Source organism: Trachypithecus francoisi, unplaced genomic scaffold, assembly GCF_009764315.1.
Source record: "Trachypithecus francoisi isolate TF-2019V2 unplaced genomic scaffold, Tfra_2.0 Lachesis_group2, whole genome shotgun sequence".
In the NCBI taxonomy this organism is placed as follows: Eukaryota; Metazoa; Chordata; class Mammalia; order Primates; family Cercopithecidae; genus Trachypithecus; species Trachypithecus francoisi.
The window spans coordinates 48,746,927-49,035,284 of NW_022681465.1; the positions used below are offsets into that span (position 1 = coordinate 48,746,927).

Below are 288,358 nucleotides of genomic sequence, written 5' to 3' on the forward strand. Positions count from 1 at the left end.
GCAGAAAAGACCTTTGATAAAATTCAACACGTCTCTCAATAAACTAGGTATTGATGGCATGTGTCTCAAAATAATAAGACCTATTTGTGACAAACCCACAGCCAATATCATAGTGAATGGGCAAAAGCTGGCAGCATTCCCTTTGAAACCAGCACAAGACAAGGATGCCCTCTCTCACCACTCCTATTCAACATAGTATTGGAAGTTCTGGCCAGGGCAATCAGGCAAGAGAAAGAAATAAAGGGTATTCTAATAGGAAGACAGGAAGTCAAATTGCCTCTGTTTGCAGACGACATGATTGTATATTGAGAAAACCCCATCATCTCAGCCCAAATCTCCCTAAGCTGATAAGCAACTTCAGCATAGTCTCAGGATACAAAATCAATGTGCAAAAATCACAAGCATTCTTATACACCAATAACAGACAAACAGAGAGCCAAATCATAAGTGAACTTCCATTCACAATTGCTTCAAATAGAATAAAATATCTGGGAATCCAACTTACAAGGGATGTGAAGGACCTCTTCCAGGAGAACTACAAACCACTGCTCAAGGAAATAAGAGAAGATGCAAAGAATTGGAAAAACATTCCATGCTCATGGATAGGAAGAATGAATATTGTGAATATGGCCATACTGCCCAAAGTAATTTATAGATTCAATGCTATTCCCATCAAGCTACCATTGACTTCCTTCACAGAATTAGAAAAAAACTGCTTTAAATTTCACATGGAACCAAAAAAGAGCCCGTATAGACAAGACACTCCTAAGGAAAAAGAACAAAGCTGGAGGCATCACACTATCTGACTTCAAACTCTACTACAAGCCTACAGTAACTAAAACAGCATGATACTGGCACCAAAACAGATATATAGACCAGTGGAACAGAACAAAGGCCTCAGAAATAACGCTACACATCTACAACCATCTGATCTTCAACAAATCTGACAAAAACAAGCAATGGGGAAACTATGCCCTATTTAATAAATGGTGTTAGGAAAACTGGCTAGTCATATGCAGAAAACTGAAATTGGACCCCTTCCTTACATGTTACAAAAATTAACTCAAGATGGACTAAAGATTTAAATGTAAGACCTAAAACCATAAAAACCCTAGAAGAAAACCTAGGCAATACCATTCAGGACATAAGCATTGGCAAAGACTTCATGACTGAAACACCAAAAGCAATGGCAACAAAAGCCAAAATTGACAAATGGGGTCTAAATAAATTAAGGAGTTTAATTATACTAGATAAAGAAAATGTGGCACATATACACCATGGAATACAATGCAGCCATAAAAATGGAGGAGTTCATGTCCTTTGCAGGGACATGGATGAAGCTGGAAACCAACATTCCCAGCAAACTAACACAGGAATAGAAAACCACACACTGCATGTTCTCAATCATAAGTGGGAGTTGAACAATGAGAACATATGGACACAGGGATGGGAACATCACACACTGGGGCTTGTTGGGAGGTGGAGGCTAGGGGAGGGATAGCATTAGGAGAAATACCCAATGTAGATGACGGGTTGATGGATGCAGCAAGCCACCATGACACGTGTATACCTATGTAGCAAAACTGCACGTTCTGCACATGTATCCCAGAACTTGAAGTATAATAAAAGAAAAAAGAAAGGAATTGAAATCAGGATCTTGAAGAGACATCAGCACTTCAATGTTCATTGTAGCATTGTTCACAGCAGCTAAGACACAGATGTAAAATAAATGTCCATCAATGGAATATCATTCAGTCTTTAAAAAGAAGAAAATTCTGCCATTTGCAACAATATAGATGAGCCTCAAGGACATTATACTAAGTGAAATCAGACACAAAAGGACAAATACTACACAATCTCACTGATACAGAGAATCTAAAAGAGTCAAACTCATAGAAGCAGGGAGTAAAATTGTGGTTTTCAGGGGCTGCAGGAGAGGGAAATGAAGAGATGTTGGTCAAAGGATACAAAGTTTTCATTTTGCAAGATAAGTAAATTATTGAGATCTATTGTACAGTAGAGTCCCTATAGTTAACAATACTGTATTATATACTTTGACATTTGCTAAGAAAGTAGATTTTATGTTAAGCACTCTTATCACAAAATAATAATAATAAAAATGGTAAAAGGAAACTTTGGAAGTGATAGATATGTTTATGGTATTGATTTTGGTGATGGTTTTATAGGTGTATACTGGTCTCTAGACACATCAAGTTGTATGCAATACATATGTATAGATTTTTTTGTATGACAATCATACTTTGATAAAGTGTTATTTTAAAAAAGAATTTGAGGTGACATAAACTCTGTTCTAAGAAATAAAAGCTGAGAAATTTGTCATTAGAAGACTAATATGTAATGATATATTAATTTCTTCAGGCAGAAGGAAAATGGCACCAAATGCAAAACATGAGCTTACACGTAAGAATAGAGAGTACTGGCCAGGCACAGTGGCTTACACTTGTAATCCCAACACTTTGGGTGACTGAGGCAGGCAGATTGCCTGAGCCCAGGAGTTCGCGACTAGCCTGGACAACATGGTGAAACTCTGTCTCTACTAAAATACAAAAAATTAGCCAGGTGTTGCGGCGTGTGCCTGTAGTCCTAGCTACTTGGGAGGCTGAGGCAGGAGAACTGCTTGAACCCGGGAGGCAGAGGTTGAAGTGAGCCGAGATCACCACTGTACTCCAGCCTGGGCAACAGAGTGAGGCTCTGTCTCAAAAAAAAAAAAAAAAAAAAAAAAAGCACTAAAAATATTAAACGTGATAAATGCAAAAGACTTTCTTATTTTGTTCTTTTAAAGGATGGTCAATTATTTGAAGTACATTATTGGTGTTTTGACATGTTTAAAAATCTAAAGTTTAATAAAAATAGCCCAAAAGGCAGAAGGAGAAGAAAAGTATAAAGTATACCGTTTTAAAGATTCATATGTCACAAAAAAGCAGTATGATACGATTTTAGGGTTGATTGCCATAAGTGAAAATTAGATATCATAAACCCTAGTACAACACTAAAAAGCAAAAGGAAGCTAACAAGTCAATAACAGACAAAATAAAATACTAAGAAGTACCAAACTAATAGAAAAAGACAGAAAAATTGGGAAAATTAACCAAGAACAAATGGGACACTCAACAAATAACAAGTTAGTAGATTTAAACTCAAGCATACCAGTGTAAACATATGGTATAAATGGTTTAAACACACTAATTAAAGGCAGGATTGTTATACTGAACAAAAAGTCAAGATCCAACTGTATACAATCTTTAAGAAAATGATTTTAAATACAGGTATACTTTGAAACTATTTTGGGTTTGGTTCCAGACCACCACAATAAAGTTAGTATCACAATAAAGTGAGTCACATAAGATTTTTGGTTTCCCAGTGTATGTAAAAGTTATATTTGTACTCACACCTGTAATCACAGTGACTTGAGGCAGGAGGATTATTTGAGGCCAAGAGTTTAAAAGCAGCGTGGGAAACATAGTGAGACTCTATCTCTAAAAAGCATTTTAAAAACAACCAGGCTTGGTAGTGTGCCTGTCGACCCAGGTACTTGGGGGTGAGGTAGAAAGATTGCTGGAACCTGGAAGTTCAAGGTGCAGTGAGCCATGATCATGCTACTGCACTTTAGTCTTGGTAATAGAGTGAGATTCTAACTCTTTTAAAAAAAGTTATATTTACACTGTACTATATTATAGTATATATAGCATGCAATGACATTAAATCTATTTTATACAATTATGTTATATTAAATCTACTATAGTATACATAGTGTGCAATTGTATTATGTCTCAGACAATGTACACATCTTAATTTAAAATACTTCATTGCTATGAAAAAAAAGGTAATGATCCTCTGAGCATTCAGTCACTTGTAATATTTTTGCTGGGAGAGAGTTGCCTAGATGTTGATAGCTGGTCCAGGTGGTAGTTGCTGAAGATTGGGGTGACTGTGGCAATTTCTTAAAGTAAAACAGCAATGGGAGTTTGCTGCACTTATTGACTCTTCCTTTCATGAAAGATTTCTCTGTAGCATGTGATGCTGTTTGATAGCATTTTACCACAATAGAACTTTCAAAATTTGAGTCAGTCCTCTCAAACCCTGCTGCTGCTTTATCAACTAAGTTTATACAATATTCTAAATCCTTTGTTGTCATTTCAACAACGTACCAATGTTCACAGCATCTTCACCAGGAGTCAATTCCATCTCAAGAAACCAATTTCTTTGCTTATCAGTAAGAAGCAACTCCCCATCTGTTCAAGCTTTATCACGAAATTGGGGAAATTCAGTAACATCTTCAGGCTCTACTTTTAATTCTAGTTCTCGTACTAAACCACTAAGAGCTAGCAAGAGCCCAGCCTGCAGACTCAAGGCCCTGGGAAGGGATTGGCAAGTATAGGAGAAGATAGATATGTTACCTTCCCCAGGATGTTACTTGAGTACCTGTCCACTTACCAGTGCTTATACTTGTGAAGTTCTTGCTTGGAAACTTCCACTGTCTTTATTAACTAGGTTATGTTCTAAGGGCAAATAGGAAAGTATAAGGCAGATAAAGATGATTTGAATAATCACCAAAAGACATGAGAGACAGGCATAAGAGACTAGGAAAACAGAAAGACGAATTAGAAAGATTTCCATGCATATGAGTTTTTAGTGACACTAGTCTTTGCTATTGTACAGACCTCTCCATAAGCACTTGACTGCCTAGATGTTGAGGAAGAAAAGCTGACAACAAGATCCAAGGTCAGGGTTTTAACAAGCAGAGCAATGACAGGGCAGAGAAAACTGTGGTCAGAGAGCAGGGATGTTAGAATCTAAAACTTTAGACATCTCTCTCTTTCAGATGTTAACAAGGTCCAGGGGAAAGTGTGAAGGAAAGCTGATGGGATGAAGTGAAGGCAAAGACCCTTAGAGATGAGGAGGTTAAGGTTTGGAGTTTGCAAGAGAAATGCATCACTTACTGTTACAGTGTTTAGATAACCGTGATTGCCAAAACTTGAATTTACATAGATTATATCAGCTAGGAATTATAGCACAACTATGAAGTAAGTACTTTTATTTCAATTTTCCAGTGAAGATGGAATCTTAGAAAGTTTGAGTAATTTGCATAAAGTTACACAAATGTTAACAGTAACGAAAACAAACATTTTGTATCAATTTACTGTATGCCAGGTATTGTTCTAGGAGTTTTACATCGTAAGTGCTCATAAAATTATTGTTATCACAATGTTAGAGAAAGGCACAGAGACTTTCATTAACTTGCATAAGGTCACATAGCTAATTAGTGACAAGAGCCAGGACTTAAAGCAAGTATCAGAAATAGACTACGAATAAAAGTTGGTGTTACTTCAAAACTCATGTTTTAGCTACTCAGAAATAGCATCTATTTATTATTTTAAGGGTACATTTTATTCAACAAACTATTAGAATATCTTCCAAGAATACTAATAAAGATTTTAATCAGTACCAGATTAAAATTTAGGCACAATTAAATGGATAAAATGAAACTAAAATTCAATTCATAAAAAATAAAACAACAGAACATTTGAAACTAACAGAGGAAGACGGAAGAAAAGGCAGAAATAGGAAGGAAAATGAGATAAATGTCAGAAGTCATTGGAGAGATCTCTTTGTTAATTTGTCCTACCCAGGAAGTATAAACAAATTTTTCCTACTGAATTAAAGGTAAGATTTGGGTTTCTCATGAGCATAGTTGCATTTTTCTTCAGCTCACAACTGGCATGCAATAAAACTAAGTGTAGTTATTTTCATTACTATACACTGGAACTTCCAGGAAAGAGGGGATATGGCAGCCTCTTTGGTATTCTTCAATCAGCCATCGCTCTTTTCCACAAGTCCACATATACCCACCTGTGAGAACTATCAGCTGGACATCAGCCTCCTCCATCTTCCTTTCTCCTCAATGGTTACTACCTTCTCCTTCACAACTATGTATAAAGATAAAAGTCAAAGTTAAATTTGGAAAATATACAAGAAAGTACTAACTAAGCATAAGAAAACTGGAGTGACTATGTTAATATCAGACAAAAGAGACTACAGAACAAGAAATTTTACCAGTGATAAAAGAGAAATTTCACAACCATCAAGTAGTTTGTTAACCAGGATGACATAATAATCCTAAATATGTATACACCTAATAACAGAACTGCAAAACATAGAACACAAAAACTGATAAATCTGAAAGAGAAACAGACAAGTCCAAGATTGTACCTAGTTATTTTACCATTCCTCTTAGTAACTGATAAAACAAGGAGACAGAATATTAGTCAGAATGTACATAATTTAAATAGCACCATTAACCAACTTCATTTAACTGAAATAAATATAACTCTATACCCAACAGTTGTAGAACACACATTCTTGTAAGATGCACATGGAACATTTGTCAAGATAAGTCATATGGTGGATTGGTTTAAAAGGATTGAAGTCTCACAAACTTTTTCTGTTACTGTAATGGAGTTAAATTAAAAATGAAAACCAGATAGATATTGGGAAAATTCCCAAATATTTGGAAATTAACAACATAGTTCTGTATAACCCATGGACTCAAAAAGAAATAAGACAAATTATAAAATACTTGAACTTAATGAAAATAAAAACTTAATATATTAAAGAATGTATATAGCTGAAGCAGTATATAAAGTTAAATCTATAGATTTGAATTCCTATGTTAGAAAAAAAAGAGAAATCTAAAATCAATTATTCTAGTTTCAGTCTAACGAAGGAAGAAAAGAAAGAGCAAATTAAAACCACGGTAACTAAAAGAATGCAAATAAGATAAAATAGAAAACAGCAAATAATAGAGCAAAGCAGTAAAACCAGGAGCTGATTCTTTGAAAATCATCAATAAAATTACTAAACCTCTAGCTAAAATGACCAGGAAAAAAAGAAAAGACATAATTTTTCAATATCAAGAGAGTAAGGGAGGGTTACTAAAGATCATACAAACATTAAAGTGACGATAATAGAATCTTGGAAATGAATTCAACAACCAAGATGAAATAGGTTTCTTAAAAGACACATTTTTCCAAAATTTACTCAAGAAGAAATAGATAACCCTAATAGTTCTTTTTCGATTTTTAAATTTTTTTGGTTTGCGCAACGTTTTTTTCTTTTTCTTTTTTTCAGATTTTTTTTTTTTTTTTAACTTTAAGTTCTGGGATACATGTTCAGAATTTGCAGTTTTGTTACATAGGTATACATGTACCATGGTGATTTGCTGCACCCATTAACCCGTCATCTAGGTTTTAAGCCCTGCATGCATTAGGTATTTTTCCTAATGCTATCCTTCCCCTTTCCTCCCACCCCCCGACAGGCCCCAGTGTGTGATTTTCCCCTCCCTGTGTCCATGTGTTCTCACTGTTAAACTTCCACTTATGAGTGAGAACGTATGGTATTTGGTTTTTTGTTCCTGTGTTAATTTGCTAAGAATACTTCATCCATGCCCCTGCAAAGAACATAAACTCACTCTTTTTTATGGCTGCATAGTATTTCATGGTGTACATGTGCCACATTTTCTTTATCCAGTCTATCATTGATGGGCATTTGGGTTGGTTCCAAGTCTTTGCTATTGTGAATAGTGCCACAATAAACATATGTGTGCATGTGTCTTTATAGTAGAATGATTTATATTGCTTTGGGTATATGCCCAGTAATGGGATCACTGCGTCAAATGGTATTTCTTGTTCTAGACCCTTGAGGAATCACCATATGGCCTTCCACGATGGTTGAACTAATTTACACTCCCACCAACAGTGTAAAAGCATTCCTATTTCTCCACATCCTCTCCAGCATCTGTTGTTTCCAGACTTTTTAATGATCACCATTCTAACTGGCGTGAGACAGTATCTCATTGTGGTTTTGATTTGCATTTGATTTGATTTGATCATTTGCATGATCAGTGATGATGAGCTTTTTTTCATGTTTTTTGGCCACATAAATGTCTTCTTTTGAGAAGTGTTTGCACATATCCTTTGCCCACTTTTTGATGGGGTTGTTTGATTTTTCTTGTAAATTTGTTTAAATTCCTTGTAGATTCTGGATATTAGATCTTTGTCAGATGGATAGATGACAAAAATTTTCTCTTATTCTGTAGGTTGCCTGTTCACTCTGATGATAGCTTATTTTGTGGTGCAGAAGCTCCTTAGTTTAATTCAATCCCATTTGTCTATTTTGGCTTTTGTTGCCATTGCTTTTGGTGTTTTAGTCATGAAGTCCTTGCCCATGCCTATGTCCTGAATGGTATTGACTAGGTTTTCTTCTAGGGTTTTTATGGTTTTAGGTTTTAGGTTTAAGTCTTTAATCCACCTTGAGTTAATTTTTGTATAAGGTGTAAGGAAGGGGTGCAGTTTCTGTTTTCTGCATATGGTGAGCCAGTTTTCCCAGCACCATTTATTAAATAGGGAATGGTTTCCCCATTGCTTGCTTGTGTCAGGTTTGTTGAAGATCAAATGGTTGTAGATGTGTGATGTTGTATCTGAGGCCTCTATTCTGTTCCACTGCTCTATGTCTCTGTTTTGGTACTAGTACCATGCTGTATTTGTTACTGTAGTCTTCTAGTATAGTTTGAAGTCAGGTAGCATGATGCCTTCAGCTTTGTTCCATTTCCTAGGATTGTGTTGGCTAGACAGGCTCCTTTTTGGTACCATATAAAATTTAAAGTAGTATTTTCTAATTCTGTGAAGGAAGTCAATGGCATCTTGAGGGAAATAGCATTGAATCTGTAAATTACTTTGGGCAAGTTGACCATTTTCATAATACTGATTCTTCCTATCCACAAGCATGAAATGTTTTTCCATTTGTTTGTGTCCTCTCTTATTTCCTTGAGCAGTGGATTGTAGTTCTCCTGGAAGAGTTCCTTCACATCCCTTGTGAATTGTATTCCTAGGTAATTTTTTCTCTTGGTAGCAATTGTGAATGGGAGTTCACTCATGATTTGGCTCTCTGCTTGTCTATTATTGGTGTATAGGAATGCCTGTGATTTTTACACATTGGTTTTGTATCCTGAGAATTTGCTGAAGTTGCTTATCAGCTTAAGGAGTTTTTGAGCTAAGATGATGGAATTTTCTAAATACAGGATCATGTCATCTGCAAACAGAGGCAATTTGGCTTCCTCTCTTCCTATTTGAAAACGCTTTATTTCTTTCTCTTTCCTGATTGCCCTGGCCAGAGCTATGTTGAATAGGAGTGGTAAAAGAGGGCATCCCTGTCATGTGCCAGTTTTCAAAGGGAATGCTTCCAGCTTCTGTCCATTCAGTATGATATAGCCTATGGGTTTGTCAAAAATAGCTCTTTTTTTTTTTTTTTTGGAGGCACAGGACTGGAAATTTTATTTAAGTGTCTTTGTAGACTGATATTCATAGGTAAAAACTGTGTTCAATAGAAAATATTTGTTTGACAAATAGTTTAGTCTTATGTGGTAATTCCACCACAGTTTTGAATTTATAGGTAAAAATCACCTTATGACCACAAACACAACCCAGTCCCCGTAATTTGTCTTCATGATTTTGAATTTTCTTATTTTATGGCACATTTAGAAGATATATATATATCTATATTATATACAGATATATATATATATTTTTATTATACTTTAAGTTCTAGGGTACATGTGCATAACGTGCAGGTTTGTTACATATGTATATTTGTGCCATGTTGGTGTGCTGCACCCATCAACTCGTCAGCACCCATCAATTCATTTATATCATGTGTAACTCCCCAATGCAATCCCTCCCCCCTCCCTCCTCCCCGTGATGGGCCCCAGTGTGTGATGTTCCCCTCCCGAGTCCAAGTGATCTCATTGTTCAGTTCCCACCAATGAGTGAGAACATGTGGTGTTTGGTTTTCTCTTCTTGTGATAGTTTGCTAAGAATGATGGTTTCCAGCTGCATCCATGTCTCTACAAAGGACGCAAACTCATCCTTTTTTATGGCTGCATAGTATTCCATGGTGTATATGTGCCACATTTTCTTAATCCAGTCTGTCACAGATGGACATTTGGGTTGATTCCAAGTCTTTGCTATTGTGAATAGTGCTGCAATAAACATACGTGTGCATGTGTCTTTGTAGTAGAATAATTTATAATCCTTTGGGTATATACCCAATATTGGGATGGCTGGGTCATATGGTACATCTAGTTCTAGATCCTTGAGGAATTGCCATACTGTTTTCCATAATGGTTGAACTAGTTTACAATCCCACCAACAGTATAAAAGTGTTCCTATTTCTCCACATCCTCTCCAACAACTGTTGTTTCCTGATTTTTTAATGATTGCCATTCTAACTGGTGTGAGATGGTATCTCATTGTGGTTTTGATTTGCATTTCTCTGATGGCGAGTGATGATGAGCATTTTTGCATGTGTCTGTGGGCTGTATGAATGTCTTCTTTTGAGAAATGTCTGTTTATATCCTTTGCCCACTTTTTGATGGGGTTGTTTGTTTTTTTCTTGTATATTTGTTTGAGTTCTTTGTAGATTCTGGATAATAGCCCTTTGTCAGATGAGTAGATTGCAAAAATGTTCTCCCATTCTGTAGGTTGCCTGTTCACTCTGATGGTAGTTTCTTTTGCTGTGCAGAAGCTCTTTAGTTTAATTAGATCCCATTTGTCAATTTTGGCTTTTGCTGCTGTTGCTTTTGGTGTTTTAGACATGAAGTCCTTGCCCATGCCAATGTCCTGAATGGTACTACCTAGATTTTCTTCTAGGGTTTTTATGGTATTAGGTCTAACATTTAAGTCTCTAATCCATCTTGAATTAATCTTCGTTTAAGGAGTAAGGAAAGGATCCAGTTTCAGCTTTCTACTTATGGCTAGCCAATTTTCCCAGCACCATTGATTAAATAGGGAATCCTTTCCCCATTTCTTGTTTCTCTCAGGTTTGTCAAAGATCAGATGGCTGTAGATGTGTGGTATTATTTCTGAGGACTCTGTTCTGTTCCATTGGTCTATAGCTCTGTTTTGGTACCAGTACCATGCTGTTTTGGTTACTGTAGCCTTGTAGTATAGTTTGAAGTCAGGTAGCGTGACGCCTCCAGCTGTGTCCTTTTGACTTAGGATTGTCTTGGCAATGCGGGCTGTTTTTTGGTTCCATATGAACTTTAAAGCAGTTTTTTCCAATTCTCTGAAGAAAGTCATTGGTAGCTTGATGGGGATGGCATTGAATCTATAAATAACCTTGGGCAGTATGGCCATTTTCACGATCTTGATTCTTCCTATCCATGAGCATGGTATGTTCTTCCATTTGTTTGTGTCCTCTTTGATTTCACTGAGCAGTGGTTTGTAGTTCTCCTTGAAGAGATCCTTTACATCCCTTGTAAGTTGGATCCCTAGGTATTTTATTCTCTTTGAAGCAATTGTGAATGGAAGTTCATTCCTGATTTGGCTCTCTGCTTGTCTGTTACTGGTGTATAAGAATGCTTGTGATTTTTGCACATTAATTTTGCATCCTGAGACTTTGCTGAAGTTGCTAATCAGCTTTAGGAGCTTTTGGGCTGAGATGATGGGGTTTTCTAAATATACAATCATGTCATCTGCAAACAGGGACAATTTGACTTCTTCTTTTCCTAACTGAATACCCTTGATTTTTTTCTTGCCTGATTGCCCTGGCCAGAACTTCCAACACTATGTTGAATAGGAGTGGTGAGAGAGGGCATCCCTGTCTTGTACCAGTTTTCAAAGGGAATTTTTCCAGTTTTTGCCCATTCAGTATGATATTAGCTGTGGGTTTGTCATAAATAGCTCTTATTATTTTGAGGTACATTCCATCAATACCGAATTTATTGAGCGTTTTTAGCATGAAGGGCTGTTGATTTTGTCAAAAGCCTTTTCTGCATCTATTGAGATAATCATGTGGTTCTTGACTTTGATTCTGTTTATATGCTGGATTATGTTTATTGATTTGCAAATGTTGAACCAGCCTTGCATCCCAGGGATGAAGCCCACTTGATCATGGTAGATAAGCTTTTTGATGTGCTGCTGAATCCGGTTTGCCAGTATTTTATTGAGGATTTTTGCATCGATGTTCATCAGGGATATTGGTGTAAAATTCTCTTTTTTTGTTGTGTCTCTGCCAGGCTTTGGTATCAGGATGATGTTGGCCTCATAAAATGAGTTAGGGAGGATTCCCTCTTTTTCTATTGATCGGAATAGTTTCAGAAGGAATGGTACCAGCTCCTCCTTGTACCTCTGGTAGAATTCAGCTGTGAATACATCTGGTCCTGGACTTCTTTTGGTGGGTAGGCTATTAATTGTTGCTTCAATTTCAGAGCCTGCTATTGGTCTATTCAGGGATTCAATTTCTTCCTGGTTTAGTCTTGGGAGAGTGTAAGTGTCCAGGAAAATCCATTTCTTCTAGATTTTCTAGTTGATTTGCATAGAGTTGTTTATAGTTCTCTGATGGTAGTTTGTATTTCTGTGGCGTCGGTGGTGATATCCCCTTTATCATTTTTTATTGCATCTATTTGATTCCTCTCTCTTTTCTTCTTTATTAGTCTTGCTAGCAGTCTGTCAATTTTGTTGATCTTTTCAAAAAACAAACTCCTGGATTCATTGATTTTTTGGAGGGGTTTTTGTGTCTCTATCTCCTTCAGTTCTGCTCTGATCTTAGTCATTTCTTGCCTTCTGCTAGCTTTTGAATGTGTTTGCTCTTGCCTCTCTAGTTCTTTTAATTGTGATGTTAGAGTGTCAATTTTAGATCTTTCCTGCTTTCTCTTGTGAGCACTTAGTGCTATAAATTTCCCTCTACACACTGCTTTAAATGTGTCCCAGAGATTCTGGTATGTGTATCTTTGTTCTCATTGGTTCAAAGAACATCTTTATTTCTGCCTTCATTTCATTATGTACCCAGTAGTCATTCAGGAGCAGGTTATTCAGTTTCCATGTAGTTGAGCGGTTTTGATTGAGTTTCTTAGTCCTGAGTTCTAGTTTGATTGCACTGTGGTCTGAGAGACAGTTTGTTATAATTTCTGTTCTTTTACATTTGCTGAGGAGTGCTTTACTTCCAATTATGTGGTCAATTTTGGAATAAGTGCGATGTGGTGCTAAGAAGAATGTATATTCTGTTGATTTGGGGTGGAGAGTTCTAGAGATGTCTATTAGGTCCACTTGGTGCGGAGATGAGTTCAATTCCTGGATATCCTTGTTAACTTTCTGTCTCGTTGATCTGTCTAATGTTGACAGTGGAGTGTTGAAGTCTCCCATTATTATTGTATGGGAGTCTAAGTCTCTTTGTAAGTCTCTAAGGACTTGCTTTATGAATCTGGTGCTCCTGTATTGGATGCATATATATTTAGGATAGTTAGCTCTTCCTGTTGAATTGATCCCTTTACCATTATGTAATGGCCTTCTTTGTCTCTTTTGATCTTTGATGGTTTAAAGTCTGTTTTATCAGAGACTAGGATTGCAACCCCTGCTTTTTTTTGTTCTCCTTTTCCTTGGTAGATCTTCCTCCATCCCTTTATTTTGAGCCTATGTATGTCTCTGCATGTGAGATGTGTCTCCTGAATACAGCAGACTGATGGGTCTTGACTCTTTATCCAGTTTGCCAGTCTGTGTCTTTTAATTGGAGCATTTAGTCCATTTACATTTAAGGTTAATATTGTTATGTGTGAACTTGATCCTGCCATTATGATATCAACTGGTTATTTTGCTCGTTAGTTGATGCAGTTTCTTCCTAGCCTCGATGGTCTTTACATTTTGGCATGTTTTTGCAATGGCTGGTACCGGTTGTTCCTTTCCATGTTTAGGGCTTCCTTCAGGGTCTCTTGTAAGGCAGGCCTGGTGGTGACACAATCTCTAAGCATTTGCTTATCTGTAAAGGATTTTATTTCTCCTTCACTGATGAAACTTAGTTTGGCTGGATATGAAATTCTGGGTTTAAAATTCTTTTCTTTAAGAACGTTGAATATTGGCCCCCACTCTCTTCTGGCTTGTAGAGTTTCTGCCGAGAGATCTGCTGTTAGTCTGATGGGCTTCCCTTTGTGGGTAACCCGACCTTTCTCTCTGGCTGCCCTAAGATTTTTTCCTTCATTTCAACTTTGGTGAATCTGGCAATTATGTGTCTTGGAGTTGCTCTTCTGGAGGAGTATCTTTGTGGCGTTCTCTGTATTTCCTGAATTTGAATGTTGGCCTGCCCTACTAGGTTGGGGAAGTTCTCCTGGATGATATCCTGAAGAGTGTTTTCCAACTTGGTTCCATTTTCCCCCTCACTTTCAGGCACCCCAATCAGACGTAGATTTGGTCTTTTTACATAATCCCATACTTCTTGTAGGCTTTGTTCATTTCTTTTTCTTCTTTTTTCTTTTGGTTTCTCTTCTCGCTTCATTTCTTTCATTTGATCCTCAATCGCTGATACTCTTTCTTCCAGTTGATCGAGTCGGTTACTGAAGCTTGTGCATTTGTCACGTATTTCTCATGTCATGGTTCTCATCTCTGTCATTTCGTTTATGACCTTCTCTGCATTAATTAATCTAGCTGTCAATTCTTCCACTCTTTTTTCAAGATTTTTAGTTTCTTTGCGCTGGGTACGTAATTCCTCCTTTAGCTCTGAGAAGTTTGATGGACTGAAGACTTCTTCTCTCATCTCGTCAAAGTCATTCTCTCTGACCAGCTTTGATCCGTTGCTGGCGATGGGCTGCGCTCCTTTGCAGGGGGAGATGCGCTCTTATTTTTTGAATTTCCAGCTTTTCTGCCCTGCTTTTTCCCCATCTTTGTGGTTTTATCTGTCTCTGGTCTTTGATGATGGTGACGTACTGATGGGGTTTTGGTATAGGTGTCCTTCCTGTTTGATAGTTTTCCTCTTAATAGTCGGGACCCTCAGTTATAGGTCTGTTGGAGATTGCTTGAGGTCCACTCCAGACCCTGTTTGCCTGGGTATCAGCAGCAGAGGTTGCAGATGATAGAATATTGCTGAACAGCGAGTGTACCTGTCTGATTCTTACTTTGGAAGCTTCCTCTCAGGGGTGTACTCCACCCTGGAGGTGTGGGATGTCAGACTGCCCCTAGTGTGGGATGTCTCCCAGTTAGGCTACTCAGGGGTCAGTGACCCACTTGAGCAGGCAGTCCGTCTGTTCTCAGATCTCAACCTCCGTGTTGGGAGATCCACTGCTCTCTTCAAAACTGTCAGACAGAGTCGTTCACGTCTGCTCAGGCCTCTGCTGCTTCCCCTGTTGTTTTTTTAGCTGAGCCCTGCCCCCAGAGGTGGAGTCTATAGAGACAGGGAGGTTTCCTTGAGCTGCTGTGAGCTCCACCCAGTTCGTAGGCTTTGTTTACCTACTTAAGCCTCAGCAATGGCGGGCGCCCCTCCCCCAGCCTCGCTGCTGCCTTGCGGTTAGATCGCCGCAGACTGCTGTGTTAGCAATGAGGGAGGCTCCGTGGGCGTGGGACCCTCCTGGCCAGGTGAGGGATATATTCTTCTGGTGTGCCCGTTTGCTTAAAGCGCGGTATTGGGGTGGGAGTTACCCGATTTTCCAGGTGTTGTGTGTCTCAGTTCCCCTGGCTAGGAAAAGCGATTCCCTTCCCCCTTGCGCTTTCCAGGTGAGGCGATGCCTCGCCCTGCTTCAGCTCTCGCTGGTCAGGCTGCAGCAGCTGACCAGCACTGATTGTCCGGCACTTCCTAGTGAGATGACCCCAGTACCTCAGTTGAAAATGCAGAAATCACCGGTCTTCTGTGTCGCTTGCGCTGGGAGTTGGAGACTGGAGCTGTTCCTATTCGGCCATCTTGCTCCGCCGAAAAGTATAAATAGCTCTTATTATTCTGAGATATGTTCCATCAATACCTAGTTCATTGACAGTTTTTAGCATGAAGGGCTGTTGAATTTTATTGCAGGCCTTTTCTGCATCTATTGAGATAATCATGTGGTTTTTGTCTTTGGTTCTGTTTATGTGATGGATTACATTGATTGATTTGTGTATGTCGAACCAGTCTCACATCCCAGGGATGAAGTCAAATTGATTGTGGTGGGTAAGCTTTTGAAGTGCTGCTGGATTCAGTTTGCCAATATTTTGCTGAAGATTTTCACATTCATGTTCATCAGGGATATTGGCCTGAAATATTCTTTCTGTCATACTTATTCTCCATCCAATTTTGTGCCCTTGCTGTAGAGAATTTGTGATCATTTGGAGAAGAGGTATTCTGGTTTTTAGAATTTCTAACATTTTTCTGCTGGTTTTTCCTCATCCTCATGGATTTATCTACCTTTTATCTTTGAGGCTGATTACCTTTGGATGGGGTTTTTGTGTGTGGATTCTTTTTGTTGATGTTGATGTTGTTGCTATCTGTTTGTTAGTTTTTCTTGTATCAGTCAGGCCCCTCTTCTGCAGGTCTGCTGCAGTTTTCTGGAGGTCTACTCCAGACCCTAATTGCCGGGGTATCACCAATGGAACCTGCAGAACATAAAAGGTTGCTGCCTGCTCCTTCCTCTGGAAGCTTCATCCCAGAGGGGCACCAGCCTGTTGCTAGTCAGAGCTCTGTTGTATGAAGTGTCTGTTGACCCTTGCTGGGAATTCTGTCCCAGTCAGGAGGCACAGGGGTCAGGGACCCACTTGAGGAGGCAGTCTGTACCTTAGCAGAACTTGAGAATCCTCCTGTCAGGATCCGCTGCCATATTCAGAGTTGGTAAGCATCTACATTTAAGTCTGCTGAACCTGTGCCCACAGCCGACCCTTCTCCCAGGTGCTCTGTCCCAGGGAAATGGGAATATTATCTATAAGCCCCTGACTGGGGCTGCTGCCTTTCTTTCAGAGATGCCCTGCCCAGTGAGGAGGAATCTAGAGAGGCAGTCTGGCCATAGCTACTTTGCCGAGCTGTGGTGAGTTCTTCCTAGTCCAAACTTTCCAGCCTGTTTAACACTGTCAGGGGTAACTGCCTACTCAAGCCTCAGTAGTGACAGGCACCCCTCCCACCACCAAGCTCCATCCCATTCAGACTGCTGTACTGTCAGTGAGAATTTCAAGTCAGTGGTTCTTAGCTTGCTGGCCCTGTGGGAGTGGGACCCTCTGAGTCAGACCACTTGGCTCCCTGGCTTCAGCCCCCTTTCACGGGGAGTGAACAAGCCTGTCTCCCTAAGGTTCCTGGCACCACTGGGGTAAAAAAAAATTCCTGCAGCTAGCTCGGTGTTTGCCCAAACAGCCACCCAGTTTTGTGCTTGAAACCCAGCGCCCTGGTGGTGTAGGCACACAAGGGAATCTCCTGGTCTGCAGATTGTAAAAACCATGGGGAAAGTGTAGTATCTGGGCCAGACAGCACAGTTCCTTAGGGCATCCCTTGGTTGGGGGAGGGTAGTCCCCAGTTCCTTGTAATTCCCAGGTGAGGGGACACCCTGCCCTGTATCTACTCACCCTCCATGGTCTGCACCCACTGCCTAACCAGTTCCAATGAGATGAACTGGGTACCTCAATTGGAAATATAGAAATCAACCACCTTCTGTATTGGTATCTCTGGAAGCCGCAGACCGGAGCTATTCCTATTCAGTCATCTTGCCCGTCCTCTAATAGTTCTTTATTAGAGAATCTGAATCTCTACTTTAAAACTTTCCACAAAAACAAAATAAGCTCCAAGCCTATATTGCTTAACTGGTGAATTTCATCAAACATTGGGGAAAAAGTAACGCCAATCCTACACAAACTCTTTAAGAAAACAAAAGAGGAAGGAATACTTTCTAACCAATATAATAAGCCATCATTAACTGAAACAAAATCAGATACAGACATTCCAGGAAAAGATAATGGCACACAAATATCTCCCATGAATTCCTCAAAACCCATGAATAAAATAGTAACTAAAATAATTCAGAAAATATATAAAAATAATGGCATATCACGACCAAATGGGTTTTATCCTAAGAATACAAGGTTAGTTAACATTAGAAAAATATCAATATAGTTCATATTGAAATAATAAAATAGATCATATGATCATCTCAATAAATGGAAAAAAAGCATTTGACAAAATTCAACACCAATTCATGATTTTAAAAAACTCTCAGAAAACTAGGAATAAAATAATAATCCTCAACCTGATAAGGAGCATCTACAAAGCACGTATCAATAGCTTTATCCTTAACAGTGAAAGACTGAGACTGTCCCCTAACAGGAGCAAGACAGGAGAGTCCTCTTCCTTTTAATGTTGTACTGCAGTTTCTACCTAATACAAGAAAAAGAAATAAAAGACATACTGATTATAAGTGAAAACTGCTTTTATTTGCAAAGAGATATTTGTTTTTAGGTAGGAAGTTCTAAAGAGTCAACAAAACAAAATAACATACCAGAGATAGTAAACACTTTTAATAAGTTGCAGAATATACTAGGCCAATACACAAAATTCAATTATTTATATAAGTTGCAATGAACAATTAAAAATTAAAACATGAAAAACAATACCATTAAAAACAGCATGCAAAAACCTGAAGTACTTAGGAATAATTTAAAAAAGTACATGCAAGAACTGTACACCAAAACCTGTTTAGATAAATAAGACACTTAATAATACATTTTTAACTTTTTTTTTTTTTTTTGAGACGAGAGTCTCACTCTGTCGCCCAGGCCCGAGTGTAGCGGTGCGATCTCGGCTCACTGCAAGCTCCGCCTCCCGGGTTCATGCCATTCTCCTGCCTCAGCCTCCTGAGTAGCTGGGACTACAGGTGCCCGCCACCACGCCCGGCTAATTTTTTGTATTTTTTGTAGAGATGGGGTTTCATCGTGTTAGCCAGGATGGTCTCAATCTCCTGACCTCGTGATACGCCCGCCTCAGCCTCCCAAAGTGCTGGGATTACAGGCATGAGCCACCACACCCAGCCAAATTCATTTTTTTGTTAATAAGAATACTAAATACTATTAATTTGACAATTATCTCCAAATTGATCTATAGTTACTTCATCCAGTATGGTATCCATGACCCACATGAGGCTACTAAACACTTGATTTGTGGCTAGTCTGAATTAAGCTGTACTGTAAGTGTAAAAACACACCAGATTTCAATGACTTAGTACAAAAAAAAAGAATGTAAAACATCATATCAATGTTTTTATATTGATTATAGGTTGATAGTGTTTTCATATACTAGAGTAAATAAAATAATTATTAACATGAATTTCATAGTTTGGTTTTTTTCTTTTTAATGTGTCTACCAGAAATATTTAAATTACATGTGCTTACATATTTTGACATGCATTACATTACCGTTAGTCATTATTTATCTGTAAGTTTAGTGGAATTCCAATAAAAACTCCCACAGGCCTTTTGCTAAATCTTGACAAACTATAAAATTTATGTGAAAATGCTAAGAACCAAAAATAGCCAAAAGAATTTTTAAAAAGAACAATGTTGAAGGACTTATACTCACTTATTTAAAGATTTATTATAATGCTACAGTAATGAAGACAGTGTGCTACATGAAAAAGAGATCAATTCAACAGAATGGCAAATCCAGAAATTGACCCACACACATATCCTCGATTTTTAACAAGATATGATAGTAATTCAATAAAGAAAAGATACGCTTTTCAATAAATAGTGTTATAACAACTAGATAGCCACATAGAGAACAAATGAACCATTACCTTTGTCTCATGCCATACAGAAAGATTAATTTGAAAGAGTTCAGAGAACTGTTAAACAAAGTGGAAGAGAAGCCATTGTTTAGGGCTGAGGTCCTGCCCTAGGCCCCGAAAGACCAGACCAAAACCAGAATGGAATCGCTAGTGTTAGGTGCCACATAATGAAACTGAACTTCCAAATGAGCCAGTATTCAAAAAAACCAGAAGATTCACAGCAACCAATCAGAATGGGCCTGGTTTACCTAAGCTAAGGGAATCTCGGTTTTAATCCTATAAGGAAAGCAATTTTGAAATAACCAATCTGCTTTTTGTTCCTTATTTCTGCATTCAGCTCCTTATTCTCTACTTTCTTCAGGAAAGTCTAATTCGTGAATCACTGATGAAGGTCCTTTTCCTCCATCTTGTTCTTAGCTTTCCCATGAAAATATTTTCTCTCACTTTGAGATTTAGGTTCATCTCCCAATATAGCAACAACATTTAAATAGTCAAGTTTTGGAGATCCAAAAATTTAGGAAACAATTTGAACACAACGGCATAAACCTCAGAAGTTGATGGCTCATTAGCCATTGTAGAATAATTTTGTTATAAAAAAGAAAGAAAAAAATTCCTTCAGAGTTCCAAATTATTGATGGATATCTATAATGGAATAGTTGCTTTTTTTGTTTGTTTTGTTTTTGATTTTTTGTTTGTTTGTTTGAGATGGAGTCTCTCTCTGTTGCCTAATCTGGAGTGCACTGGTGCCATATCAGCTCATTGAAACCTCTGTCTCCCAGGTTCAAGCAATTCTCCTGCCTCAGCCTCCCAAGTAGCTGGGATTACAGGTGCCGGCCACCACACCTGGCTAATTTTTGTATTTTTAGTAGAGACAGGATTTTGCCATGTTGCCTAGGCTAGTCTTGAACTCCTAACCTCAGGTGTTCTGCCCATTTTGGTCTCCCAAAGTACTAGGATTACAGGTCTGAGCCACCGCATCCAGCCTAAAAAGTTGCTTTTATCAGACAGTTTGATAAATAATTTCCTGCCTGCCAAGTGCTGTAGCCTACATACTAGATGGAAGATCTTTATGAAAAAATGAAAAGTATATCTCTAAGACGAATTCTTATAGTAATTGTCTTTTTTGCCACAAGAGAAAATAAAGTTATAGAACCTCAAGTCACAAATAAGTGAATCACAGCTTGTGAGTTTTGTAACATTTTATCAACTATAAAAGAAGTCTGGGGAAGCTAAAAATGTGCATTTTTGGTTAATCTTTTATGCTATCCTCAAACTATTATTTGTCAGTAGCCAAACAAAACTATTCATGCTAACTGGAGGTGAGAAAGTTCAACTTGTTTATCAAGAGAGAAATATTTTATTGCTTATGTTTTCCACATTGAAGCAAACCGATATGGCTTAAAAGAGGAAACTCACTCATGCTAGGAATATGATAGAAGGAATTATCCTTTGGATTAACCTTCCTTCTTGACATAGGCATAAACAATAACATTTTCAAAATGCATTATTGCTTTGTATGCTAGCAGTTCACATTTTAATACATGTAGCAAATAAAGAATAGTCCAAAATCTTCAAACTGAGCTAATAGATAAATACAAATACAAAGTCAAAAACATGTGTGTTCTTGTCACTTTTATTTGCTTATAGGTCTACAACCTTCACAAGTCCAATCTGAACTGTAACCATAGTTTTGCCCCAAATCACAATGTGTCTTTGGGGGAGTTTCTTCATTTCTCTGCGTCTTATGTGTATGTCTGATAAGATAAAGGAATTGAAGTAGACAATAGCTAAAGGTCTTCTTAAAAACATATAGCTAAGGATGAGTTCATGTCCTTTGTAGGGACATGGATGAAGCTGGAGTACTATTATTCTTAGCAAACTAACACAGGAACAGAAAACTAAACACTGCATGTTCTCACTCATAAGTGGGAGCTGAACAATGAGAACACATGGACACAGGGAGGGAAACATCACACACTGGGGCCCGTCATGAGGAGGGGGTGGGTAGGGGAGGGATAGCATTAGGAGAAGCACCTAATGTAGATGACGGGTTGATGGGTGCAGCAAACCACCATGGCACGTGTATACCTATGTAACAAACTTGCACATTCTGCACATGTATCCCAGAACCTAAAGTATAATTTTCAAAACTTAAAACATAAATAAAATTTTAAAAGAATATAAATATAAATAGAAAATAAAGTGATTCAAATAAAATAAAACCATACAGATAATAAAGTAAAGGTCAAATGCTTTCTAGTTCCATATTCAAGCTTGTGAATGTTCTGCACATTATCAATTATTCCAATTTAGGATAAATCTCATTGTGTCCACCCTAACTAAATACCCTTTTATTTATTTTTTCTTCTACCCTCTCCCTTTTGATATAGCATTGATAGGTTTTCATCGCTCCAGTGGAAACCACTCTTTCCTCTCCCTGTTCTTTGATGAGAATACCAATACCCTGTTTTACTGAAAAGAAAATAACAGAAACCTTCCTTGGGGGTTATATTCCATTCATGAGACTGTTCACAAACTTCTCTCTATTTCTAATGTTTTAGTTCTGATTCCTGTTCAAGATAGCCAACTAGCAACGTAAGATAGCTGCCCTCTCCAGGAAGAAAAGCCAAAATTATGAACACAATCAAACTTCAAATAGAACATCTAGGAGCTAACACTGGAGTCCAACAGAGAAATCATGGGAAGCGCCTGAAGCAGAGAAGAAGAAGGAAATGAGTGGCCAGTTTGGCTGAGATTGGCTGGGAGCCACAGTGAACTTGATATTGCGAGGAAAGGGTACATAAGGAAAATTCAGAGATTCACATCCCCATCACAGACTGCTGCAATCCAAACCACAGGAGGGCTCCTCTACCCACAGGAACTCTGACACTAGCACAGAAGCATTCCCTTGGAAAACAGGCACAAGACAAGGATGTACTCTCTCACCACTTATATTCAACATAGTATTGAAAATTCTGTCCAGGGCAATCAGGAAAGAGAAAGAAATAAAGGGCATTCAAATAGAAAAAGAGGAAGTCAAATTGTCTCTGTTTGCAGATGACATGGTTGTATATTTAGAAAATCCAAAATCTCCTTAAGCTGATAAGCAACTTCAGCATAGTCTCAGGATACAAAATCAATGTGCAAAAATAACAAGCATTCCTATACACCAATAACAGACAGAGAGCCAAATCATGAGTGAACTCTCATTCACAATTGCTTCAAAGAGAATAAAATACCTTGGAATCCAACTTACAAGTGATGTGAAGGACCTCTTCCAGGAGAACTACAAACTACTGCTCAAGGAAATAAGAGAGGACACAAGCAAATGGAAAAACATTTCATGCTCATTGATAGGAAGAATAAATATCATGAAAATGACCATACTGCTCAAAGTAATTTATAGATTCAATGCTATTTCCCTCAAACTACCATTGACTTCCTTTATAGAATTGGAAAAAACTACTTTAAATTTCATATGGAACCAAAGAAGAGCCTGCATAGGCAAGAAAATCCTAAGCAAAAAGGACAAAGCTGGATGCATCATGCTTCCTGACTTCAAACTATAGTACAAGTCTACAGTAACCAAAACAGCATGGTACTGGTACCAAAACAAATATATAAACCAGTGGAACTGAACAGAGGCCTCAGAAATAACGCCACACATCTACAATCATCTTCGACAAACCTGACAAAAACAAACAATGGGGAAAGGATTCTCTATTTAATAAATAGTGTTGGGAAAACTGGCTAGCCATATGCAGAAAACTGAAACACTGGACTCCTTCCTTACACCTTATACAAAAATTAACTCAAGATGGATTAAACACTTAAACATGAGACCTAAAACCATAAAAACCCTAGAAGAAAACCTAGGCAATACCATTCAGGACATGGGCATGGGTAAAGACTTCATGACTAAAACATCAAAACCAATGGAACCAAAGCCAAAATTGACAAATGGGATTTAATTAAACTAAAGAGCTTCTGCAAAGTGAAAGAAACTATCATCAGAGTGAACAGGCAACCTACAGAATGGGAGAAAATTTTTGCAATGTATCCATCTGACAAAGACTAAAATATCCAGAATCTCCAAAGAACTTAAACAAATTTACAAGAAAAAAACAAACAAGATCATCAAAATGTGGGCAAAGGATATGAACAGACACTTCTCAAAAGAAGACATTTCTGTGGCCAACAAACATATGGAAAAAAAGCTCATCATCACTGGTCATCAGAGAAATGCAAATCAAAACCACAATGAGATACCATCTCATGCCAGTTAGAATGGTGATCATTAAAAGGTCAGGAAATAACAGATGCTGGAGAGGATGTGGAGAAATAAGAACAGTTTTACACTGTTGGTGGGAGTGTAAATTAGTTCAATCATTGTGGAAGACAGTGTGGTGATTCCTCAAGGATCTAAACCCAGAAATACCATTTGACCTAGCGATCCCATTACTGGGTATACACCCAAAGGATTATAAATCATGTTACTATAAAGACACATGCACACATATGTTTATTGTGGTGCTATTCACAATAGCAAAGACTTGGAAACAACCCAAATGCCCATTAATGATAGGCTAGATAAAGAAAATGTGGCACTTATACACCATGGAATACTATGCAGCCATTAAAAAGCATGAATTCATGTCCTTTGCAGGGACATGGATGAAGCTGGAAACCATCACTCTCAGCAAACTAACACAAGAACAAAAAAACCAAACACTGCATGTTCTCACTCATAAGTGGGAGTAGAACGATAAGAACATATGGACACAGAGAGGGGAAAATCACACACTAGGGCCTGTCAGGGGGTGGGGGCCTAGGGAAGGGAGAGCATTAGGAGAAATACCTAATGTAGATGATGGCTTGATGGGTACAGCAAACCACCATGGCATGTATATAACTTTGTAACAAAACTGGACATTCTGCACATGCACCCCAGAGCTTAAAGCATATATTAAAAAAAAAAAAATCCAAAAAAAGAAATATTTCACATAAGAATCTAATGATGCATCACAAGGAACTCAAAAAGCAAGAACAAACCGAACCCCAAAGTAGAAGAGAAAAAAAAAAAAAATAAAGTTCAGAACAGACCTAAATGAAATAGAAACTAAGAAAAAAATACAAGGAATAACAAAATTAAAGGTTGTTTCTTCAAAAAGATAAAGAAAATTGATAAATCACTAACTAGACTAGCCACAATAAAAAGAAAACCCAAATAAAATCAGAAATAACAAATGAGACATTGCAACTGATACTGCAGATATATTAAAGATTATCAGAGACTAATATGAACAACTATACATTAACAAACTGGAAAACCTAGAGAAAATGGATAAATTTCTGGAAATTTACAACTTACCAAGACTGAATCAGGAAAAAAGTAGAAAACTCAAACAGACCAATAATGAGTAGCAAGATCAAATCAGTAATAAAAAGTCTCCTAACAAAGGAAACACCAGGACTGGATGGATTTACTACTACATTTTACCAAGTGTCTAAAGAACTCATACCAATTTTCCTGAAACTATTCCAAAAACGTGAAGAGGAGAGAATGTCTCTAACTCATTCAAAAAGAGCAGCATTGCCCTTAATACCAAATACAGATGAAAACACAACAAGAAAAAATAAAACTATAGGCCAAATTCCCTGAGAATCATAGGTGAAAAAATCCTCAACAAAACAGCAAACAGAATCCAATAACCTGTCAAAAAGATAATACACCATGATCAAGTGGGATTTATCCTAGGGGTGCAAAGATGATTCAATATACCCAAATCAATAAATGTGATATGTCGCATCAACAGAATACAGGGCAAAATTTATATAATCATATCAATATAAAAGAGCATTTGAAAAAATTCAACATACCTTCATGATAAAAACACTCAACATACTAGGCATCAAAGGACTATTGCTCAAAATAACAAAGGCCACATATGTCAAACCCACAGCTAACATCATACTGAATGGGGAAAGAACTAGAACAAGAAGAGAATGTCGACTTTTGCTTTTTCTATTTGACATAATACTAGACATCCTAACCAGAGCAATCAGGCAAGAAAAAAAAAGAAAAGGCACTCAAATTGGGAAAAAAAAAAAAAAAAAAAGGAAGTCAAATTGTTCCTCTTTGCAGATGACATAATCTTATATTTACAAAAAATTTATAACTCCACCAAAAAAACTCTTAGAACTGATCAACAAATGCAATAAAGTTGCAGGATACAAAATCAACATCCAAAAACAATTAGCATATCTATATACCAATAATGAAATTGCCAAAAAAAAAAAAAATCAATCAAGAGGGTGATCCCATTTAGAATAATAGATGCCAAAAAATAAAATAACTAGAAATAAATTTAAGGAGGCAAAGAATCTATACAAAGAAAATTAAAACACTGGTGAAAGAAATTTAAGAAGACACAAAAATCAAGACTTCTCAGGCTCATGAATTGGAAGATTTAATATCCTTAAAATGGCCATGCTACCCAAAGAAATCTACAGATTAAATGCAATTCCTATCAAAATGCCAATGCCATTTTTTTACTGAAATAGAACAAACAATCTTAAAATGTGTATAGAACCAAAAAAGAGGCTGAATAGTCAAAATAACCATGGGCAAAAAGAACAAGGCTAAAGGCATGACATTATCTGACTTCAAAACACATTACAAGGCTATGGTAACAAAAACAGCACAGTATTGGTATAAAAACAGATACATAGACCAATGGAACAGAATACAGAACCCAAAAATAAATCCAGATATTTACAGTCAGCTGATCATTGACAAAGTTGCCAAGAGCATACACTGGGAAAAGGACACCCTATTCAATAAATGGTGCTGGCAGAAGTGGATAACCATGTGCAGAAGAATGAAACTGGATCCCTATGTCTCACTGTATACAAAAATTAACTCAAGATGAATTAAAAACTTCTTACACATAAGACCCCAAACTATAAAATTACTAGGAGAAAACATAGGGAAAGTTGTTCAAGACTTTGGCCTAAGCAAGTATTTTATGGCTAAGGCCTCAAAAGCATAGGCAATAAAAACAAAAATAAACATATGGTACTATATTAAACTCAAAAGCTTCTGCACAGCAAAAGAAATCATCAACAGAGTGAACAAACAACCTCTTAAATGGAAGAAAATTTTTGCAAATTACTCATCTCATAGGGGACTAGTATTCAGAATATACAAGGAACTCAACTCAAAAGTAAAAAATGAACAAATAATTCTATGTAAACATGGACAAAGGACATGAATAGACATTTTTCAAGAGAAGATATACAAATGGGCAATAGGTGTATGAAAAAATTCTCAACATCATTAATCATCAGGGAAATGCAAATCAAAAACCACAATGAGATATTATCTCATCCCAATTTGAATGGCTATTATTGAAAAGAAAAAAAATAACAGATCTGGCAAGGATGCAGAGAAAAAGGAGCTGTTATCCACTGTTGGTAGGAATGTAAATTAGTATAACCACTATAAAAAAATTGTATGGAGATTTCTCAAAATTAAAAATAGTACTACCATACAATCCCACTACTGAGTAGCAAGCTCACTACTGGGTATCTATCCAAATGAAAAGAAATCAGTAATCAAAGGGATAGCTGCACTTGCATGTTTATCATAGCACCATTCATAATAGCAAAGATATGGTAAAAAAAAAATGTGATATATACCCACAGTGGAATACTATTTGGCTATAAAAAAAAAGACTGTCATGTGCAGCAACATGAGTGGAAATGGAGGTCATTATATTTAGTAAAATATGCAAGGCACAGAAAGACAAATACCACATGTTCTCACTCATATGTGGGAGGTAAAAACGTTGATCTCATGGGCATAGAGAATAAAGCAATATATACCAGAGACTGTGAAGTGGGTGGGTATGGTAAAGAGATTGATAAAGAGATTGATGATGGGTACAAACACACAGTTAGAAAAAATAAGTTCTTATGTTTGAAAGCAGACTAGGGTGACTATACTTAGCAACCATATTATAAATGTTTAAGTAACTAGAAGTGAGGACTTGAAATGATACCAACACATAAAAATTATAAAAACTCCTTGTCAAAGATCACTTGGCTGTAAGTACTTGGGTTTATTTCTGGGCTCTCTGTTCTGTTCTATTGGTCCATGTGCCTACTTTTATACCAGTGCCTTGCTGTTTTGGTGGCTATGGCCTTATAGCATAGTTTGAAATCAGGTAATGTCATGCCTCCAGATTTGTTCTTTCTGCTTAGTCTTGCTTTGGCCATGCAGGCTCGTTTTTGGGTGATATGAATTTTAGGATTGTTTTTTCTAGTTCTGTGAAGAATGTGGTGGTATTTTGATGGAAGTGTATTGAATTTGTAGACGCTTTTGGCAGTATGGTCATTTTCACAATATTGATTCTACCCACCCATGAGCATGCGATGTGTTTCCATTTGTTTGTGTCATCTACGATTTCTTTCAGCAGTGTTTTGTAGTTTTCCTTATAGAGGACTTTCACCTCCTTGGTTAGGTATATTCCTAAGTATTTTATTTTTTTGCAGCTATTGTAAAAGGGGTTGAGATATTGATTTGATTCTCAGCTTGGTAACTGTTGGTGCATAGAAACCTACTGATTCATGTACATTAATTTTGTATCCAGAAACTTTGCTGAATTCTTTTATCAGTTCTAGGAGCTTTTTGGAGGAATCTTTAGGGTTTTATAGGTATACAATCATATTACCAGCAAACAGGGACAGTTTGACTTTCTCTTTACCAATTGGGATGCCCTTTATTTCTTTCTCTTGTCTAATTACTCTGGCTAGGATTTCCAGTACTATGTTAAAGATAAGTGATGAGAGTGGGCACCCTTGTCTTGTTCCAGTCCTCAGGAAATGCTTTCAGCTTTTCCCCATTCAGTATTATGTTGGTTGTGGGTTTGTCATAGATCACTTTTATTATGTTGAGGTATGTCCCTTGTATGCTGATTTCACTGAGAGTTTTAATCATAAAGGGATGCTGGATTTTTTTCTGCATCTATTGAGATGATCTTGTGATTTTTGTTTCTAATTCTGTTTATGTGGTGCATCACATTTATTGATGGGTGTATGTTAAACCATCCCTGAATCCCTGGTATGAAACCCATTTGATCATGGTGGATTATCTTTTAGAAATGTTGTTGGATTTGGTTAGCTAGTATTTTGTTAAGGATTTTTGCATCTATGTTCATCAGAGATATTCATCTGTAGTTTTCTTTTTTGGTTACGTTCTCTGGTTTGGGTAGTAAGGTGATACTGGCTTCACAGAATGATTTAGGGAGGATTCCCTCTTTCTCTATCTTGTGGAATAGTGTCAAAACATAAAGTGGGGAAAGGACACCCTATTCAACAAATGGTGCCTGGATAACTGGCAAGTCCCATGTAGGAGAATGAAACTGATTCTTATTTCTCACTTTCTATAAAAATCAACTCCAAATGAATTAAGGACTTAAATCTAAGACCCGAAACTATAAAAATTCTAGAAGATAACATCAGGAAAACCCTTCTAGGTATTGGCTTAGCAAGGATTTCATGAGCGAGAACCAAAAGCAAATGTGATAAAAATGAAGATAAATTGCTGGAACTTAATTAAATTAAGTATCTTTTGCATGGCAAAAGGAACAGTCAGCAGACTAAACAGACAGCCTACAGATTGGGAGAAAGTCTTCACAATCTCTACATCTGATAAAGGACTAATATCCAGAATCTACAACAAACTCAAATTACCAAGAAAAAAAAAAAAACATCAAAAAGTGGGTTAAGAACATAAATACACAATTCTCAAAAGAAGATATACAAATGGCCAACAAACATATGAAAAATGCTCAACATCACTAATGATCAGGGAAATGCACATCAAAACCACAATGTGATACCACCTTACTCCTACAACAATGGCTATTACCAAAAAATTAATTAAAAAAAAAAAAAGATTTTGGCGTGGATGTGGTGAACAAGGAACACTTCTATACTACTGGTGGGGATTTAAACTAGTACAAGCACTATGTAAAATAGTGTGGAGATTCCTTAAAGAACTAAAAGTAGAACTACTATTTGATCCAGCAATCCCACTACTGGGTATCTACCCAGAGGAAAATAAGTCATCATATGAACAAGATACTTGCACACGCATGTTTATAGCAGCACAATTCTCAGTTGCAAAAATGTGGAAACAACTCAAATGCCCATCAATCAATAAGTAGACAAAGAAATGACACAATAGACTTAGGGAACTCAGGGGGAAAGTGTGAGAAGAGGGTTAGGGATAAAAGACTACAAATTGGGTTCCGTGTATACTGCCTGGGTGATGGGTGCACCAAAATCTCATAAATCACCAGTAAAGAACTTATTCATGTAACCAAATAACACCTGTTCTCCAAAAACCTATAGAAATTTAAACAGGTAAAAACATGATAAAAACTCAAGGTGATGAATATACTAAATACCCTGACTTGATCACTACACCTTCTCTGCATGTAACAAACACTCACATATACCAAATAAATATATAAATTATTATATATCAATTAAAAAGAAAATACAATTTAATAAAATTTCAGTTCCAAATGGAATATTTAGCAAGACATACAAAAGCATAGTGGTGACTTTATTCTAACTGATAGGACAATTGATAATCAATGTGGAAGAAAAATGGAGCTAAGTCCCTAACTTATACTATATCTAAAAGTCCATAACTGAAGGAATAAAAATGTAAATGTAAAGGAAAAACCATGAAGTTTTTAGAGAAAATACACACACACACACACACACACATATATATATATATGACCTTAGGATACGGAAAGATTTTTTAAACAATCTATGAAAAATAATCATAAAAGGAAACACTGCTAAGTTCAACTATATTAAAATTAAGAATTTCTATTCATTAAAAGACAAAGAAAGTAAAAGGGTACTATAAACTGTGAGAAGATATCTGCAAGAAATACACGCAAAAATTGAATTTTGTCTCAGTATAGAAAAAGCTCTCACATAAAAAAGAAGACAAAAGACTCAGTAGAAAAGTAGGCTAAAAAATTAAAAGAAAGGAAAGCATTTTGTAGATGAGAAATATGAATGGCTCATAAACATAAGAAAAGAGGTTCATTAGCAATTATTAGTTGTCAGGAAAATGTAAATTAGAAACATAATTGGATATCATTTGGCACCTACTACATTGGCATAAATTTACAAGCCTGTATTGTAATTTACAATACCATGTATTGGCCACAATACAAATTATTCAGGAGTCTGAGACCCTATTGATGGCAACATAAACTGGCATTACCACTTTGGAAAGTAATTTGTGAATAATGAATCTGTAAATAATCACATTCCCTACAATCCAGCAATTCCAGACCTGAGTATAGAACATCTTTCATACATATGTGAGAGAGATATGTGCAAGAAGAGCAGCATAGTTAACAAAAACAACAAAACCTGGAAACAAGCTAAATTCTATCAACAGTAAATGAATAGTCATGTAGATGTATACTCACCTAGTGGAATAGTATACAATAGTGAAATGAATGAATTATACCTAGCTACTTCAGTATGAATGACTCTTAAACACATAATGTTGAGAGAAAAAGCAAGTGCATAAAACTATACAAAAAAAACTGCTATTTTATAAAACTCAAAAAAGTAACGCATTGCTTAAGTATATATACGTCATTAATCTATTAAAAAGTAATTGATACATGAAAATCAGAATAGTGTTTACTTTCTTGGAGTGAAGGAAGAGGATGGAAGAGGAAAGGAGAATACAACTGGTTGCAAAGGCATTTATAAAGCTCTATTTCCATGATGATGTTCATGACAGTGTTTTCATTATTAATATTTGTTTATATGTATCAAACACTTGGTAGCTAAACATTTAAAGTTACATGTGTGTTATGGGCCCAATTGTGTGTCCTCCCCAAATTTATATATTGAAGTTCTATGAATGTATTTGGAGAAAGTATTGTTAAAGAGATAATTAAGTCAAAATGAACTTACTAGCCTGGGACCTAATCCAAGATGACTGATGTCCTTATAAGGAGAGGAAATTAAAACACAGACATACACAGAGGAAAGACCATGGGAAGACAGAGAGAAGAGATTGCCATCTACAAGCCAAGAAGGGCCTCAGAAAAAAATTAACCCTGTTGATACTTTGATCTCAGACTTCTGGCCTCCAGAACAGTAAGAAAATAAATTTCTCTTTAAGCCACCTAGTCTGTGATACTTTGTTACAGAAGCCCTAACAAATTAATACGATGCGATTCCACAAAACAGGATAAATTATGTTTTACTTAATTTTTTTATTTACAAACTTAATTAATTTTTAACTGGGAAGCTAATTACAAATGACATCATTTACATCATTTATGATGTTATTTCCATTAGGAAATACAACACTAGGTTTTTAAAACTTGACTTATAAATGAACATTTTATTATAATTCATTCACATACACAAGCCTCAGACATTCTCATCTCAACTTTCTATTGAGGGCCCTGATATAAACTCTTTAGTCACTCTGTTACTCAACCTTATTTCTAAAAAAAGTACATAATCCTTTTTAAGAATGGTGAAATGTACTTCCTTCACAAAGCAGAGCCAGGGATAAGGATTTGGGTTCAGGTGGTTTATTTGAGAGGTGATTCCCAGAAGCAGGAGTGAGGAAGTGAAGAGTGAAACAGGGAAAATGAGAAAGCCAATAAAAGAGAAAGCCAATGGTGCTACTTTGTGTTGCAGACAACTGGGGTTCCACAGAGCTGGGAAGCCTGTAAGCATCCATCAACTTCTTTCCTCCACTAGTTAAGAATGTCTCCCAGAAGCATTAACTGCCCCCATGATTCCATATTACCTTGCTTCTGGCTGAATGGTCCTTAGCTTGCAAAAATGATAGATAGATAGATAGATAGATAGATAGATAGATAGATAGATAGATAGATAGATATAGGTATATCTATAAAATAGATATAGATATAAGCAGAAAGACCTGATAGGCACCTGAAGTGGGGCTGTGGTACTATGCATAAAAACTGTCCAAGTCAGAGGCAGGCTGAGGGGAAGTAAAATGGGGTACAAAAGGTATCTGTTACCAAGATGTATTTCACCAATCTGAAAACAGTGTCTGTGCTCTTCACAGTGGCAAGAAGTGTCTTAGCCTATTGCCTATTAGCCTATTGCAGGGAAAATGACTTTATTGGGAAAGCAAAAACAAAAAAGAATCCCAAATATTAGGACTAATGATATCATCAAGGAAGACAAATAAAAAAGAAATCAACACGTAACTTGGCTGCTGTCCAGGCTTGATGCAATAAAAGTGCCAAAATGTTAAATGTTATTAATTACATACAGTCAAGCCATGGACTAATGAGAATAAAACCAATTGAATACTTATCAAACTGGGGGGAAGGGGTGGAGGAAATTTAAGCTAAACTTGTAAATAATATAAGAAATCACAAATAAAAGTATCTGTACATCTGAAACAGATAAAATGTAGCAAAACATTAGATATAAAATATAAAGCCAAAATTTATCTGTTTTTAATTAATAACAAATTATGATCATATTATTTTAACTTCTCTTCTCCATTTGATTTAAATAAATATTGTTTTTCTGGCTAAAACAATGACACTAATGTCAATATGGACAAAAATAATAAATGAATTAATGAATCTGACTCTCTGTCATAGTGTAAAACTTGAGAAACAAGTACATGCTTGTAATTTGCAAATAGAATGATTTTACTGGGAGCTATGATCAAAAGAGATTCCTTGTTAAATAGAGTCTGAACTGTTGCTGGGAAACCACAGAATCACCTTAATCAATGTTGTAAAACTTCTTTCTATTCAGAACATAATCAGTGAAAAAAATGCAAAGCCATATATCACCACTTCCCCTTGAATTATTTCCTGTAAGGCCAGGTGCCGTGGCCCATGACTATAATCCCAGCACTTCGGGAGGCCGAAGTGGGAAGATTGCTTGAGCTCAGGAGTTCGAGACCAGCCTGGGCGGACAACGTGGTGAAACTCCGTTTCTACAAAAAATACAATAATTAGCCAGGCGTGGTGTGCACGTCGGTAGTCCCAGGCTGAGGTGGGAGGATTGCTTGAGCCCAGGAGGTTGATGCTGCAGTGAGCGTGATTTCACCACTGCACTCCAGTCTGGGATGACAGAGTGAAACCCTGTCTCAAAAAAAAAAAAAAAAAGAAAAGAAAAAGAAACAAAAAAGAAAATTTCTGTAGTCCTTCAAGCGTCTTGCTTTTGTTAGTACTTTTTCTACCTAAATGTCTTCCCCTATTTTTTTTTCCAACTAAATACTTCCCATTCATTAAGAAACAGCTCAAATCTATTTTCTTGAGGAAGCTGTTTTGTCTCCTTTCCTGATTCCATCACCCCCAATCCTGGGAAACAAATCTCCCTTGCCTCAGGTCTCTCAAAATTCTGGAGCTTCCATTATAGCTATTTATTATCTCCTTCAGCCCCACTAACTTATGAAATCTTAAATGCAGAATTCATATTCAATTCATCTTTCAATTCCTACTGCATCTAAGAAGAGTAATTTGCATGAAGTGTGAGTTCTAAAAATATTTATTGGCTCAATAAGTTAAATAAACTATAAATTATTTGTTGCTGTTTGCTTCTATATCTTACAAGCCACTTGAATCTCTACACATATAGAAATTTAGTTCTTTCATTAGTCTGATCCATTTAATAACATATTTTTCACATTAATTCACAAATTACTTATTGTTAATCATTGGCAATTTGAACTTGTTCAAGTTTATCGAATGAGAATAGATTCTCAGAAACTTCTAGTTGGGCCAATGATAGGATTAATAAATGATAAGGGACAGAATTTTCAAATGAAACACTTGTCTCAATTTTTTTGAAAATAGAAAGCTTATAAATGAGTTTGTGAGCACACATAATAGTTCCTTATTTATTCTAGATATGTTTATAATTATGATATCTTCGTCCATAGAAATTATTGAAAATTTAGTTGTGATTCTTGCTAGTCAATCTTTCTGAAAGTGATTTCTAAATAGTACAGGGAACTGGGAAAGAAAGAAATTTGCTTGACTCAGCCAGTTGGCAGAAATAAAACACTCTTATTCTTCTTTCTCTATTTCTTCTCTGTAATGGCATTCAGAGAAGGCAAGTATCACTCTGTAATCAAGGAGACTGGAATGAAACCTCTTTTTGAAAAATGTATGGTTTTCTCGGTTTAGTCACTCTGAATCCACACAGCATATGTTTACATTCCAAAAATAGTGGTTATAAAGAAAGTCTGCAAAGAGCTGGTTTCTGTAAGATATTCTTTATTCTCTTATGCTAATACAACAACCTGGAATGCTAAATCTGCAAAGAAGTTTTTCCAAGAATGTATAAAAAGGTATGAACAGAATTAGCTAAGTTTGCCACTGGTTTCTAGTCTCTTTAATCATATTATCATCAACTTAATTATGGTCTATAAGACATATTTTGGAAGGTTTTTAATGAACATTTAAACATTTTCTCAAGAGGACCTAATATTAAATCTAGAAAACATTACCAAGCTATAAACTTTTCCAGACATTTCAAATGACAGATTTTTGTCTAAGAAAAACAGCATATCTATAGGGTCAGTATCTTAATCTGTGGGACTGACTCTCAAATGCCTTTGGTGATATTTTATGTTCTAGACCAATATGGTAGCCACAAGCCACACATGGCTATTGAGCACTTAAAATATGGCTAACCCACACTGAGGTATGCTTAAATACAAAATACAGTCAGATGTTAAAAGACTGGGTATGAAAAAGAGTAAAACATCTCATTGATAATTTTCATATTAGTTGAAATAATAAAAATGAAAATATTTTAGATATATTTTTCTTTTTTCTTTTTATAAAAGATATTCAAAAAATTAAAATTAAACATGTGACTTGTGTTTGTGACTCACATATTTTTATTGGACAGCATTGCTCTATACTTTTACCTAGTTTTGCTTAAATTAGAAATTTTTTTTCAGGAATATACAACTATTTATTTTTAGTGCTCAGGATTTCACTAACTGAGTAAGTCGGGAAATTTTAAAAAACAATGACCAATGACTGATTATTCAAAGGTGGGCCAGTGTTTGAGAGGTACCAGTTTGGAAAGTCATCTTTTCTTTTATCATAGTTGCTTTCAGATAGTATGACAATATTTTTACTTAACCTGCATTCAGTATTCAGATACCAAAATTATGCCTGATTGTGTAATATGAAATACACATAAATGTTATGAAATGCTGATCAGCAACTATGGAAAGCCATATTTAGCATGCCATTTCTCATTTCACAAATAATGACTAATAATCACATCCAAGCATTAACACTCTAACATCAAGATAACACAAAAATAAGTGAAGAATTCAGAAAAGAATAGTAAGTCTTTAAAATAAGATCACTATAAAGAACTAGAATGAAGTTATTAAATTAGAGTGATATTTCTACCTTCTTATCATATAACATAATCTACAAATTGTTTTTTAGTGACTGGTGTAGAAGGATAATTTTTAAATATTAAAAATATGATGGGAATTTTTAAATAAGTTTTTAAAACCAGGTTTTTGCAAGTCCTTTACCTGCTCTGTCTTTGTGAGAAGTAACTATTTCCCAGTGTCATCTAATAAAAAGTGCAAAAGCAATGGCACACCAGTAGGAAATAGATAGTTTTGGAGGTGCCTATCAACATACAAAATTATATTGCACCTTCATCAAATTTCCAAATTCGTTTTTAGATAGTGCTTGTTTGCTGTAATTTCAACCACTAGAAATTATTCAGAATCAGATACTTAGCATTCAGATCCTCTATCTGTGTTACTTAAACCAGAGGAAAAGAGCCATGAGCAGTGGATAAGCAGTGTGACTCCCCCTGCATGGTTATTGTTGCTAGGGAAACCACTTCCTTCTAATCCTCATGTTCAGCTTGTCCATCCCACTATCTGCCATCATTGCTCCTCAAGAAGGGCAACATCACAGCATAGCATAAGAACAAGAAATAAAAAAGACAAAAACCAGTACACTATCCTGCTGCACACAACATTTCTCAGAAAATCTGCGTGGCAGTGACTTCTGGGAAATGAAAAAGCAGAGCCAGTCCCTAAAACTGCCATATGCACATGTGCTACTGGCTACAAGGTACTGCATTCACACATACAAGTATGCAAAAACACCAATTTCCAAGTCACACTTATGATAAGAGAATATAATGTGTCAGGCCTGGACAGGACAGGGCTTGGCAGATCAGCATCCCGGAGCATGCTGGGTCAGTAATGGAGCCCTGTGATCTTTCTAAGAAGGAAAGTTACTGGCTGGCAGCATGATCAGTGAAGTGACTCTGTAGCTTCTGAGAACCAGTCCAAGGAGAACTAAGACCCCGTAGGTCCTGGGGACAATATGAGGTGCAAAACATTCCAACTAGTCAAATACAAGCATCATCATGACTGAATAAAAAGAAAGCCAGCTGGTTCTGGTAAAAAAAAAAAAAAAAAAAAAAAAAAAAAAGAAGAAGAAAATAGAAAAACAAAACCATAGCCCACAAAGGCAACTGTTCTCATAAATCAAACATTAGCTTCCTCCTGGCTATCTTAGCAACCTACTCACAGAGCCAAACTGGCTCTACAAAACAAATGAAACTTTGGAAAGCTATAATAAACAGTAGCTAATTTGAATTAACGCAATTAAAATCACAGTTCTACTCTCATCTGTATATAAGACACCAAATAGTTCCTCTACTTTTGTTTTACTCTGCTTTTCTAGCATTTATTACATGTGTGTACTGTAAATGTTTGTTAAATTGAATTGAATATACAAGATCTAGTATGGCAAAGGGTAAACAATGTCTACCAAATTCTGAAGTCAGTTGGCTATATAAAAATGCTGCAGTCATAGCAGATAATTATGGAACTAACTCAGCTATAAGACTGTAAAAAATAAAATATTACACTGATCTAAAAGAACGATAACTCAAAAGGTGCTTACTATGAATCAGAAATACTAATGGATACGGCTGGGTATGAGACCCTATTCAAAAACTCTATTCAGGGACAGTCAGTTTCCTTCATTCTTTAATAAACCAGACCACATGAGACTTAACTCCTTTATAATGTACATATATTTGTGTCTTCTTCTTGAATTATAATAGAGGGTGGTCTCTGAACATTGCCACTATAAAAAGTGCTTCCTCAGATAACAACACAAATTTTCAAAGTTGTTTTTCTCAGACTCTCAAGAGTGTCATTCTGTGCAATCATGTAATACAATCACCATAATGCTGCCTCAAAATTAAACAGCAATTTATCTATAGAATAAATGAAAACAGAAACAAGTTGTCTCAAGCTCTATATCAGTGAGATTCAAATTCGCCCATTAGTTTCTTGACTGCTTTTATAGGCAGTGTCACAAAACAGGAATATACCTTTTCTCCTCTTGCAAACATATCCAAACTGTCACCTGAAACTCCTGTTTTACATATTTACATCATCAGTTTTGAGACTCTTAGATATACCTAAGATCTCTAAAAGAAATCCAAATTCGTTTTTAAAGGATTATGTAGAAAAAAAGAGTAAACTGCTTTGCTCATATTAATTTTAATTTCCTTTTTTTCTACATAGACACTATCTTCCCAGTGATCCAAGACTAAATACAGGATTCCCTTCCTCAAAATTTGAGAAGTTAGTTGCAAATGCAATGAATCTCTAATCCCCATGCAATGTAGGAGCTACTTAGTAGGTTATGCCAATACAAAGAAAGAATATGAGAGAGGTAATATTCAAAACTGTCTCATTGTTACTCGTGGCTGCACTCCCAAAATGCAGTTTTGACCCTTTAGCACTAAAGACAGAGTCAAAAAGACAAGTTGCTTTTTCCAAAGTTGTCTGCTTTTATTTTACTCTGCAATCTAATGTAATGGCACAGCCCTTTGTGGTATTGTCTCCCTTATACTCATAATATTCATAACACGAGTATGAAGTTTCATTTTATTATTAGGCATGAAACATAGATACAATTTAGTAACTTAGTTCTGATAGCCATCAAGAAATATCAACTGTCTGACCAATCAAGGCATTTATGCGTTCCAAGGGCTTGAATTAACTTGGCAGTTTGTTTGATTGGTTCAGATGTCAGTCAATGATCCAAAGACAATAGTACTATTTGAGAAGACTGAATATATAGTGGAGTAATATTTGATATGTTTACATATCAAATGGGATTAGAATATCCAGTGTGTGGAATGTATACCCTTTCCTGCCCCATCCTTATGCCCCATCCCCATCCCCCAGTGAGACTGAATTTGGGAATGTCTCATTTAACATCTCTTGTTCCCTGCTCTCTGAGAGAGAGACAGCGGTCAGTGCAGGTGTCTAAACTCACTCAGGCAAGTCTTGAGGGAACCACTAAAAGCCAAAGATGAACTCCCATTCACAGGAGGCTGAGTGTGGTGGGGAAGTGGTGAAGTGTCTAGCAAGCTCCATGCTGGAAAGTGCATTATGGTGGAGAGTGGATTCCGAAAGCATAAGAGGCTAGATAAGAGGAAGTATATGTGAGAAAAGACTGGAATCTCCATTCGGGGTGTTCTTGAAATGCCATACTAATGCAAAACTACATCCTTTGAGTATTCATTGTATAAGCATTACACAATTAGTAAATATCAGGTAAATATGAAACATAGGATGTTCAGGTTATGAATTTCTTATATAAAATTCCCTAAACCCAATGTTTCCTCTAAAACAAAAAGGCTAAAGAAAATCACAAAACAATCTTATAACTTGGAAGAATCTGTAGTAAGGTTATGTTTATGTGCCACAATCCAGTGTACCTCCTTATCTCCTGGTAGGATGGCACCCATTCAGGGTGTACAAGATCATCCTTGCACTCTCAAGCCACAACTTGGATAGCAGCCAAGGTTAACTAACATGAGAGCTTCCTCAAACCTTCCCTTGCCTTTTACACTTTTCTTTCTCTTCATGCAGCCCAAAGCCACATTTTAAAAGTGACCTTCAACAGGCACAATAATTTCTTCAGTACATGGGTACATTCAAAAGCTTTGGAGGATTTAGCTGTAATAAGTAGTCCTAGCAAATATATGGACTTACGAAGCCTTTGAAGTCTCTAAAAACTTCCCTTAAATAGCCTCAACTGAAGGTTTGGGCTAGATGATTTACAGATCTTCTTGCAACCAAAAATCCTGTGATTTGGGATCCAGCAGAACTAGCTGGATGTTACAGCTTAGTGCTGTTAATATGGCTTTCCCATCTTTAAGAATATTTTTGGATCCAAAACAGGCTGCTTGAGTTGTTCAGCAATTAACTACTAGTTAATGTCCAGTATTCACTGGGAAAGCAACAAAACCAAATAAGGCAGAATGCTTTATTTCCCAAGCATAAAGAATGATTCTATACACGTTTTTCATTAAATGCAATTAGAAAACATTGAACAGTATTGCAAAGTCACAGATATTTTCTATGACTCTAGATTGTCACTTAGCACACTCAGGGCTTGTATTTTTTCTTCAAGAAACTCCTGCATTTGACTTAAAAGTCATACCCTCCACATCTATTTGTGTAATTTTTGTAAGCAAGTTTGAAAATAATATAACAATATGTTCTTAATATCAAATTTTTCAGTTAGAGATGTAAAATATCACAGAAATTTTCTCTGGTTGGTGAATAGATCAGATTTCCAATCAGGTTTTCATAAGTACCTTTTTTGATGTTTTTCCAGGAGTTTTTATACTAATTACTGCCTTTCAAAATAGTAATTGCATACTTAATCCTGTACCACATCTGGGGCATGATTTTTGGAGAAATTAAATTTTAAATAACCATCACAAATAATAGATACATAAATAGAGAATAATAATCAACAAAAGTGTAGAAATTAATAGAAAATCAATCTACTAAAATCAATTAGTTTGACAACCAATTCCTGAATGGCAAAATTGACTGTTGGACCAACTTTACCAAAAGAAAATTCTAAAGGATATTCTAAAATACATTCTTAAAATATTCTTTTAGAATACATATATTTTACATTTCAACTTTTATTTTAGATACTGGGGGTATATGTGCAGGTTTGCTACATGGGGCTATTGTGTGATGTTGAGGCTTCGGGTGTGGTTCCTGTCACCTAGATAGTGAGCATAGTACCCAATAGGTTGTTTTTTAAGCCATGCCTCCTTCTTCTCTCCCCTCTCTAGTAGTCTGCAGTGTCTGTTTTTTCCCATATTTATGTCCATGTGTGCTGAATGTTTAGCTCTCACTTATAAGTGAGAATGTGCAATATTTGGTTTTCTGTTCCTTCATTAATTTACTTAGGATTATGGCCTCCAACTGCATTCATGTTGCTGCAAAGGACATGATTTCATTCTTTTTTCTGGGTGCATAGCATTCCATGGTGTATATATGCCACGTTTTCTTCATCCAATCTACCTTTGATGGGTGCCTGGGTTGATTCCATGTCTTGCTATTGTGAATAGTGCAGTGATGAACATACAAGTGCATGTGTCTTTTTGGTAGAATGATTTATTTTCCTTTGGGTATATACCCAATAGTGATAGGATTGCTGGATCAAATGGTAGCTCTGTTTTAAGTTCTTTGAGAAATCTCCAGACTGCTTTCCATAGTGGCTAAACTAATTTACATTCCACCAACAGTATGTAAGAATTCCCTTTTCTCTTTTTCTGCTAAGTCCCTAAAAGCAATTGCAATGACAACAACAACAAAAATGGACAAGTGGGACCTAATTAAACTAAAGAGCTTCTGAACAGCAAAAGAAACTATCAACAAAGTAAACAGGCAACCTACAAAATGGAAGAAGATATTTGCAGACTATGCATCCAACAAAGACCTAATATCCAGAATCTATAGGGAACTTAAATAAATCAACAAGCAAAAAACAAATAACCCTGTTACAAAAAATGAGCAAAGGACATGAACAGACACTCTTCAAAGGGAGACATACAAGTGGCCAAAAAACACATGAAAAAATTCCCAGCATCACTAATCATCAGAGAAATGCAAATCAAAACCATCATGAAATACCATCTCACACCAGTCAGAGTGGCTGTTATTAAAAAGTCAAAAAGAAATAGAATATTTTTAATAAAAATAAATATTTTAAATATCTGCTTAATCGAATATTTTCTTTCCCAACATTTATTGAGGACTCAAAATATGTTAGGCACTATTTTATGTGCTTTATATTAGTTATTTACTCTTCACACAATCCTATGAGGTATATTTTATTATTACCCCCATTTACAAAGAAGGAAACTGAAGCACAGTCATGCTGAATAACTTGTCCAAGTTTACACAACCAATAAGCTGCAGAGTTTGCACCATTGTATCATGCTGCTTCATAAAATGACACTCATCAAAATTATATTAACTCATATATTTAGGAATATAATAAATATATCAGAAAATAAGGAGATTAAACCTTGTTATTACTCAGCTTTCAAATGTTTGACTATTTTTTAAAATACTAAGAAGGATATATACATTAGATAAATGGATAAAATTTAAGGAGAACATATTCACATTTACTAAATGTATTTAAGAATATTCACTAAAACATACCACCACTTACGATTTATTCTATTCGTTAGAAGGAAGTCACCAAATCCAAGAAGTAGCAGAATTAACCTCCACCTCTTGAAGGAAGAATCAAATAATTTGTTGACATAATTTTAAATCACCATATAAGAAAATTATAATCAAGAGAAAATCTCAAATATAGATTTTCTGTGATGATTTCTTAAGGTTAAATTTAGAAATATAATAGGTTAGATGTCCTATGAACATTTCATTGAGATTAGGGGTTTTCTTTTTAAATATTTTTTAAAAAACAGAGATAAATATTTGGCTCACTATCTGCTTTAAATTTTTCCAATGTTGAAATTTCTGAAGCCCCAGTCAAAGACCTAGACTACTTAAGGCAAGGAGCTCTTATTTGTACCATATATACAAAGAAACAAAATCTACTCCTTAATTACATTATTAATTTGGTTCACTGATAGCCCCACAGGCCAATTCTATGGGGAAGTAGTGGTGCTTACACTCTGAGTCATGTCTCTGTATCAGGGTCCTCAGGTTTCATGAGAGGATTTAAACCCTAATCCAGTTTGGAGTGTCTATAGGACATTCAGTTTATTTGTCGCCTCTTAATTCTCTTAAATCTATTGTTAAATTTAGTCATTAGGGCCCCACACAGAATTTCATGAATCAACCTGGTGGAAAATTTAAGAATAGGATTATATATCTCTTTCCAGTGTTTATTGTAAAGATGATTGTGTTATCCCTTACATTATATGGTATGCTCTTCATTAAGACCTATAGGTCTTTCTTAATCTCAGTATCAGAAAAATGAGTTTCTGTTAAACAATTGATGTATTTTTGTCTTGCAGACACTGCAAATCATATTTTCATCTTTGCATTGGCAATTAGTTTAGAGCAATGTTTGCACCTACTTCTAATTCTGTGTACAGAATTTTGTGACATGATTTTGGGAACAACTTGCTCATGCTATATCATTTTCCCCCTGCATTCATTCTTTTGTTCAGGTTTCTTCATCATTTGTTTTAAATGTATGTTATTATTATATAGGACACAGTTGTAGAGAGTGACTCAATTATACCTGAGAACAATTTGGAAAATAGATAAATATATAGATGTACCAGTCAAACCTCTTATTTGTCATTGGAACACTTAAAACATAGTTTTCATCTGACTTTTCCACTGTTCACCTAAATACAACCATTCTTTAATAAATCCTACTTTAAATATCTCACACTGAATTTTCTGCTAAGGCATCTCATCCACATGCATATCTTCAGTTTGCATCTGTACTAGATGTGACAACCAGGAAGGTGTGCCATTCACATCTCCTTTCAAGACAGGACTTCTCATTCAGTAGTAAGGAGGACTGTTAGGTGACATCTCCACTGCAGTTCTTTCTGGATTCACCGCAGTGTTTCAGCTAAGATTATGCTTTCTTGGCAAACACCCAGCCAATGACTGAGCACAGTGGGTTTACCAGGGCCTACCCACTCTGTCCAATGAGAGCCTTCTTTAATGGCCAGTCTTTGGTCTGGGGATCACAATTGAGTTGGCCAGGACTCTATCATATTTACATCACAGTTTAAGGCTCTTGCTGCCCAATTCTGCTCCTTTCCTGTTAGATGTCAGATTAGCACCATGATCTGAAAGCTTCCCATGCCCAATCATGTTTTCTCCTTTATCTTTCTCATAGGTATTATCAACCTTCTACATCCCTGACCAATAAACTTCTTGCACCCCTAAATCCAAACCAGCATCTTATTATGATTTGACATAGTGAATAAATGACATAAGAGATAACACACAAATATATAATTCCTTGTTCTAGACCTATAAGTATATAAATATATTTAAATTCATCTCCTGGGTGTCTCAGAGATACCTTAGCTGGGACCTAGCCAAAGAGAACTCATGATCTTCTAATTTTTTTCTGTTCTGCTGTTTCCTATCAGTTGATAGTTCTAGCTTCCATCTCATTGTGCAAGTCAAAAACCCAAGATTTATCCTTGACATTTCTTCTTGCTTGTCCCACATATCCAATTTATCACCGATTCATGTCATTCTTACCTACTAAATATATTCCTCCTTCTATTATCTCTCCAGGTCCACTGCAATGGTTTTTGTCTAGAATACCATCATCCTTTGATTTTATTCTCTACTAGCCTCCAAAGATCCGTATCCACTGTAACCACCATCCAATACCTTTTGTCCATATTACCTCCAGAATTATTTTCAAAAGACAAATCTAATCATGTCACCACCTGGCTTAAAATACCTTCTGTCCTTTCCCCTTTGCTCTTAAAATAAAGATAAAACTCTTTAACACAGCCTACAAGTCCCTGTAGTCAAGTTCCAGACTTATTTCCCATTCCCCTGACCCTGTCATATTGTAATTCCACTGTGGCAAGGACCGTGCCTATTTCATTGACCTTTTTTTTTTTTTTTGAGACGGAGTCTCGCCCTGTCGCCCAGGCTGGAGTGCAGTGGTGCGATCTCGGCTCACTGCAAGTTCTGCCTCCCAGGTTCACGCCATTCTCCTGCCTCAGCCTCCCGAGTAGCTGGGACTACAGGTGCCCGCCACCTCGCCCAGCTAATTTTTTGTATTTTTAGTAGAGACGGGGTTTCACGTTGACATTTTTTTTATCTCCACCGACTGCTTGAGTACCTGCTATGTGTCAGGTATCTCCACCGACTGCTTGAGTACCTGCTATGTTTAATACACAATGAAATGATTGAGTAAATGAATTGATTGAATGAATCTATTCACAATCCACTGAGCACACAAAATTTTCTATTGTAGCTCTTTATTTCAGAGTTGCCTATCTAAATCTCTATCCTATAATTCTCAGCTCAAATGTCACTTCCACCAAAAGGGCTTGCTTGACTTATCTAGCTGATAATAGTTATGCTACCCTATTATAAACTCCTATATTCTTAATACGTATGATGCTTAATATTTAATCATCTGATTAAAAGCTTTAAGATTTAATACAACTAACATATGCAATTAAACTCTACATTCCTTGAAGGCAAATGTTGAGCTTATTGTTTTATGTATTCTGCACATGACCTAACATACACATATGTGTATAACTGTGTGTGCTTTAGTTGATTGAATGATTGACTGATCTGGCAACATCTGGATGATTTTGCCTGCCACTACAGCAACACTGTTGTGATATTAGAAAGAGTAGATGAGGCTAATAAAAGTGTGATGGCCCAGTAAAAATGTTGGTAAGGCACTTTATCTCTTGAACCTAGCTTTACGTATCAACAATAGGAGACTCATTTGACCTATAAATTTTTGTTATTAGTTTTCTAAACTCAGATATTATAAAATCTGCTTTGTAGCTACAAAATGTTCAGTGGCTGTAGGCATTTAAGAATTGCCAAAGCTTTATATTAGAAAAACTTTTTAAAATATTAATATGTTTACTATTGGGAGAGAAAAGTATGTTTAAGACAGTTGATTTTTAGAGACAAGCTGTCTTTAAAATTTTTGTTCTGAATATTTTAATGTATATTTAAAAATAAAGTGTACTACCACATTGTGGTATTTCTCACAACATTTCAAACATTTGATTATTATAATATCTGTTATGGTGATCTGTGATCAGTGGTCTTTGATGTCGCTATTGTAATTGTTTTGGGGCACCACAAACCACACCCATAGAAGATAGCAAACTTAATCGGTGAATGTGTGTGTTCTGATTCCTCCACTCACCAGCTATTCCCCATCTCTCTCCCTCTTCTCAGGCCTCCCTATTCCCTGAGACACACCAATATTGAAGTTAGGTCAGCTAACAACCATACAATAGCCTCTAAGTGGTCAAGTGAAAGGAAGAGTCACAGGTCTCTCACTTTACATCAAAAGCTAGAAATAATTACACTTAGCGAGGAAGATATATCAAAAGCTGAAATGGGTAGAGGCCTCTTGTACCAAACAGTTAGTCAAGTTGTGAATGCAAAGGAAGAGATCTTAAAGGAAACTAAAAGTGCTACTCTAGTGAGTACACAAATGATTAAAATAAAAGTGAAACAAACTTATTGCCAATATGGAGAAAGTTTGAGTGGTCTGAATAAATGAAACCAGCCACAACAGCCCCTATGCCAAATCCTAATCTGGACCAAGGCCCTAACCATCTTCAGTTCTGTGAAGGCTTAGAGAGGTGAGAAAGCTGCAGAAGAAAAGTTGGAAAGTAGCAAAGGTTGTTTCACAAGATTTAAGGAAACACTCTGTCTCCATGACATAAAAGTGTAAGATGAAGCAGCAAGTGCTGATGTAGAAGCTGCAGCAAGTCCGATGATCTAGCTAAGATCATTCACCAAGGTGGCTACACTAAACAACAGCATTTCAATATCGATGAAACAGCTTTCTAGCAGAAGAAGATGCCCTCTAGGACTTGCCTAGTTAGAGAGGTGAAGTCAATGCTTGACTTCAAAGGTCAGGCAGACTCTCTTGTTAGGTGTAAATGCAGCTGGTGACTTCAAGTAGAAGTCAGTGCTCATTTGACATGCTGAAAATCAGAGGACCCTTAAGAATTATGCTAAATCTATTCTGCCTGCGTCCTATAAATGGAACAAGAAAGACTGGACGACAGCACATCTGTTTACAGCATGGTTTACTGAACACTGTAAGCCTCCTGTTGAGACACACTGTTCAGAAAAAAAAAAATTCTTTCAAAATATTACTGCTCTTTGACAATGTGCTCAGCAGCTCTGATGGAGATACACTAGAAGATGAATGCTGTCTTCATGTCTGCTAACACAACATCAATTTTGCAGCCCATGGATCAAGTAGTAATGTCAACTTTTAAGTCTTATTATTTAGGAAATACACTTTGACAGGTTATATCTGTCATAGACCGTGATTCTTTTGATGGATCTGGGCAGAGTACGTTGAAAACCTTCTGGAAAAGATTCACCATTCTAGATGCCATCAAGAACATTTATGATTCACGGCCACAGGCCAAAATATCAACATTAACAGGAATTCGGAAGAAGTTCATTCCAACCCTCATGAATGACTTTCAGAGGTTCAAGACTTGAGTGAAAGAAGTAACTGCAGATGTGGTAAAAAATAACAAAAGAACTAGAATTAGAAATGGTGCCAGAATATACAGAATTGCTGCGATTTCATGATAAACTTGAACAAATGAGGAGTTGGTTCTTATGCATGAACAAAGAAAGTGGTTTCGTGTGAAAGAATCTGTTCTTTGTGAAGAAACTGTGAACATTGTTGCAATGACAACAAAGAATTTAGAATATTGCATCGACTTAGTTGATAAAGCAGTAGAAGGGTTTAAGATGATTGACTCCAATTTTCAAAAAACATCCTATTGTGAGCAAAATGATATTAAATCACATCTTTTACTACAGAGAAAACTTTTGTGAAAAAAAGAGTCAATCGATAAGGCAAAATCTGTTGTTGCCACAGCCACCCCAACTTTCGGCAACCACCACTGTGATCAGTCAGCTGTCAACACTGAGGCAAGACCTTCTGCTAACAAAAAGATTTTGACTGATGATGATCATTAGCATTTTTCAGCAATAAAGTATTTTAACTGCTATGTACTTTTATAGACATAATGCTACTGCACACTTAATAAACAATAGTATAGTTACAAACAAAACTTGTATGTGCTGGGAAACCACAAAATTCAAGTGACTTGCTTTATTGTAGTAATCTGGAACAAAACCCACAATATCTCTGAGGTATACCTGTACTATGTGATGTCAGATATGGCCAAACCAATGACTGAAGTTTAAGAACCATTTTTTTGTTTGTTTGTTTTTTTGATATGGAGTCTCACTTCGTCACCCAGGCTGGTGTGCAGAGGTGCAATCTCGGCTCACTGCAACCTCCACCTCCCTGTTCAAGCAATTCTCTGCCTCAGGCTCCCGAGTAGCTAGGATTACAGGTGCCCACCACCATGCCTGCCTACATTTTATGTTTCTAGTAGAGACGGGGTTCCACCATCTTGTCCAGGTTGGTCTTGAACTCCTGACCTCATGATCCACCCACCTCAGTCTCCCAACGTGCTGGGATTACAGGCGTGAGCCACCACACTCAGCAAGAAGCATTGTTTTTAAGGACTGAAACATTATTCTAGCTCTTTATTGAAAACTAGGTTCTAGTTGGTCCGAGTGTTGTGGGTTATTGTTAAGTTGAAAACTAGGTTCTTACCACTATTTAATAATTGTGTCTGCTAGCTTTCATTCAGCTGTCACATATTTATAGAGTACTGCCTATGTGTAAAGCACTAGGTTTAGAACTACAGAAATAAAATAATTAAGAAAGTTTCTTCCCTTGAACAGCTCAGGACATCAAGGAGAAGGCACTACAGAATAAATAAATAAACCCAGTAGAAATTCCCCAAGAGAGGCACATCTATTAAAAGGTTACTTATGGAGGAAAAAAAAAAAGTAGGAATGATCAGCTGTGCTTGCTGAAGGTGGTGTCAACAAAAGGGGTGAATACAAAGGCTGCATTTGGGAGGCTGAGTAAAACAAGTGTGGTCACATAATTTCAGGTGAAGGCAACAGTCTTTGTCAATCCAGAGAGGCTAGAATGATAGGAAGTAATTCCAAATGTCTGGAGCATGGGATGCAGCATAGTGGAGACTCGAAACTGAGGCAAAGCAAGTAGAGGCCTTCTATGCCATGCCAAGGTGACAACAGGACCAATACACAGGAGAGGCAGATGATCAGGCTTCTATTTTAAACTAAATAGTGTCAGAGGAATTTTGTTCCTTATGAATTTCAAGGCAAGAAATCTGAAAAGCACTTTTTCTATAAAGATAATTTTAGGAATAAATGTTTTCCAAAATTTCCAAAAGTGAGATTTGGAGAAGACACACAAACCGAGGTGAGGTGAGAGACTTAGTAAACCATGAGAGTTTTCTCTCTAACATCAAGAATAAAACAAAGATGCCCACTTTTGCCACTTCTATTTAACGTAGTACTGGAAGTCCTAGCCAGAGCAATGAGGCAAGAGAAAGAAATGAAAGGCATCCAAAGTGGAAGGAAGACATTAACTTGTCCCTATTTTCAGACAACTTAATCTTAACCATAGAAAATCTTAAAGATGCTACCAGAATACTATTAAAACTAATTTTTTAAATTCAGTAAAGTTGCAGGATACAAAATCAACATGTGAAAATCAGTAGTATTTCTATACACTAACAATGAACTATCAGAAAAAGAAATCAAGAAAACAATCCTATTCACAATAGCAAAAAAAAAAAAAAAGTTAAAGATACTTACGAATGAAATTAAGCAAGGAGATGAAAGGCCTATACGATAAAAACTATCAAACAATGATGAAAGAAATTGAAGGCACAAATCAATGGAAAGATATCCCATATTCATGGAAGGAAACAATGTTGTTTAAATGTCCAAATTGGCCAGAGCAATCTACAGATTCAATGCAAGTTCCATCAAACTTGATGACATTTTTCACAGAAATAGAAAAATCCTAAAAGTTTGTATGGAACCACAAAAGACCCTGAATAGCCAAAGCAATCCTGAGCAAAAATAACAGAGCTGGAGGCATCACACTATGTGACTTCAAAATACACTACAAAGCTATTGTAGTCAGAACAGCATGACATTGGCATTAAAAGTAGACATAAGGGCCTGGCACAGTGGCTCATGCCTGTAATCCCAGCACTTTGGGAGGCTGAGGCAGGCAGATCACGAGGTCAGGAGATTGAGACTATCCTGGCTAACACGGTGAAACCCTTTCTCTACTGAAAATACAAAAAAATTAGCCAGGTGTGGTGGCAGGCGCCTTTAGTTCCAGGTACTCGGGAGGCTTAGGCAGGAGAGTGGCATGAACCCAGGAGGCGGAGCTTGCAGTGAGCCAAAATCTTGCCACTGCACTCCAGCCTGGGTGATGGAGCAAGACTCCATCTCAAAAAAAAAAGTGGACCAATAGTACAGAACAGAGCCCAGAAACGTATCAACACATTTGCAAACGATTGACTTTCAGCAAAGGTGCCAAAAACACACAATGGGGAAAGAACCGTCTTTTCAGTATATGATGTTAAGAATTCTATATATCCACACGAAAAACTGAAATTAGACCCTTAACTCACATACAAGGATCCACTCATTATGAATTAAAGGCTTAAACATAAGACCTGAAACTGTAAAACTACTGGGAGAAAACTCTTCAGGACATTGTTTTGGGCAATGAGTTTTTTGGAGATAGCCCCAAAACACAGGAAACAAATTCAAAAAAGACAAATAGGATTACATCAAAGTAAAAAGCTTCTGCACAGCAAAGGAAATAATCAACAGAGGGAAGAGACAAATCTACAAAATGGGGGAAAATATTTGCAAACCATACATCTAATAAGGGATTAATATCCAAACTATATGAGGAACTACTACAACTCATAGCAAAACAAATAAATAACCTGATTTTTTTTAAACAAGCAAAGTTTGTGAATAGATATTTCTAGAAAGAAGATATACAAGTGTCCAGGAGATATATGAAAAAATGTTCAACATTACTAATCATCAGAGAAATGGATATTCAAACCCAATGAGATATCACCTCACACTTGTTAGAATGGCTATCATCAAAAAGATGAAAGATAATAAGGAAGGCAAGGATGTGAAGTGGGAACCCTTCCATAGTGTTGATGGAAATGCAAATTAGTACAGCTATTATGGAAAGCAGTGTGTAGTTTCCTCCAAAAATTAAAAATAGAACTACCATATGATCCAGCAATGCCACTACTGGGTATATATCCACAGGATATGAAATCAATATTTTGAAGAGATATCTGCAGTCACATGTTTATTGCAGCATTATTTACAGTAGCCAAGATATGGAAGCCACCCAAGTGTCCACGAACAGATGAATGGATAAGAAAGTGTGGTATATATAGCACAGTAAACTACTACGCAGCCTTAAAAAAAAAAAAAGGAAATCTTGCCATTTGGGACAACATTGATGAACTTGGAGGACATTATGTTATGTGAAATAAGCTAGGCACAGAAAGACAAATACCACATGATCTCACTTTCATGTAGGATCTAAAAATGTCAAATTCATAGAAATAAGGAAGAAAATGGTGTTTATAAGGAGCTGAGGGTGAGGGGGAAGGGTGGTGTTGGGGAAATGTTGGTCAAAGGACAAAATTTCAGTTAGGTAGAAGGAGCATGTTCAAACAATTTATTGTAAAACATAGTGACTGTGGTTAGTAACTATTATATTCTTGAAAATTGCTAAGAGAATAGATTTTAAATGTTCTCATTATAAAAAATTGTAAGTATGTGAGGTAATGCTTATGTTAATTAGCTCTATTGAGCTATTCCACAATATATACTATTTCAAAATACCATGTTGTACATAATAAATATGTACAATTTTTGCCTGTTAAAAATTAATAGAGTGAACAAAATCAACAAAAACAAAAGTACTTTATAAATGATATTTCCAATTATGAGTCTATTTACGTCACATGACATGATATGGCATTCCACTGAAATTGAATTAAAGATGATAAATTTTGATTTTAAAAAAAGAAAAAAGAGACAAGGCAAATAAATGTAAGTGTGAATCTTTGACTGGATCCTGATTTTAAAAAAGCAGCTATTGTCCCAGCTACTCGGGAGGCTGAGGCAGGAGAATGGTGTGAACCCGGGAGACGGAGCTTGCAGTGAGCCAGGATCCGGCCACTGCACTCCAGCCCGGGCGACAGAGCGAGACTCCGTCTCAAAAAAAAAAAAAAAAAAAAAAAAGCAGCTATTAAGGATGTAATTGGAGTGAGTGGAGAATTTTGAAAAAAGATATATATTATCTGTGCATTGTATATTTATTATGTTATTGTAAAGTTAAATTGCCTTAGTTTGATTGATTGATTGATTGATTGATTTTTGAGATGGAGTCTGGTTCTATCTCCCAGTCTGGAGTGCAGTGGCACAATCTTGGCTCATTGAGGCTTACTGCAACCTCCACTTTCTGGGTTTAAAGGATTCTGTTGCCTCCGCCTCCCGAGTAGCTGGGATTACAGGTGTGTGTCACCATGCCTGGCTAATTTTTGTATTTTTAAAGTAGAGATGGGGTTTCACCATGTTAGCCACACCGGTCTTGGACTCCTGATCTCAATTGATCCGCTCGCCTCGGCTTCTCAAAGTGAGCCACTGTGCCCAGCTTGTTTTGTATTCATAGGGAAAAATGCCTTTGTTCTTATGAGTTACGTGCAGAAATATTTGAGTATAAAATTGTATAATTTGAGAGTAAGTTATTCTCAAATGTTTCAGAATAAAAAATATATTAATACATATATAAACAGTGAGGTAGAGCAAGGAATGTGAGTGTTGATTTATTATTCTTATAGACATTCTATAGACTTGATTAAAAAATAAAATATTGGAAAATAATTGATTCCTGAGTCCCACCCCTAAAATTTCTGATTTAATTAGTTGGAGGAGTAGCCTAATAATGGGGATTTCTTTTAAGCTCCTTAGATTTTGCTTAGGTTGAAAACCACTGCAATAGTTCAAAATTGTATTTTACGACTATCTGGGGTGTAGAGAAATCACAGCTCCTTCAGCATAGCAATTCTTGACTTTAGGGGAACATCTTTACAGGTTCTTAACATATATTAACTGGCTACATTTGAACAGCATAGGGTATAGGCTTGGATACTTGATTTTAGTATTTTATTCCTTTTTACAAGATATATCTGTGAGTGATTTACTTTGTACCAGAAACCCACCCATTTCAACCCATAAATAAGGCCAAACCATTTAAAATAACATCTTCCTGGAATATGTAAACTACTAGACCAGAGAGTTAAAATTTAAGAATGTTATGTGAAAAACACTCAAAATTATATGCAGTCAGGATATATATCACTGAAGGACAAGAGTTTTCCACATACAAAAAAATATATTAATGCAAGAAAAGATATGATAAATATGCATTCATTTATCTCACACTGAATGACAAGAAATATAAATTTCTAAAATCAATAGCTGAGTAAAAAATAAAAATTCAACTTTATATCTGATCTTCATCCAGAATAAAAGACTAAAGATGAAAATCTCAAATTTAGCTACATTTTATGTAACATTTTTAAAAGGTTTAACGGATGATATAATATCAAAGGAGCGTTATATCTCCATGGCCAAGTATAAAATTTAGATTTCATTTGGTCCTGATTTCAGGGATTTGTGCTGCTTGCTACAGGAAAATTAGACATCATCTGAAGCTATAATTATATCTAACTTTTGCCCTAACATTTGCCAGCCAGTCAATGTCCTTGCTCTTTCCATGTTTTTGCGTGTAAAAAAGTAAACAAATTAAACAGTAATATTTCTATAAAAGGAAAAGTTACAAGAAGAATGAAAAATAAATATTCTTCAATATAACAGATTCATAGACAATCTCTAGACTTTGATAGTCTCAACCCATTACTTCTTTATCAATAATTAAATCTATCATTAAACAAAAGTTTATCCTTTAAGAAAGTGCATATAATTGGTCTATCTCTTTGCTACATTTGTGTTAGGTGAGGTCTAGTTGCAGAGCCAAAATTCCATATCAAGCTTAGCAGTTACTTTTATAAAGAAGCCCACAGTGTCTTTATCTTCTAATCCTGAAAAACAAATTTTATTTGACCATTACTTCAAACATTACCCCCATATGTACATTAAGCAAAGAAATTCAGTTCTATAATTGTTTACTAGAAAAATAAAATCTATTCCCCCCGCTCCTTGCCTCTTCACTAACGTCTGCCACCAGTATCAGAAAAGAGAATGGTGTATTATTTAAGAGCAATAATGTATACACTTTGGTTTGGTCACATACAGCTAAGAAAGCAGGTATAATGAGACACTTGAACTGGTTATTTACTTTATACCCAGTAGCCTTATGAGATGCAATTTGGAAATGAGGAAGTAAATGAAAAAAAAAAATGTTATACCACCACCAGAGCAAGGATAATAGTGGCCTTGAAAATTATAGGGAACAAACTTGTTTCTCTTCTTCCTTATGGATTTAGTCTTTCCTGTCCCTGAACATTATTTGCCCAGAAGAGAGATGTGTATGCATTTGTGTTGGGGTGTGTGTGTGTGTGTGTGAGTGTGTGTGTGAGAGACTGTGTGTGTGTGTGTGTGTGTAATCCAACAGCTTACCCACTGAATGCTAAGATTAAAGATACCCATCTGCAACTCACACCATTGGAGAGACTTTTAGAGATGAGGCTTGTCAAGGCCACACCCATTCTAGACCTTTCTCTAAGATTTGGAGTGTGAATGCCGAATCTGCACTGTCCTTCTTGAGCCCCCATGAAATTATTCCAACTCATACTGGGAGAATATACTTCCAGGAGGGAGGGAAATAAATTCTAGAGTAAGACTAATTTGTGGATAGGAAATAAAATTTCTAACAGTAGATAAAGAACCTGACAAGGAGAAACTCTTACAAACCTGATGATAGAATGAGGTTAGAAATTGGGACACCTTCCTAAGAGGCCTTGCAGGAAAGGTAGAAATTTGGGGACACTTTCCCTTTGGACCACAGGAAAGCCATGTCACTCTCATTTACAATTCTTTCTCCATTGCTTTTTGTTTTCTTCAATCTTTTAATAAATTCAGATATAATTTAATAATTATCTGTGGTAGTTGTGATGGAGAAGGAAGGAAGGAACAAGGCCATAAAAACAGACTGGACCTGTAACACTTTTACCACATACACTTCTGCAGAGGACTTTGGCAAGCAGCACCATTTCTCTGAGAGGCCTTGAAGTTCAAGAACATGATTTATTTTTTTTAAGTTTTTTATAAAAGGGTTTTACATCTACTTTTTTGTACCATAGTCTATTGCCTGCCACATCTCTTTTTCCTATGTATTACATTAGATATTGTGAAAAAGTATTTTTGAAACTGAACTTATATCATCAAAAAAGAAAGAAAACAAAGAACTAGAAAGGACTGGTGTAAAATGTGGGATTTCTGTTCCTGGAACTCATTGAACTTACTTCTCCCTCAACCATCTATAGATGAACATGGGCTATCATAAAATCATGTTAGAACCTTAGAGATTTTGATGGTAAAAGTCTACTGTCAGAGAAACCAGTTTCAAGTCATTTCAAGAAGAATATTAAATGATTTTCATTTGGGAAATTCTGGTTTAAAAAAAACCATGTTGATGTGGGTACAAGACTTGACCACATCACCCAAGTAGTAAACACCAAAGTAAGAATCAGCCTAGTTTCATCTAACTCCAGAACTCTTGCTGTTCCCCACTATGCTGCACTATCCCCTAACTTTATAATGTCAGCTGCACACTTAAGCAATCATTATGAACCTATCAGTTCCCTGGGATCTTGTAGAATGACAGGAAGCCCTATTGGAACCCTAGGGGCAGGTTATGAAAGCATCACTTCTTTTGAAAATGGGGAAAACTGTACTGCTTTTCAGTTACCAACCACACAAGGATACTAATTTTTTTGTTCTTTATTCGGAATTAAGAAAGGGACATGGGGGCATCCAATCTGACATGCAGCAAGATTCTTCTGCCTGCATCCCTGAGAAGCTGTGAAATTTAGGTAGTTAAAAGGTGACTGGCAGAAGGATCCAATCCATTGTGTTCTCTGCATTGACACATATATCACAATGTTGAGTAACAGTACAACTCTGAATGCAGAATATGGATTTATTGTCATATATCATGTGTAAGAGATGTATTTAATATTCACTATTGAATATTAAAACTATATTACCTTGAAGCAACAGAGGCATCAAGAAGGAAAGAAAAATGACATGTTATTTTTTTTGACATGATAAACTTCTAAAAGACTCAGAATAAATATTATCTTAATCATGATAGGTATGCCTGGGGAAAGAACATGGTAGTTGCTGGAAGCACAAGAGCATCAGATGAGTCTTGATCTGCAAGATCAAGCAAGCCCAGTTCTGTTCATGACTGTGACATCAAATATATAACCGTTGACAACGTTAAGTCCCTCACCTTAATTTCCTTATCTATTAAAGCCAGCTATTTATTTGGCCTTTATCTACCTATTAGCTTATTGTGAGGAGCAAATATAATAATGGGGATGATCACAACAAACTTCTATAAAAACAAAAGTTTGTCTAATAATTTGATAGGCTAATACATCTATTATACGCAAATTTTACTTATTAACCACAGAATTATTTTAATTAGCAACTACAGATTAGTTGAGTCATCCAAATAAAATTAGAAAATAGAAGTATTAAGTATACATATTTAAACAGGAGTGTGGGAAACATTGAAGCACTATCTGTTGAGTGTAGTTTCTGATGCTGATTCAATTCTCATCCCAATGACATAGAATGTCTTTTGTTTTCCCAGGTTAAATATAGTATCTTTGGGAATTATTGACATTTAAAAAAAACATTTTCAATTAATATTAAATTCTGAGTGGTGCAATATTTTGAAAGATGAAAGAGAGCAAAGAATAAACAAATGAAATTGATTTTCAAGTCTAAAAGTTTAAAAACATGAAAAGTAGGAATTGAAATGTTAAAATGGTGGTCTCAGATGTTGGATAGGCACAATGTCTTAGTCTGTTTAAACTGCTATAACAAAATACCACATACAGGGTATTTTATAAACAACAGAAACTTATTACTCACAGTTCTGTAAGGTGAACAGTTTAAGATCAAGGCATCAGCAGATTCAGTGTCTGGTGAAGTCCCATTCCCTCATAGATGGCATCTTCTAGCTGTGTCTTCATGTGGTGGAACAGGGAAGGAACAAGCCTCATAGCATCTCTTTTATAAGTACAGTAACCTTTTATCTGGATACTGAGGAGCCCCCATGACCTAATTGCCTCCCAAAGGGCCCCACCTCCTGACACCATCACATTGGAGACTAGGTTTCCATCTTTGAATTTTTGGGGGACAAAAGCATTCAGACTATAGTACATAGGCCTGCATATTTCCAGTTCTAGAAGGATCTCACACTTTGGAGTGTTTTTCTCTACATTTTCTATAGCCTCCTCTATGCCTGGTAGTGGCTAGACCAGCAGTGCCATCCAAGCAGGGTTCTCCAAGCTCAGATCATAAAACACAAGGTCTTCATTCTCTATTTCTCCACTAAGGTATTTCTCCAACCCTCTTTTCCAAGACATGGGTTCTACCAAATGCCCATGTAGTCCTAGGGCTCATGCAGATGGGATTGTCCTGAGACCCCTGCCTGGCCTCTAATCCAAGAGAGCAGACTGAAGACTGGTAACTCCCAATAGTCAGCACAGCATTTCTTTTTGTGGGACCACACAAGACTGAGTTTTCAGAATGGAACCAACAAGCAGCAGATGTTGGCCGACTCTCTTATCAATGTAAGACAAGTTCAGGCTACAAAGAATCTACTGCTAAAACTTGAGCTTGATCTGAGTGTGTGGTCTAGAACATGGGCCCACACTCATCTTTGTTCTGACCATAGTACCACTTTTGATCCAGCACTGAAGAGTATTCTTTACCCAATGCACCCTTGGCCATTCCTGTGGCAGATACTTACCCCTTCTTCAGGCTCCATGCCCCATTCTCTGGCGTTTGGTGATATTATCTACTCTAAGGCCTTTGGATCTGTATCTACTCTGGCTATTGATCACTGTGGTAATGCCATGCTTTTGTAAGATGGAATTCCTCACACAAATTGGACCATTCTTTCCCTATCCCATCCCCCTTCCCCTCAAACTCCTCACCTATTCTCTCCTCTGGTGGCAGTGTATAGAAGGAAGAGAGAGTCAACTTTTAAGAAGATCATATTTTAGGTATGCAGTGATTATAGCCTAAGGAGTTCAAGAGAAAACATGGTTGGAAGTCATGTTGTTCTATGCTTATGCATTAAAATTTAAAATGAGAAATTTAACATGAATGGAGAATGAATTGTTGTTCACATGTTTCTGCATAGTCTGGGTAAGTTTACATTTCTGTTCATCATCAACAAAACGTAGTAACAATACTAAAGAGAGTCTTTGGGGGGCAGTAATCATGGAAGGCACTATGGATGATGCAAAGTCATGAGCAATCATGTAACCAGAATTAAATAAATGGTATTAGGGAACTGCAGAAGCAAGATCTATATTTTTCAAAATAAGCAGGTTCCAGCAAGCCATGACCTTATGAGTAATAACAATGTTAATGCCTTTTTCTTTGAGTAAGCAATACAAAATTAGCCAGGAATGGTACATTTTACAATAAAGAAGAGTGGGCTCCTGTACCTGAACAGGAAAAGGTAATGCCTGTATACTACTAGAAAATGTCATCTGCCATGGGCCTGATCAGGCTTGTACATTCTTGCTCTGTGTGCCAGATTACTAGTTTTATCCATTCCCTGTTACTGATCAGGGGCACATAGGCACTAAGTAGGTCAAAGTGACCACAGTAAGATTCCAGGTTTGTAGCAGGAGGGGTCTGAATGATTTGCTACTTGCTACAACATTTTCTAGCTTGCTCAGAGAGTCCTGGACCCTTGGGACCCCTACTTTAATGCAACTCCCTGCATGTACAGGTGTCATCTTAGCCCACTTCATCAAGCCCTGATACTTAGCAAGGAGAACCAATGCAAATATGGGGATGCTCATGCTTTTTGCTGTACTGTGAGCAATTAAATCCTTTGTCTCTGACCCAGGAGTCTCCTGTTTTTTGCCAGTATTCTTGATATGTAACAAACTAACTTGTTAGATTGCATTAGGGTAAACTTTCAGAATCTTCACAGTTTTTGGCAGACACTACAAATAATCCCTTCTCAATTTATTATTCTAAATCACCATCAACATATCACTGTCACTCACATGGGCCTGTGAATTTCATAACACATTTTAAAATCAAATTAACCACATAGACAGGAGCCTGACAAAAAAGTTTTGCCCTGTACTCTGCACACCCTATGGATGGCCCTAGATAGGTTCCCATTATTTGAATGGCTACTTATGTTGTAAAGTTGAAAATGTACTCCAGTTTGCTTTTGTTTTGTGAAACTGAGAGTCCAGAAATAATTTAATAATCAAAGCATGTTTGTACAAGTAACTAAGAAAGATAATCATTTTAAAATAACTTTTTAAAAATTAATATATACCAGACAGTGATCAAATATTTGAGGAATCTAATCTCTCTCCCCCACTGTAAGACCCCATTGTAGTGGTTCCTATATCTATTTCTGTCAGTCCCCCTTGAATAAAGTCTGTCTTTCCATCTTTAAGAAAAAGAAAAAAAAAGCTGAGCACAGTAGTGTGCACCTATAGTCCTAGCTACTCAGGGGAGGAGCTCTTGAGACCAGGAGTTTGAGTCCAGCCTAGTGTGATGTCTCATTTAAAAAAAAAAAAAAAAAATCACTTCTTGATCTTTTGACTGAGATCAAGTGTGAATGTTTGATATATATTATCTCATTTAATCCTATAATTCCATTATCCTCAAATTTTTCTACCAGTTAACAACATGTTTGAAGTTTCATCCTTAGTTAATATATTAAAGCATTCTACTTAAAGGAATGGATCAATGTAAGCTTAAGATAAGGAGGGTCTTGACTGCCGGGGGGGCGGAGCAAGATGGCCGAATAGGAACAGCTCCAGTCTCCAACTCCCAGCGCGAGTAACACAGAAGACCGGTGATTTCTGCATTTTCAACTGAGGTACTGGGGTCATCTCTCTAGGGAGTGCCGGACAATCGGTGCGGGTCAGCTGCTGCAGCCTGACCAGCGTGAGCTGAAGCAGGGCGAGGCATCGCCTCACCTGGAAGCGCAAGGGGAAAGGAAATCCGTTTTCCTAGCCAGGGGAACTGAGACACATAACACCTGGAAAATCGCGTAACTCCCACCCCAATACTGCGCTTTAAGGAAACAGGCACACCAGGAGAATATATCCCACACCAGGCGGGAGGGTCCCACGCCCACGGAGCCTCCCTCACTGCTAACACAGCCGTCTGCGGCGATCTATACGCAGGCAGCAGCGAGGCTGGGGGAGGGGCGCCCGCCATTGCTGAGGCTTAAGTAGGTAAACAAAGCCGCTGGGAAGCTCGAACTGGGTGGAGCTCACAGCAGCTCAAGGAAACCTGCCTGTCTCTGTAGACTCCACCTCTGGGGACAGCCCACAGCTGAGGTCCAATAGGGAAAGCAGCGGGGGCGGTGCAGAGGCGAACGACTCTGTCTGACAGCTTTGGGGAGAGCCGTGGATCTCCCAACGCGGAGGTTGAGATCCGAGAACGGACAGACTGCCTGCTCAGGTGGGTCCCTGACCCCTGAGTAGCCTAACTGGGAGACATCCCCCACTAGGGGCAGTCTGACACCCCACACCTCACAGGGTGGAGTCATCCCTGAGAGGAAACTTCCAAAGGAAGAATCAGACAGGTACACTCGCTGCTCAGCAATATTCTATCTTTGGCAACCTCTGCTGCTGATACCCAGGCAAACAGGGTCTGGAGTGGACCTCAAGCAATCTCCAACAGACCACAGACAGTCCTTCTGACTGTCAGACGGAAAACTATCAAACAGGAAGGACACCTATACCAAAACCCCATCAGTACGTCACCATCATCAAAGACCAGAGACAGATAAAAACACAAAGATGGGGAAAAGCAGGGCAGAAAAGCTGGAAATTCAAAAAATAAGAGCGCATCTCCCCTGCAAAGGAGCGCAGCCCATCGCCAGCAACGGATCAAAGCTGGTCAGAGAATGACTTGGACGAGATGAGAGAAGAAGGCTTCAGTCCATCAAACTTCTCAGAGCTAAAGGAGGAATTACGTACCCAGCGCAAAGAAACTAAAAATCTTGAAAAAAAGTGGAAGAATTGACAGCTAGACTAATTAATGCAGAGAAGATCATAAACGAAATGACAGAGATGAAAACCATGACACGAGAAATACGTGACAAATGCACAAGCTTCAGTAACCGACTCGATCAACTGGAAGAAAGAGTATCAGCGATTGAAGATCAAATGAATGAAATGAAGCGAGAAGAGAAACAAAAGAAAAAAGAAGAAAAAGAAATGAACAAAGCCTGCAAGAAGTATGGGATTATGTAAAAAGACCAAATCTACGTCTGATTGGGGTGCCTGAAAGTGAGGGGGAAAATGGAACCAAGTTGGAAAACACTCTTCAGGATATCATCCAGGAGAACTTCCCCAACCTAGTAGGCAGGCCAACATTCAAATTCAGGAAATACAGAGAACGCCACAAAGATACTCCTCCAGAAGAGCAACTCCAAGACACATAATTGCCAGATTCACCAAAGTTGAAATGAAGGAAAAAATCTTAAGGGCAGCCAGAGAGAAAGGTCGGGTTACCCACAAAGGGAAGCCCATCAGACTAACAGCAGATCTCTCGGCAGAAACTCTACAAGCCGAAGAGAGTGGGGGCCAATATTCAACGTTCTTAAAGAAAAGAATTTGAACCGAGAATTCATATCCAGCCAAACTAAGTTTCATAAGTGAAGGAGAAATAAAATCCTTTACAGATAAGCAAATGCTTAGAGATTTTGTCACCACCAGGCCTGCCTTACAAGAGACCCTGAAGGAAGCCCTAAACATGGAAAGGAACAACCGGTACCAGCCATTGCAAAAACATGCCAAAATGTAAAGACCATCGAGGCTAGGAAGAAACTGCATCAACTAATGAGCAAAATAACCAGTTAATATCATAATGACAGGATCAGGTTCACACATAACAATATTAACCTTAAATGTAAATGGACTAAATGCTCCAATAAAAGACACAGACTGGCAAACTGGATAAAGAGTCAAGACCCATCAGTCTGCTGTATTCAGGAGACCCATCTCACATGCAGAGACATACATAGGCTCAAAATAAAGGGATGGAGAAGATCTACCAAGCAAATGGAGAACAAAAAAAAGCAGGGGTTGCAATCCTAGTCTCTGATAAAACAGACTTTAAACCATCAAAGATCAAAAGAGACAAAGAAGGCCATTACATAATGGTAAAGGGATCAATTCAACAGGAAGAGCTAACTCTCCTAAATATATATGCACCAATACAGGAGCACCCAGATTCATAAAGCAAGTCCTTAGAGACCTACAAAGAGACTTAGACTCCCATACAATAATAATGGGAGATTTCAACACTCCACTGTCAACATTAGACAGATCAACGAGACAGAAAGTTAACAAGGATATCCAGGAATTGAACTCATCTCTGCACCAAGCGGACCTAATAGACATCTATAGAACTCTCCACCCCAAATCAACAGAATATACATTTCTCAGCACCACATCGCACTTATTCAAAATTGACCACATAATTGGAAGTAAAGCACTCCTCAGCAAATGTACAAGAACAGAAATTATAACAAACTGTCTCTCAGACCACAGTGCAATCAAACTAGAACTCAGGACTAAGAAACTCAATCAAAAACGCTCAACTACATGGAAACTGAATAACCTGCTCCTGAATGACTACTGGGTACATAACGAAATGAAAGCAGAAATAAAGATGTTCTTTGAAACCAATGAGAACAAAGATACAACATACCAGAATCTCTGGGACACATTAAAGCAGTGTGTAGAGGGAAATTTATAGCACTAAATGCCCACAAGAGAAAGCAGGAGGAAGATCTAAAATTGACACTTTAACATCACAATTAAAAGAACTAGAGAGGCAAGAGCAAACACTCAAAAGCTAGCAGAAGGCAAGAAATAACTAAGATCAGAGCAGAACTGAAGGAGATAGAGTCACAAAAAAACCCTCAAAAAATCAATGAATCCAGGAGTTGGTTTTTTGAAAAGATCAACAAAATTGACAGACCGCTAGCAAGACTAATAAAGAAGAAAAGAGAGAGGAATCAAATAGACGCAATAAAAAATGATAAAGGGGATATCACCACCAACCCCACAGAAATACAAACAACATCAGAGAATACTATAAATGCCTCTACGCAAATCGACTAGAAAATCTAGAAGAAATGGATAATTTCCTGGACACTTACACTCTCCCAAGACTGAACCAGGAAGAAGTTGAATCCCTGAATAGACCAATAACAGGCTCTGAAATTGAGGCAACAATTAATAGCCTACCCAAAAAAAAAGTCCAGGACCAGATGGATTCACAGCTGAATTCTACCAGAGGTACAAGGAGGAGCTGGTACCATTCCTTCTGAAACTATTCCAATCAATAGAAAAAGAGGGAATCCTCCCTAACTCATTTTATGAGGCCAACATCATCCTGATACCAAAGCCTGGCAGAGACACAACAAAAAAGAGAATTTTAGACCAATATCCCTGATGAACATCGATGCAAAAATTCTCAATAAATACTGGCAAAACGGATTCAGCAGCACATCAAAAAGCTTATCCACCATGATCAAGTGGGCTTCATCCCTGGGATGCAAGGCTGGTTCAACATTCGCAAATCAATAAACGTAATCCAGCATATAAACAGAACCAAAGACAAGAACCACATGATTATCTCAATAGATGCAGAAAAGGCTTTTGACAAAATTCAACAGCCCTTTATGCTAAAAACGCTCAATAAATTCGGTATTGATGGAACGTACCTCAAAATAATAAGAGCTATTTACGACAAACCCACAGCTAATATCATACTGAATGGGCAAAAACTGGAAAAATTCCCTTTGAAAACTGGCACAAGACAGGGATGCCCTCTCTCACCACTCCTATTCAACATAGTGTTGGAAGTTCTGGCTAGGGCAATCAGGCAAGAGAGAAATCAAGGGTATCCAGTTAGGAAAAGAAGAAGTCAAATTGTCCCTGTTTGCAGATGACATGATTGTATATTTAGAAAACCCCATCGTCTCAGCCCAAAATTTCCTTAAGCTGATAAGCAACTTCAGCAAAGTCTCAGGATACAAAATTAATGTGCAAAAATCCCAAGCATTCTATACACCAGTAACAGACAAGCAGAGAGCCAAATCAGGAATGAACTTCCATTCACAATTGCTTCAAAGAGATAAAATACCTAGGAATCCAGCTTACAAGGGATGTAAAGGACCTCTTCAAGGAGAACTACAAACCACTGCTCAGTGAAATCAAGAGGACACAAACAAATGGAAGAACATACCATGCTCATGGATAGGAAGAATCAATATCGTGAAAATGGCCATACTGCCCAAGGTTATTTATAGATTCAATGCCATCCCCATCAAGCTACCAATGAGTTTCTTCACAGAATTGGAAAAAACTGCTTTAAAGTTCATATGGAACCAAAAAAGAGCCCGCATTGCCAAGACAATCCTAGGTCAAAAGGACAAAGCTGGAGGCGTCACGCTACCTGACTTCAAACTATACTACAAGGCTACAGTAACCAAAACAGCATGGTACTGGTACCACAACAGAGAAATAGACAAGTGGAACAGAACAGAGTCCTCAGAAATAATACCACACATCTACAGCCATCTGATCTTTGACAAACCTGACAAAACAAGAAATGGGGAAAGGATTCCCTATTTAATAAATGGTGCTGGGAAAATTGGCTAGCCACAAGTAGAAAGCTGAAACTGGATCCTTTCCTTACCCCTTATACGAAAATTAATTCAAGATGGATTAGAGACTTAAATGTTAGACCTAATACCATAAAAACCCTAGAAGAAAATCTAGGTAGTACCATTCAGGACATAGGCATGGGCAAGGACTTCATGTCTAAAACACCAAAAGCAACGGCAGCAAAAGCCAAAATTGACAAATGGGATCTCATTAAACTAAAGAGCTTTTGCACAGCAAAAGAAACTACCATCAGAGTGAACAGGCAACCTACAGAATGGGAGAAAATTTTTGCAACCTACTCATCTGACAAAGGGCTAATATCCAGAATCTACAAAGAACTCAACAAATATACAAGAAAAAACAAACAACCCCATCAAAAAGTGGGGAAAGGATATGAACAGACATTTCTCAAAAGAAGACATCCATACAGCCAACAGACACATGAAAAATGCTCGTCATCACTGGCCATCAGAGAAATGCAAATCAAAACCACAATGAGATACCATCTCACACCAGTTAGAATGGCAATCATTAAGAAGTCAGGAAACAATAGATGTTGGAGAGGATGTGGGAAATAGGAACACTTTTACACTGTTGGTGGGATTGTAAACTAGTTCAACCATTAGAAAACAGTATGGCGATTCCTCAAGGATCTAGAACTAGATGTACCATATGACCCAGCCATCCCACTACTGGGTATATACCCAAAGGATTATAAATACTCTACTACAAAGACACATGCACACGTATGTTATTGCGGCACTATTCACAATAGCAAAGACTTGGAATCAACCCAAATGTCCATCTGTGACAGACTGGATTAAGAAAATGTGGCACATATACACCATGGAATACTATGCAGCCATCAAAAAGGATGAGTTTGCGCCTTTGTAGGGACATGGATGCAGCTGGAAACCATCATTCTTAGCAAACTATCACAAGAAGAGAAAACCAAACACCGCATGTTCTCACTCATAGGTGGGAACTGAACAATGAGATCACTTGGACTCGGGAAGGGGAAATCACACACTGGGGCCTATCATGGGGAGGGGGGAGGAGGGAGGGATTGCATTGGGGAGTTATACATGATATAAACGTTATGCACATGTACCCTAGAACTTAAAGTATATAAAAAATAAAAAAAAAAAAAAAAAAAAGATAAGGAGGGTCTTAAAAAAGAGGCGGGTGTATTTGCAGATATTTGTAAAGGACACTGGATCAGTTCATAGATTGTACATAAATGACCAAGACCAAGAATACAAAAATTAGGGTTCTTGAGGACCTCAGGAATTAGAACTACAGACATTAAAAATCTTTTCAACACTGTTTCTTGTCTTCTTTTCTTTAGTTCCCTCTGTGTTTTATTCCTCTGTCTGCTTAAAACTCTCAATCCAAGGCTGAATCACTACCACTAGTGAATGCTGAATTAATATCCTCACATCTTTACCATCTGAAATAGAAGGGTTCATTCCTCTAACTCAAGCTTAAATTCATAAGAAAGAGTCTGACTGGCATGACATATGTCTGGTGCCTCCTCCCTGGACTAATCACTGTGGACACAATGTACTATGATTAGCAATCTTTACTAAAGGTAGTCTATTAATCCTAGAAGGGAAGGAAGCTGGGAAAACCAAGCAAAGTAATATCCAAAATAATAGTTTAAACAATTATGAGTTTATCTTTACTTTAAAATTATGAACGAACCATGTCAATATCATTCACTTATTTTTTGATAGAAAGAAGAGTTCTTATTAAAGTCCATAATTTGAATGCCATCCAGGGAGCCGTAACTCACACAGCTAAGAGATTCCTACTATTTATGAACATGACACTGAAGTTTTGTTTTTTTAAAAAAGATGCTCTGTGTAGCCAAGAAATGTATTCTAAACACATTGTAGTTATCAAGGATCATCAATCTTAAAATATTACTGTCACTGAAAAGGGATTCCCTGATATGACCAATACAGGCAGTAGGGCTTACTATTTATCTTTAATAAAGAATTATATTAAACCTATTCAATGTCATAGAAATACTAGTTAATTCAACAGCACATTTGAATTTACATTAGAAAAGCAAAACCACTTGTTTTTGAATATCTGCACCATCATCCACATGCAAGCATTGTACATAAATGTCATCCATGTTCTAATCATGAATTTTGACATCAAAAGTGCTCAGTTCATGTGAGCGCTTTGCAATGAGTAACATTTTCAAAAGCATTTATTTTTATAAACTTGAAAACTTTGACAGTTTCTTTCACTAGAGGGCATTTGATAATACTAATTCTAAGAAAATCTGAGTATAAATGATAGGTCAGTATGATCTTTATTACTATACCCATTTCTACTATTGGCACCTTTCCATTAACGGAACATCAAGATATATCTGTTCGGTAAATAGACCAATGGAACAGAACAGAGGCTCAGAAGTAACACCACATATCTACAACCATCTGATCTTTGACAAACCTGACAAAAACAAGCGATGGGGAAAGGATTCCCTATTTAATAAATGATGTTGGGAAAACTAGCTAGCCATATGCGGAAAACTGAAACTAGACCCCTTCTTTACACCTTATACAAAAATTAACTCAAGATGGATTAAAGACTTAAACCTAAGACTTAAAACCATAAACCCTAAAAGAAAACCTAGGCAATATCATTCAGGACATAGGCATGGGCAAAGACTTCATGACTAAAACACCAAAAGCAGTGGCAACAAAAGCCAATATTGACAAATGGGATTTAATTAAACTAAAGAGCTTCTGCAAAGCAAAAGAAACTATCAGCAGAGTGAACAGGCAATCTATAGAATGGGAGAAAATTTTTGCCATCTATCCATCTGACAAAGGGCTAATATCCAGAATCTACAAGGAACTTAAACAAATTTACACAAAAAAAAAAAGAAAGAAAGAAAGAAAAAATCCCATCAAAAAGTGGGCAAAGGATATGAACAGACACTTCTCAAAAGAAGACATTTATGCAGCCAGCAAACATAAGAAAATAAGCTCATCATCACTGGTCATTAGATAAATGCAAATCAAAACCACAATGAGATGCCATCTCACACCAGTTAGAATGGTGATCATTAAAAAGTCTGGAAACAACAGATGCTGGAGAGGATGTGGAGAAATAGGAATCCTTTTACACTGTTGGTGGCAGTGTAAATTAGTTCAATCATTGTGGAAGACAGTGTGGTGATTCCTCAAAGATCTAGAACCAGAAATACCATTTAACCCAGGTGGGTACATACCCAAAGGATTATAAATCATTCTACTATAAAGACACATGGACACGTATGTTTTATTGCAGCACTGTTCACAATAGCAAAGACTTGGAACCAACCCAACTGCCCATCAATGGTAGACTGGATAAAGAAAATGTGGCACATATATACCATGGAATACTATGCAGCCATAAAAAAGGATGAGTTCATGTCCTTTGCAGGGACATGGATGAAGCTGGAAACCATCATTCTCAGCAAACTAACACAGGAACAGAAAACCAAACACTGCATGTTCTCACTCATAAGTGGGAGTTGAACAATGAGAACACATGGACACAGGGAGGGGAACGTCACACACCGGGGCCTACTGGGGGCTAGGGACCTAGGGGAGGGATAGCATTAGGAGAAATACCTAATGTACATGACGGGTTGATGGGTGCAGCAAACCACCATGGCACGTGTATACCTATGTAACAAACCTGCACGTTCTGCACATGTATCCCAGAACTTAAAGTATAATAAAAACAAAAAGATTTAAAAAAAGATATATCTGTTCAAAAGGAGTAGCTTTGACATGCTAAGTGACTCACTTGGATATAAGAAAGGTACATGCTACAGTGAAAAATCAGGTTGAAGGTATGATTACAGGAACATTCTAAAGTTGTTTGATATGTGAGTACAAGCAACTAACTCTACTTCTCCTGGGGAGGGGGTGGGAAACCATACTGAGACAAGATAGTGATGGTCTGAAAATAAAGACCAAGTTGACTTACTACCTGCTATCATCATTACATCACCTGGCAGGCACATCTGAGGAGACATTTTAGGGCTGAAGGGCTCCTCCCTAATTTTTCTGAAATGAGGGCCACATGACTTTCCTGGGACCTCGCTGCTTTTGCCTTCATGGCCAAAATACAACAGAATTACAAATTGCATTTTATCACTGTATTGACATAAAGATGACTATATTACTATTTTATGTTAAAACATTTTCTTTGATGCAAAGGGTCTTTTTTTTCCTTCTAACTTAAAGGACATTAAAACATAATCGTGGGCGCCTAAAAGCACTGTGGTTCCTAGGCACTGCACCTACTGTGCCTAACGGAGAAGGCAGCCCTGGCTAAAGTCACATCACTTACTCTTCCATAATAGTCACTCTTGAAAATCCAGTTCAGTTAGGGTCTTGGCAGTTTTAGGATGAGAACTATCACAAAGTCAAAGATTCTGAATGACTAGCTAGTGAATACGAGGATCCACTAATTTAAAAAGAATATCTACACCATCATCCACGTGCAGGCCGTCCATTTTCTGTTGACTGAAACAGAAATGTTAGAGTTGAGAATTTTAGATTGAAAAGAAGTACAACGTAAAAGCAGCTGTTTCTAAGGAAGTTTCTGATGTTACCTTTGAATTCAATAAGTTTGCAGAAAACAGTGTCTTCTTTAGAATATAGTTAACATCTGTTGGTTGACCTGGTGCCACGTTCTGTACTCTAAGCCACCGAAAGGCAAGCAAACACTTGAGAGTTGTTTGACAAAAATAAACATCTGTGTCCTAAATAAGAGGAAGCCATTTTACAGTATTCATCTAGTCATTCAATAAATATTAATGAGTGCCTAGTGTATTAGTTGTTAAAGTTATGAGGTAATTCTGGAATTGTGAAAATGCCTGGTAAGTTTAGAAGCCTGCAAGCAATTCTTTAGGCTGGAACTCTGCATGTGCTGTGGGGTGGAAGATGGCGGTGATGCTAGAAAAGCAAACGTCAGATGTTGAACAGAATTGTTTGCTTTGCTAATGAGGTTGATTTTATCCTAGAGTTGATAAGGAGCCAATGAACAATTTTAACTGGAAGAGTGGTGTGATTAGATCTATAATTGAAAAAGGTGTCTACAGTGGTAGTATGCACTGGTTTACAACCTTGCTTTCAGGACAGAATCACACATGGAGACTTCAAACTTGTGCCAATGTCCAGACTCCACTCTGCAGATTGCTGGTCAATTAGCTTGAGGTAGGGCCCTTAGCACAAGGGTTTGTAAAAATTGCCCAGAGTTACCAATGTGCAGCAAAGATTAGCAAATCACTGCTATAAAAGACAGACTGGAATAGATTAAGGCTGCACTCTTCTACAGTGCGAGATAATAAGGAACTAAACTAAGAGAACCAGAGAAAACTGCACACAGGAAGACGAAATTTGGTTGGTTGGATTTATCATGAGTTATTACAAAACGATGAGGATAATAAAATTGGTGTCTCCAGGATCTAGCCACATGGCTCCACCATGTGGATAAACTGTGATGTGCCAAGTTGGCTCATTGCTTCTTTTCCCTCTGATCCTGGTTGCTGTTAACATGACAATATTAGTTTAGAAATCAATCTTAAAAAACAAAAGTAATGTGCTGATTAGCAGAAAAATATGTATTCATACCTGAAAATATTTAGAATTCCAATACTTTATTCAAACCTGATATAGTACTTACATGTGAAATTCCTTTATAACGTTTCCTTGGGTACAACATTTATTTTTAGAAAGGTACTTATTTGCATTTATTAAGTCCAAAATTTATTAAGTAGTGAAATTATTATATTTATTTTGAGGTAAAGTATATAAAGAATATTGCTTTAAGAACTCAAAAGTTGGCCAGGCGCGGTGGCTCGTGCCTGTGATCCCAGAACTTTTGGGAGGCCAAGGCAGATAGATTGATCACTTGAGGTCAGGAGTTTAAGACCAGCCTGGCCAACACTGTGAAACCCCATCTCTACTTAAAAAAAAAAAAAAGACGAAAATTAGCCAGGCTTGGTGGTGGGTGCCTGTAATCCCAGCTACTCAAGAGACTGCGGCAGGAGAATTGCTTGAACCTGGGAGGCGGAGGTTGCAGTGAGCCCAGATTGTGCCATTGCCCTCCAGCCTGGGCAACAGAGTGAGGCTCCATCTCAAAAAAAAAAAAGGAACTCAAAAGTTCATAAAATGTCAGACATTTATAACTGCTTTTTATATCTATCTATAAGATTCCTTGAAAGCAGCTTCATATTCATACTACTTTTATTCTTGGAATATACTAAAATAGTTCAGGTAGAAATTTTAAATTGATTAGAAGAAGAGCAAAGTAAATTGGCTAATTTTTATGATAGCAGAAGTTTCTCATCTTATTTAATTACTCACATAATTCTCTTCAAAAGCTGGAATGTGTGATTCTTAATGGCAAAACAAAACATTTTCATAGTCTGTAAACTTTCATACATGATTGGCTATTGCAATTTATCAATACCTCTTCAATCAAATTCTGAAAATGAAATTATTAAACTTGTGAAATTAACATTACATTTCTAATTCTCCAGCCTCCAGGCAATTTGCACAATAAGCAGATTTTCAGTTCGTAATTAAGGTGTACTTTTCATCTCAAGGCTTGAGACAAGTTTAAATTTCAATTCCGTAGCCTGATTTAATGTATTAATCCAAAGACTTGTATTTTACTTCAATACTGTCTTTTGTTCAGGAAGAAGAATAATTCTTATCACTGAAATTTATCGAAATTATTAAAGAGAAAAAATAAATTAATTCTGAAACTGTATCAATGACTAAGAATATCACTTCACGTACTGCGATGATGTACTGTTGATTTAACTATATGCTCTCTAGGTGTGGAACAGTAATTAATTTAATAACTATCTTGAGAATACCTTCTACATGTTAGGTACTATGCAAGCATAACAGGTAATAGATGTCTCAAAACAGAATATCTAAACTTTAAATCTTTTGAAGGAGCTAAGATAGTCATACATTAAAAAGTCAGGCCTGGCGTGGTGGCTCGCGCCTATAATCCCAGCACTGCGGGAGGCCAAGGCAGGTGGATCACCTGAGGTCAGGAGTTCGAGACCAGCCTGGCCGACATGGTGAAACCCTGTCTCTAATAAAAATACAAAAATCAGCCAGTTGTGATAGCAGGAGCCTGCAATCCTAGCTACTTGGGAGACTGAGGCAGGAGAATTGCTGAACTCTGGAGGCGTAGGTTGCAGTGAGCCAAGATTATGCCATCGCACTCCAGCCTGGGGGACAAGAGTGAGATTTGGTCTCAAAAAAAAAGTGCAACAGCTAGGGAACACAGAATACATTCAAAGCCTAAAAATTTGAAACAAAGTAAGTACAATGAGGAAGAAGAGTTCACAATAAGATGAAATAGTTTGGAGAATAAATAGAAGTAGCAGGATTTACGTTTGATGAACCTAAAGAGAATCTGCATAGGCAGGAGTTTAAGGCATTATAGTTAGGGACTATGAAAAGAGCAAAAACTGAGAAATAGAATATACAGTTTTCAGTCTAGCAGCACTGGTGTCACCCAGAAGCATGATAGTAATGGAGAATTTTGGCTATGACCTACTGAATCTGAACCAACAATTTAACAAGATCCCCAGTTGATTGCACATATATTAAAATGTTAAAAGCACTCTCTTAGAACATTGGTGAGCAAAGTTTTCTATTGTAAAGGGTCAGATAGTAAATATTTTGGGTTTTGCAGGCCAAATGGTCTTTGTTTCAACTCCTCAGCTCTGCTGTTATAGCTTGAAAACAGCCAAAGATTACAATATGGAAATGAACAAGTGTGGCTTTGTTTCAATAAAACTCACTAAAGTGATGGTTAATTTTATATGTTCACTTGACTAGAACACATGGTGCAAGGTATTTGGTTGGAAGCTGTTCTGGGTGTGGCAGTAAGGACATTTATAGGTGAGATTAACATTTGAATCAGTAGACTAAGTGAAGCAGGTTGCCCTCCACAATATGAGTGGGCCTCCATCAATCCATTGGAGGCCTGAATACCACAAAAGGTGAAGTAAGGGAGAATTCACTGTCTGTCAGACTGTTTTCTTCTCCTGCATTTCAGCTGAAACCTCTACCATTGGTTCTCCTGGTCTTTAGCCTCACACTGGAACTATACCACTAACTCTCCTGGGTCTCCACCTTGTAGAATGCAGATCCAAATCATGAGACTTCTCAGCCTTCATAATTATGTGAGCCAATTCCTCATAATAAATATATACATAGGAGCACTGATAGTCCATGGCATGAACTGGTAGCACAGATACACAAAATACCTGCACGGAACACTCCTAATCAACCACTTCCAAGAAGCAACAAGCTGAGTGGCTGTGTATACAGTACTTCCAAGCCTTTTTGGAAAACTAACCAATAGAATAAGATTGACTGATTGTTCCACTGTTGCTGGACAAAGTGGTGAAGGGAAAGAATGAGCTCAGGGATTCAAATTCACAGCTCAAGCACCACATAAATGACCTGAGTTTCTATCTGTGTCCTAAAGGAGACCCTTATCTCCTATAGCCAAAGGGCTAGGTTGAAAATCGAATGCAGAATACCATCCCGAGACTAAATTACAATTTAATTGATTATAAATTCCCAGCCTTGTTGAATGTCTACTGTTAAAGTGTGGGCATTGATTGGGAAAGAATAAGATTTAGGATGAGGATGTGTGGGAAGATCTTGACAAAGCTGAGGATATTGTGTCCCTAAATTCTGATGTCTCTTTACCAGTGGAAGAGGCTTCTCCATCTTCAGAAGGTATGGCCTCCCCATCCCCAGTGGAAACAGCCTCCCCATTCCCCAGTGTCAGTGGCCTCCCTACTACCAGTGGCATCAGCCTTTTTAATCCAGTCTGAGATTAACCGTGCATTGCCTGAGGAACGTTTAATGGCCTCCCACGAGACAGTGGCCATGCAACACAATGCTGACTGTCCTAAGACCCACCTCTCTTTGTTTCTAGACCTATAGATAGACTCAAGTCCCAGCAGGCCCCTAAAGGTGAGGGTAAAAAGTGTGATTCATGAGAGAGCTCACTACACTTCAATGGAACCGCTTGAGTTTTCTAATTTGTACAGACAGAAGTCCAGGAAACATGTGTGGGAATGAACACTAACAGTGTGAAATGAAGGAAGATAAAGTTAGATCAGGCTGAATTTATTGATATGGGCTCACTGAGCATAGCCTGCATTTCGTGTTACAGCTCAGAAAGTTGGAAAGGGCACTATGAATTTGTTCAGTTGGTTGGCTGAAACATGTTCTAAAAGGTGGTTCACAGTAAGTGAACTGAAAATGTCAGACTTGCCTTGGTATAACGTAGAGGAAGACATTTAAACGCTTAGGGAGATTGTCACATAAGACCTATCCACCTACACTGAAGGATTCATAAAACAAACTTTTACCAGTACTGAGAGAAATAAATGTGTGAGGGAGGCCCTGGCATCCTTGAAGAGCTCTTTGATGCCTCTTCTCTGTAAGCAAGACTATCTTAAGTATGGATTTGCATGCAATGCTTCTGCCAAAACTGTGATCCTGGACTTACAGAATTCCTTTTCCACGGGCACAGGATTCCACAGATTCCACACAGCATTGCTTCTGATTAAGGAACTCACTTCACAGCAAAAGAAGTATGGTAATGGGTCCATGCTCATGGAATGTATCGGCCTTATCATGTTGCCCACCATCCTGAAGCAATTTGTTTGATAGAACAGTGGAATGGCCTTTGGAGAACTTAGTTACAGCACCAGCTAGGTGGTAATATTTTGCAGTGCTCAGGCAAGATTCTCCAGAAGGCTGCACATTCTCTGAATCAACATCTAATATATAGATAGAGCTATTTCTTCCATAGCAAGGACTCATGGGTCCAGGAATAGGGGGCAGAAGCGGGAATGAATGTATTCACTATTACTCCTCGTGACCCACTAATAAAATGTTTTGCTTCCTGTTCCCATGACCTTATGCTCTACTGGCCTAAAAGTCTTAGTTCCTGAGGGAGAAATGCTTCCAGTAGGAGATACAACAATGAACTGTGCTCACTTCAGCAGCACATATACTGAAATTGGGATGATACGGAGAAGATTAGCATGGCCCCTGTGCAAGGATGACATGCAGATTCATGAAGTGTTCCGTTGAAAAATAAATTAATTAAAAAAAACTGCTGCCCAGCCACTTTGAATTCCTCATGCCTCTGAATCAACAGGCAAAGAAGAGAGTTGCTGTACTGTCTGCGATGACTGATCAGAACTAGCAAGGAGAAATTGAACTGTTATTGCACAATGGAAATAAGGTTGAGTATGTTTGAAATGCAGTAGAACCTGCAGGATGCCCCTCTGTACTACATGTCCAGTAATTAAAGTCAGTGTAAAATTACAACAACCCAATCCAGGCAAAACTCCTAATGCCCCAGATCCTTTAGGAATGAAAGCTTGGGTCACTTGACCAGGTAAAGAACCAGCTGAGGGGCTTGCTAAAGGCAAACAAACAAACAAAAAACAGGATAGTTAGTGAAAGAAGGTAGTTATAAATATCAACTACAACCATGTAACCAGTTACATAAATGAGGACTGTTAGGAGTATTCCCCCTTACTTTGTTATGAAATGTTCGTGTGTGTATAGTGAACATCTTTTTCTCCCTCTCTTATTCCTTTATTATGTAACATATAATGTATTGATTTATTAACATGACATTTAAGTATTGTTCAATTTACATCATAGTATTTTTTAAGTTACAGGATGTCAAGGAGAAGAGTAAACATCAAGAACTTTATCTCCTTTTCTGGGGAATGAGTAATGAATATTCAGTTGTATGTGGGATAGTTGCATTATGTAAGGTGGAGTTATGACCTTGCTATTGTGTTTATTTGGAAATTAAATATGATTTAAGGAGATGTATATGAATGCCAAGCTGAGAAGGGATAGATTTTGTTGACTAGGACAATGGGCTGCCCAGATATTTGGTTGAACATTATTCTGGGTGTGTCTGTGAAGGGTTTATAGATGAAATTAACATTTGAATCAGTAGGGCGAGTGAAGCAGTTTGATCTTCCAATGTTGGTGGGCCTTATCCAATGTATTGGAAGTCTAAATGAAGCAAAAGACAGTATAAGGAAGAATTTTCTCTTGGTACCTGACTTTTTTTGTGATGGTGCATTGATCTTCTCCTGTACTTGGACTGGAACTTACACAATCACCTCTCCTGGGTCTCCAGCTTGCAGTCAGCAGATCATGGAACTTCTCAGCATCCACAATTGTGTGAGCCAATTCCAATATCCAAAATATTATGTATTATATATACATATGTATATGTACACACACACACACACACACCACACACACACACATACCCCTCCTATTGGCCTATTGGTTCTGTTTCTCTGGATAACTTAATACATTTATAGACATCAAAATTTGAATTTCGTACAATTTTCATGAGTCTTGAAATATTACTCTTCTTTTGCTTTTTTTCAACCGCTTAAAAATATAGAGGCCATTCTTGGCTTGTGGACCATACAAAAATAGACATTGATGGAATTTGGTCTGTGAGCCAAATTCACATTTTACTGACCCCTGTCAATAGAAAACCAAAAAAAAAGAAAAAAGTATCCTTTCAATTATCTTTATCATTTGAATTCTAGATTTTAAAACAACAGAATAATAACTAAAGAGGTTGATAATTTTTATTACTCTACAACAAAAGTATATTTCAATCCAACTGTGAGAGAATACATTTTTTCTTCACCTTTTATTTATCCAGTGAGAATGTTATTAGTCATTTTTTTTTTCAAATGGATATTAAATTTCACCTTGGTCATGTTGTCTGGGTAAGGCCAACAAATGACTAAGCATCTTCCATTTTTCTTCTCTTAGGTAACAAAGAATAAAAATATGGTTTTCTTCAACCTAATAGAAAAGGTGAAGATTCTTAACAATAAGGACACTATCATTCTCCCCATTACCCAGGCTATAAAAATCAACTGGAGCAGTGGTTCTCAAACTGTGGTGGTCCACGTTCCAAGTATTATGTGGAAATTAGTTAGAAATGCAAATGCTTGGGCCTGCCCAGGATTGGCTGAATGAGAAATTCAGCAATCTGTGTTTCAACAAGTTTTCCGTACGAGTACGACAAACACTAAAGCTTAAAAATCACCAAACTCAAGGTAACACTTAAGGATCCAGATTCTTGGGGCTTCATTCCAGACCTACTGAATTGTAATCACTGGTTTGTGTTTTAACATGATCCAGATGATTTATATGTTGATTCACATTTGAAAGTCATTACTTTTTAGAGTTGCTGCTTCTCTTTCATCCCACCACTGTATCTGTCCTATTTGCCAAGTCCTGTAAATTTTACATTTGCAAAAACTTTCAAACAAGATTTTTATCAACCAAAATTCCTAGGCCCTGCTTCATAATTTCACACAAAAATATATTATATGGATTGGTTACATCTCATAGAGCATATGTTGTATGATATACAGGATATACTACCTATCTCTCTATCTGGAGACATAGTGAGGAATTCCCCTTTATAATCGAGAATCTCATGTAGCTAGTTCAAGAACACAGGCATTTGGGTATCACTTATAGACTTAATCCCCTGTTCTATTTCAAGTTATTTTAATGAGGGTTTATAAAGTCCTCACTATCAAAAGAGTCACAAATAATTTCCAGATTAAAGTAATGCAACTCTGATCATTTCATTCTCCCATTGAAACTGTTTGACATTCAAAGCCCTCTTATCAATCAATCAAGCTATTCTACTTCCTAGTCCTTAGAGACACCCTGTACTTTGTGGCCCTTTGCCTTTACTCAAGCAAATCCTATCCACAGACAGTGCCCTCTCCCTCAGTATCAATACAAATTCACAAAAATATTATATCTTCCAATTAGCCTATGCCATGTGTCAATGAAGTAATAACTAACAATTTAAAACATTTTATAGAAGCCAACCAGTCTGCTATATCTTCACATATATTAACTAATTTAATCCTCACAACCACCTTATGAGGTAGTTACAACTATTTTCTTCACTATGCAAGAGATGAAACTTAGGGTAAGGTAGGTTGAAGTGACTTTCTCAAGAATGCTTTATTAATGACACTTGTGAAGAATGGTGAGACAGATCTTTTCAAAGTCGGCTATGGAGATAGGTTTCAGGACCACTGCAGTAAGGTATTGTAGTGGGGGAGTGAGATTGGACTCAATTCTAACTCCAATAAGGACAAGTGGGAATTTATAACCAAGAAGCAGGGTGGGGAGCAATGGATGGAAAATTACTAAGAGTAAACACCAAGGATAAAGGATTTCTGGCTAAACTGACCTGATGGGATTATTGCTGAAGGCAGGCCAGGGTGATAAGACATTGAGGGTGGTCTGATACCAAGGGTAGGGAATATTCATTAAAGTGATGTGGCAGGATTCTTGCTCCAATTGGATTCTACAGATGGTCCCCAACTTACAATGATTTGATTTTATGATGGTGCAAAAGCCATACGTATTCAATGGAAACACTTCCAATTTTGAATTTTGATCTTCTCCTGGGCGAGTGATTCACAATACAATACCCACTCCTGATGCTGGGCAGTGGCCATGAGCCGCAGCTGTCAGTCAACCATGCAATCACAAGGAGGATGTTTAAGGTAGGCTAGGCTTCAGCACGTCTAAGGTAGGCTAAGCCGAGCTATGATGTTCAATAGGTTAGGTATATTAAGTGCACTTTCCATGTGGAATATTTTCAACTTATGATGGGTTTTTTGCATCGTAACTTCATCCTAAGTCGAGGAGAATCTGTACTAGAACAGAAAGGAAAGCCCAAGATCAGGCTTAGTCAAGCAGAGGACTCAGAGAAAAGCCTGATTATAGTTTTGGTCAAAGGAGAGAGTGTGTGTCAGCCCTATCCAAGGTTACCATCATTGAGAGGGGATTGTATTCATACATGCCGTAATTCTACTAGAGTCCAAGAACCCTGGGACAAGAACTGTGAGAGAGTCATTCTTGTGACCCCATCACCATATCACTACCACTTAACAATTGATACTAGGCCTTGTGTATAGTGGTGATTTACTAAGTATTTGCTGAATTGAAGATGGCTTTATAGGATTTTCTCTTTAGTACATTGTCATGTCTTCTTTATGCCTTAATTTGAAATAGTCTTAAAGCAAAAGAAAAAGCATTTCAATTTTGAGGGGGTCACATATAGATCAATGATATTTTCTAAATGCTATTTGTTCTTTTTATTTGTCTTCCTTTAGTAGTACTCTGTTTTCTAGAAACTAGGTACTTGCTTCAGGCTTCTCCTTTTCTCCTGTTAGTTGTAACTTGACAACTGAGAATAAAACTAAGAAAGGATTTTGCAGCCAATGCTGCAAATACAAATTTGTTAATTGTATATTAACCAAATATGACTGCAAAAGGTTACTAAATACTCATTGTAAAGCTGTATTTTAAATGTCAGAAATCCATGTCAGTAGCTGAAGGCATACAGTTTTATGTTACATTTTAAAGTAAGAAAGATATCGTGTTTTTTTGTGAGCATAGATGTGGTTTAGTCTCTTTTATCCCCCTTGTGTGTGTGTGTGTGTGTGTGTGTGTGTGTCCCTGAAATCAGAAATGGTGTGAACATGAGTATGCTGATGCATTTGGGAAATGAGGACTATAAATTAATCTGGCCACTTTATAAGATGTTTTATATTAGACTGCAAAATTATTTCAGTTGCAAACGTATTTACTGGTAACTCCCATATACTTTTAATTCTCCTTTTTCTTCCTTTTCTCCTAAGATCGGGCAATATGACCTTTTTACTTTTATTTTTCCCTAAACATGAAGACCACTAGGTAGAGCCTGAAGAAGGAAGACTGTCCTGAAGCAAGAGAAAGGAAAATCCTAATACTCTTATGGGAAATTTTGGAATAGCATGTGGATAAGTACAGGGCATTTCTGTGGTGGCCAAACAGATGACACCTGCTCAGCATCACCTAATCTCTGATTGGTAACCCTTAGTTTACAGGCAATGCCTGCAACTCAAAATATTTGGAATTTGTCTACAAGTACATACCATAGCACAATTTAACAACTGCAGCACAATAAAAGAGATTGTATTTACTTTGAAAAGTCATTGAAATATTTCTTAATATTTCACTTCTGAGTAGTGTCTAATGAAATAGTAATATCTTTGTCAACAAGCTGTGAATTTCCCTATCACCCTTCTAGGAAGAATATGTTCTGTCTGGTTAGCTGGTTTGTTCTTGTTTGAAATATCCTCATTTAGTAGCAGGGAAATTGTGATTTAAAACTAATGGAGTTGGGAGGCCCAGGCAGGTGGATCACTTAAGGCCAGGGGTTCTAGACCAGCCTGGCCAACATGGTGAAACCCCATCTCTAATAAAAATACAAAAATTAGCTGGGCATGGTGGCATGAGTCTGTAGTCCCAGCTACTCGGGAGACTGAGGCTGGAGAATGGCTTGAACCCAGGAGGCGGAGATTGCAGTAAGTAGAGATTGTGCCACTGCACTCCAGCCTGGGTGACAGAGCAAGACTTTGTCTCAAAAAAAAAAGAAGAAGAAAAAAACCTAATGGAGGTGTGAGTGGGGGTAGAAGGGAATTGGCCATGTATTGATAATTTTTGAAATATGTTTCTCTGTATTCTTTATATTTGAAATTTTCCATAAATAAAGTAAAAATAATAGAAGTGAAGAGAAACACTTGCTGCTTTTTAGTTGAAACTAGAAATGGAAATAGATAAAAGCACAAGTTCTACATTCCAGTGTGCCTCCTGTGGTAGCAATAGCAAAGAAACACTGTCGCACATCAGGCTGAGTAGGAGACCGTCACAGCATCCAGTCTGCTTACTGTAATAAAAAAAATCATACATGAGCCTTAATGTTAGGGCATCAGCAACAATTGTATTCTGCAGACAGTTAGTTTAGACACAGCCCAATTCCTACTACAACTGAAAAATAAGATCAATGTCAATTTTCATGAACTAAAATTTGTTCAAGGTTTAAAAAAAGTTACACCAGCAATGCCAGGTTTTTCACATATTTTTCCTAAGTGACATTCAGAAATTTTACTCATATCCCTGTAGGAATCATAGTCTGCCAACTCTTTTAAATGCCAATTTTTATTTTCCTTTACATAAAACTAAGGAGTTGTCAAATATTTTTCAGAAAAACAAAATGAAAAGAATTTATATGATATATATAACTGTCATGAGTCTAATACTTTATATAGACATTTAATTATCTAGATCACTTATTTTCCTATCTTTTGTACCATTAATGTTTTTCTCCGTTAAATTATTCTTTCCCCCATATGCAACATTTTAGGTTGTTCACAATTCATTGTAATCAATTTGCCATGCCCTTCAATCTTCTCTTTCTCTTTTTCTCTCTTAGCCAATTTACGACACCAGATTAGCCACATATTGAGTGTGTGGATCGCCAAAATTATAAACCACAAATGGCATAAGTTTGAGGAATTCAAATAACTGTGGCAAACTCTAACCTCAACTGCACCCAACAAAAATGAACAAGAAAAGACTTTCCCTATCTTAAGCCTCTAAAAACATTTTCATAGAAAGCAGAGTTAAAGTCATCCTGCCACTTCTTTTTAGGCTGTTCAAGACCTAAATTCTCCAGGTCTCATCATCTTTCTCTTTCTTTTTATTTATTTATTTATTTATTTTTTTAGAAAAGCTATTTGCCATAGGGAAATCCATTTTTCGGATTGGATATATAATAAATACATGAGAGAATAAGGTATGCCTATATGGGACAAACCAGAATCAATGTAAATTTTGATTCTCACTTGCAATTTTGAAAGTCCTATTAATTTAAAAACTAGTAAATACCTTAGTATTCATGATAGCTTACTGTAAGATTCCCTAGAGGCAATGAAGATGGGAATCTCAAGAAAACTAAAACTACCATACATCCTGGCTTCAGAGGTGAAAACAGGGGGAGAGGATTGGCTAATTATCAACAGAAGGGAAATGAAAAAAAGCACAGAGAAAGAATAGACAAGGCAACAAAAGTGGCAAACTGTAAGGGCCAATACACATCCACTGCTTCAAGTTTTTCAGTCGTGTTCCATTCTCAGAGATTTCTGGTAGTGCTTCAGGAACACCGATCTCCAAACTCTTTCTGAAAAGGGCTAGGAATGCTGCTGCCTGAAGATCTTATCTATTCTTTCTGGGCCCCATGATCTCCCTACATGATTGATCAACCTACTATTTCAACTCGAAAAAGCCTTTTCACAAATGTCAACTTCAGTAAGGCCTCCATTTAAAAATGAACACCCTACCAAGTCCTTTCCTAATTTCTGATTACACCCTGTGAATTTACATCAGCCTACCCCACACCCTCAGTTTATGCCTCTTTTGAATACTCCTGCCGGGCTTCTCCTTTAAATCTTGCCTGGAAGGGGCGGAGCTATGTCCCAGGCTCACCAGGAGGAGCGTTCCGTAGGCTCCGCCCATCCTAGTCTCAGAGGGAGCACCAACGAACCCAGCATACGGTCTCTTCCTAGTCCGCTCCGGAAATGCGACTGCGTACGCGCTGGACACATAATCGTGACGTCAGCGCGCCCGCGCCGGCTGGCCGGACGCCCTAGCCTTCCGCGAGATCTTTGGTGGGGTTACGGCCGCTTTACGCCACGGCAGTGCTGCGTTTGGGTTGTCTCCTGCAGGCTGTTTGGACCTGCTCACGATTCAACAATGTACCACAATAGTAGCCAGAAGCGGCACTGGACTTTCTCCAGTGAGGAGCAGCTGGCAAGACTGCGGGCCGACGCCAACCGCAAATTCAGATGCAAAGCGGTGGCCAACGGGAAGGTGAGGTTTTCCCGACGGTTGCCCAGTTGCTTGGTCACTAAATTCTGAGCAGCTGCGGGAGCTCTTCTGGCTCCTAGGACAATCTCACTCCCTCATTTCTCTGCCTCTGCGGCGCGGAGTACGTTTATCTATTAAAATAAGCGAGCACCTTGCGAGGTTCCGTGGGTACAAAGACGAACAACGCCATCCCCGTAGTCGAATGGCAGGCAAGTAACCAGTCTTTGTAACGTGGTGAAGAAGAGAGTAGGTAGTGTGCTAAGGCAGTGCGTGGCAAGAGCCGTTCGTTCACTTGTCAAGCGGTAATGTTGGGGAAGGTTTTTCTCAGTAGCCGATGCGGAGAAAATGGGGAAAGGACGTTCCAGGCAGTCAGAACTACCGTGCGGAGTGGGAGGGAGGTCAGAAGTTACAGGGCTGATGCGTGGACGTGTTTGTGGTTGTATGTGGCCAAATGTGAGTACCTGTGCAGGAATGGCTGGGGAGGGTAGGAAGGGAACTTGTTTGTAAGTGGAAGTGAGGCGTTTGAAATTTCCATTGAAAGGATGAGGAACCTTTGAAATATTTAAAATGGGAAGCTAACCTTATCAGATTTCCGTGCTCTAGCAACCTCGTGGTGAATGGGTTGGATGAGGGCGGGAGACCGGAGACGGAATACAAACCAAGTGATTGAGGATGGTTTGGACTATGGCCCGCTAGCCAAGTCCCTTCTGTTACAGCTCTAGGACTGGTTTAATCTTTCTTACAAGCTCCACTCCAGCAAGTGTTCAGTGCCTCCAAATTACTGATACTGAGTTACTTTACTTTCTACCTTTAATTCACATCACTGATTTTAGCACCTGAATTAGTTTCCTAAGGGCTGCCTTGAAAAAATCACCACAGACTGGGTAGCTTAAAATAACAGAAATTTATTGAAACATTTGCTGTTTTTTTACAACTTGTGTCGTAATGACTGACCGAGAAACGGATGTTGGAAGCTTTCCAATCATATTTGTAAAAAGTCCATCTACTTTTAAATTTGTAAATAATGATATCACAGCTGTGAGCGTATGCACACAGCCTATCGTGATTGTTTATATAATGAAGCAAAGGTCTAGCTGACATTCCGAAAAGTTGTGAAATGATGGTACAATTTTAGTTTATTATTTTCCTACAGCTAGTTTGTGTAATGAGTAGCGAATCTATAAAGAAAACGAGGCTTGATATATTCCCCTTCGTTGGAGATATAAACTAAATTTAATCTGGATAGAGAAAAATGTTTTACAATTGTTTAAGTCATTGAATTCATTGAACTTGTGTTGTAATTGTTGATCTAAAGGTTCTTCCGAATGATCCAGTCTTTCTTGAGCCTCATGAAGAAATGACACTCTGCAAATACTATGAGAAAAGGTTATTGGAATTCTGTTCGGTGTTTAAGCCAGCAATGCCAAGGTCTGTTGTGGTAAGTTACAGTAGTGATGAAATATAATGTCCTTTAGTTGACTTGTGAAATTTGACCTCTTCTAAATTCCCTGTCCACTCTAGTCTTAAAAATTCACATTAGTTACAATTAATTAGTTTTTGGCACATTATATCTTTTTCAATTCAGGCCTTAACTCATGAATTGCTGTATCATATCTTCAAAAGTATTTCAAGTCTCATTTTGTGGTCAGAAAAAAATTTGAGGTCAGGTAATATTATAAAGAAAGAAACAAAATAAATTACTTTCCTCTAAGTTCTCAACTAGTGAGCCATAGAACTGGGACTAGAACATAGACTACTTGCTTTTCCAACTCTGTGACAACCAATAAATGTTTGAAGTAATGCATTCTTTCATAATTGGCAATCATATGCCCCAGCTGAAACCTATACCATAAGATTTTTTTAAGCCTTGATTAGTAGAAGCTGGAGTTTTATCTTTGGTTAAAAAAGATTGTCTTATTGTTTCAGATGTACGGTTCTGAGGACTTGTTTGTTTTTTGCTGGGGTGGGCAACCGTGAGGAGAAGCAGGTAGCTGAGATTAAAAAGCAGAAAGATAAAAAAGCTAGAGTGGGAGGGTGTTTAAAATGACTTTACATTATTCTCTCACAGGTTTGTTGTAAAGAACAAATATAGAAGTGTATCTTAAGTAAAACTCTGTTAAATTTTAAAGTTATACAGTGTCACTAGCTTACGACCAAGTAGAGAATAATCTTCTAGGAAATTATCTCCATTTTTATAGTTGAAAAAAATTTGAAGTATGTTGAAAATATTAAGTCCATAGAATTTATAATTTTTTTTCATCTGAGATATCAAAGATTCAGAGAGAATTTTAGGTATACTTGATTAGTTTATGTCTTCAGATTTGGCTTATTCTTACAAAAGAACTAAAATGGGGCAGTAAATTTAAGTGATCTTATCAAATGAAGAAAAAAATCCTTTAATGAACTTCTTTTGGAATTTATTTTTAAATAACATGTTTATCATTGGTGAATAATTTTTTGTTTTACATAATGACAAAACTAAACTTTTAAAATACTTAAAAGGAAATATTCTTTTTTCTATCATAAAATAGATTAGTGGTTATTTCATTGGTTCCAGCCAAATGATATAATGGTTAAAAATACAGGCAGGTCTTACTTGAATTCATTCCTGTTCCTTATTGGCTGTGTGACCTAGGTAAGTCAGTTAACCTCATTGATACTCAGTTTCCTTCTCTGCAGAGATAGTAATATTTCACCAAGCTGTTGTAAGGATTAAAACATGATGATAGTTTTGTGCTTATCACAGAGTCTGGCACTTGGTATGCATTCAGTAAATGGTAGTGCTGCTTCTGCCATTCAGTCGGCAGCAGTGATCACAGATCATGGGAATGGATACATAGCAATATCACAAATATGTAGTGGCTTTAGAGAGAAGGCTTATTGCCTTGCTCATGTTTTTTTTGTCATTATTTTTATAAGATTGGTTAATCTGTGAACATTTGTATATTTCTTCCTGAATTTATCTAATTCAGGACATTTTTGATACTCTGACTTCTAAAACATACACACTCACGTATTTTTAAATCCAGTGACCATAGGAAGGATTAGCCAGGGTAGGCTGGGGATAGACAAGCAAAGGATGGGAAAGGATCTTTTGGCTGTGGCATTTCTGTAGTAATTCATCACAATTTATTTTGATTAAAGAAGAATTAATGAGTATTAGTATTTTTCTGGGTAATCTCTACAAAGAAACCTTTCCATAAATAAGTTCTGTTTCACACAATTTAACATTTAACGTTTGTGAGTAGATCCTGATGATATATTTTTTTTAACTCTTAGGGTACAGCTTGTATGTATTTCAAACGTTTTTATCTTAATAACTCAGTAATGGAATATCACCCCAGGATAATAATGTGAGTATGTCTGTCTAATATATTGTTTTCATTTAAGAAGACCTTTATACTCTTTTTGAGTTTTTTTTGGGAGGAGAGAGTTGTGAGAGAGAGAGGGTAATTTAGACTTGAATTTTTTTTTTTTTTTTTTTTTTTTTAATTCAGAACTTAAGATCTCTATTTACCTGTACTTCGGTAATTCTGATGGCATCTGAACTTCATCTTGTCCAGATTCAAATTTTGTTTTTCTCAAATTAGCTACTTCTCTAACATCTCTTTCTATTTGACACCTTTGTTCTTCCAGTTGTTCAGACTGAGAATCATTTGTAGTGGCCCCTCCCACATCCAGTCAGTGTACGGATCCTATAGCTTCATACTCATTTCAGTTGAACAAAGGTCTGTTGTTGCTGCTCTCTGCTGAGCACTATGTCTATCATTAAAGATGAAATTAGTATGAGACTCATCAAAGAGCTTGCTCTCAATGACATTGTACCTGTTTTCTCTTTTTGATTCCCATTTCCACCAGTCAAGATTAGGCCCTTGATCTCACTGCCAACCTTGATTTTTGCAGTAGCTTTCTTACTGTTTTCTCATACTCAACAGCATGAATTGGCCAGGTGAATTTCACACATTTGTCCCTTAAATAATAGTCTCTTATTCAGATGCCCTTAGAGACTTCCACCAATGGCCTTCCACAATGTTCCTTTAACCTACTTTTCTTCCCATACTTATATGGTACATATATGCTTTATTTTTAACTATTCCATCTACGTTATGCAAAGTGCTCTTATTCCTCAGTTAATTTGTTTTTCCAGATATTTAGGTTGTACTACATAACACTGTCATTGAGTCAGTGATGTTTGAATGCCATGGCAATATTGGTTTGACCTAATTTTATAGTTTGTCTTATGTCTCTTAATGAAGTGTGAACAGAAACTATCTTTCAAAAAAATTTTTGCAATGTCTAGCAGTCACTTTTGAATATTAGGCAATTATAGAATATACTTTTAGAAATAAAATATTTAGATACTTCTCAAAGTATATGCATGTTCTTCTGCCCCACCCCAACCCCGCCCCCTGCCTCCTTATTTTTTCCTCTAGGCTCACTTGTGCATTTTTGGCCTGCAAAGTAGATGAATTCAATGTATCTAGTCCTCAGTTTGTTGGAAACCTTCGGGAGAGTCCTCTTGGACAGGAGAAGGCACTTGAACAGATACTGGAATATGAACTACTTCTTATACAGCAACTTAATTTCCACCTTATTGTCCACAATCCTTACAGACCATTTGAGGGCTTCCTCATCGACTTAAAGGTAAACTTGATGTAAAATAAACTAATACTACATTCTCCTTTCCTATTCTTTAACAAAAAGGATCCAAAATTTTAAAACTCATAGTCATCCTCGTTGTTAGAGCATGGATACGACCTGTGGGTCTGGCCTGGTCATCTAGGGCAGTTGTGTTTAAACTTCAGTGGGCATCATCAGTCGTCTGGAGAAATTGTTAACTCAGATGTTGGGTGGGACTTACGGAGTTTCTCATTTAAGTGATCTTCATTACGTCCAGGGATGTAATGAAGACCATTGAGAGTTTAGAACGGTGCTTATTATGGAGGCTTAAGATACCTCTTCTAACTTTGAATTGTATTGTCATGGATCTGGGCCTGATTTAAACCATAAAAAATTCTTAAACTAGAAGATTGCTAAGTGACTTATATTTTTAGAGGTTTGTGAACTTGAGTCCCTATGTAGGCATCAATAATATAAGTAAACAAACATTGACAGAAGCAACTTTTAAGTTGTTTTGTTTGGCTCTAAAAGAGAAGTTGGATAGTCAGAGTCAAACCAAACAGAAATTAGGAACTGGTTCATTCATATTAGATCGGTGGCTCAATTTGGGTATCTTCTGTGTGCCAAACTTGGTGCTTGAGGATGTAACCAGAAACAGGACAGGAACAGTCTCAACTTTTGTGAACCTTGCAATCGAAAGGTTTTAGACAATCATATATCCATTGTGCTCAGTGATACAGAGGGGAAAATATATTTTAGAGGGAGATAACAGATTAAGAGGTAAGGAAAACATTCTGAGAACGTATCATTTAAAGTACAATTCAGAGTAGGAATAGGAGAGGGAAGAACATTCCAATCAGAGACTTCCCTGGTAAAAAGTTCAAATTCAAGAAACCATTCTGTGCTGAACAACCTGAACAGAGCATAGCAATGCAGGGGGAAGAGATCACAGACAGCTGCTGCCAGAGTGGAAGGCAGAGTCTAGACTGTGGAGACAATGTTACAGATTTTGAATAGAGCAAAGAGAAGCCAGTGAAAGGTTTAAATTTAGAGAGTGGCATGATTAGATTTGCAGTTTTAAAAGATCATGTTGGCAATCTTATGGATCAGGTATTTACTGCGCATCTGTGTATGTCAGGCATAACGTGGAGAATGGATTAGAATAGATTAAGTGAATAATGGGGTACTGTTAAAGGAGTCCAAGCTAAAGATGGTGGTGGTCTTCACTTGTATGAAGGTTGTGGATACAGAAAGAGCTTCCTGGGCTTCAAAAGATACAGGATAAGTATCCCTTACCTAAAAAATTTCGAGCCAAAAGTATTTGGGATTTCACTTTTTTTTTTTTTTTTCGATTTTGCAATATTTGCATTGTGCTTACTGGTTGAGCATCCCAAATCCAAAATCTGAAATGCTCCAGTGAGAATTTCCTGAGTGTCATGTCAGTGCTCAGAAAGTTTCAGATTTTGGAGTATTTCGGATTTTGAATTTTTTGGATTTATGCTCAGCCTGTAGTTAGGTAGAATCAATGGAACATGAGGAATGATTGTATATAGAGATGAGGACAGAGGAAGAACCCCCAAGTTTCTGACTGCGTGATACTTTTTTTTGTTGTTTTTTGTTTAATGGAAGAGACCGATGCACGTTTAAATACTGATGTAAAGAGCTAGGAGTGAGAGAAAGATGAAATACAAAATAGTCTGTTTGGAGTAAGGTGGAAGGGGTTGGCATGGAATTTGGAAGCGAGGTAGAAGAACTGGCCTTAGAAGGAATAATAGCTCTTTCTCTTAACAGTGGAAAAGGGGAAATTATGGGCTTAGGATACTGTTATGCCTCAAGATTTGGTGTTGTCAGGAAATAGTGCCTTTCTTTGGTAAGAAATAGTTTTCTGAGAGTGATGGAGTTTCTGAGAATTATCAAAGACGTTAAGACAGATGGAAAATATTTATGCAGTCACTGAAAAATGGGAAAGTAAACTGTCTGTGGAAATACTGTGGTTGCTTGACAGTGTTTAAGAGCCTTGCTGAGGTCAATGAACATGAGTTTACAGTAACATTTCCAGACTTCTGCTCGTATTGTTTTCTCTGGCAACACTCAGAAATCTTGGTATAGTTGCAAAGCGAAGTTTGTTGGATTCAACCACTGTTCAACCTCTGGTTTTGCCAGAAATTTGTTGGCAGCGTATCGGGGCAGGGAATTCAGGAGAGAAATGAGGACCAGAGGACACTGGTGAGTGGGAGCAAGTAGAGGGATAAGTGAGCAAAGGTTCAGAGGAGGAAGAACAGCTGTGAAGTAAATGAGTAAATATATTAGAAAGGGAGGCATTGTGGTCAGAGTAGTGGGTCTTAATTTCTCATATCACAGGTGAGACATTTTTGTACAATTGACTCTTAAATATTTCAGAGTGTAGAAAAGCTTTCCTACTGCTTTAGGTGTCGAACATGGATATCTGAGGACTTCAGATTTATGGTTTATTTTATAGGGTATGAAGAATTGTCAGGAAATAGGAGGTCTTCCACATCTCTTGGGCATATTCTAAAACTTTCTGTGGGAATTTGAAGTCTAGTGTGTTCTAATCAAATTGAGATTCACTTTTATTTACTTCTTCCTGAAAGTAAATTTTAAGTAGAAGGAATTTCATATAAAAATAAGGTGTATTCCTAAATGTGGCCTTACATTTGAATCACCTGGGTTGCCTGAGAGAAGCATTTACCTGGGAATATGTATTTCTTGGCCCTACTTTAGACTCAGTGGAATCTCTAAGAGCTTCCCTTCCTTCCCCTTCCTACTCAGGTGGAAAAGGACCGAGAAGGGATTAATGTAAATTGAGGACACTGTCAAGTACTGTGCTAGGAACTTTAGATATGTTATAGCACATATTTCTTAATATGAGTTGTGTAATTTTAAACTGTTGTTATACTCCATTTAAACCCTCAGAAATGGTAACATTTGCAAACTTTCTTTCTAGACCCGCTATCCCATATTGGAGAATCCAGAGATTTTGAGGAAAACAGCTGATGACTTTCTTAATAGAATTGCATTGACGGATGCCTACCTTTTATACACACCTTCCCAAATTGCCCTGACTGCCATTTTATCTAGTGCCTCCAGGGCTGGAATTACTATGGAAAGGTATTAATGTTTTAGGTCAAATTCAGTCACTGAGTTTATTTATTCATAGAATCATTTCTGACTATAATCTTTAATATTCCTTGTGGCTGGGATGGTTGGTGAAAAGAAGAAATGACATTGCCTTTTAAGGAAATCTTTAAACATCATGAAAAATACTGTTGAACTAAGGAGGATACATTTAGGATTAAAGTAGGAGTAAACCAGGTGATCCTTGAAAGACTGATATAGCTATCAGTATATGACAAATTTAGAAGGTTCTGTGACCTGGTGAGCAACTTGAGTGCAGCAAATATGTCTGCCTTGTTTTATCTTTATTCCCCTTCTGTAGAGCATGTATGACACGTGGAAGTTAAATATTGTTAACTAACTGAAGCACAAGCTAGCAGCCAATTAGACATTTTTAGTTTCTGTATTACGTTTCTCAATTTATGACCTTTGAGATTCTGCTTGATTTCATTCTTAGAAATAGCTGAGGAAGAAAGATGATAAAACTTCCTAAAGTTAATTAAAACTATTTTACATGATTATAATCCCTTATCCCTAATTTCAGAATCCACTGATAAGGTGGCAGCAGATAGAGCAGATTGTATTTAGTTTTTATTTCACTTAATAGGAATATTTGTGTTCCCTTGCAGGAATCTTAATATTCCTGATTACAGACATCACTTAGGTATTTCACATTTCATAATATATGCACCAGATAACTTTTCTAAGACATGAATACTTAAGAATTTCACAACACATCTGCATCTAGGATAAGGGATTGTAGGTTTATATTTTATTATATGCCTCTTCTCTGCAAACACAGCTCACTAACTGTATATAAATGTATATATTTAATCCCAAATTGATTTAAATCTCCACTTATTTACTAAGCAAACATCTATTAAATACCTTCTGTGTACTACTATGCACTGTACTACACTTTAGGAATATGAAAATGAATAAGATAAATCTCTGCATTAGGAAAGACAGTCATGTAAATTATCGATGTACATGGAGTTGTGGAATTCCATTAATTTTGGGGGGGTTGGTTATTTATTTATTTTTTTGGGGGGATAGCATCTCACTCTCACCCAGGCTGGAATGCAGTGGCACAGTCATAGCTCACTGCAGCCTCAACCTCCCAGCCTCAAGCGATCCTCCTACTTCAGCTCGCTGAGTAGCTGGGACCACAGGCACCCACCACCACACCCTGGCTAATCTTTTTGTTTTTTTGTAGAGTTGGGGTTTCCCTATATTGCCTAGGCTCATCTCAGTCACTCCTAGACTCAAGTAATCTCCTGCCTAGGCCTCCCAAAGTGCTGGGGTGACAGGTGCACACCACCATACCTGGCCTGCGGACTTCATTCTGTAAGGGAACAAAAGTCCTCTTTTCCACAGTTCAAATAACCAAAAGTCTGATTAATCTTGAAGCATTGTATATAGTGCATATATAAATTCTTCAGTGATGAGATTTTAGTTACATAGAGTGGGATGAAGCATCCTAAGGTCCAGATGAGTTTATTTCATCTTATAAGTTTAGTTCAGTATAATTCTAGGCAGGCAAAATTGAAATTGTGATACCTTTGGCTCCGTGCAAATTTAATAGGCCTTTGTAACATTCCCAGAGACTAGACATTGGGCCTTCCCCGCCCCCTCCTTAGGGAAATGCTTTCCAAACATTTTTAACTTACAGCTGATTTACAGGCAAATTTTTGAGATACGTGGAAATGGGGTTTACATTTATTGCTGATTTCAAAAGGGAAAGCCCCTGTGCTGTTGTCAGAGTCTGGATAATGCCTCAGATTATTAATCATAGGATTATTACCGTTATTTCTGGGTTTTCTTCTCTTGTAGATTTAGAGCTTTATTTCTCATCTGCTACTTTAGGTATTCTTATTTGCCTGTGGATTTTATTAAAACACCACAATATTAAAATTCAAATTCAAAATTGATGTTAAGAGTTGCTAACTTCACAGAGCTAATGAGTAGTCAGCCAACTCTTAGCACCAAACCTATGATCCTTATGCTTAAGAAATCAAAAGGAAATGAAGAGTAAAAATAAAGGAAGATGACAAAAATGGGAGTAATTTTAGGTAGGAAAGGGAAAGGAAAAAACTAATTATTTTGAATTACTAGTAAGTGGAAATGGATTAGTTGTCAGGAGATTTCTTGATTTTCAGATCCAAAATTTATTCCCACAATAGATGATGATGATGTAATGTCACACAGTTATCAACACTTTATAATAAAATTTAAATCTGGATAAAGACACAAGAGTTCTTAAAGCATTGCTTTCTATTTTTGTAACTATTACACCCAAGAGAAAAATAATTTTTTTGCATTTGTGTTTGAAAAACTATTTAATACTTTGAGAATCTGTTCATTTGAGCTTTTATCAATTATAGGTCAAGTTCAGGTATGTAAAACTTCAGGGTAACTAAAAATTTAAATATAGAAATTTTCATATTGTCAGTAGCTCTGAGAAAAACAGGTAATTTGGATTTTATATCACATTGATAAAGAAATCTAACACCTTTGATTTGGACTTGATGCAAATAAGATGTAATAGATTTATAAAGCATTACGTGGTTGGTTTGAATGTCTGTTACTTCCCAAAAGTGCAACTATAGGTAAAATGGCTTTCATATTAAGGGAACAGAGAATCCTTACTAGTGCCAGATTCCAGTTTTGCTGCTTCCTAGCTTTATTACTTTGGGCAAGTTACAAGATCATGACTTATTCATCCCTGTAACTCAGATTCCTCATCTGTAAAGTAAGGTTAGACTCATTGGGCTTCTATATTAAAAGATATAAATGTTATAAGTACTGACTGTTACCTGTTACTTTCATACTCTTTTGTCTCTGAAAGGTTGTACTTGAATGTCACTAAACATCTTTTAATGTAAGTGCTAATAAATCCTTAAAACATAAGAGTTATAGATTATACATTCATAAATTTAAAAAATTTTTAATTGCCTTTGATGAGGATGGAAGAAAATAATTTATGATGTCATGTTTTCTCAATGTGCTGTATGTTTTCAATAGATTACATTTTTTTCTTTTCTTTACCAGTTATTTATCAGAGAGTCTGATGTTGAGAGAGAACAGAACTTGCCTGTCACAGTTACTAGATATAATGAAAAGTAAGTAAATGAGAACACTTTACAAAATGTTCTTCCAATACAAAGCTCCTTTCTAAATAAATATCTTGGTGTTTAACTAGAAATACAGATTTTTGTTTAGATTTGTTTTCACTGAATTACTGTATTATGGAAGCATGAAAGACACATTGGTCTAGAACAAATAGAAGGTACATAGAAGGAAGTAGTGTTCATATCTATAGAACTTACGCAAAGAGTGAAAATAGAGTCCGATTTAGAAAGGATTTAGAGATTGACAACAGGATCCTTTTAAAGAATAAAGAAACATACTAGGCACTGAAAAAGATGTAATGGGAAATTTGTAACTTCTATTTTGTAGATAAATTATTTTTTTAAGAGAAAGGTAGAAGGAGATTTGACACACTCAGAGAAGGCACGGTTAAGACAGCAGAGAAAGATTTAAAGATGCTTGCCTTGAAAATTGGAGTGATGTGGTTGCAAGCCAAAGGAAGCTGGCAGCCACTGGAAGCTGGAACAGGCAAGGAATGGATTTATCCCTGGAGCCTCCAGAGAGAGTGTGGCCCTTCCAGCACCTTAATTTTGGCACAGTGAAACAGATTTCAGACTTCTGGGCTCCAGAACTATGAGATAATAGATTTCTGTTGTTTTAAGCCATCACGTTTGTGATAATTTTGATAGCAAGGTTGGGAAAATAATACAGCCCTGAATAACCAAGACTTATCCAGCCCAAAACGTTATGAGTGCTGGTGTTGAGAAACGCTGTCCTAAGAGTTGAGTAGAGTCTCTACTTATTGGCTGAATTAACCAGCATTCTCCATTCCTCATTCTTGCCCATGGCACACTTGGTCATGGCTGCTAAGCTACTCTTTGGGGTTAAAAGTCAATCATGTGGCTGGGCGCGGTGGCTCACGCCTGTAATCCCAGCACTTTGGGAGGCCGAGGCGGGCAGATCACGAAGTCGGAAGATCGAGACCATCCTGGTGAACACTGTGAAACCCCATCTCTACTAAAAATACAAAAAAATTAGCCGGGCATGGTAGTGGGCACCTGTAGTCCCGGCTACTCAGGAGGCTGAGGCAGGAGAATGGCATGAACCCAGGGAGCAGAGCTTGCAGTGAGCGGAGATTGCGCCTCTGCACTCCAGCCTGGGTGACAGTCAGACTCCGTCTCAAAAAAAAAAAAAGTCAATCATGTTTGTTTCCAAACCTTCTTGTGTAAATTGTTCTTGTTAATTAAATTTGTAATGTAATTAAATGTTAAACCAGTAAAATACAAGATTGAAATCTTGATCTTCGATGACAGTAAATGGGTATACATTTTACATATTTTGTGTTTGAAAATTTAAGATGCTTCAGGGCATCTCTGTATCATTTCTTGATTCTCTGCTCGAAGTGATCCTGAGGGCTTCCTTCTTGGAGAATGATGGCTGTGATTTATGAATTATAAACTGTAGGTCTTTAGTTATACCACTAGGGGGTTCACTTTAAAAGCTAATTGTGATTTGACTGTAGCTGTTAGGATCGTAGAACTTAGTAGGTAAAGGGGGTCTTATTCCAGTGTTTTGTTTTGCTCCACTTATTTTAAAATGAAATAAATACAGCTCTTTATGAAACACTCAGAAGTTTAATGCTACTAAGATATTGGTAATTTTTGGAACACAGATACTGTCCTAAGGGTGTTGAGTTACAAGTATTAATTCAATTAAAAATACTGTTTTGTTTGCATTATGAAATAGGTCAGTAGTGCAGTCATTTGGATCACATGGCTGGCTAATAGTAATAATAAGCTCATTGGATCTCTCATTATTCCCCTAATGTTGAAATTTGTATTCTTTGGTTTATTATACTTGAATAACAAGATCAGCTAGAGGATGCTTTTGCAATTATAAAGTTACTGGTATAGTAGTTTACTTTTAACCTGAAGTGGACATTTTTGTATAGGGTCTGCTTTTTGTTAAAGCAAAGGATTATTAAATTTTTACTAAGCATCCTCCCTTTATTGCATGTTGTGTAATAAGTTTCCTTTGTAAACAGGAAGTATACTGTTGGCCCACTATCTATGGAATAGAATATTACAAAGATGGTTGGTGATAGAGAACAAAACATGTTCACTAAATCATTTAGGGATTTTTTTTTTTTTTAAGTCTTAAAACTGAACAGGAAGTGACCCCAGTAGGATTTGCAAAAAATACTAGATTTTACAGTGTGCTTTATGTTATATGATATGGGCTAAATAGCAGAGAGCCATAATTACTTCAACTAAACATACAGTGCTTATTGGATTTTAATGTAGAATGAAATGCAGAATGATGCAAATCCTGAGAATAATAACCATGTCATTTGCAGGGTGTTTTGTTGTTTCCTATAACAAAATGGAAAAGTTACCAGCTCCGCTACTATGAGAAGGTTTGCTTATTCAGTTTAAATTCTTTTTTATATCCACATAGGCATGAGAAACTTAGTAAAAAAGTATGAACCACCCAGATCTGAAGAAGTTGCTGTTCTGAAACAGAAGTTGGAGCGATGTCATTCTGCTGAGCTTGCACTTAATGTAATCACGTAAGTTGATGTGACAGTGTTTATCAATAGACATAATTGTTACCCAGTCCAACTGGTTCGTAAATCATTTTATTGGTGTTTGCTCATTTGAGGAAAGCTGACTGATCCATTAAATCAGATTTTCTTTACTGAATGGACATTTCTAATGAAATTAAGTTAACAGTCACTTATATTTCTACTGTGTTGCTTATTTATTCCCCTTGTCCAATTTTCTGGCTTTTTTTTTTGACATGGAGTCTTGCTGTGTCACCCAGGCCTGAGCAGGCCTGAGTGCAGTGGCGTGATCTCACTGCAACCTCTGCCTCCCGGGTTCAAGCAATTCTCCTGCCTCAGCCTTCCAAGTAGCTGGGATGACAGGTGCATGCCACCACGTCCGGCTAGTTTTATTTTTTGTATTTTTAGTAGAGATGGGATTTCACCGTTAACACGGTGAGCCAAGGATGGTCTCAAGCTCCTGACCCCCGCCCACCTCAGCCTCCCGAAGTGCTGGAATTACAGGCGTGAGCCACCGTGCCTGGCCACATTTTTGTGGTTTGTAGTGCTTTATAGATTCTATATACAGTCATCCTTCAGTATCTATGGGGGATTGGTTTCAGGACTTTCTGCTGCTAACCAAAATCTACAGATGCCCTAATACAAAATGGTGTATTTGCATATAACCTGTATACATCCTCCCATATACTTTAAATCATCTCTAGATTACTTATAATACCTAAATACAATGTAAATGCTATGTAGTTATTATACTGTATTCTTGAGGGAATAATGACAAAGTCTGTACATGTTCAGTACAGATAGAATTTTTTTCCTTATTTTCAATCCACAATTGGTTGAGTCCACAGATGTGGAAACCACAGGATACAGAAGGCTGATTGTACTTAATTATATATGATATATTATATTGTTTTTCACAACTTTTTTTCCAAATACTAATTTTTACCCTAGTTCCCATACCCCCACTTTTTTGAGAAAAAGTCTGTGTCATCCAGGTGGAGTGCAGTGGCTCGATCTTGGCTCACTGCACCCTCTGCTGTGTGGGCTCAAGTGATCTTCCCACATCAGCCTCTTGAGCAGCTGGGACTACAGGTGCTCAACCACGTTGGTTAATTTTTTTATTTTTTTTTGTAGAGACAAAGTTTTGCCACATTGCTCAGGCTGGTCTCAAATTCTTGGGCTCAGGCGATCTGCCGCCTCGGCCTCCTAAAGAGCTGGGATTACAATTTGTGAGCCCCTGTGCCCAGCAGGTCCCAGCTCATTTTTTATTTCATGTTTTTCCTAGTTACTTGAAACACTTTTTATCACACATTAAATTTGTACTTCTGCATAGTCATTACTTTGCTTAATCTAGTCTGATCATTGATTTAATATCTCACTTTTAATTACCATAGCTTTTGTAGTGTGCTTTGAAGATAACTGGGACAGGGTCTTCCAACATTGTTCTTTTTTATATTCTCTATTTTTTCACACTTCTTCCTAGGTCAGTGTTAGACTTGACAAATTCCATGAAAAATTTTATTGGGGTTTTAATTAGAATTGCATTTAATTTAAAGATTGATTTTAAAAGTATCATTTTCCCTACCCATAACTTTCCATTTATCCAGGCCTGTGTTTTTCAGTAGATACATGATATTACAATATAGCCTTGCTAGTTTATTTTACATTTTATAGTTTCTGTGGCTGGTATTAGATTGCTTATTGATAGTTGCTTAATTATAGGAAGAAGAGGAAAGGCTATGAAGATGATGATTACGTCTCAAAGAAATCCAAACATGAGGAGGTATGTTTTACTCCAAAGATGAACTCTTAAGTCATTTTTGTTACACATTCTGGTGTGATTATACTATTAAGATTTGTTCTCCAAGAGTACAAGCATTATAGAGTTGTGGGTTTTTTCATTTTTTGTATACTTCCTTATGTACAGTACTGTTGTCCATTATTAAAGGGATTTTTCTCTCTTCTGTCTTTACTTGATGAAGAATCCTTCTTGTGTTCATAGAAAGCAGAAACAATATGCATACATACTACATTTTTGCTTTATTTGTTATTCTCCAAGGATTTTTCCCTTACCTCCTTTTAAAAACAAATTTTCTGTCAAGTCAGATAAGTGAATAATCAGAGGCAAAAGGTCACAGTTGTAACCTTTATTCCTCATTGGAGGAGTCTGGTGAGACCATGCCAACATTACTAACAGTGAACTATTACAAAATTTCCTGGTTTATCTTTTGTAATCCACATGGGTAAAAGGAGGAGAACATTTTCCTGAAGGGAGGTAAGAGATAAACAATATGGGTTATGCTTCAGTGTTATCCTTACCACACTTTTTTTCCTTCTTAGGAAGAATGGACTGACGACGACCTGGTAGAATCTCTCTAACCATTTGAAGTTGATTTCTCAATGCTAACTAATCAAGAGAAGTAGGAAGCATATCAAGCGTTTAACTTTATTTAAAAAGTGTAATGTGAAAACAAAATATATTAAAACTTTTCTATTACTTTCTTTCCCTTTCACAGTAACTTTATGTAAAATAAACCATCTTCAAAAGAGCTAGAATAGCACCTGTTTTGAATATTCGTATTCCATCATGACTAATATCAAATTAAAGTTGCAACTTACTTGCCTAATTTTTTAAGCAAAATATGATAGGCAAACCTATGCTTTTTTAAGAAAAAGGCACCACAAAAACCAAAACTTAGTAGCCAGCTTTAACGGAATGTGTTTTGCCCTCTAGAAACCTTTATAAATGGCTTTTTGAATGCCATCCTGATACATTTAGCTATTTGTCCATTACTATTAAACTGGAGAAGGTATTTCAACTATTACATGGTACTGAAAGCCAGTTGTCTGGGTAATGAATATTATTGGTTTTCTTTACTTACCCGAAAACATTTCCAAATGAGTTTAAAAAAAAAAAAAAAAAATACATGATTTTGAATAGCTGTCTACATCAAACTCGTAGGCTAGTATAGATAAGTAGGCAGAAGCAATTTGTATATTCAGTTATGGTTTTTTAATTTTGTTTTGATGTAGGGTCTTGCTGTGTTGCCCAGGCTGTCTCAAACTCCTAGGCGCTAGTGTTTCCTGAGTAATTGGGACTGCAGGCACACGTCACCACAGCCTTTAATTAACCTATTAGATCACCTATAAGTGAATCCGTGTAAGTAGATTATAACAGTTACTAGGAATTGTGCAGACTAAATATGTTCAAGAAATGTAATTCAAATTGAAATGAGTCAATTTAAAAATATAAAAGCACAGATTATTACAACAAATTACTTAGATGTGAATCATGGCTGCCTCTATTTCACTATGTGACCTTGGTAAGTTATTAAATCTCTAAGTGCCAGTTTTCCACACTGAAAATGGGGAAAATAATAATGCCCACTCTTTATAGGATTAATTAGAACAGTACCTGCATACACAAAGTATTCAGTAATTGTTAACTATTATAATTGGAACCGAACTGTGGATGTCTGTATATCAAGCCAGATTTTTTTTCAGGAAAACTGGCTTGAAGGAATATCCGAGTAATTCAAGTGTCCTAAATCTAATTAAATTGCACAGATACACACACCTCCTCAGTCTCAGTACATCCCAGGCTGTACTTTCCAGAAAGGTAAGTACCATTATAATTACATCTACTTTAAGGCAATGCTTACTGTGTGCATATTCATCTCTCTAACAATTCTTTGAACTGTAGGCTTGAGTTTTGTGGGGTGTTTTTTTGTTTTGTTTTGTTTTTTGTTTTTTTTTCCCTCATTCTGGAGTGAAAGGAATAAAATTCATGACGTGAGATTTTACAAAAGCAGAGTGGAAGAAGCCAAAAGTTATAAATCCTCCATCGTGGTCCTAGTTAAGTACATTGCTGCTAGGCTCTAGACAGAATTACAAGATGTTCACAGTTTTTCTCATTTTCCCTTTCAGATCGCCAAACTTTGGCATCAGAGCAAGGTCCACACTTATCACTGAAAATTTTCCCACCCAGCCCCATTAAAAAAGTTAAAGTGTGAGAGATTTTATTTCAGCACTGACAAGCTAGTTACTACAGGGCCTACAAAGGTAAGTAACAAGTTTCCATTTCAACTTGAGAGACAAATGATGTTAAAATATAAGAAGCAGGATGAGTCAGGTTTGTGATTTTAAATAAAAGGGAGAAGGATTTCAGAATGAGGAATGACAGGTTAGTATGGCTAAAGATTGAAGCGTGATTAGTGGGAACCAAAGTGCATAGCAAAATATCTTGACTAGTCCGTATCCTCCCTGTCTTCTATCATGTAACTAAGGAAGGAGACCACCTGGGATACTATGTTGGTCCAAGTCCAGCTATAAAACAGAAGGGATGGAAAGGAGAGTAATTTGATAAAAGAGCCAGGAAAGGAGAGAATGGAATGAATTGAGTTGATTTCAAGGAAAAGGAGCACAGGACATGTTGAGATTTTTGGTATCAGTGTTAAACTGTGATTGAAGCCACAGAAGTTAGCAGCCCCCATAGAAACAATTGCCTTTTGTAGCTTGAAACTATTAAGCAGACACCTTTTAAACCTTTAGCATTTTATTTTTTCCTGTATTTTATACATTAGAGGAATAGCATAAAGTGTTGCTCTTGCAATCTAGGCCTTTCCTTACTGTAAGAACACCTCCTTGGGTTCCTGTCTCACCCACTTTGATTACCAATGTCATTCTGCCACATATGTTCCATATGTCATACCTGCCCTGCACAATTATGAGACGGAAGGAATTGTTGCATACATAGAATCCTTTTCAAAAGAGGCCATTAGCAAAAATACTGATCTAAAGCTTCAGCTTCTCCCTGGGCCTTGCTCTGGTGCTAAGGTTTAAACTGCCCCTGAAGGAGGAAGAAAATAAACAAATTAAATGCTTAGCTCTATTTAGACAGAAGTAATCAATTATGCAAGATATTCCTTGGTTTTATTTTAACTTAACCTTTGTGAATACTTCACAAAAATACACATACAGAAGTAAATAAAACTATACAGTTGAACTAAATGTCCAGCAGATACAGCAAGTAGTCAGAAGTTCAAAGATGGATAAGTTAGGCAGCTGATGAGGTTTGTCTGCATAATCAAAGGGGTAGGGTAGCACAAATAATGAACAAATAACTTTTAACAAAAACATTCTAGTTAAAAGAAACAGTCTATAAAATGAAGGGGTAACATGCATTGATCAATACAACAACCAATAATATTTACTGAATTCAAACTATTTACTGTTGTAAACATTTAACAAAGCATTATGAGATCTAAATACAGTCTTTGACAATTTCAACAAAATAAGTAGTATGTTTAAAAAATAAAGCTGATGAGCAATAGATCATTCTATATATTTTCTTTCAACAGTTCCAGCAAGAGAAATAGCACAGTATTTTTTAAAAGTATACAGCAAAGATTGTTCCTATTATAATGACAAACTCTGGAAACTGTAAATACAAATAATCATTGAACAGTCAAATGGTCATATTCCTAATCAGGAAGTAGTTACAGTAAGAACAGTCTGCAATCCAGTTATACACAATTGTCAATAAGAGAATGTGTTTGTCAGTTGATTTCATAGTTCTTTCTCTAAGAGACAGCAAGACTTTGGCAACTGGGTGTACTGAAAATATATTTTCAGAGTTCCAAGATACAGTCATAGCATTTTGTTTTGTGAAAGGTGATCTGTACACCAAGGCTCAGAGGTTGTTAAAGATTGATTCCATGTGGAAATAGTGCAAATATCCTGCACAGATAGCTTACAAGGTTGCTGGCATAGTTATGCACCAGCAGAATCTTGGATTTTGTTTGCATAGCTCACACATCATTGGAATGTGGAAAAGTGTGCTATTTTTTGGCAAGAGCAAAGGAGACATTATACTGAAGTGAATTACCACGTTGGGCATGATGAATCCATGCAGAACACTGGGGCGAAGGCTGCTACCTGACATCATTGGTTTTTGTATACTGGTTTTGTTTTTGTTGAAGCAGTTCTGTTATAGCCAGAAGCTTTTTCAATACGTGCTAGACAGAGGAAAAATGGTATGAAAATAAATGAAAGCTCAGTCAGCAATTTCAGGATGGGAACCTGGATTTGAAAAAGCTGTATCAAAGCAAAGGGATGCATAAAATATTAGCACAATTCCACTCAAAACATAAGTTTCTATTATTCAGTCATTGGCTGAGTATTTCTGGTCATAACTAAGAGAATTTTTATACCCTAAAGGGAACAGAAATTCGTTTGTGTTTGGCATGCTCCTATTTTTTAGGCCAGAACTATCACTATCACATTTTGCCAGAAGAAGTTTACCTCTCTTTAAAGGTCTTTTGTTTAATATCTAAGGCAAGTCGTATTATTAGTTTTGAAAGCTGAGGGGTGGGGGGCTGGGAGGAACAGGACTTGAGGATTCTAGAATCTCAGATTGTAGAGAACTCAGTCACCAAATTCAATGCTTTAATCCCTTCTACAAAATCCCTGCCAAATGGTTAGCCAGTACAGTGACAGCATTCACTATCTCCTGAAACTACATTAGAAACTAGTCAAAACTGTCCCCATGGTCACTTCTCAGTGGCCCTTATGTCAGCTGAGGACATTGAAAATGTAACTCATTTTGTTCTGTATCTCCAGTATCTTAATTGACCTAGTGTTAAGTCTCTTTGAATACATCCTAATCTGTATCTCTTTGGTGCAGATGGCAGACAGAAGTCTATCAATCAATGTAGTCTACTGTTTCTCAAAAGTGTAGGCCATGGTTCACTTGCATCAGAATCCCTATAAATTCCTGTAAGAGTTTGCTAGATGTGCAGCTTTCAAGGCCACACTTCAGAATCTCTGGATGTGAATTTGACCAACATCCCAAATAATAATCATTTGTTTCACAATTTGAGAATCACTTTGGCCATGCACTGTATCTGTATGTGACAGAAAAAAGACAGAAACTGAAAGAAAAAAAAAAATACTGACTTACTAGCCATTTTCACATATGTCGCCAAAGTATATTAACAGTTACACAGTTTTCCAGTAGAATTAACATGCAGACTCAAGAGCAAAACCTGATGTTTTTCAGTATTAAATGTACATCATTTTAGTCTGGGCCCGTTATTTCTGTCTGCTGAGATCTTTTGTTAATATGATGCAGAGTCTCAAAAATTTAATGTAACAAGAAAAAATGTTAACCAGAATTCAGCTATTTATTACCTCTCAAAGTGTTATCCTTGAAACATCATTGTTAATGAAGGCTGGCGAAAGCCTACCTGCTGTGCACCACGCTCATTACTGAGCGTTCGAAGTTCATCTGAATGAGCCACACAAATCTCATGCAATGCTGCTAAATCACGGGACAGGTCCGTTCTAGAATGCTCTGCAGTGTCCGGAAGTTCAGGTACATTCTTTAAGGGAATTGTAAAATTGCATTTAGAAATACAAATCTTTTTTCTTTTTTTAATTTTTTGAGACAGTTTCGCTCTTGTTGCCCAGGCTGGAGTGTGATGGCATGATCTCGGCTCACTGCAACCTCCGCCTCCCGGGTTCAAGCGATTCTCCTGCCTCAGCCTCCCAAGTAGCTAGGATTACAGGTGCCTGCCACCATCCCCGGCTAATTTTTTGTTAGAAATACAAATCTTTATAGTCTCGTGTGAAAATATTCTAATTGGGTATATTAGATAATTTTTTTAATTCTCAAATTTCTTAATCAAATTTCTTAAAATTCTGAAGATTCTTATTGAAATATAAAATTCAGCATTAATGATGGTAAAATATAGACTATGTAACCTTCGTATTTACATGAAAGCCAGATTCTCTTTTTTTCCATAGCATGACAGATGTGGTACAATATTATTGCTATTTTAAAAATAGGGTCGGGGGGTGTGGCTTCCTAACAATTAGCTTTATATCTGAAATATAGAACATATGCCAAATAGCATAGGTTAACTGCTACTCTGGATTAAATGCAGCCTATACTTAAAATTCCTAGATGAAATTTCATTATTAAGCTCCTGCAGTTTGTCTAAGTTAATATGCATATAAGTAGGAACTGCACTATGAAAATGCAATGAGAACATGTCAAGTTAGACATTATCTGTGGACTGTGTTCAGAATACGTGCTAATATGTGGGAATAATCAGTGTTAATTATGGTACTTTCAGATAAGGTTCATAAAGTAACTTAGTCACTATAATTAAAGTTTATAGTATAGGTTGAATATCACCCAAAATGCTTGGGACTAGAAGTGTTTCGGATTTTGGAATATATGCAGTATACTTGCCCGTTGAGCATCCCAAATCCAAAAATCCAGAATTGGAAATTTTCCACATAGCATTTCCTGTTGGTGCCCAACAAGTTTTGGATTTTTTAGCATTTCAGATTTCAGACTAGGGATACTCAACCTGTACTTTATTATCAACACTAAATGGCAGTGTTATTTTAAGCCTTGGAATAACATTTAACAAAGGCTTGGATTACCAGTAAAATGGTGACAGTATTTGCTTTACACTGCTAAAAACTGCAAAACAATGTTTTCTTTGGGATAGAGAAACACGGTTATACAGGATATATTCATTCAGTGATTAAAGGATTATAGCGATGAAAGACACCATATTTGCCTTCAGAGAACTGACTCTAGTAGAAAGGACTTTAGAAAAAGTAATCATAGCAACACAGAGTTTATATATCACAGATATGCAGGGGATGCTTAGGAGGTAAAACAAAAGTTACTTTATTCACGTTTGGGGCTCAGCAAAAGCTTCCTGAAGGAGATAATAATTGAAGTGGGTCTTCAAAAATAAATCTGGCTTATACAGATGGTACACAGATGGTAAAGAAATATAATAGTATTATATTTGGATTCTAAGCAGTATGAAATCCTAGATTGTGTGGCATAATTTCTCACACAGTTCCTTAAACATTATAGTAAAAATGTTTTCCAATGATCAACTGTATCCCAGTTCACATATAGAAGCATGATGGACTTTTAGCTTGTCAATTTCACTACATAGAGCTATGCCATAATTTTTCATACACTAACCTAGTGACTCACAGGCATTCCTGATTTGTTTGCCATAAATTGTGGTGTTCTTTTTAACTGAATCTGAATATATTAAGACAGAACATGGACACCTCAATCTCCAATCCTAGCACTCCCTAATGCCATGCCTTATACCTGGCTCTATTCACATGTACATATACCTTGCTGGTTTCCCTATATATGAACTGAATTATTAATACATTTAGTTTAAAACTGACTCAGTACCTGAAAAATCTGTACAATCATGAAAATTTAACTCTTAAAGGCAGGGTCCTAGAAATTACAAAATAACCTCATTCATAATTTTGTAATCACATTTTATTAACAAGGCCCAAATGAGGCATAGATATTCACACTGAATGAAGTGTAACACCAAATCCATGTCTTTTATTCCTAGAAAAGAAGACTTTTCAGTCTATTTACTTATTTAACCTGGTGAGAACTGTGTCATCGTCTTGCTTCAAGCCCCACATAGTAGCAGCAAAGTAAAAAAGCTAAGGAGGCAACAGAATGTCATGGCAGTCAGATGTGATAGCTTTAAAAGGATATGAAAAACAAGACGGACCCTAAAAAATGATGGAAGTAGTCTAAAAGCCACAATAATGTATGCTTTGGTTTAAGAATAAATGGTTTTAATTACAAACAAAAATGCTGTTTTTTGTTTAGGAAGGTAGACAAAAATTTGCAGGCTTTTTGTCTTTTTAGTTTTGGATAGAAAATCTTTCTTTTTTTTTTTTTTTTTTGAGACGGAGTCTCACTCTGTCGTCGGGGCTGGAGTGCAGTGGCCGGATCTCAGCTCACTGCAAGCTCCGCCTCCCGGGTTCACGCCATTCTCCTGCCTCAGCCTCCCGAGTAGCTGGGACTACAGGCGCCCGCCACCTCGCCTGGCTAGTTTTTTTGTATTTTTTAGTAGAGACGGGGTTTCACAGTGTTCGCCAGGATGGTCTCGATCTCCTGACCTCGTGATCCGCCCGTCTCGGCCTCCCAAAGTGCTGGGATTACAGGCTTGAGCCACCGCGCCCGGCCTGATAGAAAATCTTTCTAAAGATGGCTGCTTAAATGGGTTAACTCAGCTATGCCAACTCTTAAGTCTTTAAAAAGTACCTAAAAACTATATACATACCCCAAGTTCATCTAAAAACATGATCATACGATGTTTGTTGCTTTTGATGAATGGATTGACACCTTCCATGTAGGGCTCCTGAAAAATAAAATGCTTCTATTATATGCACCGGAAACAAACCACTGTTTGACCTATTAGGTTGATGCAAAAGTAATTACAGTTAACAGCAAAAACCACAGTTACTTTCACACCAAATTAATATAGCAAAACCCATACATGTAGCAATACTTCTTATAAATTAGGTGTAGCAGCAGCAACACATTCACAAGAATTAATTAAATCATATAATGATAGTATTTTCCTTCTAGTATATAAGCAAATGGCTATACTGAGGAGTATGGGCATTTTTAATGAAAGAAAATTCTGAACCCAAGCACAAATCATAACACACAGACTGGCAGACACAAATTGCTTATATATAAAATCACTCAAACATGGTCCCAAATCATAGGTTCAAATCCAGCAGAGATTACAGGGAATTAAAATACAATATAATGAAGACTGCAATAGGAAAATATCTTATTTGTAACCTGCCTCAAGATTCAGATGAATTCAAAACCTAGGCCATACATGTTAACTGTTCATCATACTAAAATCCTGACTACTTACAACTATACTATAAATAGGGAAAAGGTTAAGATTAACACACTCTTAAAAATCAGTAAGAAACGCAATGAGACAAGGACCTCAATAGGCAATTCCAAAGATAGAGACAATGAAAGTTTCTCTAACAGTAATAAAACAATGAAATACAAAATATTCTGCCTATCAAATTGGCAGAAAAGAAAAAAGTATAGTACCCACTGAGTTTTGGCAAGGCCGTGAGGAGTGAAAAAAGAATCTTAAGTTGCTGACAGGAAATCTTGTAATACATAGCAAAGCCTAAAACATGTATTAGTAATTTTACTCCTAAGTTCAGCTAATAATTGAACAAGTATGAAAGGAAATGTATGTAAGGATATATGTTACAACAATAACAGGGACAAATTGGAAGCCATCTAAATATCCATTATTAAGAATAATGAGTTATCTATTTCCACATATGGCAGGAAGTCTGTCACATATTAGGTGACAAAAGCAGGAGGCATGATATGATCCCAACTGAATATTAGTCATTATCCTTAGATAGTACAGTTACATGTAGGTGTCAAAAAAAAAAAATCTTGAGTTTTAATATTTACAGTGAAGGTTTACTGTGAAATAAATTTTTTAATGAATTTTTGTATTAAAATGTACTCATTTATTGTTTTTATGTTAAAAGTGGGAGAATTTGAGTACACTGGACCTTGAAAAATTTGTTTTCTATAATGGCTGAAGTGGTGTTTTTTAAAATTCCACTATTAAAATGTAAAATTTAAACAAGATGCTTTAAACACAAACATAGCAGCAAAAATAATCTTTCATTGCTAAAAATTTCACTTAAGCCAAATTTTATCGTTTTATCATGTCAAACTTGCAGTCATAAATTACATTTTAAAGTATCAAAATGTTTTTACCTTAGCTCCAAATTCCACAAGATTTGCTAAGTTCTGCACAGATTTAGCCACTAATATTAGTGTTCTTGCAGCAATAGGAGATGGGGAATCTGGAAGAGAATTGGGCACAGCTAATGACACCAACTCCAACAGCACTTTCAGCTAAACCATTATAAATTTAGCACTTTAACATTTCTTTACTGTTAAACTACTACCCATTCTTCCATTCACAACTCAGAATGTTTTTTGAAAAATGTTTTTTGAAAAATTTATGATCTGTATAATTCAAAAGAACTTGAGTTAAAAGAGGAAAACTGAATATGCTTATCAGTGCTTCTAGGCTTGTGAAAAGGGTACTACAAAACGCAGCAGTTTCCAATGGTTGATACTATTTCAGAGGACCTGAAAGCTTTACCTTCATCACTAAAAAAGACTGTCACTCCTCACATGTTTTGTGACAGTTCACAAAGCTAGTTTTGGCCTACTCAGGTTAGCAATCTGAGCAATTCCCTGCTCCCAACATTATCTGCAATCCAAATAATTCACTTAAAGCACAAGAAGCAAGATAAAATCTAGGACCTCTGCTTTATTTTGAGGAGAAAAACATGAAATTTAATAAACTTTTAAAATATTTTAAAGGGAAATCAGGAGGCATTTCCCTGTAGAGCACAGATAAGTAGGATGTAAATGACAAGTATTGGTGTCTATTAAATATAAGCTCTGGAACTTAATTATTTAACAGTAAAATCCCATAGATAATCTACCTGACTGCCTAGTTTTAGATAGTGTTGTCTGAGGCAAACATTCAGATAGATCTCTCCAAAAGAATTTCAAACCCTTAATCTTAATGGATTTGTAGATTTAACTACTTTAGTAGCAATAAAAGATAATTACAGAGACGTGATGGCTATATAAAAGTAAAAATTAAGACATTTCCAAAACATTTTTAATACAATCTTGAGCTTCAGATTATTAAGGTAAAAATTCTAGTTCCTACTGTTTATAATGGTTCATTATTACATTCAGAGTCACAAATATTCCTGTTATCCTTTCTTTGAAAGAAGTGTGTAACACCTGAAAGTCATCTCAAAATGGGTATATGGGTAATAAAACTGGATCAGGTTTACTGAAGTTTAAAATGGCCAGTTTACACTATATAACTGGTGACTTTAAAAATCTCAAGGAACCAGGACTGCTTTCTTCATACGTACTCACAGAATACTATTCCAACTGTAGATATCATTTAATTTATCTTGAAGATCCAGCTAGCAGCAGTCTAGCAATGGGCTAAGCAAATCTCTCCCCAACTTGAAAAAGCCAAGTTGCAGACTACAAGAAGTTATTTATTATGAAGGTTTGAGATACAATAGCATCAGAGAAAAAGGTGGAATGTGTGTAATCATGCCATCTCAGATTAGATATGAGATGGAAGAAAAGAAACAAAAAGAAAAAAAGCCGAAGAAGCACAAGGAAGGAAGGGTGCTTTGGAGTACTTTATATATGCCAAGACTAGAATTGGATAATCAAAAAAAAAAAAAAACTAGATTTAATTTATTTTAAGAGTATTCTTATCTAACAGTGTGAAACTGTTAATTGTAATTTTTTGAATTTTGAAATTGATCAAAAGCTGATTACCTGAGATGATATTGAACATCCGTGGATTCAGGATGGCAGGACAGATGAGTCGAAGAAAAACAAAACCACTGAATGGGAGGGAAATTTTTTTTTTTTTTTTTTTTAGAAAACACATATATAATGTGTTACATTAAAACAATACATATAAAACAGAATTTTTAGTACTCATAGAACCATAAACTTCACTCTAAACCAATAAAAGAAAGCCCAGACACAGAAAGCTTTAAGAAAACAGTAAGCCAAAGCATCATATTTTAAGAATATGTATATCTATCTGCTTCCTGAATGTATTACTCACTTTTCCCAATTTAGAATTTGGATTAACTTTGGGAAAATGTTGTTCATCTGTAGTATTTACTGTCTTGCTTACTATTTATTATTCCAGGCCTAGTAGTCATGTGATACTTAAAGTAGTATCCTCGGGAACCCTAAGAATTTCTGAAATACCACAGGAGTATAAATAAACTTTTTATATTATATAAGCATAATTCTGTACAATTTCAGAATTTCACACATCCTCATTTCTTAATTTATTAAAACAGCCTTAAGTTGGCTGCATTGATTTTGTTGATGATTCATATAAAAATAAGAATCCATTGCACTAGAGAGAAAGTGACTTATTGATAAATGAAAATGTCTATAATGGAACACTGGAAAGGTTTTTTTTTTTCTTCTTTCTTTTCTTTGAGACAGGGTTTTGTTCTGTCACCGAGGCTTGAGTACAGTGGCCCGCAATCACAGCTCACTGCAACCTTGAACCCCTGGGATCAAACAATTCTCTTGCCTCAGGCTCAGAGTAGTTAAGACTACAGGTGCACATCACCATACCTGGCTAATTTTTTTTTTTTTTTATTTTTTATTTTTGTAGAGAACAGAGTCTCAATACGGTGCCCAGGACAATTTCAAATTCCCGGCCTCAAGCAATCCTCCTGTCTTGGTCTAAACGTGTTGAGATTACAGGCTTGAGCCACCATGCCCAGCCTGGAAAACTGTTAAGGCAAGACATTAGGAATTCTAAAGTTTTAAAACGTAGTCAAATAGCAAAAGCAAAAATTATACTAACAGCTGTCATATATTATTTTATCTGCTAATTTTATTTTGGGACAAGTTAAGTGTGAAAATGAAGCTTACATAGATACTCCTATTCTGCCTCCTTTAGTCACTGGTAGGGAGGATATGTTGTCATGTAGATAATTTCTCTCTAATTTCCTTTTAAGAAGAATCCACACTAATAACCTCTTGTCCCATGTAAAGACAAGCATTATTTCTAAAATAATGAATTATGCAATTCCTTCTACAGATTGATAGACATAACTATGTAAAGACAAGCATTATTCCAAAACAAAGAGTTACGCAATTCCTTCTAGACATTAATAGGCACAATCTCTGTTCTCTGTTAGAGTGGGTTACCCAATTTCTCAGCATTTACCTTTGAACATGTACCTGTTTGCTAATTTTTGGACTCTCAGAAAGTAGTTACTTCTCAAACAGCATTTATAGGAATTGTAATATATTGGCTGGGCATGGTGGCTCATGCTTGTAATCCAACACTTTGGGAGGCCAAGGTGGGTATATTACCTGAGGCCAGGAGTTCAAGACCAGCCTGGCCAACATGGTCTAACCCCATCTCTACTAAAAATACAAAAATAGCCAGGTGTGGTGCTGCATGCCTGTAATCCCAGCTACTTGGGTGGGTGAAGCACGAAAATCACTTAAACCTGAGAGGCGGAGGTCTCAATGAGCTGAAATCACACCACTGCACTCCAGCCTGGGCAACAGAGCGATACTCTGTCTCAAAAAAATAACAATTAAGTCTTTAATTTTGGACTTCTCAAATTTAAAGAATCTTGTGTAAACTTTACTTGAAAATATTGTCATAATTATACACAGTAGGTCTGTGAGCCTGAAACATAACCTTGGCAAAAATGCCCTAAAACACCCTCTGGCATCAGTTTAAAATTTCCTGCTGTGTTTGCTTAACAATTATACTTGTTTGAAACTTACAAATTTATAGAACAGTTTTAATTTACATCTCACACATAACTGTGCTGGAATATAATTCCTTTCTATTCCTCCCAATCACCACTAATGCCAAGAAAAACAGAATCTGTAGTTCTTAAATATTATGTCATATCATAACCAAGAGAAATTTTATCTGCCCCCTAAAAAAAGAAATAGACGACCCTTGACAAAATTTAGGTTGGAGGCAGGATTAACACACATTTTCAAAACAAACTGTAATAATGGTGTTAATGGTTGTCTAATTATTTTAAATATAGCATGGCATGACAGTGTATATTCTAAATAACATATTATTAGAAAACTGCTGTATTCCATGATGCTTTTGCATTAAACTTCCATTTGCCTGGAATTAGTTGGGGTATTGGTTGGAGTATGCTTAACAAAAGCAAAAGCCTACAAGTAAGACTTAAGGATATCAGATTGGGTCTTAGAAAGTTACCTTTAGTTGTGCCTTAGCCACCAGCTTTCTATATAACCTTAGTTCAACAACTTAAGCTCTCTAGACAGATCTGCTTCTTCTTTGGAAAGTAAGTTAGAATAATGATAATTAAGTAACCTTATATAAGCTCCCAAATTCCATGATTTGCCAAAGCAGTTCTTCCTACAGAATAATGATAATGAAGTCCCTTTATATAAGCTCCCAAATTCCATGGTTTGCCAAAACAGTTCTTCCTAATTATGGTACAATGAGCAGACTGAAACACAGCTTCAGCACTACATGTTCTGGTTACAGATTAGCTCAGAGCCACAGATTGTAATAAAGCAATTAATATCTAAATCAGTCAATTACTGCTCTTCTCTTTTAGTGCCAATCAATGTGTGTGTGTATGTATGAAGAATATTTATATGAAGTTAGCTACAGATTTTAGTTGTATAACTTTTAACCTCATCCTGTAAGGGTTTAAAAATCCCCAATACTTGACTAGAAATGCATGTTCATGTTTTTAGAAAATGCAAACGGTAGCTAAATCTCATAGTAACTTTAAGTTTAGGAGCCATTTGGACTTAGAAAATATGCAACAGGGCTTTGACATAAAAGCCAAAGAAAAAAAGCATTGAATTGTATATTGTTATTCTTCAATTTTTCACAATTATCCATCTATCAGTTACTCTTCAGTTTTTCACAATTATCCATCTATCAGTTTGTGATTTACCAAATGAATTGATGAGCCTTACCTAACAACTCTTGTTCTCATTGTGGTATTTGTAGGCCACTTATGCTGAACAGATTTCTGTAAACACCCATAAATATATCTCAGTGTCCTGCCAAAATAACACAATCATCTCAACACAGAAAGCAAGTGAAACTACTGATCTCCTAGCAGCCGAAAGCTTAATTTACCCAAATATACCACAGTTTAATAAAACTGGCCTTTTCCCCCAAAAAAGTATTTTGCCACAGGTAATGAGACATTTAGAAGGGGTAAGGAAAACTTCATCGACTAAGTTTATCATCATCAATTTATTCAGTCAACTTCCTGACATTTACTTTAAGATACAGAGAACTAACCAGCTGCAAACTCTGGGGAGAAAGATTTAGACTTAGGTTAACTTCTACCTGAACAAATGAGTTCACCAATACTGAAGGCCTAAAAGCATATTAACAGAGTGATCAATCTATCAAGTATAGACTAAATGGATAGACAAGATATCTTTTACAATCTCAAATCTGAAACTATAAACCTCTATTCACTCCCCAAGCTACTATACAAACCAGACATATTGGCTTGTACAAAAACAATGGGTGGTTTTATTAAGACAGTTATTTTCTTTAAATATAATTCATCTTATAAAGATTAACCATGACTTTTCCAAAGTATAATAATATTAGGACAACAGAAAAGCTTTCACATGTTTTAGGAATAGAAACTTCTCAAGACATAGATACACAATTTCTTGTCAAATGAAAATTTCACCACTTACGGTGGAAGTATTTCTGAAGCCATGAATATTTTCTCCACAAGCTCTGAAAGTATGTTCAATAGGTGTGCTAAATTAGTGTTCACATCTTCATTTTTTTCTAACTTTGATGGACTTAACTAAAAGAAGGAATAAATCAATAGAAATGCATTGTTGGCAATGACATGCAAATGAATCGAGGAAAACAAGTAGTTGTAGTTTTCAAGGTTCTCTATTTTTCAGTATCTCTGTGTGTACTAATCTTTTTTCTTTGTATAAATGGGAGTTTTTAAGTAGTTTGCTCTATGGAACTCTTTCTGGTAGGTTTGTTACCATTTATTCCCAATTACCCAACTGAAAAGCAACCAGTGGTTAGTCAATTCTATTTATTTGAGGGTAAAAAAAGCTGATTAAAAGCCTTTTCTGAATGAGGCTTATTTAATGACTAATAAAAATATCAAATGTCTTAGGCAGAATCACAAACCTTTCTCAGAACTTTTCCTGTAACCCTTCTGATCTAGTGTCAGCAGAGTACATTTATCTATGGAAGTCCGAATTCCGCAGCCTATCTCTAAAGTCCAGAGACTCTCCTACCCACCTGCTGCACTTCTGTGTCATCCTTATGTTAGGCCAACTATGGCATTACTCCAGATTTCCAAAATTAAATCACTAATTTATTCCCTTCAGGTTATTAGTACGAATTGACACCTTCGTGCAGGATTAACATTTGCTAGGTCCCAGTGTCCACTGTCAAAAACAATTCCTTAAACTGATTTTTGTATCAGATCTAAAATATATATTTCTTTGTAGCTGCTTTACCATTAAAATGAGAGAATATATGTGTGAGATTCCCACTTACTGTCTTAATAGTTTATTATGAATTTATATTGAAGCTTTAATAATCCTAAAAAGATGTTTTTTGTTTTAGTCAAGGTTATCTCATAATTCTCCTCTCGCAAAAAAACCTTCAAGGACAAAGCTAGATATAATGAAGTGCTACACAGGTCATATGATAAGTCACTAACAAAACCTTCAATGTGTGTTATGCACGCTTTCTGTAAGTAGTATATAGATTACTAGTGCAGTAGAGGAAATGACGAAAGTATTTTCATGAATTTCTGGTGCAACTTGATGGTTTTTAATCCCAAAATAAAGTACATCTTTTTTAAAAAGTCCATTTTGCAGAACATTTTTATAAATGTATTAGAGACAGGTATAACTGCTATGAGGAATAATTTTAGAAATTTAATATTTTCCTTAAAATGTAATTGGCTACAAATTATTACCTACTAAAACATTAAATTCTTACCTCACAAGACTGCTTGCTTTCCATTATCTTTAAAATAGAGTCTTTCAAAGCATGATGAACAAACTGTGTAGCAGTGGCTTTCATATACTGCTCCATCAAGGTGCTTGCAAGTGTTGTGGCTCGAAATAGGGTAGTGGCTTCATCTACACAAATATTTACATTAGATTATTTGTAAAGGACTGACCTAATGTGACCAAATTGGAAATTTAAGTGAATTCATTTTACCTCAAAAGGAATAACCACTTAAACGTACTTTTTGCATGCAGCATTGAAGCACTAATTACAATGACATCCTATACTTCTACAGACTTAACTCTGTAAGACTTTCATATGTATTACCTCATTAGATCATAAACAGGAGAAGGGATTAACACTGCCATGTTCATATGGAAAAATGAAGTCTCAGAATTGTTATATGTAAGATCAGTTAGACAGCTAGTGACAAAATTAGTACCACAAATCAGCTTTCCTGCCCATTGACCCCATGCTTTGAAACTTTGGGGTTTATTTACAATTAAGGATATAACACAAAATCCCAGTTTAGATTAATTTATTAGCTTAAAACGTGTCTACTGAGTTTCAGTAAAATTTTAATGAAATACAAATGCTACAGAAAAGATAAACTCAGTGTAAAATAAGGACCACCATTTTATCTATTCCTTGACAAATCTGTATTTTGTGATGACAAGGAAATACTTCTAAACTTTACTATTTATTTGGGGAACCTAGAAGCAAGAACTATTACTGAATCAAAGTGCTGGGGGGAGGAGCAGGGCGGTGGGGGGGCTGGTGGATTATTTTGTAAGCCATTAAAAGCACTGTGAGTCCAGCAGCTTGGGAACTCTACCTATCTATAAAAGTTAAAAATAAAATGCAACTGACACCCAGCTTCTGTGAAATGAGTAAGTAAAATTAAACAAGACCTATAATCCCGGCACTTTGGGAGGCCAAGGCAGGCGGATCACCTGAAATCAGGAGTTCAAGACCAGCCTGGCCAACATGGTGAAACCCCGTCTCTACTAAAAAATAAAATAAAAAATTAGCCAGGTGTGGTGGCATGTGCCCATAGTCCCAGCTACTCGGGAGGCTGAGGCAGGAGAATCGCTTGAACCCGAGAGGTGGAGGTTGCAGTGAGCTGAGATTGTGCCACTGCACTACAGCCTGGGCGACTGAGACTCCATCTCAAAATAAATAAATAAATAAATAGAGAATACAATTAAATATGCCAGATAATCAAGCACTATGAGCCATTGATGTAGACACAGATACCACTTTCTTGTGGCTTCTAGTACTTATCTGCCAAACTCTGCATTAGAAATATCAGCTCCCCATAGTAACCAACATAATCAGAACTGATATCCAACTGCAGTTTTTAATGAGGGAAAACAGAATAACTTATTTTGCAACATAATTTAACAATTTAGTATATTCAGAGATAGAGTCCATATACCCTTGATATAAAATCTAAACCCAGTTTCTTCAAGTATCACAGTAACATAGCCATACTATACCTTCCATGCTTATTTCTCTGTCATTTAGTGTACATAACAACAACGATTCAAGCTTTTCGTGAAGAAAAATCCTCAATAGGATGCTGGCCAGTAGTGTTCGGTCTTGTCCACATACATGTGATAAAGCATAGACTACATAAAGTTCCTTTTGCAGTATAAGCTAAAATGACATTTTAAAAGACTGTTTAAAGTACACAGCATTAAGCATGCACCATGAGACTAACAAGAAATATGTTCTTTCACAAGTTCTTATATTTAAAATGATGTCCCATTGAATAAATTTATTTAAAATAGAACGAATTCGTAATCTACCTATTTCTACCAAAATCACACTATAAAACAAGGTTTTAAATCTTCTCTGGTGTCAATATGCTACTAAGCTATGAATTACTATGTTTAGCTTAATGGATTTTTTTATTAAATGTTAAATGTTTCTGTTAATTCCAACAAAAACAAGACTGATAAATAACTTAATACCTCTTTAAATTCACTGTACTCTTCTTCTGGCATGATTTTTTCCATAGAGTATCGTGCTCGAACACGCAGGGACCCTGGTTCAATACCTTTTAATGGTATATGGGAGCTAAGCAGAAACCATTCATCTGTGGCATGCCCTTTCTGTAATCGGCTCAACTGGCAGCGCATAAATACTTGGGAAGAAAAACAAGCAATTATTGTCTAAAAGGATAACATGATAATTAGTCATGCAAGTAAATTTTTCTGGTGTTCAGTCTTCTCTATGGTGTTAAATGCTTTTCATTAAAGGAGTTTCCAATAACATCACAAATTCAATATTTAATTGCTTCATTCATTTACTGAATGTCTACTGTGCACTAAACTCTGATAGGTAGGGAGTATAGAGATGATTGAGATGTGGTTCTTTGAGTTGCATAGAGGTCAATTTAGTCAAGAAGGCAAGAAATCAATTATGTTTCAGCATTAGGTGCTGTTAACAGTGGTGAATGCTATTCGAGTACAGATAAATAATACATAATTCAGCCCGTGGAGGTGAAAACTCCACTTTAAACAGGTAACCCTTGAGCTGACAAGATCTGTAGCTAAGAAGAAAAGTAGTGAAAAAAGAAAAGAGAGCACTTCAAATATAAGGTATGGCCTTCCTTCTGTGTCATTACTGTGGGGTTTGGATTTTATCGTAAAAGTAATGGAAAACTAAAATTACTACAAAAAATTACAGAGTAAACATTTTATAGAGGAATATTCAGGCTCTGATCTGTCTGTTAATACATACCACTTCCTTCCCTAAGCCTGAGTGTTAAGAAGGTATTAACCTAATTCACCCTGATGTGAATTGGTAAATCCCACTGTCAACTGCTTTAGCAGCAGGATGGAAGGCATTGTGCTGCTGAGGACAGGAACTGGGAGCCTTTGACTACCAGAAGTGAATAAATGACATATTCAAGTTTAAGGGAAATTTTTAAATAGAATACTTTTTTACTAATATGCTAGTGTAATCCCAGCACTTTGGGAGGCTGAGACAGGCAGATCACCTGAGCTCAGGAGTTCGAGACCAGCCTGGCCAACATAGTGAAACCCTGTCTCTACTAAAAAAAAGTACAAAACTTAGCCAGGCATGGTGGTGGGCGCCTGTAGTCCCAGATACTCAGGAGGCTGAGGCAGGAGAATCGCTTGAACCTGCGAGGTGGAGGTTGCAGTGAGCCAAGATCACACCACTGCACTCCAGCCTGAGCAACAAGAGCAAGACTCCATCTCAAAAGAAAAAAATGGAAAAACCTAAAAAGTAGAAAGAAGGGATGAGGGCAAGCCCTACAAAAAGACCACTGTAATCATTTTCTTATTCTTCCTATTCATTAGAGAAAGGAGGGTGGCTAGATACTTTAATCTTAATTGCTTAACAGTATGTACAGTTGAACCGTGTTGGTCTTTTTCTTTCTTAGGTATACTCTTTCTTGATAATCAATACTTTAAGATAATCAATACAATAATCAATACAATAATACAGAAAGAAACTATCTCAAATTATACTACGTGCATTTCTGATTTTTTTTAAATTTCTATTTTAAGACTATTTCATTGTGAATTTTAAAAGTATATAAAACATGCTTTCTCTATTTTAGAAAGTTTCTGTATCAACTTACAGATATCAGGATCTTTGCTTTTCTTTGTTTTATTACTAAGAGTTATTTCAAATCTATTGATGTCAGGAGGAAGATCACTAAAGGAGCAAGGAGAAAAAGAATTAACAAAATGATTTGGCATCAAACTACCTTATTTCTTTAGTTCTAGTATCAAATAAACCCCCATTTCTGCAAAAAAAAAAAAAAAAGCGAGTGTGCTAGACCTAAAACCAGATTCACAACGTATTTTATTATTTGGTATACAGAAGACACGCAAATTACACACTTTTCCTACCATCTTTAACCTCCTAAACTAATAATTCATTCAAATAAGTACTGGAAACCTTAGTAAACATTTTGTATGTGTGGGTTAGTAAAGTTTTTTGACTTGCTAATAATTCATGTTAATAACTAAGTGGAAAAACCAAGGGCATAGCACTTCACAAATAAAGGTAAACAAATACAACAGAAAAAATATATATATATAGCTATTAGGACACCTGGATATGGTACCTTGTTCTGATGGTTTAGAGACCAAAAAAATAGAAAGAAACGCAATATGGTAAAAGAAAATGATTAATGTAATGATAAAATAAGACTTACTCAAAGACAAACTCTTCTGACCACACTGGGTTTTGCCCTTCCCTTGCATGAGTTTTTGCTACTTGGACACTATTCAGGTAGATGTTACAATATGGATTAGTAAAATGTTTTACTGGGAGTTTATGGGCTTCTTCAATATGTAAAACAAGGCTGCTGACCTTAAAAAAAAAAAAAAAAAAAAAAAATTATTACCCCAGGTTTCTAGAATTGCACATTTCAAAAGCAATTACTCTAAGATACAAAGCCAAAAATAATGACTTATTTTCCCCTTTTTAAGAAAATATGAGCTTTGGTTATATTTTTCCTTTATATATGACATACTTAAAACATTCAAACATTTAAAATAATTCTTCCCACCTAAAAAGATAAAACAATGCAATTTTATTTTACAAGTTATTTCTCCCACTATATATATCTTGGAGAAATAATGAAATGCATCTTTTCTACCATAAAACAATGATAAAGAGAAAATGAAGTTAAGAAGAAAATTCTTTACTAATGTAAGTAAACAACTGTCACTACTCAAATCGAAATCCCGTATGTTATATAATATTTATCTGGAAGATTCTATTTCTATAGAAGAGTTCCACAGCTAAACATTTTTAGAACACTGACCTTACCTTCTTATTTTACAGGAAAGGATACAAACCTAAAGAAACTAAGTTATTTGTCAGTTTGGATGCCAAAACTTAGATCATCTACCTTCTAGTATCAGGTCCTCTTTCTCTCTTGCCATATGCTACTTGTGTGGCCTTGGACAAATCTGTCCCTCTAAGCCTCATCTTTCTAATATGTAAGTATAAAGTCTACACTACAGGTTGTAATAAGGATTACAAACTAGTTATCCCTCAGTATCTGTGGGGGACTGATTTCAAGACCCTCCACCTCTCTCTCCTGGCAGATAACAAAGCCCAAGATGCTCAAGTTCCATATAGAAAATGATGTAGTATCTGCATAAAATCTATGCATGCCCTCCTGTATGCTGTAAATCATCTCTAGATTACTTGTAATACCTAATACAATGTGAATGCTATGTACATAGTTGTTACACTGTATCTTTTTATTGTATTTTTTCTGAATATTTTTGACCCATGGTTGGTAGATTACAGTGATGCAGAACCCATGAATAGAAAGGGCCAACTGTATACGTAAATCACGAAATCTCACTGCCCACTGATACATAAAAAGTGTTTGAGATGTTAGCTATGATTATGTTAAACCTGCAAATGTCAGTTTAATGGCTCAGGTTTCATACAAAATACAACTTGCTCTTATTTGCACAAATCCAATCTGATTTTTGATAGCTTACAAAATGTTACAATGTTATGAAGACATGGCGATTGTGTGTCTACTTAAATTTCCCTGGCGAAGAGCCAGACTTTGTGTTACAGGGACTATTTAGTCACCTAAATGTCAACCATTATCCACTCCCAGTAGAACAGTATGTTAATCACTCAGCTTATCAGATATTCACATGAAGAGAACAGGAGACACTTTGGTCAGTAAATATTGTACTCAACTTTCTTTAAAACCTCGAGAATATCAAAATTTGCCTAACTTCTTCCAATTATATAGGGATTACTATAAAGAAAAAAGCCAAGAAATGGAGGTTATAAAGTTACCCTTGTAAAGGCAAAAAAGAGAAAGCCTAGCTTAACTCTCCACAAATCAAAGTATAGGGCATGTTACAGTTTCAAATAAGATTAAATATTTCCTAAGAGTTAAGCAGTAGGTTTTAAAAGCTGTTCTTCAAAATGAAAATCCCAAAAAAGTTTATTGGGATTTGTGCTATAAATCTGATGATCTTTTCAATGTTCTACTTTTTTGAAAAAAGCCAAAATAATTTTTTAAAGGAAAATTAAGTGCCCAACAGAACAGTTTCTGCTGTGTTGGTTTAGTATTGTTATTTAAAGTGGAAGAATAATCCTTTCTTATGTTTTTAACAGTTGGCATTTTGGACTAAGAAAGAACATTCTCTTTCATAAAGAAGTAACGTTTTCCTGCTACTAAAGCAAGTGGCAACATGGCTTAACCCCTCCTAAGATATGATGTCCAAAACAGTTCAGATAAAAATAAAATAAAAAGAGCGAAGCGTTAGAGCAAACTGTGACAATTAAAAATCAAAGAAAATTAAGCTTCACCTGACGAAGGCGTTTATTGGATGTGCCTGGACTACTTTTCCGTAAATTGCAAAATGCTTGCAGACCTTTCATCCAATCCTACAAAAAAAAAAAAGCATTTCAAAGAAATATACACTAGTTTATTTGGTTTCCAAATCATCAGTTTTTTTTTTTTTTCAAATTCAACAATTTCTTCCTTCTCTAGACTGCCATTTTGATTCTCGGACTATATTGCACTTTATAACAATAACCAATAATATCAATAAAACAACCAAAACAGTTGTAATTCTGTATAAATCTTTGTTTGAATTTATGTATTAAACACATCGAGTGGCCATTAATTAGCCAAAAAATCAAATTTACATGAAAGAAACTGTTTCTCCCAAACATACTACCTTGGGGAAGTTAACTGTCAAGTATAATTAAGCTGTTACACTCGAGGAAGGCTTAGGTGGAATTTAACTTGATACATTTTTTGAGAAGGGGAGAGGGCTGATTGTAAAACCAACTGATAACGTGATGACTGAGCCCATGACAAGCATGCTAATCTATACTTTAGGCCATGATACAGGTAAAAATGTATAAGGGGATTTGGGTTATTTTTAAGCTTTTAAATATAACATTAGATTTTTAAAATCATTTTAGCCTAATATTCAAATCAAATTGCAGCCATATTTTTTAAATGTTTATCTAGTGCTTTGGGGGAAAGGAGAGAACTAAGGTTTATTAAAAATAAATCTAAATATTCACTTTGGTTTTTACATGTTTCTGGAAAGCTGTGTTCTATTGCTTTATTCAATTATGTCTTTAGTTTGTTGGCTATTTCAATGAAGCTGAACTTTATCAATATTTAGAGACAGTCTTTATATTACAGCAAATTAAAACCAAATCAGTTACCACAGCTTTTTGAAATAGAAGAGAATAACCAGAGACCCCCACAGCCCAACAAATCGACAAAAACTGGAAATACCATTTATGGAAATATATAAATATTATGTATAAATACATTTAAAACATTCTAAGTCAGGCTGCAAAACATGCTGAAATGTCACTATGGTATGTGACACATTTTTATTCAGAAAGACGGACGATGGTAAAATAATTAGAAAATAGGATACTGAAGTTTAAATTTCTAACTCAATTTCTAACATTTAAAAAAATCATGTAAGTTACCAAAATGTTTTGAGCCCTACCTTTCTCATCTAAAAATTAGGGATACATAGCCATAAAATTTTATGTGCATTACATGTGAAATGAGCATTTAAATGAGGTATTTTATAAAGATGTGAAATATGACATTCAGTTACGAGCTACAAAACACAGTGGCTCATTCAAGTTTATTCTGTGAGTCTCATGCTAGGATCCAGTTTTAAGGGCATCTTCCTCATATCTAGGGTTGGCAAATTATATTTCCAACAAAGCCACTTTCACTGCTTAACCACGTTTAAGTTCCTTCATTAGAGTATAAGCTGAAATTTAGCCATATTTGTGTAAAATACAACCATATACCCCAGAAGTATTAGGGTTCAAAGAAAGCAAAAAAAAATGTTAAGAGACAGTGTCTCAGTCTGTTGCCTAGGCTAGGGTACACTGTCTCAATCTTACTCACGGTAACTCAAACTCCTGTGCTAATGTAATCTTCCTGCCTCATTCTATCCAGTGGCTGGGACTACAGGCATAAGCCAGAACACCCAGCTAATTTTTTACTTTTGTTATAGAGGTGGTGTCTCCGTTTGCTGCAAAATATTTTTTAAAGTTTTTTTCTTTACTATTATTTCTTCACAAAATTACTTAATAGAAGCTGTAAGAAGGACACTGCACATGGATCAATAGCTAATCTAAAGTAGACATTATATCTAGACTTGGCTTGGAGAATAGATTCCTAAACTCTCTTTCCTTGTGTTGACTGACTTTTATTTTCAGACATGGAGTTCAACCAGTGAAGAAGAATAATTAATGCCTGTTAGCAAAACTAACTGGCTTACCTTTGGATTATACTGAGATTATCTATAGCCTTTATGCAGAGAGGATTTTAAATGAGCACTCTCAGTTCGACTCAACATCACAGAGTATTTAAAGGTCAATTTAAAATGGAGTTTTCATTCCTAATAACCCTTCACTGTGTTTGTTTCTGCATTTCTTTCAGAAAACTTTTTACATATGAAATCTCTTTCCTTAAAATAAGAGATCATTAGATTTCAGGGCTTCTATCACTTTATCTTAAATGCAATCATTTTCTATTCCAGTTAATAAGAAAACATGGGCTAACAAAAGTTTACAGTAGTTAAAGAAACAGTACTCTTACCTCTGCTTGTTCTGGAGTTTCTCCCGCAAAGTAAAAGATGTAATGTTCTTCGCTAAAGTGCTGAACTACTATCTGAAAACAGTTTGGCCTATAAAATAAAAACAAAAATTATTAGGAAGCTTAACAAAAAGCAGCAAAATATTTATACCAGCTTCCAAAACACAATAAATAACATAAAATTATAATTCTTAGAGAAATAATACTCCACTGTACTAGATCATTACTAAAAACAAGTCAGCTGTATATATTTTAGAAAACTTTATGTCAGCACTATTAAAATTTTATCAGTGTTTCAAAGTGTAAACTAAAGCAATTTCAATTAATTGTAGAAGACATTAGAAATAAAGTTACAAACAAATTGAAGCTGAATTGCTACAACTACACACAGCTAATCTGAAAAGCTTTATATGCACTGGAAAAAGACTAGAAATGTTCTTAGACCAAAAATGTTCTAAGTAATTATCTCTAAGGAGATTGTAGGTGACTCTATATTTTCAAATTTTTCTAAACTGACCATTTTTCTTCACCTGTTGAAATGGAAACATCATCTCCTCATACATATGCTGTTCTAGAGTTTAAGTGAACAGCTGTGTACAACAAATGTTCCTGTCTTCTTTTAGTATTATTATAAATCATTTGATATCACTTTTGAAAATATGCTATCTTTCCAACTAGACTTGAAAATATTGATAAAATCTTTACTAAGGGCCTGCATGTTTTTGGAACTCAATAAATGTTACTTCTATTTCCTGCTTTAAACAAAGATTTTATATCATGCTAATGTTAGGAAGCCATAGCAAAAATACACAGAGGACAGGCTTAACACTTATTAAAGATAAAGACTATCTTTTCATGCTTTGTGAATGTCCTAAAAATAATCATGGAAAACAGAAACTGGAAACTCCCAATTCTAAATATTGCCTGTATCAGACTAACCATCCTAGTTGGATAACATTTAAAATATTAATACAAAACAAAAAAAAAAAAAAACAACTGTTTGAAAGCACTGGAGAACGACCAAAGCAGCTAAGATTTGAGGAGCCAAGATCATACTATAATGAACCCGACATTCTCCACAGCTTTTCCATTCAAGGCAGTTGCCAATTCCTAAGCTGTGTAGCTGAGATGCTAAGCAGAAAATAGTAGCTAAAAGGCTAAAAAACTAACTACAAATCCAATAGTTTGACAGTGCTGGGAGGGAAAAAAAATGAATTTCAGGCTTTCCACTGAGACCCCTGAAGGGCTATGCCTTCATGATAAGGGCAAACCAGAAATAGAACAGTCTTTACAAGATGTACTATCCCTACACCATCCGTAAGAACAATTCTTTCTGGACACAGTAACATTATTATCCATAGTTTCCATAGATTTTCATGTACAATGTTTACCATTCAATCAAAGTAAGTAGACACTACAGGCATCAGGATTAAATGGCTAAAAGTTAAGACAAAAAACCAGAAAGACATACATATAATCCAGATACTGAAGACAGAAAAGACTTTCAAGTAATTATAATTAAAATGTTTAAGAAAATAGGTAACAAGAATTTTGCCAGAAACTAGATCTTTTAAAAAATGGAAATTCTAAATTGAAAAAAATGTAATAAAATGAAGTCCTGAAAAAGTGGATTTAACTGCAGAATGGAAGATTGAACTGAAAGACCAGAAGAAAATATATAGCTTGGTACAGAGGAAAAAAGGATGAAAAACATAGAAAACAGCATGGGAAATAATGCAACTTTTTTTAACAGGACTCCAAGAAGAAAAAAGAGTGTGGCAGAACAACTGTTTAAATTAGACACTAACCATTTAAATAGATACCAACCAAGAGTTTTCTAAAACTGACAAAGAACATCAGGTCTCAGGTTGAAGAAGCACTACAAACCTAAGGATATATTTTTTTTTAATTTACAGTAGGTATATTTTGATTTTACTGCTAAAAATTTTTTAAGGAAATATCTCAAAGCATCCAGAGAAAGTTGTGTGAGATACATTACCTCTAAGAGAAAAGACAAAGATATATTACCTCTAAAACAGAAACAATTTGAATGACAACGAAAATGGTGGAAGGCAGAAAACCATCTTTAAAATGTCAAAATAACTGCCAATCTTAAATGTAATATCCAGCAAAACATTTTCATAAATAAATGTAAAGCAATAAATAATACCATAATGAGATCCAGCTATGAAAAGATGGTGTTAAAATTAATTACCACATGGATATTCACTAGAATAACTTTATATCACTAAGACATCTTTCTACTTGTGCTTCTGAAATGGTTAATATTTAAAGTAATGCAGTATTAAAAGTTAGAAGTTTAATACAAGGAAATAGAGTGCTTAGAGATCTCTTAATATTGAAAATAATCTGGAAAAATTGCACAGCTGCGCAACTAAAGCCATGCAAGAAAACAGCATTGCCATCCAACATTCGTTCAGCATCAGGCTGAGCATGCACATGAATCACCTACTGCGGAAGTTTTAATGTGAAAATGTTAACTTTCACATTAGTCTTCATCTAAATGCTAAAGGTCGGCGTATCAGGTTCTATGTGTACACAAGGCAGGAAATGTTCAATGTCTGGCATTAATTTGATAATAAAGAAAAAGATGTTAACATTCATCTATAATTTCCCCTTTTGTCCTCTGGTATTTGCATCCTATGGTAATACATAATTTATCAACCTATTTTTCTACTTGTCCTATTATATGGTACAGATGTCTTCTCATTTCCTTGAAATGTACTTTGTTAAAGCTATTTGCCTTGGCATTCAGTCTTTCTCACTAAGTGCTTCTCTTATTTCACAGGAAGGCACACATTTTAAAAAAATAATTGATGGTAAACTAGCGTACTTTGAAAAAAAAATTATTGTTTTTGGTTTAGTTTTGAGACAGGGTCTCACTCTGCCGTGGGTGTAGTGGTACAGTCAGCTCACTGCAACATCTACCTCCTGGGCTCAGACAATCCTCATACCTCACTCTCCTGAGTAGCTGGGACCACAGGTGCGCACCACCATACCTGGCTAATTTTTTAATTTTTTAAAGAAATGGGGTTTCGCCTTGTAGGCCCAGGCTGGTCTCCAACCCCTGGGCTCAAGCGATCAGCCCACCTTGGGCTCCCAAAGTGCTGGGATTACAGGCGTGAGCCACTGTGCCCAACCTTAAAAGAAAAATCTGTTTTCTAAATGAGAGACTTGAGTTTAGTTCTCACGAACATAACTTTTTCATACTAGGTTTCAGACTTGGTATCATTAAATATAATTCATGACAAAGACTTTTTTTAATGTCTTCATATTCTTTTAAGTCACCTTCACCAAGAAACGGCACAAGAAACAAGTTACAACTTCATAGCAAGTGATAAAAGTATATTTATTGCTTTTCCCCATACCAGACAGAAACTCCTTTCTTGTTACTAACCAGAATAGGAATCATTCAGAATCTTCAACTTGTACTTCAAGGATCTGATCCTTCTTTTTACTCTAGCAGTTCTTTCTCTTTTACTGTCAAGTGTAATGTGGACCTTTCTTTTGATTGTGCCAACAGATTTCCAATCTAACTGCATCTGTTCATGTAAACTAATGCTAAAGCTTTTCTTCAGTCTTACAGATATTGCTATATTCCTCTTAATACTTCCTTAAGATTCATATAATTCCAGTTGTAAGTATCACTAGTGAATCATTTTTAACTTCATTTTTCCCAGGTTGAATTTCTGCCTTAAACCCATAAACTGTCAAAACACGTATCTTTTTGTATTGTACATATAATTTGATGAAGTTTACTCATTCTTCAGTAAACCTGCAAAATGAGAATCATTCTCCAAAAGTTTTTCTCCTGTAATCATAAACTTTTATCAAAACTTTTCTTTTGGACAGCTAACATACTTCAGCATCCAACAGTAGGTATTCTGATTCCACTTCTCACATAAAACTGAAAACACATGCAACTAAAGCAGCTTAGATTTTATTACAGCCTCCATTTCATTCTATTATTTAATGTGGAATTCAGGTCTACAGACAAACATATATATAATCTTGACATAAAATCTTTAAATGTTCCTATCATGAAGGCTCATCATCAGTCATTAACTAGCATTTCCATAGGACCTTCGCTGTTTCAAAGTATTAAAGAAATACATTTAACAAATGTATTTCTTTCGGGGCCTAGTAAGTGAGTTACATTTTTTAAAATTATTTTTCATCTTATGAGTCTAATGACTTGCCAGTGTTAGTCACTAAATTGCCCTTATTGGGGGAAAATTAATATCGGTACATTAAGGCTAATTATAAAGTAGTAAAAATGAAAAATATATCAAATTTATTATGTTCTTTTCAAGAACCTCCTTATATATTTTACAACGATAATTACAACAATTTTAACTTTCCTGTTAATTGAAAGAAATGTAAGGAACAAAATGAGACATTTCTGCTTGAACATAAAAAGTAGCTTCATGATGATTAACAAGCTGTGAATAAAGTAATATTCAGAGTACCTGGATGATTGAACAAGAAAGTAGGAAGTACTGAAGTATAGCCACTATAAAAAGCTCTCTGTCTCCAAGTGTTATGCACCAATTCTTTTGCCCCAATAAAATAATGAATTGGAGCAGTTTATACAGGGATCATATGATTTCAAGTGTTATAATTTTTGAAATATAAAACATCTGTTAAATACTTGTACTACAATAGGATTTTACAACCACTAGTATCTCAAGGGACACCTACACTATTAATGGAACACTGTTGTTAGGAAGCTGTGCTTAACTATCCAAATAAATTCATACCCATCCTCCAAGAATCAAGAACCACCTATTTCATATTACTGATCTCAATGAAGTTGTTCCCAAAATATCATCCGACTTTTACTGTTTTAATTGTTTTCACGATAATAAACTACGTTTAGTAGTGAATAGTGTCGTCTCTCCAACATCCATTTCACCCATACATATGGTTAAGTAGAGCAGCCTCACTATTTGGATGAGATCACTTCTAGCAACAGATCTGGGCACAAAAGGGCCTCCTCATTTTATCGGGATAATCCCATTCCTTTTGCTACCTCAGGTAACCTAGAACTAAAAATTGGTTGAGAGGTGGCTCAACAGAATATTTTCAAGATTTTTAATAATTATGGGAGTGAATGCTTACAGCCCTTTCTCTGGTGCTGTTTGCCACCTTGCTACTATGTAGGGAATTGGTTTGAGGAAGGATTCAAAACACAAGAAGGGTGAAGAGTAGAACTAAAGAGAAAAGCCAGAGACCTGAATCAACCACATTTGAAAGCTAAGATTCTCAGGGTGTGAAAAAGGGACACAAAAATCTCAAGAAATTCTGTCTTGCCCAATCTTTGTATTTTTTGGAACAACTCTTTATGAGGTATCAGAGAGTATTCAAGGAAAAAAAAAAGGGTATCTTTGTAAAATGAATTTATGAAGTAATTCATATTATTTTAGAGATTCACAATATGAACACTAGCTAAGAATACAAAAAGCCTTGCTATATATAAGTAAAACTATTTGTTCAATCAGCATTCCCCAAACCTATCTGATCATTTTAAAAAACTGTCAAAATCACAAATAACACTAATGTGATCTCCTAAACACACTCTGAAAAAAGAAATGACAAGGCTATATATTTTACAGGTATTTCTCTTAAGAGAAACATTTCAACAGGATAAAACGTAGATTTGCCTCACAGAAATGCCATCCTGCAGCAGAAAAACAAGCTGTTGAAACATTTAACTGCCTTTTCTCTAATTGTAACAATAGGTAATAAAAGTGATAAGTACATCTAAAAAGACTGGGATGGATTACTGATAATACTGATGGTGAAAGGTAAAAGGCCGTTGTTCTTGAGCAAAAATCCAGATGTAATCAAGAGCTGGATTTGTCCTCTGATGTTTAGGATTCAGCTTATGCATTTATATTCATTTTTTTAAAACCAAGAAATCAATGTAAGAATTGTTTTTTTTTAATTTCAAATATATTTTTCCTATCAAGACAATTTTAAGATTATTTTTTAACGTTAACTTTTCTCAAGAACTTGCTTACAGAGTTAATAGCAGAATTGAGTGCACCTAGTACTCTTGGGTACACTGAGTTAAAGCATGTGAAAAAAACAGAGGAAAGATGACAAAGACTCAAAATCAGTCACTCAAAAGATTGCTGGTGGGGGCAGGGAGAAAACATGCCCACAGGAAATGTCATGCCAAAGATCTCTATGCAATACGATGGGGTAGACTTTATGCATATGTTAGTCTAAAATTAAGCAAGGAAGGCAAAAATTACCTAGAAAGTACATCTACTACTGTTAGAAGATGATTTTAGGGCTCTCAAAATAGGTTTGCTTTGTTTATACCCACTATTTTATTACTAAGACAATCCCAAAAGAAAAATAGGAAACCATTCTCTTACCTGCCAAAGAGACTATCGTGAACGACATAGACAGAACATACACTGAGATCTATTAATCCTTTTGGTTTGGTAGCTCGTTTTTCGCTTTCAAAATAAATAAGCTGGGCATCACTACCCTCTAAGATAAAATATAAATTTTTCCAACGTTTTCCTTTGCCTGTTTAAAAAAAAAAAATTGTTCTCTCTTAGCCAAATAATTGTGAAATCCTACATATTATTAAAATTAGTGTTTCTAAAAATATGAATTAATTTTTATTCCAAAGCTTATATAATATGCCAATTCTTACATAATGAGAAAATGCCTATAACAAATCTATACAAAAATGCCTTTTGTTACATTACTTGTTTTAATCACAGAGTAAATGCTGAGAATACTTTGTATCTTCAGAGATTTCATCATGATGAAATCGTCAAAATTCTTGTTTTGGAGTAATTCTTTAACAATCTTCAGGAAAAAATTCTTCCACTAAAGCACACCCCCCACCCACAATTCCCCAACATGTCTTTATGTCAAATTGAGGTAAATCTGTAAAATATCAATACTATGAATGTGCCATGTGCCATAAGGAGTTCCTCAAAAAAAAAAAAAGAGAGAAAGAAAAAGAAAAAGAAACCATGGGCTGAAGAAACATTCTGGTTGAAAATACAGACTTTTAATATACCTACACTCTAAATTTTGAAGAATGCTTATATATGGGCTCTAAACAAGTGTCAGTTACTAATAACTCATGTCAAAACTTATTAAATATATATCACAGTAAGTTCGGAGCTCCATATTTACAACATCTCTATCAAATGGGTTAATGATGAAAGTCTGAACTTACCCTTTTTCAGAAGATAACCTTTCTTAACAATATTTTTATAGAAGGCATCCTTTGTTTTACGACGAATGGTATTATAAATTTCCTTGCCATCCACTGCATCATTGAGTACTTGTTCTTGATCCTGAATTTTAAAAAACATTAGAATTATTTCATACATTCTTGATGGAAATGAAGTAAAAATCTATAAAATTACCAATTAAAAGCCAAAGTGCTTAAAATACCAAAATCTAGATATACATAACACATAAATGATTTTTTGCTTTCCAAAGAAATTCTCAGAAATGTTTCCTTATAATTTCGAAGAACACAGACAATGTTCACAGAAAGATTTCCTTGCCAATCCCAACTAATAAGCTGTTTCCATGGATACCTAATAAACTATTTTCAAATATAGTCAGTTATATTTTACAGCAAATAATGTTTTAAAAACATAAACTTGTCACAGCATAACTGGTAAATCAGGACCCAATATAAGCATAAAGCAAATTCATGTTTGCTTATGCACAGTTGTGTCTATGAGAAATGCTAGGTGAATACAGACAACAGTACCCAGGTGAACTAAGACATGAGAATGAACAAAACATACACACTTCAAATACCTAACAGTTCCCTCAATCCACTAAGTGTGTCACACGCCATACCCATGCATCTGCAGCTGGTGTTATAACCCTGATTTCAGATAATCCTTCTCTGCCAATCTGCAACATTCCCACGCTTCAACCCTACCAATGGCCATTTCCACATGTAAACTTAAGGTCTTTCTTCAAGGTAAAGTGCCATATTTATTGTAGTATGTACGTATTTATTAAAAAGAAAACATATAAAATTAAGCAACATATTAGGTTCTTTCTTAATGTATCACTGATGAAATTTCTAAGTGTTTAACCTCTCTTTTCCCAAAAGCCCTGTGGTTTTGATTGCCTGATTTTGCATAATGCTATGATTTTTAGGAATGTATATGTTACATTATAGCAGAACTTACATTAATTGCTAAATCTCCTGAGAAAAAGAATTATATCAGGATGCCTTTATCATGATATTTCCAGAATGAATGAATCTTCAATTTCACTATTAAGGTCAGTTGGACTGTTTTTGTTTTTTGGTTTCCTTTTTGAGTAGCTCTTAACTATTTTGCAAGGATTAATATTTTATGACTTTTAGTCCATCTTACAAACTTCATGGGTCCATTCAATCCTCTTATAAATCTAAGTTATGCTGTGGGATTTTCACAATCCTCTCTCTTGTATCTTGAAATATTATGCTGTTTCATCATCCTAGGAACTATTTCATCATTACTCAGAATTATTCCCAAGTTTATGCTAAAAAATTACTAAAATAATAAAATAGAAGAATGAATTGCCTACAGCAGGGTTGACAAACTATGGCATGCATGCTAAATACAGTCCACCACCTGTTTTTTATACATAAAGTTTTACTGGAACACAGCCATGCTCATTCCCTAACATGCTGTCTGTGGTTGCTTCCAGATAAAAAGACAGATTTTAGTGGACACACTAAATGAACTGCAAAACCCTTTACAGAAAATTTTTGCCAACCCCTGGCCTAGATAATATAACTGAAATAAATCATCTGTATTGCATCACGCTGGGTGTTTTTGTGTCTCTCTGTGTGTGTGTGTTAACTGTGTTGCAAAGTATTGCAGCATCTTTTGTAAAAATATAAAAGGCCATCTTTGCTGTATTTTTAGCTTTGATTGATCATACTTAAAATATTCAAAACTCTTTATTTTCTGCTCATAAATGATAAAGAGAAAAAAACTGATCCAGGAAGATGTCTGGCAATTAGAAAAATCAGAAAATGAATGCAAAGAAATAGCACTCTAGACTCTATCATGATGGCAGAATTGATTTTGATAAACAAATCTCAGACTATTTTTCAGATGATGATATATTTGAATTTTCTCAAACTCAAGAATCACTGAGTGAACCATATTACTTCTAAGGGGAAAAAAGGAAGTATGATGTTCTTATCTCGTTAGTTATTAAATAGGAAGAATGTCATCATGCAATATTTTGTGATAAGAACCTGGATTATCCTGTTTGGCTAAAAAGAAATGAGACTATTTAAATTTTTGTATGCACATCAAAATTTACTTAATATGACTTGTGAATGGGCAAATATTAAATAGGCCCTTTGTATAAAAAATTACTGAAAGTAAACATAGAAATTTTAAAATTCACTGGATTGATCACTCTTATAAACAACGTTAATTGCTGTTTTAAAATCTAAACAAAAATATTTTACAATTATGGAGCAAAGGACACTGTACTCTCCAACAAAATTATGAGCCATCAAAGTTTTCAAAAGTACTGCATTTTGCTTGCGCCTTTAATCCCAGGACTTTGGGAGGCCGAGGCGGGATCATCTGAGGTCAGGAGTTCAGGACCAGCCTGGCCCACATGGTGAAACTCCGTCTCTACTAAAAATACAAAATTAGCTGGGCGTGGTGGCGCGTGCCTGTAATTTCAGCTACATGGGAGGCTGAGGCAGGAGAATCGCTTGAACCCAGGAGGCGGAGGTTGCAGTGAGCTGAGATCGCGCCATTGCACTCTAAGCCTGAACAAAAAAGAGCGAAATTACGTCAAAAAAAAAAAAAAAAAAAACTACTGCATTTTGATAATACAAAAACAAGAATCATAAGCTAGATTGCAATAGTGATGTACTTAAAATCTAGAATTGATATGATAGATATAATGCAAGAAGAACCAAAGTAATTACAAGTAGAACTTATTAGACTTGTATCTGATTTCAAATCTGGAATCAGAATTTACAAGATGGCTGTGTTCCAGGTCTGTGCACGAAGGGTGAAGAACTGTTAGTTGCACTGAAAAGACTATCCATTTCAGGTACGTAAGCCTTCCTAGACATGAAAACATGGAACAAAAATTTGGGTATGCTACATTTAAATTCTTATTACATTTTCCAATGCAGTTGTTTTTGGATCATACCCTGATTCTTGGTGATGCGAATTATTTGTAAAATGACTTAGGAATATAAAAAAATTAAAAGGGCACACTGGACCATGATGTTACAAATAGTGATGACTTTTTTTTACTTTCCTGGTAATACCGATTTGTATTTACCAAATCTTTAGTTCAATGGTGATGGCACTTAGTATTAGCTGCAGAATGGAACATTCTTGGAGTCTGTCATTTAAGACATGTAACCACACTAATATTTGGATTTAAATACTTGATTCCAAGATGCTCTATATAGGTCTTTTAAAAATCATATTAAAGTGGGGACTAGTCCACAAATCCTAAAGGATTCCAATGCACTAGAGGATGCTATGGGCAAGAACACAACTTCACTTTTCAAGTCCTAGTAAATGACGGGAGAAAGCCTTCTCTGTGTGTTCCTTTTCTCAGCTCGAGAGAAAGTTCTTAGATTTTTTACATTTCTCTCAAGGAAAGCTCAATAATCGGATTGGTGACAGTCTAACAGCCACTGAACCAAGCATTTCCCTAGAAGTTACATATGTAAGCTCCTGAAGGCAGACTTAACTTGCAGATCCTAGCTTTGTTACTTAATGTAGGAAAACACCATTTAATATATTAATTCAATAACTGTTTGTTGAGTCCCAGGCATTGTTGTAGTTCTTGAAATGCATCAGTGAACAAATCAAAGACCCCTATCCTCATGGAACTTATATTCTAACCAGGGAAAGATTAAAAATAAACATAAATAAATTGTACTGTATGTTAGAAGATAAGCGCTCTGCAGGGTTGAGCAAGTTACAGTGTTAATTAAGGTGTCTAGGTAAGTGTCATTTTCTAATTTGCTAAGTTTTGAGCAAAAACTTGAAAGATTTAAGAGTTAGGCTAGTGGATATCCAAGGGAAAATAATTTTGGACACAGTGAACAGCTACAGCAAAGATCCTAAGGAAGAAAAGAGTCTGGCTTATTTATGAATAATAGTACAGAAGCAAGTATGAGTGAAAAAGAGTGGCAGGAGGATAGTAGAAAGAGACGAGTTCAGAAAATTAATGGACTGCCACTGTTGGGTCTTGTATGCTATTCTAAGGACTTTGGCTTTTATTCTGAAGGAAACAGAGAACATTTTCAAGTATTAAAACAGAGGAGTAACATGATCTGATATTTTAAATGGATCCCAGTGATAGCTGCGCAGCATGCAGCATAAGGGGGACAAAACTAGAAGCTAGCAGATTGAGGCAGATTCTGGTGGTGGTCATATTCTAGACATACTTTGAGGGCAGAATTAGTATGATCTTCCTGACAGGTCAGATATAGAGTACAGAAGAAACAGAAGAACTGAGGATGATTTAAGTTATTTACTTAACCTCTCAGCTCTCAGTTGCCTTATCTTTGAAATACGTGTCATCATTATAGTGTCACCTTGGTAAAGTTGTTGAGAAAATTAAATGAATGAATATGTATAAAAAACAGTGCTTAAAATATAGTGCTCAAAAATGTAAGGCATTTTTATTATGGGGTGTATTGTCTCAAAAGGCCCCTTTTCTTCTAATGCTTGCCTCAACAAGTGTTAACAGTTCCAGGAAGTAAGCAAACCTAGCTAGGACTCTGCTCTTTCTTAGCCTTTGCCAGCATCTTAGCCTGAGTCTGGGTATACAGGGTCACCTCATTGGAAGATAAGGTGATTTGCTAGCTAATCAATTTGGCAATTAGTAAAAAGACTATACTTGCCTTTGTACTAATAGTTAAAATCCTGCTTGAAGAATGAGTTTTATTATTCCCCAAACTTCTACTAAAACCTACTTTTCACTCCATGCTCCAAAATAATAGACCACAAATAGCACTTAATAGTTTCTGTGTAGCAATCAAATTGCTTTATAATCAATATTAATTATTTCTGAAGTATTCAAAGCATTATAGGCACTTTTGCAAAACCAACTGGAGGTTTGTTCAGTTATAAAACAGTAACACAAGAGTGAGGCACATTATATATCTGAAGTAATTCTTAAAGCAGTCTTATACTGCAAGTTTACTAGATGCCACATACTATCTCTTTTTTTTTTTTTGAGACAGAGTCTCGTTCTGTCGCCCGGGCTGGAGTGCAGTGGCGCAATCTCAGCTCACTACAACCTCCACCTCCCGGGTTCAAGCGATTCTCCTGCGTCAGCCTCCAGAGTAGCTGGGACTACAGGTGCATGCCACCATACCCGGCTAATTTTTTGTATTTTTAGTAGAGACGGGGTTTTCACCGTGTTAGCCAGGGTGGTCTTGATGAAAACTTAAATTAGAAAATTCTAAGTACAAATTCAGTATGGGGAAATGTATGATTTAATTTGGGGTCAAATAAAATCACTAATTCAAAGAGCCAAGGGGAATTAGAATTGAGGATACAGCAATGGAACTAACTATATGGCAGGATCTGTCATCTGGAGGCAAAAGCACCTCTGATCCTGAAAAAAGACCCTAGCTGTGGTCTAAAAAGCACTCACCACATGTTATTTAAAAAATAGACATATATAAAACATATATATATTTGTGTGTGTGTGTCTGTGTGTGTCTGTGTGTAATATGTTCTGGCTACCTTCTCTTCCAATTACTCTGCAGTAATAAAAAAAAATTACTCAGAAAGTAAAACAAGATGGATGTTAAAATAGCAGTATTTAGACAGGCAGAGAGAAAGACTGACATGGCGATAGGAAGGAGCACATTAAGGTGTATGCATATTAGTAACAATACAGGCAAGAGTAAAGTAGGTACTTCTTGCTGGAAAGCAGAGAATCATTCATTCGATCAATATTTATTGAATATCTAATGTCAGGTACTGTTCTAAGCACTGGGCAAAAACAATGCAAACAAAAATCTCTGTTCTCATAGACCTTAAATTCTACTAGGAAAGCATGCGGGAACAAAGGAAAATATAGGCATACCTTGGAGGTATTTCAGATTTAGCTCCAGACCACCACAATAAAGCCAGCCATATGAAATTTTTGCTTTCGCAGTGCATGTAGAAGTTATGTTTACAACTATACTGTAGTCTGTTAACTGTGCAACAACATGTCTAACAATGTATATGTGTTAAAAATATTTTATTGCTAAAAACTGTTGCAGCAGCCACGGTGGCTCAAAACTGTAATCCCAGCATTTCCTTGAGGCCAGGAATTCAAGACTAGCCTGGGCAACATAGCAAGACTCTCTCTCTACAAAAAATATTAGCTAGGCACGGTGGTGTACACCTGTAGTCCTAGCTACCGGGGAGCCTGAGGCAGGAGGATTGCTTGAGCCCGGGAGTTAAAGGTTGCAGTGAGCTACAGTTGAACCACTGTATTCCAGCCTCAGCCACAGGGCAAGACCCTGACTCCGGAAGGGGGGAAAAAAAAACTAACAATCATCTAGGACTTCAGTGAGTCATAATCTTTATGCTGGTGAAGGGTCTTGCCTTGATACTGATGTCTGCTGAGTGATTAGGGCAGTGGTTGCCAAAGGTTGGGGTGGTTGTGGCAATTTCTTAAAAATGAAGTCTGCTGCATCAATTGATTCTTCTTTCACAAAAGAAATTCCCTAAAATGCTCTTTGATACCATTTTACCCACAGTTGAACTTCTTTCAAAACTGGAGGCATTCTTCTTCTTAAACCTTCTTGCTGCTTTATCAAGTTTATAGAATATTCTAAATCCTTTGTTTTCATTTCAATAGTGATCACAGGATCTTCACAGGAATAGGTTCTATCTCAAGAGACCACTTTCTTTTATCATTCAGAACAAGCAAATCCTCTTTCGCTCCAGTTTCATCACAAAAGTGGAGTAATTCAGTCACATCTTCAAGCTCCACTTCCAAATCTAGTTATCTTGCTATTTCTACCACATCTGCAGCTACCTCCTCCTCAAAGTCATCTTGTAGTCTTGAGCCTCTCAAAGTTATCCATAAGAGTTGGAATCAGCTTCTTCCAAACTTCTGTTAATGTTGTTATTTTGGCCTCTGCCCATGAATCACAAATGTTCTTAATGGCATCTAGAATGATGAATCCTTTCCAAAAGGTTTTCAATGTACCTTGCCCAGATCCATAAGAAGAGTCACTATTTTTGGCAACTATAACATTATGAAATTATTTCTTTTTTTTTTTTTTTTTTTTTTGAGGCGGAGTCTTGCTCTGTCGCCGGGACTGGAGTGCAGTGGCCGGATCTCAGCTCACTGCAAGCTCCGCCTCCCAGGTTTACGCCATTCTCCTGCCTCAGCCTCCCGAGTAGCTGGGACTACAGGCGCCCGCCACCTCGCCCGGCTAGTTTTTGTATTTGAAAGTCAAAATTACTCCTTGATCCATGGGCTGCAAATACAAGCTGTGTTAGCTGGCATGAAAACAACAATCTCCTTGTACATATGTATCTGAGCTCTTGATTGTAGACTTGCATTGTCAGTGATCAGTACTATTCTGAAAAGAATCGTTTGTTCTGAGCAGTAGGTTTCAAAAGTGGCCTTAAAATGTTCAGTAAACCATGCTGTAAACAGATGGGCTATCATGCAGACTTTGTAGTTCCACTGACAGAGCACAGACACAGTAGATTTGGCATAATTCTGATGCTCCTAGGATTTTCTGAATTGTCAATGGTAACTGGTTTCAACCTAAAGTCACCAGCTGCATTAGCTCCTGAAAAGAGTCAGCTTGACCTTTGAAGATTTGAAGCCAAACATTAACTCTTGCCATGAAAGTCCTAGCTAACATTTTCAGATAGAAGGATGTTTTCTTTACACTGGAAATCTGTTGTTTAGCCACCTTCAACAGTTATCTTCTGGATAACTTGCTAGTTATCTTCTGGAAAACTAGCTAGATGTTCTGGGTAACTTGCTACAGTTTCTTTGCTTCACCTTACACTTTTATGTTATGGAGATAGCATCTTTCCTTAAATCTTATAAATCAACCTCTGCTAGCTTTCAACTCTTTTGCAGCTTCCTCACCTCTGTCAGCTTTCACAGAATAGAAAAGAATTAGGACTTTGCTTTGGATAGGGTTTGGCTTAAGGGAATGTTATCTCTGGTTTAATCTTCAATCCAGACCACTCATATTTTCTCCGTATCAGCAATAAGTGTGTTTCATTTTATTATCATTCATGTTTTCAGTGCAGTAGCACTTTTAATTTCCTTCAACAACTCTTCCTTTGCATTCACAATTTGGCTGTTTGGTGCAAGAGACATAGCTTTCAGCCTATTTTGGCTTTCACCATCCCCCCCTAAGCTTAATCGTTTCTAGCTTTTGACTTAATGTGAGAGACATGTGACTTTTCCTTTCACTTGACCATTTAGAGGCCACTGTAGGGTTATTAATTGGTCCAATTTCAATAGTGTTGTTTCTGGAGAAATAGGAAGGCCCAAGGCGAGGAAGAGAAACAGAACCAGCCAGTCAATGAAGCAATCAGAACATACACTACATTTATCGATTAAGCTTGCAGTCTTTTTCAGATGCAGTTCATGGCACCCCAAAACAATTGCAATAGTAACATTAAAGATCACTGATCACAGCTCAACCTAACATATAATAGTGGAAAAATTTGAAACATTGTAAGAATTACCAAAATGTGACACTAATACAAAAATGAGCACATGCTTTGGAAAAACAGTAGCAACAGACATCCTCGCTGCCACAAACCTTCAATTTGTAGAAAAAAAAACTATCTTTGAAGCATAATAAGGCAATGCACAATAAAATGAGGTGTGCCTGTATGTTAAAATGTGGCAAGATTATGATTCTTGAATTTATTAGCTTCAGATTAATGATTCCTCACCCCCCCGCCCCCCCCCCCACAATTAACTGCAATAAGTAGTAGGTATAACCACGTGAAATGAACTTGTTAGGAGGAAACATCAAGAAACTAGGCACACTACAAATCACCGTACAACTGCAGCTGGGTACCCAAAAACCTTAATAATCCTTTATGTCCCTAGAATAACAGTACCTCCATTTTCCACTTAGGAAAATTATTAATCCATCTTTTGAAGCACCTTTTTCTAACTCCTGTTATACCATTTCCCTGTCATACATTTCAGAAAGTGCAATGAGGAAGAAGCAGAAGCTAATCACCCTAAGCATTAAGCAACTAATATTTAACAGGCTCTCTTGCTCAAGGCCATTATTTCCTTTTATGTTCTAGATTCTATTCATTTTTGTCTTCTCTAGGACCTTGTCCGTAAGACACTGCCACCACCCATCTCCCCATACGACATCACTCTCTTTACTACTATATAGTTTTTACTCAGAGTATCCAGACATTCTCAAATTCTCACCATAAAACTATAGGCAAATAAAGAAAGTGTAAACCATTTTCTGCCCTAATCCTCTTCTGTCAGTGTTTTTTATTTCCTTTTATTATTCCCCAGGCTTTAATAAGCCTGGCTGTGGTTTATCACTGCTGTCTCTACTTTTGCCTCCAAAAAACTCACTCCTGGACCTATTGCAACTTACCTTCCTCCATAACTGCTTCTAATCTCAAAAACCTACTAGGTTGCTGCTGATTACCTAAAATCAACAAAGATAAAAACTAAAAGATTCTCTTACAGTTTACTTTCTAAAAAATCTAAATAATCTGTAGTTTTAAGTTGTATCCAATTTTAATTGTACAAATGTGTGCAAAAACATACCACCAAAATGCATTTTAAAATAAAATCCTAATTATTGCAATAAGAAACGCAACACTGACCTGCATTGGTACAGGTTCCTTAAGATAATATCCTTCAACAATCTGTTCTTTTCTATAGTGATCTATGATGTCCCCAATGCTGTTAAAATAAAAATTTCTAATATTAATCCGTCTGATAAAAATGCAAAATCTTTAAAAATATGTGTAAACTTTCTTACCAAGGATTATCTTAATTAGCAATTTTTTTTCAAAGCACATAACACAAACACATTAATAGAATAAATGATCATAACATTCATATTGTTTTAGAAAAACCAGAATGTTCTCAATATAGATTTACAGGCCAGAATACGTGGTGCAGGTTCTGATTTTCCATACCCATCAAGTGAGCGGCCAGGTCAACAATACCATATTCAAAGTCACCATAAATGAGGAAATGATTAAAAGTCTACCTTTTTTTTCACCCCCAAGAGTACTTCTGAGATACTAAGAATAAAAAATTCACAGAAACATGGCATTTATTTGGGAAGCAGAATTCAGGTAAATTAAGAATTTTTATTATCATATTTACACATTCTGATTTTATATTAGAAACAGGTCATAAAACACATGAAAAGCAGGCAAAAAGAAGGAAAAAACCCAGCTAATCTTACATGTAGGATTATCACTGTACAGGGAGAAAAGCTTATTATTTTAATTAAAGGTGCTACAAACTGGGAAATATTGGGAAAATATTACAAAAAAATAAAATGACGTACTGTGTTTTAATATAAATTTTAGTGAACCACATATTTTTTTAAATATAAAGTTGTTTCTCTATAATCAGTCAGATCATTCTATTGTCCTAAATACATAAATCTTGGAATTTTAAACCTTCCTTTAATATAGTGGACAAATGGGAACTTTTGAGCCACTTAGGAAACACTTCTCCAGACAGATTTTGTTTAACCTACTATATATATATAATAAGAATCTATGTGTGTGTATGTATCTTCAAGTATGTTATCTTCCCTATACTACAAAGTTAATTTAAACCAAATATAAGTAATGTTAAAAAACAAAACAAAAAGACCTGACAAGTTAACTAGTAGTATGAATGAACTTTACAGAAGCAGCATTTAACACAAGCCACAGAAGAGTGTGGTGAAAATGAGATAAATAAAAGCATTATTAAAATACCATATAAATCCAAAATTATTAAAAGAAAAATGAAAATCAGGAAATATATTTGAAGATAGCTAGATTCCACTAAGGAGATGACTATGTGTTTTAAAGCAATAAGCATCAAATCTATGAAAATCAGTAAACATCAAAGGTTTTTGGGCTCAGTAACTGTAAAATACAATCAATCCACTGTAGCACCTCAATGTTACAATATAATTGTTTTCCATACACTGAGAGAAGAGGAAACCACTGGGAAGTACAGTTTAGATTGTCCATGAGCAAATTTAAAAGTGTGTGGCAACCAATCAGATAGGTTTTTACCAATGAGCTAGACTTAGAGTTTTTTTAAAAATTACTCTTCCATTCATATTCTACCCAGAAACACCAAAATAAACAGTCAGGGGAGATACAACAAACCAGAATATTCTAGACATTCATATAAGTTCCAGCCATGAAATAAGACAGATTTACATCTCAGAAAACTAAAACATATTCAATGTAAACTTACTTTTGAAATAAATGTGAGCTTCTAGAGACACTATGTTCTGTACTTTAATTTTTGTAATGCACTTAGTACATAAAACCATGTGCGCTCTTCTTGAAGTCTAGATAGATGTTAATATTGTCTCATCAAGGTCTAGCCAAAATCTATTGTCTTCCTTCTCACCCCCAACTGAACTCTCATCTACTGATGAGAGTTTATATATCCCCTGAATTTATCACAGTCTGCATACCACACTGTCTTTTCTAATAAACCTGAGCACTAATAATGAAGAAACTGTATCTTTTTTTAATGTGTTTACACAGGATTTGTACAGTATATTTCACGAAGCAGTTAAGTCGATAAATGGCTGCTGAATTAAATTTGCTATTAAATGCCTCTTCTGCTTTTTTTTTAAAAACTCTGAATATAGGAACATTAAAGTTATGTCTTAGTTTCTAAATGAAAGACATAACTACTATCTCTCTTTATCAAGGTCTCGTGTATAGTTAATGGGGAGATGGGACAGCAGAGTATGGTTGTGTTAGATTTATTGAAAAATCTTACTTTATATGTTTATATCTAACAATAAACAATAAGCACAAAGATTTATCTTCCTAGGAATTATTTCTGACATTACTAACATTAATGCTGAAATGAAGTATATATTTCCAAAACAATTACAAAATCCTTAATTTTCACACACCTGATTCACATAATTTGGGGCTTTTTAAAAAAGTTTAATATTAAATCTAGAAACAATAAGATGAATTTATAAACAAATTCACAGGGAAGTATAAAAAAGTTCTGGGGGAATGGTCAAGGCCACTAAATTAACATACATTTAACTTTTTAAAAAAAATCCTTATTTTGAAAACATAATATTGTAATAATTTGGACAGAAATCTACTTAAAATACTTCTTTCTTCATGTTCCATCATGGTCTTTAGCAACAAAAAGCGACCACCTTTACATGTTTTACTGACTGCCTCCAGTATGTACGAAGAATTTCCAGTTTTGTACGATGTATCATAAGGAAGTTTGAGTTAGTAACAAGACGAACTTCAAAAAAAAAATTCATGTAAATTATTTTATCTTTAAAAAGGATCTCAATATGGACATTTATTTAAGAAGACGATATGTTTTCAATGAATTATTTTGTATGTTCTAAATCTCTAGAAAACTGGAATGGGGAAAAATTACATTCTTAAAGAGCTCAAATTGCAGCTAGCTGTATTTTCAGTGAAGACATCTAGAACTCCGATTGTTATGCAGAAAGTACTCAAGCAACCTGTATATGAGGTAGGCAAAGGGGTACAGCTGCCTAGACTCACTCACATCTTACATCTGATGTCTTTTAACAGTCAACTGAGCTTCTAGCAAGCACCTAGAAGAACTTGTTTTTGTTTTTTTCAGATAAACAAGTTACAGAATCTCTATTCACTCAAATGTCTAATTTGATAAATTATAATTTGGATAGAGAACGCTGCTGTGGCAGAGGGGTTAAACCAGGCAAATATAAGCGTTTTAGAACAAGATTATGCTAGCCCCTGAAATAGGAAAACAATGCTACTCTAGAGTTATTAGGTATCGGAAAACCTTTACAATCACAAATGATTATTTTCTATTTGACAGAAAAATTGCTGACATTCTGTCATATGGTTTCTTCTATTAACTTATTTTCCTAATCAAGTAACTATAATTCATTCTGAGTTTTGGGACAAACAATGAGTTTACTTTGAAAGTGAGAAGTAAAAACCAACAATCACAGATAAGAAATGTCAACTTTAGAACAACTCAATTACATAACATCTGTATAATAAGTCTCAGGTACCTTTAGAAACTTTTTTTTTTCCTACTAAAGTATCTCACTGATAAAATAATGTTGATATATTTTGTTGTCCTTAGATATTTTGCTCCTCCTACAGATAATACATGGATTTAGTAAATCTGCTGCAAATAGCTTACATCTAATTTTTAAAATCACAAAAATTATTTTGGAAGGAAAGTATAAGTTACTAATTTGTATTAATATTTGACACTGTCTAAAGAATTCTTGGGCATGACCACTATGAAATTATATTGAAGGTCTTATAATTTTTAGAAGTTAGAAACTTTTATATAATTTTGAATCTGAATACTGTATTATCAGGGTTTCAACTATTTTTGCCAAAAGCAAAAGATAACTAAAAAATTATGATTTACCTGTTATAATACCGGCCTCCCATCATAAACTGATTGTTTGGCGTTGGACATATTTTAAATCGCTGAATATTTTCATTGGTCCGGAAATAAAGTGAATAATCACCAGGAGTATTATCTGAGGGTCTCACAAGAAAACTGCAGACTTGACCAACTGTAAAAATTAAGCTGTTAGTTTTTCCCTAATTATCAAATAAAAAAGAAAAGATGTTAAGTAGTATTCTTACCAAGTGCATTCAAAGTCATAAACATATGTAAATTTTCACCAGGAACTTGTTTTATTTAAGGACAATTTCTTTCAAATTTTCTGGTTTATGATTCACAACCATCCATGTTGCTTGTCTGCTATCTCTCTGTTGTATCTTACCAGCTTTAATACATAACAATAGAAAGCAGAAATTTTGCAGCAGTAACTTCTGATCAGTAATATCTACAACTGTCATAATTTGGAAGGAACCTAAGCACAGTTAGGGAATACTGGCTAAAAATGCTAAATTCTGTTTGTAAATCCTTGTAATAAGATTCTAAAAAGTGAAGACCAGTTTTGCTTAAGAATACTCTGTGCTTTATCAGTGTTTTCAATTAATCATTAAACAGTAATGACTGTGCCAGGCACAGTGATATATGCATATAATCCTAGCTATTCAGGAGGATCACTTGAGCCCAGGAGTTTAATACCAGCCTGGACAACACAGCAAGATCCTGCCTCTTAAAAAAAAAAATTAAAAAGTAATGACTGTAATAAAATAGAACCAAAAGCTTTTCACAAAGGTAGATTCAAAACAACTGAAACATGTATATACACTATCAAAATCAATACACATACACTATATTTTATTCAATAGATATGCTCCTGAAAGGAATTATAGAAGCAAATTATCATATGTTAAATATATCATATTAATTTGAGAGAAGTATTTCTGATATCTTTGATTGGCAGTGACTCATAGTACTAAGATGCTCTGCCTCTTCTCCATTTAAGTCCAAATGATCCAGTAAAGATCAGGACTTGATTGTGTTTAGGAAAACACAATGAATGCTTAGATTATAAGATATAAAGTTTGGGGGCAAATTACAATAGTTCCAATCATCCAGTCAAGGCACATATTATCAAGTAACTTCATGTTCAGTAAAAAGAAAAAAAAAATCTCCTTAAAAAACTGAATCTTCAAGGCTTAATACATAAGTAAACATAAAAATTACAGAAATTGTATAACGTGAGCTAAAATGAAAGTGTTTCTAAGTTGATACAACAAATTTTAGTCACAAGAATCCAAGATACTCTCTAAATTTCTTCTAGAATATGATAGGAATTTCATGCAAAATTATGCATGCAAGCCCTTATTTGTACTTCTTAGGAGAGAAAATCCCACCAGATCCTCAAGAGGACATGACACAAAGAAAATGCAAACTAATGTAAGGAAATTAAGTTTAGCTCCTTTTCAACCTTGCATGCCTTAAAACAAAAGTACCTCAAGTACTTGATGGTGCAAGTTCCAAAAAAGAAACATATCCAAAATTCAATAAATTCACTAAACTACATATTTTTGGTTCCACACTGAAATAGCTGATAGAATGTCATTTTGGTTCAAAATTTCTTCTCTATTACTATCATATAGCATTATCATGATCTTTTTCATTTTTTGAACCTACTTAACGTACATCTTCACAATAAAATTGAGTACTTCAAAAACTATCTCAAATCTTTCAAAAGAATAAATTATTAATTTAAAATGCAATGCTTTATGGATTAAAACAATTCAGATTACCTCTTTAATAACTAGTGTTATCACCACAAGAATCTATTTCATTCAATATTTCACAGAAACTATTGAACAGTCAACATTTTTGAAGAACTAAAACTTTTAAATTACATACTAAAGCTCAAACTTGTCTGAAATCTTTATAAGATGTGGTTTGCTGAAGAAATGCTTGGTATTTAAATTAATTCAGCTTTACATATTTAGTAGGAATAAACAATGACAGGATGGTTAAAAGCACAATACAAGTCAATTTTTACTTTGTATTTATAAGCACAAGAGTTTTGGGAAATGTTAAAATTAATACATATTAAATAAAGCTCAATCATATAATTCCACCAAGTATACAAAGATAAATACAAGAATGTCTTTTATAGCTGAACAGCAAAAGAATAAAAACAATATAATATCTTTCTTCTGAAGACCAGTTAATTATGATATTTACATAATGAAAAGTTTAAATCCATAAAAAGAGTAATGAAAATTTTTATCTGCAGATACAAAATCATCTCCCAATATGTATCTAACATGAAAAAAGTGTGTTGAATGTTCCTGTCTGTGTAGGTGCAGGGGTGAGAAAGAGAGATTCACAGAGACACAGAAAACTTCTAGAAACATATGGAAAAAAAAACTATCACCTAGTGTTACTTCTGAGGAAGTGGACAGGGGCCTGGGGTAAAAGAAAAACACACTTTACTAAATTTTATAATACATGTATGTTTGAAATATAAATAAAAACACCAGGTTCTTAGCACTGGACACGAAATTTTAACATGCATAAACACTAACTGAATGCTAAAGGCAAAACACATGATAAATGGTTTGTTCACTTTTTTATTATCTTTAAACAGACATTAGAAAAGCAAGGGAATAAGTACCTGTCATTAGTAAATTATAAGCTTCCTGTTTGGAAATCTTCCCATGGAACCATCTTAAAAAGAGAATAAATTAGATATATAAAGTCCTTTTTGTTATCATATGATCAAAATTAAACAACCAATATAGTAAGTTTAATTCAGTGATATAATAAAATAAATGCAATTAATCAAATCATCTCATTCTTATTACATTTTAATACATTTTATATACATAATTATATTTAATTTCAACAAAATGTAGTAAAACTAGGAACTATCAAATATAAACTACAATTTTCATTACCAATACAAAAATGGCAATAATTTTTAATCCTGATAATAACAAACTGTTATAGGTCTTCTTTTTTTCTTTTTGTGGGGTAAGGGGGAGGAGTAGTTCAGATACAACCTATTCCAGAATTTCCCTGAAAAAATTAATGAATTCATTTCTGAATTTTCCTGTAATATCTGATAAATTCTCTCTTCAAATAAAATCAAGATGTTGACTCTTACTTTGCTGAAAGTCGGAATAGAAGATTAGGTGATAAGAATGAGTGGATACTACCATCAAGAACTGAAAGAAGTACTTAGTGTTCCCAACTCTATTTGAGCTAAAAACCTATCAAACTAGGTTGCTATGTATTTTATATTCTGTATTCTTAAATTAAGCCTTTAGAAATTATTATAAATGACATCACAGTCAAGATATACAGCATATAATAACCTAAGTATTTAAAGGTTACCTTCAAATAAAATGATATATCTAATTTAAAAAGTAATTACTAGTCATCAAAGTACATAAAATCACCTCTTATTTAATTAAAGGCTTATTATCTATCTTGCTGATTAACACATCCTAATGCCAGGCTGACAATTCCCAATCAACTATTTACTACTTTGTTGGATCTTCTTAGGGTCCTGCTGATTAACACATCGTAATGCCAGGCTGACAATTCCCAATCAACTATTTACTACTTTGTTGGATCTTCTTAGGGTCTAGAAGTATTTTTAATAATAAAGAGCAAGCTGGAAAGTAAACATAAGACTAAAATATGTAAATGCTCAAAAGTCCAGTGTGACAGGTTTAGAGGTCGTTCACATTGTTTTAAATGATCCATACAATTATTACTGGTGAAGTATGAAAATATAACTGAATTTTTACATTTTCACATGAATGAAAAGGTAAACTTTTCTTTAACACCATTCCAAGCATTAACTCACTAATTCAGATCTCCTGGTGCTCCCTGTGTAAATTTTGAATAATATAAAGCAAGAATACAACAACTAAAACAGTTCAGACTACAAATAGTGAGGTTCTATATTGCATTCAAGTATAGGCTAAATGACCACTTACTACAAATGCTAGAGCAAGATTTTTATATTTTGGAGGAGAGTCAACTGGATGACCTGACCTCCAAGACTAATCCTCTACTTCTACAGTTTGAAAAAAAATTCAAAAAGAAAAGGGTAAAAAAATGACAGGGTTTACAGATGAACAAGATTATTTAGCATAAGCATACAGTCTGAAGCCAAAGTGGCAATCTCACTTTCTAAAGAATTTTAGTTTCATTCTTCAGACGTTTATTCCCATATAAAATTTATATATTTCAACCACATGTTTTCCAACAGTGATAAAAAGATGAGTCCCTGCTCTTATGAAGTTCCCACTCTTAGGCCAGGTATGGTGGCTCATAATCCTGTAATCCCAGTACTTTTGGAGGCCAAGGCAGGAGGATCTCTTGATCCCAAGAGTCCAACACCAGCCTGGGCAACACAGACCCTATCTAACTACAGAAACTATGAACTATGTAGAAAATATAATAAGCACAGTGACAGGCACTGCTAAAGGCATTTTGGGAATAACAGAGAAGGGTACCAATTCTGTTGAGTGTGTAGAGAAGAAAATAAAGGAAGATTTTCTAGAGGGAAGTGATAAATAAGTTAAGTATGAATGAAAGAATTCTGGCCTAGGAAGCAGCTTGAGCAAAGGTATAAAGAAAAATAGCTAGGAGCAATGGCTCACACCTGTAATCCCAACACTTTGGAAGGCCAAGGTGGGAGGATCACTTGAGGTCAGGAGTTTGAGACCAGTCTGGGCAGCATAGTAAGACCTGATCTCTACAAAAAAAACAAAAAAATTACAACATTTGCCAGGTGTGGTGGTACACACCTGTAGTCTCAGCTAACCAGGAGGCTCAGGCAGGAGGAGCACTTGAGCCCAGGAGTTTGAGGTGAACTATGATAGCACTACTACACTCTGGCTTGGGCAATGGCAAGAACCTATCTCTAAAACAGTAAAGAAAAAAGTATTATGCATTTGAAGACCTACATGCTGGAGACTAGGAAACTAGAGATGATAAGTGCTAGGAGTAGTAAAGGACAAAATAACCAGATAACAGATCATTTTTTAGGCTCTGCTAAGGTAAAAAGATGGAGAATCAGTGTAAGATTCAATTTTTTAATTTGTATTTTTTCTGTTTTTATGGGTAATGTATACAACTATTTTGTATATTTTTATGGGGTACCAGTGATGTTTTGATATAAGCATATAATGTTTAATGATCAAGTCAGGATAACTGGGGTATCCATCACCTCAAGTACATATAATTAATCATTTCTTTGTATTAGGCATATTCAAATTCCACTCTTTTAGCTATTTTAAAATATTCAGGCCGGGCGCGGTGGCTCAAGCCTGTAATCCCAGCACTTTGGGAGGCCGAGACGGGCGGATCACGAGGTCAGGAGATCAAGACCATCCTGGCTAACACGGTGAAACCCCGTCTCTACTAAAAAAATACAAAAAATTAGCCGGGCGAGATGGCGGGCGCCTGTAGTCCCAGCTACTCGGGAGGCTGAGGCGAGAGAATGGCGTAAACCCAGGAGGCGGAGCTTGCAGTGAGCTGAGATCCGGCCACTGCACTCCAGCCTGGGCGACAGAGCGAGACTCCGTCTCAAAAAAAATATATATATATTCAGTAAATTATTTGGTATCACCCTGTTGTGCTACCAAATACTAGATTTTATTCATTCTATCTAGGTGTATTTTTGTACTCATTAGTCAGCCATATTGTATGCCCCTTCCCTGCTACCCTTCCCACCCTGTGGTAACCATCATTCTACTATCTATCTCCCTGAGTTCAATTTTCTAATATTTTGCTCCCACATGAGTAAGAACACATGGTATTTGTCTTTCTGTGCCTGGTTTATTTCCCTTAACATGGTATTTTCCAGTTCCATTCATGTTGTGAATGACAGGATTTCATTCTTGTTTATGACTGAATAGTATTCCATTGTATGCATGTACTGTATTTTCTTTATCCATTCATCCACCGTTGAACACTTAGGTTGATTAAACATCTCGGCTATTGTGAATGGTGCTGAAACACAGGAGTGCAGCTGTCTCTTTGATATACTGATTTCCTTTCTTTTGGATATATACCCAGCAGTGGGACTGCTGGATCACATGGTAGCTTTATTTTTAATTTTTTGAAGAACTTCTATGCTGTGCTCTATAGTAACTGCACTCATTTACATTCCCACCAACAGGGTACAAGGGTTCCCTTTTCTCCACATCCTCACCAGCATTTATTACAGCCTATCTCTTACATAAAAGCCATTATAACTGGGGTGAAATGAAATCTCATTGTAGTTTTGATTTGCATTTATCTGATGATTAGTAAAGAATGGTGAGCATTTTTTCACATACCTGCTGGCAATTAAGGATTTTAAGTGAAAATGTGATACAATCTAGGTAGAGTATTCCAGCTACTGGATAAAAGGATTTGATGAGGCTAAAGAGTCAAGGGAGATCAACTTGGAGGTTACTGCTATATCAAATCCTGGCAGGAGATTTAAAAAGGCCTGAGCTAGAATGTAGTTATTTAAGATTTGAGAAGGCGGTAAACATTTAAGAAATACTTTAGGAGATAAAAATCATCAGGACTTGGTGTCTATATCATGTGAATAGGGAGCTGGAAAGAAATTCAACCAAAGTTATACCATCTATTTAATCTCAAAGGTTACTTGTGGATGTTACTGAGGACACTTTAAAGAATTTGAAGTACTGCCTCACAGCCACAGTCCCTATATTAGGAAATTAAAGGAAACGAACATACACATAAAATAAACCAACAATGCAAATTTACGTTATGCTAAATACCAAATAAGAAATTACGTAAGTTAAGAAAAATAGAAGAATGACAATGTTATCAGATAAAAAAAGACTTCCAAGTGAAAGTGGGATTTATATTTTATACTATGAGAAAACTGATGTAGCTTTACATGTTTATTGGCATTTAACCTACATTTTTAAATTTAAAATTCCATTGCTACTATCAAAAAAAAAAAACCTAGATTTATGGTCTTTTTTGAAAATCAGAAGGATTTAACAACACTAGGCTCACATTCCTACACGTATCAACTAGACAACTAAACAGTGATTACCTTACAATAGGCAAACACTTTCTCATTTTCTACTTCCCACAGTTTTCCCTAATACCATGAGTGAATATCAGTTGCCATTTACTACCAAGCTTACAGTGGGTTTTTTTTTGATAGTACGGACATAGTTCCATGTACCTTGATCTCTAGCAAAGAGGGAAAATAAGAAAAGATTATCGTGTCTAAAGAAAACTGGGAATATATATACTTGACCCGCTTCACTTGCTTACATTGTCTGTCTGATTCTTCCAAGCATTAATTAGAATTTGCAACTCCTAGCTGGACATAGTGGCTCATGCCTGTAATTCCAGCACTTTGGGAGGCTGAGGCTGGTAGATTACTTGAGGTCAGGAGTTCAAGACAAGCCTGGCCAACATGGCAAAACCCCATCTCTACTAAAGGTACAATAATCAGCCTATAGTGGTGGTGTGCACCCGTGGTCCTAGTTAACTCATGAGGCTGAGGCAGAGAATCGTTTGAATCCAGGAGGTAGGAGTTGCAGTGAGCAGAGATGGTGCCATTGCACTCCAGCCTGGGCGACAGAGCAAGACTCTGTCTCCAAAAAAAAGAGAAAGAAAGAAAAAGTAACAAAAAATAATTTGAAACTCCTGATATAGGTAGAGGAGACTTCAAACTAATACAAACAGCAGGGTATAGTCTCACTAATGGAGTCTATTTTGTAGCTACAAGAAACAATAAAAATGAACTCAGAATATATCTTACATATTCCACTTACAGAAGGGTCAAGCACTAAATAAGGTGACTGCAAATGGAGTAGTCAGTTGAATGTTTTCATATTCTAATGGTTAGAAAACAGAAAAAAAGCAAACACTTGAGGCAAGCCTCAAGTTCCATCCATAAATGCTGAAAGACAAGAAAAAAATGTACTGAAAAGATATTAGAAGATGAATAGTCTATTAAAATGTGAGTAAGAGAGAACTGGGATTAATGGTTCAGATCTTTAAAAGAAAACTTACATATACATAAAATCAGTTTGAAGATTATGAAAAAAAAAGACCTTGCAGAATCTTATTAAAATTGTGAAGAACCATTATTTTGGGGGGATAAAAGATGTGGCTATAAAACAAGAAGGACTATGAATAACCAAGAAATACTATGAATAATTTTAAAATGTGCCGAATTGTGACATTCATAATGTTATAAATGTAATGTTTATTGAAAGTCTTTAGTGTGGTGATAAAAAGAGTTGTATTTAGTTATCAGCTACCTTTTATTTTAAAAATAATACTTTATCACTAGATCCTTAAGAAAATATTTAGAAATCAGTTCCCTGAGCCAAATTAAAAAGTTAAGTCAGTCCAAAAACTTTTAAAAGATTTTTTTGGCCAAAGTTTTCCAATTAGTAAATTTAAAATATAGATATATATTTTTTCATTTTTAATAATTAACACCAACTCACATTTTTCCTTCATGTGGATCTTCTTCCCGGCCCTAAAGGGAAGACATTAAGACAGTATTTTATGTAATTAACTGTTAATCTACTTTTATTAAAATTCACAGAAATCATATCTTCAAACATATCCCCACACTATCCTTATGTGTATACAAAAAAAGATGTTTCTGTTCAATAACTATCTTTCCACACCTCTCTTAATCTTCTCTTGTTGCCATTACCCTAACTCAGGCCCTCTTACCCACTTTTCTTAAACTAGTACAACAGCCCAACTAATATAATTATGTCCTGCTACAACACTCTAATCTGGATACATCAGTTTCAACAGCAGCTTTGCCCTACATTAAGAAAAACCAAACAAAAAACAAACACCTCTCTACTGCCTACAAATTTTTCATTCTGCAACTGAAGTCATTTACCACAGGACTCAAGTCCACATTTCCTGTCTCATACTACCAATTGATTTTTGGTTCCTATACCATGGTCACACATAATTTCCTATTTGCCAATCTCCCACCACTGTAGCTTGTTCTTTTTGTTCTTAGAATGTACTTTCCACTTTTTGCTTTCTACCTGTTAGATAATACCTAACCAATCTACGAAGGAACTATCTCAAACGCTACCTCTTCAGTAAAACATTCTGAGCCCATAAAAAGCGACATCAACTTTTACTTTGAATATAAAAGACATCCCCCTTTTATCATGTTTTGAACTTTATTTTATTCTATGTTCCTCTGATTTAAGATACAACAGTGTTACTCATTCCACTATTATGGAGAAAAATGGTCTAACTACATGTGGATTTACTTCTCACAATTTGGTCCTCACTCATTAAATACCTAATCAAACTAAAATCAAACACTCACGGAATGCTACTATATCCAAGGGAGTAGGCTAAACAAACAAACAAACAAACAAACAAACAACTGTAAAAATGAATAGCATTATGTGTGTATCACTGCCCAAAAGGAGTTAATCTCTTGTAGAAGAGGTTTACACTAAATTAATTTTAGACAGTGGAATAGAATGCAAAATTAACAAGGTGCTATGGAAATACAGAAGGAAACAATTTTACCTAAGAGACTCCAGAAAGGCATAAATCCTCTGTGAAACAATGGGTGACATATAAACTGAGCTGATAAAGATGAATCAAATTTTACAAGGCAATCTATCAGGGCAGGAATGTCAAGGAAGAGGGGAAACTATAAGCACAGAAACATTCATTTACTCAACAAACATTTACCAAATGCCTACTGATGCCAGACACTATTCTAGGCAATGGTAATACATCAGTGAATCAGAGATAAAAAATCCCTCCCCTCAGAGAGCATACATTCTAGAGTTAATACATAAAAGTATAAATGTGTTTGGGGAACAGTAATTAGAATTTTAGAAGGAGAAATTCCTTAAATCTAACCACTAACTGAATGCCTGAAACATCTTCACAAACTAGACAATGTCCAAATGGTTTTTCAATCTACAGGGAATTCACTGCACTCTAATAAAGCCCATCATGAAAGTTATTCTACATATTGGAGTGAAAAGTGTTTATAACTGATGTGGAATTATTCCACTATTAATTTATAATGTTACTTACTATATTCATTTTTAGCAACCACATCACATTATTCACTCATACTGAGTTGCTAACTTTTTCCTTGATCCCTTGTATTGATGTGAGGTCATGTCTCCTTACTCTGGTTTGGATTGTTATTATTATTTTTCTGTATACATTGAGTAATTTTCACTTTTCTTTAATATTAAAGTTTATCTTGTTAAATTTGATCCAGAATTCCAAGAGCTCAAGAAAAGTTCAACTATAGTGCAATTCCTTTAAGTAATCAGAATTGGGAAGATGGTGGTAGAGAGCAGGGAGAGGGAAACCCAAACTAAGAGTTGTAACAAACACATTTTATAGGAAAACTATCATAGATAGTAAAATGCTTCAGTATGAATACCGTTTGCCTATATGGAATAAATATCTCTTTTACTGTAGAATACAGAATACTAATCTAGGAATTAGGAGTCCTAATCCTAGCTCTTTCACTAAATAACTATATGACTATGAGTATGGAATGTATCACACCATTTCCTCAACTTTTTCCACCTCTACTCAGTATGTTTTACTTCTATGGATCAAGATTCGGTTGCCAGAATAGGCACGTAAGAGAATTAATAGGAAAAAAAAAAAAAAATTCTCCACTGCAGTCTTCCAGGAGCAATAATCTTCAGCATATTATCAGGTCTGTGGCATAATTTAAAAACAGTAGCTTTGAGGGCTGTAAAAGACAACAGAAAGCCACTCCATCTCACTAGAAAAATCCAAAAGGAAAAGGAGAATTCCAAAGTTATAATGTATAGTTGATACTGAGTATTATCTCTGAAATATAAAAGCTGTTCGAATGCTGAACTGTTATTAAAAATGCACCTGGTAATTGATACCATATGATAACGTATTATATGATGGAAACAAAAACAAGGATGAGATTCAAAATGTAGAACCATGTGATAATATATGCATAATATAAATGAAATCTTCCAAGTTTATTGGAAAATTATACATATATTTGAAAGATAAAGAATCTAAAACCAAACATGTGTAACCAGTTGAGATTCCATGATCAGACTGATATAACTTCACTTATGAGGAAGAAAAAGGGGGCAAAAAAAAAAAAGAATAAAAATAAGCACAAGGCCGGGCGCGGTGGCTCAAGCCTGTAATCCCAGCACTTTGGGAGGCCGAGACGGGCGGATCACGAGGTCAGGAGATCAAGACCATCCTGGCTAACACAGTGAAACCCCGTCTCTACTAAAAAATACAAAAAAAAAACTAGCCGGTCGAGGTGGCGGGCGCCTGTAGTCCCAGCTACTCGGGAGGCTGAGGCAGGAGAATGGCGTAAACCCGGGAGGCGGAGCTTGCAGTGAGCTGAGATCCGGCCACTGCACTCCAGCCTGGGCGACAGAGCGAGACTCCGTCTCAACTAAAAAAAAAAAAAAATACAAAAATTAGCTGGGCATGGTGGCACATGTCTGTAATCCCAGCTAGCTGGGTCGCTGAGGCACGAGAAATGCTTGAACCTGGGAGGTGGAGGTTGCAGTGAGCCGAGATCGCACCACTGCACTCTAACCTGGGCAACAGACCAAGACTCTGTCTCAAAAGAAGGCACAAATGTTAATATATTTTTAAGTCACAGAAACTCATACAAGCTTTCTGAATATTGGCAGTTATGTATTGTAATATGCTAGCTTGATTATGTTCCATACTAACTGTACTTATAATAGATTTTAATGAAAAATTCCTTGTACTTATCAATTAAGTTCTTTTATAAAAGAAATGTATCCATAGCTACTTTCTCTGATTATAGACAAGATCCAAATTTATAAAATATTTAGAATCTAGAATTGAGAAGAAAACAACAAAACTTACCACCTCTTCTACTAGGTCTTCAACAATAAGGCCTTGTTCATCTGTTCTTAAATTTGTAACCCACATCCATCCATCTTCTAATTCATTATGAACAATGAACATATCTCCTTTTAAGAAACTGAAAACAGCAATTTTAAAGTTATTAAAATTAAAAATTTTAAATACAGAAATTAGAATAGTCATACACCACAAAATAGGATAAAGATAGCATTATATTGAAAAATGCAAGGAATTAAGAGTCAAACACTCTAAATTTGTATCCTATTTCTGGCATTATCTACATGTCAATTCCTGAAGATAATCAATAATCTGAATCTTAATTTCCTCATGAGTACAATATGTCTGATAATAGTATCTGCACTATCTGTATCACTGAATTATTGTTAGATTCAAATTACAACTTGTTAACAGAAACTGATTATACATATATTGAAGGTTTTGGGGTGTAACTATAAGAAACTGAATTGAAAAACTTATGTTTCAATGTTATTACTCTTTCAGATGTAGGTTAGATATAAAATCAAAACACAAAACAAATATAATTAACACATTATACATACATAAGATATAGAGTTACTTAGAAAATGTTTATTTTAGATAAGCATGATGTAGATGCTTATGTCAGTTAACATTTTTCTTATTAAAAAACTAGGGCTTATTTAATTCACCCAGATACCCATCATCCAATGGGTACAGCATTCTTTCTCTGAAAGTGGTACCAAGGGATATATTATGAGAAAGGCATGTATGTTTTTTTCTGTTACCAATTTAATAGCACAGAGATACATATACAACTTAGTTTCCTTTTACTGAAACCTACATGTTTTCAACCTCCACACAATTATAGAAACAACAAGTTGCTGATGTATTTCATCAATATAAAACCATCAGTAATCCTTGAATTTGTCCTTTCAGGCTTAAAAGAATGCGTCTGAACACAAAGTTTCCAGATTTGTTGATGGTACCATTAACCCTATATCTATAACTGTATTTGTCTTTTTTTTCAGTAATTTTCCTTTCGATCTTAATATTCACAAACCAAAATCTATTAAGTAAATTTAAGTAAATCTCTTCCCCTATCCTTGAAAGCTTTAACTGCTTTCTCTGTGCTATCTCCAGCTTCATTGTCTCTTGGATAATGTTTCGGACAACAGAACTGATACATAACATTTAACTAAATATTTGAATAATCATAGAATATTGTGTTCTATCTTGATTCTACAATCCTTTTTAATGATGGCCAATATTTCACTAGCTGAATGGCAGCAGACATTACCACTTAACCAATTAAATTATTCCTTTCTAGAACCACCTAAATAAGCACATTGAAGAAAATCATTATGAGTAAAATAGGGTGCACGTGAAATGGTAAATTTCATTTCTTAGTTAAAAGTAGTCGTAAGAGATATTTGTAATTTCAAGTTTACTTGTTGCTGCCATAACAACTTTTAATGGTGCAAAAACCAAAAAAAAATGTTTTAAATAAGCTTGCTAGTAGTAACAAAACCTAATCATAACTCATTCTGTATTATTTTGTATTATTCCCCCCTAAAACAGGCTACAATGCTTTATTAAATCATTAATTTTTAAGGTATTTTTATTTTAAAACTCACAGGTATGCATAAATTTTTTAAAATATTCATAAATCCAAATTTATATCATCAAAGTATTGTTTAAATTCTCATCTTCCTAGAACAGCTATTTTTTTTTTTTTCTTTTTTGGTCTCCCAGGACCTCTTTACACTCTTAAAAACTGACATCCTAAATGGCTTTTATTTATACGGATATCTACTGATATTTACCATACTCAAATTTAAAACAAATGTTTTAAACTATTCACTAATTCCTTTAAAAATAGCTCATTAAAAATATGAGAAATATAACTTTTACAAAGTTAGTGAGACTATCACTGTTTTATAATTTTGCAAATCTCTTAATGCCTGGCCTAACTGAAAACTGCTGGAGTCCCATATTGGTTTCTTTATTAAATTTGCTGCTATATGATTTTTTTGCTTAAAGCATATGAAGAAAATCTGGCTTCACCTAAGAATGTAGTTGTGAAAGGGGTAAGTATTTTAATAGCCCTTTCAGATAATTATAGATATTCTATGAAATCACACCAAAAATTCAATGAGCGGTACTTTCTTGAAGGTTAATTGTAATATGGAATCCAAAACTATTTATCAGTGAACTTTCTGTATGCATTCCAGTAACATCTATTGGTCTGTCTTGCATTTCAAATGAATCTTTTACTCATGCATAATTTTGTAACAACACGCATCGACCTTTTAGAAAATATTAGTTCACCAAGCTATCTATATCTTCTAGTTGTTAACACATTATACACTATCAAAACCTCTCATTCTTGGCCAGCCACGATGGCTCACGCCTGCAATCCCAGCACTTTGGGAGGCCAAGGCAGGCAGATCACCCGAGGTTAGGAATTCAAGACCACCCTGGCCAACATGGTGAAACTCCATCTCTACTAAAAATATCAAAATTAGCCAAGTGTGGTGGCAGGCGCCCATAGTTCCAGGTACTCAGAGGCTGAGGCAGCAGAATCGCTTGAACCCAGGTGGCAGAGGTTGCAGTGAGCCAAGATGGCACCACTGCACTCCAGCTGGGTGACAAGAGCGAAACTGTCACAAAAACAAAAAACAAAAAAAAACAACAAAACAAAACAAAAAAACCTCATTCTTTATTATCACTGCCTGTCTCATCAGAGAAGTCATTATTTCAGAAGCTGTCAAACTTTTTTTTTTTGAGACGGAGCCCAGGCTAGAAGCTGTCAAACTTTTGATGGCCAACACCGAATGTCTAAAATTCAAATTTTTACTCAAAACTCAAATTTTGTCATTGGCAACAAACACTAACAGTTTTTTTCCTTGAAATAATACTCTTACTTTGTTCTTCTTCAAAAAATGTCAAACATTCTCTCAAGTGAAAATGGTGAGCACAAAAGTAACAGCTAAGCCATGTGCAGTGGCTCATGCCTATAATCCCAGCACTTTGGGAGGCCGAGGCAGGCAGATCACTTGAGGTCAGGAGTTCGAGACTGGCCTAGTCAACGTGGCAAAACCCCATCTCTACTAAATAACAAAAATTAGCTGGACTTGGTGACACACGCCTGTAATTCCAGCCGCTCGGAAGACTGAGGCATAGAATCCCTTGAACCCAGGAGTTGGAGACTGCAGTGAGGCCAGATGGTGCCACTGCATTCCAGCCTGGGTAACAGAACAAGACTCTGTCTCTAAAAGAAAAAAAAAAGGAACAAACTAGTTCAGCTCTCAACTCACTGCTTTTCCTCATGACACTGAGACACAGCAGAAGTGTTTTATACATACTTCCCATTTCATCATACGGATTAAAGTGTGTGGTCACAGGTCGAAATTTAATAAATATTTTTTAGTCCCTCATCAGTAACACTCTTAAATGAAACTGTCTTTGATTAACTCCAAGTAAAACACTGTACACTTTTGTGCCACAACCTTGATTTCTACTAAGACACCAGCAGTTTTACCATAGATTGCTTTTGTACCATCATTGTAAAACTTACAGTGAAAAAGGCAAATTATGTCTTAGTATGGTTATGAAAATAATCTGATCTCATGGATTGTGATGGCTAATTTTATGTGTCAACTTGGCTAGACCGTAGGGTTCCCAGATTAAACATTATATTTCTGGGTTTCTCTGTCAGGGTGTTTCTGGATAAGATTAGCATTTGAATCAGAGGACAGTATCCTGCCATTCCCAATGTGAGTGGGCATCATCCAATTCACTGAGGGTCTGAACAGAACAAAAACTGGAGGAGGAAGAAATTCATCCCTTTTTTCTGCCTCACTGGTTGAGCTGGGACATCTCATCTTAGCTTTTCCTGCCCTCAGACTAGGATTTACACCATAGGTTCCCCTGGTTCTCAGGTCTTCAGATGTAGATTGAATTATACCACTGGCTCTCTTGGGTTTTCAGATTGCAGACAGCCAACTGAGGGTCTTTACTGTCTCCATCTACCATTGTGCAAACCAATTCTCCATAAAAAATCTCGTCTAGAGAACACTGACTAATACCCAGTGTCATTCTAAATGAGTCTCAAAGATCCCCATAGTTACATGAAACACACTTTGAGAATTGCTGTCCTAAATAATCCCACAAAAAATTTAAAAATTACCTAAATTCATAAATTTGTAATTCATCACTGTTCTTCTTTAATATATGCATTTTCTCCTTTGTCGTTTATAGGCCTTTCCAGTTTAGATTACAAATAAAAATGTGTCAGTAAGAATTAAATGAGAATTAATGGTAAGAAACAAAGTTTCCACCAGAAATTTAAATACCTTATAGAAAGACATAATTTGATTATCAAATTATATAATTATAGAAAAATAAAACTACAAACTAACATGTTGCATAGTTCTATAACATTACTAAGGTTTAAATTATTCACCCCGTACATAAAGTAGAAGCTTATCCTTTATAGCTGTGGCATAAATGTCACATGGTAACAAAAATTTAAATAGGATATAGATTGAAACAGAACTCTCCTTACTTTGTGAGAGACAATGTAATAAAACCTAATTATTTCTCCTGTCATATTCACTGAGGCCACCCTGATTCAAAACCACAGTCTGAAAAATAAGTCAACCCAGAGGTACAGGACCAACAGACCCAATATCAAAAGCTCTTTCACCTTGCTGTATGCCATTTCTTCAAATTTCAAAAGCTTCCTAGTCCAAGAGTAATAAATCTTCAAAGTCTAGCTCTTTCAAATGCCTATACATGAGAATAGATTATAAAATACCTTATTTCATCAGTGTCTGGTACTTTAGTGTAAGGTAGAATAGCTCGTACACGCCTTCTATCTTCTACTGGCTAGAAACCATAAAAAAAAAAAGGATTTAAAAAGATAGTCTTTTTATCTTAAAGTCAAAAGAGGTATATCCACATAAAGCCAATAAAAATTCACATTAGAAATTCCATGGAATCATTCAAATAAATTTTTACTTGGACTATAAATACGCAGTGCCTAGAAAGGCTTTTTTTGTTGTTGTTGTTTTTATGAAAATTATATTTTAAATATAAGCACTATGCTTTTATAAGGTAATATGATTTCATTTTAAATATACTACATGAAACATGTAAGTTAACCTTTCATTGATGATACACAAGGCATTTCACAATCTTGCAGCAAAGTCAGGGTTAGTACTATGAAATCAGTAATTTGTTCTCATACATTCAGAAATATTTGTTAGGCTATCACCAAACAGTATTTTTTTTTAATCTGGTTAAACACAAAATTACTGAAAAATATTTTCTTTTTTTTTTCAAAGAAGTTGTCCATTTTGTTCTAACATTATAACCCAAATTAAAATGTAGTACAACAAACACTTCTTGAATTATAATAAACATAAGAAATTGAGCAATAGCTAAACCTACTATTTTACTGAAAAATAAAGTTTTGAAAAATATTTTATTCATTTTACTTGCCTCTGGTGGTGCAACTGGGTAAAGTAATTTTTCTCCTTTAAGTAAACAAGAAACATGACTGTAATAACCTATTAGGTCTGACAGTGAAGAAAAACGTCTTCCACCAATGTAGTAATCTCCACACATAGCAATAATCCTATTTGAACAGGAAAAAATACAGTATAAAAAAAATCTTTACAGCCAATTTTAAAGACCAAGTTTCATAAAGAAATTATAAATCCATAATTTCCATACTCTTTTCCTTGTAACTATATCCTTATACTAAAATACTACTTATTAATATCTTCATCACAGCAAATTACTTGGGGCTATTTCTCTTACATATATACATGCATTTGATGTGAAATACGTATCAGGCTTATAAACCTCAATTACAGAATTCCATCAAATATTTGAAAATTCACCCTCAGATACCTCTTCTCACTTTCCATATTTAAGGCTGAATTAACAATGTTAGTAAGTTTTCTCTGGCTTAAAGGACCCCACAGATCTCTTGAAATATTTACACAAAGTACAGGAATAATTTCACATACTACATGTGGTATCATGGCACTACTGAACCTTATTTTAAAATCTAAAAACCAAGGGTACAAAAACATTTTATCATTTAACACTATATGCATTAGATGATTTTTTTCAATCTTCTATAAAAATGAAATAGAATACAATATGGGTAAATATGTTTATATATACAGAATATTTGTACTTGAAAATTTATATGCCTGTTTCACTGAAGTGCATGTCTGCAAAGAGTTTTAGAACAGTGAAGCTAAAATAGAGGACACAAAATTTGAGTTTTAAACAGGGTTTCCTATACTTTTTGTTATTCTACAGTCTAAAAGTATACAATTCCTTTATTTTAGACCTGCCGCTCAAAGTTTATTTGTAATTCTTTATACTTTAAAAGCTATAAATACATTTGAGGATCAGCACAGTAATGCCCAAATACACTGTTTTTAAACAAAAAATGTAAACATTCAAAAGAACCTCTCTAAATCACTGATTAAATCATTTGACTGAAAACAAGCTTCCTTCTCTATTATTTGTTACTGAGTCATTCACCTTTATTATACAGGTATATTTTTGAATATTATATCAAAATAGCTACACCATCTGGCTTCACAATAGGAATAAAGACTTACCTAAAATGGTTGACAACATTCATCTGGCTAAGAAATGAAAGTACAAAGGACCCTGGCCTGCGATCACTCTCTCTTATAAGGTAACTGCCAGATTTCCCTGCCTGCCTGAGGCGTTCTTCTGCTATCGTTCTGTCAAGTTTTCCGTGATACCACCTAGGGGAAAAACAGAGAAGATATTACAATATAATAGGAAGTGTAAAATTTCTAGTGATACTTGAAAAACATACTACTAGAGGTTTTAAATGCCTACATGTAACTTAAACATTTACATTTTACTCTGAACCAGTTATTCCAATTTTAACTCAATTCAACCTCAGTCTCTCAAAAAATACTCATTTACTTGGTCTTTAATTTGTTCTAAAAGCTCAGTCCTAGTCATCTCATATATAAATCTCTTCCATTTCTACCCATCTCCCTACTTCCAGGATTGCCTGCTATTCAAAATATAAATACTACTGCAACCAAATCCTTACTTAGAAAAATAAGATAAATAAATGGAAATGATTAATTTACTACCTCGATCTTATACTGAGGAACCATGACTTCACAAGGCACATGGAACCTATGAGAATATAAAATGTTTTATTCCATTTTAGTGTTTGTGCCCTGAGACAGGAAAACAGAATTACACTGTCTAAAGGATACTATTTTAATTTCCTCTTTGAACATGAAGCTGATTAATCCCTTTGGCTCTAAGATAATCTACTCCATGACTATAAATTTTACATTTGCACTCAACTTTCCAAATTTATTTAACAAACATTTGGGGGAATAAATAGTACCTTTGTCCCTTCACCCTTCTTGCTCTCAGTTTAACTGTATTCTCCCTACATATTATAAAATGATCTACTTGAGAAACTGGCTATAACTCTAGCATCATCCATGATACCAAGTATGCCTATAAAAGCCTCATGGACTGATATAAACAGAAACATGCTTAGAAATATACCAGAAGTATCATACAGGCATGGTAACAAATCTCCAAAGTAACTATTATAAAATATTTTTACATTTTTCATAGTTTAGTCAAACTCATCCTTAGATACTTACAGCCTAATTTGAAACATTCAGAGAAAAACAACAAACATTCATATTACATTGATATATTCAATTATGTAACATATTATAGTACTTCAGCTTTACCACTCAAAGTTTATTTGTAATCTTACATTTGTAATAATGTAGTATGTATTTTATATAATATATAATAAGCCAATGATAAAAACATTGTGCTACTATGACTATTTTTGTAAGCTTGTTGTAATAAAAGCTCATTATTTTTGACACCTTAATTTTTAAAAATAAAACAAAAACACAGAAACTTAAAACTTATGAAAAGAATCACTTTTAGTTTTCTTCTAAAATCAACCTATTTTAAATAGAGCCCTATGCATAAGGATGAAAATAACAAACTTATTTAGAGTTCCATTACAACTTAACAAACAAAATATAATTGTAAACTGTTAGTATGAGAGGAAGAAGGGAAAGAACAATCAATATTGCATTCCTCTAAAATCCTAATCTTAGTTCAGCCATCATCTTTGAGACAAATGACAAGTAATTTTAACTTTCAAGAGCTCAGGGATTTTTTTATTCTAAAATGGAAAGTTTACACCAGAGATCATAAAGGTCCCCTGAGGAACTATAATTTAACAACATAAAGAGAATAAAATTTTGAAATTTCAGGCTGTAAGTTTAGCTGTGAAAATATAACGGATATCCTTAGGTTATCCTTAGAATATGAAACTAGTGCTTTCCTCATTACTTAAAGCAGTAGAACTATCCCAGAGAGCAGATTTATATACCCAACAAAGATAAAATTAAGGACAATTTTAAGCAAATCTCTATTTTTGTGTACTTGCTATTTGTTAAATTTCTGTTAGGCAGTGTCAAGATGAAAATGGTTTTATTTAATCTCCTTAATCTTTTGAACTTACCATGAAATGATACACAGAGATACAGGAGGCATTACACAATTACTACTTTACAATAAATATCTGACTTACAATTTTAAGTGATATATATATGTTTATTTGTGGTTTTTAGTTGTTTTTGTTTTGTTTTAAGATGGGGGTCTCACTTTGTCACCCAGGCTGGAATGCACTGGTACAATCTCAGCTGACTGCAACCCCCACCCCCCGGGCTGAACCCATCTTCTCACCACAGCCTCCCAAGTAGTTGAGACTGCAGACACATGCTACCATGCCCAGCTTTTTTTTTTTTGGAGAGACAGTGTTTTGCCTGTCACCCAGGTTGGCCTCAAATTCCTGGACTCAAGCAATCTGCTCACCTCAGCCTTCCAAAGTGCTCGGATTACAGGTGTGAGTCACCACACTGAGCTGATTTTTTACATCTATGTACTTTCAGTAAGATCTGAGCATTAAAGTGGATAAGTCAGTTCAGGAGAAAGACATTAATCTAAATAAGTAACTATTTCCTACATGTTAACAATTTCCTTTCATGTCAAAAGGTCATAAGCTTCCAACACGTAAAGCAAAACATGTCAATTCTTGATTATGACTATAAACTGCAATTAAATTACCCAGCCATCAGCTTGTAAACATTTATGTAGTTGATTTGATACTTAAATGTTTTATAAATAAATCACAATAAATCCAAAGTTATAAGATTTGATTCAGACATCTTACAGATTTATAGAACCTAAGTAAAATACTATATAACCTTTAAACACCAGTCCTTGGGTTTACTCAAAAACAGTATTTCTCAACCTTTTTTTAACCCACAATATTTTTCATAAATATAAAAATTTTACCCTACTGAGAGATTCAGAGTACCTAAGGTGGCTGCCCTGCACAGAGATTCATATATTCTAATTAGCCCCAGTAGCCAAGAAAATGCTATCTACCTTAACTTTCTGAAGTCTGTAATTCTTTTTATTCTAGGTATAAAATATATGGGATATGCCTTTACAAAATATACTCTCAATAACAAAGATATAACTTTTCCCAAGAGTGAACACTTGGGGAGTGGTTGTCTAAAATACTCAATTTTTTAAAATGCTACACTTTCTGCCTCTACAAATAGTCACAGCAATAGAATTACAAAGAAATAAAAGAAAACATTTAATCAACCCCACTATTACTCTTAAGTCTTCACAGTCAAAGTCTTATTATATCTCTTTAAGAGCAGATTTGCTGGTGACTGTTTTCAAGTAAATTAAAAAAAAATTCAATTGGAATCTAGAATACCTCAAAGAAACATAAGTATAAAAGTCATACTGGTGGTATGAGAATACTCTAACATGAGATTACCAAATAATAGCTCATCACCTAAGTTAAAATTTACAAATTTGCTCACATTTGTGGCAATTATAGCACAGAGTATACCTGGCACATAGCAATAATAAGTTTTAAAAGTATTTGTCCAAAGAAGGAAGAAGTGTTGACTCATAAAACAACGTTGAAAAATACTTTATAAGTCATCTAGTTGAACCACCTTGCCAATGTAAAAAACAAAACAAAACAAAAACCTCTTTTTTAATGTCAACATAGGAAGTTCTCCTTTTTTCGTTTTGGAAACAGCGTCTCACTCTGTTACCCAGGTTGGGGTGCAGTGCCATGCTCTCATGGCTCACTGCAACCTCTGCCTCCTGGGTTCAAGTGATTCTCCCGTCTCTGCCTCCCAAGTAGCTGGGATTACAGATGCGTGCCACCACATCCGGCTAATTTTTGTATTTTTAGTAGAGACTTGTAAATTAGGGAAATTAATTTCTATCTCAACCTCAGAATAAAATTAATGACTTGTCCTAAATTGCTTTAAAGAAAAATACAAAAATGAAAACTACTACGTAGGCTTTAGAGTAGAACGGTTAAGACTCTAGAGTCACTGTCTTTGAATCCCAGCTCTGCCACTGAGCTGCACAAATGTAGGCAGATTACTTTATCTCCGAGCCTCAGTTTCCTCATCTATAAAAGGAATAGTGTCTACCTCACAGAACATTAGCTTTTTATTATTAAATGAGCTAACACATATAAAGTTGCTTAGAAGAATACCTAATGGATACCAAGAACCCAGTAAATATTAGCTTAATTATTATCAAACCAGTATCACAGGGGAATAGAGGATACTCAAAGGCTATGGGACTGATGAATAAACTTCTTTAAAAAAACTAACACATTTTATGACTGTTGCATAACAGGTGATCAATCTGTGAATCACCTTAGTCTCAATTACCTATTTTCCAGTCTTGTTTACTTTCCATGTAATTTGGGGAAGAGAACAGAAGAAATCAATCTTTTTTTCTACTAAGGCATTAATTTTAGGAGGAAATTTTCTCAAAACTTTTTGAACATTATAAAGCATTCAAACTAATTGGGGCTGCAGGTGCCATACTATTAATAAACAAGAAATTCTATTTCACCTGGCAACTCTAGAAGGAAACCCTCAAAGAGCCCCCATTCTTTTCCCAATGTGTGTATATTTTGGGTGTTGGGGGGCAGTATAAAGGATAGTATGTACTTGAGATACTATGACTTAAAACTGCTTAATGCAACACGTTAATAACAAAGCATTTATGTCCTCCTATTTTAAAAGTAAATTTCCCTCTCTCATCTTCTTTGCCTAAGGAAGCTGGGGAAAAGGAACAGCAGGAGGAAATTCAAGAAGTACATACATGTCTTCCCAGCTAGCTTTGTAAATTTTTGTTGAGAAATCTTACAGGTAGATATGGAGTTTCTTAATTTCATTTTTTTAGAAATACAAATCAATTTATATACAATATCATACATCTAAGATAAAACTGCATGTGAAATAAGTGAACAATTTTAAAAAACGCACAGAAATCACTCTATTTTAAATTTGGAATCACATGAACATTTTTTATAAATGTGTGCTGTGGCCAGGCACAGCGGCTCACGCCTTTATAGACCAGCACTTTGGGAGGCTGAGGAGGGGACTGCTTGAACCCAGGAGTTCATGACCAACCTGGGCTAATATGGCAAAACCCCACCTCTACAAAAAATACAAAAATTAGCCAAGCATGGTGGCACATGCCTATGATCCCAGCTACTACTAGAGAGCCTGAGATGGGAGGACAGCTTAAGCCTGAGAAGTCAAGGCTGCAGTGAGACGAGATCATGCCACTGCACTCCAGACTGGGCGACAGAGAGAGACCCTGACTCGGGGGAAATAAAAATGGGGGTGGGGGCTGCTGTATATTACTGGAACACATTTGAGGGGCCCTAGTGGGGCCTTTGTGTTTTATAATCTGTCTCACTTGATCAGAGAAAAATATGTAAATTTGTGCAATGAGAAAATATCCTAGTGTGAATGCAGACAGGCATTTCATTGAAACTATACAATATTTACAATTCACTTGACAATCCCAAATGAAAACTGTCTACTACACAACAGAAAACCATTAAACCAGTGCTAACATCAGTAGACTTCCTTTTATAAAAAGAAAACTAAATTGAAGTTACCAGCAGATCGCTTTTACTGTCCACTTGTTTTTCCTTCTGGTTATATTACCTACAGGCACCAAAGTAGTTACAGAGAAACATACATGCAGAAATCCAATTGCCAAGAAATCTTTTGCATCTGAATCACTTGGGACTCTGTGTGCCTGATTATACTACAAACTTCTGGAGTTATTCTACAAGTCTCAAAATGCTAATCAGACTTTCTTACACATGCTTGTGTCTTCTAAAACTAAATTGGTGATTTCAAGTTGGTATGCATTTGCTAAAACACAAAAATCTTCTAAAGCTCCCATATTTATTTGTAACTAAACATTCTTACAGTCTGTGACATGGTTTGGCTGTGTCTCCACCCAAATCTCATCTCACATGTTGTGGGTGGGACCTGGTGGGAAGTAACTGAATTATGGGGGCAGTTAACCCCATCCTGCTGTTATTGTGATAGTGAGTGAGTCCTCATGAGATCTAATGGTTTTATAAGGGGCTTTTCCCCCTTTTGCTCAGTACTTCTCCTTGATGACACTGTGTGAAGAAGGACATGTTTGCTTCCCCTTCCACCGTGATTGTAAGTTTCCTGAGGCCTCCCCAGCCCTGTGGAACTATGAGTCAATTAAGTCTCTTTCCTTTATAAATGACCCCAACTTGGGTTTGTCTTTGTTAGCATCATGAGAATGGACTAATACAGTCCCTGCTAAAGGTTTAAAAAAAAAAAAAAAAAAAAAAGCAACGGATTTCTTAAAGTGAAAAGGAAAGTAAAGAAAATTTATCTCATACTAAGTGACTTTACATGGCATTTTTTCAAATCACTATGATAGAGACTAAAATTGGGTCACTGGTAAATTCACTTGAACAACCACTAGGCTAAGCAAAACAGGTGTAGTACCCCTTAGACCAACTATGCATCACTTAAACTTGGGGAAGGGGAGAAGAGAGCATGTTTATCTTAGCTATTCTTGGGTATATTTGTATATATCCAGATAGCTAGAGTGTGATGTATGTGTGTGTGTGTGCACATGCGTGCATGTGTGTATTTATCTCAGATCAAGTTAGTTCAAAGTAAGGGCAGAAATGCTGTTTCCTTTTTCAATAGGTAATGTATTTAGAGAATCCACGAGGTTTTAGTTTTGAGAGAGCATTTCTAAAGAAACAGCACTATCATATACATTCTGTCCACCCAAAATTAACTAAAGACTAACATACAAAAGGTGAGAATACAAAAGTTTACACTGAAATGCACTCAACCATGATTGTGAAGTTTTTACTACCTTTAACTCCCATCACCCTAGTAAACAGATAATGAAGAGAAGAAAAAACCACACCTCTCCAAGAAATGTTATGCACTAATCAAATGTTGCGAGGGAGGAGGAAAAGAGAGGGAAGGCTAGCACAATACCTACTAGCAGGAGGCTAGTATCAGTTAATACAGCACATTTTCAATCTCTTTTATCTGTGTACTTTAAATTCTCAAAATGGTATCAATTCTTATAGTTGGGATTTTCTTAGAACTTCAATAATTACAATATCATACCATTCAGCACATGAAGACAAGAAATCACTACATCTGGAGGTTAAAAGTAAACTTTAGTCTAACATTGTCTCTTATTTAGTTCATTTCCAACAAACTATCTACCAAGCAGTGTGCTACATGGTAGACGATAACAGTAAATACCACAGAACACCATGACATGAAAGTTTAGGATCCGGTGGAGAAGACATTCAAATTAAGCAACTGTAATCTGGTAAAGTAAGTAAGAGGATACACAGGGATACAAAAAAATACCTGTCTCAGTCTTAGAATTTTAGCATACATTTCCTGAAAGAACTGATGGCTAAACTGAAACCTAAAAGATGAATGGCAACTGATTCGGAAAAAGGGAGGGACTGAGAAGGAAAGTGAGAAAAACGTAACAGGCAATGGGAGAAAGCACAGGCAAAGAAAAAAAATGACTTATCAAAAGATATATAGCCATAACAATACCCTAAACATTCTTCATAATATACTTTACAAATCTAATTCCCACCAAGTAAAATGGAAATAATATAAGCTTATAAGCAGACATGTTACTTTACTTGCTGAATACAGACATAATACCTTACTTATGGAATTTCTTCCGGTTCCTCAAACTGAAATATGCCTCAAAGAACATTTTAAAAGTTCAAAATATTCTCAGACCTGTCCTTTCATCTGGTATCAACAATAACCCTATGAGGACAAGGCAGGGGAATGGGTATTATCCACTCTATCCCTCAAAAGTTCTCCACAATATGCCCATTTTTCTCCTATACATACGCTTATATCCCAAAAATTATTCATTCAACAAAGATTTTTTTAAGCTCCTATTATGTGTTAGGCAATGTTTTAAGGCATTAGTTTTCTTCCTTTGTGCTTTCTCAAGGTGTTTCTCCTATGTAACTTTTTTTAAGAAATAAGAGTGAAATATTACACAATTTACTCAAAGGTCATCCTAAAACTAAGGCATTTTCTACATGCCTTTTCCTCAGAATTTTCCATTTCTGTATTTATTCACAGTCATGGAAATATCAGTTATCAATCAGCTCAAATTATAACCTCTATGAGAGTGATCCCCAAATTTCCCTCTCTAAATCTAACTTCCTTCTTAAACGCCAGGCTTAAATTAACAAAGCCCTCCCAAGAATCTTCACCTTAAGGTGAATATATCAAAATCTTAAAAAATTAGCAAATATCTCTACAAACACACAGAAACACACACACACACCCCCACTCACACTTCTCTTCCTCTTTATTGTTAATGACACCAGCATCCCTCCTAGTGTCCAGACCTGAAATTTCAAAAGCAACTTTAATTCCTTCTTGTGGTGTTATTTGATTTATGTATGTGGTTGTGTTTATATATCTATATTTTAAAAAATGGATTTTCATCCACAGTTCCTGGTTTATAACTCCCATAGCCCTTTGTGTTAGTCTGTCTTTGCATTGCTATAATCGAATACATGAGACTGGGTAATTTATAAAGAAAAGTGGTTTATTTTGGCTCATGGTTCTGCAGGACTATAGAGGAAGCATAGTGCTGGAATCTGCTTTCAGTGAGGCCTCAGGTAGCTTTTACTCATGGCAGAAGGCAAAGGAAGAGCTAGCACATCACATGACCAGAGAGAGCAAGAGAAGGGGGGAGGAGCCAGGCTCCTTTAAACCAGTAGTCCCCAATCTCTGGCACCAGGCACTGACTGATTTGGTGGAAGACAATTTTTCCACAGACAGTAGCTCAGGGGAGATGATTTCAGGATGAAACTGTTTCAGCTAGATCATCAACCATCAGATTCTCATAAGGAACGCACAACCTATATCCCTCACATGAGGAATTCACAATAGGGTTCGCACTCCTGTGAAAATCTAATGCTGCTGCTGATCTAACTTCTGCTGATTAGAAGGTGGAGCTCAGGCAGTAATGCTCGCTTGCCTGTGGTTCACACCTTCTGCTATGTGGCCCAGCTCCTAACAGGTCATAGACAGGTACCAGTCCATGGAGTAGGAGTTGAGGACCCCTGCTTTAAACAACCAGCTCTTGCCTGAACTCATTACCACAGGGGAGGGCAGCAAACCATTCATGGGGATCCACGTCTATGATCCAAACACCCACCAGACCCCACTTCTAACAATGGAGGTCTCATTAAACATGAGATTTGGAGGGGGACACACATTCAAACTGTGTCACCCTCCTTATAGTCTTTTATTACAATGTTTGGTGTGTTAGTCCTCAGGAAACAGTATCTTTGGCCTTCTCCTGCCCACCTTTCACCTGCACCAAGGCAGGACTCTAATTTTCCTCCACTTTTCTGACTGTGGGTCATAATGCCCTCATTTCAGAGAGGGTCTTGTGGGGGGCCTTCCTATTGGGGAAAGTGCTGATGTCATGAAAATTCCATAAAAAACCAAAAGGACTAGCTTCACAGCTGAATATGTGAAGATGGGCAAGAAGGTGAACAAGAACTCATCCATTTGCTGGGAGAGTGGCATACCCTAACTCCATGGAAACAGAGGCTCCTACATTTGGGACCCTTCCAGACCTTGCCCTATGGCATCCAGACCTTGCCATATGGCTGTTTACTTTTATCCTTTAACATACCCTTCATAATAAACCAGTAAATGTGTTTCCCTGAGTTCTGTGAGTAGCTCTAGCAAATTAATCAAACCCAAAGAGAGGGTTGTGGAAACCCCAACTCGAAGCCATCTGGTAGAAGTTCTAGATAATCCAGACTACAACCAGTAGGAAGGAGGGCCCAGTCCCCAAGACTGAGCCCTCAGCCATTGGGATCTGACACTATCTCTGGGTAGTACCAGAAACAAATTGGAGGCCAATCAGCTGGTCTTCACTGAAGAACTGATTGCTTATTTGGCAGGGAGAAATATCGTGCATTTGGACACAGAAGTCTTCTGTGTTGATTGTTGTGGTGTAAGGGCAGAGGAAAAACAATTTGAGAGTTTTTCCTAAACACTTATCTTCCTAGTCATAAACCTACTGTCAACTTGTATACTGCACCTCCACTATCACTGAAATGATTCTCCAGTTTTCCATTCCTTCATTCATTACCACCCTCTCCATATCATACTGCTCCAACCCTTCCTACAAGTAGGGAAAGATTAATCTCCCTAATAGGCTTTTTCTTCCTAAACCACAGGCTTAATCATTTCACTCTAATAGCTCCAAAGTGTACAAATGGCTATTCAATAACAAGTAAAGTACAAACTATTCACCATAGCATTCAAAAGCCACCATGAAAGGCTCCAGCCTCCCTTTTAGCCAAATCAGACTATGTGTAACTCTACAAATACTACCTTGTTTCACCATGTCTTTTCACAATATAGTCATCATTTGATTTTTGCTTGTCAAAACACTATTCTATGTTGAGTTCCAGGGAAAAGTATACTTGCATAAAGCCATTTTTAATCCCCTTTAACTGAATACATTACCTCCCCCTGATATGGTTGCCCTGTATCCCCACAAAAATCTCATGTTGAACTGTTACTCCCAGTGTTGGCGGAGGGACCTGGTGGTAGGTGATTGAATTATGAAGGCAAATTTCCCCTTGCTGTTCTCGTGATAGTAAATTCCCACAAGATCTGATGTTTTAAAAGTATGTGGCACTTCCCCCCTTCGCTCACTCTCTCTCCTGTCACCATGTGAAGATACTGTTGCTTCCTTCCCCTTTGCCTTCTGCCATGACTGTAAGTTTTCTGAGGCCTCTCCAGTCATGACTCCTGTACAGCCTACAGAACTGTGAGTCACTTAAACCTTTTCTTCACACATTACCCAGACTCAGGTAGTTCTTCGTAGCAGTATGAGAAAAGGATTATACAGAAAACTGGTACCAGAAAAGTGTGGCACTGCTATAAAGATACCTCAAAATGTGGAAGCAACTTTGGAACTGGGTAATAGGCATAGGATGGAACAATTTGGAGGGATCAGAAGAAGACAGGAAGATGTGGGAAAGTTTTGAACTTCCTAGAGACTTGCTCAATTGTAACCAAAATGCTGATAGTGATATGGACAGTGAAATCCAGGTTGATGTGGTCTCAGATGGAGACAAGGAACTTACTAAGAACCAGAGTAACGGTCACTCTTGCTATGATTTAGCAGAGACTGGCAGCATTGTGCCCCTGCCCTAAAGATGTGTTGAACTTGAACTTGACAGAGATGATTTAGGGTATCTGGCAGAAGAAATTTCTAAGCAGCAAAGCATTCAAGATGTGATTTGTTTTTTTTCTAAAAGTATATGCTCATATGTATGAAGAAAGAGATGGTATGAAACTGGAACTTATGTTTAAAAGGGAAGGAGAACATAAACGTTTGGAAATTTTACAGCCTCACCATGCTATAGAAAAGACAAACCCATTTTCTGGGGAGATATTCAAGCCAGTGGCAGAAATTTACATAAACAACAAGAAGCCAAATGCTAATAGCCAAGATAATGGGGAAAATGTCTCCCAGGGCATGTCAGAGATCTTCATGGCTGCCCCTCCAGTACAGGCCTGGAAGTCTAAGAGGGAAAAATGATTTCATGGGCCAGTCCCAGAGCCCCACTGCTAAGTGCATCCTTGGGACTTGGTGCCCTGCATCCCAGCCACTCCAGCTCCAGCTGTGGCTGTGGCTAAAAGGGGCCAACGTACAACTTGGGGCATGGCTTCAGAGGGTGTAAGCCACAAGACTTGGTGGATTCCACATGGTGTGGGGTCTGTGGGTGCACAGAAGGCAAGAGCAGAGCCTCCACCTTGATTTTAGAAGATGGATGGAAATGCCTGGATGTCCAGGCAGGACTCCACTGCAGGGGCAGAGCCCTCATGGAGAACCTCCACTAGGGCAGTGCAGAGGGGAAATGTGGGATTGGAACTCTCACAGAGAGTCCTCACTAGAGCACTGCCTAATGGAGCTGTGGGAAAAGGGCCATCATCCTCCAGACCCCACAAGGGTAGATCCACTGACAGCTTGCACTGTGTGTCTGCAAAAGTCGCAGGCACTCAATGCCAGCCCATAAAAGCAGCTGTGGGGGTTGTATCCTGCAGAGCCATGGGGCAGAGCTGCCAAAGGCCTTAGGAGGCCACCCCTTGCATCAGCGTGCCCTGGATATGAGACGTGGAATCAAGGATTTGGGAGCTTTAAGGTTTCATGACTTCCCTGCTGGGTTTCAGACTTGCATGGGGCCTGTAGCCCATTTGTTTTGGCTATTTCTCCCATTTGCAACAAGAGCATTTACCCAATGCCTGTACTCTCGTTGTACCTTGGAAGAAACTAACTTGTTTTTTATTTTACAGGCTCATAGGTGGAAGGGACTTGCCTTGTCTCAGATGAGACTTTGGACTTTTGAGTTAATGCTGGAATAAGTTAAGAGTTTGGGGGACTGTTGGGAAGGCATGATCGTGTCTTGACATGTGAGAATAATGAGATTTGGGAGAGGAGGGGGAGAATGATATGGTTTGGCTCTGTGTCCCCCACCTAAATCTCATGTTGAATTGTAATTCCTAAGGTTGGGGAGGGGATCTGGTGGTAGGTGATTGGATCATGGGAACAAATTTCCACTAGCTGCTCTCGTGATAGTGAGTTCTCACAAGATCTGATGGTTCAAAAGTGCGTGGCACATTCCCCTTCACATGCTGTCTGTCCTGTCACCATGTGAAGATGTGCTTGCTTCCCCTCTGCCTTCTACCATGACTGTAAGATTCCTGAGGCCTCCCCAGCCATGTGTGAGTCAATTAAACATTGCTTCTTTATAAACTACCCAGTCTCAGGTAGTTATTTATAGCAGTGTGAAGACAAACTAATACACATTCCTTTAAAATCCTCTGCATTTAGACATAATCTTCCTCTATCTCATTGTACTTTTTTACATGTTCCCCTATACTGGCCATAAACTCCTCCTCTAACAGGCCAAATTTTGCTGATTTTTATATCCCCTATAGCATTCTTAGTATAGTGCTTTGCATACAGTAGGGAATCCACAAATGTTTGCGGGGGTTATAATAAAAGCTCAGGTAGAACTGTTCTCTGGATTTCAATATGATACACGAAAGCACCTTTCAAAATGCCAAGAACATACCAGCCCAGCAATGAATCTCAACCTAATGGTAGTACTATTACTCTAAATATCTTCTAGAAAACTGTTTCATTACAACTATCTATTATAAAGGGGGGATATTTTACAAAGCAAACCTCTAAAAGAGATGGGAAAAAATGAGCTTAAGATTATGAGAAAAACGGCCGGGCACGGTGGCTCAAGTCTATAATTATAGAACTTTGGAAGACTAAGGTGGGCGGACTGCTTGAGCTCAGGAGTTCAAGACCAGGCTGGGCAACATGGCAAAACCCTATCTCTACAAAATGTACAAAAATTAGCTGAGTGTGGTGGTACGTGCCTGTAATCACAGCTACTCAGGAGGCTGAGGCATGAGAATTACTTGAACCCAGGTGGCAGAGGTTGCAGTGAGATGAGATCGTGCCACTGCACTCTAGCCTAGGCAACAGAGCAAGATACTGTCTCAAAAAAAAAAAGAGCATGAGAAAAACAGTCTTATTAGGGAAGAAGGTCATCTTTTCCTTAAAAACAGAAAAGACAAAAGATAGGTGGAAACACAGTGTCTACAATCATGGAATGGCAAAAGAACAAATACACAGTTGCCTCACAGTAAAAAGTAGAGAAAATTATTTTAAGATGAAATATCTGGGATGGAAAAAGCTTTCAGATATCTAGTCTAATTCCTTAAGGTCACAAATAAGCAAAGTGATAAGTGAACTTGAAAATATGTAATTTTGATTCTTTCTATCAAGTAGTAATCAAGGCCATCTAATGAGGAAGAAGATAGGCCTTAAGCAGTGTGGTAAAATGCCAAAGCAGAACAGCTAGGGGGAAATATATTAAAAGTCTGGAAGGCATAAACAAAAGGAGTGCAATAAGAGCACCATGTAATAAAAGCACAGATGAAGTTGGCACAAATTCATGGTATCTGCTAGGCACAGTGGCTCACAACTGTAATCCCAGCACTTTGGGAGGTTAAGGCGAGCAGATCACATGAGGCCAGGAGTTCAAGAACAGCCTGGCCAACAAGGTGAAACCCCGACTCTACTAAAAATACAAAAATTAGCCAGGTGTAGTGGCACATGCCTGTAATCCCAGCTACTCGGGAGTCTGAGGCATGAGAACTGCTTAAATCCAGGAGATGGAGGTTGCAGTAAGCCGAGATTGTGCCACTGCACTCTGGCCTGGGCCACACAGCGAGACTCTGTCTCCAAAAAAAAAAAAAAAAAAGTGGTATCCAAGTAGCAATCAGGTGACTTTTCCCATAAACTCAGATTCTTGGCACTTTAGAGCAGTTTTAATTTCCGAAACTCTGTTTCTCACATGGAAGAAGAAATCAGTGAGTCCACAAGTTACCAGAAAACAGCTTTGTATCTATAATTATGAGAGGCTTTGACAGTTTATGTGCAGGAAGTTCTCCAAAACAGGAATGCTGAGGCACAGGGTACTAATAACAGATACAGGAAGGACCATGCAACTTCCTTACTCCCACTCTCCATGTTCTCAATTCTCAAGTCTCTGTGGGACAGGTCTAGAAATTTCATAGAAGAAAGATAGATAGTGGCAATCCTGACACACGAAATAAAATGCCATGAAATTTGAGGGAAAGAGGTAGAAAATTTAAGGATGAGAAAAATGAAGAAGAACCTTTGGTTTTGAAGTATTTTTGTGATTGCCCATTTAACTGTTTATCCACTGATACCCTGGGAATCTGAATAGGCTATCCATTACTGTCTTTTGAAAGGCTAATTATTTTTTCCACAGCTATTTTTCCCATTTCTTAAAATGCATTCTGAAACCAACTGGCCCTCAATATGATAACTATAGTAACCAGGCAAAGAAGGAATTATCTTCCAGGTACCATAGTCAGAATATCTTAGAGGGCACATCTATTACAGGCAACAAAAGCCAAGGCACAAGCTAATCATTCATCATGCTTTAAATTTATACTCGTAATTTGTCTTTTCAAATAAACGGATCTGGTCTCAGAGCATTCTAGCACAAAAAAAGTTAAACATTAATAGTTCTGAAAATTATCCAAATATGTCAGTTTAAAATGTATTACTTGGTGTACAGATTTTAACTTAGTGTCCACAATTTTTTAAATTTTAATGAAATTACTGAAGAAAACACAGAAAAATTTTTATTGCAATTCCAAACGACTTTCAATAATTTTAAAAAATCTGCCTTTAATTTCAATTCTTTGAAATTAAACTTTTAACCTGCACTGTACTTTAAATCAATATTTTTTTGAAGTAAAATAAACATAATTGTTAGGAAGTATTTAATCTTCTTGATTACTAATATAAAAAATAATGGAAGCAGACTATTATTCGCAAGGTGCTACTCGTTTAACAGCACATAAAATAATCTTGACAGCAGCTGTTCAACCCTCTCCCACATTAAACATTCTAATATGAGATTATTAAATAGTATTGTGTTTACTCTAGGTTGAGAGGTTCTCTGAAAAACTCAAAAGATAGCACACTTTTTTAAAAACACAAGATTTTTTAAAAGGAAGCTGCTATGATTTGAATGTGTCCCCAAATTTCCTGTGTTAGAAACTTAATCCCCAAATTCATACATTGATGGTATTTGGTGGTAGGGCCTTTGTGAAGTAATTAGGATTAGATAAGGTCATCAGGGTGGGGCAGGCTCCCATGGTGGGATTGGTGATTTTTATAAGACAAGGAGAAACCTAAGCTGGCATCCTCCCGCCCTCTCACCATATGACTCCCTGAACTATGTTATTATGTAGCTAGAAGGCCCTGGCTGGATGCCAACCCCCCTCCCCAGTCTTGGACTTCTCAGCATCCAAAATTGTAACAAATAGCTTTTTTAAAATAAATTACCAGTTCCAGGTATTCTGCTGCAGTAACAGAAAATGGACTAAGACTGAAGTTTTTGCCTGTTAGCCATTAATAGAAGCTGTGATGTAATTCTGTACTTCTTTATGAACACAGTGAATATGACAATCAGAATAATCGATCCATTTTAATATAAAACTCTTTATACTTTACATAATTTGGAAACCACATTGTGCCTAGCTCCCAAATATAATGCCCTCAAAAAGGTGTAATATTCAAAAATTTTTTATTTAGGATCTCTGAAACAAACTTAAAGATGGGGATGTCACTTGTATAATAATCTAGGTCACATATCTGTCATACTCATCCAGTATCACAATAAAGAGCATTTAACAATGTAAATAATTCCTAACTCTCCCATTAACCTTAAAGACAGAACTGCATTTCCACCAACGACTGGATCTTTCAATCTAGATATCTCAACAACTAAAATTCAACACTTTTTTTTTTTAATGACCATCATCATTCTTCCCACAGCCCTTCTCTTTACCTCTCCTCTCTCTCATTTCTTATCTTTACTTGCCATTAACATCAATTCAGACACCCAAGCTATGAGCTGAACCATCTATTGTTGGTTTAAGACCAAAAAATTAAATACAATTCAACCTAATGGAAACTTCTCATCAGTATCTCTGACCTATCTCTCTACCCTGTTTCCCTCATATCCAATCAGTCAAAAAGCCTTAACAATTCCACCTTCCTATACTCTCTTATTCCATCCTGTCATTTCCTTTCCAACCCATTATGTTCTCTATTCCTACAACAGATTTTTCAGTTTTATTGGTCTCCCATCTCCTTATACATCTATAATATTATCGCCAGAAACAACTATGCCCAAACCACAAATCAAAACTGAAAAAGTCCCATTGCTTACAGAATTAAATCTAAACAACTGGTACAACATTCAGTAATCTTTATGACTTGGCCAGTCTCCACTGGACTACCTGTCATTTCTTAAACAAACCAAACATGCACTTTATTTCTTGTTTTTGTTTTTTGTTGTTTGTTGTTTGTTTTTCGAGACAGAGTTTCACTCTTGTTGGCCAGGCTGGAGTGCAACGGCATGATCTTGACTCACTGTAACTTTCACCTCCCGGGTTCAAGCGATTCTCCTGCCTGCCTCAGCCTCCCGAATAGCTGGGATTACAGGCATGTGCCATCATGCCTCGCTAATTGTTTGTATTTTTAGTAGAGACAGGGTTTCTCCATGTTGGTCAGGGTAGTCTCAGACTCCTGACCTCAGGTGATCCACCCACCTCAGCCTCCCAAAGTGCTGGGATTGCAGGCATGAGCCACCACATCTGGCCCAAACATGCATTTTCAGACCTCTACCCCTTTGATCATACTAATCCTTTCATTTGCAATGTCCTTATTGCCATCCCCTTGTCTATAGAAATCTGTCTCATTCTTCAGTGTCTAGCTTAAGTGTCATCTCCTTGATCCCTTGGTCATAATTAATCTACCATGATGTCAGCTGATTTCTCACACTTTTTTTTTTGGCATTTTATCTTGTCTGTAATATAATCAATCATTTTCATATTTGCTTTCTCCATTACAGTAAAAAGTACTTGTGGATACTGGGGACATCTAAGTCATCTTCACAATTCTCTAGTCTAGCACATGGCACAGTGTCTTGAACCCAGTAGGCTCTGGCAGGTGGGAGATGAGGAAAACAAATCTGTCAAAAAGTTCCGCCTACGCGGAAATTCAAAAGTCATAATCCCTTACTGAAATCCACATATCTAGCCAAACTGGAGAATGACTTTCACTCTCCCATTCAAGCTATTTCTCACCTCTCCTTCCTCTTTTTCCTGGTAAAGCCCTGACTCCAAACTATTTGCCTTGTCCTCCCACCCTGTGGTAGTTATCTATCACTCTTCCCTTCAAGGAATATCTATATCTCCAGGGATAGTCAAAATTCAACCATCTCAAAGATATTAGCTAAAGACCACCTGTGCCCAAAGTGATATTTTAAACCTAAAATTACCTAGTATAAAATGCCATTTGATCACATCAAAAACTGAGATAGAAATGTGAGTTCCCTCAGACACCCTAACCTCCCCTTGCACTGAACTCCCATAATATCTGCAGTCTATACAATTTGTTGACACTCAAAGATGATTTGTAAGATGCCTGTTCAGCACCCATCCCATTCAGGGAAAACACTCAGTCTCTCTGTGGGAACTCTTTCTCCCTCAATTCCAACAGGGAAAGTATAATTTTCCTTCAATAATCTGGCCTACTCATAGTTGATCATTCCATGATAAGCACCTGAACCAAGTATTCAAGTATTTTTTCCACACTCATACTGGCAAATCTATTTTTTTCTCTGAAAGCAAAAGATTTAGGATGCAAGATCAAAGAAAGAGTTCTTGCTTATTTGTTTGCTACATTTTCTAATATTCTGAAGAGCCTGTGTATAATAAGAATGAAGCTGAGGGCCAAAGAGATGAAGAGATGGAAATGAAGATTAATGGTAGCATTCACATCCCTGGTTCCAGATATCCCTGAGATTCCAGTTGCAAACTGTCTTTCCCTTAGTTTAGTTGTTCATCTCATCCTTTGATAACCTCTAGCCCAGAAAGAGGAGACCCAGCAAAAAGGTCTCTAGCCCCCTTCACATGTTTAAAACATTGCTGGCCCCTAAAGAACTTCCATTTTTGTAGGTTATAACTGTCAATATTTACTATATTAGAAATTAGAACTGAAAAAATTTTTAAAGTTTAAAAATTAATTTACAAATAACACATAATGGAGTAAATGTTAATACAGATAACATAATCTTCACGTAAAATATATTCTCCAAAAAAATTTTATGAGAAGAGCAGCACCAATTTACATTTTTGTACAAATGTTTAGTATCTAACTCAACAGAAAACAGATTTTCTTATCTGTTTCTGCATTCAATATGTTGCTCTATATTGCTTTGGTTCATAGCATATGAGGACTATTACTTAATAAAGTTACATATAAGTTAGATGAAATGCAGAATCTGACCACATCTAAAACATCTGTATTCTATTCCATTAAAATCCACTGGCCTATCATTTACTGACGCATATCATGAGTTGCATCATGCATCTGAAAAATATTGCTTCAGTGAGCTATGCAGCTCTTCCAGATATTAACACATTTCATTTACATTATCAAAACATTACATTCCTTATATATCACCAGTATGCCAGTATGCAGTAAAGGATTAATAACTCAGTAGGGCTAGGTTGTCCACACCTTGGATATTCCAAAGAAAGGTTTGGTCCTTGCCCACCTAAGGCCCTTGAAATATGCTGCTTAATAAAAGGGCCTTTGTTTACTGAATCCTTGAGCCACACCAACCGATTATGCTAACAATGTAATTTATGGTAGGGGCCTTGGTCCATGCAGTACCAGTCTGACCTCTGGAGTCAAACAGATGGAGTTACTAAAGTCAGCAACGTGGGCACTTTAGGCCTTCACAAAAGATACCCAAAAAATCCCTGGACACCAAGACTCAGGTGAGTTCTCCTGGTTGACAATACCTGACACGTGTTGTCACATACTGCTGCTGTGAGCAGCAGTTAAGCACTGTCTCTATAACTCCCGTGGGAGAGGGCAACTGGAAGCTTGCATCTAATCTCTGCCGGACTCTGCCCTATGCACCTCTTTCAATAGCTGATTTTAAACTGTAACCTTTTGCTATAATAAACGGTTATTACTGTGAGTATAACAGTTTTGCCGTGTTCTGTTAGTCCTTCTAGCAAATCACTGAACCTGAGGGTGGTCTCAGAGACTTCTGACAACCATCAATCTCATCAGAAAAGTCATTAAGTATTTGAGAAACCTTCAGAGTCACAGTTGTAGATACAAGGCCTCCAAAATTCTAATTTTTGCTTGAAAATTTAAATATCGTCTTAAAGCACCAAATATTGCCAGTTTTTTTCCTCAAAGTGACAGGCTCACTTAGTTCTTTTTCAAGAAAATATCTGCCATGTACTGAAATCTAAATAACCATAGTTTGTCAGTTATTTTTCGAAGTAAAACTAATGTGTCATAAAAGAAGTGGCTTGTTCAGGTACTGACTCAATAATCGCATAACTATTTTTTCTCAAGACATTGCACGTCAGGATATAGTACTATGTGTTCTTTCCATTCCAACCCACAAAATACTAAAAAGACATATACTCAAGGACTGCAATTTAATAAAATTAATAATTTTTACTGTTCTATCAAAGACATTCTTAACTGGAACTGGCTTTATTTTTTTCTGCAGGTATGTGGCAGCAAAGAATACAATAATTACTATTATAGTTTGATGCATAAATTACTTGATAATGAATTATTTGGTACATTAAGGCAATTACTACATGAATTTATACTAAGGCATTAGAAGTTTTCATTTTGTACCAGAGTGCAAGAAACTGAAAATGGCAAATAATGCATTAGTATTGTGAAAATTATTTGACTTTACAGACTTCCTGAAAGGGCCTCAGGGAATCCCATGGTTTGGAACTCTAGGGAAAGCAGACAGACTATCAATATCAGGAAAGCCATTCCAACCACTTTATACAACAATCTTAACTAAGTCAGTCAGCACTTACATGAAAAACAAGACTATCACCAATATTGTAACCAAAATTTTAATTCCTTCCTACTTCTTTATGCAAAGCCTACTCAGACTCCATTAGTTGTAAATTTTTGGTGGCCATTGTTTTTAAATAAGATCAACTCTATCATAAAAAATAACTCTGGAAATAAGTTATTTCTAAATAATGTATTCAACTCTCATATTCTATTGATGTATTTCAGATTTCACTTAATAGTTTTGCATCTTTCCTTTGATTACAAATATTCGGATGATACATTCCAGTCTCTTTTTATTAATTTTTCTTTAGATGAATCACCCATTTGTGGAATTTTTTTAATTCCTTATTTTCTTCTTGATAGTTTGCTATGATCCTCATCTTCAACACAATTTCAAAAATTATTTAGGAATGTCTTACATATAACTTACAGTTATTTACAAAGAAATCAACTTCAAAGCAGTCAATTGATCTTCAAAAGCAACAAGCTGCTTGACATTACTTGCCCCAACCAACAACAGAAGTCTTTCCTGTAGCCAAACATTACATTACCTCTCTTTCTTCTTTTTCCTGGTAAAGCCCTGCCTCCAAGTCACCCAACAAGCAGAAGACCTTTCAACTAGCACATACACATAAATCCTAGAAAAAGATCTTATCACATATAAAAATTTAATGTATAATAGAAGGCATATCACAAAAAATATTCAAAAAATATTGATACAACAGTCAGTTAGATGCTTGGAAAGTTATCAACTGAGAATCCCAAACCATGCCAAATTAAAGTTAAACAAGTTAAAGTATTTTTTTAAATACTATAAAAACTATAGGTTTATATATAAAATACTGATATACGATAATCTTTGCTTAAAAGCCAAAACAAAAACCAAAAATCAAAGAAATATACAAAGACTGAGATTTGACAGTATAAAACATGTGAAAGCAGGTAAAATACAAGATGTGCACGTGCTCACATAACACAAGAAAGGATCATCACTGTGGCTGTTTACAGTGTCATAAAACTAGATAAAACTTAATCACTAGAGATAAAGAGTAAATAAATTATGTACATCCAATAGAAAACTATGTGGTTACTTAAAAGAGTAAGGCAGTTTAAACATTCAGAAGTATACAAACACACTGTATGTATTACCATATACTTATCTTCAAGTCTTTGTACAAAAATGTCACTTAATGAGTCCTATCTTGACTACCTAATTTAAAATGGCAACTTCTCCTCTGGCACTGCCAGTACCCTATTATCCAGTCTGACTGCTTTTTCCTTTTTGCCATAGCACTTACTACCTTCTAGAATTCTATACTATTTAGGTATGTATCATATTTATTGCATGTCTCCTCTCTGCAAAATATAACCTACAGAGCAACGGTTATCTTCATCTGTTTATTCATTTATCCTAACCACCTAAAATAGTGCCTGAATAGGTTCTGAAATTTTCATTCCTTAAATAAATCAATATACACAGAATTGGTATTGACCCTAGAAAGTCTAACTGGGAAATTGACAGTCAGTGGCAGAAAGGGATCTTTTTAATTAAAGAGTACCTTTTTTTATATGTTGTATTTTCTCCCTCCATGAAAAAATATATTGCCTGTTAGAAAACTTAACAATCTTATGCATTGTGTAATGACAGGGATACATTCTAAGAAATTTATCTTTAGGCAATTTCGTCATTGTGCAGACATCATAAAGTATACATACACAAATCTGACTGCCATGGCCTACTACACATGGCATAGCATATTGTTTCTAGGCTACCAACCTGCACAGCATATTGCTATACTGAATACTACAGGCAATTGTAACACAGTGGTATTTGTGTACCTAAACATATCTAAATTTAGAAAAGGTACAATAAAAATATGGCATTATAATCCTATAGGACTGACCAAAATGTCATTATACTAACATAACTGTATGTTAAACATAGGTAAATGTATACTTATATGTTATACATATGCATGTACATTATACATATACATACACAACAGCAATGGTTACTACCAAGAACGGTGAGATTAGGAAGGTATGAGGGAGTAAAGACTTTTTCCTATATTGTTCATTATTTTGTTTTTTAATACTAGTTATAATACTTGTCACATTACTTGCAGCAGAATAATCTCCAATCAAGAACTGCTAGAAACGACAAATAAAATACCAAAAATAAATAAATAAATAAAAAGAAGAACAGTCTGTTTAAATCATCCAAGAGCTAAATATGGAGGCAATCAGAACTTAAGGAACCAACAATTCAAAAAAAGTAGAATCCTAAATAAGGTGCTATTCAGCAACCACTCTGCCACTTTTCCCCTCAAACTATGTATCTGCATATTGTGGTCACAAAGCAAGAGGCTGAGAATTCATGCAAAAGACCTAGGTCTTCGGTCTGGGTCCTAATAGGAGGAAAACAATCCAGCAGAACTTTCAACAGTCTCACAAAGCTGGTGAGACAAATACTAAGAGACGTGAAGGGCGAGGATTCTGGCCATAAAAAAGAAACAGAGAACTGAACCACAGGCTTAACTATTTCCCTCCAGAGACATCTACTGAACTGTGAAGCTACAGAGACAAGAAGTTAAGTAAAGACTGCGTAGCAAGCTGTAGTATTCAAAAGTTTTGTGATTAAAGTGATCTAACTGCATTCTATCTGCCTAACAGATGAGAGGCTAAGCCATCCATCCTCTATAGCAAATGATCATTCAGATAACCTATAAAATTGTCAAACACAACGTCTGGCATTTAATTAAAATGTAACACATGCCAAGAGAGTATACAAGAAGACAAACAAGTAAATAAATGAAACAAAGATATAATATAAAACTTCCGGAAAAAAACAAAAGTTGGTTCTTGGAGAGTCTATTAAAGTCAACATTTTGTTAAGACTGATCAAAGAAGAAAAAGTCACAAATTATCAATTTCTGACTCAAAGAGGAATAAATTTTAAAATTACAGACAGAAAGCTGTAATAGTTATTCAAGAAAATATAGGAAAAGACAAAATAAAGATGGAATTTAAGGATAAAATTTGAATATTTAAAAAGTAATCAAAGTTGTAAAATTAAGAGCTAAACATAATATTAACAGATTAGGTAGTTTTGTTTTGTTTTTTGTTTTGAGATGGAGTCTTGCTCTGTCACCCAGGCTGGAGTGCAGTGGCGCGATCTCAGGTCACTGTCAGGTCCGCCTTCCGGGTTCACGCCATTCTCCTGCCTCAGCCTCCCAAGTAGGTGGGACTACAGCTGCCCGCCAACACGCCCGGCTAATTTTTTGTATTTTTAGTAGAGGGGGTTTTCACCATGTTAGCCAGGATGGTCTCGATCTCCTGACCTTGTGATTCACCCGCCTCAGCGTCCCAAAGTGCTGGGATTACAGACATGAGCCACTGCGCCCGGCCAAGAAGCTAATAATTTGAAAAGTTCCATAGAAAATACAGTTACTAGAGCATAAAAAGAAAACAACGACAGAAAATACAGAAAAGTTACACCTGTCAAACGGTAATGCAGAAAAAAAAGAAAATACAGAAAAGAATACAAAAGATGAATGGGACATCGTTTTTTAAAAAGTTACTAACAGGCTGGGCAAAGTGGCTCACACCTGTTACCCAACACTTCAGGCGGCGGACGAGGGAGGATCTTTGAAGCCAGGAGTTCAAGACCAGCTTGGGCAACAAAGCAAGACCCCCAACTCTACAAAAAAGGTTTTCTAAAACAAATAAGCTGCGCACAGTGGTGCACAGTTATAGTCCTCAGCTACTCAAGACGCTGAGGCAAGAGCGCTGCTTGAACCCAGGAGTTCAAGGATGCAGTAAGCTATGGTCATACCATTGCACTCCAGCCTGGGTGACAGAGAGACACCCTGTCTCAAAAAAAAGGGGAGGTGGTGGGGTGGGGGGTGGGGGCGTAGACATACATGTACAGTACCAGAAAGGAAGTAATAGAGAATAGAAGCAAAATATGAAGAAAAAATAGTCAAGAATTTTCCAAACTCAATCAAAAATGTTAAGGCAAAGATTCAAGCATTCTATATACCCCAGCAAGTTTTTTTTTTTTCCTTAAAAAAAAAAAAGGCCACATCTAGGCAAATCACAGTAAAAATGCTAAAAACCAAAGGCAAGACTAAATATTTTTTTTCAACTTTTAAGTTCAGGGGTACATGTGCAGAATTGTTACACAGGTAAATGTGTGTCATGGGAGTTTGTTGTACAGATCATTTCATCACCCAGGTTATAAAGCCTAGTACCTATTGGTCATTTTTCCTGAGCCTCTCCCTCCTCCCACCCTCCACTCTCAATGAGGCCCCAGTGTGTGTTACTCCCTTCTATGTATCCATGTGTTCTCATCATTCAGTTCCCACTTATAAGTGAGAGCATGCAGTATTTGATTTTTCTGTTCTTGCATTAGTTTGCTGAGGATAATGGTTTCCAGCTTCATGCATGTCCCTGTAAAGGACATAATCTTGTTATTTTTTTAATGGCTGCATAGTATTCCATGGTATATATGTACCACATTTTCTTGATCCAGTCTATTAATGATGAGCATTTAGGCTGATTCCATGTCTTTGCTACCATGAACAGTGCTGCAATGAACATACATGTGCAAGTATCTTTATAACAGAGTGATTTATATTCCTTTGGTTATATACCCAGTAATAAGATTCATGGGTTGAATGGTATGTCTATCTTTAGGTCTTTGAGGAATTGCCACACAGTCTTCCACAACAGTTGAACTAATTTACACCCCCACCAACCGTGTATAAGCATTCCTTTTTCTCCAAAACCTCGCTAGCACGTGTGATTTTCTGACTTCTTAATAACACCCATTAGCCGGGCGAGGTGGCGGGCGCCTGTAGTCCCAGCTACTCGGGAGGCTGAGGCAGGAGAATGGCGTAAACCCGGGAGGCGGAGCTTGCAGTGAGCTGAGATCCGGCCACTGTACTCCAGCCTGGGCGACAGAGCAAGACTCCGTCTAAAAAAAAAAAAAAAAAAAAAAAAAAAAAAAAAAAAAAAAATAACACCCATGCTGACTGGTGTCATGGTGGCTTGGATTTATATTTCTCTAATGATTAGTGATGTTGAGCTTTATTTCGTCTGATTCTTGCCCACATGTATGTCTTCTTTTGAAACATGTCTCTTCATGTCTTTTGCCCACATTTTAATGGATTATTTTCCTCGTAAATTTAAGTTCTAGATGCTGAATATTAGACCTCTGTCAGATACATAGTTTGCAAAATTTTTCTCCCATTCTGTGGGTTGTCTGTTTACTCTGTTGATAGTTACTTTTCCTGTGCAGAAGCTCTTTCATTTAATTGGATCCCATTTGCCAATTATTGCTTTTGTTGCAATTGCTTTTGGCGTCTTCCTTACGAAACTTTGCCCAGGCCTATGTCCTGAATGGTACTGCCTACATTGTCTTCCAGGGTTTTTATAGTATGGGGTATTACATTTTAGTTTTATTTCATCTTAAATTTTGCATATGGTGTAAGGAAAGGGTCTAGTTTCAAACTTCTGCATATGGCTAGTCAGTTATCCCAGCACCATTTATTGAATGGTCCTTTTCCCATTGCTTGTTTTTGTCAAGTTTGTCAAAAATCAGATAGCTGTGTGAGGTCTTATTTCTAGGATCTCTATTCTGTTCCATTGGTGTTATGTCTCTGTTCTAGTACCAGTACCATGTTATTTTGGTTACAGGAGTTCTGTGGTATAGCTTGAAGTTGGGTAGCATGATGCCTCCAGTTTCGTTCTTTGGCAAGACTAAATCTTCATAGTCAAAACAGAAAGACATTATATTCAAAGAAACAGATAAAAAAATTTTGCTAACTTTGCAACAAAAATACTGGAAAGCAGAGAGAATGGAGTATCTTCAAATTTCTGAAAGAAAGCAACTGTGAATCTAGAATCTAATGCACAGAGATAATATCCTTCAGAAACAGAAACAAGTACATTTTCAGATAAATAGAAAGTACATTTGACAACTGACGTTTACCAAAAAAAAAAAAAAAAAAAAGTATTAAAAGAAGTTCCATAGGCCAAAAGAAAAGTTAAAAAGTTCCCACCCTACAGGAAACAATGGAAATGCAGCATAAAGTGAAGAGCATCATAACAGTAAATATGTGTAAACAAACACTGTACAAAGCAATAATATCTAATGAATATTAAAACGTGTATAATAGGCCGGCATGATGGTTCATGCCTGTAATCTCAGCACTTTGGGAGGCAGATGCAGGTGGATCACTTGAGGTCAGGAGTTCAAGACCAACCTCCCCAACATAGCAAAACCCCAACTCTACTAAAAACACAAAAATTACCTGGGTGTGGGGGCACACACCTGTAATCTCAGTTACTTGGGAGGGTAAGGCAGGAGAATTGTATGAACCTAGGAGTCGGAGGTTGCAGTGAGCCAAGATTGTGGCACTGTACTGCAGCCTGGGCAACAGAGTGAGACTCCATGTCAAAAAAAAAGAAAAAAAAAGGCATAATAAACATGCAGGGCAATAATGTAAAAAGCAGAAGGAGGCCGGACACATTAGCTCACGCCTGTAATCCCAGCACTCTGGGAGGCTCGAAGCAGGCGGATCATGAGGTCAGGAGATCGAGACCATCCTGGCTAACACGGTGAAACCCCATCTCTACTAAAAATACAAAAGATTAACCGGGCGTGGTGACGGGCGCCTGTAATCCCAGCTACTAGGGAGGCTGAGGGAGGAGAATGGCGTGAACCCGGGAGGCGGAGCTTGCAGTGAGCTGAGATCACGCCACTGCACTCCAGCCTGGGTGACAGAGCGAGACACAGCGAGACTCTGCCTCAAAAAAAAAAAAAAAAAAAAAAAAAAAAGGCAGGATAGCATTGTTAGGGAAGTGGTAAAAGTAAATATTTTCAGTAGACTGTAATAAGTCAATGATACATGTTGTAATCTTTAGGACAATCACTGAAAGACTAAAATGTCAGGCTATATAAAACAATAAAACCCACTTTATAAGAGATGTATCTTAAATATAAGAATACAGACATGTTGAAAGTAAAAGAACACAAAAAGCTTTACCATACTAGCACTAATCAAAAGAAAACTGATGTCAGACAAACTAGATTTTAAGACAAGTAGTATCAGCTGGGCATCATGGCTCACGCCTGTCACTCCAACACTTCGAGAGGCTGAGGCAAGAGGATCACCTGTGGTCAGGAGTTCAACACCAGCTATGGTCAACATGGTGAAACTCTGCCTCTACTAAAAATACCAAAATTAGCCAGGTGTGGTGGTGGGCACCTGTCGTCCCAGCTACTCGGGAGGCCGAGGCAGGAGAATCGCTTGAACCCAGAAGGTGGGGTTTGCAGTGAGCCAAGATCACACCTCCAGCCTGGGCGATAAAAGCAAAACTCTGTCTCAAAATAAATAAACAAATAAATAATTAAAAAAAAAAAAAGACAAGAAGTATCAGAAGAAGTATCAAAGATAAGAGACATTTCATAATACAGTGATGAATTCATTAGGAACTGGTGTATGCATATTTAGAATTCATTACTCTAAATATGCATACACCAAAATATAAAGCTAAAATAAAACTATATGTAGTTCTATATAGATAAAACCCCTAAAATAGATAAATCTACAATAGTAGGATGGGAAACTACACATTTCTCTCAAGAGTTTATTTAAAAAGCACATGAAAGAAAAAAAAAATCAGTGAACATATAAAAAACCAAGATTCATAAATATAATTGACCCATGAAGAAAGCTGCATCCAATAAAAGTTTGTGTGTATATATTTGTGTGTGTGTGTGTGTGTGTATATACATATATAGACACACCTTTCAAGTGAACATAGAACATTCATCCAAAACCATATGCTGAATCAAAATGCAAGCCTCATTTCAAAGGACTAAATTCATTCAGAGTATGTTCTCTCAAGGCAACTAATCGAAAAATTACTAACCCCTAAAAAAACTATAAAAGTTGCCATCTATTTGGAAATATGTCTTCACAATATGCTAGTGAAGAAACCAAATGCAGATAGGTCAGATAACAATTTGTGACATGTAGCTGAAGTTATGCTTGGAGGGAAATCTGTAACCTTAAATCATTATATTAAAAAGGAAGACAAAGAGGAATTATTTAAATATCTACCTCAAGAAATTAGAAAAGACATGAAGTTAAACCTGAAAAGACAGAAAATAAATAGGACACAATTAACGAAATCAAAAGCAAAGGTACAACACAAGACTTCAGGGAAAAAAAAATGAAAAATTGGTTCTTGGAAAGATTAACAAAATTGGTAGACTGGAGAAGACTGAACAAATGAAAAAGGTCACAAAATATCAATTTCACTAGTGAAAAAGAGACAGGTCCTACTGAAGAACAATTAGTCATGCTATTATACATTAAGAATTAATGCAAAGATAGACAAGTAGACTAATGGGACAGAAGTGAGATGTAACAAACTCACACATCTATTGCCATTGATTCATGACAATGATGAGACTGAAAAATATGAGCTTTTTACTTGATGGAAATGGGTCAACTAGATATCCACATTGTTTTTAAATGAATCTTGACCTCTTCCTTGCTCCATTCACAAAAATCAATTCCATATGTACATTATATCTAAAAGAAAAAGATAATAAAGTGTCTAGGAAAAAACACAGGCAAATATGTTTGTCTCCTTAGAGCACGCAAAGATTTCTTAAACATGACTCAAAAAACCTCAACCTGTTTATGATTCAATTTTATTATATAAAGCTGAAAAAGTCAGAAATAATCTGGGATGTAAGAAGTTAGAATTCTGTTTATTTAGGAAGAGGTAGCGTGCGTATTAGGCAGAAAGCAGCCCCAAAAAGATATCTAGGATGCTGACAATATTCTGAGGTTCTTTAAGTATGGATTACATAGACACATTCACTTTTTAAAATTCATTGTGTATAGTGTAGAATACTATGCTTTATGTGTGCTACACTTCAACCACAAAGAGAAAAAGAAAACTGATAAAATTAACTCTGTTAAAAAAAAAACAACAGTTCAAAAGCACATATACTCATCAAAAGACTCATAGCCAAGACAGAGAATAACCAGAAATAAATACAAAAAAAGACAAACCAATAGAAAACTGGAAATCAAAAGACTTCTTCATGGAAGAGTTACAGAAATGACCAATAAACATATGAAACACACTTCCATTAATCATCACATCAAGAAAATAAAAATTTAAAACCACAAGAGCTATTACACCACCAACCCAACTAAATCACTACAATGATTTTATTTTGATACTAAATGTTCACAAGAATGTAGAGCAACGGAAATTCTCACACGTTGCTACTCAGAATTTAAATGAGTACAAACAGCTTGCAAAACTATTCAGCAATTCCTACCAAGCTTATTATATGAACATCCTTTGATCCAGCAATTCTAATCCTAGGTGCATAACATAAATGTCTATACACGTTCATCAAAAGTCATTATCAGAAAATTCATAGTAATGCTATCTGTAATAGTCAAACTACACACACCCTAAAGGTCATGTCCATCACTAGTAGAAAAAGATAATATACTATTGGTATAGTCACAATGTAACACAAGCAATGGAGATAAGGGTAATAGTGCTACACGCAACAACATGAATAAATCTTATCAACATAACAAAGTAACACACAAAAGAATGGATATTAAAGGTTAAGTATCCCTAATCTGAAAACTGAAATCCAAAATGCTCCAAAATCTGAAACTTTGAGGACCACCATGACACAAAAACAAAATGCTCATTGGAGCATTTGGATTTCAGATTAGAGATGCTCAACTAGTATAATGCAAATAAAGCCCCCCAAAAATACGAAATCTGAAACACTTCTGGTCCTAAGCATTAAGGGAAACTCAACCTGTATATGATTCAATTTTATAATATAAAACTCAAAAAGTCAGAAATAATCTAGGATACAAGAAGTTAGAATTTTGTTTTTCAGGAGGAGGTGGTGTGCATATTAGGCAGAAAGCAGGCACAAAAAGACATCTAAGATGCTGATAATATTCTGGGGTTCTTTAAGTATGGATTATACAGGTACATCCACTTGTTAAAATTCCTTGTGCTGAACACTTAAGATACTATGCTTTGTATGTGTTATACTTCAAGAAAAAGTATACCCAAGGGAAAAAAAATTAATTCCAAACACAGAAAAACTCTATACTAAAACTTTCATTTCAACACTAAAGGGAGCATGCTTTAAAATTAGTATGTGCATATATATTATATGTAATTGTGCATATACATAAAACATTAGACAGTCAAAATTATATCTACACTAAACACCTCATAACAACGTGTTGTCTAGCTGTTACCCTCTCCCTCATCTGTTTTATTATTTTGGACTTAATCTCCCTTAACCCCCAATACTGCCAAATGTTTGCAGAGGCCACAACAGTGGTACTTGAAAATTCACATATGTACTATTCAGTGGCCTAAGACTAAGTGGTTGGTACTAACAGCTGAGTCAATGGGTGACTCAGAGCCAGGACCTAGCCCTGCCTCATCTTTTCTGCCTTTCCGTGACTAACGTCTCACGCCCACGAAGGTCAGAGACAGGACAGAAATTCATGCATCTGTCTCTTTGGCATATATAATTTTATACCTCTCAGGACTGTGTCACCATTTTTCATTTTCTCTGTTCATTAACTATGTAAGTTTTAATCATATAAGCATCTTTTAAACTTTTTCAACACACAAAAAAATCTGAATATTGTATTTCCATATAAAAAGCTCTTCTATCCCCAACTATTATATGCATTATTCTAAAACTCATTTTAACATCCTTACAACAAAATAATTAGAACTGTAGATACTACCTTATAAATAATTGCATAAGATTTCACCCAAAACCTTATTCTATCATGTTTCAACTATATTTCTGTCATTAGTAAGTAGGATACACTTACCAGCTAAGGAAGTTTTCTTGTAATCCATCTAGCTCTTTTTATTTTAATATTTTTTTGAGACAGGGTCTTGCTAGGTTGTTAAGGGTGGTCTCAAACTCCTGGCCTCAAGAGTCCTCCCACCTCAGCCTCCCAAGTAGGTGGGATTACAGGCAGAGGCCACCCTGCCCAGTTTATGAGACCGATCTTGCTTTGTCACCCAGGTGAGAATGCAGTGGCAAGATCAGAACTCACTGCAACCTCAACCGTTTGGGTTTAAGTGAGCCTCCTACCCCAGCCTCCTGAGTAGCTGGGACCACAGGTGTGCCACCACCATGCCCTGCCAAACTTTTTATTTTTATTTTTTGTAGAGCCAGGGTCTCCCTATGTTGCTTGGTCTGGTCTCTAACTCCTGGGCTCATGCAATCCTCTCTCCTTTGGCCCCTCAAAGTGCTGGGATTACAGGTATGAGCCAACTGCACCCAACCCCCAGCTTAACTCTTAATAAGCAACACTAAATATCTATTATTCTTGTTTTATTGGTCATCTCTTCACAACATATTAAAGTGTCCAAAAGAAAAAAAATTACAAGAAAACAGTATAACTCCTTAGCACTGTTGCCTCTATAAAATGTTAACACACCATTCCCTTGCATACTGATTTATTCTTTCAACATCGATATAGGTTACTGACTCCTGGAACAATTCATATCAATATCACACCTACCACCAGAAAGCAGGTGTCAAATGTTCCCCTTCTTTGTAAGAACCATATACAGTACTCACTTCTGCAGCACATATACTAAAAATTGGAATGATGACAGAGAAAAGATCAACATGACCCCTGCTTAAGGATGACAGGCAAATGTGTGAAGCATTCCATATATTTTTTGGCACTCTTACCACATACACACACACACACACAGAAACGGTTAACTGTGGGAGATGAGGGATATATTAACTTACTTGACTGTAGTAATTACTTCACTAAATATATGCATATCAAAACATTATGTTGTGTACCTTACATATAGACAATAAAAAAGAAAAAAGAACCAAATACAAACCTTATATGTAAGTACTTTATTATAGCCTTTTTGGTAACTATAAAACATCAGCATCACTGTGAATTAGAAATGGAGAAATGTTACTATATTTTACAAAAGGAAACACTCATGAGGAGCTTCAATTAACTTTTCCAATATAGTGATTCACTAAAAGCATTAAAAACCACAAACTCAGGTTTTTCCAAAGGCTAAATTTGGGTTCTTCCTCTATACTACTCCCATTGTAAGCACCAGGTAGAGAGAAACCTAACGACTTGCTATTACTATGTTTCTCAAAACATGCCCTGCGGAAAATAATCACTAAGCACATAAGTTTAGAAAAAGCAGAGTTAAACAAGAGAGTTTGTTTAGTATATTAATGACTCATAGGGCTCCTGTATTTATGTCTAAGGTTGCAACTTTTTGAGTGTGAAAAATCGGACCTTGGCGATGGCCTTGAGCAGTAGGATATAAAGAACTCCCAGATGCTTAGCGCTCCATTAATGGAACACTAGGCATAAACAGGCTAATGTACATTCCGGATTTCCAAGAGCAAAGACCCAAAATGCAGAAGTTCTCAAATTACTTAACTGTCAAAAAGTCACAGAACACCAATTCCTTTAACTGAACAATGCAGTGCACAATTTAGGAAATGTTATGTGATGCTTATGAAACAGCTGATACTTGTTAACTGACTAGTAATACGCTCTCTTAGTTCAAAACTGCTTTCTTCTGATACAATGTCTACCTTAATTCTCTAGGTTTTGATTAAATACATCAGCAAATATTAAAAATAAAGCATCATTTACTTTCAAATACACTAGGGTAAAAACAAAAAATCCAACCTCGATGACTGATTTATAAAATAACTAAATATTTACTATTAAGAATAAAAAAATTATCAAGTATTATCTTTTGCTATTCTGAAAAATCTACTCCCCTTAATTTGCTATCCCCTCTAACTACTTATTCTCTGAAAGGATGTAGCCTCCAAATTCCCACAAACCAATCTCTTTCTAACTCCTTTAAAACTTGTAACCTTTAAGCGGCCTTTAAGACACTGTCAGTTTCCTGTTCCTTCTTCTTTTTTTCTGAGACAGTCTTCCTCTGTCGTCCAGGCTGGAGTGCAGTGGCACAATCTCCGCTCACTGCAAGCTCCGCCTCCCAGGCTCACACCATTCTCCTGCCTCAGACTCCCGAGTAGCTGGGACTACAGGCGCCTGCCACCACACCCGGCTAATTTTTTGTATTTTTAGTAGTGACGGGGTTTCACTGTGTTAGCCAGAATGGTCTCCATCTCCTGACCTCGTGATCCGCCCACCTCAGTCTCCCAAAGTGCTGGGATTACAGGCGTGAGTCACTGTGCCTGGCATCCTGTTCCTTCTTTACATATAAGAAGATTAAAAGTCACTACTCCATCCTAACAAGTAAAAAGCTGAACAAACTGAAAAATTAATAGCTCTAGTGAGATCCTTCAGAGAAGTGAGGTCACAGGGCAAACCACTGTCCCCCAAAATTCAGAGACAGGCAGGCAGATAGAGAAAAATCCCAAGTCATCAGAACAGAAATCCCCAAGCAGAAACTTCCTTGGGAACCAGCGCCAGAGTAAGAAAGTTTCAACTATAACGACAAATTGTTGGAGACTAGGTGCAAACAAATGACAATTTAAAACTCCAGGAGGACCCAGTCATGTAAGGCCGTGACACTCTTGTGAATTTTACCTCCAGGAGCTCTGCTAGGCCCTTACAGTAAATATCAGAGAAAAATCTCTTTGTGCTTCTGGTAGGGGAAAGGAAAAAGGAACAATTTTGAAATATGCCACAGCAATTAGTTCTTAACAAGGCCTGCCTTGAACAGAAACTAATTTACCAGAGCCTAACCTACCTGTGGATAAAGAAGTATGGTGAACAACTCCAGTTCACTTTAGCCTTTCACAAGAGGAAAGGGAAATACCAAATTCCAGTCCCTTCTAGCCATTCTATCCCACCTAAAAGTGACAAGGATAAGGCTGGGGGACTGAGAAACAATGGTTATGTACACAGTCCAGGAGCACAGTTTCACCAAAAAACTGGGACCTAATACTAGGACTACACAATGCCTCCCTTATAACTACATCACTAAAGGCCTATTTGCAGCAGTTCCTTTTACCTACTACATCATGTATACCTTTCAATAAAAAATTACAAGACACAATAAAAGGCAAAAAACAGTTTGAAGAGACAGAGCAAGCATCAAAAACAGACATGACAGGTATTCTGGAGTTACCAGACTGGGAATTTTTTAAAACTATGATTAATATGCTAGGTGCTTTATGAAAAGGGTAGACAATATGCAAATACATAGACAACGTAAGCAGAGAAATGGAAATTCTAAGAAAGGATAAAGAGAAATGTTAGAAATCAAAAGCAATGTAATAGAAACGAAGAATGCCTTTAATGGCTTCATTAACAGACTGAACGTAGCTAAGGAAAGCATCCCTGAGCTTAAGGGTCTAACAACAGAAACTACTTCCAAAATTGAAAAGCAAAGAAAAAACAGAGAGGAAAAAGAAAGAGTGGAACATTCAAGAACCGTAGGACAACTAAAAAAGGTGTAACTTACATACACTGATAACACAAGGAAACAAAAATGACTAAATTTCCAAGTTCATATCAGACACCAAACCACAGATCCATAAAACTCAGATAATATTAAGACTGAGGCTCCTAAAAACCTAAAAATAATTTGTAAAAATCTAAGCATATCATATTCAAGCTTCAGAAAATCAAAAACAAAGAAAAAAATCTTGAAAGAAACCAGAGGCAAAAAACACCTTGCCTACGGAAGACCAGCTTCCCCTCAGAAACAATGCGAACAGAAGAGTAGAATGAAACACTAAAGTGTTGAGAGAAAAAAAACATGAATCTAAAAATTTATACCATGTGACACTATCCTTCTAGAGTGAAAGAAACATAAAGACATTCTCAAACAAAAATCGAAGAGATGTGTTGCCAGTAGACCTGCCTTGCAAGACATATTAAAATAATTTCATGAAAGAGAAGGATAAAGATATAGGTCAGAAACTCAGGAAGAATATGAGAGAACAAGTGAAGGTAAAATAAAAACTTTTATTTTTCTTATTTTTAATTCAGCTAAAAGGTAACAGTTCAAAATAATAGCAATGATGTATTTGCTTGCGTATGCCTATGCATAAGTGAAATGAATGACAAGATAGAAAAGGACAGAAGCAAGGAAACAGGAATATTTTGTTATTATAAAGTACTTACACAACCCATGAAGCAACACGGTATTATTTGACAATGTACTTGGAAAAACTATAAATATATATTGCAAGCTCCAGGGCAAACACTTAAGTTAGAAAAAAAAAAAAATTAAAAGGCCAGGCGCAGCGGCTCACACCTGTAATCCAAACAGTTTCGGAGGCCAAGGCAGGCAGATCACTTGAAGTCAGGAGTTCAAGACCAGCCTGGTCAACATGGCAAAATCCCATCTCTACTTAAAACACAAAAATTAGCCAGGCGTGGTGGCGCACGCCTGTAATCCCAGCTACCCGGGAGACTGAGGCAGGAGAATTGCTTGAATATGGAAGGCGGAGGTTGCTGTGAGCCGAGATGGTGACACTGCATTCCAGCCTCGATGACAGAGCAAGACTCCATCTCAAAAAAAAAAAAGAAGAAAAAAAAAAAGTGGAGGACAGGCGTGGTGGCTCATGCCCATAATCCCAGCACTTTGGGAGGCCAAGGTGAGAGGATTGCTTTAGCCCAGGAGTCTGAGACCAGCCTGGGCAACATGGCAAAACCTTATCTCTATAAAAAAAAGCACAAACAGTAACTAGCCAGGCATGGTGGTATGCATCTGTGGTCCCAGCTACTCAAGAGGCTGAGGTGGGAGGATCACTTGAGCCAGGGAGGTGGAGCAGTAAGACAACATTACGCCACTGTACTCCAGTCTGGGTGATACAGTGTCTCAAAAATAAATAAATATATATAACTGATGTGCTCAAAAATGAGAGAAAAATGAAATCATATAAAATACTCAAATCACAAAAGGCAGAAAAGGTGCATAACAAAAAGTTACAAAGAAACGGCAACAAATAGAAAATCGTTAAGAAATATGGTGAATATTAATTTAACTATATCAATAACCACTTTAAACATCAAGTCTAATATACCAATTAAAAGACATTGTCAGAGCAGACCAAAAAACAAGATCCTACTATATGAACAAGAAACCCATTTGAAATATAAAAACACATATAGATTAAAAGCAAAGGGATGGAGAAAGATACACCATGCTAACACTAATCAAAAGAAAGTGGGAGCAGCTATATTAATTTCAGACAGAGCCAACGTCAGAGCACGGAAAGTTACCAGGGACAAAGAGAGGCATTAAGTAATGATAAAGGGATCAGTATCTCAAGAAGACTCAATGATCTTTAATATATATGTGCCTAACAATGGAGAGTAAAAATAAATGAAAAAAAAAAAAAAAAACCTGAACTTCAAGAGAAAATACATAAATGCACTATTAGAGTTGAGATTTCAACATGCCTCTATCAGGAATGGGCAGATCCAGCCAGCAACAAATCAGTAAAGATACAGTTTTGTTTTTTTTTTTTTTTTTTTTTTTTTTTTTGAGGCGGAGTCTCGCTCTGTCGCCCGGACTGGAGTGCAGTGGCCAGATCTCAGCTCACTGCAAGCTCCGCCTCCGGGTTTACGCCATTCTCCTGCCTCAGCCTCCCGAGTAGCTGGGACTACAGGCGCCCGCCACCTCGCCCGGCTAGTTTTTTTTGTATTTTTAGTAGAGACGGGGTTTCACCGTGTTAGCCAGGATGGTCTCGATCTCCTGACCTCGTGATCCGCCCGTCTCGGCCTCCCAAAGTGCTGGGATTACAGGCTTGAGCCACCGCGCCCGGCCAAGATACAGTTTAACTCAGCAGCACTTTCAATCAACTGGATATAACTGACATCTATAGACCACTTCATCCAACAATAGCAGACTGAACATTCTTTCCAGGCTCGAATGAAATATTTACCAACATAGACCACATTCCAAGTAATAACACGCCTTAACAAATTTATAAGTATAGAAATCATATAATGTCTATTCTCAGACCACAGAATTAAACTAGAAATAAATAACAAAAAAATGGCAGGAAAATTCCAAAGTACTTCTAAATAAACACATTAATCAAAGAAGAAATGTGAAGAGCAATTTTAAAATACTTTAAATTAAAATGAAAATACAATTTAACACTTGTGGGATGCAAGAGAAGCAGTGCTTGGAGGAAAACTTATAGTTTGAATGCACATGTAAGATAAAAAATCAGTAATCAGAGCTTCAGCTGGGAGCACTGGCACACACTTGTAGTCCCAGTTACCTGGGTGATGAAGACAGAAAAATTGACAGAATTCAGAAGTTCTGGACTGTAGTACACTACGCCCAGTGAACCTCCATTATTAGCTTGGCATCAACACCCCTGGGAGCAGGATACCACCAGGTCGCCTAAGGAGGGGTGAACCAGCCCAGGTTAAAAACAGAGCAGGTCAAAACACAGATCAGTAGTAGGAGTGCACCTGGAAACAGTCACTGCACTCCAGCTTGAGCCATGTAGCGAGACCCTGTCTCTTAAATAAAATTTGTAAATAATAATAATACTCTAAACTTCATCATAGAAAGCAAGAAAGAAAAGCAAATTAACTCCAAAGTAAGCAGATAAAGAGAAATATAAATATTACAGCAAAAATCAATGAAATTGAAAACAGGAAATCAATAGAGTAAATTAACAAACCCAAAAGTGTCTTTTCTGAAAAGATCAATAAAACTGATAAGCCTCTAGCCAGACTCAGAAAAAAAGAAGACAAATTAGTAATATCATAAATGAAAGAGAAGATCTTTACTAATTGCTACTATCCCAAAGCCATTAAAAAGATAATAAACTAATATCGTAAATAAATCTATGTCCACAAATTTGCAAAGCTAAATGAAACGGAGCAAGTCCTTAAAAAACATAATCTGCCAAAATTCACACAAGAAGAAAAAAACAATCTTGAATAGACCTATATCTACCAAAGAAATTGAATCAATAACTAACTTTCAAAAATAGAGGGAACCAAATCCAGATGGGTTCACTGGTGAATTCTAATCAACATATAAAGAAGAAATAATACCAATTCTCTACAATGTCTTTCAGAGATACAGCAGTTACTTCCTAAGTCATTCTGTGAGGACAATACTAACCTAATATCAAAACCAGACAAAGACATTACAAGAAAAGAAAACTACAGACCAATCTCTTATGAACAGAGATGCAAACATCCTCAACAAAATATTAGCAAATTAAATCCAACAATGTACAAAAAGAATTACATACCATGATCAAGAAGTATTTATCAAGACTGGTTCAACATTTTAAAAAATCAATGTAATTAATCACATCAGGCTGAAGAAGAAAAATCACACGATCATATTAATAGATGCAAAAAATCCATTTGACGGTATCCAATACCCAATCATGATTAAAATGCTGAGCAAATGAGGAATAGAAGGGAACTTCCTCAACTTGATGAAAAAACGAAAATCTACCAAGTAAATCGACAGTTAACACCATACTTAATGGTGAGAATGTCAAAGCTTTCCCACCAAGATGGGGAAAAATTCAAGGATGCCTCCTCTTACCACTGCTTTTTGAAATCATACTCAAAGTCCTAGCTAATGCAGTAAAACAGGAAAGGGAAAAAGGTATACTGATTGGAAAAGAAGAAATAATACTGTCTTTGTTCTCAGATGACAGGATTGTCTAGGTAGAAAATTGGAAAGAACTGACAAAAAAAAACCTCATGGAACTAACAAGCAAGGTTGCAAAATACAAGGAAAGCCAGTGGCTTTCCTGTATGAACAAAAGAAATTTAAAACACATTACCATTTACATTAGCAACCAAAAAATGAAATACTTAGGTATAATTCTAACAAAATATGTACAGGATCTATATAAGAAAAACTACAAAACTATGATAGAACATAACAAAGAACTAAATAAATGGAGAGATACTCCAAGTTCATGAATAAGACTCAATCAATATCAACGTGTCTGTTCTTCCCAACTTGATGTACAGATTTGGCACAATTCCAATCAAAATCCCAGCAATTATTTTGTGGATATCAACAAACTGATTCTCAAGTTTTTATGGAGAGGTAAAAGACCTAGAATAGCCAACATAACATTGAAAGAAAAACAAAGTCGCAGAGATTGACACTACTAGACTTATTATAATGCTTCAGTAACCAAGATAGTGTGGTATTTTGGAAAAGGACAAATAAATCAATGGAACAGAACAGGAAACCCAGAAACAGACCCAAATAAATACAATAAATCATCTTTGAAAAAAAGAGCAAAGGTAAGATAATGGAGCAAAGACAGACTTTTTAACAAACAGTGCTGGCACAACTGGACATCCACATGTCAAAAAAAAAAGAAAAAAAAAGAATGTAAACACTCACCTTACACTCTTCACAAAATTTAACTCAAAATGGATCACAGACCTAAATTAAAATGCAGAAGTGTAAAACTCCTAGACAGTAACAATAAAGAAAATCTAATGACCTTGGCTATGGCGATGACTTCTCAGACACAAAAGTCACAATCCATGAAAGAAAAAACGAATAAGCTGGATTTCATTAAATTAAAAACTTCTGCTCTGCAAAAAGCAACTGTCAAGAAAATGAAAAGACAAACCACAGACTGGGAGAAAAATATTTTCAAAAGACACATCTGGTAAAGGACTGTTATCCAAAAATACACAAAGAACTCTTCACAACAATAAGAAAACAAACCTGGTTTTAAAATGGGCAAAAGACCTGAATAGACACCTCACCAAAGAAGATATAAAGATGGCAAATAAACACATGAAAAGATGTTCAGTATCACATGTATTAGACCATTCTTGCATGGCTATAAAGAAATACCTAAGCCTGGGTAATTTATAAGTGGTTTAACTAGCTCATAGTTCTGAAGGCTGTATAGGAAGCATCGTGTCAGCATCTGCTCAGCTTCTGGGTAGGCTCAGGAAGCTTTTACTCATGGTGGAAGGCAAAGCGAGAGCAAACATACTACACGATGTTTCATGAAAGTAGGAGCAAGAGAGAGTAGCAGGCAAGGTGCCACAATTTACAACAACCAGACCTCGTGAAAACAAACTCACTATCAGGAGAATGGCAGCAAGTCATGAGGGATCCTCCCCCACAACCCAAATCTTGGAGACAGGGTCTCACCCTGTTGCCCAGGTTGGAGTGCCATGGCACAATCATAGCTCACTGCAGCCTTGACCTCTCAGGCTTAAGTGATCCTCCCCACTCAGCCTCCTAAGTAGCTGGGACCACAAGTGTGCTGACCACCACCTGTCTAATTTTTTTCTTTTTCGTAGAGACAGAGTCTCAGTCTCATTATGTTGGCCAAGCTGGTCTCAAACTCCTGACCTCAAGCAATCCTCCCAACTCAGCCTCCCAAAGTGCTGGGATTATAGGTATAAGTCACCACCCTGGCCATAACAAGAGATCTAGAGGAGTCACATATCCAAACCATTATATATCATATGTGATTAGAAAAGGCATATTCAAACATGATATCACTATACACCTTTTACAATGACCAAAATCCAAAAATCTGGCAATATCGGCTGCTGGCAAGAATGTAGAGCAACAGGAACTGTTATTCACTACAGGTGGGAATGCAAAATGGTGCAGCCACTATGGAAGATAGTTTGGCAGTTTCTTCCAAAACATACTTTTAGTCTACTATCCAGTAAGCAGGCTCCTTGTTATTTATCCCAATAAACTGAAAACTTATGGCCACAAAAAAACCTGCAAGCAAATGTTTATAAGCACCTTTATTCATAATTGCCAAAATTCATAAACCACCACTAGCTGACTGGATAAATTATGGTACATTCAGACAAAAAAAGAAATTAGTTATTGAACCATGGAAAGAAAGAAAGAATCCTAAATGCATGTTATTAAGTGAAAGAAGTCAATCTGAAAAGGCTACATACTGTACAATTCCATCTATACAACATCCTGGAAAAAGTAAAACTATGGAGACAGTAAAAAGATTAGTGACTGACAGGGGCTAAGGGGGAAGGAAGAATGAACAGACAAAATATACAGGATTTTCAGGCAATGAAACTATTTTGTATGACACTACAATGTGGCATACATGTCATTAAACATTTGTCAAAACCCACAGAATGTACAACGTCAAGAATAAACCCTAACATAAACTATGAACACTGGGTGACAATAATATGCTAATGTAAGTTCATCACTGGAAACAAATGTGCCAGTGTGCTGGATGTCAACAGTGGGAAAAAGAGGGGGTGGAATATGGGAACTCTACTTTCCCCTCAATTTTGCTATAAAGCTAAAACTGTTCTAAAAAATAGTTTATTAATTTTTAAAAAGTGAACTAGGGGAAACAAAATTTTTGTGCCTATCTAGAAGTATTCACCATTTTATTCAAACTGCATTCCTGTCCCTTATACTGAGTAACTTTATATTTTGTCACATTTAGTTTGTCTCTTTCTCTTTATACACACATGTATATATTATTTTCGCTGAACTGTTTAAAAGTTTGTTGCAGAGATCCTTTAACCATTAAATCCAATGCCTTTTTTGATTTTGTATCCTCCTTGTCCTCACTGCCTTGAAATAAGTCACTGTAAAAATGCAATACAAACGGGTAAGATGCAAGGCAGAGGGTTTCCCCCAGAACAAGCCATATAACTTGCTAACTGTCAAGAAACATTATTAAATACCAAAAGTCAAGATGACTTCTCCAGGATATACAACTTAAACTCAAGTGAGTCAAGTATTAAGAGTTGATGGGATATAAGGTTGTTGATCCATTCTAATAAAGCTCCAAAGTGACTAATACAGAAACCACAAGGACAATTTATCTATTAACAACAACAACAAAATTAAGCCAAGCACGGTGGCTCATGCCTGTAATCCCAGCACTTTGGGAGGCCAAGGAGGAAGGATCACTCAAGTCCAAGAGTTCAAGATGAGCCTGGGAAACAGGTGAGACCCTGTCTATACAAAAAATAAAGCATTAGCTGGGCATGGTGGCATGCACCTGTAGTCCTAGTAACTTTAACAGGAAGGCTGAGGTGGGAAGACCGCTTGAACCTGAGAGGTTGAGGCTGCAGTGAACAGTTACACCACTGCACTCCAACCCGAGCAACAAAGCAAGACCTTGTTTCAAAAAATAGTAATAATAAAATAAAATACACGCATGCCTGCATGTATCTGTGTCCAGCCTAATCTCCCCTACAAGCCTACTAAGTGGGAAGCCAATCTGTAATCCTAAGACTCTCTAATGAAGGTTGCCAACTAATAAATTTCAAAGAAATTACAAATGGGGAGAAAAAAATCACCATTTTTACAATATCATTACAAGAAAATAAATGATTCAGGTAAAAATAATCAATGGATACTAAAACTAATGGGTACTTATTATTTATTAATTATAAAGGGAAAGGTATCTTTTATAATAGCAAAATCTGGTGGAACCCATCTTAACCAAGTTCAAACTAAGGTACATCATCAACAGGATAATTGACATCATGTGCACCTAGGTACTGAGCACTCATGACCTATGGCATATCTCTGCCAGTAATGGTTAATCTAAATCTAATTATGAGAACAATCAAATACAAATTGAGACACATTCTGCAGAACTATCCTAAACTCTTCAAAAATGTTAATGTTACAAAAGAAATGAAAAGCAAAAAGGACTGTTCTAGATTAAAGGAAACAAAAAAGACATAACAATTAAATGCAATTCATTAAAACAGACAGATATAAACGACACTATAGGAACAACTGATGATATATGAATAATATATTAATGTTAAATTTATTGTATTTGCCTTTGTGGGCTATTGTCCTTATTCTTGGGAAATACATGATAAAGTATTTCAGAGGAAAAGAACAAGATCTCTGCAACTAACTTTTAAACAGTTCAGCGAAAATAATATATACATGCGTGTATAAAGAGAAAGAGACAAACTAAATTTGACAAAATATAAAGTTACTCAGTATTCTTCCAACTTTTCTGCAAATTTAAAATTTTCCAACATAAATACTTGGGGTAAAGTTTGCTTACTGAGCATGCAATCTGGACAAAAAAATGATATATCTAATAAAAACATTTACATATTACCAAGAATAACTCCACCAGAAACAGGTTCCATCCTTGGGCTAAAAAAAAAGCCCACTCACTTGAACTTAGATGATACCTGACAAGCTAACCCTTAATAAGGCTCCATTTTACATGAGTCCATTATGACCACATCGTTTGCTACAATCCCAATTATTTAAATAAGTCAGTATCAACAAGTAGGTTACTGTCAGGTCTTTCTAACCAAAAAACTTGTGTAATTCATGCACGTTGATTTAATTGAGATCATGTGGTTTAATTCTCTGAGAAAACAATTCTTTCCAAGTTGGTTTGATGACATCGTTGTTGTCACTGAGAAGAAATCTTTATTTTTTGTCATATTACGTCAACTTCAAGAATGTCCTAACTGTATTCAGAAGAATAAATGAAAATTTGTCATGTAATCAAGGTAGGGAGAAAGGTGTCCCAACAGAAGAAATAGAAAATGGAGAGACATAAAATTGCTTCTGGAGTGTGGGTGGGTGGGTGAGTGGGTGTGTGTGTATACGTTTCTGCATAAGTGTATGCTGGGTCACAGGTGTAAAATCTATTTCTTTTAGTGAGTCACGGTCAAAACTATATCTGAAGGCCACTACTCTGTAAACAATAGACTCACAACAAGATTTTAAGAAAGTATAAAATGTGTCTTGGCCGGGCGCGGTAGCTCAAGCCTATAATCCCAGCACTTTGGGAGGCCGAGACGGGCAGATCACGAGGTCAGGAGATCGAGACCATCCTGGCTAACCCAGTGAAACCCCATCTCTACTAAAAAAAAATGCAAAAAACTAGCCAGGCGAGGTGGCAGGCGCCTGTAGTCCCAGCTACTCGGGAGGCTGAGGCAGGAGAATGGCGTAAACCCGGGAGGCGGAGCTTGCAGTGAGCTGAGATCCGGCCACTGCACTCCAGCCTGGCCGACAGACCGAGACTCCGTCTCAAAAAAAAAAAAAAAAAAAAATGTGTCTTTACAAGACTACACTGAAAGTAAAGCAATTGTTCAAACTGCTGGGAGTTTCAAATTCAATTTAGTTGCTTTCTACCAGTAATTTCTAAGTAGAGTATAACAGAATTAAAATGAAAACAGAATTGTATCAAGTAGTAATTTAAAAGAGTATTTTTCATTAAACCTTTGAGGTTTTTTTTTTTTAATTTAAATATACACATAAACTCTGCGTCATAATGTACCAGGAATTTCTTAATTTTTACTTGGGTTGAAGTTAAACATTTTGAAAGCCAATAATAAAGAGTTATTAATTGGCTGAGGAAGAGGTCAGTAAAAGGGAAAAAAGTAACAGACCACTCTAATAGGAGAAGAAAGAGAAAATGAGGGTGTGAATCAAATAAAGGAGATAAAAAAGAAAAGTTAGATCCTTTTGGGAGGCCAAATGCGAGTGGATCACTTGACGTCAGGCATTCGAGACCAGCCTTGCCAACATGGTAAAACCCTGACTCTACTAAAAAAAGTACAAAAATTAGCCAGGGGTGGTGGCACGTGCCTATAATCCCAGCTACTCGGGAGGCTGAGGCATGAGAATTGCTTGAACCAGGAGGCAGAGGTTTCAGTGAGTCAATATCGTGCCACTGTATTCCAGCCTTGGCTACAGAGTGAAACTCCATTGTAAAAATAATAATATAATAATAATAATAATAATAAAAGAAAGAAATGTTAGATCTATTTCGGAGGTAGAACAGAACAATCTAGATAACTGGTTAGAGTGGAAAAGGAGAAAAAGAGACCGACTGGCCGGGCATGGTGGCTCAGACCCGTAATCCCAGCACTCTGGAAGGCTGAGGCAGGTGGATTACCTAGGGTCAGGAGTTGGAGACCAGCTTGGTCAACCTCGTGAAATCCCATCTCTACTAAAAATACAAAAATTAGCTGGGCGTGGTGGTGTGCGCCTATGATCCCAGCTACTCAGGAGGCTAAGACAGAAGAATTGCTTGAACCTGGGAGGTGGAGGTTGCAGTGAGCTGAGATCGCACCACTGCACGCCAGCCTAGGCAACAGAGTGAGACTTTATCTCAAAAAAAAAAAAAAAGAGACTGACTGAAATCTTTAAAAAATTGTTTTTAAAAGTTGAGAAGAGAATTGCATTACAATTCCACGTATCTACACTACAATGCTATGCATAAGTCACTACACCATAGCATTCAAAGCATAACAAAATTTGTCTCCTATTATATTTAAACTTTTATTCCACTGTACTCTCTCAAGGGCCCTGTGCACAAGGAAGATAATACCATTTCCACAAAAACTAAAACTAATTTATTAAAAGGTACCATTGCCAGGAGCGGAGGCTCACGCCTATAATATCAGCACTTTGGGAGGCCAAGGCAGGTGGACCACAAGGTCAAGAAATCAAGACCATCCTGGCCAACATGGTGAAACCCCATCTCTCCTAAAAAATACAAAAATTAGCTGGGCATGGTGGCACTTGTCTGTAGTCCCAGCTACTCGCGAAGCTGAGGCAGAAGAATCGCTTGAACCCAGGAAACAGACGTTGCAGTGAGCCGAGATCACACCACTGCACTCCAGCTTGGCGACAGAACGAGGCTCCATCTCAAAATAAATGAATGAATGAATGAATGAATGGTACCATTATTTCCACAGACCTTTAAAACGTTATATGATTTCTGACACTAACTTTAATGTTAAACGTTATTTTATCACATAGATAAGGTTCTTAAAAAACAATGTCAAAACAAAAATATTAGGTTATTTCCTATTCACTTGCTATAATTTCAGAAACAGCTTCATGATAAAAAGATTTTGATCCCAATGTTGAGGCAAAAGGAAGATATTCAGGAATCCTAGTATTAACTAGAGGATATGATCTCCTGTTAGTCTGAGGTTTGTGTTCTTTTTTTCCAAATTCCATGAGAAATTAATCAGATTTATGTGCTAACAAAACACAAACAATAGTTACATTCTTTTTAATTACCAACAATGAGAAATGTGGAGAATTACTACATGATTCCAAAGAACTACTAAAATCTAACTGAAATTTTATTTCTTCTACCACCAGCAATAAAGCATTGCAGTGTCCCCTAAGTACTAAGTAGAGAACAACTCCACTCCAGATACCTGGATTAGCTTTCTTCATCAAGGAGGAACTAAAAGACAGTAAAATATTCCTAAGCTGTCATATGGTCACTACTGAATGCAGTGATTGATAATTTCCTCTAAATTCATGCTTTGGCAGCCACCCTAAAGCCCAACTGATGTGAGTGAACAACTAAGCTTACCATCTACCGACCTACCTGTCTGTCTATATATGGAGAGAAAGCAACCTACAGTCACTTAAGTGACATAATGTATGAAAGAATTCCTATACGGTGGCTGTTCAATAAATAAGAAAGCTAACAATGGTTTAATTAAAATACTACAGTTACATCCTCACTTCATCACTGATAGGTTCTTAGAAACTGCAACCTTAAGAAAACAACATGCAGTAGGTCCTCAAATAACATCATTTCATTATAACACTGATAAGAAAAAAATTGGGTTTCATTGTATGTTGTTTCATATTTCTGCACTTGTCTTGAAAGGATATTTAAAAATCTGTCAAAAAAAAAAAGGCCTTCAACCTTAAGGAGGTATTTGTTGATACAAGTATCCCTAAATAAATGCATATACAGAAGTATCAAAGCTCATTTCTCTATTGTCTGAGACAACCTCTAGAATGCATGCAAGTACATGAATATCCATAAATACTGAACTACCCAAAATAAACACTGTATTAAGTCCCTTAAGATGGCTATAACACCCTAATTTCTCCTCAAAGAACTTCATTCTTCTACTGAAACCATTTTTTTGAAGCATTAAGGAAGAAAAACAGAAGCGGGAATGTGGCATACAGGCTAAATAGATTTAGGGGTCAAAAGCTTGGGTTTGTATCACTTGGTAGCTCTGTGACTTGGGAAAGTTACCTAAAACCCTCCACATCTCAATGTCCTCATATGTGAAAATGTTAGCTATATTTAGGGGGATAGGGATATATACAGATGTATTTTAGATATATATAATATACAAAAACTTAACAGTGGTTATGACCTTTGGTAGTAAAAGTAAGGATGATTGGTTTTTCTTCGTATTTTCTAATAGTCTCCAAATTTTCTATAGTAAACATGTATTAATCATATTTAGGGGAAAAGTGATTATTTAAAAATTATCTAGAAGCCAAAATGTCCAACGTACAATCAAAACTCACCCATCATACCAAGAACCAAGAAAATCACAACTTGGATGAGAAAAAGAAAATAAACATGTTAATGTTCACGTGTATTAGACGTTGGAAAGTTTTTTTTTTTTAATTTTCAATCAGCTATCATTAAAAACACTTCAACAATCAATTACAAATTTTAAAACAGATTTTAAAAATAGAATATTTCAGCAAAGAAAAAAGTTGTAAAACCAACCAAATGATGATAAAACAAGCTACAATACCAACCAAAAAAAAAAAAATCACAAAAAACAAAACTTATTGGATAGGTGAGGAAATGTTGATCAAAGGAGATAAATTTCAGTTAAGAGGAACAAGTTCAAGAGATGTATGGCACAAACATGGTGTCCATAGTTTATAATAATAGTTTACTGCATATTTTAAATTGCTACGATTGTGTTTTCAGCACAAAAAAAATGCTCAGTACGTGATGTAACGCAGGTTAATTAGCTCAATTTAGCCATTCCACAACGTATATATCTATCAAAATATCTGTTGTACACAATACATATACACAATTTTTGTCAAAAAAATTATTTTTTTCAACCTAATGGGCTCAACAGCAGATGACAGAAGACAGAATTTGTGAACTTGAGGACCAACAGATCAATAGAATTTACCCAATCTGGACAATAGGAAGAAAAATGACTAAAAAGAAGTTAAAAGTCTTGAGGACCTGTAAGACAGTAACGTTAAGATCTAATTCTGTATCACTGGAGTCCCATAAAGAAAAGAGGATGGAATTAAAAGGGTATTCAAAAATAAAGGCTGAAAAATCCATATTTGGAGAAAAACATAAACCTACAGATGCAGGAAGTAATCAAATCTCAAATAGGTAAACCCACAGAAACCCTGACATATCACTAGACTTCTGAAAACAAAGATAAAGATTTTGAAAGCAATCACAGAGAAAAGACACATTACCTTATAGGGCAACACCAATTCAAGTGGCAAGAGATTTATCATCTGAAACTATAAAGGATAGAAGAAAAGTGGCACAAAATTTTTCAACTTCTGAAAGAAAAGAATTGTCAACCATAAATTTTATTCGTGGTGAAATTATCTTTCAGGAATAATGATGAAATAATGACATTCACAGTCAAAAGGAAAATGAATAAACTGTTACCAGCAGACATACCTTTAAAGAATAAGGAAATTCTTCAAGTAATAAAAGAAGGAATCTTGAAACACCAAGAAAGAAGAAAAAACAATGAGAAAAGCAGAAATGTAGATAAAAACAACAGACTATCCTACTGCAGACGTTTTCAAATCGTAATTGATGACTGAAACGAAAATTATATAGGCAACAAAAGAAAAAAACACGTAAGCTGGAATTCATCAAAATTAAATTAAATGCATGAAAGGACACTATCAACAAAATTAAAAAGTAGCCTGTGGAATGGGCAAAAATATTTGCTAATTACATAGCTGATAGGGGATTAATATCAAGAACATATAAAGAACTATGAAAATAAAAAAAATCAAACTCAACTCAAAAATAGGAAATAGGCTGGGGCGGTGGCTTACGCCTGTAATCCCAGCACTTTGGGAGGCTGAAACTGGTGGATCACTTGAGGTCAGGAGTTCGAGACCATCCTGACCAACACGGTGAAACCCCATCTCTACCAAAAACACAAAAATTAGCCAGGTGGGGTGGCATGCGTCCATAATCCCAGCTAGTTGGGAGGCTGAAACAGGAGAATCGCTTAAACCAAGGAGGAGGAGGTTGCAGTGAGCTGGAACTGCACTCCAGCCTGGGCAACAAAGCTAGACTCCGTCTCAAAAAAACAAAAACAAAAATGGGCAATAGACATTTCTCCAAAAAAAAAGTATATACAAATGGCCAATAAGCACATGAAAAGATGCTCAACAGCACTAATCTTAGGAAAATGCAAATCAAAACCAGTTACTACTTCACACCCACTAGGATAGCTATTATTAAGAAAATAGAAAATAAAAAGTGTTGGCACTCGGTAGGTTGAGGCAGGAGAATCGCTTGAACTCAGGAGGCAGAGGCTGCCAGCCTGGGCAACAAGAGTGAAACTCCATCTCAAAAACAAACAAACAAAAAAACGTGTTGGCAAGGATGCAGAGAAATTCTAACCCTTGTGCATTGCTGCTGGGACTATAAAATGGTGTGGTCACTGTGGAAAACAGTATGATGATTCCTTAAAAAATTAAAAACAGAATTACCATATGATTCAGCAATTCCAAGTCTGGGTATATCCCAAAATGAAAGCAGGTACTGGAACAGATGTTTATATACCATGTGCACACTGGGAACCATAGCCAAAAGGTGCAAGCAACCCAAATGTTCAATGGATAACTGGGTAAACAAAAGGTGATATATACATGAAATGGAATATTATTCAGCCTTAAAGAAAAAAAAAGAAATTAGCCGGGCGTGGTGGCGGTGCCTGTAGTACCAGCTACTGGGGAGGCTGAGGCAGGAGAATGGCGTGAACCCGGGAGGCGGAGCTTGCAGTGAGCCGAGATCACACCACTGCACTCCAGCCTGGGTGACAGAGCAAGACTCCATCTCACAAAAGGAAAAAAAAAAAAAAAAAAGAAAATTCTGACATGTTACAATATGGTTCGTTGAACCTCTTGAAACTCAACAATTTAAAAAAATCCAATTTGAAAATGGGGCAAAGACACAGACATTTCACCAAAGAAGGTATACAGATGAAAAAAGCACATGAAAAGATTTTTCAAGCTGGGTGAGGTGGCTCACGCTTGTAATCCCAGCATTTTGGGAGGCTGAGGCAGGTGGAGCATTTGAGGTCAGGAGTTCAGGACCAGCCCAGCCAATATGGTGAAACCCTCTCTCTACTAAAAACACAAGAATTAGCCAGACGTGGTGACAGGTGCCTGTAATTCTAGCTACTCGGGAGGCTAAGGCAGGAAAATCGCTTGAACCTGGAAGGTGGAAGTTGTAATGAGCCAATATCGTGTCACTGCATTCCAGCCTGGGAAACAGAGCAAGACAGGGGAGGGGAGGGGAGGGGAGGGGAGGGGAGGGGAGAAGAGGGGAGAAGAGGGGAGAAGAGCGGAGAACAGAGGAGAAGAGAAGAGAGAAGAGAAGGGAAGAGAATTTTCCAACATCATTAGTGTGATGGTTAATAATAGGTGTCAACTTGACTGGACTGAGGGATGCCTTGATGGCTGGTGAAGCATTGTTCCTGCATGTTTCTGTGAGGGTGTTTACAGAAGAGACTGGCATGTGAGTCAGTGAATGAGGAGAGTAAGACCCACTCTGGGTGGGCACCATCTAATCCAATCGGCTGCCAGAACAAAGTAGGCAGAAAGAGAAACAGAGCCAGTTTGCTGAGTTCCCCACCCCCTTCTAGTGAAGGATAGTTTGCTTTTGCCCTTAGGCATCAAACTCCAGGTTCTTTGGTCTCTGGACTCCAGGACTCATGCTGGCAGCCTCCCTGGGGTCTCAGGCCTTTGGCCTCAGACTGTCAGCTTTCCTGGTTTTGAGGTTTTCCAACTGGGACGTAGTACCAGCTTTTCTCATTCGCTAGCTTGCAGGTGGCGAATTGCGGGATTTTGACTTTGTAATGGCATGAGCCAATTCTCCCTAATAAACTCCCTTTTATATATGCATATATCTTATTGATTCTCTCTGGAGAACCTTGACTAATATAATTAGACATTAGAAAAATGTTAATCAAAACCACATGAGATATCAGTAAAAACAGAAAGGCTAAAATAAAAAATGGTGGTACCATCAAATGCTGGTTAAGACACAGAGAAACTGGATCTCTCATACATTGCTGGTGAGAATATAAAAAGGTATAGCCATTACAGAAAATACTGGCAATTGCTTATAAAAGTGAACATGCAACTATCATACAATCCAGTAACTATACTCTCGGGAACTTCCCTGACAGAAATGAAAACTTACGTTCACACAAGAACATATATACAAATGTTTATAGCAGTTTTTTTTATAATACTCAAAACTGGAAATGACCCAAATGTTTCCAAATGGCTGAATGGTTCAACAAACTGTAGCACATCTATACCATGGACTACTACTCAGCAATGAAAAAAAAGCAAAATATTGATACTTCAACTTACATGAACTTGACAAATTATGCTGAGTGACAAATGCCAATCCCAAAAGGTTAAATACTATTTGATTCCATTTTGAGGCAGGGTCTCATTCTGTCACTCAGGCTGGAGTGCAGTGGCACAGTCATAATTCACTGTAGCCACAATCTCATCGGCTCAGGTGATCCTCCCACCTCAGCCTCCTGAGTAGCTGGGACTACAGGTGTGGAATACCACGAACAGCTAATTTTTGTTTTCCTGTAGAGACAAGGTTTCACCAGGTTGCCCAGGCTGGTCTTGAACACCTGGGTTCAAAGCGATCCAACCACCTCAGCCTCACAAAGTGTTGAGATTACAGGAGTGAGCCATTGAACCCAGCGCCTGCATAATCTTCTTTAAATGACGGAAAAGAAAAAAGAAAAAAAGAAAAAATTAGCAGTTACCAGGGGATAAGGAAAGAGGAAGGAGACTCTGGTTATAAAAACACAGCACAAGAGATCCCAGTGGTGAAGAAACTGTTCTGTATCTCTAGTATGGTAATTATTATACAAATTTACATGTTATAATACTGCATAGAACTAAATACTAAATATATCACACACCCATGCATGCACACACACAAATGAGTGTATGTAAAACTGGCGAAATGTGGATAAAATAGTTGGATTACAGCAATGTCGATTTCCTGGTTGTGATACTGCACTATAGTTATGCAAGATGTTACCATTGAGGTAAAATGGATGAAGGGGTACATCTCTGTCTTATTTTTTTGTTGTTGTTGTTGAGACGGAGTCTGCTCTGTCGCCCAGGCTGGAATGCAGTGGCGCGATCTGGGCTCACTGCAAGCTCCGCCTCCCAGGTTCACATCATTCTCCCGCCTCAGCCTCCTCAGTCTCAGAGTAGCTGGGACTACAGGCGCCCACCACCGCGCCTGGCTATTTTTTTTTTTTTTGCATTTTTAGTAGAGACGGGGTTTCACCGTGTTAGCCAGGATGGTCTCGATCTCCTGACTTTGTGATCCACCTGCCTCGGCCTCCCAAAGTGCTGGGATTACAGGCATGAACCACGGCGTCCAGACCATCTGTCTTATTTCTTAAAACTGCATATGAATCTACAATTATCTCAAAATAAAAAGATTTAAAAATTAGAGAAATGAATCAATATTTAGATAGAAAAGAATATAGGTGAGATATGGTTCTATCATTACACAAGTGTCTAATATGAACCCAGTTTAGTGAGTTATCCCTACAAAAAACACTTAAAAGAGGTGAGTGAGATCTCTAAGTCTTTCCCTCAGCTTGAGACAGATATATGAGAGAAAGGAAATTTTTAAAGTAAAATGCTACAACAATGAACACACAATGAATATAGAAAATTTGCTGGAGTAACAGCTTATCCATAGGATATTCCATGGCTACCATGGTCATGTGTAGGATCTTTCCACACTATAATAATCAGACGTGCATTTAAATATGCTTTCCGTCTTTCAACAGAGGTACAGCCAAAAAAGATAAAGGTCACTGGCTAACAAAGAGGTAAAGTAAGGCAAGATTTTCTCTCCCACAGTGGAAGAAATTAAAAGAATGAGGACCTTATTTCTCAAGTAGCAGATACGCATTTAATCTGCTCCAAAATAATCCAAATCCATTTTTAAAGATGTAGAGTTACCCATGCATTAGTCAGTTTGGGCTGCCATAATGAAATACCACAGTCTGGGTGGCTTAAACAACAGAAATTATTTTTTCACAGTTCTGCATGCTGGAAATTGAACTATCAAAGTGCTGGCAAGCTTGGTTTCTGGTCAGGCCTCTCTCCTTAGCTGACAAATGAAAGCCTCCTCACCATGTCTTCACATGACCTTTTCTCTATGCACTCATACTCCTGGTACCTCTTCTTATGAAGGTACCCGTCCTATAGGATTCACCAGCCACCCTTATGACCTCATTTAACCTTAATTACCTCTTTTAAAGGCTGTATCTCCAAATACAGTTACATTAGTGGTTAAGGCTTCAACCTATGACTCTGGGGGACAAGGGGGAACTATTAAGTCCAAAACGTCAGTTACTGCCAGCCCTTGAAGTACGTTGTTTTATGTGGGTGCATATGTGTGTGTACATTCTATGTAATGGAAGGGGGCAAAAGAAAAAGCATAGTATTTACATTAAAATTTCAGCTCTATCACTCAGTTTTCTCAACAATGAGGATGATGCCCATTCTCACTATATCATTGTAAGAATTAAATAAGATAATCTATGTAAAGTACCTGACATATAGCAAATGATTAGTAAACACCGAGCCTTTGCTTCTAGTCCCCCCAAAATTAAAAACAAAATGAATTATAAATATTACCCTAATCTAAATATATGTGAAAAATTATGAGAATTGGATTCTGTCCCAGTTCTACCACTACCTAGTTATATGAACTTAGCTAGGGTGTAGGGTAGAGTGAAGCAAGTCACTCTCCCTAAGGCTACTTCTGTATCTAAGCAGAGAAGCTTCCCTCTATAACTAAAACTCTATGTTACACATAACAATTTGACTATAATTTGAAACACAAATACTACAAAAGTTAATCACACTTTCTCTCTGTAATAATCCTAAAAGAAAGAATGATACTGAAATTTCCTCGAAGAGAATTATGGTATGAAATTTCAGTGTCAATCTTTCATTTACTTTGATTCTTTCACTCTCTGGTAACTACCCTCTGAATTTGAAAAATTTACCTGTACAACATATCTGTAGACTACTTATTTCCCTATCAGTAATGCCTCATCTTCCAACTAGACTGTAGAACTATATATTTTTTTTGTCCCCCATACTGTTCATTACTTACTAAATCAAATAACCACTAAAACACCTAAAATCATCATACCCTAAATCCTGTAGAGATGTAACAAGACATATATAGTTATCAATAAGTTGTATCTAATAACAATTTTTAACATAGCACAAAACCGAAATTTACTACCAGTGATTTCAAGGTAACACAGTTATCATACAAATACCTGCATATTCAAACAATAACCAACATCTGTATTCAGTATTTTTGGTTTAAAATTAAGATAATGGTAGCCAAAAAGCAACATCTATTGTGGAGAAATCTGACTCAATTAATGAAAGACAACTTAGGTTGCCGGGCCTGAAGGAAGAACTCGTAAGTATTTACCCTATCTCCCACCCTGTCCCTCACCAGTAGTAATCTATTATCTGGTATTACATGTAAATAAGTAATACACATGATATACCATTATTTTAGTGCCCTGAGGAAAGCTCAACTTGCTGTATCCACGCCCTTTTATAGTCCCCCTCCCATACTTAATGCACACTGGGTTATGTGACCAGCACTCACCATTGGAATATCAGCAAGCATGAGGAGCACAGAGGCTTGATAAATACCGGCACACTAGGGCTTGGAAAGGTCTTTCATGGAACTGCCATAGCTGCCATGTTATGAAGAAGGCCAAGCTGGCCGGGCACAATGGCTCATGCCTGTAATCGCAGCACTTTGGGAGGCTGAGGTGGCGAATCACGAGGTCAGGAGTTCGAGACCTGTCTGGCCAACATGGTGAAACCCCATCTCTACGAAAACTACAAAAACTAGCTGGGCGTGGTGACACACACCTGTAATGCCAGCTACTCGGGAGGCTGACACAGGAGAAACGCTTGAACCCAGAAGGCAGAGGTTGCAGGGAGCTGAGATCGTATCACTGCACTCCAGCCTGGGCAACAGGGCAAGACTCCATCTCGAGGAAAAAAAAAAAAAAAAAGAAGAAGAAGAAGGCCAATCTTCTTCAAGTGCAGAGGCAATATGGGGAGGAAGCGAGAGGGAAATGTCCAGCTATCTACCAGCTGCTCCAGCCATCCCAGCTAAGGCATTAGATTTATGAGTTAAGAAGCCACCGTGGACATTATAGCCAACAGATCACATGTGGAGAAGTCTCCACAAAGCCACACACAAATTTTAGAATCAAGAGCAGATACACAATTGTTTTAGCCACTATGTTTTGGAGTGCTTTATTATGCAGCAACAGATAACCAAAACAATACAAATAAACCAATTAGAACTGTTCCTGTTTGGTAGTAAGCAACAACAAAAACAAAAAATGCCAGTGGTAACCATTGTTACAGTTAATAATCACTATAAAAAAATCTTCCCCCAAAAGGTACTTTTTTGGATACTTAAGTGTTCTTAAAGGGACTCTGTTCATTTCACCAATGGCCAGTAAAGAGAGAGAAGTAAAGCAACCAGAAAGTCTACTCTTCATTTTTCCTTTTCCCTTCCTAATTTATGGTTGTCCTTTTCAGCTTTGCCAATAATGTTTGCCTGTTTTCCCCAGAGTGGCTAATCAACGATCCATACCAATTCTAGCATTCAACTATGCTCTGTACTTCAGTAACTAGGGACATCACTGTCAAGTTCCGTCCAGACCACAGGTAACTAAGAATTCTGTTAACCAGATTCTTCACTAATTTAGGGGTGAAAAGTTTACACTCATCCAATTCATAATTGTGTCTTTTGATAGAATCATTAAGCAAAGAGCTTCAGAACCAATAACCTCTTGCTCAGAAAATAAATTAAGTAACAGGAAAAACATACCTGCTATTTTTCCTCAAAGAATTTACTGATCTTAGTAACATAAATTTCTTTTTCTTTTAACCCTCGTGATCTTTGCCCATACTTCACTCATGATATTTATCTTAACCTAGCCTGAATCACAGTAATTGGTTTACTTAATTTCCTACCAGATCTAATACTCCCTTTTCTCCCATTGAGAAAAGGGGCATTTTACTCTTGTAACACTTGAAGCACCTACTATATTTCTCTACTACTTATACAAATACAGTAAAAAATGAGTTCTAGTCATCAATCACTGTCCATAACTAATCTTAGCAAGTCTCACCCCCATTTTTATTAAGAAACAATGGCTCATCCACATGTATAATGCAATCAGTGACAAAGTTAATGAATGCTACATGTTCTAACATTAACCTTCACCAATTATTTGACTTAATAAGAATGATTTTATTTTTATAGAGACAGTAAAATGATTTTCTAAAAAAAGAAAGGTACTATTTACATTCCTTATTTTCTTTTCCTTGAAGTTTCAGGCTTGAGAAGTTTGAATATTAGGTTCAGGGTAAGATCCAGGCCAGATGCCAGGCAAATACTGCAATAGCAAAGGCAAAGCAGACCTGGTGGAGACTGCAAATGGAGACCTCAGTACCCACCTAAAAGGGTCAGCTGTTACTCAGCTCTGGCAATCTAGTCTCAAGCAGGGATGGCCACCAGGTACAGCCAAGTCCTGTGGGTTTTCTAGAGATGCTAGAAGTTGAGACTTCTTAAATATGAAATCTTCCTATTGGCCACGAGTTGACTCATGCCTGTAATTCCAGCACTTTGGGAGGCCAACGCAGGCGGATCACCTGAGGTTAGGAGTTCGAGACCAGCCTGGCCAAAAGAGTGAAACCCCGTCTCTACTAAAAATACAAAAATTAGCTGGGCATGGTGGTGTGTACCTGTAACCCCAGCTTCTTGGGAGGCTGAGGCAGGAGAATCCCCTGAATCCAGGAAGCGGAGGTTGCAGTGAGCCAAGATCATACCACTGCACACCAGCCTGGGCAACAGAGCAAGACCCCATCTCAAAAACAAAACAAACAAAAAAACTCTATCCTTAAATGGTGACAATTATCAAATATTCCAAATACCCTAAGAGCAAGCAGTATACATCTGTGGGTTGGATTCTCACCAATGGCCACTTGCTACCGCAGACTCACAGTTAAAAATCTCTACATATAATTGATGGTGCACTACACAATCTTCCTTTACCACCACCGCCCCTCGCCTCACAGAAGCAAAAATTGAGAACCACGAAAAGAAACTCCAAAAAATTATGAAGTACTAGTGAAAAACTGCTTTAATGTAACCTTTTCTCTCTCTTGAAAAAGAAATTTATTAACAGTTTTAGATATAGAAACTTCTATAGTAGAAAAATAGTAAGTTTTTTAAAATTTCTCAAAACTTTCAAAAGAGAAAATATTCAAATAATACAAATTACATAAACATTTCCAGTCTCAACCAAACTAATGAAAATGCTCAGTAATAAAAATGAGACTAATAATTTGCCATGTACACAGACAAACAAGGTACAAAATACTAATTAATAGTGTTAAGTTATTTGCACTGTTCTACCTACACATTGTCATTTGACTCTTTTGTGATCAACAGCACAAAACTAACTGGGAACAAAGTTGAACTAACACCCTGACCATGGAACACTCGAGTAACAAACCACTCGTGGACTCAATCCTGTGACCTAAACCTCCTTAATATAATGCTATCCATAACTAAGGTGACCAGTTACTCACAGTCAGTATTTGGTCCAACATTTCTTCAATACTTTTACAAAAAATAAATATTACTTCAAAATTTCTTTAAGGCTTTTCCTTCCACTTAAAAATATGAATGTCTACATTCAGGAATAAGAATTTATAGAGAACACTTGAATTTCACCTCTAAAATTGCTTAACCTACTGCTAGAAGCCCTTATAAAGTTAAAATAAAATTCTTAACATAATTAATCATGGTAGGCTTGATTTGGAGTTCACAACATTCTCTAAAATAATCATGTAATAAGGGAGACCCTCTAACCAAAAGAATCAGTAGACAATTTAGTGACAGTAAAATATTATGGTTATGGGCACAAAGGACTATGTATTTACCTTAGTTACCTATGTCCAAGTACTGTGCTGAATACATCAAGGTATTCATTAAATCTTAAAAAAAAAAAAAAAAAAATCCTCTGAGGAAGGTACCATTCCTATCTCCATTTTACAGATGGGGAAACTGACCTGTCCAAGAATACCCAGCTAGTAAGTGGCAGAGTCAGGATTCCAGCCCAAATCTTGTCTAACTTCAGAATCTGCACGCTTAACCACTACACTGTATTGCCTCCAGTGACTCTGGGTTGATATCTAAGATGAAATAAGAAGGAAATTTGTACTTCTCAGTGGCAAATTTTAAAAACATACTAGAAATGGTATTTTTTAGAACATGAACAAGTTTCACATACACGGTCATACAATTTTTATTTCCAAATACATGTAATAATGATGAAAATCTCACACAATGAATTTCTCACAATTTTTCATAACTACTCAATCATCGTGTTTTTTTTTTTTTTTTTTAGACAGAGTTTCACTCTTGTTGCCCAGGCTAAAATGCAATGGTGGATCTCAGCTCACTGCAACCGCCACCTCCCTGGTTCAAGCAATTCTGCCTCAGCCTCCCGAGTAGCTGGGATTACAGGCGCCCACCACCATGCCCAGCTAATTTTTGTATTTTTAGCAGAGATGGGGTTTCACCATGTTGGCCAGGCTGGTCTTGAACTCTGATCTCAAGTGATCCACTCACCTTGGCCTCCCAAATTGCTGGGATTACAGGCGTGAGTCACCACCCCCAGCCCAATCGTGTTTATTATTAAAAATTTAATGGGAACACCCTGTATTTTCCCCTCAATTTTGCTGTGAACCTAAAACTACTCTAAAAAACAGTCTATTGGGCCAGGCACGGTGGCTCACACCTGTAATCCCAGCACTTTGGAAGGCAGGCGGATCACCTGAGGTCGGATGATGACCTGGCCTCCAGCCTGGCCAACATGGCAAAACCCCGTTTCCACTAAAAATATAAAACTCAGTCAGGTCTGGTGGCGGGCACCTGTAATCCTAGGTACTCAGGAGGCAGAGGCTGGAGAATCGCTTGAACCGGAAGGCGGGGAGGGGTGGGGCGGAGGCTGCAGTGAGCCGAGATCAGGCCACTTCACTCCAGCCTGGGCGAAAGAGTGAAACTCCATCTCAAAAAAAAAAAAAAGAAGTCTATTAAAAAAAGTTTTCAACTACAATATCCTAAATATACCTAATTTAGTTATAAACTAGCATAAGACTAGATTCTTTCAGTATGAAAAGTTGCATTCTGTTTTTCATAACCACTGTACCAAGCATGCTGTTAGCATTTAATAAAAATTGAACTTTTTCTTTCAAAAGCAGTGGTGTAATACTGTGTGTGGGTGTTTTGTTTGTTTGAGACGGAGTTACGCTCTTATTGCCCAGGCTGGAGTGCAATGGCATGGTCTCGGCTCACTGCAACCTCCGCCTCCCGGGTTCAAGCAATTCTCCTCTCTCAGTCTCCTGAGAAGCTGGGATTACAGACGCCTGCCACCACACCAGACTAATTTTGTATTTTTAGTAGAGAGGAGGTTTCTCCATCTTGGTCAGGCTGGTCTCAAACTCCCAACTTCGGGTGATCCACCCGCCTAGGCCTCCCGAAGTGCTGGGATTACAGGCGTGAGCCACCGCGCCCAGCAAAATTGGAATTTTTAACACTCCCTGAACACTCCCAGGGAGTCTGCATTACAATGACACGAAATAAGTTGGCATATAAAATTTGAACAAAACTCTGACGCAAGACTTGAACCCTTTATTGAGGAATATAAAAGGTGGAATACTATATCCCTATAACACGGCTGGCATAAATATGACTAACTTTACTTTTCCACTTTAAGTATCAAAAGATGTAGCCTTAAGTCAAAAATGGATTAGGGTAACAGAATCTTTTCCTAGTTTCAGTCCTTTCTAAATGCTCCAAAGAAGCTTATCCAAAAAAAAAAAAAGGCCAGGCACGGTGGCTCACACCTGTAATCCCACCACTTCAGGAGGCTGAGGCCGGCTGACCACCTGAGGTGAGGAGTTAAGACACCAGTCTGGCCATATGGCAAAACTTCATCTCTATTAAAAATACAAAAATTAGCCAGGCATGGTGGCATGCACCTGTAATCCCAGCTACTAGGGAGGCTGAGGCAGCAGAATCTCTTGAATCCGGGAGGCAGAAGTTGCAGTGAGCCGAGACCATGCCACTACACTCCAGCCTGGGCAACAGAGCAAGACTCCATCTCTTGGGGGCAATGGGGAGAGGAAAAAAAAACCTCTGACTTGTCCAGAATGACTGTCAACATATGAACCAAATCTTTCTTTCCTGATACTCACCAAGGATGTTAAAATTCTAAGGGTCAATTAAGAGTTATATGAGAAATCTGTAACAAGTTTTGCCTAATACCACTTCCCATCGCAACATTTTCATCAAGGTCCACCTTTATTATAAACACCTAAGTTCAATTAAGACAAGTGAGGAGGTATTCACTTACATTAAAAAAAAGTCATTGTCCTGTATATTCTACTTAATTTTCAAATAGAATACTATATTGGACACCAACAAAAAATGTTTAAGGGAAGCTCTGTTAATTTTGTTTTGCCTCACTGTTGTACTTCCAATGTCTCCACTATAAAAGCTAAGTGGGAAGCCTAAGGAAGAAGATACATTGTTGGAATACAGGCTCTTAATCACACCTATAATTCACAGTATTCCTTTCCTTTCTCTCTGACCCAAGTTCTTATTAAGTGACCCACAGACTCTTCTAAACATCACTATGCTTTCTCTAATCAGAAGCTGGGATGTGCACTGAAATAAAAACATTCTAACCAATATATTTTTCAAATCATTAATACAATACTCGTTTAAATACTTGTATTCAAAGTTTCTCACTAATCACCTAGCTTTATCAAGTAACACACACAGGTTAATATACACTATGACTGCCTTGGTAGCCGCAGTTTGACTAAATCCTGGGACACCACCTCAACTTGGAAGGGACAGAACCATATCCGGTTCTCATTAGATACACATTTTCTCATGCTTTCCATCTTAAAGACTTTACACCTTCCCAGAAGAGCAATAAATGTAGGAAGACGCCAGGTAGTATGCCTGTAAGGAAGATAAGTGATCAAATTAAATTCCTACTCAAGAAACCTGAAACTTCAAAAACTTTTCCTAAACAAATCACAGATGAAAAAGACAAAGTATGGTTTACCCCATTTCCACTTCTTTTCTGGAGCCAGCTGCCCAAATTCCTGAACAGCAGTCTTAACTTACTGGTTAGTTGGAGGAGCGGTCAATGGTATGGCCACCTCTTCCTCCTCGTATTCTGGTCCATCCAGAGAGTCACCTTCGTCCACTGTCCCCAGGCCCGCCCCCAAAGGGGGCAGGTAAGGGGGAGGGGGCAGAGGGGGAAAACCGCCGCCTGGCCCGAGAGTCTCAGCAGGCAACGAAGTGGGCAGCTTGGTGAGAGCCATGTCTCCACTAGGTCCAGCGACAGCAGCACCGGCCACGCCAGCAGCAGCACCAGCCACGCCAGCAGCAGTACCTCCCCCTGTCAGTCCGGCTCCCCCCAATTCCCCTGTCACAGACCCGGCTCCTAGGAACCCTGACCCCAAAGTGGCTCCGCCACCCAGAGTTCCAGCCACTCCGGTCTCCACCAGCCCAGGATAGGGGGCAGCTGCCATAGGCAGGGCCGCGGGTATCTTCACCCGACACACTGCGGGATAAGCACTGGAGCCCGCTGCCGCGCCGCCTCCTCCAGCTCCGGCTGTTACCGGGCCGCCCTCCTCACTGCCGGCCTCGGCCGCCATCATGTTGAAGCCCGCTCTACTCTGCCCTACCCTGCCCGCCCGGGAGCCCCGGGGGCCACCAGGCCCGGGCTCCGAGCCGCCCCACCCAGACGCGTCTCCCCTTCAGCTCCCCAGGCGGAGGAAACAACAACAAAAGGAGAAAGCCCGCCGCCGCGCCCCCTCCTAGGGCCACAGCCCAGGCTCAGGAGCTGCCTGGGTTACGGGAAGCGAAGTGGGCAAAAAACCCAACGCCTGCACAAACGCCACCCAAACCTCACGGCACACACCCACACTCACGCACACAAACACATGTACAGAAGCGAAAACTTCCTGGCTGCACTAAAGAGGATAGGAAGCACAGGGAAAGAGGCTGAGGTGGCTATCGCTCCTTCAGGAGCCACCACCGCTTCTTCACCACCCCAGTTCCGGCCACCCACACCGCAGCCACCGCCGGTGCCGCTGCTGAGGCTGGGGCCACTGCAGCCGCTTCATCCTCCAACAGGCAGATGAGAGGGGTGGGGACAAGAGAAAGGGGGGCGGGGTAACAAGGAAATCGACCGAACTGCTCACTACCTGGAGCTCTCAGTGACTGAAACCGTAGAGAGAGAAAGGAAGGCGGGGCAGGGGAGGAGGGACGGAGGGAAGGAAGGGCGGAGGAGGGAGAGGGCAGCTTATGCGCAGGCGCGTTCCCGGAGCGGGGGGCGGGGGCCGAGCCTGGAGGAAAAGGAAGAGTCCAGAGGGAAGGAAGTGGCGGGGACGCGCGGTGCGTGGTCGCGCTTGCTGTCCTCCTCTGGTTCCCAGCGTGCGGCGGCGCGGCCGCATCGCCTGTTCGCTTGGCCGGCGGCGCGCGCCGTCTCCCGGGGCTTTGTTTGATGGGCGGGAGAAGAGGGAAGGGTACCTGAGCACGCGGGTGCTCGGCGCTGTGAAAGCCGGAGAGACGAGAGGGGGACCGGGAGGCGGTGGAGAGGAAGAAGGGGGAAAGGGAAAGGAAAATGCCTAGAAACTAGTTCCGTACTTCCTGACCGGTGGAAGAAACAGCCTTAGCCAGCAGCGCAGAAGCCAGGCAGGAGTCAGGTAGCTTGGAAGATCGGGGCAGTACTGAATGTTTTCTTTTTCGTTGCATGCTGTAAATCACCATGACTATCTCACACACACACAGATAAAATAGATTCTGAAACTCCAAAACGAAATAAAGGGCACCATATGAGAAGGGTGGGGAATTTGGGTAGAAATAGTGGTTATGAAGTAAGATTTCTACCAGTATTTACATACGTTTTTCTTTATCAACTGTCTCATATACTTACCTATGCTATTATAAGTCTGTTGGATACTGATGAAGAGGAGGGGGTGCCACAGAAAACACTAATCAATGCACTTTTGTCCTCGTTTGTGTGCAAAAGACTGCAGGGTGTGATCCACAATGCAAGCACCTTCAACAAGTCAAATGTCAAGAATGTCCCAGAATGCCAGTTACAATTATATATCGTTTCTAAAGTAGCAATAAACTGAAAACTCATACAATTAAGGAGAAGGGTGTTATTTTGTCTTTTACACTAAAATGTATACAAACTATTACATGCATTCATATAGAGGGAGCTTCCCATGGTTTGAAATTAACGGTATTGTTATTTTAAGTTCTCCCAGTAGTAATCCCACGTTGAATACCATTGGATATTGATCTTTGAGATCAATATTTTCTCTGCTAAGGATGATCAAGCCAACACTCCGGATGGCAAGTGGTTGTGATAGAAACCCAGGAACAAGAGAAAAGACCAGTAAAAGAGGTGGCAAGATACAGGCAATGCATTTTCTTTGTAAGTTTGCATAGGCCTATTTACCTAGTCGATGACAACGATCCAACTTGATTAGGAGTAGTCCTGGGGCCTCCATTGTGCTTATGTCTTAGGCAGTGTGCTACTTGGGAGAAGGAAGATGAACCAGTCACAGGAGCTAGAGTTCTCGAGTGAATTAAGGCCAGCAACATCCTAGGAATTCAGAAATGCCACCTCAGACCTTCTGAATCAGAAACTGTGCAGCAATCCATTTTAACAAGTCATCCAAGTGATCGTTTGCCCACTTAAGTTTGAGAACCACTATATTAATGTATAGTATACTAATCAAGAAGGAAGTATGCAATACCTAAAAAAGGTTCTGAAAGAAATAATAGATGTCATTCATTAGGTGGGTAGGTAAAATAGGTGAGTTTTGAGTTGCTAAGCTCTGTGCTGTTCTAGAAATGAGAATGAAGTAGATCCGTAATACTTAATAATGAAGTACTACTAATAGTGGCCTCCCTGAGAAGTTTTCTTTTAAACTTAGACCCTCAGTTAGACAAGACTTTCAAAATACCTACTCTACCTACTGTCTGCTGTATGAACACCAAGTGCAACGTTCCCAACAAATCTTAATACAGCTGGTGCTTGAAAACCTCCAGTGTGTTAGCATCCCAATCCTCCATCCCAATACCTGTCCCAGTCACCACTGTCAGCCCTTGAATGCAGGACATTGGACGGGCAGGTTATCACTAGCCCTTGGTTTTCACTGATCTCTAAATGTTCACACACCCTCTGTATGTTGCCTGGGAGTCCAGATGAGGCTCACTACTCTTACTGCAGAATTACCTCCTCCTTTTTTGACAATTCTTTAGCACTTTCAAAGGTCAAAATTTAATGCAGTGTAACACCTATCAAATGCTCAATTAAATGTTTTCTAGACTTTTAGGTGTATGTACCTACAAAACTGGACTGCAGATACAACCTGTGGTCTATTCTACTGCCTAGCCCAGTCCTAGGCAACCTCAGTATGCTACTTTGAACAGATCTTCATCCTTTTAACAAACACCAAATTTGATCAGCTCCCATCTTTGGAAATCAATTTCTTAACCAGTAGGAAATAAGTACTATGTCTATTTGTAAATCAGCCTTATATCCACATCTTACCTAGTTTATGTTTAGCCTTAGAGCTAGCCCTGTTCTTTTCATCCAAAGAAATTGCCACATATTTTATGAGGTGTTTTCAAATATTTAATATATTCCTACTATTGAATAGATCTAGGCTGTAATCTTTACTATCGCTTGTGTACTTTCTGAATCTCGAATAAGTTGCCTATCTTTAATTTCTTTCCATTTTTTCCAAAAGGATTTGATGTTTCTACTTCCTTTATTTTTGTCTGTTGCCTTTCTTTTCCACCCACCTTAACTTTCTGCCCAGTTAACAAAGGGAAGTAAACAATCTTAATTAAATTCACAGATAATATTAAACAGGCAGGAGATATTGAAAAACAGAATAGTACACAAAAGAAAGAAAATTCAAAATACATTTTACCTTTAGTAAAATAAGCTATTATATCTGTGATTTTAGAAAAGTTACTCTAGATTTTGAAACATAGTATTTAATGAAGACTAAATAAAAAGTGCTGGACAAAAACTTGTGTATAAAAAAAACTGAAAATTTAAGAAATGAAGTTGGCTCATTCTGGTTTCATTGGCAACTGAAATATGAATGTACTACATTCCAAAATATTTTATAGTTTTGATATCTTGAGTACATGGAAAGGTAATTCTAACTCAGTAACATAACTGTAATTTTAGAGGACCTTAGAGCCTCTATATGAAAGTTTCTGATGGGAGGACTAACCAAAAGTAACAAAGAGCTTACTGCTGTGTTTGAAGAATGCCAAACTGTGTTCCATGCCCTAGTACATATTCAACTACACGAATAGCCTTCCAAATTTACCTAAATAGTATCAAAAGATTTCATTGACCCAACAATTTTGAAAGAAAGCCTTTACTTCTAACCCTAATGTCCCCACTGCATTTATTGACTTTATCTTAAAATCCTCCATAGCATAAATTTTTTTATTAGAAAGATCTTTTGAGAAAATAACATTGAGGAGATACAGGTTAAAGGAAATATTTTGATGAAAGGGTAAATAACTGCAAATATTACAGTATGTGGTATAATAACTAAATAAGATTTATGAAAATTATAAACACCGTAGAGAAATTGAATAACTCTGTGATGATCTCTGAGGCTGTAAAATAAATTCCAAGGTAAATTATCCACAGCTCTCTCAAAACATTCAAACCAATATATGGGTAAAGAAGATTAGAACAGTTAGATCTAAATCTCTCTTCTCTTGAAATATAAAATAATAGAAAAATATATTTATTTTTTGTTATTTACTTTATTCCTATTTTGTCTTTATATTGCAGATCCTTCATTATTTTTTGCCAGAATCTTTCCTCCTTCATGATTTCTAGTCTCTTTTTCTTTACCTATTATTTTACTCTGACTAGGTACATTTATGTATTTTCCTTTCTTTGCCTGACTCCTATACATGATAGTATCCCATGGTAGAAGTAAAGGAGAAAAGGAAATGGAAAGGTTTCAAGGCAAAGAATGTGGGAGAGTCAGGTGGGTAGGACTCTGCCATATTTCCTTCATTATTACACTCCCATTTTTCACAGATAATATTTTTTGAATATGCCAGCAACAATTTAAATAGCACCTGAAGCACAGTCATGAAATCCAACTAAGCTTTACTCTTTTCACCTCAAGAATCCTGCAAAGTCTCTAATTCAAGTTACATTCTTTCGTCTACCTGAGAGTCTTCAGGAACCCTTTCACTTCCAAATTCAGTTAGTATGACAATACACACTGCTCTTTAAAGTAACTATACAATGAAAGGGCTAAGTGGAGCCTTAAGTCAGATAATTATCATAAATAAGGTGAGAGCTTTAACTACTGCAAATGCATTGTAAGTAGTGTAACTTTACTCAACTAAAAACAGCTTTCTATTTCTAACTATAATTATTTCTGAATCCACGTGCTCTTTTGAAGACTTTTCAACTTCACTTGTTATCTTAATAGAACTCTTATTTTTCAACTTCCTATTCATTGTTTATCTAATTGTTTTTAAAAAGCAATGAAATATGACATATAAATACAATGGTATGTATCAGTGATTTTCAGACATCTGAGTTTTGTGGACTACTAAAATTCCACAAAAATTGAGAGACTACCAAATTGCCAATTATGAGTTTACCAATTTTGTGAAGAGAGAAGTATTTTGTTGTTACAACAAAACTGCCATTTCCTGCTGCTTTATTTCATAAAAGGAAAGGACATTTCAAGGTAGGGAGAAAGAGGGAAAGAGAAAAGAGAAAGGATGGCAATAATTTTAGAAAAAAAAGGAAAAGTCCTTAGAATTACATAAATTTAGCTTCATGAAATATTCATCATATATTATGTTCTTATTTTATCTTTTTCCATGGACGCATTAAAAATTGGCATTGAAGGCCAGGCATGGTGGCTCAAGACTATAATTCCAGTACTTTGGGAGGCCAAGGCAGGAGGATCACCTGAGCCCAAGAGTTCCAGACCAGCCTGGGCAACATAGTGAGATCCTGTCTCTATGAGAAATAGAAAAAAATTAGCCAGGTGTGGTGGTACATGCCTGTAGTCCCAGCTAATTGGGAGGCTTAGGTGGGCAGATAGCTTGAGTTCCAGAGGTTGAGGCTGCAGCGAGCTGTGATTGTGCCACTGCACACCAGCCTGGGTGACAGCAAGACCCTGTCTCAAAAAAAAAAAAGAAAATAACTTTAGTTTGACAAAGTATGTTAGTTTGTATTTCCCCAGAAGCAGACTTTGAGACTAGTACTTGAGTGTTAAATTTTTTATTTAGGAATTGATTCCAGAATACTTCAGTTCAAGAGCAAGAAAGGGGAGGGGCCAATACAGGGAATGCTGAAATGAACAGGTTGCTGCTATGGATAAGTAGGGCACTCCATTGATGTGAAACTCTGGGACACAGCACAGAATCCACCTGAGAGCTGTTACACCTAAGGGACAAAGAAACTGTGTTTTATCCATCGGTTCTCATTTGGCATTGGTTGAGGGCTGCTCCTGGAAAAATCTCCTCTGCAATGCCTCCAGACTGCCTTGTGTGCAATTGGAACATCTTCATAACTAGAGAAAGCCCTCAGGTAGAGAGCCACTAGTGCATGCAGTAAGAGACCATTGGCATGCATAGAACAGGTGACTCCAAGGGGATGTGGACTTGACACTGACATTAGCTACTGTACCAGGATTTCAGAACCCCTGGATTGAATAACTTATTTCTGTTAAGTACAGATGCTCCTTGACTTAGATGGAGTTACATCCTGACAAAACCCCATTGTAAATCAAGGAGCGTACTGAATGCCCATCACTTTCATACCATCATAACGTACAAAAATCATTAAGTGGAACCATTGTAAGTTGGAAACTGTCTAGCTACTTTGGAATGTCATTGTATTTCAGCCATTTTATATTTATCTTACTCTATAAAGCCTTAGTGTGCTAAGGCTATTTAGCACACATGGTTAAGAAGCTTATTCAGCTTGGGTGTGGTGGCTCATGCCTATAATCTCAGCACTTTGGGAGGCTGAGGCAGGAGAATCCCTTGAGCCCAGGAGTTTGAGACAAACCTAGGCAACATAGGGAGACCCCTGTCTCTACAAATATTGTTTTTTTGTTTTTGAGACAGAGTCGTGCTCTGTTGCCCAGGCTGGAGTGTAGTGGCACAATCACGGCTGACTGCAGCCTTTGCCTCCTGGGTTCAAGCAATTCTCCTACCTCAGCCTCCCAAGTAGCTGGGATTACAGGCACCCTCCATTATGCCCGGCTAATTTTTGTATTTTTTTAGAGATGGGGTTTCACCATGTTGGCCAGGCTGGTCTTGAACTCCTGACCTCAGGTGATCCGCCTGCCTCAGCCTCCCAAAGTGCTGGGATTACAGGTGTGAGCCACCACACCCAACTTACAAATATACTTTTAAATTAGCCAGTTTACAGTGACTTCTGCCTGTAGTCCCAGCTACTCAGGAGGCTGAGGTGAGAGAATAGCTTGAGGCCAGGAAGGTCAAGGTTGCAGTGAGCCATGAAACTCTAGCTTAGGTGACAGAGCAAGACCATATCTTTAAGAAAAAAAAAAAAAAAAAAATCAGTGTTAATGATGTGACTGAGGCAGGAGCTCCTAATTTCTCAGTGATGCATTTTGTCTCTAGATCAGGGCCTGCCAGAAGTGGTTTTCTAAGACTATTTAATTATTGCTTGCTCCCAAACATAATCCATGTCTCTTCTTTTTATCTGACACGTTTTTTTTTTTGAGCTAGAAAATAGAAGCATAGTCCAAAGATCATGACTTAGTAGAAAATTTTAAAGTTTTTAAAGTGCTTCTTTGTACATTGTCTCTCTCACAACTCCAGAAAGTGTGACAGTATTATTATCTTCAACTGACAGAGCTGACAGGCTTTTAAGTTCCAAAGGTGTGGTCAGTTCACCTTAAGTGACGAAGGTTTATTATAAGGATTCCTGGGGGAGTAAGGCAGGACAAGAAAACTGTTCCACAACAAAATGTCTACTGTCATGGGGAACAATAATAGTATTTATTGTTCAGGATTCAGAAGCTGCTGCAGAGAATGAACAGGCAGACCTATGTCATGTCTGAAAAATAAGGACCATGTTATTATCTCCTTTGGGTGCTGCACCATTCCCATGACTCAGGTGCTCTGACACTGCCTCACTCACTGCTCCCCCAACACAGTCACTGCTTCTACTGATTCTGAGTCTGTCCCCAATACCAGCCATTCCTCTCTTGACTCCTCTCTAGCTCATGATTTTTGCTCACTCGTGGCTCCCACTACTTCTCTGCTTCCACTTACAAATATTTTTGAAGTGCCAGGGAAACAATAGTATGCCAAAATAGGTATGGTCTTTGCTCTCATGGTGCATACAGTTTAGAGAGAAGAGAGGAAGACATTTAATCAAGTAACCACATAAATAAATGCAGCATTTAACACTAAGATAGATTATGTTAGGGAAAGAAAAACTAAACTAACTTGAAATCTTTATGGATTTTGTAGTCACTTGACAGTCTTTGTTGGGTGTTCACAGAGTGTTACAATGTAATAATATAGACACAGTAAGTTAGCCCCAACCCTAGAATCCTGCCACACATAGACTATGTTTGATTCGCACCTCTGCCACTACTAGCTCCATAACTTAGCCAAGTTAATTAACCTCTCTGAGTCTCAGTTTTCACATTTGTTACATGCATGGAAAGCAACACCTATTGGCTTCGGTTGGGTTCCCCCAGAAGGAACTTGAGACTAGAATTGGGCTGTAAATTATTTATTTGAGAGGTGATTCCAAGAACTCCATTGCAGAGAAGGAAAGTGAGATAGGAAAGTGAAGGAAGCCAATAAAGGGTGTGTCATCAAACAACCACTTGGGGCAATAAGTTAGGGGAGCAGGGGGTCAGTCCCATGGGGGAATTATGGCAGACCATGAAAACATGTCTCAGAGTGAGGAGTGAGGTAGCTGGAGGTATTTAACCTCCAACACCCTTCCATCTTTGGTGAAGGCTGCTTTGTGATTCATTAACTCCCTGTACTCCCAAGATGTCTCATGCTCACAGTGGAGAGAAAGATGGATAGTCACTAGATAGACAGATTCCATAGCCATGCACTAGAATAGTGAGTGACAAGGGAATATGAGTGGGGCACTGACAGTTGCTACAACTACTGTATTACGGTTCTCTTAGAGGGACAGAACATATATATATACACATACACACACACACACACACACGTATACATGAAGGGCAGTTTATTAAGTATTAACTTACATGATCACAAGGTCCCACAATAGGTTGGTTGTCTGCAAGTTGAGGAGCAAGGAGAGTCAGTCTGAGTCCCAAAACTGAAGAACCTGGAGTCTGATGTTTGAGGGCAGGAAGCATCCAGCACAAAACAAAGATGTAGTCTGGGAGGCTAGACCTGTCTTGCCTTTTCACGTTTTTCTGCCTGCTTTATATTTGCTGGCAGCTGATTAGATTGTGGCCACCAGATTAAGGGTGGACCTGCTTTCCCTGGCCCAGTGATTCAAATGTTAATCCCTTTTGGCAACACCTTCACATACATACGCAGGATCAATACTTTGAATCCTTCAATCCAATGAAGTTGACACTTAGTATTAACTATCATACCTACCTTTAGGAGATTTTTATGAGAATTTGAAATTAGGAAATAGTGGAACAAAGTAAGAGCTAAATGAATTGTATCTATTATTATATCTATCTATCTATATAATCAATATTACCATTGATAAGTCTTATTGAAATGAACTATGCACTCATGAAATAGTAACACCATATACTATAATGTAAACTTCAATATATAATTGTTAACATGAGCAGTATAGATTACTGCAAGTGGCAGTTTAGAAAGTCAGATAATTTGTGTCCTGGAGTAAAAGGGCAAACATTTTCCTCTGGCTTCTATTAACTTTCACTATTAACTCCTTCAGTAGTGAAAGAAGGACTGATCTCCCAGGCAAAGATGTAAAGAAAGGTGAGGAGACAAGATGAACATTCTTTTTGTGGTAGAGAGTGAAGAAGCCAGCCTTACTAGAACAGAGAACTTTAATCAGAAAAAAAAATACAGAAGTGTAAGTTAGGACAAGGTTATGAAAGTTTATTAAAGCTAGTCAGAGGCATTAGGATTTTATCTTGAGGCAAATATGCAGCAGCTGAAGATTGTTGAATAAGGAAGACTGTCATGAAAATGAAAATCTAAAGATCAACATCAAGTCTTAGATCTTGAAAAGGACACCTAGCATAAGTCCTACCCATACAAAATAGTCTTTTAGAAAGTCTGTAACTTGGTGACAATTTGAACATTTTCAGTGATTCAGTGTTCATAAGAAATGTCAGAATGTGGCCGGGCGCGGTGGCTCAAGCCTGTAATCCCAGCACTTTGGGAGGCCGAGGCAGGCGGATCACGAGGTCAGGAGATCGAGACCATCCTGGCTAATATGGTGAAACCCCGTCTCTACTAAAAAATACAAAAAACTAGCCGGGCGACGAGGCGGGCGCCTGTAGTCCCAGCTACTCGGGAGGCTGAGACAGGAGAATGGCGTGAACCCGGGAGGCGGAGCTTGCAGTGAGCTGAGAGCCGGCCACTGCACTCAAGCCTGGGCGGCAGAGCAAGACTCTGTCTCAAAAAAAAAAAAAAAAAGAAAGAAAAAGACAAGAAATGGGGAAAGGATTCCCTATTTAATAAATGGTGCTGGGAAAATTGGCTAGCCATAAGTAGAAAGCTGAAACTGGATCCTTTCCTTACCCCTTATACGAAAATTAATTCAAGATGGATCAGAGACTTAAATGTTAGACCTAATACCATAAAAACCCTAGAAGAAAATCTAGGTAGTACCATTCAGGACATAGGCATGGGCAAGGACTTCATGTCTAAAACACCAAAAGCAACGGCAGCAAAAGCAAAAATTGACACATGGGATCTAATTAAACTAAAGAGCTTTTGCACAGCAAAAGAAACTACCATCAGAGTGAACAGGCAACCTACAGAATGGGAGAAAATTTTTGCAACCTACTCATCTGACAAAGGGCTAATATCCAGAATCTACAAAGAACTCAAACAAATATACAAGAAAAAAACAAACAACCCCATCAAAAAGTGGGCAAAGGATATGAACAGACATTTCTCAAAAGAAGACATCCATACAGCCAACAGACACATGAAAAAATGCTCATCATCACTGGCCATCAGAGAAATGCAAATCAAAACCACAATGAGATACCATCTCACACCAGTTAGAATGGCAATCATTAAGAAGTCAGGAAACAACAGGTGTTGGAGAGGATGTGGAGAAATAGGAACACTTTTACACTGTTGGTGGGATTGTAAACTAGTTCAACCATTATGGAAAACAGTATGGCGATTCCTCAAGGATCTAGAACTAGATGTACCATATGACCCAGCCATCCCACTACTGGGTATATACCCAAAGGATTATAAATTACTCTACTACAAAGACACATGCACACGTATGTTTATTGCGGCACTATTCACAATAGCAAAGACTTGGAATCAACCCAAATGTCCATCTGTGACAGACTGGATTAAGAAAATGTGGCACATATACACCATGGAATACTATGCAGCCATAAAAAAGGATGAGTTTGCGTCCTTTGTAGGGACATGGATGCAGCTGGAATCCATCATTCTTAGCAAACTATCACAAGAAGAGAAAACCAAACACCGCATGTTCTCACTCATAGGTGGGAACTGAACAATGAGATCACTTGGACTCGGGAAGGGGAACATCACACACTGGGGCCTATCATGGGGAGGGGGGAGGAGGGAGGGATTGCATTGGGGAGTTATACATGATATAAACGTCATGCACATGTACCCTAGAACTTAAAGTATAATAAAAAAAGAAAAAAAAAAAAAAAAGAAAAAGAAATGTCAGAATGTTAGAAAGTGGTTTCCTTTATTGATTAGAAGTGTGGTTTTGGTGACTTCCTCACATTGGTCCCAGTGCATATTTCTAAATCTATAGTAAATATAGAGTCCCTAAAATACCCGAAGCTAACTAGTAAGTCCTCCAAAAAATTCCCCACCTGAAAAATTCTGGTTCCTTTTCTCATATTTCAAGTGACCAGCTATAGACCCCTCACCATCTTGCTCCTGATTCTCTTGACATGCTCCTATTGTCACTGTCATTTGGTCATGATACCCTACACAACAGTAAAGATATATTTTGACCATCCTAGTATGGAATATAAATTATGTCCCTCATCATAAACTTTCACTAATAAAGCCTAAGATTGCATATATCCTCATCATACCCTATGGCCGCATCTAAAATTTGGTCCCTTCTCCCTTCTAAATAGAAACTTTTTTAACTTGGCTTCCAAAAATATCACATTCTCTTAAGTCACTGGCCTCAGATTCCTGTGCCAGATGCTTTCCTTCTTCTAAATGTTGAAAATTCTAATGTTGAGAATATTCTGGACTTTCTTTGCTATTAACTGTTCTTCCTAAATGATTTAACTTAGGTCCATGAATTTAAGTATCATATATATGCAGATGACTCACAAATTAATATCTCCAACCCCAGTCATTTCTCTTAGCTCAAACTGTTCCTTGTAATCTCCACTCGAATATTTCATGTCCAAAAATAACACTTGAATGTACCACACATAAAACCTGCATCCCCAGTATTACCCATTTAGTAAATGATGGCACCACTCACTTAGTAGCCAAAAATCTAGGTGACATCGTTTGATTCTCTTGTACATCCCACAGTTAATTTATCAGCATGTTCTATCAACTCTCTCTCTCTCTATCAGCATGTTCTGTCAACTCACATACACTCTCTCTCTCCCAGTTAATTTATCAGCATGTTCTGTCATCTCTCCTCTCTCTCTCTCTCTCCTCTCTCTCTCTCTTTCTCCCCTCTCTCTCTCTCTCTCTCCTCTCTGTCTCCTCTCTCTCTCCTCTCTCTCCTCTCTCTCTCTCCAGGGTCTTACTATGTTGCCCAGGCTGGATTTGAACTCTTGGGCTCAAGTGGTCTTTCCACCTAAGCCTTCTAAGTCTTCACATTGTGTAAGGGATGAGCTCTCTCTCTGGGCCCTCTTTTTTAAGGACTCTAATCCCATTAGGTCTTCACTCTCATGATCTAATCAACTGTCATTGGCCGTACCTCCTAATACCATCACTTTGGGGGTTAGAATTTCAACATATGAATCTGGGAATTTGAGGACAAACATTCAAGCCATAGCACTGTATTTGATCACATTTCAATCTTGATTGCTACCACTTCCGTCTAAGCCACCATCCTCTCTTACCTGAACTTCTACAATAAAATCTTCTAACAGTCTTCCTGCTCCCACTTTTACTCCCACTGTCTATTCCACACACATTAGCCAGAGTGATCTTTTAAAAATGTAAATCAAATCACCTCCCATCCCCTTTAAGAATTCTCCCATGACACATAATAAAATGCAAATTTCTTCCTATGGTCTAGAAGGCCCTCCATGACATGGCTACTGTCTTTCTCTTAAACCTCAGCTTCTACCTCGCATCTCTACTTTTCAGTTGCCTTTGATACCTTCTGAGTGTGATACCTCCTGTCACACTGAATATCTACTTATTGAATATTCCAAGAATCCTACTACCTCATAGCCTTTAGACTTGCTATACCCTCTAAGCAACATAATCTTCAACAGAGCTTTGCCTGGCTAACTTCTTCTCAAATGTTATATTCACTATTATATTCTCATTAAGTTCTTCACTGACCACTCAAACGATGAAAAGACCTCCATCTACAGTGTTTGGTTTTTCTTCTTAGTACTTTTCAGTGCCTGAAGTTATGCCATGTATTTGTTTACATATTTATTTCTGTCTTAATTTGGTTAGAGTGCTGTAACAAAAATACAATAGACAGGGTGGCTTTTAACAACAAACATTTATTTCTCACAGTTAGGGAGGCTGCAAAGAATAAGATCAAGACACTGGCAGATTTGGTGTCTAGTGAAACTCGATTCTGGTTTATAGATGATTGTCTTCTGTATCCTCACATGGTGGAAGGGGTGAAGGCACTAATCCCATTCATGAGGGCTCCATCCTTATAACCTAATCACCTCCCAAAGGCCTTACTTCCAAATATCATCACATTGGGGATTAGGTTTCAATATATAGATTTGGGGGGAACATACACTTTCAGTCTACAGCAGTCATCTACCTCGACAAATAGTGTGAAAGATTCATGAGTGCAGGGATTTATACCTTTGTTATTAACTACTATATTCCTCTTGCCTAGGGCAATGCCCACCACAGAGTAAGCGCCCTATAAATCTCTATGGAAGGAAGGAAGATGGAAGAGGGAATGAGGAAAAGAAGGAAGAAAGGAAGGAATTGGAATTCTTGGCAATTCATATCCCACTGTTGAAAAACATTGAGTTTACAGCAATTACTATTGAAACATTTTTCCTGTGAATGTGCATCAAGTCACATTTTTCCAGTGCTGTATTTGTGTAATGTGTAATATTTAATGTGGTGCTTTCTTTTGGTTTGTATTTAACATTTCAAGTTTCTAAGATTTAAATACTGTCTAGGTGTTTCTGTGAAAATATTTTGACGATACAGTTAATATCTATAATCAGTCAACTTTAAGTAAAGATTACCCTTGATAAAGTGGGTGGGCCTCATCCAATAGGTTTGCCTTAAGAGCAAAAACTGAGGATCCCTGGAGAAAGAAATTGTGCCTCATGACAGCAGTGTCAACTCCTGCCTGTTTAAGCCTACCAGTCTGCCTTGCATATTTTGAATTTGCCAGCCACGCAATTGTGTAAGTGAATTCCTAAAAATAAAAAACTCTTATAATATATATCCAAATATATTTACTTAAATATATTTATATATACTATTTATATATAATTATTTATATTTACTTATATATCCAAATAAGCATATATTTGGATATATACTTATATATGGATTTATGATATATATTATATATGGATATATTATATATTTATGTATATATATTTACTTATACATTATATATCCAAATATATATCTTATATATATCCAAATATATTGTTTTGGTGCATTCTTTTGGTTTGTATTTAACATTTCAAGTTTGTAAAATTTAAATACTATATGTGATATATAGTATATATATAATCATAAAGTGATCATCACATCTGTAAGTTCAGTAGCCTAAGGTGTCATTTTTATGAATCAGATTATTGGAGCTTATACTACACATCTTGCTTGAGATGCATATATATGTGTGTGTGTGTGTGTGTGTGTGTGTGTATGTGTGTGTAATCTCCTGTTGGTTCTGTTTCCTCTGGAGATTTCTGACTGATACGGTGTTCAATTATGTGAAAAGCAAATCATCAATATTATCACTTAAATCCAAGACTTCAGGCTGAGCACAGTGACTCACTCCTATAATTCAAGCACTTTGTGAATCAAGGCAGGAGGAGTTGCTTGAGCCCAAGAGTTGGAGACCAACCTGGGTAACATAAAGAGACCCCTGTCTCTACAAAAAAATTAAAAAGTTAGGTAGGAGTGGTGGCACATGACTGTAATCCCAGCTACTCAGGAGGTTGAGGTGGGAGGCTCACTTGAGCTCAAGAGGTCAAGCCTGCAGGGAGCCATGATTGTGTAGCCATGATTGTGAAGTACAGGAGCCGCTGTACTTCAGTCTGGGCGACAGAGTGAAACTCTGTCTTAAAAAAAAAAAATCCAAGTCTTTAGGAGTAAACAGAATAAATACAAAGTTAGCAACCTATCCATGTGGATGTATATCTATTATCCATTATCCAATATTACTTAGGTATATTTGATCAATAAGCAATAATTCTCTTAACCTACCTTTATTTTATTCCCATGTATAAGAGATTTTGAAAAGCACCTTGCTAATTCCAAAAATAATGTTTACAGCATTTTTATCAATTTATTATCCTTGTCAAAAAAAAAACAAAATTAAGCAGTGCTTGGTATGTCTTGTATCAATTTCTAACTAATCATTTTTTTCTATTCTATCCTCAAAATAAATTGGCTAATAATCTTTTCTAAAGTTTTGTTAGACATTGGCATATGTTATGCATTTTGGGAAATATTTTTGACAGAGGAAACAAATAATATTTTAAAATTCTACTCTTGTCATATGTCATCTCATCTCATTTAATCCCATCAATGACCTTAAGGAATAGATAATGATGTTCTCATTCAGTAAATGGGAAAACATGCTCCCAGTTTAAACTACCTATTTGCCAAAGTCATATTATACCACAGTATTCTTCTAGTCAGAACATGTGTCCAATATCTGTCTTTTGATTTCTCATGTGATCATTACCACTCATAAAATTTACCAGCAAATCCATTGTCACATCTGTAAATCTTTCAGTTTCAATTAAACCTAAGATATAATTTTTATGAATCTAGTTTTTGTAGCCTACTCAACACAGCCATCTTCTCTCTTAGGATTCTCTTGCCTACTTTGGGTCATAGATCTTTTTTAGGTTGATCTCCAAACAAGCAATACTCAGAGTAGATTAGAAGAAAAATTGAAGGAAATTGTGACTGACTAGATGTAAGAAGCAAAGAAAGTTGTTTTTTGTTTGTTTGTTTGTTTTGAGATGGAGTCTCGCTCTGTCACCCAGGCTGGAATGCAATGGTGCGATCTCAGCTCACCGCAACCTCTGCCTCCCCGGTTTCAGTGATTCTCCTGCCTCAGCCTCCTGAGTAGCTGGGATTACAGGCACCCGCCACCATGCCTGGCTAATTTTTGTATTTCTTTTTTAGTAGAGACAGGGTTTCACCATGTTGGTCAGGTTGGTCTCGAACTCCTGACCTTGTGATCCGCCCACCTTTTTTCTTTTTTTAAACGACTCCAATATACTAAGCCTATGAGGATACAACCAACAGGTCCTGTATTCACAATCAGCTTGTTCCATGTTGATTTGTAACAGTATTATATATCCCCACCCACTGCCATGTAACTTGCAGTACCACCCCATAGTGGAATATGCTTTTCCACCACATTGTTGAATGATATGTATACAGAAAGTAACATGTCATCACATCTTTCTTTTTTTAAGGGGGGGTGAATTATTATTATTTTAAAATTTGATTACAATGAATTTTGTTGGCATTAAAATTAGAGGCATTAAGCTAGAATGTATATATACCAAAAACCAGAAATTGAGTTTGGCAAAAATGGGAATAGGAACTTTCCAGTAATTTCAGATTAGAAATCAACTTAGAGAAACAAACCACATGTTTCTTTCTGTCTTTCCTTCTTTTTCCTCCTTTTCTTCTCTACTCTGCCTGTCTGTCTCTCTCTCTCTCCCTCCTCTCCCTCTCTCCTCTCTCTTCTCTCTTTCTCCTTCTCTGTTTGCCCACGCTGGAGTACCGTGGCAGGATCATAGTTCACTGCAACCTCAAACTTCTAGGCTCAAACAGTCCTCCCATCTCAGCCTCCTGAGTAGCTGAGATTACAGGCACATGCCACCACACCTGGCTCCTGTGGATATTTCTGCCAACAATCCTGCTCTTATCCATTGCCATAAGAGCATGTTCCACACAAAGACTATTCCTTTAGTTATGGTCCCATAATTAGAAGATACATGGAGCAAGCCACAGGCAAACTTGGCAGCCAACATGTAACATGAGAAAGGAATAAGCTGTTGCTATTTTAGGTACCAGAATTCCGGGATCATTTGTTACTGAAGCAGAGTTGACTAATAAAGGCAATGGATCTATAACAAATAGAAACAAATATACTGAAAAATAATGGTAATTTAGGATTATGCTAATGGATTGGATAATATAGACTAAAATCTGGATTATCAAAAAGCTTTTGCTACCATTTGGAAAGAAACAAAATGTCTTCCATAAGATATGAAGAATTATTGAAGAAAGAAAAGGCTTTTGTTATGGTCATGTGTCCCTCCAAAATTCCTATGCTGAAACATTACCCCACAATATGATGGTACCAGGAGTTAGCATCTTTGGGAGGTAATTGGGATTAGATGAGCTCAGGAGATGGATGCCTCATGGATGTGCTTAGTAGCCTTATAAGAGCTTACTTCCCTTCTTTGCTGTCCACTGTGTAAGGATATGATAAGAAGTAGGTAGCCTGCTACCTGGAAAAAGGCCCTCACCAGAACTTAGCCATGCTGGCACCTTGATGGATATCCAACCTCCAGAAAAGTGAGAAATACATTTTTGTTGCTTGTAAGCCACCCAATCTGTGGTAATTTGTTACAGCAGCCTGAACTAAGACAGTTTTAGAATCTGCATTATTTAAATAACTGTTTACATAGCCACAGTTAAGTAAAAAATCTTTGATTTATCTACAGATTTTGAGCTATAGTGATAGCATAGATAATGAGGTTTTTGTTTGAGGGTGAGGATTCTTTATTCTTTTGGACCGAGATATTAGAATTGATTTTATATTTTCATTTTTGCCATTTCTCCATTTGCTTTGTTTATTGATAAACCCTAACGATGATGAGAGTTTCTGAATTTGTACTTTATTTGGTATAAATATTTTTATATCTTAGTTAATAAAAAGGATATCCATTAAGTTTCTATGCTTTTTTGAGATGCTTGAATCAACTAGAAAAGCATGTTAATAATTTTTGGTTTGAAAATAAAAACAAATAGGTTAAAAAATGCAGTGACATATTATTTTTCTAGTCACCTAAAAATGTATGACTTATGCACATAGCCTAACTGGTTTAAAATTGTACTTTCCTCAAGTAAAATAATCAGTCTTTTAAGACTTGGCATTAATCAAAGCATGAGATGATTTTCGCCTGAAGTTTCTTAAATGAATTATGTATTGATGCTCTTATTTCCTGAGCCTTCCAAGGGAGGTCATGTATGATATGCTGCTTATATAATCTCGGTTCTTAGACAATGTAAGCCTGTTTAGCTCTTTTGTTCCACAAAACCAATCACCATAGCATCACAGGAATAAATTCATCTAATTAAATAATTATTGAAAGAGTAAGTGGTTATACTTTTTTTTTTTTCTTTTGAGACAGAGTTTCACTCCCGTTTCCCAGACTGGAGTGCAATGGCACAATCTCGGCTTACCGCAACGTCTGCCTCCTGGGTTCAAATGATTCTCCTGACTCAGCCTCCCGAGTAGCTGGGATTGATTACAGGCATGCACCACCACGACTGGCTAATTTTGTATTTTTAGTAGAGACGGGGTTTCTCCATGTTGGTCAGGCTGGTCTTGAACTCCTGACCTCAGGTGATCCGCCCACCTCGCCCTCCCAAAGTGCTGGGATTACAGGCGTGAGCCACCACACCCAGCCTGTACTTACTATTTCTTTATATTTTGCAGCTATAAAGTCTTTATATTATATCATTGATTCACTTGATATAAATAAAGATATAAGTAAAAGTTTTATTAAAGGAATAAAACTCTGTGATTCATTTTCATCTGAAACAATTTTCTATCCCTTATGGCAAATATTTTTATTTTTAAATGGGTTTTTTCTTCTTTAATAAGTTAATAAACATTTTCTTTCATTTTATGTAGACTACACAAACATGTTTTCTATAACTGTTTAATATGAATTCATTGTTCCATAACAACAGTACATATAATTTTTATATGTCATATTCTATAGTAGCAAATATTTTGTATCTTATATTTTCTGATTGTTTTGATATGTTAGCATTCATTTTTACTGAAGTAATTAAAACATTGAAAGATAAAATCAGGCAAGGCTCATATAAGAGTAGTCCCAGCTACTCAGGAGGTTGAGGCAGGAGAATCACTTGAACCCAGGATGCAGAGGTTGCAGTGAGCCAAGATCTTGCCACTGCACTCCAGTCTGGCAACAGAGTGAGACTTTGCCTCAAAAAAAAAAAAAAAGAATTCTGCAGGGAAAGAACACAGTGATTATAGAAGATTCTGTTAGTTGCTTATCCAGAATCTTCTTCCTATCTCCTTTCTTGCTAACTGAACTTTTCCCAGCTACCCTTGCAACTAAACATGGCCATGTGATCTGGTTGGGTTCCTTCATGGCTTCTAGACTTGTGTCATAGTTAAAAACACCTCCATTAGAAGCTCTCTCAAGTTATTTTCTGGTGCTTTTTTAGTTTCAATTTTTATATTGCTTAAATATTTGATTCACTTGGAATTTATTTTGGTGTATAGCTTTCTATCTTTTTCCCCCTTTATATAACTTTCTCCTTTCATGCACTTATTGTCTTTGCTTTTTCTCCCATTACCCAGTTATTCAACTTTAAATAATTTTTTTCACTCTCAGCAGTGAGATATTATTAAAGGGAGGAAATAACATTAGGACTTTTATATTTTAATTATCTCTAGCATTCAGGAAAAGCTTTTGTTATATTTAAAAGTTTGGGGAATGAGAGATCAAGAACAACCTGCTTAAAATTACTCTCTCTTTCTCCACGCCATACAGACATCCACTTTGGAGTGAAAATACCAAGGTGGAAAAGAGAAAACTCCACACATATATGGGAAATATAATTATCTATCCAAAAGTTGTTTAAAATCTTTTTTCTCATCAAACAAATTTCTAGCTCCACAACTTTGAAAAGATAAACGCAGGCCTTCTGTAGTTAAACTTTATATAATATATCTATATAAATATATAAGTATATATTCATATATAAACTTTATATATTATATATGTGTGTATATATATGTATTTTTCTTTTTGAGACAGAGTCTTGCTTTGTTGCCTAGACTGGAGTGCAGTGGTGCAATCTCAGCTCACTGCAACCTCCACCTCCAGGGTTCAAGCGATCCTCCTGCCTTAGCCTCCCAAGTAGCTGGTATTATGGGTGCTCACCACCATGCCTGGCTAATTTTTGTATTTTTAGTGGAGACGAGTTTCGTCACATTGGCCAGGTTGGTCTCAAACTCCTGACCTCAGGTATCACCTGCCTCGGCCTCCCAAGGTGCTGGGATTACGGGCGTGAGCCACCATGTCCAGCCTAAACATTATATTTTTTAAAAAAGGAAGGAATCACTTCTCTGGATGAGATATACTTCATGTATCTCCTTTTCCTTTGAATAGATGACGATTCTCTTTATCCGCAGACATAGAACACAACTACTTAAAGGTATGATCCAACTTAGGAACATGGGGTTACAGGAAGATCTGCCTAAAATAATATGTATCCTTATCAAATACATTTGAGAAGAGATAATTTATTATAAAACTGACAAAATATTGATGTTTGTTAAAGCTGGGTGATGGTGTACAAGGTATTCATTCTACTTTTTTTGTATGTTTGAAAAACTTCCATAATAAAAAGAGAAAAGCTTTAAAATTTTCTTGGTCATTTATACCTGACTTTGTGTAAAAATTCTTAGACAAATTGAAGAAAAGTTTCCAACAGGAGGTAAGGAGGGCTCACTTCAGAGAGATTTATTCAAATCAACCAACAACCGGTAATAAAAAGTTACCAATTCTCAAGTATTTGCAAATAACTCATGTCCAGCCGAAAAGAAGGAAAAGCATGGATGATAGTACAAAATGGATCTGAAGACATTTACAAAATATTCCAGAAAACACAATGCCTTTCCGTTAGAAGTCAAATCACAACACTCTATTAGTGTGGATGACTAGTTGTTATAAGTCAATATTACCACCCAAATTTTGGGACACTACGTCATAGTTTGATAGCTATTTATTATTTCTTTTATTAACAAAGAGTCTTTCTCTGCACTATACTTTTGAGCTGTTAAAGCAAATTTAGATTTTAAAAACAGTATGGCATTTAGATTAGTAGGGACCAAAATAAATAAACAAACCTGACTTCCATTTCAATTCTAAGATTCAAATATTCTTTATTGAAGTGAGCTAAGACTGAAAAAGCCTGATGTTCATTAAAGTCGCATTTGTATTCAATTCTCAAATTCTTCCAATCATATAGCTTTATTTTCATCAGGATTCACTTCAACAAAAATATAATTAAATGAACAAGAGGAAAGGTTTCAGAGAATGTGATGTGCTTTGTTCCCAACCAGATCCTTCTTGTTGGTAATTCAAGCCAAAGTTAAATTACGTTTATTCTTATCCCATTCTTCTACAAAAAAAAAATCAAAAATTGTTTTCAAGCACTTTGCAAAGATGTAAATGAAAGAAACTGAATAAGACTGACTGGCTTTATATGATAAAGAGAGGGCAATGAAGGAAGAAATAGAAGAAAAAACAGACTGAAGGTGGAGAGCCAGGATGTGTCTTTTTATTGTTGTTTTATTTTGGTAGGCAGAGAGAGAAAAGAAACTCTGGTAAAAAGAAGATTATAGAGATGATTTTTACAAATTTCTGAAGGGTAATTAGAATACATATGATTAGGTTTTACAGTCATATTTGTATTTATTTGGGATGTGTTTCTAAATTGACAGTGATCTGAGGTTGAAATAAAGTAAGCCCAATTTTATTCAAGTTTTAGTTCTATAAAATAAGCTTTACCTAAAGTATGTGTATTAATGCTGTTCCTTAAGGTCACCATTATAAAGATGTTATTTTATTAATGACTCAAATATTAAGGTTGAATTGAATGATTGGCAGGAGACATATATTAAATTCCCTCATTGCTCATTATTTTTTTCACTAAATTCAAGACAAAGTATAATAAAAAGATCATAGGTATTGTTTTTACCTAGAACAGCTTGTGTTTCAGATCTAGCATGCACAGTGGGGTGATTTTAGGCAAATAAAACTTAATGAATTTTTATTTCTACCTATGTAATTTTAATGACTTTTTTTTTTTTAGTTCTAGATATTCTATTTGGTATTTTTTCAATATTCCCTGGTATCATTTGAAAATATAATGCTCTTTTTTCCGTTTTTTATTTCATATCTTGAATCATTTGAAACATACTCACTTTGTAGTTAATATTTAATAATTCTATTTTCTAAAGCTTTTTTGGGGGGGCCTAAAGAAGTTGTTTGTTGTATTTATTGACTTTACCTCACAACGAACTATTTCACATGTTTTGTAATTTTAGATTGTGAATACATTTTAACCACAGTGTTATCTGTTTGAATCTTGCATGGTGTGTCCTTCTAGAACAGTTTATACTTCCACATCTAAGCAAGATGAAATAAGACGGATTGGATTTACCCTTCTGCCTGAAACAACAAAAAGTCTGGACAGAATATATGAAACAACTGTTTTTAAAGATAGCCAACATTGAGCAAAAAAGACAATGATTCCTGAGAGACAGGAATGAAGAGAGCTCCAAGGAGAGATAGGAAACAAATGAGAATTTCCAAGAAAAGTGTGCACAGAAAGAGACTGCCAGGTTTTCTGAGGTGAGGAGATGGAACTGGAAATACAGAAAGGCCAGAGACCAGAGTTTATAGATCAGAGTATTAAGAAGAAGAAAGCTATGGAAAAAGAGAATTCAAGAGATCTGTAGAAGGTGCCCCTGAAGTCAACACCCTAATGACAAGGCACACATGAACAGATTGGACAAAAAAGCAAAATGCAACTATATTCTATCTACAAAAAAACCTACTTTAAATAAGGCATAGTTAAAAAAGAAAAGGATAGGAAAAGATATACCCTGCCAATACTAATCAAAATAAGGATGAAAAATGAATTTCAAAGCAAAAATATGACTAGGGCAAAAGAGGGTCACTTCTTAGAATGATTTGGTATTTGCTTCTACAAGGCTGCCTGTGAGTATTATTAGCTTTCATATTCATGAACACAAAGAGAGGAGACTAAGCCTAAGAATAAGAGGTAGAGACTTGGCACTGAGACTGGAATTTCTTGGCTTAAAGGTCTTCAGGCCCTATACAGAGTAAATTCTAATCTCAAATTTGAATGCTGCTCTGAGGTAAACTCTAAGAGGAGACTGTTTTTGGACCCAGAATGTAGTAAGATGACAAACTTTCCTGTCCCCTGGTGTCATTTTTTTTTTTTTCCTTACTTCACACTTTCACTGGATTCCAGTAAGTCCATCTTTTTGTAGAGGGCCTCAGTTCTAAGGCTCTACCTTGCCTCATCCGAGCCTCACCTGTATATCTATGCCTACAGTGAATGAAAACACCTCCTTTGCCCTACCCTAAGACAAGTCCAGCACCAATTCACATTTTGAGATCTAGTTTTTAGTTTTGTCTTCATGTTTGACTTCCGGGGATTTCCTTACTCTCTTGCAAGCTCAGTTACGCATTTAAAAGTGGGTTTGTTATATTTTATCCAGCAATTTTTTGTTGTTTCATTGGAAGTTTTTCAGATATAGATTACACTTTGCTGATAATGGAAGTCTGTGTTTCTCTAAGTGAAGTAGTAGTTAAAATGGCTACGGTAACATGAGGGTAAGGTTTGGAGATAATATTCACAAAATACTGAGCACACTGCCTGGGCCAAAGTTAGTGCTCAGTACTGATAGCTACCATGGGGTGACTACAGTGTCTAAGGCATAGTGCTTTGGAGGTACAAAACAAGAGAGAATGCACTTTGGAGAAAACAAAAATACACCGGATGGAGGTCTTGTTATTTTTGTAGACTTTCTGTAGAACTTTCATCAAGACATTTTTTTTTTTAAGAACTTGCTATTTTGGGTTTTAAGTAATAGCAAATGTAAATTTTTTTACGAGTTACTTTTCACTTTTCAAAATAAAATTTGTATAGAAAATGGTTTAACTATATGATAATGACTTGTCTACAGGGATTAGTTATTAGATAGGAAATTGATTGTGAAAGAAGGAAAAATCATTCATGTATGTTAAAGTCAGGGTTGTGGATACTGAGACACAAAAGAAATAGTTTTTGCTCCTAAAAGAGCTGGGGATCTGGTCAAGATATTATTTGACACATACGTACTTACAAAAATCAGCTTCCTATACTATCAGATAATATGTGCTTAAAAAAAATAAAGGTTACAAATAACAAGTACTGTGAAAGGTCAGAAGTGGGAAAGCATCTTGGGTTGAAATAGGAAAGACTTCATAACCGATGTGAGATGATACTGATCCTCCATAGCTGAGCAGTAATTAGGTAGTGGGGGAGAAAGGTAGCCAGAAGAAGAGACGTAAAAAAGATAGGCACGGGGCGGGGTACGGTAGCTCACGCCTGTAATACCAGCACTTTGGGAGGCCGAGGCGGGCAGATCATGAGGTCAGGAGTTCCAGATCAGCGCGGCCAACATGGTGAAACCCCGTCTCTACTAAAAATACGAAAAAATTATCCAGGCGTGGTGGTACGTGCCTGTGATCCCAGCTACTGAAGAGGCTGAGGCAGGAGAATTGCTTGAACCCTTGAGGCGGAGGTTGCAGTGAACCAAGATCGCGCCACTGCACTCCAGCCTGGGCGGAAGACTCCATCTAAAAAAAAAAAAAAAAAAAAAAAAAAAGAGGCCGGGTGGGTGGCTCACACCCGTAATCCCAGCACTTTGGGAGGCTGAGGCAGGTGGATCACAAGGTGAGGAAATCGAGACCATCCTGGCTAACACGGTGAAACCCCGTCTCTACTAAAAATAGAAAAAATTAGCTAGCTGAGGGGGCACGCGCCTATAGTCCCAGCTACTCGGGAAGCTGAGACAGGAGAATCGCTTGAACCTGGGAGGCGGAGGATGCAGTGAGCCAAGATTGCGCCACTTCACTACAGCATGAACAACAGAGCGAGACTCCGTCTTAAAAAACAAAAACAAAACAAACAAACAAACAAAAGGCACCGGCATGGAAGTGATGGCAGCCGCTGGCCGTCTGATGTGGCTGCTGCCATCACGCAGGGCACGGCAAGGGGAGGAGGTGGACAGCCCACCTTCCACCCTCCCCACTCCCTGCAGCCCGCCACCTTGGGGGCAGCCGTGATTAAGGCCAGGCCTGGTTGCGCTGAGCTGAGCCTCAGCTCTCACGGGCGGCGCTCCAGCCGGTCCCTGAGCGCTGGAACACAATGGGAGCTCACAGCAACCTCGCCCCTATACCACATGCGGGCGCAGGTCAAGGAATGACCTGGAGCCCTCGCCCTTGGCTGCCAGGAGGTGCGGCTGGGTGCCCACTGCGCCAGTGGGAGCAACTGGGAGCCCTGCTCTTTCCAAGTTGGTCGGGCGGGAGCTCCCCAGGTACAACTGCAGCCACCCAAGCAAGCCGCATCCTGGCCCGGGTGCTCTTGGGAGCCAAGAGTAGGCGGGAGCCCCGCCCTCTTAGGCGGGGTTGCAGATCAAGGCATCCCTGAATTCTTAGACGGTCTGGGAAGGTCCCCCTTGCCCTTCCAGGCTCAGAGGCAGACCTCTCCCCACTCCCAGCGCAGATCAGATCTCTGACCGGGGTTGGGGCTGAGCTAGGGTGCTGTCACAGCCCCTCCGGGTGTGTGCACAGGTCAGCGGTGACACATCAGCTCCCTGTTGCCTCAGCCCGCTCCAGACTTTGGGCGTGGAGAAGCAGGAGGGGAAAGCTGAGGGGGAGCTGAGGGTACCTGGGCACTGCAGGTGCCATGGATGCCAGGGAAGCAGACATGCTCCTGGGCGGAAGTGGGTGGGTGACCCGTGAAGCCCCACCTTCAGGCCAGGGCAGGCCTCAAGCCTGGGGGCGGGTCGGCCAGTCCTGCTGATGGGAGGGGGATTCATGGTGCTTTTCCCGGTGCCCGCCCATGGCTGCCCATGGACCAGTCAGCATGCACTTCCCCCCTCTGAGGCCTATAAAAGCCCTGGGCTCAGTCAGGGCAGGGCAGAGGACCGGATGACTAGCTGCGGAGAGCGGCTGCCATTGTCGGGAGTTCGAGACCAGCCTGGCCAATATGGTGAAACCCTGCCTCTACTGAAAATACAAAAATTAGCTGGACGTGATGGCAGGGGCCTGTAATCCCAGCTACTTGGGAGGCTGAGGCGTGAGAATTGAGAACAGCTTGAACCTGGGAGGCGGAGGTTGCAGTGAGCCGAGATTGGACCACTGCACTCCAGCCTGAGTGATAGAACGAGACTCAGTCTCCGGGGGAAAAAAAAAAAAAAAAGACAGAGAGAGAGAGGACTTACCCTCTCTGCTGTTAGAGAGGACAAGACAACCAGCTGCAGGGGAACTACCTTCTCCAAGGCCTCCTCTGAGCTGTTTTAACACTCAGTAAAGCTCCTCTTGGTCTTGTTCACCCCACACTGTCTGCAAACCTCATTCTTCCTGGATGCAGGAAAAGAACTCAGGTAAAGGTGCCACCAACCACAGAGGTCTCTGGCAAGAAAAGTGACACTGCAAAGCTCCTGTAACAGAAGTAGTAAAAGTAAGTATTGAAAAGGGGAAGAACACACACTGGGGCCTGCGTGGGGAGACGGGGGGGTGGCGTAGGGGGGCAGGAGACCATTAGGATAAATAACTAATGCATATGGGGCTTAGTACCTAGGTGATGGGTTGATAGGTGCAGGCAACCGCCATGGCACACATTTATCTATGTAACAAACCTGCATGTCCTGCACATATATCCCGGAAGCTAAAATTAAATTAAATTAAAAAATATAATCTAACGATAATAATAAAAGAAAAGCTGAACTAAAGGGGATAATTTGTAAAAAGAAGTAATGGATAGGAGGGAAAAGCAAACTGAGGAAGGCCCCCAGTTTGTTAAATTTGGGACAATTTGTTATGCAGCAAAAGAAATTAGCACAGCACCTATAACTTTATTATAATCTGCAATCTTTATCTTATATATTAAATGTTTGTATCATATCCTACTTTTGAATTTTTAGACACTGATATCCTCAATTGGTGTATTTTTTGGCCTTAATTATCTAAGTCTTAGGTTTAATGGCCTCTGGTATGGATTCGTTGATAAGTTGCATTTGGGTTATCGTTTTAATTTTTTAGAAGACCTTATTAGAAGATTAATTATCACTGACAGACCATAACCTTTTCCTCAATCTTTGTTAATCATACAATTTAGTTGAGAATGCTTTTGGTTACATGTTGAAAATGCAAATTGATGTTCAGATATTAATTATGAATAATCATCTTTGGTACTACACATAAAGGTATGAAACCATGGGTGTGTGTGGGCATGTGTGTGTGTATGTGTGAGAGAGATCTATAGGTTATAATTTGCATTCTTTTTAATTTCAAATGGGTATTTAATACTCTTATTTTTTTCCTGAAGTTTTAGCAATAGGTTTAGCAACCTTTTAAACGTTAATTTTTAGTTAATCAACATTTTAGATAATGACAAATTAGTTAAGTGGTTTTTTTTTGGTGGTGGGATGGATGGTGCTTTAGTTCTACTTTTGAATACAATTTTGTTGATATATGCACAGAAGTATACAAATCATAATGTACTGCTCAATTGATTTTCATAAAAGAAGTGCTCCTAAGAAACCAGTACCAGGTCAATAAATAAAACACCAACAGAATTTCAGAAACTTCTTTCCAGTTCCTACCTTGCTTACCCTGATGGTAATCGCTAACCTGACTTCCAACACCAGAGATTAGCTTTGCTTATTTCTGAACTTCATATAAATGGACTCATACTAAATATTCTCTTTTGTGTCTGTATTCTTTATCTCAGTATTATGTTTGTGAAATTGATTTCTGTTGTAGCTCATTCATTGCTATATTGTAGTTTATTGTGTAAATAAACAATAGTCTCTTCTGCTGTAGATAGATGTTTGGCTTGTTTCCAGTTTCTGGCTATTACAAATACTACTGCTATAAACATTCTTACCCATGTCCTTTATGGAACATATACATATACATTTTTGTTGGGTATTTATTTAGGGTTAAAATTTCTTGGTGTGGGTATGGTGGCTTATACTTGTAATGCGAACACTTTGGGAAGCCAAGGCAGGAGGATTGCTTGAGCCCAAGAGTTTGAGATTAGCCTGGGCAACATGACTAATCTCAAACTCTTAAAAAAAAAAGAAAAAAAAAATTTAGCCAGGTGTGGTGGCATGCACGTGTGATCTTAGCTACTCAGGAGACTGAGGTGGGAGAATTGCTTGAGCCCAGCAGATGAAGGCTGCAGTGAGCCATGTTTGTGTACTGCACTCCAAACAGGGTGACAGAGTGAGACCCTGTCTCAAAATTTTTTTTTAATTAAGAAATTGCTTGAATTTATGATATACATATTCAGCTTTACTAGATATTGCCAAATAATTTTCCAAAATGTTGTTTCAACTTACACGCTCAGCAACAAACATGAGTTCCAGTTTCTCCACATCTTCTCCAGCACTTGACATTATCTCTTATATTTATTTTGTTAAAAATTTTTTTAGAGTTGGAGTTTTGCTATGTTGCCCAGGGCTGGTCTCAAACTCCTGGGCTCAAGCAATCCTTTTTTTTTTTTTTAAAATACAAGAGGTCATGAGAGTTACCAGATCAAAGGAAACTTGTAAGACCACTGATAATTTTTGTTTAATATTCTTTAAATAGTAATCTTCTTACTGACAGCATATGTAGCCCAAGCCCAATTTAATGCTCAATTAAATAACAAATATTTTAGACATTAAAATTAACATTTTGACTTCTTCTTTTTACCATTTTTAATTTTTTGTTTGTGTTTATTCAACTTTCTGAATGATTTATGTTAAGTCACTTCAAATCCTTTTTGTAAAGCAATGATGTAAAAATAAATACTGTTAAGACCATCAAGCATCTTCTATACACTACAGAAGCCAAAGTATTTAAAAAGCATGACACTTTTTTTTTTTTTTTTTACTGTTCCTTCTGGATCCTATAACCTTACTTTCTATATAACATCATGACATCCACACTGATTTTTCTTCCTAACCATTTAGTCAGACTTTAATTGGTGAATTTCTGAAACCTTGTGTACTGATTTCTGAGAACATTGATTGTATATTTATTTGAATCTTTTCCAATTTTATACACCATATTTAAAAGGAAGATAGGGTAAAGTTCCAAAGTATTAATTGCAAGTCCAACTATAAATTTAATAGTTTAGCTATTCTAAGTGAAGTAAATTATGTTTCACGAACTAAAAATGTAAGTATAAATGATATTCTTCCTACATTCAAAATAAATTTGAGGTGGGTTTGTAGACTAATATACTGTAAGTTTCTTTCATTTAAATGTAAAATATTAATGCAAATATATATAATATACATTATGCATGCCTTTTTCATGTATTGGTTTTTTTAGTATTTTTTATTTAAAGATGACATATTAATGTCACATGGATGTATATAAATAATATACATTATTATGTGGTTATGAAAACTATCCAGAACTTAGTTCTAAAATCACAAGTATACTTTCATATTTTGCCTTTCTTATAATTATCTTACTTTTACCATGTAACACATCCAAGTTTCATTCATTCATTCATTCATTCCACATATGTTTATTAAATGCCTACTAGAGGACAGAATATCAGTTTTTTTTTTCTTTTCTATTTTTTTTTTTTTGTTAAGATGGAATCTCACTCTGTCGCCCAGGATGGAGTATGGTGGCGCAATCTCAGCTCACTACAACCTTCGCCTCCTGGGTTCAATTGATTCTCCTGCCTTAGCCTCCCGAGTAGTTGGGATTACAGGTACGTGCCACCATGCTTGGCTAATTTTTGTATTTTTAGTAGAGACAGGGTTTCGCCATGTTGACCAGGCTGGTCTTGAACGTCTGACCTTGTGATCTGCCCGCCTCAGCCCTGCAAAGGGCTGGGATTACAGGCATGACCCACCGTGCCCAGCCCAGGATATCAGTTTTCTATTGCTGCATCACATATTATCACAAACTTAGCAAATTAAAACAACACAAATTTACAAACTCACGGTTCTCCAGGTCAGAATTCCAGATGCAACATGACTGTATTCTCTCCTCAGGGTCTCATCAGGCTGAAATCCAGGTGTGAGTTGGGGCTGCTTTTCTCACTCTGGGCTCAGGTTTCTGTCCAGGCTCGTCCAGGTTGTTGGTAGAATTCAGTTTCTGGGATAGTGGGACTGAGGTCTCTGATGTCTTGCCGGCTGTCAGCTGGGGGCTGCTGTTAACTTTCAGAGGCTGCCTACCCTTCCCTGCCATGTGACCTTGTCCACAATATGGCAGTTCCTTTCTTCTGAACAAGTCATATGCATCTCTCTGATTTCTGAAATCAGCAGAGAAAAACTGAGTTTTTAAAGACTCATGGGATTAGGTCAGGCCCGCCAGGATGATCTCCCTATCTTAAGGTCAATGATTTGGAACATTAATTGCATCTGTAAAATCTCTTCACAGCAATTCTTAGATTAGTGTTTGAATAAGTGGGAGAATACATAACAGGCTGGGAATCTTGGAGGCCCATCTTAGAATTCTGCCTAAAACAGTCAGATATTTAACTATATGTCCTGTTACTTAGGACCTATTAGTGAAAAAGCAGATAAAAATTCTAGTCCACCTGGAGCATACATTCTAAGAGAGTTTAAGGGGAAAAGTGTTTATACTGTTTATTTGTATTGTCTTATCACTTCAGGAGTTTTAGGAGATAGCCAGATATAAACAGTCAACAGAATAAGCGAATATACCTGTTTTACATTTTTTATCCTTAGCTAGTATTCAGTTAACTATTTTTAACAGATGGCATTTTTTCTCTGTATGTGCTTATAAATGTGTATATAATGAGAATTTCTGAGTTGTGTTGAGCACTTCTTTTTTTTTATTTTTTTATTTTTTTTTTATTTTAGACTTGTGGAATTTCCAAATGGGGGAAGGGATCTTAAAGATCATGCTATATTTTGTTAGCATTTAAGAATAAGGCAGTCAAAGAGACTTTTTCTGTTTATATTTAATAAAATACCAAGGTGCTATTAGATATTTTTTGAATATGTATACTTCTTTTCAGATGATCACAGATGTGACCATCCCTAATGAGTGCATTTCTTGAAATAGAGCACAAACTCAAATAACAAGAATGGGCAGGATACCAAGGAAACAGACTAATCAGGCAGATGGTGACTATTTCATAGGGAAAGTCTGAGTAAACCAATAGCTCTACAACAGGGATCTGAAAATAAAGGAACATTAGTGAGCATGAAAAAAATATTTTTTTCATATTTTTTCATTACCTTATAAAAAATCATTAGATTTACATACACACTTTTACCTATTACCACAGATTATATGATAAACTTAGTTTTTCTTTCATTATAATGTTTTCTCTTCATATTAGCAAAATTTTGTCAAAAAACAACTTTTTCATAATTAAGATGCAGTAATGGATTTCCTTTTTTTGCTATACCGAGTACTTGCATGATTTTTTGAAACCTATTTGTCTTTTAAAATTTCTTAATCATTTTGAAATAAATTGATTTTTAAATTTAATAAAATAGATTTATATTTTGTGTAAAATATAAACATCACAATAAACTGAAATACATTTGCCAAAGAATAAAATTTTTTGTAAAAAAACAGAAGTAAAAAAACATCCTAGCAGGAAACCAGGAACGGAATCAAAACACAAAAAGGTATCTCGGGCACAATGCCCTGAAGGTCAACAACCATGGCCAAGAGCATGAGGTAATATCAGGAATAAGAAAACACCCTGGGTTGGATCCTTGACATTCTGATCCTAAGATCATTAGCGATTGTGCAAAAATGTAATGTGTAAAGTGACTTATTAAGTTGTCAGGTGAATGTTGCTTCTCATTTCTACTTCACAAAACCCTGGTGAGTCAAAGCAGTTCTTATTCCCATTTTACAGATGAAGAAATACATACAGAAAAATTAGTTTGCCAATATTCATAGTTGCCAGAGTGGCAGAGCAAGAACTAAAACTGAGTCTTCTAATTCTGAATTCAGTGCACCTTGGGACTGAAGAATGGAATGATCAGGAGACAGAGAGACTATCAGTTGAAGAAATGAACTTTTTTCCACTTAGCATCTTAATATATACATAGCCTGTATTTGACTGTATTCTTACTATAGCATACTGCATTTAGTGTATAAAGATAATGCTTTGGGGTTAGCATTATTTCAAAAAATAGTTTCTTTCTAAAATTTGTGAATGGACATTTCATTGCACAATTTTTTTTCTCTTCATATGAACTATAAGAAATTAAAAAGAGTGGCTGGATGCAGTGGCCCAAGCCTGTAATCCTAGCACTTTGGGAGGCCAAGATGAGTGTATCACTTGAGGTCAGAATTTCGAGACCAGCCTGGCCAACATGGTGAAACCCCATCTCTACTAAAAAATACAAAAAAATTAGCTGTATATGGTGTCATTTGCCTGTAATTCCAGCTACTCGGGAGGCCAAGGTGAGAGGATCGCTTAAACCTTTGAGGCAGAGGTTGCAGTGCAGAGACTGCAACACTGCACTCCAGCCTGGGTGACAGAACGAGATTGTCTCAAAAAAAAGAGAAGAAAAAAGAAAAAGAAAAATCAAAAAGAGCAACCACACACACACACAGACAAACACACACAAAGGAAAATCTAATGGCCCAGACAGGGGTGAATCCCTCACAATGATTTCATGATGCTAAAGATACTTTCTACAAACATCCAAGTTCATTGCAGTAGGGTAGGAAAGGTGAATTTAAAAACGGCAGTGAAGAGGAACCAGGTTTTTAGGGGCCTGCAATCTGATGAAAACACAAACACCCTGTGGTGATTTGCTCTTCTCTTAGAAGAGAACCACTCTCTTAAGAGGCACAGTTGTTCCATATGAATCTGCTCTCCTCCCCTATGTATCACAAAGTAAGAACAATACTTTAAGAAGAGTAGGAGTAAATAGACTACTTCCATCTCCCAACATGTATAATCCACAGTAACCTGTAGCCTTCTAGAGAGCAAAGACTGTTATATACACTCTTAAATTTTTCCTCGAGTATAAGCGGAAACACTAAAAATATTATTGTTTACAAGCATGTATATATGAAGTTTTTGGCACAGGCTAACCACTGTTTACTAGACCCTTTTCCTTTTATTCTTGGATGAACCACAAAACATTACCTTGCAGTTAGGTATGAATTCTTTGCAGTTAGGTATACCCATAAGATGAAATCCAGCCAATGGAATATTGGAGAAAGTACTGTGTGTCATTTTTAGACCAGGTCCATCGCATCCTACATGCTCCTTCCTTTTTTCACTTGTTGGATGTTGATGCCCAGTGTGTTCTTGGAAGATGTGTATGCAAGTCAGCAATCTCCTTTAGTCCTGGTCTTTGGATGACTGTGGTGGAGCAACAAACAAACAAACAAACAAACAAACAATGCTATATGAAAACCTTCAGCTGCCTTGGTCTGCTTATGTATAAGAGAAATAAATTTTCATTATATTTGAATCATTATTTTGGGTCAACTTCTTATAGCTGTTAGGCAGTTAGCTTACCTTAACTAATTTGTTAAGTGCCCTAGATAAAGTGCCCCATGAGAGAATACACTTGTGATTTCCTTCTTTCTTTGTGACTGAGAACAGTTGCCAACTTCCTCCCTGTGGCCTAGTGTTTCTGCCTGAGAGTCTTCACTATTGCCTAACTTCTGAGCTTGTTGTATCATTTCTGGAGAAAACAATGTGTTGCCATATCATTTTGTGTTCGAAAGTGCTATCCACTCTCGCCCTAATCTCAACTGTTTCATGCCTGTTAAGTTGAAGTACCCTAGCCAGTTCAGTTGAAATTTCCATTTACTGAATATAATCCTGGATGAGAAGCGGTCAAGATTTGATAATTCTTAAGTGGCACAGTCGGTCGGTCCACCTTTGAACCTGAGGCACTAGAGAGGCCAGGGTATCATCCAACTTCCATGCTTTGCTATGACTCACCAGCACTGTGAATGTTACTCTGCTATAGTCAAAGCAAAGCTGAACTGAAATTCTCTGTCTTTCCTGACACTAATGGATCTAAGGGGAATATTAGAAGCATAACTGGAATTGTTATGAAAGAATTTAGATTTGTAATCTGGATACCTGACATAGCAGAAGGTGGGTTAAACATTTATACTCTGAAGTGTATTAGTTACACTCCAAAAAGGGTAGGGGCCATCCTAGCTATAAATAAATTCATTCAGATGTGGCTAATATGATACTTTAGGTACAGAATGAAGAACAGGAAGGATAGTTGCACCTATTAAGTGGACTTCACAATTTTTTATTTCTGGTAACAGCTTTTCATATACTTGGGAACATGATGGGACTTTATTTACTTATTCGTTTCTTTAAAAAACTTTTCATTTTGAAAAAAGTTCAAGATTAGAAAAAAGTTACTAAGTATGACACAGAATTGCTATATTTACTTCATCAAACTAGTGTTAGCATCTTACCGCACAGCAAGTATCAAGCAGGAAATATTGAGAAAATATTAACTAATTTATAGATCTTATTCAAATTTCATTAGTTATTTCTCTAATGTTTTTATCTGATTCACACATTGCCTTTAGGTGTCAGGTCTCCTTGGTCTCTTCCAATCTATGAGAGTTCCTCAGTCTTTCTTTGTCTTTCAGTTCCCTGTCTTTCATAACTTTGATACTTTTAAAGATGGTCAGGTTTGTTTCGTTTTTCCCTCTAATCGCTGACGGCAGATGGTCAGGTATTTTGAAGAATGTTTCTCAATATGTGTTTGACGTTTTCTCATAATCACATTTAGGTTAGGCATGTTTTGCAAGACTAGGACAGCAGTCTATGTCTTTCTCAGTGTGTCACAGTAGAAGACACATGACTGATACATCTCAATACTGATTATGTTACCCTTGAGACACATTGATATCATGTGCCCCTTGATATTATTCACGAGAAAGGCACATGTTCAGACATGCTGTTCTCCTTTTTACTGGCTGAATGTTTTTGTTTAGAGTGACCCTGTAAGTTATTTGTGGTAGATGAGAAAACCTCCTTCAGATTGGGGTCCCTGAATGATTGTGTGGAGTAGAATCATCTCCAGCTCCACCCACTGACTTATAGTTGTGTTGGTCTGTTTATGTGTAAGAAAAACTTCTATTGTGTTTGAGACATTGTACATTTTGGTTCTTTTCACCTGCTTCAGCCTCCCAAAGTGCTGGGATTACAGGCAAGAGCCTGTAGAAGAGTCATTGGCCTACTTCATTACATTACCTAGGATTAGATTCAGTTCCCTGTTGGGGAAAGCACTTCATCCAAAAACATTTCTGTGATTTTTCTTCTCCTTTATTGATAGTTTCTAACTCTGTTTCTGTAGCACGCATCTCCCATCAATATTTCTATCCAGTTCGTTTCAAACTCAAGTACTCTGAAATATTTTAACATCCCACTCCTATCTGTAATCCTACCATATTTCAAGTTGCTGTTTTTAAGAACCCCCAAATTCATCTTTTGTTTTACAGTATTTAATGAGATTTATCAACATGTTCACCAAGTATTATTTTTTACAGACATTGATTTTTGCATCCTACATACTTCAGCAGTTATTTTAAAGAGGGTCTGCAAGTGGTACATTCTGACTATTCTGATAAATGTTTATTTCACGATACATCTTGAATGATAGTTTTGCTCTTTGAAAGTATCTGTTTTCTAGTATCAAATTTGTAAAACTGAAAATGGATTAAATTCACCTGAAAAATACAGAGATTCTCAGATTGGATTAAAAAAACCTAAGTTTAGGCTATATGCTTTATTTAAGAATCACACCCAAAATATAATAATCTCAAGAGGGCACAGTGGCTCTTGCCTGTAATCCCAGCACTTTGGGAGGCTGAACTGGGTGAATAGCTTGAGCTCAACAGTTCAAGACCAGCCTGGCTAACATGGTGAAACCTCGTCTCTACTAAAAATACAAAAATTAGCTGGTCATGGTGGCACTCACCTGTAATCTCAGCTAGTCTGGAGGCTGAGACATGAGAATCACTGGAACCCAGAGGTGAAATTTGCCATGAGCCGAGATTGCGCCACTGCACTCTACCCAGGGCTACAGAGTGAGATTCTGTCTCATAGTAATAATAACAATAATGATCTCAAAAGACTGAAATTATATCAGGTGCTCAGATAATGTTACTTTATTATAATGTTGATGGGAAAAAAATTAATTCATGGCTGAGGCTAATATCTCTGTGAAATTTGCACCTTTTCCCCATGTCTGTGTGGATTTTCTCCAGGTACTCCAGTTTCTTGCCACATCCCGAAGATGTGTATTTAGGTGAGTGGGCATGTGTCAGCGATCTCAGTCAGAGTGAGTGTGGGTATATGTATGAGTGTGCACTGTAATGGGATGGTGTCATGGCCAGGGTTGCTTCTCATCTTGTATCCTGAGCTGCTGAATGGACTTTGGCCACCTGTAACCTGAACTGGAGTAAGTGGGTTGGAAAATGAATGAATAAATGAATACAAATTATTATAAGATAAAATATAAAGTATTTGATGATCACACAAATGCAAAACAATAAACAATGTTGTATGAAAGTGCTTACAGAATCTGCCTTATTGATTACTGTTTTTTAACTGTGTATTGGTAGGAAGTACTCCTGACAATTTTCACTTTGCAAACATTTCTTTCTTGATTTAACCTACCACGAGGTTGACTGCTATCACTCACTGATTCACCAAAAATTGGGCAAATAGCTTACTTATTTTTGTTGATTTTTCTTAAATGTATGTATAGCTTACATTTATATCAATATTTAACATTAGAAGTGTTTCAAGTCTTCACTTAGAAATTTGGTGACGTTTTTGTGATACAAATATGCCATAGGAACTAATTCTTGTTTATATTAATTAACCTATGGTAAAACTGGTTTTGTTACATGGCATCTCACTTGAAGTTGAAGTTTCCAAGACCCTATCGACAACGTTGAGAACTTACTGTCATAGGTTGAAAAAATGTACACCAGGAATCTGACCAAAATAAATCTGACAGTAATATTGATATTAGAAAACAACTTTAAGTCTAATAATGATTTTTCTCTAAAGAGGTTGATTACTTCATGATAGAAGGATCACGTCACCATGATGACACAGACTGTTAGTACACATCAATATCCATTTTGTCTTCTTCTTTTTTGGCACACAACCAAAACTGACATAGCCTTTTTATAATTCTATTGGGCCTATATAACTGAGTTTTAGCCAGTGGAATATGTCCAAGTGACATTTGCCACTTCTAGGTCTGGCACATTGACGCTTGATGTATTACATTTCAGACCCTCTTATCATTCTGCAGTGTGTTTGACAATCTGTTGTTTAAGATCTATATGCACTGGGTACTGTTGCTTGCCTTCCATTCCTACTCTTACTAATCAGATTCCTATTATAGCTATTTCTGTCCTTGATTCATTTTTTATATCAGATGTGTGTGTGTTCATGTGCATGCATGCACCCATGCATGTAGGAGTATACGGGAGTGGTGGTAAAGACAGATAGGATGTTTCTTCAGTTCATGGGATTTTATTTCAGGAGAATTCCAACATTCACATATTGGAGAAGATGACACATTTCTTGAATGTCTTTGGCTTTGAGCTGAATGCACTAACTAGAAGGGACTTCGAATTGTCCTTCTGAGAGGAAGATAAGTATACTCTCATATACAGGTAAGAGTGAAATGATAAAAGAATGTTCCTTCCTCCTTTTCTTCCTGGACAACACATCAAATATTTCTCAGATCTTTTACAGTTGAATTGGAGTCACATGGACAGGTATGATCTTAAAATATAAAAAAATTATTTCAAAATTACATGCTAAAATTTTATAAAAATAAATTCTAAAACTAACTCAAATGGAAGCATTTGATTTAAAATTTATCCAAAAAAGTTTGAATTTTATATGAAACAGGATAGAAGATGAAAAAGCTAAAGAAATAAAATATAAAGAAATTATGGCTGGGGACAGTGGCTTACACCTGTAATCCCAGCACTTTGGGAGGCTGAGGTGGGAGGATTGATTGAGGCTAGGGTTTGAGACCTGTTATTTGAGGCACATGGGAAGAAAAGTTTTCTTTGAGATGTTCCACATTTTATAATATTCTTCAAGAGATTTACAGAGTTCTTTGAGTGAATTGTTGGTTTATTCTTAATACTGAATTTCCTATTCAAATTTATATAGAAGTTCATTTCTTACAGTGATCTCATCTCCTACTAAGATATTCTTCAAGGCAGGTTCTTGGACAGTTTCTCGATGACAGATTTTTTAAAATATTGTTAATCTTTTTATTAACATGAGAGCATAATTGTTCCAGACCTGGAGGCCATCCTTTAAGCTTCTTGCAAGAGTCTGGGAGCACAAAGAGTCTACTCACCACTGGGTAGTGGGCCATGGACACCCCAGTCTCCACCAGAAGTCCGGGATTGCAAAATGGGACTCTGGCAGCAAATTTCAAACTGTATGCCAGACCTGGCCCTTTGCAGGTGAGCATCAATAAAAATTTAAATTACCAAAATTGACTCAAGGGTAAACCTATGTCTGAGGAGAAAGCCTTCAGAAAAATTGACTTAGTGAGCAAAAACTTACCCAAAATAAATACAGCAAGTTCTAGAAAATTTTACACAGGCATTACCAACAAATGCTTCAAAGCACAGAAAAGTCTCCTTTGCACAAAATACTACAAAATATAGAAAAAGAGGAAAATTCTGTAGCTTCTCTCATGAAGTTAATATATTCTAGTTACCTGAACTAGAAAAATAAGAGAAAGAAAAATTGTAGGTTAATCTTCGTTATGAGTACATGCAAGTATCATAAGATGTTGACAAATTGAATCAAGCATTTTAAAAAATGCATTATGATCAAATATGATTTATCCTAGAAATAATGTATGAGAGTTATAAAATTCCCATTATTAGGAACAAGCATTAATACTTAATATCTCCACCAATAATCATCATTGCTCTGGAGTTCCTAACCAATGAAATAAGAAAGAAATAACCAGTTATATGGATTAGGAAAGATCGAATATTGATTATTTGAATATTCTTTTTTATAGAAAATCCAATAATTGTACAGCTGAAGAACTAGAATAGGAGAGTTAAGCAAAGTTTCTACATACAAGAGGAAAGTGCTCAAATCAATAGGTTATCTGTAGGCCAGTGCTAATTACGTTGACATGGTGGCCTTAAAATTTTTACATGCAATTCATAAATCAGTTTCACTGATATTACTCTACCAGATATTGATACTCTAAAATTATAGTTATACAACTGTATTATTGTGTCAGAAATAAAATTAATAGATCAACAAAACAAAACTCAGAACAGATTCACATATTTGATAACTTGGTGTATGACAAGTGTGACATTAAAATTCAGGAGTAAAATAAGAAATTTACTCAACAAATAGTCACATGGGAAAAAGTCAGAAAGATCTCTGCCTCACTCTATTTACAGGAATATACTTCAGATGAAAGAAACTTAAATATAAAGAGAAAAATGTTAAGACTTTTAGAAAAAGGTAGGAGAACTTATGACTTCTACTAAGGAAACCTTAAACTAGATGCAATGGCATAAACTATAAAATACATTGATCTTTTTTTATAACATTAAACGTGTTCCGTAAGAGACACCAAAATACAATTAAAAGATAAGTTACAGTGTCTTAGTCCATTCTGGCTGTATAAAAAATTACCATAGGCTGAGTGGCTTAAACAACATTTATTTCTCATAGTTTCTGGAGGCTGAGCAGTCCAAGTCAAAGTGAGCCCACTTTCTAGTTTATAGACCACCATCTTCTCAACTGTGTCCTCACATGGAAGAAAAACAAGATGGCTCTCTGGAGTACTTTTTACAAGAGTACTAATCCTATTTATGAGGGATTCACCCTCATGATATAATCACTTTCCAATGACCTCATATCCAAATACTATCACATGGAAGGCAGGATGGGAGTGGGAGGGTTGGATTTCAATATAGGAATTTTTGGGGGACACAAATATTCAGTCCATAACACACAGACTGGGAGAAAATATCTATGATGCATACATCTTACAAAATAATTCATATGTAGACTATAAAGAGCTCCTCAAACAGATAATATCAAAAGAGAACAAAAACATAAACATAGTTCACAGAAGAAGAGACTCAGATGGCCATAAATGTATGGAAAAAATGTTTAACCATTTATCATGAAAATGTGAATGTGAACAACTGAGTTTGCCTATAACATACAACAAACTTCCAAAATGACTGCAAAAAACTTGTATTAGCAAGTAAAGCACACACACACACACACACACACACACACAAACATTTGAACTTGAAGCCAGGCTCAGTGGCACATGCCTGTAGATGCAGTATGTGTAGTTGCAACAAACGCCCAGTCCTGAGGTGGGAAGATTGCTTGAGCCCAGGAGTTTGAGACCAACTTAGGGAACATAGTAAGAGACCAACTTGGGGAACATAGTAAGACCCCATCTCAAAAAAAAATGACAATAAAAATCCAGCTTGTTCGTGTATAATCTTTTTGATATGTCGGTAGATTCAGTTTTCTAATATATTGTTGAGATTTTTTGCATCTATGTTCGTCAGGGATATTAGCCTGTAGTTTTCTTTTTTTGTTGTATTTTTGTGTAGAATTAAAAAAAGATCTACATACCATATCTTCTAATTGGAGATTGTGGTTGAAATGTGATCCTTTTATATACAATTATTTCAAACTAGACATTGAAGTTTTTAATACACTTGGTTATAACTGGCATTTAAATTACAACCTCAAACAACAGTATTTACTTAAACTGTGATTTTTGACTATTAGCCAATACGTAGCCATTAGAATTTTGGCTGTTTCCTGAAATAAACTTCCCCAAATATCTGTGAAATTATGAATTAAATATATATTAATTCTACTGTTTTAAAAATATATTTTATACATAAAGAAATTAAAATTTGTGCAATAACGGTCCTACTTTTTGTAAAATAGGAAACTTCAGTTTAAATGTTAAAATGGAAATGATTTAGGCTGGAGATAACTCATATCTGTTGCAGGAAGTATAATTTTTAAATTTTATCTCAATGGGTTTTGGGGAAACAGGTGGTGTTTGGTTACATGAACGAGTTCTGTAGTGGTGATTTCTGAGATTTTGGAGCACCCATCACCTGAGCAGTGTACACTGTACCCAATGTGTAGTCTCCTCATTCCCCTCCCACCCTTTCCCCTGAGTCCCCAAGTCCCATTGTATCATTCTTATGCCTTTGCATAGAGGAAGTATAATTTAAATAGATCTCTGATAAGAACATGTATAGTGCTAAATATTTTGAATTAAAGTTTATGATTAATAGCTATACTTAAAAGATAAAATTAGTAGTAGATGATACCCAGGTCATTTGATAGAACAATTTATTTCAAAATGAACAATTTTTACCTAAATGCTGAATAAGAAGTTAACACATGCTGTGAGAGGAGGGGTCTTTGCTTCATAAAGCTTTGCACTATATCTTCCTAAGAGGTGATTAAAATTAGTTCTCTAAATTTATAAATATTATTTTCTGTATCTATTGGGCTATAACTATCTCCTTCATGTAGGACACTGATGTCTCATAACTTCACCACTACCACGGAGGGAATTGTTGCCATATAGGCATTGAGTGTGAAGCTTATAGAACACTTGTCTCCAAAATGGGGATTTATGCTCCCAAGAAGGCATGCAAGTCAATTCTAAATATAGCTAGGTAGAGGGACAGAGATATTAAGCTTTGCTTGTGTTTAATATATTAATTGATACTGACAAAATCAGGCTTATTTGTCTGATGGTGCCATTTTATATACAATATGTAAGGTATGACTAAGAAATGAATCCCACACAGGATTTACACTGGAAGATTTTACATTGGCACATTTAGGTAAAATTATCTTACCACATATTGCAATTAAATGTGCTTGGTTAAATGGATCAGATGATTATAGTATGTCCTCACTAACGTCGTCAGTAGGTTTTTAGAAACTGACTTGAACCAAAACAGTGTACAACAAAACCAATTTTACCATAGGATAATTAATATAAACCAAAATTAAGTTTCTACAGCATATTTCTGGTCACAAAACCCACCAAACTTCTAAATAAAGACCCAAACACTTCTAATAATAAACATTGAAATAAATGTGAGCTACACATATATTTGAAGATTAATACAAACAAGTAAGATAATTATTTACCTGCTTATTCCAATTCAGGGTTCCCGGTAGCTGGAGCCTTTCCTGGCAGCTCAGGGCTCAAGGCAGGAACCAGCCCTGGAGAGGACACCATCCCATCGCAGAGTACATTCACATCCACCCTCACTCAGACCAGGACAATTTAGATGTGCCTGTTAACCTAATGTGCACATTACTGGGATGTGGGAAGAAACCAGAGTACCCAGAGAAAACCCACACAGGCATGAGGAGAACATGCAGGCAGACTCTACACAGATAGTGACCCCAGCCAAGAGTACATTTTTTTTTCTCATCAACATTGTGACAAAATGACATTGAATCATATACCAGGAGGACCTGCTGTATATCTCCTATGTTAACTGAAATACTTTGTAATTTGAGGAGGTGTTACCATGAGCATATTTTATACAATAAAGGGTTCATTCTTTACCTCAGGAAAAAGTATTTCTATTATTTTGGGTTTAGAGACTGAGGGGAAGAATTATATGTTACACCCTCATCTAGTAATGCAATTCTTAGGCCCAGGATGAAGCAAAACAAAAATGTGGCAAGAAATGAGAGAGCCAACACAAAGCTGCATTAACTAGAATGCCACTACTAGTGTCAAATGCCATGGCTCAGTCTCATGGGGCCATCTTCTTAGAGGCTTTATCAATGATTTCATCTTCTCAGGAGAGTCCCTTGGGAGGAGAAATGGGTAAGTAATAATCTTCTGGCCTTCTCTTGGCCAAAGCTTGTAATGATTAATTTTATATGTCAACTTAACGGGGACACTGGATGTCCAGATATCTGGTAAAACATTATTAGTGGTGTCTGTGAAGTTATTTCTAGAAGAGATTAGCATTTAAATCAGTAGATCAAGTAAAGTAGATTGTTCTCCCCAATGTGGATGGGCATCATGCAGTCTGTTCAGGGTCTGAATAGAACAAAAAGGTAGAGGAAGGTTGAATTTGCTCTCTGTGTGACTGCTTGAGCTGAGGCATCAAGCTTCTCCCTGAGTGCTCCTGGTTCTCAGGTCTTCAGACCTACACTGAAATTGGCACCATCAGCTTTCCAGCTCTCAGGCCTTAGAACTATATTTCTGGCTATAATACATGGGAAAAACAAACCCAAATGTTTTTCCTACTCTCTACTCACACACTCAATACAACACTTCAGATGCCAGATGTGTGAGGTTATCTCTCCACACACCAAGCAAGCACTCCGCCAGCAGACACAAGCTGGGTGTCCTTCAGCATATACAAGCTGGATGTCCTATAGTTCAATTCAATCCTAACACTGTCTACCTGGAGATAACATCAGATCCCACAGGTTGAGTGCTCAGTTCGCCAAGAGTATCCTCCACTTCAGATGCCAACTGTAGGTTATGGCCAGGTTGTGGCCTGTGGCCTGTGCTTCTGACAGACCAGCCATAAATCGGGGTTCCCATGACCCCCTTCTCAGTTCTATTAATTTACTAGAGGTTCTCACATAACTCAGGGAGACACTTACATTTACCCACTTATTATGAAGGACATTATAAAAAATACAGATGAACAGCCAGATGGAAAAGTGCATAGGTTAAGGTATGGAAGAAGGGACATGGAGCTTTCATGCTCTCACTGGCACATTACTTTCCAAAAACTTTCACATGTTCAGCTATCCAGAAGGTGTCCCAAACCCTGTCTTTTTTGAGTTTTTATGGTAGTTTCATTGCATAGGCATGACTGATTATATCACTGGCCATTGTTGATGCCCAGCTCAATCTTCAGCCCCTCTCCCTTCTCCTATGGACTTTAAGCCCATAGGTTAGGGCTGAAAGTCTCAACCCTAGCAGCTCCCATCCTGAAGATATCTAGGGGTCCACACCTACTAGTTATCTCATTAACACACAAAAGATAATCCATCATTTCTGAAATTCTAAGGGTTTTAGTATCCAGGAAACAGGGAAGAAGACCAGATATATATTTCACAATACCACAATGGCTTTCTTGGGTCTCCAGGTAAATGGCAGAACATAAGACATCTTAACATAATCTCATGAGCTAATTTCTTACTAATTTCTTATAATACATCTCTCTTTATGTGTACACACACACACACACACACCTATTATAGGTTGGTGCAAAAGTAATTGTGGTTTTGCCAGTAAAATGGCAAAACCCACAATTACTTTTGCACCAACCTAATAGTCCTGTTTCTCTGGAAAATCCTAACTAATACAAAGTTTCACCCCATGCAACTTTGATTCTCCCACATTTTGGACTTGTACATATGTGACTGCCAAAGACTTGTACCTATGTGGCATCTTATGCGTTAGCATCATCAAAAGAAAATCCCAGGGTGGGAGGACGGGTGCTGGTAGTTGGTACCTTATGAAGTCACACAGGTCACACATATCTGTATGTTGCTGCAATGGCTGCTGGAATAAGTACACAGAGTTCCCAAAGACTAGTGAGGCCAGGATGTGTGAGTCATTTTCCATCACACACAAAAAACCCAATTGTTCTAAGTATGTATTTTACCAAGCAGCTTTATAGAAAGAAAAACAAACAAACAAACAAACAACAACAACAAAAAAACACAAAAACCTTGGCCAGGCATGGTGACTTACAATTGTAATCCTAGCATTTTGGGAGATTCAGGCAGGTGGATCCTTTGAGCTTGGGAGTTTGAGACCAGCCTGGGCAATGTGGCAAAACTCCATCTCTACCAAAAATATAAAAACTAGCCGCATGTGGTAGTGCATGCCTGTAGTCCCAGCTACTTAGGAAACTGAGGTGGGAGGATTGCCTGAGCCCAAGAGGTAGAGGTTGCAATGAGCCGAGATTGTATCACTGCACTCCAGCCTGGGCAACAGAGCCAGATCCTGTCTCAAACAACAAAAACACTCCTTATATTTAATCTCTTACAGATGAAAAAAAATAGTATTTTAGCAATTATTAAAAAGTATCTTGGTTTTGAAAGTAATTTGTGTTATGAAAAGGGCATTTTGAATATAAACTGAAACATTTTCAATTTTTAAGTGATACAGCTAAAATTATTACAGCTCTTATAAAATTCCCTTATCTGCATGCCTAAAAATTTTTTCTAATTTATTCTAAATCTTTCATATAAAGAATTCAGTGAGTTTTACATTCATTTATTACATAAGAATAACTTTTTATTAGTTTATAGAAAAGTTTAGTGACATCAGGATAAATTGATATTTATTATATAAAAGTCATAAAATCTTTTGTATAGTTGGTAAATAGGATTGAAAAATGAGTGTCAGAATTTGGTAAACACAGCCAGTGATATATTTCATTTGGACACAAATGTTTTTGTGAGGTTTCTTTTTCAGTTAGGAAAATCATTAAAATCATATACTGATATAAACTAAACATAGTACCAGACTTTCAAATCACTTGATTCCAAAGTTTAAATCAATATTTAAAAAAATAATTTTCAATTATAAAATGATTAATAATTTTCTAGTGAGAGTAAAGATGTTCATATTATTAATACATAAAATGAAATATGAGGCTTAGTTTATTTGACATATATATTTAATCCTATAAAATTTATTTTGTAATAACTGTATCTCCAGAGTAGCATATTTGTGATTTATAAATATTATATGTTCAGAATCCTTGATAGATAAGAGCATGTGATTAAAAAATGAAAACACTTACTGTAGTTAGTTACATATATATGTAACTATGAATATATATGTAATATAAATAAATGTATAATGTATAAATATGTATTTTACACACACACACACACACACACATATATATATGTTAGAACTATGCTACATTGTCTTTAGGACAATATCCTTCCAATATCAGCTGATCAAGTACTCTGTGTTTTCCTATCCAGTTTTACTACCTATGACTTCTCCTTGGCGGTAATTCCTATCTACTTTCCTAATCATTTCTCTTCATTCACTTAATACTTCAACTACTGTCTCACTGCCTTCCTGTATATCTTCATTCCTGTCATTGTTCTTAGTGATTCCAAGAACCATGTAGATGAAACACTCTGAGCTTTAGCTTCTCTATTCCTTGACCTCTCCTTTTTTTTTTTTTTTGAGACGGAGTCTCACTCTGTCACCCAGGCTGGAGTGCAGTGGCGCTATCTTGGCTCAGTGCAACCTCTGCCTCCCAGGTTCATGCCATTCTCCTGCCTCCACCTCCCGAGTAGCTAGGACTACAGGCGCCCGCCACCACGCTTGGCATTTTTTTTTTGTCTTTTAGTAGAGATGGGGTTTCACTGTGTTAGACAGGATGGTCTCGATCTCCTGACCTCATGATCCACCCTACTCGGCCTCCCAAAGTGCTGGGATTACAGGCATGAGCCACCGCGCCTGGCCGACCTCTCCTCTTTCACTGTTTTCCTCTACCCCATCTTTGCCACTTATGACAAAACCACTGGAACTTATCACCACTAATGAAACCACCTCCTAATTCTCTATTTGAAGCATCCTACTTTGTGACCATCACCTCCTGTTCTTCTAATTCACTTACCTGAGTCTTCCATTGCTGCATTTCTTTAGCCCTATTGTAATCTCCAAACTACTGTTTTCCTTGTTTGAACTTCAGTAGCTGAACATTGGTGGAAAATACTAGGGTGACTGATAACACTTGAAATTCATCACAAAAACTTCAACTAGCCATTCAATACTGCCTACCATTCTTGTATGTTTTTCTAGCAAATTTGCTTTGACTTTCTCAGATGACGGTTGAAAACCTGCACTTCACCCTTCACACACCTTCCCTGCTTAACTGAGAAAATAGAAGGTATCTGCTGGGCACAGTGGCTAAAGCCTGTGATCCTAGCACTTTGGGAGGCTAAGGTGGGAAGATCGCTTGAGCCTAGGAGTTCCAGACCTGCCTCATCAACATAGCATCATCCTGTCTCTATTAGAAAAATAAAATTAGCCAGGCATGGTGAAGCATGCCTGTAGTCCCAGCTACACTGGAGGCTGAGGAGGATTCCCTGAACCCAGGAGTTCAAATGACTAGGTTTGTGAAGGCTGCAGTGAGGCAGTGGGCCATGACTGTACCACTGCACTTCAGCCTGTGCAACAAAGTGATACCTTGTCTCAAAAAAAAAAAAAGAAAGAAAGAAAAGAAAATAGAAAGCATCGAAGGTAAATTCCTTCATCTTCCCACACGAAATCTAACCAAACAGAGACTTTGCCCTCTTGTTACAGTGAAGGAAATATCCCTGCCATTATCAAATGCAAATCTTCCTACTCTTCTCTGGATTTAATCCCCTCTTGCTTTCTCATGGACTAGGTGTATTTGCTCCTCTGCTCCTCTATCTAGCAGCATCACTCTCACCCTTTCTGGTAGATCATACCTATTAACATATCTGACATGCCCTATGTTAAAAAAAAAAAAAAAAAGTAAACACACTTCTGCTGATTACATCTTATTTTCTGGATACTGCCCTATTACTTTTAATTCTTCTATGTAACATCGTAAGCATGTTATCAATGCTCATTATCACCTCTTTCTTTCTTCCAATTAATTATTCACCCCATTCTAATCTAGCTTCTGTTTCCACCTCTGCAGTGAAACTGCCTTTGTCAAGGTCTCCCACAGTATCTGCATTGCCAAACCCAACTCCTCTCTTCTTACCTCATTTGATGCCTTGGTAGCATTAGACTCAGCAAAACACTTTCCTTAAAGCCTTTCTTTCCTTGGCTCTATGACATCATCCTCCTGGTTTTCCTCTTACCTCACTGTTACTTCTTCTCTCTTTGCCAAGGCTCAGTGCTAGTCTCTTTTCAGTTCTGTCAGAGCTTTCTCCCTAAGTGATCTTATTTAGTTTCATAGATTTAAGTAACTTGTACTGTATATACTACTCATGTTTTTCAAAATTAATTTCTAGCCCAATGGCCCAAACTGAGCTTTTGATTTTCTTCACAAACCTAGTCATTTGCAACTCTCTCTCATCTCAGTATTTGGCACCATTATTCATCCATTTTTGAAATAACACTCAGGTTATCAACTTTAATTTTTCTCTTTCTGCAATTCCCTACATCCAATCCATCATCTAGTTCATTTGTTTCTACCACCGAAAAATATCTCAGGTTTTGCCTCTATCTACATACCACCATTCGAAATTAAGTCACCACAATCTCTTTCTCTACTATGTGAAAGAGATTTCTTTGCTTCTTCTCTTGCCCTTCTCCAAAAAAAAAAAAATTTGTCTTCACATAGCAACCAGTAATCACTTAGAAACACGAATCAGACATCATTTTTTTCTTAGATTAATTCAGTGGTTTCTCATTGTCCTTAGAGTATGCCCATTCTTACAATGGCCTGTCTGGATGATGTGGCTCCTGTATACCTATACAATGTTACCTTCTACCTTTTATATTCTTCCTTAATTATTTTATGGCAATCCAACTGGCCTCTCCTCTGTTTTTCAAATTCCCAAGGTGCTTTCTGATGCCAAGGCATTTGCACTTCCTGTTCTCTTTGCCTACAAAACTCTTACCTCAGCATTTTTGCATAGCTAGCTCATTTTCATCCTTCAGGTCTCAGCCTAAATGCTGTCTCCTCAGAGTTCTTAATTGACTGCTGAAGACACACCTGCACTGAATATAATTATTCTTTATTTCATCTTCCTTCTTTCATCTTCCTTCATACCACTTCTCATGATCTATATTTGCCTTTTCTATTATTTCTTGTTTGTGACATGCCAAAAATGTAAGTTCTGTGCAGATAGAGATTGTATCATGTTCATTATCCTCACCTTGGGATCTAGTACAATGTCTGGCACAAGATAAATTTTCAATAATATTTATGAACAAACAAAAGAAGGCTTCTTTTTCCTTGTCTTACTTCATGCTCTCACTATTCACATTTTTTCAGTTTACCCTCTGGTAACGATCTGTATTAGGCAGTCAGGATGCAAAAACAAAATACTGCAGGCTGGGTGGCTTAAACAACATAAATTAATTTTCTCCCAGTCTGGAGGCTGGAAAGTCCAAGATCAAGTTTCTGGCCAGTTTGGTGTCTGGTGAGGTCTCCCTTCCTAGCTACAGTCTCCATATACCCTCACGGCCTTTTTTCTTGGTGTGTGCACCTTGCAGTGAGGGAAGGGGGGGTTCTGGTATCTCTTCTTATGAAGACACTAATCTTAGAAGATTATGACTCCACACTCCTGACCTCATCTAACTTGAATTACTTCCTTAGAGGCCCCATCTCCAGATACAGCCATACTGGGAATGAAGACCTCAGCATATGAATTTTTGGGGAACCCATCATCTTTTCATTCCTGATTTCACTCACACTGAGAAAGTGTGTATCGGGGGACCTGTGTCTACTGAACTCTTAGCTAGTTCTTATTTAAGCCCATTCACGGTTTTTTGTTATTTTATATAGATATATGCCTTGGTTTGCATTTTAGTACACATTTCCTTTCCCTACTCCACACAGAGCTCTTTAAGTAGTGGTTCCATACATATTTACTGATTGACTAAATCTACATCCACATTTCCATTTACAAATGTTCACCCAACATCCAGTTCTTTATCACTGACTGCTGATTATGTTTATACTTGGATTATCCACTTTTGTCTCAAATGTGTTGTGTCCCAAACTTATTTGCTCAGCCACCAGCAAGCTTTCTCTTTGTCACTGCATTACATTCTCCTGACAATAGGGGCCTAAAACTTTGGCATAATATATGACTCATTCGTTAGTTTTCATCTACTTTATCTAATTAATTGCTAATCCAGTTGTTATTTCCTTTAAAATCTTGCATAAAATGTTTCTTCCTCTAGAATCTCTCTGTCATTTTAAAAATAAACGTTTTTATTTAAGAGATTTACATTTATAGAAAATTGCAAAGAGAATAGAGAATTCTTTTATCCTTCATGCAGTTTATCCTATTATTAGCATCTTAACATTAGTATGGTATATCTGGCAGTACTAATCAAACAACACTGATGCATTATTATCAACTAAAGTTCATACTTCATTCATTCCTCCTTTGTTTTTACCTAATGTCTTTTCTATTTCATAATCTTACCCAGGATATTACATTGCATTTAGTTGTAATGTCTTCTTAAGCTTCTTTTGGCTATGATAGTTTCCCAGATTTTCTTTCTTATATATGACCTTTAGAGTTTTAAGGAGTACTATTTAGGTATTTTTTAGAATGTCTCTCAGTGGGTTTGTTTGTAGTTTTTCTTATGACTATATTGGGATTATAAGTTTTGGGGAGAAAGACTACAGAGGTAAAGTGCCATTCTCATCACATCATATCAGGAGTGCATGCTGTCAACATGATTATTGTTGCTAATGTTAGCCTTGATCACCTGGCTGAGGTGGTGTTTGTTAGCTTTTCCATTGTAAAGTTATTTTCTTTCTCCCTTTCTGTACTGTATTCTTTGGAAGGAAGCTATTATATGCAGCCCACACTTAAGAAGTGGGTAGTTATGCTCCCCTCTGAGAAGAGAGTTTCTTCAGGAATTACTTGAATTTCTACATAGAAATTGGTCTATTCTTGCCTATTTATTCAATTATTTATTTATATCAGTGTGAACTCAGGGACATTTATATTATACTTTGGGTTATAATACAATGCTGTTATTTACATTATTCCTCAAATTGTTCCAGCTTTAGCCATTGGAAGCTCTTTCACTCAGCTCCTATGTCCCTTTGACATACCCCATTGATATATATATATATTTTTTCTTTTAAACATTTCCTTACATTCTGGTACTATAAGATGCTCTAGGGTCACCTTGTATATTTCCTGCCTGTATTGGTTTCCCATTGTTATTGTAACAAGTTACCATAAACTTAGTAGCTTGAAACAACACAAATTCATTATCTTGTAATTCTGATGGTAAGAATTCCAAAATGGGTCTCATCAGGCTAAAATTGAGGTGTTTGAAGAGCTGCATTCTTTCTGGAGGCTCAAAGGGAAATTTTGTTTTTTACTTTTTCCATCTTCTGGAGCCTTCTAACATCCTTGGATCATGGTCCCAGTCCTCCATTCCCTTTTTTTTTTTTCCCCAGAGTCTTGCTCTGTCACCCAGGCTGGAGTGCAGTGGTGGAACCTTGGCTCACTGCAGCCTTGACTTCTGGGCTCAGACTATCCTCCCACCTCAGCCTCTCAGCCTCCCGAGTAGCTGGGATTACAGGCTCATGCCACCATGCCTGGCTAGTTTTTTTTTTTTTTTTTTTTTTGTCTCACTATGTTGTCCAGATTGATCTTGAACTCCTGGGCTCAAGCAATCCTCCCACCTTGGCTTCCCAAAGTGCTGGGATTACAGGTGTGAGCCACCTCACATAGCCTCCATTCTTCCATTTTCAAAGCCAGCAATATCAAGTTAATTCCTTCTCGTGCTGTCATATCTCTGGTTTCCCTCTTCTGCCTCCCTCTTCCATACTTAAGGACTCTTGTAATTACACTGGCCCACCTAACAAAATCCACAATAATTTCTCTATATTAGAGTCAGCTAATTATCAAGTTAAAATCCATCTGCTAGAGCTGGGTGTGTTGACTCACACCTGTAATCCCAACACTTTGGGAGGCCAAGGCAGGAGGATTACATGAAGCCAGGAATTTGAGACAAGCCTGAGGATGAAAGTGAGACCCTTTCTCTAAAGAAAGAAATAATAATAATCCATCTGCTATCTTAATTCCTCTTAACCATTTAATGTGACATATACAGAGTTTCTGGGAATTAGAATATGGACCTCTTGATGGGGAAGGACATTTTTCTACTATATTGCCACAGTTTTGACTCAGTTATTTCTCCAAGGATTTCTGTTTCCTTTTACTGGAGAATTTTATCAGCAATCAAGATTTGAGCACTGGGTGTGCCCACTGCTGTTGGGGTATAGTTTCTTTTAGGCCCTCTCAACTGAAAAAGCAAGGAAATACATGTATGTATACTAAACCAAGGATACATATAGAAATCCCTATTACTACATGTATCCATTTGTATTTATATTAAGCTACATATGAGTTCATATTGATATCTTCACCTCTAATATAGTGTCTGTCATTTAAAAAAAAATGTAGGCTGGGTGCAGTGGCTCATGCCTGTAATCCCAGGACCTTGGGAGCCTGAGGAAGGCAGATCACCTGAGCTCAGGAGTTCGACACCAGCCTGGCCAACATGGTGAAACCCTGTCTCTACTAAAAATACAAAAAATTAACCAAGCGTGGTGGTGTGCGCCTATAATCCCAGCTACTTGGGAGGCTGAGGCAGGAGAATCATGTGAACCTGTGAGGTGGAGGTTGCAGTGAGCTGAGATCGTGCTGCTGCACTCCAGCCTAGGTGACAAAGTGAGACTCTATCTCAAAAAAAAAAAAAAAAAAAAAAAAAAGCGCTAGGCACTGAGAGCATAAGTTACCCCAAAGCATCCTAAGTAGTCACATTAGTTCATTCCTTTATTTGTTGTACATGGCACCACAAGATCAATTTTTCTTAAAGACTGCTTTTTTTTTTTTTTTAAATCAGGTAACCATGTTTAAAAACACTCAACAGTATTCTATTCAATAACTATTTGTCCATAGTTTAGGCAAAAATCTTTGCCTTATAAAGCTTTCTATAATCAGTGTCCACACTAACCGTCCACCTTTACTTCCTAGAATTTCCTAGGCTAGCCACTGACTTCTCATAGCTCCTCATGGCTTCTCATGTTAATTAAGTTAGCTTTATGGTCCTTCAAAAATGCACCATTTTAGGTTTTACATGGTATCTTTGCTTTTGTAAATATTTTCTTCACTAATACTTCATTTGTGTTCAATTCCACTTACCATTGAAAATCCACTTATTCCAACTATCATTAATGTATTCCAGCCAACATTTTCTCTCTTTTAGAAACTATAGTACTTGAATAAAGAATAAAGAATCTATATCTTATACTTAAAAATTTAATAATCATTGTAAGGAGTGTTCAGTGTTCAGTATATATCGTTGAACAAGTTAACTTATTTAACTATTTCTTAACTTTCCCAACTTTGTAGGTCTTCCAAACAGAAGCCTAACTATTCTTGTCTCTCTCTCTTTTTTTTTTTTTTTTTGCCTACATTATAAAGGTAAGAAATTTATCTTTCCTTTACAATATCTTCAATTTGTTTTTTAAACCCCTCAAGACCAGTTGTTTTCCAATGTTAGAGTACAAAAGATTCACCTGGGAAATTGATAAGAAAGCACATTCCTTGATCTTATATTCAGAGACTTTGATTTAGTGCATATTTTTAGTTTCTTATTGCTGTTTTCATGAATTACCACAAACTTAGTGGCTTAAATAACACAAATTTATTACCTCACATTTCTGTAGTTAGAAGTTTGAACGGGTCTCATTAGGTTAAAATCACAGTGTCAGGAGGGCTGTGTTCCTTTCTGGAGGCTCTAGAGGAGAATCACTTTTCTTGCTTCCAGAGGGCACCCACATTCTTCAGCTCGTGGGTCTCACTCTCCTTGAAAGCCATCACATGGCAGCTCTGTGCCTTTCTTCTACAGCCGCATTTTTCTCTGACTGGTTCTCGTCTTCTGCCTCCTATTCTACTTTAAGGACGCTTCTGATTACATTAGATCCATCTGGATAACCTAGGTGAATCTCCTTAATTTATTTAGTTATTTTTTGTAGAGGGATCTCACAATGTTGCCCAGGCTGGTCTCTAACTCCTAGGCTCCAGCAATCGTCCCGTCTCGGCCTCCCAAAGTGTTGGGATTACAGGTGTGAGCCACTGTGCCCAGCTTTAATCTCCCTATTTTAAGGCCAGCTGATTAGCAACCTTTATTCCATCCTCAACTTTAATTCTCCTTTGCCAGGTAACACAACATAGGCTGTGGTTTTGGAGATTAGGATATGGACATATTTGAGGGCCATTATTCTATTACAGTAGGACTGGGGTGATGGAGCCCAGGAAATTACCCGTTTAACAGTCATTCCAGCTGATTCTAATGAAAACAATCAGGACAACACATTTTGAGAAACACTCCTTTGGTTATTTATGCATAAAAGCTATAGTTATTCAACTTTGGAATTCAAACAAACACAGAGGTGGTTTAAGACTTGATTTAAACAGAAGATTTAGTACAAACAGAAAAGTAAAATCAGACTCTGATAAACACGGTTATCTAGAAAGAGCTGTTTACACAGGAAGAAGAGGCACAGGCAGATTGATCTGTCGGTGTTTTATTCTGAGATGTTGCAGAGAGGTAACATAGTTTTACAATGTAAAGAAACATTTTACCGCCTGAATATCAAATATTAGGAAAGACAACTATAACTGAAGTTATGAAATTAAATTTTACTTGGTTTTAAGAGTACACTTGGCTGAAGGTTCTTTATTGCTTGGTCCATTTTACACACACACTATATATATAGTGTGTGTGTATATATGTGTATATATATGTGTGTATATAACATTCAAACAACATCCTCATCCTAAAGCACCTTTTTTTTTTTTTTTTTTTTTTTTGAGTCTCGCCCAGTCCTAGGCTGTAGTGCAGTGGCGTAATCTTGGCTCACTGCAACCTCTGCCCCCCGGGTTCAAGCTATTCTCCTGCCTCAGCCTCCTGAGTGGCTGGGATTACAGGCGCCTGCTCTCACACCCGGCTAATTTTTGTATTTTTAGTAGAGACGGGGTTTCACCATGTTGGCCAGGCTGGTCTCAAACTCTTCAAACTCTTGACCTCGTGATCCACCCGCCTCAGCCTCCCAAAGTTCTGGGATTACAGGCTTGAGCCACCGTGCCTGGCCTAAAGCACTCTTTTCTATCTCTCCAAACCAGCAACTAAGCTGAACTATGCTAGGAATAGTCTATAGTCCCCTTATATCTTATTGAAAAGATTCAGTTTGCTGAGATTTATATTATATATAAGAGTAAATTCAGCTATTTTATTAAGTACTTTAGTCTAGCTTAATAGTATTTTGAAACATCATCTACTTTTGCATAGTCTTTTTATTGGTTTATTGCTCATAAATCATATTTTCTCAAAGCTCAAGAAAAATTACTTTAAAAAATCTGGATGCTGGGCGCTGTGGTTCACCCCTGTAATACCAGCACTTTTGGGAGGCTGAGGCGGGTGGAGGTAAGGAGTTTGAGACCATCCTGGCCAACATGGTGAAACCCTGTCTCTACTAAAAATACAAAAACTAGTTGGGCGTGATGGCAGACACCTGTAATCCCAGCTACAGGGAGACTGAGGCAGGAGAATCGCTTGAACCCGGGAGGTAGAGGTTCCAGTGAGTGCAGAGATCACACCACTGCACTCTGGCCTGGGCGATAGAGCAATACTCTGTCTCAGAAAAACAAAAACAAAAAACATAAATTAGCTGGACATTGTCATGGGCACCTGTAATCCCAGGTACTCAGGAGGCTGAGGCAGGAGAATCGCTTGAACCCGGGAGGTGGAGGTTGCAGTGAGCCGAGATTGTGCCACTGCACTCCAACCTGGGTGAAAGGGCAAGACTCTGTCTCAAAAAAAAAAAAAAAAAAAAAAATTTAAAAGTAGGTTTCATCAGTTTAGTTCCCCCTGTTCTTTAAATCGTAAACTATTTAAACCTAATTATATGCTTTTTTTTTTTTTAAGTACTTTCTAGAGCTCAAGTTTAGCAGAGCTATTTACAGTATTATTGTGGGAGAATAGAGAAGAAAGAACTTCAGAGAATGATTAAAATTTTAATGAATGAACACACGAATTAAACCAATATTTAGTCAAATCCAACTAACCTGAAATGTTAACTCAGTTGAACTCTCATAACAATTTATGAGTAAAGTATAATTATACCTCGTTTCTTAGAGAGGAAACATGCTATGTTGAGTGATTTCACCCAGCCTTCGTAGTTGTTAAGCAGTGAAGTTAAGTAACTATTCAAACTTGAGTCTCTGACTCCAAAGTAAATGCTCTTCATAGTACAATCAGGCTTCCATATGCTTAACTCACTAGGCTTATTATTATTATTTTATTATTGGTAGGGAGACACTCACTAACCCACAAGGGTAGAAAGAAGGCATGAGGTGGGGAAAGTTTGGTCAGTGTTGGCCCTGGAGGTAGAAGGCCATGTCTTCTGGGGTTGGCTTGATTACATGTTGAACCAAATAGCTGATTTCTGAAATTTAGTAATCAGTCAAGAGTTAGTATTACAGTGTGTCTTTGTTTTGTGTTACTATAACATAATACTGGAAACGATAATTTACAAAGAATAGGGATTTATTTCTCGCTGTTCTGGAGGCTAGGAAGTTCCTGATTAAGGCACTGGTATCTTTCTGTATCTTAACATGGTAGAAGGCTTAAGGGCATAAGAAGGATGAATTTCCTCCCTCAAACCCCTTTATAATGGCATTCAACCATTAATAACGGTGAAGCCTTTATGACATAAATACTTCCCCTAAATCCCCACCTCCTAATACTGCTAGATTGGGGATTAAGTTTCCAACATGACTTTAGGGGAACATATTCAGACCATAGCAGGATATCTAGTCCATAATTTCAAATAATTCAGTATCCTTCAAGTCACTGGAATAAAATGTCCTCTATATATAGTAATTATTTTTCCATATGAAATCATTTTGGGTAATCAGATATTTCAGTTGTTGAGATATATTTTTATTCTATCTCATCATTGGACAGCTTGCACTACTCTCAGCTGTACAACATGGAGCCAAGCAGAGGCCAGACCCTAAGAGCATAGAGTGTGAATATTTGTCTATACCAGATCATAGCCTGGTCAGTAATCATCACCCCCACCACAATGAGACCCCTGGACAAGGGCCACCAATGCTAGATGCTTTGAAAGACAAAAATCAATTAATATAAGATCAAACTCCTAACAGGAGATAGAGATAATCACAAGTCAGATGGCTTTGATTCCTAAATTCTTCTCGGGTTGTAATTAAAAGACTTTTAAATTAGCACTAAATCATTCAAATCAAGTAATTCATTTTTTTTAGACTTGAAATTCAGTGTTTCCTATGAAATTTAAAATTAAAAACATTTTTTAATAGAAATTTAAATATAACAGTAAAATGTTGTATGACTCAGTTTACTACCACATGTTATACCACTGAGCAGTGTTTCCAGAAATGTATCACCACTGGTAATACCTGAGATAACATTAGGAAGCATGAGACATGATTTCATGTCCATGGATATGGCATTAATTAGCATTGAATCACATAATGACAAAGTTATTTCCTCCTAAGCAACATTTAATCTTTGTGATTATCTCAAGGAGGATGTCTCAGTTTGGTGTTGTCTCTAAATTTCTCTAATTTTTCATTTTGCCAAGGTAGAGCAGACCCCTGTAAAAAGTTTTCATCAGGTAATATACTAGCTAGAATATACTACCATGTTTTATTATTTTTACTCTGTCGTGTTTATATTTACTGTTACTTTCTATTCATGCCAAATAATTTGGGTTTTCTATTTGTGGTAGTGATATAAAATTTTTCTTGAGGTGTCTGGAAAGATGGCTGAATAGGACTAGCTCCGCTCTGCAGCTCCCAGTGAGATCAACACAGAAGGCAGGTGATTTCTGCATTTCCAACTGAGGTACCCGGCTCATTTCACTAGGACTGGTTAGACAGTGGGTGCAGCCCATTGAGGGTGAGCAGAAGAAGGGCAGGGCGTTGCCTCACCCAGGAAGTGCAAGGGGTCAGGGAACTCCCTCCCCTAGCCAAGAGAAGCTGTGAGGGACTGTGGTATGAGGAACAGGGCATTCCGGCACAGATAATACGCTTTTCCCATGGTCTTTGTAATCCACAGACCAGGAAATTCCCTTGGGTGCCTACACCACCCAGGGTCCTGGGTTTCAAGCACAAAACTGGGCAGCCATTTGGGCAGACACTGAGCTAGCTGCAGGAGTTTTTTTCATACCCTAGTGGCCCCTGGAATCCAGCAAGACATAACTGTTCACTCCCGTGGAAAGGGGCAGTGAAGCCAGAGAGCCAAGTGGTCTAGCTCAGGAGATCCTACCCCCACGGAGCCCAGCAAGCTAAGATCCACTGGCTTGAAATTCTCCCTGCCAGCACAACAGTCTGAAGTCCATCTGGGATGCTTGAGCTTGGTTCAGGGAGGGGCATCTGCCATTACTAAGGCTTGAGTAGATGGTTTACCCCTCACAGTGTATACAAAGCTTCTGGGAAATTTGAACCGGGTGGAGCCCACTGCAGCTCAGCAAAGCCGCTGTAGCCAGAGTGTCTCTCTAGATTCCTCCTCTCTAGGCAGGACATCTCTGAAAGAAAGGCAGCAGCCCCAGACAGGGGCTTATAGATAAAACTCCCATCTCCCTGGGACAGAGCACCTAGGGGAACAGACAGCAGTGGGCACAGCTTCAGGACACTTAAACGTTCCTGCCTGCTGGCTCTGAAGAGAGCAGCAGATCTTCTAGCACAGTGCCTGAGCTCTGCTAAGGGACAGACTGCCTCCTCAAGTGGGTCCCTGACCCCTGTGCCTCCGGAGTGGGAGACGCCTCCCAGCAGGGTCGACAGACACCTCATACAGGAGAGCTCTGGTTGGCATCTGGTGGGTGCCCCTCTGAGACAAAGCTTCCAGAGAAAGGAACAGGCAGCAATCTGTGCTGTTCTGCAGCCTGTGCTGGTGATACCCAGGCACACAGGGTCTGGAGTGTATCTCCAGCAAACTCCAGCAGACCTGCAGCAGAGGGGCCTGATTGTTAGAAGGAAAACTAACAAACAGAAAGGAATAGCATAAACATCAACAAAAAGGACATCCACACAAAAGCCCCATCCAAAGGTCACTAGCACCAAAGACCAAAGGTAGATGAGGAAAAATTCAACAATGCAATCTTTGCTCAGGTTTTATGATCACACAATCATCTATAAGACAGCCCAATATTTAATGCTGTTATCTTTTTGTTGTTGTTGTTGAGACTGAGTCTCACTCTATCAGTAGACTCGAGTGCAGTGGCACGATCTCAGTTAACTGCAACCTCTGCTCCTGGTTCAAGCGATTTTTCTGCCTCAGCCTCCCGAGTAGCTGGGACTACAGGCATGCACCACCATGCCCAGCTAATTTTTGTATTTTTAGTAGAGACAAGGTTTCACCATGTTGGCCAGGATGGTCTTGATCTCTTGACCTTGTGATCCGTCCACCTCGGCTTCCCTAAGTTCTGGTATTACAGGCATGAGCCACCACACCTGGCCTAATGCTGTTATCTTAAGTGCTTAAGCTATCTGTCCCTAAAGATCTCCACTTTCATACCACTTCTATTATCAGTCTTCATATTAGAAAACTTGTCTCTCTGAGAAAAATGTTTGTTCTGTGTTCAGATAGCAAACTCACACATACATTTTTGAACTGTAACCTGTGATTAAATTGTGAACTCATCATATTAATTTCTGCCAAACAGATTTTTTTCACTTAGGATAACGATAGACTATCAGGTGACATCAGTTTAAAAAACTGACTTCCTATCCTGAAGCAGTTGACTACTATAGACTACCAAGAAATCCAGATTCCAAGATGGTGCTGTGTAGATTAGAACAGTCCCACCATTTTCTAATGTAAACGCTGAGATATATTGTCAGTGCCCATGGGTTTTGGGTGGTATGGAGAAACATAACCCCCAACTTCTTATATGTGTGCATACATGATACACAGAAGACACACACACACCCTGGCCAAATTTGAAAAAAATAGATTTTTTTTTTCCTCCAGAGTAGTAGCTAATTTGTTTTTTTTAGATGGAGTCTCACTCTGTTGCCCAGACAGGAGTACAGTGGTACAATCTTGGCTCACTGCAAACTCCACCTCCTGGGTTCAGGTGATTCTCCTCCATCAGCCTCCCAAGTAGCTGGGATTATAGGCTCCTGCTATTGCTCCTGGCTAATTTTTGTATTTTAGTAGAGATAGGTTTTCGTCATGTTGGTCAGGCTGGTTTCGAACCCCTGACCTCAGGTGAGCCCCCCGCTTCAGCCTCCCAAAGTCCTGGGGTTACAGGTGTGAGCCACACACCTGGCTATTTTTTTTTTTTTTTATACTATGAAAGGGAGAGAGAGCAAGGTAAAGAGAACTGATTATAATATAAACTTCCTCTGTTTTCCATAATTTTTTAGTCTTACTGTAGGTTTAAGAATACTATGCAATTCTCTCGCTTCAGCAGCTGACAATCTGAGCAATGCTACATTTAGAGAACAATTTCCTTAACCTAGAGTTACCAAGAACATCAAAGGCATAGTTTTATTTAGATCTAAAATGTATAACATTTAGAGTTGCAGAGCCTCACCCCCCAAAAGGAAAGATAATAGTTAATTCTGTCATTTGCTTTAATCCAACTAGACACACTAAAAACAGCTTGAATGTCTTTACTTGCTCTACCTAAGCTTTCAAGGACTCTAGAATGCTATGGCTATAACAAAATATTCAGATAAAAAGAATCTAAATTTGTTCCCTAATGTTGGAATAAAATAATTGGAATATTTTCACTCATAAGGGAGTGAAAATAAAAATAAATAATAAAACAATAAAATAAATAATAAAACTAAAAATGTATGAGCAATTAAATTTTTCTCTTAAGTTATATTCAGTGGTCTAGAATGAAGAGATTCTTGCCGGCTTTTAAAAATTAACACAGTAAAGATGTTAATTTTATTATTTATACATTTTATCCTTAAAAATAAACTTATGAATTCACACTCTAGGTCCTAGAGGCTAAAAAATCTAGTGATTTAAATAATTTGGTTAATATAATGTGTTCTGTGTTTCAGAGTATTCAATTTTACTTGTAAAATTATTTGATTTACTCTGTATTCCAAATACACTAGAAAATTTATATGTATTATAAATAGATGTATTAAGAACAGAATGCATACACACATATAGGAGAACATTTTATTAAGTCAGATACATTTAGTCAATAAATATTCATTGAGCACCTACCACATACCAGGCACAATGATAAATTGCTTCAAATAAATGCATATTTAGAGAGTATCTTCACACCATCAAGTAGCTGGCTAATATGCATAGGTATTTAATATGTATGTGTATATAACAACAGACATACATACATATACATATCTATATGTAGATACATATCATATATTGTATATTCTCCATACACACATTACACAAACACATACTAAATATACATGTATGTTATATATATATAGAGAGAGAGAGAGAGCATATGCCAACATAAATTTAAATTGAATACTTTAAAATTACTTATATTTTATTATTTCTCTGGAGAAAGTCTGTGCTGCTATAATTTATTTCAGGTAGATAAAGTCATGCTTTTAAAAAATGCTTTTGTATCACAAAGGTGCATTTTTTTTTACTTTTTATTTTCATTTCAACAGTTTTTGGGGTACAGGTGGTTTTTAGTTAGATGGATAAATTCTACACTTGATCTCAGCTAAAAGACTGTGAAGTGATGGATGGATAAGCTCTTTAGTAGTGATTTCTGAGATTTTAGGGCACCTGTCACCTGAGCAGTGTACACTGTACCCAATAGGTAGTCTTTTATCCCTCACCTGCCTCCCAAGATCCACCCCCTCCAAATCCCTAAAGCCTATTGTATCATTCCTATGCCTTTGCATCCTCATTGCTTAGCTCCCACTTATAAGTGAGAACATACGATATTTGGATTTCCATTCCTGGATTACTTCACTTAGAATAATGGCATCCAGCTTTGCTGCAAAAGACATTATTTTATTCTTTTATATGGCTGAGCAGTATTCCATGGTGTATATACACCACATTTTCTTTACCCACTCATTGGTTGATGGACACTTATATTGGTTTCACATCTTTGCAATTGCCAATTGTGCTGCCAAAAATATGTGTGTGCATCTGTCTTTTGCATATAATGACTTATTTTCCTTAGGTAGATACCCAGTAATGGTATTGCTAGATCCAATGGTAGTTCTACATTTAATTCTTTAAGGAATCTCCATATTATTTTCCATAGTGGTTGTACTAATTTACATTCCCACCAGCAATGTAAAACTGTTCCCTTTTCACCACATCCATGCCAACATCTATTGTCTTTTGATTTTTAAATTATGACCATTCTTGCAGGAGTAAGGTGGTATCCCATTGTGGTTTTAAGTTGCATTTCCCTGGTGTTGGGCATTTTTCCATATGTTTGTTGGCTGTTTGTGTATCTTCTTTTGAGAATTATTTATTCATGTCCTTTGCCCACTTTTTGTTGGGACTATTTATTTATTTTTTTCTTGCTGATTTGAGTTCCTTGTAGATTCTGGATGTTAGTCCTTTGTCAGTTGCATAGTTTGTGAATATATTCTCCCACTTTGTGGGTTGTCTTTTTACTCTGCTGATTATTTCTTTTGCTGTGCAGAAGCTTTTTAGTTTAATTAGGTTCCATTTATTTATTTTTGTTTTTGTTGCATTTGCTTTTGGGGTCTTAGTCATGAATTCTTTTCCTAAGCCAATGTCCAGAAGATTTTTTTTGATGTTATCCTCTAGAATTTTTATGGTTTCAGGACTTAGATTTTAGTCTTTGATCCATCTTGAGTTGATTTTTGTATAAGGTGAGAGATGAGGTTCCAGTTTCATTCTTCCACGTGGCTTGCCAGTTTTTCCAGCATCATTTATTGAATAGGATGTCCTTGCCCCAATTTATGTTTTTTATGCTTTGTTGAAAATCAGTTGGCTGTACATATATGGCTTTATTTCTGGGTTTGCTATTCTGTTCCATTGGTCTACATGCCTATTTGCATGCCAGTACCAGGCTGTTTTGGTAACTTGTAGCATAATTTGAAGTTGGGTAATGTGATGCCTCCAGATTTGTTCTTTTTGCTTAGTATTGCTTTGGTTATGCGGGTTGTTTTTGGGTTCCATATAAATTTTAGAATTGTTTTTCTAGTTCTGTGAAAAATGATGATGGTATTTTCATGGGAATTGCACTGAATATATAGATTGCTTTGGGGCAGCATGGTCATTTTCACAGTATTGATTCTTCCCGTTCATGAGCATGAGATGTGTTTCCATTTGTTTGGGTCATCTGTGATTTCTTTCAGCAGTGTTTTGCAGTTTTCCTTGTAGAGAGATCTTTCACCTCCTTAGTTAAGTATATTCATTCCTAGGTATATCATTTTATGTTTTTGCAGCTGTTGTAAAAAGGACTGAGTTTTTTATTTGAATCTCAGCTTGGTCATTGTTGGTGTAAGGCAGTGCTACTGATTTGTGCACATTAATTTTCTATCCTGAGACTTTACCGAATTCATTCATCAGATCTAGGAGTTTTTTGAATTAGTCACAAAGGTGCATTTTTATTCAATGATTCTTTAAGTGATAATATCAAATTTATGTATTATCTGGTGTGGCTTTCAGACACAAAACTTAAACATAAAACATTTATTTAAAAAACCCTGCTTCTTGATATCATAATAAGTCTAGCTCAGTTATTCAACAAATATTTATTCAATGCTTATTCCATGCCAGTAATTGCTTTAAGCCCTGGGAGTACAGAAGTTAACAAAATAGAGATCCCTACCTTTGTGGAGCTTTCATGGTACCTTTATGCAATATGGTGGAATCAGTCTTG

At 36.8% G+C, this 288,358-nt stretch overlaps 2 protein-coding genes and 2 non-coding genes across 6 annotated transcripts; 3 read left to right on the forward strand and 1 right to left on the reverse strand.

Moving 5' to 3' along the window:
• The first annotated feature begins 74,695 nt into the window (after nt 1–74,695).
• Nucleotides 74,696–74,802, forward strand: LOC117066171. Its single transcript, XR_004430171.1, has one exon. It is a non-coding gene; the product is annotated as a U6 spliceosomal RNA (small nuclear RNA).
• Nucleotides 74,803–82,153: 7,351 nt separating this feature from the next.
• CCNH (cyclin H) lies at nt 82,154–98,460 on the forward strand. Its single transcript, XM_033179200.1, has 9 exons — nt 82,154–82,497; nt 83,810–83,932; nt 85,774–85,847; nt 86,928–87,138; nt 90,080–90,243; nt 93,301–93,371; nt 95,797–95,908; nt 97,625–97,685; nt 98,243–98,460. The coding sequence occupies exons 1-9, from the start codon at nt 82,381–82,383 to the stop codon at nt 98,279–98,281; spliced, it is 972 nt and encodes a 323-aa protein (XP_033035091.1). The 5' UTR covers nt 82,154–82,380; the 3' UTR covers nt 98,282–98,460.
• A 1,200-nt stretch (nt 98,461–99,660) lies between these two features.
• On the reverse strand, nt 99,661–225,236 carry RASA1 (RAS p21 protein activator 1). 3 transcript variants are annotated; one of them, XM_033179197.1, is made up of 25 exons: nt 224,034–225,137; nt 162,196–162,348; nt 161,054–161,189; nt 160,368–160,438; nt 155,570–155,687; nt 152,149–152,180; nt 146,310–146,362; nt 143,675–143,825; nt 139,885–139,963; nt 130,245–130,365; nt 129,421–129,577; nt 123,017–123,104; nt 120,733–120,810; nt 118,592–118,749; nt 118,010–118,086; nt 116,370–116,542; nt 115,893–116,052; nt 114,382–114,524; nt 113,097–113,212; nt 112,350–112,436; nt 109,152–109,219; nt 107,538–107,626; nt 106,042–106,119; nt 103,150–103,284; nt 99,661–101,919 (listed from the first exon to the last, which is right to left on the reverse strand). In XM_033179197.1, exons 1-25 carry the CDS (start codon nt 224,570–224,572, stop codon nt 101,836–101,838), a joined length of 3,144 nt encoding a protein of 1,047 aa, XP_033035088.1. In that variant the 5' UTR covers nt 224,573–225,137; the 3' UTR covers nt 99,661–101,835. The 3 variants fall into 3 exon arrangements, with proteins under 3 accessions (XP_033035088.1, XP_033035089.1, XP_033035090.1); XM_033179198.1 differs by lacking the exon at nt 112,350–112,436 and having other exon boundaries at nt 224,034–225,236; XM_033179199.1 differs by lacking the exons at nt 99,661–101,919; nt 103,150–103,284; nt 106,042–106,119; nt 107,538–107,626 and adding an exon at nt 107,662–109,040 and having other exon boundaries at nt 109,075–109,219; nt 224,034–225,236.
• LOC117066198 lies at nt 194,290–194,400 on the forward strand. Its single transcript, XR_004430187.1, has one exon. It is a non-coding gene; the product is annotated as a U6 spliceosomal RNA (small nuclear RNA).
• Nucleotides 225,237–288,358: the final 63,122 nt, after the last annotated feature.

What these genes read in the sequence shown, in the direction of transcription:
- CCNH (XM_033179200.1), top strand. Translation starts at nt 82,381, where the DNA reads ATGTACCACAATAGTAGCCAGAAGCGGCACTGGACTTTCTCCAGTGAG. An exon ending in GCTGGAATTACTATGGAAAG is followed by an intron (nt 90,244 to 93,300) that starts GTATTAATGTTT and finishes TTTCTTTACCAG; the next exon opens with TTATTTATCAGAGAGTCTGA. An exon ending in GTTACTAGATATAATGAAAA is followed by an intron (nt 93,372 to 95,796) that starts GTAAGTAAATGA and finishes ATATCCACATAG; the next exon opens with GCATGAGAAACTTAGTAAAA.
- RASA1 (XM_033179197.1), bottom strand. Translation starts at nt 224,572, where the DNA reads ATGATGGCGGCCGAGGCCGGCAGTGAGGAGGGCGGCCCGGTAACAGCC. An exon ending in ACCGCTCCTCCAACTAACCA is followed by an intron (nt 162,349 to 224,033) that starts GTAAGTTAAGAC and finishes TTTTTCCCCTAG; the next exon opens with GTGGTATCACGGAAAACTTG. An exon ending in CAGAGAAATAAGCATGGAAG is followed by an intron (nt 114,525 to 115,892) that starts GTATAGTATGGC and finishes ATATTTGTGTAG; the next exon opens with ATGAAGCCACTACCCTATTT.